The 285,414-nt window shown below is 44.5% G+C and overlaps 1 protein-coding gene and 1 long non-coding RNA gene across 2 annotated transcripts; one reads left to right on the top strand and one right to left on the bottom strand.

Moving 5' to 3' along the window:
* Window positions 1–21,594: 21,594 nt before the first annotated feature.
* LOC142454473 (uncharacterized) lies at window positions 21,595–32,037 on the bottom strand. The gene is made up of 3 exons (XR_012785699.1): window positions 31,965–32,037; window positions 30,525–30,793; window positions 21,595–21,733 (listed from the first exon to the last, which is right to left on the bottom strand). It is a non-coding gene; the product is annotated as an uncharacterized LOC142454473 (long non-coding RNA).
* Window positions 32,038–89,498: 57,461 nt separating this feature from the next.
* Window positions 89,499–225,652, top strand: ENPP6 (ectonucleotide pyrophosphatase/phosphodiesterase 6). The gene is made up of 8 exons (XM_075555777.1): window positions 89,499–89,777; window positions 146,554–146,733; window positions 186,449–186,560; window positions 196,574–196,715; window positions 197,469–197,648; window positions 201,660–201,797; window positions 218,623–218,746; window positions 225,308–225,652. Exons 1-8 carry the CDS (start codon window positions 89,537–89,539, stop codon window positions 225,511–225,513), a joined length of 1,323 nt encoding a protein of 440 aa, XP_075411892.1. The 5' UTR covers window positions 89,499–89,536; the 3' UTR covers window positions 225,514–225,652.
* The last annotated feature ends 59,762 nt before the right edge of the window (window positions 225,653–285,414 follow it).

The following is a 285,414-nucleotide window of genomic DNA, read 5'->3' on the forward strand; positions in this document are numbered from 1 at the left end:
GGTTGGGGAGGAAGGACACAGGGTATTTGGGGGAAGGAAGGCCCTGGGCTGCAGTGTCTGAGGGACAGTAAACCTGATGGGAAAACTTGGAGAGGTGGGTTGTGACTAGAATAAAGCCAGAGAGGGGTCCAGGGCATAATATTCAGTAGCTACCACCACCATGAAACTGATTGTGGAGCCGTGGTGGTGTCGTGGTTACGAATCGGGCTGTTAAATACAAGGTCACAGTTTGAAACCACCAGCTGCTCCAAGGAAAAAAGAGCGGCTTTCCACTTCCGGAAAAAGGTACAGCCTCCGACACTCACAGGGCCAGTTCTACTGTGTCCCACGGGGCCACTGTGCATCAGCATCGACTGAACGGCAGAGCGTTTGGTTTTGAGACTGTCTCCTTCCATTGGGCACCTAGTGCCTGTCTTGCCTCACATTTGTCCCCGGGCTGGGGACACAGAGAGCGAAGGAGAATCCGCGCCACACTGGCCGCCACAGGAGCCTGGATCTTGTCAGCTCCTGCAGGTTATGTGGAAGAGCAGTGGAGCTACAACTTCCCAATTCGGGATTCCCGTCTCGCCACCCTCTGACTCATCCCTGCTCCCCACCTCCCTGCGGCTCTTTCCCCCTCCGGGTCTGAGAATGGGGCACAGCTAGAGAAGGGAGTGGCACAGTCTGGTTCACCTGTTCGTGGGGAGAAGTCCTATTCCAAGTTTGCCTTCTCACCCATGTGTGTTTGTGCCTCAGGGCAGCGCTGAGAGCCAGGTGAGCCCGTGAGCAAAATAGAGACGGAGAGGCTAGCAACTGGCAAATGGCCGTCATTTTCAAGGTGCTTGCCTCCCACCCCTCACCCTTTAGGGTGTATGCTCTGGGGGATTTATTTAGAGGTCTTTTCAAACCCAAGGAGCCCTGGTGGGTAGTGGGTATGCACTGGGCTTCAAACTGCGAGGTCAGCAATTTGAATCCACCAAATGCTCCAAGGGAGAGAGATGAGGCTTTCTGCTCCCTTCAAAGGTTACAGTCTTGGAAACCCATAGGGGCAGTTCTACCCTGACTGACAGGGTCACCATGAGGCAGGATGGCAGTGAGTGAGCTTGCCAACCCACGGCCACAAAGATTCTAATACTCATTTGACAGCATTCCCCCCAGAAGCCACCTTGACTGGATCTCTCTTTGGGGAAAGGTTTTTAACTATGTTATCTATGAATTCTTCAGGAGCCCTGCTGGCAAGGTGGCTTAAACACTAGCTTTGGTGGCATAGTAGGCTACAAGTTGGGCTGCTAACCCAAGGCCAGCAGTTTGAAACCACCAGCTGCTCTGTGGGAGAAAGATGAGGCTTTCTATCTACCCTTGGGAAGATTTACCATCCGGGAAACCACAGGGGCTGCTCTGCTCTCTCTTATCGAGTTACTATGCGTTGGGATGGACTCGATGGCAGTGAGTTTGAGTTTCATTTCCTTCTTTTGGGTTTTTGCTAACTGAAAGGTCAGAATTTCAAACCCAACAATCACTCCCAAGGAAAAACGATGAAGCTGTCTGTTCCCACCCTCCCGAGCACTTCTCCTCCGTCCCTGGAGGCTTGCGATGAGTCAGAATCCACTTGATGACAGTGTCTTGTTGTTAATTACTTCTTCGTGATATTTGCAGTCTGTGACCTTCAAGGAATTTGCAAATTTCATCTATTGCCAAATTGCTTGGCACAAAGTTGCTCACCATATTCCCTCCAGAGCCTTTGTTAATACTGTGGCATCTGTAATGATGTCACCAGTCTTCGTCATATGTCGGTAAGGTGTGCCCTTTCCCCCTTTGTATGTCTGGTGATGGATTTATCCCCTCCTTTATTCATCTTCTCAACAAGCCATCTCTGGCATCATGTGTTTTCTCCACGTTGTTTTGTTTCCTCTCTCATGGCCTCTGCCCTGACCTTAGTGATGTCCCAGTTGTTACTTACAGGGGTTCATTGACTTCAGTGTGCAGCCCTGTCAGGTGGATGCTGAGGTCACGACCTGAGATTTCGTTTCTAATATAGTCAGTGTTGCCACCGTCCCGCTAAGTCCTGCTCTTGCAGCATCTCTCAGTTCAAAATGTTTGTTTTCCTTTCCATTTCGCTCAAAATGCTTTCCAGTTCCCCCTTTGCTTTCTTTCTTGACCTCTGAATGATTTAGAAGTGTGTTATTTAGTTTCCAGCAATTTGGGGATTTTCCTGCAATCATTATAGTACCGACATGTAAGTCAATAACATTCTATAGAGAAATGTAGTTCATATTTGGGTGGGCATGTGCCCAGATAAGCATATTTATAGAAAATGGGGAGAACACGTGTCAGGGTATCCTCTAGCCCTGCTTCCTAAGGTATGTCATCATTTTACTTGCTATATTTCTTATCTGCCCTTAGTTTTGGATGGAGTACTTCAGATGTCATGTATGGCACATCTGAATGCAAGGGGGAGGAGTGTGGGGACAGGGGTCCACATACCGATGGGTCAAGGACTACGATGCACTCTCTTCAGACAAGCATCTTCTTGGAAAATGATCAACAGAATGGAAATTTAACTATGCCATTTATGTGTGCAAAAACAGGAAACGATTGAACTGGAAAAAATCTGGAAGCAGTAGTCTTGATTTAAATATAAATAGGATAAAACCGTGTATAAGTCTTGCCAATATAACTTTCACTTTGTACCGTGCAATGGTCACTTCTTCAGATATCCTGAATATTAGTGTGATCCCTCATAAAACAGCCGCCCTTTGAATGCCAACACAGCCACCATTTGTAGATGAGCCCCTATTGCATTCATTTCCTATGGCAGCAGGAACAGATGACCTTCAAGACTTGAAGGTGAACAAGCGGCCATCTTGCTCAGAAGCAACAAAGCCCACATGGAAGAATCACACCAGCCTGTGCGATCACAAGGTGCCAAAGGGATCAGGGATAAGGCATCATCCAAAAAAAAAAAATCTTACCATAGTGAATGAAGGGGGGAAGTGCAGAGTGGAGACCCAAAGCCCATTTGTCGGCCACTGGAGACCCCCTCACAGAGGAGTCTAGGGGAGGAGATGAGTCAGTCAGGGTGCGATGTAGCACCAATGAAGAATACAGCTTTCCCCCAGATCCTGGATGCTTCCTCCCCCACAACTACCATGATCCAAATTCTACCTTGCAAGTCTGGATAGCGCAGAGGTTGTACACTGGTGCATATGGGAGCTGGAGGCACAGGGAATCCAGGGTGGATGATACCTTCAGAAGCAGGAAGTGAGGAGCGATACTGGGAGAGTGGAGGGTGAGTGGTTTGGAAAGGGGGAACTGATTACAAGGATCTACATGTGACCTCTTCCTTGGGGGATGGACAACAGAGAAGGGGGTGAAGGGAGACGCCGGATAGGGCAAGATATGACAAAATAATAATCTATACATTATCAAGGGCTTATGAGGGAGGGGGAGCGGGGAGGGAGGGGAGAAAAAGAGGACCTGATGCAAAGGGCTTAAGTGGAGAGCAAATGCTTTGCAAATGATTAGGGCAAAGGATGTACGGATGTGCTTTATACAATTGATTTGTATATATATGTATGGATTTTGATAAGAGTTGTATGAGCCCCTAATAAAATGTTTTTTTTTAAAAAGAACAGATGACCTACAAATGTGTGCAGAAAACAACAATAGAGTCTCTTATGGTCCTGGAGGTCAGACGCCTGACCGAGTTTCTCGCAAGGTTAGTGGTCAAGGTATTGGCGGGGCTGTTCACTCTAGAAGCTCCAGGACAGAATTCATGCCACGCCTATCTGTTCAGCTATCTTGTGGCACAATCACGCTTCCACGACCACATCACCCTCTCCTATTACTACCCCTCGCCCCCCATCTCTTTCTTGTAAGGATCTTTGTGATTGTGTCAAGCCCACCTGTAGAACTCTGTGTGTTCTCCCGATCTCAAACTCCTTTGACACATCTGCAAAGTTTCTTTTGCATAAAAGGTAACATTCATTGGGTCCGTGTTTGGAGGGCCACTCAGCCTTCCATACGAGTCAACTTTGTGCCACCTTCTGGTCTCACTATCTTCTAGCTGTCATCCCAGATCCTTACAACAATCCCGCCAAACACGTGTGCCAGTCAAGGATCTTGTCATTAGCCACCAGGGAGGTGGCCCCTGACTCATGCTGACTCCCTCCGTGCACCACAGAGTGGACTGGTCGTGTTAGTAAAGTTCTCACTGGCTGGTTTTGAGAAGTCGATCACAAGCTTTTCTTCCTCGTCTGTCTTATTTTAGCTGCTCTGCTGAAAACTCAAGAGCAATAGTATCTTGAGTCTGCCCATGAGAAACCTGAGGCGTAGAGATATTAAATGATCAACCAGGCCACACCATCTCAGAAGGACTAGAATTCAAAGCCAAATACGCCCGATTAAAGCTCATGACTCTGTAATAAACAACCCCCTTTTAACATACTTCCTTATGATGAAGACAACCTTACTCGGGTGGGGGAGAAACTGGTGATCTCATGAATTTATCCTCTTACTTCCAAGAGTCTTACGATTAACCTGGAAATCTGGGCCAGTTATACCGGGCACCTTTCCTTCCTGAGAAAAGTTGTTCCCAATATGATGAGAACTCAAACAAATGGAATTTAGTGGAACTGGAGACTGAAAACCACCGACGGTGCTGAAGAAAGGAGACCTTTGCCAACACACACACTGCACGGGGGTCGGGGGTGGGGTAGGGGGCGGTTTCCAGCATGCTAGGTGCTACCCTCAGATTTCCTTGCAAAAATTATGGCTGTGTGTATCTAGGTGCCCACGGCCATTCATATTGTAGAGTCTCAAAGACATGAAACCAGCCATTATTTAATGACAGGGCTATTGACTCCGCTTCCTTCAGTAAACACTGTTGGGAGGCTTGTCTTCTGGTCTCCCCGGCAGCCATAGCTCCTGTTGTTGGGTAGTCCTTGGTTACCAGACCCTCCCCTGCAAACCCAGTGCCACATCTAGGACAAACATGTACAGCTCTTTGGACCAAGCTGGACGCCTTTAAAACTATGTGTTTGAGAAGGGACGAATATGGCCAAGTGTGCCCTTCCCAACGGCTATGAAAAGAGTGATTCACACAGAGAGCTCTGTCTCTGTGCTGGAACACAATGGAGAAGAGGGTTAGGGATGTTACGGGTAAAATGCTTGTTGAGCCAGGACCTTTAATGGGCTGTTTGAGCCACTCTTCATGATGCCCTTAAAAAGTGGCCCTAATTTTACTGCTGTTTTACAGTTGAGAAAGTTGAACCATATGCCAAACAGCCTCCAGGCCCAGTGACTCACTCCTTCTTGGTGTTTGGTTAGGGCTAGGAAGCCTGCATTCTTTTGCCCCCTGTTTGCTCTGTTGTAAACACGAACAGATTTACAGCACAGGCGAATATGTTCATGGAGAGATCGACTGCTGACCAGTCGAATGCAGTCCCTTTTCCTACTCATACCGGCAGAGGGGGTGAAAGAGTTAATGGAAATCCTGGAGACATAATTAGCTCGTTGGAACTCTAAAATGTAATCGTCCCCTCTGTTGCAGTAAAAATTCCATTTGAGTTTAGTCAGTAGGGTGTTCCAACTTCAGCGAGTGGTAATCGAGGCCGTTAAGATAAGTCACCGGGAATGTAGTATCCCCCATTCAGATAAACAATGGCATATGAGACCTTAGGGGATGATGATGTGGCAACCCCCGGAGAAATGTAAGTACAGACACTTGTTTCCTGTGGTCATTGCAACACATACTTTTTATCACAGAGTGTGGAGTATGTAATGTGCTTGATTTCCACTGGAGTTTTGAAGCGGTTTGGAGGTAGCAAACCCCACTTTTTCCTTCTGAATCTCACTTGTGGAATAAACAGAGTTTCATAAATCAGCTTGGTCTCTGTCCTTGGCTGAAACAGTGACAGGCATTCCTGGATCCTTATTCCCAGCAGCAATACCCATCTTTACTGTTTGTCTATGGATCCGCTTGTAGATAAATGTTTATTTCTGATCATGCAGAGTTGTGTGTATAATAGTGTTTATGTTATTTATACTTTGTTGTCTATAACTCTTGTGTCCTTCTCCAAGTCTTCCTGTGTGTGTGTGATGTGTGTTGGTCATCCCTTGTTGCATGCTACCTTTCTCTTTATCCAAATTAAGATACATGTAATAGCTAATCAACCCAACCAAACCCACTGCATTGAGTTGATTTTGACTTCCAGCAATGACTTCCAAGGCTGTGAATCTTTTGGGTGTAGATCGCCTCCCCTTTCTTCCACAGACTGGCTAGTGAGTTTTATTTGCTCACCTTGTTGTTAGTATTGCTTTGCTCACCTGACAGTGCCCCAAGGGCACCCTAGTTTAATATCTAGTTAATTATTTTCCCACCCTGCCTTTCTTCTTCCTGGTAACCATCAAAAACATTTTATGTTCTGTGTGCCACCCTGACATTGACATTTGATGATATTAGACTCATACAATATTTCTCCTTTTATGATGGACTTATTTTACTCAGCATAATGTCCTCCAGGTTAATTCACATGATAAGGTGTTTCAAAGCTTCTTTGTTATATTTTAAATGTTTAATATCCCATTGTGTACTTATACCTGGGATAGTTTGGTTTGTGTCAATTTGACTGGGTCAGGATCTTCAGTAGTTTGACAATAAGGCCTCCCGTATAATGTGACCTAACATAATGTAGCAAGTAGTGGTGGAAAGGGTAGCGTGGAATGCAACCCCTTACTCAGCTCACAATCTGATGATATCTCCTGGGGAGCGTGACCTACTTCATATATATAAATCTAGGCTGAGGAGAACTCTCTCATCTTCTTCCTGCTGTCCTGGATCCTGTATCTGGCTTCGATGACCCACCAGGTAGCCTGCTGGTCCCGGAAACTGTTGTTAGCCTGTAATATTGCCTGCCAATCTTAGATTCATTTGACTCTGCCTCCATTAGCCTGTGATCTTCCTGGTTCCTGAATTATCTTCCTGCTTCCTGACTCACCAGCCCTGACAGTTACAGGAGTCTGGAAGGACCTCCAGATTTACATCTGACTCACAGACTTGAGCCAGCCTGGGCTTGCCTGCTCTGTAGCTCTTTGGGCTACTCTCTTGATATGCATTTCTTTCCTACACAAGCATTGCTGTTTTTGCTTCTCTAGAGAATCCAGCCTAACACAGTACCATAGTTTGTTTACCTACTCCTCTGTTGAGGGGAATCTGTATTGTTTCTCTCATTTTGCAGTTGTGATTAATTCTGCAGCAAACCTAGAAAGGTGTATATAATTATGTCCTGGCTCTTAGTTTTGGGGATGTATGTCTAGTCAGTCTAGTAATGGGATTGCTGGATCAAGTCAACACTTCATGACTGTGATCTGAAGTCAACCTACAGTTGCATAATTTCCTTTTCTCAATAGTGCTTTAAAGTCTATAACACTGGCTAAATAAAAGACACTTTCAAGAGAAAACCATATGCCCTAGGGGGATGTTCTCTATGATAAAATGATAATGATGTCTCAGGTGAACCAGAGACATATAAAAACCACGGACATATGCATGGATTTTGAGCTTGCACCATATCTAGCCCAAATCTAAGGACAATTTGTTCTTATGACATTGACAGTCACCTCCATGAAGAGACCATGGATGATATGGGTGCTATGGCAAAGGGTGGTGAAGAAACTAATGGTGCCTGGATATCATAAAGAAAGGCTTGTCATCAAACAGTCATCTAAGTGAACTGTCAATAATTCCACATGCAAGAAGCACACCAGCCAGTATGATCCGAGGATTTAAGATAATGAAATCGGAATCCAAAGGAGGAAATGCTATCAGATCTTGTGGTAGTTACATAATCTGGTGTCAATTTGGGACTCAAGAGGATTTAGAGTGAAGGGATGGAGTCTAGTCTGTCAATCAAGTCATAGCCAATGACACCTCTGTGTGGGCATGGCCTTCTTCTGAAAATCCTGGGAACTCCTGTACTTCCTCTGTGGACATGGAGGACACTTCTCTCTCTCTCTCTCTGCTTACTCCCTTGGAGACGCTCTACTAACAAGACACATAGTGCTATGCCCTGGGAGCTGGAGAAGCTACATGGACCTACCCTGATGCAACCAGACTTCTGGAGCTGGAGAAACCACGTAGCGACCCCTGCCAGGCTGAGATACTTACAATGCCACTGGATCCAAAAGACTACCAACCCAATAGCCTGTGATCCTCCTGCATTTGGCATAATTTCATGTATTTCATGAGTCTGAAGAAGACGTTATCGATTGGTATTGGACATATGGGCTAATATTTGACTTATGGACTTGATCTGGACTGGGCTGGGATGTTTTCTCAATGTTCAGTTGCTCTTGTACATAAAGCTCTTTGCTATACACATGAGTGTCTCTGTGAATTCGTTTCTCTGGTCTACCCAGACTAACACAGAGGTTCAATTGTGAACCCCTGATTTGCAGAAGTCTATGGATGCTAGTGTAGACCCCAAATCCATTTGCAGGGTCCCCACATGGGTTAAGCCTCCAGTGGATTCCCTCTGAACATAGTGCAGGGATGTGAATAGGCTTGCTCTTAGACAGAGAACATTATATAGTTGATTATGGCAGATGTAGGCAGCTTAAAATGTAATGCCTTCTCATTTGATCTCCCATTTGACTCATTTTAAAGTTGTTTCAATGTTTGATATTTTCTGCTTTCTTTTCCATTGGTTGTGAGGATAATAGCGCAACTCTTCCTAATATGTGTTCAATCGTATGACCTATGAAATGTATGTCAAAACTATCCATCCTTTATCGTTGTTGTTAAGTGCCCTTGAGTTGGCTCTGACTCATGGCCACCATATTAAATACAGAACAAAACGGGGCTGTTATGGCAACCGCTGTTTCAAACCACGCCCTTGAGATTCTCCACTGACCCTCTACCAAGTCTGGTGTCCTTTCCGTGAACTGCTCTCTTCTGATAACATGTCGAAAGTAAGACATCTTGACATCCTTATTTCTATGTAGCTTTCTGGCTATACTTCTAAGAAAGACTTGCTTGTTTTTTGACAATCCATGGTACCTTCAGTATGCTTCATTGACCCCATCACTCAAATGCCTGGATTCTTCTGTGGTCTTCCTTCATCATTGTCCAACTTTCAAACTCACATGCTGTTGTTGTTGTTAGGTGCTGGGGAGTCGATTCTGATGCATCTCCACTCTGTACAACAGAACAAGACACTGCTTACGTCTGCCCATCCTCATTATTGTTACACCTGCGCTCATTGTGGCAGCCACTGTGTCAATACATCTTGTCAAAGGACTTCCTCTTTTTGCTGCCCTGACTGTTTACCAAGCATGATGTCCTTCTCCAGGGACTGATCTCTCACGATGACGTGTTCAAAGCGCATGAGAAGAAATCTCTCCATCCTCGATTCTAAGACGCGTTCCAAGATGGGCCTGTTTGTTCTGGTGACAGTCCATGGTACGTTCAAGATTCTTCACCAGCCCCATCTTTCAAATGTATTACATTCTTCAGGCTTCTGTTTTCAATGTCCAACTTTCATTCATATATGAGGCCATTGAAAATATAATGGCTTGAGTTGGGCACACCTTACTCCTCAAAGTGACATCCTTGCTGTTCAATACTTTAAAGAGATCTTAAGCAATAGATTTACCCAGTGCAATACATCATTTGATTTGTTTTGACTGCTACTTCCATGAACATTAATTGTGGATGCAAGCACGACAAGATCCTTGACAACGTCAACCTTTTCTCCATTTACCATGATGTTACCACTGGTCCAGTTGTGAGGATTTTGCTCTTCTTTACATTGTGTTGTGATCCAGACCAAAGGCTGCAGTCCTTGGCTTTTATCGGCAAGTACTTCGAGTCTTTGTTTTCTGCAAGCAAAGTTGTGTCATCTACTCATATCGCAAGTTCCTAATGAACTTTTCTTGAATTCTCATGTCAGGTACTCTGTCTTATCAGGTTGCTACGAGTGGGAATAAACTCAATGGCAATGTTTATGGTTAGAGCATGTTAGCATTTGTATACTATTTTAAACTTCACACACGGAGCCCCGGCGGCACAGAGGTTACGAATTGGGTTGCAATTTGAAAGGTCTGTGGGTCAAAACCACCAGCCTTGAGAGAAAGAGGGAGCTTTCTCCTCCCATGAACAGTTATCATTCAGAAACACTGGGCAGTTTTGCCCTGTCCTAGGGGTTGCTGTGAACCAGCTTCAACTTGATGGCAGCGAATTTGGTCTTGGTTTTGCTTAAACTTCACAAAAAAGAACTGTCTGATGCTCTATTTTATTTGTTACCACGGAGTCAATTCTGACTCATAGTAGCCCTCTCAGGAAGAGGAGAGCTGTGCCAGCGGGTGTCCGCAGTTATACTTTTACAGAAGCAGAGTGCCACCTGCTCCTGGTGGGCTCCTGGTGCCCACCTTTCAGTAATCACTTAACCACTGTACACGAGGGCTCCTTCCACGTTTTCATTAGGTACAGGAACATGATTGCAAGTGCATTAAAAACAAACAGACAAGCAAACAAACCTAGAATAGTTGCCAACAAATAATGGCCGTTATCTCTATGAAAGCAAGCAGACGAATCCTAAAACACCCAAACCAGGGCCATAAAGTCAATTCTGACTCACGATGGCTCCATAGAGAATTTCCAAGGCTATATTCCCCCCCCCCCCCCGGGAGCAGACAGCTTCATTTTTCTCTCACAGAGCAGCTGGTGGGTTTGAACAGCCATCCTTGTGCTTAGCAGTCCAATGCTTACCCGACCATATCATCAAGGATCCTTAATGTCACTGCCCCTGTGGCTCCAACTTACAGCATCCCTATGAAGGGTTCCCAGGGTCTTGTAAATCTTCATGGGAGCAGCCAGCTACAGTAGACTGAAGCTGGTGGTTAATGGGGACTCTGGCCTTACCTGTAATGTTTTCAGTTTTTACCAAGATGTCGATCACTTAAAACTATTTTTAACAGAAATATTTCAAAGATTTGGCATCCCTGATATTTATTGCAGCATTTTTGGAGTACTAGAAATTGTGGAAATAACCTAAATGTCCAGCCGCAAGGACATTTATGGAGCTCTCACAATAGATTGCAACACAACCAGCAGAACAGCATTTAGAAGTCTAGCAAAAAAAGGGGAACCATCCACACACACACACATGCATGCAAAGAAAAATGTAGATCACCAAACAATGTGCACATTGTTAAATCGTGGCCAACTGATGACCCCAAAGATGAGGGTCTAGGTTCCACGATCTGAGCTTGCTAGTGTTTCAGTGATATCCATGTAGCAGACACCAGTGGTCCAGTGGTAGCTTCCCTGCCTTCTATGCAAGAGACCCAGGTTCAAGAGACAGCAGACGCATCTTCAATGCAGCCCCACCCAACTTATCGTGGTCTTCTATGCAAATTTGATGAGGAACAGGTTTCAGAGGACCTTCTGGAGTCTAGAATCCAGATGAAGACAGACGAGGAGAAAAGGCCTGGAGACAGACTGCCAGTAACCAGCTAATGAAAACTTGGGATCTCCATGGTTCTCAATACAACCAACCGTGGGGATAGAGCACGAGGAGGCAGGGCCTCGTGCCATTGGATACAGGATTGGCATGAGCTGACAGAGAGCAGCGAACAACTTCAAAGTCAATGCATAGCTGATGAAAATAAGGATCCCATTAGATCAGTGATTCTCAACCTTCCTAATGCCACGACCCTTTAAGACAGTTCCTAATATTGTGGTGACTCCCTCCCCAACCATAAAGTTCATTTCTTTTCTTTCTTTTTAATCATTTTATTGGGGGCTCGTACAACCCTTACCACATCCATACATCCATCCATTATGTGAAGCACATTTGTACATTTGTTGCCATCATCATTCTCAAAACATTTGTTTTCTACTTGAGCCCTTGGTATCAGCTCCTCATTTTTCCCCCATAAAATTATTTTCGTTGCTACTTTATCACTGTAATTTTGCTCCTGGTATGAATCGGGCGACCCCTGTGAAAGAGTCGTTCGACCCCCAAAGAGGTTGCGACCCCCAGGTGGAGAAGCGCTGCTCTAGATGGTGGGAGCGCTGAGAAATGGAAGATGGACGAAGGCCATCAATGCAGCCGAACTGAGGACAGAGGCGGGAAACGAATCACACGTCTGAGAAGAAATCCTGTCTTCACCCCTTGCTCGACTCTTCTGGAGTTGTACCTCCCCTTCCCCACTCCCAGGAGATGTTGTCCTGCTCTAACCATCACCAGCTGGAGAAGGTCCCCTCCCTCAGGCTACTTGAGCAGCCCCTTGGTGAGGCTGAGGACGTGACTTCCTTTGGCTGGAAGAGCCTGTGTAGCTGAAGGGAACACCCTTCGCTGCTCCGGGCAGTCTCTTTGCTGGACCGTAAGTGAACGTTCAAGCCAGGCTTCTTCTTCTTCTTTTCATTTCTGGTTTTATTTGGCACAAATAAAACTCACAAATGGGCCATCTATTCACTGCACAGCCCGGCATTGGGATGGATGACTGATGGCCAGCTCTTTCTGCAATGGCTTTTGCCGTTCTTGGAGGAAACGTGGTGAGTGATCCCCGCACAGTAAGACTTGTTGCAGCACTGCCAGCTCCTTGACACTGTGGCCCAGGAACTGGCAGACGCCACTGGGCAGCATGGTCTTGATATTCTTGTTGCTCCTATCACCAGTGTTGGCCATTGAGATCTGGCTTTGACTCTTCTCCGCACCCTGTTGTCAATGCCTCTGGGCTTGCGCCCCTTGCGCTTCATCTTGCCTTAGTGGTCGGATTGGTGCCGATGAACTGCTTGGTCCTCTTTTTGACAATTTTCGGCTTCACCAGGGGTCTGAGGGCAGCCACGATGCCGGTGGGAGCTGGCTCACCAGGCTTCTTTTAGGAAGCCTGTCCCAACTTCTGAGGGCAAAACGAGTTTGTGAATACCCACAAAACCCCCTTTCTTTGATTTATTAAGAAACTGAAGCAACATCACCAAATGGCAAGGGAATCATGGAAAATCAAGTGGCAGAATAGTTAAAGACTTCAGTGAAACAGACTCTACATTTTGGGAAAAGAACACAGAAAACAGAACAAAGGGCGGTGTGGAAAGGGAAGAAAGGGGGAAGAAATGGGCAGGAGGGGGACAAACGGACAGAAAAAGATCCAAGGACTGAAGCCACCAGCCTGCACAGACGATCATGTGATTTCAAGCAGAGTGCCCATCTGCGAGAAAGGCGGTTTGCTCGGCTGTAGAGCTGCCCCTGGGCGTGTCCAAGATGGTAACTCTTCATGGGAGTTGAAAGCCTCATCTTTCTCCCAAGGAGTGGCGGATGCTTTCCAATGATTGACATGGTTAGCAACCCACTGTGCCACTGGGGCTTCTGGTAAGCTGGGCGATTGCTGATGTCAGGTGTCAACTCCAACCCATAGCAACTCTGTTCACAACAGAACGAAACACTGCATGGGCCCGCCCCATCCTCACCATTGTTCCTACACCCGCGTGCAATGATGCAGCCACTGTGTCAATCCATCTCCTTGAGGGCCTTCCTCCTTTTTTGGCTACCTCTCCATTTTACCCAACAGGATGTCCTCCTCCAGGGGCTGGTCTCTCCTGACAATATGGTCAAAGTAGGTACGACAAAGTCTTGCCATCCTTTCCTCTAAGAAGCACTTGGGCCTTACTTTTTCCAATACAGATGGGTTTGTCCTTTTAGCAGTCCATGGTACTTTCAGTATTCTTCTCCAGCACCACAATTCAAATTCCCCGACACTTTTATGGTCTTTCTTATTCAATGTCTGACTTCCATAAGCATATAATGCAATGGAGAAGACCATGGCTTGGATCAGATGCACCTTATTCCTCAAAGTCACACCTTTACTCGTCGATACTCTAACGAGGTCTTGTGCAGCAGATTGACCCAATGCAATATGTCTTTAGATCTCTTGATTGCTGCTTCCATGAGAATTTCTTATGGATCCAAGTAAAACAAAACCCTCGACAACTTTAACCTTTTCTGCATTTATTATGATGTTACCTATTGGTCCAGTTGTGAGGATTTGGGTCTTCCTTGCATTGAATTCAGTAATCCATACTAAAGGCTACCATCCTTGATCTTCATCAGCAAGTGCTTCAATTCCTCCTCACTTTCAGCAAGCCAGGTTGTGTCATCTGCAGATCACGTTATTAATAACCCTTCCTCCAATCCTGATGCCACACTTTTCTTCATATAATCCAGTGTCTCTGATGATTTGCTCAGCCTACAGAATGAACAATTATGGTGAGAAGACACATCCTGAAACACACCTTGCCTGGTTTGAGACCATGCAGTATTGCCTTGTTCTGTTCACACAACTGCCTCTTCGCAACACAAGTTCTTCACGAGCACAATGAAGGGTTCTGGAATTTCCATTCTTCTCAAGGTTATCCACAATTTATTATGGTCCACACAATCAAATGCCTTTGCATAGTCAGCAACACACAAGTAAACATCTTTCTGGTGTTCTCTGGGTACAGCCAAGAACCATCTGACATCAGCACCGATATCCCTTGTTTCATGCCCTCTTCTGAATGCAGCCTGAACTTCTGACAGTTCCATGTCAATGTGTTGCTGCAACCATTGTTGCTTTTAAGCAAAATTTTACTTGTGTGAGATATCAATGGTATCGTTCCATAGTTTGAGCATTCTGTTGGGTCACCTTTCTTTACATGGGCACAAATATAGATCTCTTATAGTCAGTTGCTCCACTAGCTGTCTTCCAGATTTCCTGGCATAGACAAGTAAATACTTTCAGGGCTTCTTCAGCTTTCTGAAACATTTCAAGGGGGCATTCCATCAATTCCTGGAGCCTTGTTTCTGGCTAATGCATTCAGTGCAGCTTGAATTTCTTCCTTCAGCACCATTGGTTCTTGCTTATATGCTACCTCCTGAAATGGTGGACTATCGACTAGTTCTTTTTGGTACAGTGAGTGTATTTTTTCCATTTTCTCTTGAAGCTTCCAGTTTTGCCTATAGAATCTTTCAAAAGTGCAATTTGAGGCTTGACTTTTTTCTTGAGTTCTTTCAGTTTCCAATATATGGAGTGGATTCTGCCCTTTGGGCTTTCTAATTCTAGGTCCTTACAGAGTTTGAGCTTTGTCTTCTATAATATTCCGCTTTGTCTTCTCCAGCTGCTCTTTGACATTTTCTATTCAGCTCCTTGACTTCCTCCTTTCCTTCATTTGGTTTAGCAACTCTACAATTAATAGCAAGTTCCAGAGTCTCTTCTGACATCTACTTTGATCTTTTCTTTCTTTCCTATCTTTTTAATGCCCTTTTCCTTAGGTCAAGAATGATGGTTTTGATGTCCTCCAAGAGCTCATCAGGTCTTCTGTCATTAGTGTTCAATGTGTCAAATCTGTTTCTGAGATGTTCTCAGAATTCAAGTGGGATAGATTTAAGGTCATATTTTGACTCCCGTGGACTTGTTTTAATTTTCTTCAGCTTTATCTTGACCTTACATATGAGCAATTGATGGTCTGTCCCACAGTTGTCTCCTGGTCTGATTTCAGCTGCTGGTATTGAGTTTCTCCATTGTGCCTTCCCACAGATGTAGTCAATTTGAGATCTGTATATTCAGTCATGTTGATAATTGCCTTTTGTGTTCTTGCAAAAGGGTATTTTCTATGAACAAGTGGTTGGTTTTACAACATTTTATCATGTGAACTCTAGCTTCATTTCTACCACCAAGTCCCTGTTCTTCACCTACTGCTCCTTCTTCTCCATTTCCTACTTTTTCACAGTGGGCTGAAGGATGTTATAAAAGGAGTCCTAGTATTTTAGTAGTTAAGCACTTGGCAACTAACCAAAAGGTCAATGACTTGAACCCACCAGCTGTTCTACAGGAGAAAGACATGGCAGTTTGTTTCCCTAAAGAGTATAGCTTTGGAAATGCAATGGAGCAACACTATCACTGAAGACAAAGCAGGTACATTAAGCAAATGTGGCAAAGAAAGCTGATGGTGTCCAGCTATCAAAAGAGATCACACTGGGGGTCTTAAAGGCTTGAAGGCAAACAAGCGGCCATCTAGCTCAGAAGCAACAAAGCCCACATGGAAGAAGCACACCAGCCTGTGTGATCATGAGGGATCAATGGGATCAGGTATCAGGCATCTAAGACCCAGAACAAATCATAACCAATGTGAATGGGGGGGGGCATGGAGTGGAGACCCAATGCCCATCTGTAGACAATTGGACATCCCCTCATAGAGGGATCATAGGGAAGTGATCAGCCAGTCAGGGTGCAATATAGCACCGATGAAACACACAACTTTCCTCTAGTTCTTTAATGCTTCCTTGCTACCACTATCATGACCTCAATTCTACCTTACAAACCGGATTAGACCAGAACATGCACACTGCTACAGATAAGAGCCCACAACACAGGGAATCCAGGATAGATAAATCCCTTAGGGCCAACAATGAGAATAGAGATGGCAGGAGGAGTAGAGGAAGGTGGGGGGAGAAGGGGAAAATTGATCACAAGGATCAACATATGACCCACTCCCAGGGGGACAAACAACGGAAAGGTGAGTGAAGAATGAGAGATGACAATGCAAGGTATGAAAATAATAATCTACATTTTATTAAGGGTTCAGGATGGAGGACAGCAGGGGAGGAAGGGGGTAAATGAAGAGCTGATATCAAGGGCTTAAGTAGAAAAAACATGTTTTAAAAATGATGATGGCAGCATACGTGCAAATGTGCTTGACACAGTGGAAGAAGGTATGGATTGTAATAAGAGATGTAAGAGCCCCCAATAAAAGTATTTTTTAAAAAGAAAAGAAATGCTATGGAGTGATTCTAATCTGTCCTATGGGGTTGCTGTGAGTCTACATTTACCTAATGGTAGTGGTTTTGGTTTTCTTGGTTTTATCTTCATAGAAGCAGAATGCCAGGACCTGCTCTATAGGGTAAGACCACAGATCTTTTGGTTGCTAGACCAGCAGTTAACTACTGTGCTGCCAAATCTCCTTCCCAAATGATGATGTTGTTAAACACCATTGAGTCAGCGCCAGCGCACAGTGATCCTAGGCACCACACAATCCCTACCCATCGTGATCTCTATAGGACAGAAGATAAGGGCAGCTAGATAAGGGCAGAATAATAATAAATAATAAACCAAACGTCCTGCCTTTTAGTCACTTCCAATATATAGTGACTCAAGGTGCCAGTGAGCAGTGCTGCATGATAAAGTTGTCTGGCTGTAATGTTTAGGCATTCCTGGCACAGAATTGCAGGGTAGGCTCAAAACACTGACTTTTAAGGTAGAACCCAAACCTCAAACCCACTGCCACCTAGTGACCCTACATGGGTTTTCTAAGACTCTAAATTTTTACAGGAGCAGGTAGCCTCGCCCCTCTCCTGAAGAACTGCTGGTAGGTTTGAACCTCTGACCTTGTGGTGAGCAGTCCAATGCTTATCAGTCACTGACTGTACACTTTTGGGCTCGCCAAGGACCTCCGGTCAGAGTATGGTACAATCTGAAAACACGGATGGACATCAGTCTGAGTCCTCAGCCTTGGGCAGTGTGTTAAGAATTAACTAAGCAATTAAACAATACATTTTTTTAAAGCTCTCAATTTGTACCTGAGTTTGGAGACAGAAGAATGAAAGGGTGACAAACAAGAAGCAGGTCTGCAGCTGGAAGTGCGAGTCAAGTGTCTGGAAGGATTTCAGCAACGATGGGCCTGTCATTCCAACTCCCTCCTGTCTTTCATTGCTTCCCCTCCACTGTGGGGAAACATCTTCTCCCCCGATTTCCCACCTGCACCAAGCGCTTAACTGTCACAAAGGGGAGACACTGCGAAACCACAAATCTGCCTGTGAACAAGCACACCCTTCCCTGGAATGGGAGGTCAGAGAAGAGGCCAGTTGGCTCAGAAGGCAGCAGCTCACACACAGAACCGCTGCCAAGTGGAAAAACTTGTGAAAGCCGCCCACCGATTTCAGAGATGTGTGCGAGGATCTGCCTTCTGCCGCAGTCAAGCACGACAACATCCTTCAAAGCTTCCTCCAAGGTTTGCCAATGAATTGACTTTAGTTACAGCTCAACGCTGAGCATGTGCCTGTGCGTTTGAGCAATACTGACACCAAGTGTTTGAATTCCTGGGCCAGAAAGAGAAGAAGAAAGTGAGGCCGAGAGGTGATATTATAGCGCCTCACTGTGTCACTGAGAGCCTGCTCATTGTACCTTGTTGGGATCTGTGCATAGAAAGCTTCAGTCCTCAGCCAGTCCTCTTCTGGCTCCCTCAGGTCCCAGGCTTAACCCTCACTCAAATGTGAATGTGGGTGCTCATGTGAATTTTATTGATTTATTTTGGTGGGGGAGGCCCTTTTGTGAACAGGAAGAATAGTTATTTTGAATGATTATTCAATTTATCCAAGTTACAAAAAATTCTAAATCAACTAGTTCTTCCTGAAATTTTTACGTTAGCATTGGGATCTGATTATTGCATTTATTGGTAGATTCTCAATGACCGTGTTTCAGCACTATCAGTCCACCAAGCAGAAGTGGAAATGCTGAAAAAGAACCCTGTACACCCACCATCACACTGGGCTGCGGGAGTCTTCCATTTCATGTATAAAATTTGTGGTTTCTTTTTAAGCAATCCACCTGCCAAATTTTGGGAAAAAAATTTCCGGAGAACTTTTGAAATTCAATAACATAAATTTATACATAGAGAAAATTGTTAAGTTGCTGAGATGACCCAATGTCATTTTGTAATTTAAAATCATCTTGTCTCTTTCCATGTATAATCAAAAGTGTAAGCAACACAAAAGCCCATTTACAGTGGAAATCACTAATATCCTTGGTTAGATAGGCCAGTAGAGGCAGTTGTCTTTATATCACCTGTATAAGAAGTCAAATAAACACAGGTTATCCTGAAACACAACACAACAATACTAATGCTAGCATTAATATGGCTTGGTGTCCATATTAATTCAAATCTGTCTGATGTTAAAAGACATTTACTCTTACAACTTCTCCAAAGACAGCTCCAGAAGACAAACAACACTGTGTTAGTCCAGGTAGACTAGAGAAACAAATTCATATGTGTGTATAAGAGAGACTTTTATATAAGGGGTAATTGTACATTAAGAAAGCATCCGGTCCAAGCCCATAAGTCTGATATTAGCTCATATGTCCAGCCTTACAGAATACAGTCAATGACATCACAGGCCAGTAGGTGAGAAGTCTTGTGAATCCAGTGGGTTGTAAGCATCTCAGCCCTGGCAGGGGTCTCTACGTGGGTAGGTCCATGTGGCTTCTCCAGCTCAGGGTACTAGGGTAGTTCCATGTGTCTAGTCAGCTGCAATGTCTCCCAGGGAGTGAAGTAGTGAGCGAGAGAGTCTCTCCAGCCTCCAAGGAGGAAATACCAGTGTTTTCACAGAATCCTCACGGGAAGGCCATGCCCAGAGAGGCCTCACTGGTTATATCTTGATTGATGGGCCAGAGTCCACTCCTTCACTTGTAATCCTCTCAAACTGACCCCAGATTATGTAACCACCACAAACACAATGGGCAAAGGACTTGAATACACAGGTCACCAACGAGGATATTCAAGTGATCAATACACATATGAAAAGAATATGAACGTCATTAGCTATTGTTACTGTTGTTGGGTACATTTGAGTCAGTTTTGACTCGTAGTGACCCCATGAATGACAGCACAAAACACTGCCCGCTCTTCGCATCATCCTCACCAGTGTTATGTTGGAGTCCGTCAGTGCAGCCACTCCGTCAATCCATCTTGTTGCCCATCCATTTAATGGAGATGAGATGCCACTCCCTTTTTTTCACTGCCCCTCTGCATAGCAATGAACTCTGACACCAAACCAAACCCATAGCCATGGAGTTGGTGGATGCCAACTCAGAGTGACAAGGTAGAACTGCTCCTGTGGATTTCTAAGACCGTAACTGTTCATGGGAGAAGGAAGCCTCATCTTTCTCCTGAGGTAGTTTAGAACTCCTGACCTTGTGGGTCCACAAGCTTTTAGAGTTCTACAAAGACAACAGCAGCAAAAGTGTCTGAGGTCTTAAAGGCTTGTCTCCAAACAAGCAAACTGCTCAGGAAGTAAGCCTCCAGAGAACTCCCCTGTCTGAAACTGAGGGAAGGGAGGACAGTGGTCACTAACCAGAGTGCTGGGGAGAGAAAGGTAGAGAAGATTGAAGGCAGAAATTTGACCTGCACAGTTAAAACTTTGTTAGTGGATTCCCCTCTGTGATGCAGGCTGGACCTGATTGGCTGTATTTTTGTTGGCATTGCTGTGTTTGTTTTTTGTTCATTCATAGTACAGTGTATCTCAGAGGTGTGATGTCAATGGAGGTCACCTTCTTGAAGTTGTGCTACATGCTTTTCTGTTTTTCGGTATATGAAACCCAGGATTGGTGAACTTATAGGGACAGCAGGTAAAATAAGGGGCTTAGGGGAGTGGGGTGTGTACAGTGGCGGTGGTGGGCTAGAAGGGAGATGATGTCAAGGAGTCCATGTAGAAAAAGAATGGTTGCAAACTGATTGTGGTGGCAGTTGTACATTCTACTTGATGTGGTTGAACTATGGAATGATAAGTTTTATGTATTAAATTCCAACTAATTAGAGAGAGAGAGAGAGCAGTTGGCAATGTTGTTTTTCTATAACCACAGGGTTTGTTTTCTTCAACTGGGGGCTTAGGGCCATCTTTGCTCCTTGGTTTGATGGGAACCCAGCTCATTGTCCAAATATTGTTTCTGGTGTTTCCCTTCCACATTCTAGTTTGTTGACTAATTCCTGGGGCCTTAACAGCTTGCACGGAGCCATCCAAGATCCAACAATTGGTCTCTATTCATCTGGCGCAGCAGTGGAAGTAGAGTAATTTGGAGTAACAGGAGGAAATGGAACATGTGACTCGTTGCCTTCATGGACAACTGCCTTCCTTGCTATGAGACTAGAAGAAGTAGAGGGTGTGTGGCTACCACTATGGACTATTTTGATCAAAGATTTTGAAAAATTCATCTCATCGGGGCAGAAATGCAGAACATAGTTTCAAATTCTCATGAATGCCAGGATTTCTGGAGCCATGGAAGCTAGTAGAACCCAAAATATTACCCTGTCAAAATCTTTAAACCAACACTATTCCCTGAGGTCTGTATGGGATCAAATTGTCACGGATAACTTGAAAGATCAGACAGAAAGTAAAAGGGGCGGTGAGTTTATGTTACTAGTGTAGACATCATTAGGAAAAGGAGAATAAGAATGTCTGCTTCTAAGGGGGAAGGTCATCAATGTCACTAAACTTTACAGCTACATGTAGACATTGCCGAACAACAACAACAAAAGAAAAGCTCTCTTAAAAAATAATGGGGGGAAACTGGTTCCAGATTCTGTTCACAGTTGGGATATCCACATTTTGAAATGATTCTCTGAAAAGGGAATGCACGAAACAGGATATTTCCCTGTTGTTTCTGCTTACATTCTTTGACTTCTATCTGCAAGGATAACTTACGTAGGATCCATATGAATAAGCCGGGTAACATTCTTTAATAAATAAAATTGATGCTTAGTAACAAAGATACTTTACCAAGGGAAATTAGTTAAACTCACCTGTTCACTTTCCCCTCCTTCCAGCTCTTCTGTGACAATCTAGAGCCTTGACTGCAACTTGCCATCATCTCTGAAGTTCAGCTGACGTCCACTGTCCCTGGGGCTCTGGTGCGTGATGCTGTGCCAGGTGATTGTCTCATGGCTCTTTCAGAATTAGAAAATGACAGCAGCCTGATCAGATGTTATTCTTTTTTGCTTTTTTATTTGAGCAGTCAAGCATGCCTTTAGTGAATTGGCATCTATGTCTGCAGATGCCATACAGACAATAGAGAAAAATAGGAAACAATAGACCAAGAGAATAAAATTAAAGAGTTCTCTGATACAATTTTACACAAATTAACGACTTCTTATAGCCTTGCGTGGTTGGCTATATGATAAATGGGTAATGCCTTGCCTATTAGAAGTACTAAGTAATTTGTGTTAAATGAATTAATAGCAGCCTCTCTTGAGCCAACTAGCACACTCACAATAACAGAGCTGTGAAAAGGCATACTACTTTCTGCTTTTCCATACGTTTTCAAATGCAATCGAAACTTGATTGTCCATTCCAGTATTTAAGAAAGCATGCTAACAAAATGTAAACAATGAAGCACTTAAAATAAACGCCAGTCACAAAAGGACACACCCTGTATTATCTCACTTATATGAAATAAAGTACGCAGAAAAACAACATTATTAGTGATGACCAGGAACGGGAGAGACAGGAGGAGGGGAAGTTTTTGCTTAGCAGGAAGTCAGTTTCTGTTGGTGGTGAAATATTTTGGAAAAGGATAATGTGAATGCTCGTAGAACTTAAAGAATATAATCCGTCACTGAATTATACATGTGGAAGTTGTTGAATTGATAAATGTTTTGTTGTGTATATTTCCATCACAATAAAAAAAGAAAGTAAAACAAAGCATCCTATAAATAAACTATTATGTCAATCCACCCAGTTTCATTGTGCGTCTATTTTAGGTCTCCCGAAGTTACTGACAAGACTGACTCACGGGAGCGCCACGTGTCAGGGCAGAACCATGCTTCAGAGGGTTTTCCGTGGCTTGTTTATTTTATTTTATGACTTATTTTGTTTTAATAGAGCATCACACCTTTTTTTCCAGAGTACCTCTCAAACCACACCAAACTCATTGCCATTGAGTCGATGATGACTGACTCATAGTGACCTTGTAGAACAGGGTAGAATGACCCCTGTGGGTTTGTGGGACTGTAACTCTTGGCAGGCATAGAAAGCCCTGTCTTTCTCCTGAGAAGCTGCGGGTGGTTTTGAACTGCTGGCCTTGCAGACCACAGCCCAACGTGTAACCACTATGCCACCAGGGCTCCTCTAGAGGGACTCACTTGGTCAGCAGCCAAGCACGTTAATCATCGGCACCGGCGCCTTGTAGTAACTATGCCAATAGGCCTGCGCTCGTCACGTGGACTTCCAGCCCTGTAATGATGGAAAACCATTGCGTCCATGGGGTTTGCCTTCGTTTGACTCTCTGTGTGCTGCTGCCAATTGAATTTTGACACAAGGATTGATTATCACGTAGAGCTTTGGTTTAAATGTATAGAATATTCTTTTTTGAACGTAATCACATATTTAATGATAGAAACAACATTTTACAAAAGAAAATGTAAAATAACTGGCTAAGGTGTTCCTAACACGTCTTTCCATTCCGAGCCTGACTCTTTGGTACCGCTTCTTCCACTTAGTTGTTGATGTGCAAGCTTTTCCAGAGTTACAAATAGAAGACTGTCATGCGTGTATAGAATGCACACAATGCATATCAAGAGTGACCAGCAGGAGAATTAGAGGAATCAGGTTTATGTCAAACCAAACCAAACTCACTGCCTCCCAGTCAATGCTGACTAAGCCTTTCTCCCCGGGAGCTGCTGGTGGTTTCAACCTGCCAAGAGGATTGAAGCCCAACTCATAACTACTACACTGCTGGGTCTATATAAGCCCTGGGAGCAGCGGGGGGCGGGGGGAGGCGCTGTCATAAGATGGCACAACATCTGGCTAAAAATTCCCTTGTTGTTATTAGTTGCCACTGAGTAGGCTCTGCCACAAAGGGCTCTGAGACACCGCAGAAGGAAGCCTTGCCTGGATCTGCGCCCTCCTCACCATTGTGCGTGCATTTGAGCCCATTTTTGTTGTCCCTGCATCACTCCACCTCATTGAGCGTCTTTCCTTCCCCTGCTCCTCTGCTGGAGTCAACGAGGTTTCACAAGATGTGGAGTGACTGGCCAGGCTCTGCAGCCGCCCCGGTCAGACCTGGCCTGGATCCAGCACCTCGTGTGTCTACACGCTTGTCACTTGGGAAGGAAGGCTTAAAACTTAAAATGAGAAATAAAGCAGATCATGTTTTTGCGATTAAAAGAAAGTATAATCTCTGTCTATCAGAATAAGTGAGTAACAAAACTTGAAAATTATTGGTCAGAATTCCACTGTAGCGTGGTCACAAAATTGCTCCTATTACACCCGGATGACACAGAACACGGTTTACTCTGCTTTCCTTCGGCTGATTTACTCTCCTGTGTGAGCCCACACCACTGAGTAGCAGGGCGACCTGGGAAATGTAGTCTGTTCACGAGAACAGAAGCTGTCCCAGTTGAAGACATATTTCTCAGGCCCTTCAGCAGAAATGTTCAGGCTCTCGGATTTCAGTGCCCTTTCCAGCTGTTCTTCCAGATGATGCCGGTATTTCAGAGAGCGTGATTGCCATGATTCATCCTCCCAAATTAGTCATTTTCCTCCCTTTTAAAAATTATATGTTGGGTGCAACAAGCAATGCATGGAAAGACAACACAATGGTTTCCATGTCGCTACGAAGCCCCATACCTTTCTGTGTTGTCATGTCCCTGGTGGTGTAGTGGTGACACATTGGACTGCAGTTGGAGAGGGCAGCAGTTTGAAACCACCAGCTGCTCCTCTGGAGAAAGACAAGACTTTTTACTCCTAGAGGCACAGTCTTGGAAACCCACAGGGGCAATTCTACCCTGTGATATAGGGTCGCTGTGCGTCAGCATTGACTTGAAGACAGTGAGTTTCGAGTGTACCAAGCCCCAAGTCCCCACCATTAGCTGTGTCCTTCGAGACAATTTCTTTACAGTCATGCAAGCAAGACTTACACATATCGGTTAATTTTGAATACCTAGAAATGGAATCGTTATATGGACCTTCCCAACCTGAACGTGTAATTGAATTAATGCAGACTCATCTCGCCTCTGCATAGTGTTTCTGAGCCTGTAAACTCTACTAGAGAAGAGGGCCTCACCTGTCCCCCTTGGTGCCCTCAGTGAACTTGAATGGCTGGCCTTGCCCTCAGCAGAGCCCAGGTGGTGTTATCAGGTAACTACATGGCTGAGTGTTAAGCCTCCCAGCCACTCGGAGGAAGAAAGTTGAAGCTGTCTGCCCCTCCACAGGCTTCCTATGAGTTGAATGGGCTTGGTGGTAGTGGGTGTCTTTTTCCCAGGTCAGATGAATCCAGGACAGGTTTGGAGAGGGAAAAATTACTGTTAATAATTAGAACAGATAACAGATCCATTCTGTGTCCTCTTTCTACATGCTGGGGAACCCTCGTGGCAGAGTGGTTATATGTTGTGCTGCTAAACTAAAGGTCAGCAGTTTGAAACCACCAGCTCCTCCCCAGGAGACTAAAGGGCATTTCTCCTCCTCTAAAGACTTAGAGTCTCAGGAACTCTGGGTGGGGGGGGCAGTTCTACCCTGTTCTATAAGTTCACCATGAGTTGGCATTGACTCGATGGCAGCGGGTTTGAGTCTGCGTGCTAGCTTGAGCAAGAGTGCTGCTTTGGGTTACTGCTTTCTCTAGTCCTCTGGGGATCGCACCTGGCCTTGGGTGGTAATGGGCTAGAGCGCTTTTTTTGTCTGATCTGGATACACAGATTCACGGATCCCTTTCTGAGCTAAGCGCCCTCGACCTGCCCCTGTTTTCTCCCTGTGGCACATGGTAGCTGCTTGACTCCAGCACGCCACCTGCAGGCCCGGGCATTCTACACCTCTCCACCTGACGAGTTACCTGGGGCCCCTCAGCTGCTGTGAGCCTAGGCCTTGAGCCATAATGAAGGTGGTGGTGTGCTAAAAGCTGGGAGCTTCTGAGGACCGAGACAGTGCATGACCAACCCCAAGGTTCCCAAGCTGTTTCTGATCTGTTGCTTCCAAAGTCACTTCCCCTCTGCCCAATGACTGGCCCCAAAAGAGGGCATCTCTCTCAAAGCCTCCAGTTGCAGAAGGAGCAGGCTCCTGCCTTGCCATTGCTGTCAGTGCATCCTCTGAGGATGCGGTAGCTGCCGTTGAAGAAAGGGAAGGTTGGCCCATTTGGTAACCAGTCTACAGTCTCATTCAGCTACCTGGGTTTGGGGACCACTAAAGAAACGAGGAAAAATGTCACACTTCACAGATATCTGCTTTGAAGCGGACTACCCCACCGCAGACACAGACAGAAAACGCACTTGAAGGTCAATGTTGAACAAAGATGCCATGTGCTCATCGGCCTCGGCTCTCCCTAGAAGCACTGAACTCCATTTGTTGAGGGGACCAGACAGCGAGGAGAGCTCAAGCTGGCAAGTGCCCCACCCTGCGCCCCTCTAGGTTTGTGATTGGTAGATAATGCCTGACCTCCAGACAAGGAAAAAAGAGAGAAAATTGTGAAAGGGGCATCCCACGACCCACATACCTGGAACGGTTCCAACTCATCAAAATAAGACTCTGAAACAGCTACTGGAAAGCACCTTAACTGATACCATCACCGAAAGAGGCACACAGAGAAAACACCGTTACTGGACGCACAATGAGTCTTGGGTCCCATGCAGATGTTCTCCTTGACTTGCCCCGCCCCTGTCTTCCCTTGATCTCCTTGTCCCCAGCAGCGGAGGTTCCCTTTCTCCTGAATTCCAACCGGACTCACAGAGGAGGAGGTGATGTGAAGATGCAGAGAGAGGAGGGATCAGCCACACGCCAGGCACTCCAAGGGTGGTGAACACAGAAGCTGGGGAGAACATGGACTGTATTCTTCCTCAGAGCCTCCAGAAGCAGCCAACTCTACCCACAGACATCTGATCTGTGGGAGAATAAGTGTTTGACCTTCTTATTTTTTTTTTAAGGAAGGGTTTTTTTAAATTTATTTTATTGGGGGTTCTTACAGCTCTGATCACAATCCATACACAGATCCATGTGTCAAACACATCTGTACATATGTTGCCATCATCTTTTTCAAAACATTTTCCTTCTACTTGAGCTCCTCATTTCCTCCCTCCCTCCCCGCTCCTTCCTCCCTCCCTTGTAGTTTGTGTTCATGGGGTCTAAGAGGTCCAGGAAGCTCACACAGGAGTCCAGGGCCTGACTGGGCACAAGGACTCTGGTTCCTACTCTGAGTGGCGTAAGATTGTAGGGTCTTGTACGATGTTGAGTAGAAGTGTAAGATGAATCCAATTGAATGTGGTTGGTTTTATGATGATAAATGTTACACAGTACGATGTCTTCCTATTTAGCTGCCATGGGAAATGCGTCCATATTTTGAATCAGGTAAGCGCCAGGGCTTCATTTCTCTGAGCAGTCCTCCACTGTCGGTACTTTCCACACCTTAGCCACCGTTAGGAGTAGTCAACTAGTGACAGACATCAGGTATGTGCTGCCCGTTTCAGCTATGTGAGAAGCGCTACAGTGAATGCTGGTGTGTTTCTGTCTGTCTGATTCCTGACTGCACTGAACATCAAATACTAGACTCTTGGGTCCTGTATTTCCTTCTAGAGGTGGAACGTTCCGACTTCCCTTCTCCCTCCCTAGGTGAGGGAGCACATGCTCATAGGACCCCAAGACTTTCCCTGAGACATTGCCCCAGCTCCCCAACTCCCCAGGGCACTTTGATCTTGCCCTTCAACTAAGAGTCCTTCATGTCCTTCTGTCGCTTGCTGCCACATCACTTAAGAAAGTGGCTTAAGCAGAGTCTTTCTGCATCTCTGCCAAACACTCTCAAGATGGGCATTTAAACAGGCACCAGATCCCTGATTCATTAAGGATCCGAACAGAAATGTTCGGACTAGCTGTCTCCCTGTCCACAGGGCCCCACCGAGTCCTGTCAGCAGCAGACTGTGTGTTGACCAGGGAACCCCAGCCTTGGCTTCAAAGCTGTGGAGGTACAATCACAGCTATGGAATGTGCCTTTGGTTGCCCAGGGAGAAATTGCAATAATGAACGTACTCCCAGTCCCTCCTGGGAAGCGTTCCCAGAGACATGATTGGAAAAAGGAACTATTCTCCAGTGAGGTCTCAAAACAGCACGGCCAGGATTTGGGGTGTGTTAGAAATGCATCTTCCCAGGACTCATCTGTTAAGACTTAAATTCCCCCCAACTCTGTGTGAGGCATCCTAACCCCTGACTCCTGTATAAGGATCTCTGTGGTGGTGCAGTGCTAAAGTGCTTCTCTGCTACCTCAGAAGCAGGCAGTGCTAACAAACCAAGATTAAAGCCTTGGAAACCCCATGGGACAGATCCACCCTGTCCTGTAGGGTCATGACCATGGTCAGAAGGGGCAGGTCAACACACATCACTACACACCCTGGAAAGCCAAGGATTGGTGCTGCCCGCGATCTAAGTGAAGTCAAGCTATCTGTGAGTTTAGATTCCCGTGTGATGGTCTCTTCTTGGTCTCCTGCTTCAGCAGCGGCACAGCAACCTGAAGATGTTTAGTGCTGGTACAGAAGGGAGAGGCGGCTTCTCTGGGTGGAAAAGGAGAGATCACAGACTTGGGAGGGAGAAAGTGTGGAGGGAGCGAGAAAGGTGAGCAATTTGGGTGGAGCAGCTTTGGGGGAGAGTAGCTTTGGAGGGGGCTGGAAAGACGGGGCGGTGGCTTTCCCAATCTGGTTTTGGAGCTGGGGCTGTGTTTGTTTTGGAGGCTACACTGCGTGGAGACGGGTCCTGGTTGGAGCTGGAATTATTTATCCTCAAAAGATATATCAACGTCCTCATCCCCAGCAGTGAATATGACTTCATTGCAAATGGTATTCATTAAGATAGGGTCCTATGGGTTGGGGTGACCCTTAATCCAGCAGGATGGTGAGTTTTTGATACCAGAAGAGCCACAGACACACAGTCACGGGGAGGTAAAAGTGGTACACGTGTAAAAACTAAATCAGAGATTGGAGCCCCGGGGCAACCAGCAGCTTGGAGAGGCAGGGATCTTTCCCTAGAGCCTTTGGGAAGGACGTGACCCCATTGACACTCTGAATTCAAATTACTTGCCTCCAGACATCTAAGAGAGCAAGTTCCTGTTGTGTCAACACACTCACTCAATTTATGACACTTTGTTATGACAGTTCCAGGAAATCAAAGCAGCCAGAAACTGGGAACAAGAGTTCCAGAATTCCCCAGGACTCATACATAAAACTCAAAACAAACAAACTCACTGCCATCGAATTAATTCTGACTCATAGCCACCCCATAATACAGGCTAGAAATAAATACTCCTGTGGGTTTCTGACACTGTACCTCTTTACTGGAGTAGAAAGCCCCATCTGTCTTCCTTGCCGCGGCTGGTGGATTTGAACTGCTGACTTTGGATTTAGCAGGCCAATGAGTAATCTACTATGCCACCAAGGCTCCTGGATTTACACATAATCTCTCCATAATTCACCTGCTTGGTACTATGGTTTTTACAGTAGGGTGTTGTTAGCTGCCCACTAAGTGGGTTCTGATGCATAGTGACCCGGCACTACAGAACAGCTCCAGTCGATTTCCAAGACTATAATTTTATGGAAGCAGACAGTGACATTGGTCTCCTTTGGGGCAGCTGTGGAGTTCAAACCACCCGCCTTTCCATTGTAGCCAAGTGCTTCACCACTGTGCCAGCAGAGCTTCTGGCCCATGCATAGCAGTGGGGGGTGGGGGGCGGGTTTAAATGTGAATTGATCAAAGATCATTTGAGAGTTTAGAGATATTTGACATGTAATTGCTCCAAAGATGTTTTGGTGTTGAAAATGCACTTTAGAGAGTCAAAGTAACCAGGAGGACCATGGACAGATGTTGAGCTACACTCTCTACCCACTCACAAGGAACTAAGATCCAAAATAACTTTGACAGCATTACCTGTGTGCACCCTAGTCCTCATGCGCAGCTCAGGTCAGCTATCTGAAAACTGTCAGTTCCCACGGAAACTCTGAGCAGACTCCTCATACACTGCAAATACCTGAAGTGTTTTTTAAGAGCGGGCAGCTGAGGCTGAAGCAAGCCCTGATTAATGTGGGTGGCTGAGAGTCCAGCAACTCTGCCGCCTTCCTGGCCGGAGTCCTCTGGTTCTTCCTCGATAGTGGATGCTGCTGTCCCCTGCTCAGGCTGGCCCAACTGCAGTGACCAACAGCCCTGGCACACAGTGGCCAGAACTCCCAGTAAGGGCTACTTTCTCGACAGTTTTCTCTCAGTTCTTGGATCAAGGTGAGAAGAGTGTTGTTTTCTCCCAATCCTCCTAGGAAACTCCTTGGTCAGCTTTGAGCTACTCAGGTCTGGCTACGTTATTTGAGCTCGTGACCTCACTATCACAGCCCAGCTCCAGTGACCCTGACTCTTCCATTTAGACGTCATTGACGGGAGCCACGGAAGAGGTAGGGAAAAGGCAGAAGTCAGGGGCCGGGGGTGAAATGGCAGGGGGCAGATGGTTGCTGAGAGAGGTGTTGGGATGGAGACAGTGAGCCTAGCATTATGGGACAGGGGCAGTAAGACATTGAAAATGACAATCCCTGAAGGTCTGAGCTTACATATCTTCAAAAGGTCTTGTAAGTAGGGTCCCCTGTGATTCTGGGAGCAGGCTCACCCAACACTACTCATCCAGGGTGGTATCAACCTGGGCACCCTGGGTACATGTTAACTCTCCTTATAGAAGAGGGCCTGGGAGAGCAATGACACCAACCCCCCCACCCCCACCGCCCTCTTCAGACCTACCCAGGATGTTTGAGGTCAGGAGGATGCTTGGTGCCATGGAAACAGTCCAGTTTTGAGATTCGAACTTGAACTTGACACACTCTGTGGACAAGTGAACTCTGCTTTCTCAGCCTCTCTGACTGTCGTCTTGGGCTGGCAGGTTAGCTGGAATTTCTCAGTAGCGCATAATATGGATAAGGAATACCCATTCCTTCCTCTCTTTGAAGAAACTTCACCAAGTGCCCGCCTTCATAAACGAGCCGGAAACCAAACTGCTTCTTGTACATTGGCTGGAATTTAAAAACAAATCATAGTATAATATTTAGTTTCTCAAGAGCACTCACAAACACCCGCTGCTGCTCAAGCTAGATGGTTCTCTGCCTGTGGATAGCAAAACCTTCAGAAGTGAAAGACTGTCTCTAGGAGAGGTGTCAGTTCTTTGAAGGGTGCTGAGGGGGCGGCTTTCTTCACCCGCATGGGCCTCTGGCCTCGCTTCATCACCATGGTTACAGGATCTCTGGTAGGCCCATTCCTGACATCCAGAGTGCCACACTGTTCTTTTAGTGACATTCAGGGTAACAGCCCCAATTCCTCTGTCCACTAGTGAACTCAGTGTGAATACCGAGGAAATGACCCAGAAATTCCTGGCATCCCTTTCCCCCACATTTCCCCCCAAGAGCATTCATATCTAAAAAAAGAAAAAGAAAACCAAATATTTCACAGAAAGAGCAACAGAGAGTTCTTTGGTCCTGGGGTGAATTTGTCAGCATATGGTTGCAAACCTAAAACATGTGCCCATGTGCATGGAAACTAGGGAGATGGGAGGTGAGTGAGGACTGTGGCCTAGGGAAGTCTGGCCCATGGCGTTGCTGAGATGGGGCATGGCAGGCATGCCACAGTAAGTACCTAGTTAGCATGGAGCCTGAGTCTGTGGGTATGGCTGTCCAAAGCTTCTGAGCAGGGCATGGCGAAGGGCATTTCCATTTCCCCAGAGGTCAGCTCTGCCCATTGACCTGACTCCCAGAGGACGCCTACATTCCCATTGACACCAAGGCAAGTCTTTGCTCCTCTCCCTGAGCATGAGCCTTGGTGCCTGACATTCTGGTGGGTCCTGGGGAGGAAGGTAGGGGCGAGGGAGCGACACCAGCTGAGAGGGAGCAGAATCCAAAGCCCTGCCCTGGCAGGCACCGTACCTTCCCCACTCCCCTGCTCCCACCTGTGTTTCTACCACATTCCTCAACTTGCTGTTTCCTCTGTTCTTCCAGGTCCTGGGGCCACAATACCTGCCCTTATAGGACACACATATCCTCTGAGCTATGGAAACCCATGCACTGCCACCAACCAAGTACCCTTTCCTTCATTTCATACAAGACACTTGACCATTTGGAAATCAAGATTGGTTAATACAGTATGAAGGACAAGATACACACCTTCTAAAAGTATAGAAATGGGTGAGCTTACCAAACCCAGCCTCTCTGACAAACTCTAAATTCTGCTCACAGGCTGACTTGGGCTCAGGACACAGGCCCGAAACTCTGGAACACTGGCTTCAGCTCTTGGACTTTTCAAATAAATCAGCACCATGTGACCTGGCTGTCCTTTCAGAACCTCCCTGGAACCTGGGAGGGAGGAGGAGGGCGGTCGCTGGGCCAACCTCCCTGTTTCAGGCCTGCAGTGCACTCTTGGTGTCCCTCTGCCTTGGCTCTGCCCACTATACAGGGGCCCTCCTCTTCCTGACCCGCCAGGCTCCTTCTGAACGCTGTCTTCTGCCTCGAACCCCCTTCCTAAACCAGATGGTCTTTGCGGCTCAGCAGAAGTTTGCAGTCCAAGCCCCTTACTGGGTTCCTTGTTTCTGTTCACGATTCATTTTTGCTTGTTTGTTTCTCAATGTAGCCTCCATGTAGGCTGTATTTTCTTTTCCTTTTTAAAATCATGTTATTAGGGGCTCATACAACTCTTATCACAATCCATACATTTATATACATCAATTGTATAAAGCACATCTGTACGTTCATTGCCCTCATCATTCTCAAAACATTTGCTCTCCACGTAAGCCCCTGGCATCAGCTCCCCATTTTTCCCCTAGCTCCCTGCTCCCTGCTCCCTTATGAACCCTTGATAATTTATAAATTATTATTTTGTCATACCTTACACTGTTTGACATCTCCCTTCACCTACTTTTCTATTGTCTGTCCCCCAGGGAGGAGGTTATATGTAGATCATTGTGATCAGTTTCCCCTTTCCATGGATCATGATAGTGGGGGGCGGGGGGCACAGGAAGAAGCATTTAGGAACGAGAGGAAAGTTTTATGTTTCATCGTTGCTACACTGCACCCTGACTGGCTCGTCTCCTCCCCACGACCCTTCCATAAGGGGATGTCCAGTTGCCTACAGATGGGCTTTGGGCCCCCACTCCCCCTCATTCACAAAGATATGATTTTTTGTTCTTTGATGCCTGATACCTGATCCCTTCTATACCTTGTGATGGCACAGGCTGGTGTGCTTCTTTCATGTGGGCTTTGCTGCTTCTCAGCTAGTTGACCGCTTGTTTATCTTCAAGTCTTTAAGACCCTAGACCAGGGGTCCTCAAACTATGGCCCACAGGTCACATGCGGCCTGCCGAGGACATTTATCGGGCCCGTGGGGTGCTTTTGTCCCCCCCCCTTTTTTTACTTAAAAAAAAGATATGTGCAGTGTGCATAGGAATTTGTTCATAGTTTTTTTTTAACTATAGCCCAGCCCTCCAATGGTCTGAGGGACAGAGAACTGGCCCCCTGTTTAAAAAGTTTGAAGACCCCTGCCCTAGACACTATATCTTTTGATAGCTGGGCTCCATCAGCTTCCTTCACCACATTTGCTTATGCACCCATTTGTCTTCAGCGGTTGTGTCGGGAAGGTGTTTGCTCAGTATTCTTTTGCATGTTCAGTTTCCAGCCAGAACGCTTGGCTCTGCTGTCTCAAGAGCGTTGCATCTTCCCCGCTGTCCTGGGTCCCCAGCTCTGGAGGGTGTGGGGGGAATGCCTTCAGTATTTCCAGGATCCCACTTAGGACGTGGTGCCATCAGACAGATCAGACCCTGGGAGAGCACATCATGGTTGGTAAAGACGAAGGGCCGCGGCTGAAACAATGGCTCACACATAACAGTTGTGAGATGGCATAGGATGGGGTCATTTCTTTCCACTGTGCATGGTGCTGTCATTCGGAGTCAGAAACAGCTCCAAACAACAATAACAACAAACCCTGCCGGCCAAGGGGGCCTTTGCATCTTCCCACTTCCAGAAGGCAAGTTCCACTGAAGCCTCGAAGTCATGTACCTAGCAGGCATGATCCATCTGTGTAGCTTTCCACTTCCATGTTTTCTCATCCACCGTCCTGCTCTGGGGTGAGGGTTCTCCAGCCTCCTCTCTGAACAAGGGGAGGGGTCGAGAAGATGCGCCAACACATTATTAATGTTATTATCACAATAACCAAGGGCAGAGATGGCAGTGGCTTGACCAGGGAGGTGGAGAGAAGTGGGGTTAGGTTTGGGAGTACGCTTGAAGTTCAAGCCAGTGGGCTTTCCTGATGGGTTGGATGAGGAGTTTCAGAGATGAGTCCAGGAGGACCGCCAGGCCCCGAGTCAGAGCTCCTGTGAACTGATGGGGACCCTGCGGTTGTGCATGTTTAGGGAAAGCGGACAGTAGGAACTCAACATAAAACATCTGGGTTATCTGTTGAGCCATTCATGATACACATACATCTGGAAAGGACAAGAGGGAACCAGTCTGGTGACGAAGAAATATAACAAGGAGAAAAAAGCACTTTTCCAGCAAATACTTGTCATTTAGGATCAGGACCTTAGAAGGAGAAATGAAGACTTTCTAGATCAGTGACACCAGACAAAACTCACTGCCACGGAGCCAGTGATGGCTGTGCTGACGGGGACTGCAGGGCAGGCAGGATCTCGGTAGGGCGTTCTTGCTCTTGGTCTTGTCTCTCAAGGGACCTCTGGGTGAGCGCCAACGCCAAGCCCTTCATTGAGCAGTCAAACATGAAGCGAAGCATGTATGCCACCCGGAGACCTAAGGGACAGGTGAGAAAGCAGGTGTAATCACACACGGACAGTGATGATTCTGTAGAGCCTTTGGAGAGGCCATGACGATTTGCTGGAGTTAGCTGAGAGCATGGGACAGCGCCCCCAGGTGAAGCAATCACCTTCGATGGAACATAGATAATAGTGTTTCTCAAAGTGGGCAATGCTGCCCCTTTGGGGAGTGGAGAACTGGGACAACCCCGGGGAGTGGCAAAAGCAGATGCCTACACTTTATCCTGGCTAAGAACTATAGCGCAAAGCCTTTTCATTTCTAGGAGAGAGGGGATGCTGAGTTTTGTTTTGTTTTTCCTGAAAGGGAGGCAGTAACCGGTCCAATAAGTTGGGGAACCTGACATACAGGGAAGAAGCCAACACTTTAAAGAGGTATTTGCCCAATGAAAGATGTCATTAGAATCCTTGCTTCTTCCATGGGCAATGATCTAGAATCCAAGTTCAATGAAATCCTAGACAACTTCAATATTTTCTCCAACACTGAAGTAGGAGTGGAAAAGTGAAAGGATTCGTTTATAGCAGTGCTACAGGGAGTAGACTGTGGATTGGCACGACAGGGGGATAGGAAGCAATGGGGTAACAAAGTCCATGCAGTAAGCCTTTGATATTTTAAAACGAAGTCTCTTGGAGTTGAAAAGCCAGTTCAGGGCTCAGGGCCTAAAATTGTATTTTGAAAACAGAGCTCCACCTAGCGGCTATTCACTTTCTAACGTCTAAAATCGAATTCTAAGACCTCTCCAGTTTTCAGCACACTTCACCCGACTTGGTTTCTTATTTATTTATCTTGTAGTTTTAGACTTGAGCATGGAGATCTGGTTGGAGAGTGGGGCTGAGAACAACAAGGTTAGCAGTTGGAAACCACCAGCTGCTGCCTGGGGAAAAAGACAGGTTTTCTGCTCCTGAAAACAGTTGCTACAGTCTTGAATACCCATGTGGCCAGTTCTCCCTGCCATCCGAATCCACTGGCTGCCAGTGACACTCGAGCTGGCTTTTAGCCTCTGTCCGCCCTCTCAGTTGGGCACACTGAGTATTGCTTTAGATCTGGTGGACAGATCCTCCCCTGAGTGTCTGAGATGATGAGGGGCTCGCTGTTGTTGAGGGGCTTAGAACTGGCCTCAGCCTCCACAGGCAACCAGATTTTCCATCCTGGATGAGCCAGGAACTGCTTGAAGGACCCTTGTGAAGTTGTCTTCTACTTTATGGCTCAAAGGAGTCAACACAGCATCACCAGGGCGCCTTCTGATTCTGTGATCTGTGGTTCTAGGGTGTCCAGAGTCCTGGAGACCCCAGCATAGGGAAGCAATGCACTTGGGGCATTTATTTCTCTTTCTCTTTTATGAGTATTGTGTTAGTCTGGGTAGACTAGAGAAACAAATCCATGGACACATATATGTGTATAAGAAAGAGATTTATATACAAGAGCAATTGAACGTTGAGAGAACATCCCAGCCCAGTCCAGATCAAGTCCATAAGTCCGATATTAGCCTATATGTCCGATATCAATCTATAAGGTCCTCTTCAGACTCACGAAACACGTGCAATGATGCCAAATGTAGAAGATTACAGGGCAGTGGGTAGAAAGTCTTTAGATCCAGTGTCATTGGAAACATTTCAGCGCTGGCAGGGGTCTCTCTGTGGCTTCTCTGGTTTCCGAGGTCTGGTTGCGTCCATGCAGCTTGTCTTCTGCAATGTCTCCCAGGGAGTAGCAGAAAGATAAGTGTCTTCTGCCTCCAAGGAAGAAGTACCAGATTTCCCAGAATTCTCAGGAGAAGGCCACGCCCACAGAAGTCTCATTGGCTAACTCCAGATTGACAGCCTAGACTCCACCCCTACACTCTTAATCCTTAAATTGACATCAGATTAGGTGACTGCCACAAGTATGTTTGTTTTGTTTCTTAAATTGACAGAGTGTTTTCCCTCACCAGTCAGCTTGTTTGGGAAGTTACCTGAAAGGACTGTTACATTTGAGCACTCAGAAATTAGATATGAAGTCCAGAGAACCAGTGGCCGATGAGCCAGATGCAGAAAGCAGACCCAATAGAAAGCAAGCATGCGTTTGCAGAGCATCCATTCACACCTCCAAGAAAACTGCTTTTCAATTGGTCAGAGGAAGAGTGCTGCATTCCACCCTAATCTTTCTTTGTCCACCTGATTGGCTGCTTCCAGCAGATTCCACAACAGAGGCGACCGCATGGTGCTAGGCCAGCTCATGAGAAATCACTAGCACCACGGAATGCCAACAGAACATGCAAATATGCCACAGGAGAAGGACATCAGAATGCTCCTTCGGGCCAAGGTTGAGACCTCGTCTTACGTTCTTTGGGAATGTTGTCAGGAGAGCCTCGTCCCTGGAGAAGGACACCATGCTTGGTAAGTAGATGGGGCAGCAAAACCAAGGCAGGCCCTTGACCAGCAAGGCCTTTGTTGATACACAGTGGCTCCCACCTTGGTCTTGAACATGGTGGTAATGATGGTGCAGCTAGAGGCACTGCTTCCTTTAATTGGACAGAACCTAACTCACTGGGTTTGAGTTTTAGCCCGCCCTGAGCTGGGTCGTATGGAAATATGGAATTGGGCTTACGAGGTAGCCTGAGTTTTCATCAATATGGGATGCAGTGGAATCAAGGCCATGAGTAAACTCTTCTACTCTGGTTTGCAACCTGGAATTCAGCTGGAAAAGGGTCCTGATCCACTACGCAGGCAGAGTGAGAACTTCGGCAGAAAAATTACTCAAAATCACTCAGCCAGAGCAAACTTCAGGGATTCCCACAGGGTGTGTGTGTGTGTGTGTGTGTGTGTGTTGCAGGGGGGTGGGGGGGAAGGGCACCTCCAGCTCCTGCCTCATGTACTGCAGTCATTAGCATGGCAAGGATGCACAAGAGTCCAGCAGGAAAAATAAAAGTTATTGCAACTCACTCTGGAAATATAACTCCCATAAGAAATCCTTAATAAACACAGGGGTAGCAGTGTGTGGTCTTTGGGGGCTTAATAAAACACAGTCTCACACTTGGCAGGTCAAAAGCCTCCAGTTTATTGGAAAACTCCGTTCAACAAGTCTAAGGTGTGATGCTGCCCCCGTGGGGAGGGTTAGCCTGCAGCCTTCTGAGAGTGGAAAGCACAAAGCCAGAGCCCCTGAATCGGAGGCTCTGTTCTCCAGCAGCCAGGCAGCCCTGCTGCTCACACGCTCCTCTGGGCAGGCAGCACATGTGTAAACTTGTAAGGTATGGTGCCAACCCTCCTGGAAGATGGAGGACTTGAGGGGCTGGGGATCATCCTAACCCATTCTTTTCCCTTCTTTTCCTCCTTGAATCTGGAAGCTTAGGCTCCCATCCAGCCAACTAGCTGGAACAGCTTTTTACCAGAAGCTCTGGGTCGGGTTTTATTGCAGGTCCCCCTCCCACTCCTTGCCCCGTGATCTAGATGGTCACAGGAGCAAACGTGTCCCTGTCGAGTGACAGGCTCAGCAGTGGTGGAAACCCTCGGGCGCCTTCGACACAGCAGAGAGAAACACCGCCTGGTGCGACGTCATGCTCACAAGGGTTACGCTTGAGCCCATTGCTGCAGTCGCTGTATCCACCCACCTCCTTGATGGCCTCGCTCTTTCTCACGAGCCCTCTCCTTCACCAAACGGGACACTCTCCTCCAGGGTTGACGCCCTCCTGGAGACATGTCCAAGCAGGGGACACAAAGCCTTGCCCTCCTTGCTTCTAAGGAGCATCCTGGCCCTACTTGGTCCAAGACAGCTGAAAGAATTCATAGCCCCACGGAATGGGTAGAGCCAGAGGAGAATCAATGAATTCGAAAATCCAACCTCCTTACTCGATCGGGAAAAAATGCTCATTTGACATAAACTCACGCAGTCACTGCTACTGAGTCTATGCCGACCGAGAGCGAACCTATCGGAAGCTGTAGAGAACTACTGCCCAGTGCACTTCCCAGACTGTGACCGTTTGCGGGAGTAGAAAGCCCCTTCTTTTTCCCTAGGAGTGGCTGGCGGTTTCGATCTGCGGACCCTGTGGATTGAAGCCCAACGAGTAACCACTACGTCGCTGGTGCTAGCTGGGCTATGTTATTGTTAATTGCCCGCGGGTTGATTTTAAATCACAGCGGCCACATGTCAGCCGGGTAGCACTGCTCTGCAGGGTCTTCAAGGCTCTGCTTTCACAGGCAATTGACCAGGTCGGTCACCCAAGACACCTCTGGGGAAAGGGGTTCAAGTCGCCAGTGGCATCACTAGTGGGGCGCGGGTAGACTAGAGGGCTTCAAGCAGCAGAGGGGGACATGGTCTGAAAGGCATACACCACAATGCCCAGAAAATGTTGCAATGTTTTAGCAGAAATGTGTTACTTTTTATATAAACATCCTTTTACTTATAATAATAAAAATACATTTTTCTAAGTCCAGCTTACTTGTAGCAATACGAGGGGGTAACAAAAAAAACCCTGATGTTCATTTTGTTTTTTGAGTTAACATGGTTAACCATGTTTTCTATTGAGTGGTTCTGGAAAGATTGTCTAACTGTGCAACACAAAAGGCCTGGTTTGTGGCAGACGGGGGACTGGTTTTGCCACCACAAGAATGCACCCACTCATGCAGCCATCTCAGTATGCCACTTTTGGGCAAAACCAGCATGCCTCGCTTGCCCCATGCCATGCACGTTACTCACCTGACCTCGCGCCATGTGACTTCTCTGTTGCCCCAAATGAAGAGAGATGCAAAAGGACAGCAATTTGAGGACATAGAAGTGGGTGAAGGAACAAACAAGAGAGGTGCTGATGAGTTTGAAAATGTTTCCAAGAATAGAACTGCAGATTTGACAAATGTATTCAGAGTAATGAAGAGTACTTTGAAGGTGCTAAGGTTGTTTTGTAATAAAAAATTTAAGTGCATAGCTTTGAAAAAAATTTTTGTGTGTGTGTGGGGTGGGGGGACGAGGAGGGTACTCCTTTGAATCCCAACATGGTTAAAACTACACTGATTTGCTTTTTGGATCTTCTAACGCACTCTGCTCAGAGCTATCCCTGTGACCCTCTGACCATGAGGTTTCCAGCTACCTGGTTTTGTCTGCACACACTACACATACGGCAAGCACACGATGTTGTTGTCATGGCTTTCGCTGTGTGGATAAGGCACCGGTCTTCTCTTCAAAATGTTCTCATTTGCTGTTGTTACAACAGCATCGTTGGAACTAGTATTTGTGAAATGATGCTAATAACCTTTTTGAGAATTAAGTAGAACTTAATGGAGGGAAAAATTGTTTTTTCTTAATGCTTATGCACTATATTGATAGCATTGTAACGTATAATGTTGTAATTCAATGGAGACTGATTTTATAAAATGATTGTTTTTAAAATTCAAATAATATAAGAAATATTACATTTAAATAATTTTCAGCTCTATTTACCACACCTTATTTTACGATGAGAATTGGCCATGAACACCACTAAGGATCTTGATGGCCTGGCCCAAGAGGAGGTCCCGGAGAGCGCGGGTATGACAGCACAGATTACTGCCCTGGGTGACTCCGAGCCTCGTGCTGTCTGCAACCCGCCAATCCTCGGGTAGTGGCTGCGTGCTCAGTAGCTTGCCCCACCTTGGTTTAATAGCTAGTCCATGCAATCTGTTGCTCTCCAGTTGATTCTAAATTGCAGTGGCCCTACAGGACAGAGGAAAATGGCCACATAGGATTCCCAAGGCTGCACCTTCTTGTAGAAATAGACTGCCACACCTTTCTCTTGCGGCGTATCACTGCGTTTGAACCTGTGATCTTTTGGTGAGCCACTGGATGCTGGCCAACTGCACCGTTGGGGCTCCAGGGCAGGGATTCAATCAAGCACTAATGTAGGTGTTCATGTAGATATGATTGACGCCCATCATCGGTTTTAAATAGGGAGAGTATTCTAGATTGTTTGCGTGGCCTCATTCAATCATCATTTCAAAGACTAAGAACACACACACACACCGTAGGTTTCCCTGAGGAAGAAAGACTGCCTGCCTGTCAATTTCAGTTTCAACTTTTTCACAAGACATTCCCATCATCTAAACTGACCTATGGATTTCTTATGGTTAGACCGGTTGAACTAGCCCTGTCAATCATGAAAGACAATTCTTTGAAATCTATCAGTCTATCAGTCTATCCATCCATCATCTGGTTAGCACCAATTAATTCTAGGTTTGACTGTGTTTCACATTTTTTCACAGAGGATGTGCATTCATTTCCCATTGCTGCTGTAACAAATTATGGAAGATTCGGTGGTTCAAAATGACAGGCATTTACTATGTCCCTGGAAGTTACAAGTTTGAAATGGGCTTTGGGACTAAACTCAAGATGCCAGCAGTACTGTACTCCTTTCGGGGCACCCCAGGAATGAGCCAGTCCTAGCTTTTAGAGGCTGCATACCTTCCTTGGATCGGGGCCTTCCTCCTTCATCTTCAAACCCCGCCCAAGTGGGTCTAGTGCTCACATTGTAACACTCCGACCTCCTCCTGTGTCTCCTTCTCCACATTTTCAGACCCCTGGGTTTATATTGGGGTCACCCGCTATAACCCAGCATCATCTTCTAGTAGCCTTAATTCCATCTGTTACCTAAACTCCCTTTGGCCGTGTAACCAATCTTATTCAGTGACTTCTGGCATTAACAAGTGGGCATCTTTGAGAGACCATTCTCCTGTTTCCCATAGCATCATATCATCAACAGCTCCTCCTGCTGATCTTTGACGTCCGTGGGGTTGACTTCTGAGGATCTGAGGGTCCTTGGTTTCCACGTGGAACTGAGAGCAATGCTTCCACACATTGTGTGGTGTTGACGCCAGGGAGTTGGTGGGGAGCTTCGCCACCTCCTAGCAGCCGTCTCAACGCCCCCTTCATTAATCTCATTTCCTGACGCTCAGATTAGCAATCACCAGATCGCTTTGGCATTAACACTGACCCCCCTCCCCAATTTATAGTGAGAGAACATAGATAATGAGGTGTGCTAATGATATGCTCCAATTCAACAAGTCACGTGCATGCTTGCCATAGAAAGGTGAGGAGTCGATGTCCTCAGACTGACCTTGAGAGCGCCCTTTAAAATCTTTGGCCACTAGAGGGAGACAAGTCTTTGAGGAACCGAACATTTATCGCACTGGTTAGTAGGTTTGCAAGTGGCCCAGAGGCCTGCTTACACTTTAAAACGATGTCTAGCACTGACCTAGTTGGTTGACAAGTAAAGGGACATGCCTGCACCCACTCCTCACTGAGTAACTCTCTCCATCTCTGTCAAGGTTCACGCGCTCAGAGTCTTGCATACCATCCAAAGCAAGAGGCTTTGATGCTTAGCCATTGGCAGCTTCACAGTAAAAACAAACAAACAAACAAAAAATCTTCCCCTTCTTTTCTCCTTGAAGGCAAACTTTGTGGAAAGAGAAGCCAACAAATGAGCAAACATTCTACTTTAGAAAAACAGAGGATCCGCACCCCCGCCCCCCGCCCTACACCTGCTAAATGTCTTACAAGTGCTGCCGCATCGGGTGCCCAACAGTGGGCACTGCCAACTCACACAAGCTCCGCAGCAAGGGTATTCATCTGACTAAAAATGTCATGAAATGGGAGCAAGGGTTTATTTTCTCTGAGCGAATGCTCCCCTCCTCCTTAACCTTTAGTAGTTAAAAACCTGTGATGTGAACAGTACAGTGGTTGCTTCCCATGAGATAAGATGTCTAACCAGGTCATTTTGTGAGCCCAGTAGAAGCAGCCGCAGATGCCGAGTGGTCATCTCTGTGCTACGGTGAGTCCAGTGCAGGCTCAGAAGGACTGAAGCGCAGTGCATGCAATGGAAGCAGTGGTGGTCTGGTTGTAGAACATGCGGGAGCCCCAGGCTCACTCCTCAGCCAGTGCATGCTATGTACGGCCACCACATGTCTGTTGGTGGGAGCTTGCACTCTGCTCTCATGATAAACAGGTTTTGGCGGAACTCTTAGACAAGTAGTAGAGGTTGTTCATGAGTTTCCCTCCAATCCTGATGCTTCATTCTTCTCCATTGAGCCCAGCTTCTCAGCTGCGTGGTTCAGCATACAGATGGGAGGAGTAGGGTGAAGGTAGACAACCCTAATGCTCTGTGTTCCTGATGGTATACTGTTTCATATGGCCCTGTTTGGGTCAAACACCTGCCGCTTGGTCTGTGTGCAGGCGCCGTGTGAGTCTGAGGAAGTGTTCTGGGATCCCCATTTTTCATAATGTTATCCTGTCCATACGCAGGTCGCTATGATTCACTGAGTCAAGTGCTTTCTATGGTTCATAAAACACAGATTACACCTCAACTGAAAAAAGGCAGAACAAACCAAAGAGTCCTTGTAACTGAAACCATAAACAACAGGATAATAAAGAGAGGAAATGTTGAAGTTGTCAGGGATTTCAGTTCACTTGTACCCATAATCAATGTTCATGGAAGCAACAGTTGAGAATTCAAGTGACGCATGATATTGGGAAAATCTGCTGCGAAACGCCCCTGTAAAGTGTTCAGGGGAAAAATGTCACCTGAGGACTAAAGTGTGCCTGACCTAACCATGGTATTTTTAATCGCCTCATGTGCCTATAAAAGCTGGACAATGAATCAGAAAGATGCAAGAAGAATTGATGTCTTTGACTCTTGCTGTTGGAAGCGGAATGTTCCCTGGATTGGCAGAGAACAAACAAATTGGTCTGGGAAGAAGTCCAGTCAGAAAACTTTTGAGAAGTGAGGATGGCTTTTTGAGAAGTGAGGAGACTTCAGCTCACAAACTGTGCCCATGCTATCACTAAAGACCGTTCCTGGAAAAGGCCATCATGATTGGTAAAGTAGAGGTGTCGCATGAAGGAAGACCCTCCACCTGAAGGGGTGACACAGGGGCTGCAGCAGTAGGCTCACATAGCAACAATTATGAGGATGACACAGCACTGGGTAACTTGTGTGCTTGTGCCTGTGTATGCGTGTGCACATGTGTGCGAGTGCACCGTGGGGTCCCTACGAGTCAGAAGTGACTTAATAACACAGACAGAGGCAGACTGGGAAGCAAGGATGACAGTGTATTTCTAAAACTCAGCCAATGGTTTACAGTGGTTCTGTGTCTAACTGATCCTGGGGATGTTCTAATCTGTTGTTCATGGGCTCGACATGAGGCAGTGGCTTACCTGATGACAGCTAACAACAACATGTGTAGCATATCTCAAGCACATGAAGGTTTATTAGAAATAACACATGCTCTCTTTCCCCTCCTTCCATCCACTTACACAGAGCTTCTAATTCATCCCTGAATCATCACCATGAAGATCACTGTTACTCACAGGGATGAACCATGTGGCTTTGCATTGCGTGGAGAAACAGGCTGTCAATTAATCATAGAACTTGGAGAAATCAGTCCTGCTGTTTGTTAGTTGCACCTCAGAAACAGAAAGCAGGCTAGATCAATGTAAAAATACTGGGGGATTTAAATACCATCTCAAATTAAATGCGGAGCCCTTTGAAACAGAAACGGATAGTGAGTGCTTATGTACCGAGCACATCTCTGCTGTAGCCAGGAGATGCCAAAGTAGAATGGATTGGATAAAAGAGAGGTTTGTTTTCCGTCCTCACACGGGGGGAGAAAGGTAGGTGTGTGGCCAATGGATAACAGACCCTGTTTCACCAGGACAGCCTGGAACGAGGCCAGTGAACATACAGCTGGATTCTGGGAAGAGGGGGGACGGGTGTACAGAACCAACACCAACCTTTAACTCCCACCTATCCCAACCTAGTCATAAGACTTCTGGCCACAGGGGAGACAGGAAACTCCGATCTCTAATGAGGACATGGCTTGCTAATAAGAGGGTCCATAGTTGGAACTTGTGTGTTGCTCCCTGGGAGAAAGCATAGGAATCTCCTGCATTCAAATCGACAGCTTTGAAGGCTTGATTTCGTTCTATTGCATCACTTGCTCTCACCAAGTAGCTGAGGGACACTACCAAATACTCACTGTTTTTGAGTCCATTCAGACTGAGAGTGACTCTGTGGGAGAGAGCAGAACTGCACCTGTGCATTTCCGAGGACTAGACTCTGTGGGAACAGACGTTTCTATCTTTATGGAGGATGATGGGTGGGTTTGAATCACTGACCTTGGAATGAGCAGTCCAATACATAGCCCGTTCCTCCACAGGGGCCCCAGGAGACAAGATTCCAGGATGAATCTCCACAGGGGAGAACAGATAGTAGATGAGGAGTACTTGCCATAAACCGACAAACCAAATTTACTGTCATCAAGGTGATTCTAATTCCTGGCCGCCCTATAGGATGGGGGAGAACTGCCTCTGTGGGGTTCTGAGACTCTTTGGAGGAAAGAAATCTCATCTTTCTCCCAAAGAGCAGCTGGTTGTTTTGAACTGCTGACCATGCAGTTAGCAGGCCAACTCATAACCACTATGTCACCAGGGCTCCTGTAGTACTTGTCATGGTCAAGTTTTATGTTCCCAATTGCATCATGGAAAGACACTCACTTCTTTGTCCCTTTCTAGGGAAAGAACCCAGTGCTCCATTCAGCTCCAAGCACAGGAGCTCGTGTTAATTTGATCCCTTTCTGCAGCTCCGGGGGAACTCCTTAGGGTCCAACAGGAGGAGTCCATGTGTGATGAAAAGAGTGAGCACACAAGGGACAACACTGGAGGCACAGTGCGAGCATTGTGCCCAGTCTGATCCCACCACACCAAGGTGAAATGCTAAGGGCGTGCAACAGAGCAGCAAGGGGAGCAAAGCAATGAAGTCCCCGGGGGAATGACTTTGGGGCCAGGTCATGGTACCCCCATCAAACTCCACTGGAAAACATGCCTAAAGGTCAACAAGCTGACCTGGAACTATTTAAAGGCTTTTCCCTTTTTCTTTCTTTTTTTGTGCCATTTTTGTTGTTGTTCTTGTTTTGTTTCTTTTGTTGTTTGGTTTTCTCTGTCTTCTTTTTTGTACTTATTATTGTCCCTGCATGTCTATCTAGATAAGACAGGAGGGATAAACAATCTGGAGGCAAAAACAATAGGATGAATGGCTCTGGAGAACATGGGAGTGGGTGAGACAGGGGAAAGGAAGAGGGTGTTAACAAACCCAGGGATAAGGGAGTAACAAGTGATCAAAAATTGATGGCGAGGATGACCTAGGATGTCTGGTAGGGCTTGATCAAGGGTTATGTAACCAAGAGGAATTACCAAATCCCGAATAAAGACCAAACATGATAGTGGAACAAGAGGAAAGTAAAAGGAAATAGAGGAAAGAACTAGGAGGCAAATGGGCATATATAGAAGTCTAAATACAGACATGTACATATGTAAATATGTTTATATATAAATATAGAGAAATAGATCTATGTATATATATTTATATGTTAAGTATTAAGGTAGCAGATGGATATTGGGCCTCCACTCAAGTACTCCCTCAATGCAAGAATACTTTGTTGTACTAAATTGGCATTCCATGATGTTCACTTTCCCGACACAATTGCTGAAGAAAAAATAGGTGCATAAGCAAATATGGTGAAGAAAGCAGATGATGCCTGGCTGTCCAAAGATATAGCATCTGGGGTCTTAAAGGCTTGAAGGTGAACAAGCGGCCATCTAGCTCAGAAGCAACAAATCCCACATGGAAGAAGCACACCAGCCTGTGTGATCACGAGGTGTCGAAGGGATGAGGTATTAGGCATCATCAGAACAAAAAAATCACATCATTGTGAATGTGGGGGAGTGCAGATTGGAGACCCAAAGCCCATCTGTAGGCTATTGATCATTCCCATACGGAAGAGTCTTAGGGAACAGAAGAGTCAGTCAGGGTGCAGTGTAGCAATGATGAAACATACAACTTTCCCCTAGCTCCTAAATGTTCCACCACCACTACCACCCCTGCCCCCACACACTATCATGATCCCAATTTTACCTTACAAATCTGGCTAGAGCAGATATGACAAAATAATAATTTATAAATTATCAAGGGTTCATGAGACAGGGGGAGCGGGGAAGGAGGGGGAAAATTGAGGAGTTGATGCCAGGGGCTTAAGTGGAGAACAAATGTTTTGAGAATGATGAGGGAAATGAATGTACAAATGTGCTTTACACGATTGATGTATGTATGGATTATGATAAGAGTTGTTTTAGCCCCTAATAAAATGATTTTTTTTAAAGGCAGTTGTCTGTCAGTGAATGGACTTACTTCTAGGTTCTCAATTTTGCTCCATTGGTGTATGTGTCTCTCACTGTACCAATACTGAGCTGTTTTGGTAACGGTGGCTGTAGTGGGTTTTCAGATCAGGAAGTGAGCGGCCTCTCACTTAGTTCTTCTTGAACAGTGTTTTGTTTATCCTTGGTCTCTGCCCTAGATGTAATTATTTTCCCTCTGGATTTGCTTCTTTAAATCATTGTCCTCAGAACACTGCACATTTATCTCTCTGTCTCTTCAAAAGCACACACTTTACAACCGTGGAAACAGTGAGCTTTAAGAACACTTTAACAACCTGGCACTCTGTGAAGCTCCCCTCCCTACCTGATCGCTGAAGGCAAAATGAGTGCATAAGCAAATGTGGTGAAGAAAGCTGACGGTGCCCGGCTATCAAAAGATATAGTATCTAGGGTCTGAAAGGCTTGAAGTTAAACAAGCGGCCATCTAGCAGAGAAGCAACAAACCCTCATGGAAGAAGCACACCAGTCTGTGTGATCATGAGGTATCGACCGAATCAGGTAACAGGCACCAGAAGACCAAATCAAACAAACAAACAAACATTTTGTTGAGAATGAGGTGGGCTAGATCAGAGACTTAAAACCCACCTGAAGACTATAGGACATCCCTCACAGAAGGGTCATAAGGAAGGGATGAGTCAACCAGGGTCAAGTATAGCACCAGTGAAAAACACAATGTTCCTCTGGTATTTGAGGCTTCCTCACCTCCCATTTTCATTACCCTAGTCCTGCTTTTCAGTTCTGGCTAGACTGGAACATGTATACTGGTACAGATAAGAGCTCACAGCACATGGAATCCAGGTCAGATTAAACCCCTCAGGAACAGAAATGGGAGCACTGATACCAAGAGGGTAGGGGAAATGTGGGGAAAGGAAGGGGGAAGTGATCACAATGATCAACACATAATTCTCCCCCACCCATGGGGATGAACAACAGAAACGTGGGTGAAGGGAGACAGCGGTTGGTGTAAGATATGAAAACAATAATAATTTATCATTTATCAAGGGTGGGAGGCAGGGGTGGGAAAGGGAGGGGAAAAAGAAGAGCTGATACTAAGGGCTCAAATAGAAAGTAATTGTTTAGAAAATGATGATGGCAACATATGTACAAATATTCTTGATGGAATTGATGTATGAAATGTTATAAGAGCTGTAAAAGCTCTCAATAAAATGATTAAGATGATAATAATAATGATGATAACAATAAGAAAAGAAAAATAAAACAGTGAGCTTGGGTGGTGTCGTGGATTGAATTGTGTCCCCCTAAAATATATGTCAACCTGGCTGTGCTATGACTGTCAGAATTATGGAATGACCGTGTATTTTGTGACCTGATGGGGTTATCCTATGTGTCATAAATTCTAATCTCTATGATTTTGATGATGCAAGGTACAGGCTCTAGGATTAGGTTGAATCTTGAGTCAATCTCTCTCCTTGAAAGAGATGAAACAAGGGAGCAGAGACAGGAAAGACCTCCTATCACCACCAAAGAACTGGAAACAGAGCATATCCTTCGGACCTTGGCTGCCAGGGATATGAGCCTCCAAGGGTCAGGGAAGATTGATGCCAAGACACATGAAGATTTCCAAGAGATGCCAAGGCCCTAGATGTTAAAAGAAGACAAGGTCTTTCCCTGAGAGCCAATAAAGAAATCATGTTTTTCCCAAAGCTGGCTTCCAGGGTTCAGATTTACAGCCCCCTAAATTAAAAAAATATATATTTTTAGAGCTTTTCAAATTATCCATTTTATTTTTCTTTTAAAAATCATAGGGGACTCATACAACTCTTGTAAAAATCCATACATGCATCCATTGTGTCAGGCACATTTGTACATTTCTGTTTGTGCTTGCCTTCCACTTGTAGTATTTCTGTTATAGTCACACTCGAAAACTGAGACAGATGGGGAGTACCAGCTGCCTTCCAGTTGATTTTAACTCAGTCTTCCTCATGCGTGTCAGAGTGAAGTCATGCCCCATAGGATTTTCAAGGTCTGATTTGTTAGATATAGATCTCCAGGCCTTTCCTCCTAAGTGATGTCATACTTCTAATCTTCCAGAGGCAGCCAAGTTCACTAGCCAAATAGTACAGCCCAGGGACTCTTGGGTTGGAAGGCAGCCCCTTACTTTCTTTCCCTCAACAATCTCATTGCTACCAAGGTGACATTGCTTCTAGGCCTTGTTGATGAAAAGAGCTCTACATTTCAAATAGAATAATGAAAAATATTTTATTGATTCTTCCTATGTAATTTTAAAATATAATATAATTTCATTATCTTTGATTCTGTGATAGGATCTATATGACCTCTAATTTTTTGATTTCTAGCAATATTAGAAAGTAATATTCTTTCACTTCTGGGAAGATGGCGACGGAGTAACACATTCCAGAGGGACTCCACAGAATTCATCCGAGGAGAGTTGCTGAGAGGGGAATTCAGCACAGCTGGACCACAGGAGGAGCATCATAAAGATAAGTAGGCACAGACCCACGGGGTTTTGAGGGGCTGGGGGCTTTTGGCTTACCTCAGTGGAGGCCGGCTGGGGCTTGACCTTGGCCCCGCCACTGTCTCTGCTGGAGCTGGAACTATTTGGAGCCCATAGGGGGGCTTGGTCTCAATACAGCCACAGTTTGCTGACACATGCCTCAGGGCAAGGTCTGGGCCCTTACAATTCCACAGGTAGGGATCAGGGTCCAGCTACATTGTTAATTTTATTTCCATCTTTTCTCTATATATACCCACAGTCTTGGAGGGCTGTGAGCAGGTTTTTTTCTCAACACAGCCACAGCTTGCGGCCCGCCTGCCTCCTCGGGCGGGGACTAAACTCTTGCAGCACCATGGGCTGGGAATGAGGCTCAGCTACATTGTTACTTTTGTTTCCATCTCTTCTCTCTACCCCACAGGCTCATGGGCTTACTTTTTAATTATATTTTCTCCTCGTTGTCTCTCTCCTGTTCTCTTACACTCCACTGCTGACCTCCAGACCATTCCCCTTAGCCTAGAGCATTTACAGCTGCACCACACCCAGCTAGGTGAACTCCACCCTGTGTAGATTGCACAAGGCTGGGGAAAGCCCGGTTGACCTCCACAAGGGGATATTCTGCCCAACTTCTTACCAGGGAATTCCTGCCTGTGTACCTGGGGCCCTAAGGCAGCTCGGCCAACACGTGCCAACATTCTAAGTGGCTGTAGGAACCTCTGCCCAACCTCTGTAACATCAAAACAAGCAACACATCAGTCTCTGGGACACTTCCCTGAGAGGGAAGCCACAGGAGGATAAAGTTGTAGGTTAATTCCATAGTGAAATTAGCTGCAGGCAATTCGAAGAAACATTCCTACAAGTCTCCTAGATACAGCCAAGGCTCTTTGATTCCCTGGAAAATAGCACTGGGCTCTTCTAAAACAATGCAACACAAACAGCCATCAACTCCAACAACCTCAACGGAAAAAAATAGAAGAAACAAAAGGCAATGGCAGAATAAGTCCTGAACATAATGACATGCATAGAAGAAGCAGACATTGAGCTGCCACAGAAAGAAATTTTCAGAATGCTGCTTGGAGTCATACAGGATATGAGGCAAACAATACAGAAACAGGATTAAATGATAGAGGAGATAAAGGCCATACACCAAAGGGAAATACAGGAGCTTAGGGAGGAGATAACAAAAACCAGTAGCAGAAACACGGACTTTGAGAATTGACTGGAGGAAGCAGAGAACCACATCAGTGACTTGGAGGCCAGCCAAGCAGACTTTAACAAACACAAACAAAAATCTAATAAGAGCATCAGAGAAACTGAAGAAAACTTTAGAGCTGTGTCTGATGCTATGAAGTGGAACAACATTAGGATTATTGGCTTATCGCAGGAAAACACAACAAAGAAATCATCTGCAACAGTAGTGAGAGAATTCTTGGAGGGAAACTTCCCCAGCTTAATGAATGAAAATCAGGCAACCACTACAGGAGGCTGAAAGAACACCAGCTAGACGGTATCCCAAGAAGAAGTCACCAAGGCACATAATAGTTAAACTATCCAACTTTGAGGAAAAGGAGAAAATCATGAGAGCAGCTAGGGAAAAACAAGTAACCATATATTAAGGTTCCCAAGTAAGAATATGCTCAGACGTATCAGCAGAAACTATGAAGAAGAGGAGAGTGTGGAGTAACATTCCAAAAAGTAAAGGAAAACAATGAAAAACCAATAATACTCTACATAGGCAAATTATCGATCAAGATAGATGGAGAAGTAAGAGTCTTCCCAGACAAGGAAAAACTCAAAGAATATGTTAGAACAAATCCAGTCCTACAAAGATCCTTGTCGACCCAATATGGGCAGAAAAACAACACTCACCAACCATAAATAAGAGCCAACCACATAGAACAACCTCACCCAGAGGGCAACAAAGAGAAAACAAACCCCAAGATAGCATTGGCCTAAGGATGGAAAGAAGTCAAGAATGATACACACACACACATGCACAACAGGCTAATGAGAAAGGAAAGTAGGAAAACACCCAATGCAAAAGGTATAAGATGACATCACAGAATCTTCAGATGGAGATAATAACCCTGAATATCAATGGCCTCAACTCAGGCATTAAAAGACTGAGACTAGCACACTTGCTTAGAAAGAACCCATAAAGCTGATGCCTACAGGAGACACATCTCAAGGCTACACACAAAAATAGACTTAGAATCAAAGGCTGGAGAAAGGTATATTAATCAAACCATAATTTAAAAAAACAGGAGTTGCAATCCTAATCTCGGATAAAATTGACCTCAAAGTGAAAACCATAAAAAAGAGATAAGGAGGGACACTATATAATGCTCAAGGGAATGGTAGACAAAGAACCGCTAAGCATTGTAAACATATATTCCCCGAATGAGAGACCTGCTGAATACATCAACCAGACAATCCAAAAGATTAAAAAACAAATCATAGCCTCAACAATTATAGTGGGTGACTTTAATACACCACTCTGAGAAAGATAGATCACAGGAAAAGAAACTCAACAAGGAAGCTAGAGATCTAAATACTACAATTAGATAATTTGACCACATAGATATTTACAGAGCTTTTCATCCAAATACAAAAAAAAAAAAATCACAATCTTCTCGAGCTCACATAGCACATATTCGAAGATAGACCACATGCTGGGGCATAGGTGAATATACATAAATTTAAGCACATTGATATCATACAGACATCTCTCTGACCACTGTGACATAAGGCTGGGAATCAACAAAAGGAAGATGAAGAAAATAAGAGCAAATATTTGGAGAATGAATAACTCTACTGCAAAGGGAATGCATACTGGCACAGATTAGAGATGAAATTAGGAAATTTCTAGAAACCAATGAAAATGAGCACATGACGTACCAAAACTTTTGGGACACAACAAAGACAGTTATTAGAGGAAGTTTCATAACAATACAGGCACACATGAGAAAGGAATAAAGACTCATGATTGATATGCTGGCACAAAATTTACAACAACTAGAGCAGAGTCAGCAGGACAATCCTACTAATAGCAAAAGAAAAGAAATAATAAAAATCAGGACTGAGATTCAGGAGAGGTAAAATAAGAAAACTATGGAAAAAATTAATGCTGCTAAAAGTTTGTTCTTTGAAAGGAAAAAACAGAATTGACAGACCACTGGCAAACCTAACCCAAGAAAAGAGGGAACAAATTTGAATAGCAAGAATAAGGGATGAAAGAGGGGAGATTACAACAGACGCTAATGTAATCAAAAGGATAGTTACACAGTACTATGAAGGATTGTACTCCAATGAATTCAACAATTTGGAAGACATGGACAAATTCTTGGAAAAACAATCCCTCTCTAGACTATCCTCGATGGACATCAAGAATCTCAACAGACCAATAGCAATAGAAGAAATAGACAAGGGTATCCTGGGATTACCAACAACAACAAAAAAAGAATCCCCTGGACCAGATGGCTTCACTGGCGAATTCTACCAAGCATTTAGGGAAGAACGAACACTAATCCTACACAAACTCTTCCAGAACACAAAAAAAGACGGCAAACTCCTTCTATGAAGCTAGTATAACTCTGATACCAAAACAATATCCCTAATGAAAATCAAAGCAAAAATCCTTAACAAAATACTAGCCAACAGAATACAAAAGCATATAAAACAAATAATCCACCATGACCAAGTGGGATTCATACCAGGGACAAGGAATGGTTCAACATACAAAAAACCCATTGTGTTAATCATCACATTGATATTAAAACAAATGATAATATAGATAGATACAGAAAAAGCATTTGACAACATCCAACACTAATTCCTGTTTAAGACACTTGAGAACATAGGAATGGAAGGAAAATTCCTCAAGACAATACAAGTTATATAGGAAAATCCAACAGCCAACGTGGTAGTCAATGGAGAAAAGACTAACACAATCCCACTGAAAAAGGGAACCAGACAAGGATGCCCCTTGTCTCCACATCTATTTAATATTGTGCTGGAGTTTTTAGCTAACAACATGAGGCAAAGAAAAGACATCAAAGGTATTCATCTGGGGAAGGAAGAGGTGAAACTATCATTATTTTCAGATAATGTGATTTTGTATGTGTAAAATCACAAAGTTCCACAAAGGGAGTACTGGAAGCAATAGACGAGTTTGGCAGAGTGGCAGGATACAAGATCAACAAACAGAAGTCCATCAGACTGTTATACACATATGATTAAGACCACAGAAGAGGAGACCAAAAAGGAGGTACCCTTCACAATAACCAAACACAAATAGAAATATCTAGGGACATACCTGACTAAAATAACAAAAGATCTATATGGGGAAAACTACAGAACACTATTACAAGAAACCAAGAGCGACCTCAACAAATGGAAGAATATCCCATGCTTGTGGATTAGAAAACTCAATATAGTCAAGATGTCAGTTCTGCCAAAGGCACTATATAAATTTAATGCAATCCCAATATAATTAACCTCATCTTTCTTCAAGGAAATGAAAAAAACTGATTACCAACTTCATATGGAGAAGGAAGAAGCTCAGAATTAGCAGAGAACTCCTCAAGAGGAAGGACACAGTGGGAGGGCTTGCTTTACCTAACTTGAGCACATACTATACAGTCACAGTTGTCAAAACCGCATGGTATTGGTACAATGACAGATACTCAGACCAATGGAAAAGAACTGAAAATCCAGAAATAAATATATCAGCATACAGACAACTGATCTTGATAAGGGCCCCAAAAATATCCATTGGGAAGCAGATTCCCTCTTTAACAAGTGGTGCTGGAAAAATGGATATTTACCTGCAGAAAAATGAAGCAAGACCTTTATCTCACTCCATGAACAAGAATAAACTCAAGGTGGATCACAGACCTTGAAGTTAAACCCCAAACTATGAGGGCCATCAATGAGGGAATTGGGACCAACTTGAGAACTTTGGCACAGGATATACATAGGCTATCAGAAATAGGGCAGGACACAAACACAGAGGAGGCACAAATTGACAAATGGGATATAGTAAAGATAAAACACCTGTGTACATCAAAAGAATTCCCCACGAAAGTCATAAGAGAGTCCACGGACTGGAAAAAGATCTTTAGCAATGACTCATCACACAAAGGCCTTATTACTAAAATCTACAATACTTTGCTAGCTTCTAAAAAGAAAAAAAAATTAATTGCCCACTGAGGAGTTGGGCAAAGGACCTAAACAGAAGTTTCACAGGGGCATAAATCTGAATGTCAAGCAAACATATGAGAGAATGTTCCCGGTCTTTAGTCATAAGAGAAATGCAAATCAAAACAACAATGAGGTACCACCTAATACCCTCAAAGGTAGTCCAATTCAAAAAATCAGAAAGCAACAAGTGCTGGAGGGGCTGTGGGGAGACAGGAACTCTCATCCACTGCTGGTGGGACTGTACGTATGAACAACCACTACATAAATCGATTTGGTGATATCTAAAACAGATGGAAATAGAGCTGCCATACGACCCAGCAATCCCCCTATTAGACATATACCCAGAAGAGGCAAAAAACAAAGCAAGGGCAGCCATCTGTGCTCCAATGTTCATTGCAGCACAATTCACAATTGAAAGGAGTTGGAAACAACCCAAATTCCCATCAACAGATGAATGGATTAAAAAGCTGTGGTATATACATACAATGGAGTACTACGCATTGCTAAAAAGCAGTGATGGACGTATGAAGCACATTGCTGCATGGGAAGAACTGGAGGAAATCATGCTAAGCGAGGTAAGTCAGGCACAAAAGGACAAGTACAACATGAGTCCATTGAGGTAAGCTTTAAAAAAATGCAAAAGGGGCATAGGGAAAAAGCTACTGTATACAAATATTCGTGGGGTGAGGACCAAGTAATATGGCAGGGACCTGACCAAATACAGGGATACACATCGTAGATAACTAAAAATGAGATGGGGAAGGGAAAACAAATAATAATAAAAAAAAGTCATGGGTAGCCTGGGGCACAGGGAACTAACCCACCCTAGGGGAGGGTATTGTGTATATCTCCACAGGGAAAGAGGGACCAGATTTCAACCCAGTGCTCCAAGACATGAATGCAACATGCCGGCGTGGAGTAGGGAACCAGTGGAGAGGTCTGGGGGATTGGTTGCAATCCCAACTACTAAGTGGACACCTGCCCCTCTCCTAAGAAGAATTTATTTCAAGGTCAGCATTGAATCTGCAGCTCCGGACAGGGACATATCTGATCAGAGCACATGGGAGCAGATGAAGGGGGAGAAGGAGTGGAGTACATCCTGGCCCAGCAGGCCGTGAGGGCGATGTTCCCAATTAGAGCAGCCAGTCAACAAAGAGGACCACATGGCCAGCCCCACAATGAGACATGATGCCCCTCACTGACCCATAGCCCTACAGGGGACAACACCAGAGACAGTGTGGGAATTGCACCTGATCTGATCACGCCACACTGAGGCAGAACACTAAGGGGGTGCAACAGAACAGAAAGGGAATGGGGCTGCGAGGTCCCCGGTGAATGCTCAAGGTGGACTTTAAGACCAGGGTGTGGTGCCCCAACAGACTGGACTGGAAAACACTCCTAAAGGCCAACGGGCAATCCTTGAACTAACTACCAGCTTTTCTTTTTTGTGTGTTTTTTGTCATTGTTTTGTTATTGTTTTGTTATACATTGTTACTTGATTTTACTCTGTCTTGTTTTTGTGCATGCTATTATATCTGCAGGTCTGTCTAAATAAGATAGGCTGGATGAACAATCTGCAGGAGAAAACCACGGGACCCAGAGTTCCAGGCAACATGGGAGAGGGGTAGGTGGGGGGAAAGGAAGTGGTGTTAACAAACTCAGGGACAAGGGAACAACACGTGATTCAAATCGGTAGTGAGGAGGATGTGGGTGGTTTGGTTGGGCATGATCAAGGGTCATGTAACCAAGAGGAATTCCTGAAACACTGTTGGGGACTGAGCATGATAATGGGACAGGAGGAAAGTCCAAGGAAATAGAGGAAAGAGCTGGGAGGGAAAGGGAATTTATAGCGGTCTAGATAAAGACATGTATATGTATAAATATGTTTATATATGAGGATGGGGAAATAGATTTATGTGCATATATTTATAGGTTTAATATTAAGGTAGCAGAAGGACACTGGGCCTCCACTTAAGTATTCCCTCAATGCAAGAATACTTTCTTCTATTAAATTGGCATTCTATAAAGCTCACCTTCCAGACACAACCGCTGAAGACAAAACGGGTGCATGAGCAAATGTGGCGAAGAAAGCTGATGGTGTCTGGCTATCAAAAGAGATAGCATCTGGAGACCCAAGGCCCAAGTGTCGACCAATGGAGATCCCCTCATAGAGGGGTTTAGGAGAGGAGATGGGTTAATTAGGGTGTGAGGTAGTATCGATGAAGAACACAGCTTTCCCCCGGATCCTGGATGCTTCCCCCCCCCCCAACTACCATGATCCAAATTCTACCTTGCAGGGCTGGATAGGACAGAGGCTGTACACTGGTGCATATGAGGGTTGGAGGTACAGGGAATCCAGGGTGGATGATACCTTCAGGACCAAGGGTGTGAGGGACGATGCTGGGAGAGTGGAGGGTGAGTGGGTTGGAAAGGGGGAACTGATTACAAGGATCCACATGTGACCTCTTCCCTGGGAGAGGGACAGCAGAGAAGGGGGGAAGGGAGACTCCGGATAGGGCAAGATATGACAAAACAACGATGTATAAATTACCAAGGGCATATGAGGGAGGGGGGAAGGGGGAGGGAGGAGGGGAAAAAAAAGAGGACCTGATGCAAGGGGCTTAAGTGGAGAGCAAATGCCTTGAGAATGATTGGGGCAGGGAATGTATGGAAGTGCTTTATACAATTGATGTATGTATATGTATGGATTGTGGTAAGAGTTGTATGAGTCCCTAATAAAATGTAAAAGAAGAAAAGAGAAAAAAATGATTAGGGCAAAGACTGTACAGATGTGCTTTATACAATTGATGTATGTATATATATGAACTGTGAAAAGAATTGTATGAGCCCCAATAAATTGTTAAAATTAAAAAAAAAATAAAATAAAATTGAAAAAAAAAAAAAGAGATAGCATCTGGGGTCTTAAAGGCTTGAAGGTAAACAAGGGGCCATCTAGCTCAGAAGCAACAAAGCCCACATTAGAAGAAGCACACCAGCCTGTGCAATCACAAGTTGTCGAAGGGATCATTAGAACAAAAAAATCTTATAGTGAATGAGGGGTGGAGTGGAGATCCAAAGCTCATTTGTAGGCCACTGGACATCCCCTTACAGAAGGATCTCAGGGAGGAGATGAGCCAGTCAGGGTGCGATGCAGCAATGATGAAAAATACAATTTCTTCTAGTTCCTGAATGCTTCCTCCACTATAATTATCCCCATTCTACCTTGCAAGTCTGGCTAGACCAGAGAATGTACACTGGGACAGATAGGAGCTGTCAGTGCAGGGAGTTCTGGGCAGATGGTCCCTTTCAGGACCAGTAGTACGAGTGGTGATACTGGGAGAGTAGAGGGAGGGTGGGTTTGAAAGGGGTAACCAATTACAAGGATCTAGATGTGACCTCCTCCCTGGGGGATGGACAACAGGGAAGTGGGTGAAGGGAGACGTCGGACAGGGCAAGATAGGACAAAATAATAATTTATACATTATCAAGGGTTTGTGGGGGAGGGGGGAGGGGGGAGGGAGAAGGGAAGGGAAAAATGAGGACCTGATGGGGCTTAAGTGGAGAACAAATGTTTTGAGAATGATGAGGGCAATGCATGTACAAATATGCTTTACACAATTGATGTATATATGGATTGTATAAGATTTGCATGAGCCCCTAATAAAATTATTTTTTAAAAGAAAGTAATATCCTTGAGTCAATTTTGAAGGTTATGTTTCTAAGAAATTTGGCAATTTTCTCTTTCCAAATTGATTAATAAGTTATGAATTTATAATCTTATTACACTTTTGATCGCTGTAAACTGTCTATATTTTCATTCTTATGTTTATTTGTCTTCTTACTTGTTCATTCTCTTCTTCTCTCTTCCTTTCCCCTTCACTGGGCTTCCCAACTTTGGGTTTTGTGAATCTTCTCGATTTTATGCTCTCGTCTTTAACTTTAGTTTTCATTTTCGTTTACTGCTTTTACTCCTATTGAGTTTTATTATTGTTGTAGTTCCGTTTTCTCAAGTTGAATCTTAATGTGCTAATCTTCACCCTTTCATGTATATGGTATCTCTTTAAAGTTATAAATGCCCTTGTAGGGACAATGTTCGCTGTGTCCCACATGTTTTCCATTGCAATCACCATCGGATTTGAAACATTTTTCCAATTCGCATTCATTTGTCTCCTTTCCTTGTTTATTTCTTGCTTATTTAAATCACCAGATATGTGCCTCAAAAAGTTATCTTTAGAAAAACAAGTAGAACGTTTTTAAAAATTGATTTTAAGATTTCATTGGAGAGGTTATAGGGGAGCAACATTAAAATGTCGTGCTCTCGTTTACGGCCCACTATGCACAGGTGTGTCACGTGTGCTTGAAAAGGACATGAATTCTTTGCTTGTTGGAGGGACTGTTCAAAGCCTGTCCATTAAATCACTCATGTGAATTGTGCTGTTCAAATGTGCATCTCAAAAGAATTTGAGCCACCAGGTACTAGGAGAGATGTTTTCAAATCCCTGTTTTGATGTGCTCGCAGATTTCTCAATTTCTGCTTATAGTTCTATCCATCTTTGCTTGTTATCTCTTGAGACTATGTGACTAATATATTACAAGTTTAGAATCAGCATGTTTTCCTAGTAAACTTTTTGCATTATGCAGCCTCTCTTTTTCTTTAGTTATGACTTTATTTAACCTCTGTTTGTCTGATATGACTGTAGCCACTCCTTTAACATTTGCTTAGGATCTACCTGCTATGACATTCGCGTCTTTTTTCCCCTCAAAATATTCTCACCTTGTATTTTACAAAGTATTTAAAAATAATTTTATTAGGGGCTCTTACAACTCTTCTCACAATCCACACATACATCAATTGTGTAAATCACATTTGTACATTCATTGCCCTCATCATTCTCAAAACATTTGCTCTCCACTTAAGCCCCTGGCATCAGTTCCTCATTTCCCCCCATCCCTCCCCGCTCCTCCCTCATGAACCCTTGATAATTTATAAATTATTATTTTATCATATGTTACACTGTCCGACGTCTCCCTTCACCCACTTTTCTGTTGTCCGTCCCCCAGGGAGGAGGTCACATCTAGATCCTTGTAATCAGTTCCCACTTTCCACCCGACCCTCTCTCCACTCTCCCGGTATCATAGTGCATGGTTGGATTTTTTGAAGTCCAATCTTTATCTTTAAATAGGAGAATTCAGCCTTTCATTGGGTGTAAATAATGATAACCTTGGCTTTAGTTCTCCCATCTTGTTCTATCTTTCCTATTGTTCAGTGGGTTCTGCATCGGGCTGCTAACTACAAGGTTAACAGGTCAAAAACACTAGCTGCTCTGTGGAAGAAAGATGAGGCTTTCTTTCTTTTTTTTTTTTTAAATAAATCATTTTATTGGGGCGTGTACATCTCTTACCACAATCCATACATACATCAATTGAGTAAAGCACCCTTATACATTTGTTGCCCTCATCATTCTCAAAATTCACCTTCCACTTGGGTTCCTGGAATTTCATAAGTATATAGTCTCCACAACGCACAAAGGTTATCCTATTTAGTCCTATCGGGTTGACATGAGTCAGAATTAACTCAAAAGAAATGAGCTTGGTTTGGTTATTGTTCAACTTATTTTTCCCTCTTTTGTTTTATTTAAGGACTGACTGAAGACTTTTATTTGCCAGTACTAATTTGAGGGTTATACATTCAAAAAAGCATACTTATCAAATTCAATGCTAAGTATTCAGTTTTGAAAAACATTTTTTCAACCTATATGCCTTTGTTTGAGTGCATTTTATCTCTGGTTTCCTCTACTCCACATTCCTGTATGTTTAGCTTCAGAGTCAGCATTTCCTTTGCTCTCATTCCGTCTTGCTCCTGAAATCGTCTGACCAGGCCAACCTGCCTCATGCCTGAAGTACACTTCTTTGATGAGGTCCCACGAGGAAAACTTTCAGATTTTATTTATTTGAAAGTGCTTTTATTTTTCTCTCATTCTCAAAGGTTATTTTCCCTGCGTACACAATTCTAGGTTGATCATTATTTTTCTGTCAGCACCTTGAAGCTGTCGCTCCATTGTCTTTTGGTTTTCAGAGTTGTTATGGGGAAGTAATTTGTTATTCTAAACTCGGTTTCTGTTGAGTCATCTCCATTTTCCCTGTGTCAGCTTAATTCCCCCCACCCCTCTTTTTGTCTTTAGTGCTCTGTAGTTTCACTATGACCTCTCTGGATTAATGTTCCTTTGTCTTAATCCTTTGGGGGATTTATGGATCTTCCTAAATTCAGAGGTGGCGGCAGCAGGGGTGAGGTAGAAGTGGTGCTGTCTTTCATTACTTCTGGAACTTTTTCTGCTATTTTCTGTGGCAGAGGTGTCGGGTTGTTAACCACAAGGCTGGCATTTCAAGCCTATCAGTCACCCCTTTAGTATAGATTCTCGTAAAGGTTGAATCTCAGAAACCCTAGATGACTCGCTGGGGGTCAGAATCAACTCACCGACAGTGGGTTTGGTTTGAGGGATTACCTTGCCCTATTTTCCCCTTATTTTTAGAGTCACGTTTAAATGTTTATTCGACACTATCATGATCTCCTTCAAGTCTCTGAACCCTTCTTTCATAAGTCTTTCCTTTATGTTTCTGTTCTGAATTGTATGTGGTTTTTTTTTTTTCAGATTCATCTTGATGCTTGTTCATGTCTTATTCAGCTTTCTCTAATCTTTTATTGAAAACTTCCTTTAAATAGTGAGTTACCTGTTGGGCTGCTAACCACAAGGTCTGCAGTTTGAAACCACCGGACACTCCTCACGGGAAAGCTGAGGCTTTCTTTTTCAACGAGATCTTTCCACGCTGTCCCCCTAGAGCAGTGGTTCTCAGCCTTCATGTCACAATCTTTTTATACAGTTCATCATGTCATGGGGTCTCCCCACCCATAAAATTATTTTCATTGCTACTTCTTCACTCTCATTTTGCTACTGTCATGAATCGGGCATCTTCTGTGAAAGGGTCGTTAGACCCCCAAAGGGGTCACGACCCACAGGTTGCCCTAGAGGGTAACTATGAGTTGGATTCGACCCCAGGGAAGTAAGTTTGGTTTCACTTTGGGTCTCGTATCAGTATTCTATGCAAGAACCACCGTGATTTTAGCTTGACTTGGTTTATTTTTTCAGTTTAAAAATTTCTAATGGTTTCTTTTACAAATCTTTTTAAAATTTAAATAGCCACTACTCTCTTATTTGATAGCTCAAGCGTGTCAGTCATTTGTATTTTACATTGTGGAACCAATGGTTTCAATATCAGATTATACTGTTTGCTATTTCTGCTGCCCTTCAGCAAATTGCCTTGTTTCCTGATGTCTTCTTTGGGTGTCCCTTGACTTCTGGTCCCTGGACCTTCATTTGTAGGAAACTCTTAGGTCGCCAGGTCCAGGTGAGGGACTGTATGGAGGGAAGTTGATGTTGCTGGGGGTCAGTGAGTTCCTTCTGTGTCATAATGATGCCCCAGGTCAGAGTGGACCCTCCCCGCTGGGTTTTCTTGTTCATACGCTCTCTTTCTCTTGCTCACACTCTTTTTTAGTTTCTTTAGTAGACAATTTATTTGATAAACTTGCTCAATAACAAAAATATAAGTGAAGAAAATTATGTCCATTTGGTAGTTTGTGTTAACAATTTGTTTTGAAACTATTAATTGAAAAATATTATCAACAATTCTTAATCAAGTTTATATTCTTTACAGAAGCAGAGCACTAGACTTTTCTCTTGTAAACTTAGAATTATCCACTTTGGGTTAACAGCGTATGTCACCAATTATCTCTTGCTAAATCCACCAAAAACTTGTGCCACTAGCTTTGGCTAATCTCCAGGTACCAGCACACCCGTTTCAAAGTAGGCTGTGTGCCCTGAACTGCGAATCCTAACAATAGCCCCCGCCCCGCCCCCGTGGAAGAAGACGAGGTTTGCTACTCTGCTACAGAGACAGAGTCTCAGAAACCCAGTTCTATTCTCTCCTATAGAGTTGTTGAGTAGGAATCAACCCAATGGCAGTGAGGTTCTGTTTGTTTGTTTTTTAAGGAAATTATCAATTTAGAATCGTCTGAAGTCAAATTCTAAGCAGTTTGACTACAAAGCCATGTAAAGTGGGATTCACAGCCAATGAATGAAGCTCAAAATGAAGGACTCTTGGCAGTCTCTTCTTCCACCAGCCACCCAGGTTCAAGAGGGGGAGTTTTCTCCCTGAGGCGGCATCTTCTTCATAAGGTGGTGGTTTCAAACTCACCTTGCACTTACCAGCCCACCACATAACTGCCACCCTACCAGAGCTCTTCCGGTATGTCCAGAGTGCTGCAGAAACGATGCAACATGACAGCAACTCTTTAATCCAGGCTGGGCTGTTTGGGTCCCACCTTGATGACTCTCTTAGACTCATCTTTATCTACCTTGACGTTATCTCCTTTCCCCATCTGCAGCGAAGTTTTAAAATGCAAGCCTCCAGCAGTCATGAGTCCAAAAGACAGATTGCACTGGGTAAATCTGCCCCACAAGATCTCTTTAAAGTGTTGAAAAGCAAGGATGTTACTTTGAGGACTAAGGTACGCCTGTCCCAAACCATGGTACTTTCATTGGCCTCCTATGCATGTGAAAGTTGGACACTGGAAGACCAAAGAATTAATGCATATGCATTATGGTGCTGGTGAAAAATATTGAACATTCCATGAACTACTAAAAGAACAAACAAATCTGTTTGGCATGAAGTACAGGCCAAATGCTCCTTAGAGACAAGGATGGTGAGACTTTGTCTCTCATATTCTGTAGGAGAGACCAGTCCCTGGAGAAGGACAACATGTTTAGTAAAGCAGAGGGGCAGGGTAAAGAGGAGGGCCCTGGACAAGATTGACAAGTGGCTGCAACAGTGAGCTCAATCATAAGAACAATTTTAAGAATTGTGCGGGACCAGGCAGTGTCTCATTTTATTGTACACAGGGGCACTCTGTGTGGGAACCTAACAGAAACAAAGACCAAGTATTATTGAATGTGATCTGGGCCATACCTGTTTCCACTGAAATCAGTTTAGATCAACACATTTAATCCCCAATCTCAGGGAAGGAGTCCACTTGGGACCCTGGACAGTAAGAAGGTACTTGTTTATGTGACATGACAACTAAACCTTAGTGGTTGTTGATAGTGGGGCTGTGATCGATTCTCACTCAGACCCCTTGAGGACAGAAGGCTTCATGGGAAAGATCCAGTGGTCTTGGAATGCAGCTGGCAAGCATGGAAGACAGGGAGGACTCGCTATGCCCTCTTTCTCTCTCTTATGTGCCCGTTCTCCCCCTTCCCCCCCCCCCCAACACACACACCTCTGCTTCTTTCTTTCCATTTGCTCCTGTTTGCTAGGGTGATTCCTCTGCTTGCCCGTGGTTTCTGCTTTGTTGCAGCTTCAATTTAGGTATTCATGGTGGCTTAGTGGCTTACCAATTGATTTTCTAACTGCAAGGTCAGCAGTTTGATCCAGCAACTACTCCACGGGAGAAAGATGAGGCTCTCTGCTCTGGTAAAGATTTACACTCCCAGAAACCCACAGGGTAGGTTGACTTCATCCTCCTAGGCCACTGAGTCAGAATTGACTCAATGCCAGTAGGTAATAGTTTAGAGTTTCCTCCTAAATACAATTTTATGTGTCTACCTGAAAATCTGGAATTTAAAATACTTTGAAATTTTAAAGTTTTCTTTTTTTCTTTTTAATAATTCATTTGGTGAAAAAATCTGACCTTATTTGAACTCATGGGGTAGCATATACATACCTTGATCTTATATGAAACTGTTACGCTTTTTTCAGGGCTGCATCAGGGTAGTTCCATGTGGCTTCTCCTTGGGGATGTCTTGCAGGAAGTCAGCCTTGCAAGTTGAAGCAGGGAACTGCTAAGGCAGCTGCACCCTTGTGCAACCATCACAAAGCAAGAGACCCAAGAACTAGAAAGGCAACGCTCACTGAGCCATTTATCCCTTTGCTTTTCAATTAACCCCACATGTGTTTATTGGCCAGGTTGGCACAATAAACTAACTAATTCAATCCATCCCTTGCCAATCTAGCACCTGTACATAGTTCTTTAGCTTCACGATTGAAATTAAGTAACACCTGCACCTTAACCCTATAATCCTGTGACTTTTCCCCCACCTATGAAAGTTTGTAAGCTAACTACTTTATGCCTTTATCTTCCCCAATTTTGGATATTCAATTAATATACTGCCCACTTACATCAACCCAGTTCTCTGAGAAGACAATCATATTTTTCAACATGAAGAGTCTTCAGACCAGTTGGAACCTTGTGAAGTCTGCATTCATAAACAAAGTCAAATCGAGACAGGCTATCCACAAAGTCAGCAACAATATGCACCAGATCACAGGCTCAAAAATCTCCAGCTGGTCAGGTTCTGGTCAACACAATGTGGGTTGCCTCACTCAGCCTCCACAGGGTGCCCATTGGCCACCTTGCCTTTAGATCATGGGCTCTCACCAACTCAACACTTCATATTTCACGTACCATGAATGTTCATAGCATTTCTGTAGAATATTAACACATTCAATCACCGTGTCATGCCTCAGACCCTGATGCAGATGCTTTCATAATCAGAATAAAACCCTGAATTGTAAAATGTATCTCAAATTTTAAATAAGGGATTGTGGGCCTGACTCAATAAAAACAAGAAATTCTATATTTCTTTATATAAATATAAATTATATATTTATATAGCATGTATTTGTATGTTATATAATATATTAATATTATTATATAATTTATTTCATGTGTATGTAAATAAATAATGAGATAAGATGGAGTGGGGAATAGGTGAGTAACTAAACTTGAAATTTGAAAGAAGGATTAATCTATGGGATGATGCCTACTGAAGGCTTGGCCATTACCTGTCACCTCAACTATGTCCTTGGTGTATTTGATAGTCAGCTTTCTCTTCTCCCTCTCAGGGACATTCTGACTCACAATGGCCCTGTAGGCAGAATAGAATCTTTTACGGAGTGGAAAGTCCCCTCTCCCATCTGAAAGTAACTACTGTTATTGTTGTTAGGTGCCGTTGCATTGGTTCTGACTCATAGCAACTCCATGCAGGGCAACATGGAATCCTGCCTGGTCCTGCGCCACTCTTAAAATTGTTCTTTGCCAATCTGGAGGGGCCAATGGTTCTGTGGGGACGTGGGAGAGGGGGCAGCGCGGGAAAGGAAGTGTGTGTCAACAAACTCAGGGACAAGAGAACAACAAATGATCCAAAATCAGTGACGAGAAGGGTGTAGGAGACCTCACAGAGCTTGATCAAGGGCAATGTAACCAAGAGGAATTACTGAAACCCAAATGAAGGCCGAACATGATAGTGGGACAAGAGGAAAGTAAAAGGAAATAGAGGAAAGAACTAGGAAGAAACGGGCATTTATAGAGGTCTAAACACAGGCACGTACATATGTAAATATATTTATATATGATGGTGGGGAAATATATCTATGTGCACATATTTATAAGTTTAGTATTAAGGTAGCTGATGGACATTGGGCCTCCACTCAAATACTCCCTCAATTCAAGAACACTTTGTTTTATTCAGCTGGCCTTCCATGATGCTCACCTTCCTGACACAATCAGTGAAGACAAATGGGTGCATAAGCAAATGTGGTGAAGAAAGCTGATGATGGCCAGCTATCGAAAGATATAGCATCTGGGGTCTTAAAGGGTTGAAGATAAACAAGCAGCCATCTAGCTGAGAAGTAACAAAGCCTACGTGGAAAAAGCACACAACCTGTGTGAGGTGTCGATAGGATCAGGTATCAGGCATCAAAGAACAAAAAAATCATATTGTGACTGAGGGGGAGTGCGGAATGGGGACTTAAAGCCCATCTGTAGGCAATTGGACATCCCCTTACAGAAGGGACACAGGAGGAGATGAGCTAGTCAGGGTGCAGTGTAGCAATAATGAAACATACAGCTTTCCTCTAGTTCCTAAATGCTTCCCCCACCCCTACCCATACTATCATGATTCCAATTCTACCTTCCAAATCTGCCTAGACCAGAGGATATACACTATACAGATAGGAACTGGAAACACAGGGAATCCAGGACAGATAAACCCCTCAGGACCAATAATGAGAGTAGAGATACCAGGAGGGGAAGGGGAAGGGGAAGGAGAAAGGGAAGGGGAAGGTGGGGGAGAATGATCTACATATAACCCCCTCCCTGGGGGGCGGACAACAGAAAAGTGGGTGAAGCGAGACAACTGCCAGTGTAAGACATGAAAAAAAAATTATAAATTATCAAGAGTTCATGAGGGAGAGAGGATGGGGGAGGGAGGGGGAAAATGAGGAGCTGATACCAAGGGCTCAAGTAGAAAGAAACGTTTTGAGAATGATGATGGCAACAAATGTACAAATGTGCTTGACACATGGATGGATGCATTGTGATAAGAGTTGCATGAGCCCCCAATAAAATGATTTTAAAAAAGAAAGAAAAAAACCGAAGAGAACAGAAAGATAAAAAGTTGTTCTTATGTTTGAGCTTGTTACTATAGCCACTGTGTCAATCCACCTCCTTGAAGGGTCTCCTCATTTTCACTGCCCCTCTACTTTACCAAGCATAACGTCCTTCGCCAGGGACTGGTCTCTCCTGACAACATGTCCAAAGAATGCAAGATGAATACTTGCCATCCTTGTTTCTAAGGAGCACTCTGGTTTGACTGTTTCCAAGACAGATGCATTTGCCATTTTGGCAGTCTGTAATACTTTCAATATTCTTTGCCAGCACCTTAATTCAAATGCACCGATCCTTTTTTCAGTCTTCCTTATTCTGTGGCCATGTGTCCAACATCCACATGGAGAGTAACTGGTGAGTTTAAGTTGCCAACCTTCTTTCTGGTTGACAATACAACATGTAGCCCACCAAACAAGACGGGCTTATTGCTAGAATTTCATGGCTGCATTTCTGTCAGTCTGTAACTCTAGAACTACTTCAAAGTAGTTCTTCCCATTGGGCAGCCATGGAGACACAGTAATTCTTTGGCATGGTAGTGGTGGAGTGGAATTTCCCAGTATGGCTTTTCTATCCATGCCTCTCTAACTTCTGCCAAATGATTGCGTGGCGCCATGTGAACAGGGCAGGCGTAACACTCATAGATGGACCTGGCTGGTTTCATTCACCACTCCTATGGCTACAAGGGCTTTGAAAGAGGAGGAGAGACCAGCCCTCGGACCATGGGAAAGACAGCCACCAGTGTAGCAGGTGCAAGATCTCTGCTGTCACGAGTGGCAGAGGCTGAGACCAGAGGCATCAGAGGCCCAGGCAAGGAGACCATGAGATAGAACAGAGGAGCAGTACTGACACATGGAGGCCAAGGCCAAGGAATCATATGGCTGAGAGGCTGAGGATTAGAGAGAGTCTGGTCTGCTGGCTCAGAAGTGTTGCTGTCAATAACGGTATCCTTAATGTTTTCTTATTCTGGCTTGTGGTGTCCTTAAGGAAGTCCCATGATGGTGAATATTGTCTGTGGGTTCTGTGTAGCCATTGCAGTGGGTTCTCAAACCCATCACATATCTAGAGTGTCGTGGGAGGAATGGTTGTGTGAGAATAAGTCAATAAGGATGGAGGATGGGGGCCTAGCAACAGGGAAGCCAGAAGAAGTCAGATATGAGTCTCCTCTGAACTGTTTAATGCTACGGGAGTGCCCATTTACATGCTACCGCCTTTTCCCTTCATATTTCACAATTCGAACGTAGACCTAAACAGATTCCTTTTATTGTCCATTCTTTCCCTTCTCTCTAAAAACAAATGAACAGGAAACATCCAGCAACTAAGTGATTTCTACTGGCTGGAAAAGACTTTTTATATTCCAACTGTGTCATAATGATGGAATAATTCATTTTACTGCTCTTTGAATCTACCATGATTTCTATTTCTCAGGCAAACACTTAAGGAATGGACATTAGGCCATTTGTACAAAAGTCTTTGAGGCAGGATGCAGAATTGCTCATTTCTGACAGGTGTGTTGAGAACACTTTCCAAGTTCTATTTTGAAGATAAAGTTCCTTTGTTACCTTGGTTCATGGTTTGAATTAGCGTCACTTCCCCCCTTTTATTGATTTATATGAGGAGGTGATTGCTTAAAGATGGCAATTCTCCTACAGCCCTGATTTTGACAAATGGTACCACTCTGTCATCCACGGCAGAACCTTGGGAATCATCCAAGTCCCCTCCTCCCTTACCACCCACGTGGGCATTCATCACCGAGGCCTGTTGATTTGTGAGGGAAAAAAACAAAAACCGTCATGTCTCTGGTCTACAGAAAATCAGAGTGCATACTGTAAACATCACCAATGTACCAATCCTCAAGCCTGCACATTCCAGCGTCTTGTCATACATGAGTGGGCTTCAAAAGTCTGCGGACAAATGGAACGAAAAGATCATGTAAATTTTCCAGGAACATTTTTTAATTTTTAAAAAATTATTATTAAAAAATCATTTTATTGGGGCTCTTACAGCTCTTAGAACAATCCATACATCAATTGTATCAAGCATATTTAAACATCATTATTTTCTAAATATTTACTTTCTATTTGAGCCCCTGGTATCAGCTCCTCTTTTTACCCTCCCTATCCCCTTACCCTCATGACCCCTTGATAAATTATAAATTATTATTATTTTCATATCTTATACCAACCGCTGTCTCCCTTCCCCCATGGTTTCTGCTGTTCATACCAAGGGGCTGGTATTTATGTGTCAACCATTGCAATCAGTTCTCCCTTCCTCCCCTCCTCTTCCCACGTTCCCCCTATCCTCCTGGTAGCACCACTCCCATTTCCAGGAACTTTTTGAAACTCCCTTACAGATACACTTCTGATTTTTGTTTTTAATAAACAGTGGTTTGAGCTCCTATGTTGCTCTTTCTGACTCATTCTCCATTCCAGAGGAAACCGTATTCCTGATTTTGGTCCCTATAATGGCTGTGTAGGTTTTGGTTCCCCTATTAAATATAGTAGTATATGCACATTTTCATATAAATATTTTATACCATATATATCCATCTGCAATTGTTTTTAATAGTTTTATTGATATAAAATTCATGTATCAGACACTTCCATAATGAAGTTGTTTTTAAAAAGAATTGTATATACATCACAATCATGTCTACTGCCCTCTCCCCCTTCCCACATTCATTATTTGCTCATCAATTCTCCTCACCTTCCCCACCTCCCAGATAAACCATTGCATCAGTTATTGTCTCTGTGCATCCACTTCTGTGCTTCGGAAACTGGGAGGTCTAACAGACAAAATAAAAAAAACCAAATGAAACAAAGAAATAATATTAATAATAGATAAAAATAAAGAGTTTGAAAGACAAAAAACCACCAGCAATATTTAAAAAGTCAGAGAAGAGATTTCTGTTGGGGAACAAGCAAGAAATATTTAAGCCTCGTGCAACTTGTTTTTATCACTCAACATTGTTTTTGAAATTTATCTACCCATTAGGCGTTTAAGTCTAGTCCATTCTTTTGAACACCTATATAATATTCCATTGTATGAATATTGATGCTATTTGTGGAAACTTGTTGATGGAACATTAGATTGTTTTTCATTTTTTACTGTTACCAATGCTGCTGCAACCAATATCTGCATACAAAAACAAGCAAGTATATGAGGACTCTGTACCCCACTGAACTGAGACACATCAGTGTACTCAACGCTTAAATGGGTACAACTCTTACAAGATTGTCATCTGTTCTGTGCTTGGCACAGATGGTTGAGGCCCGAGGCAATGAGAGCAAGTGGCTCTGTCCTTGAGCAACCTGAGCCAGTGAGCAGCGCCTTCCGTGGAAGCACATTCCATGTGTCAAGGGAATGGTTTCACAAAAATCAGTTAATTCGATATTCATGCTGACCCTGTGGGGAGGTACAATGGTTATTCTCGTTTGACAGAGGAGGAAGCTAAAACACAGAAAGAAGTTAAGTAATGACAAGGATAAACTGTTGTCAAAGTGGCAGAAAACACAACAAAACAACAAAGCACTGCCATCAGATGGACCTCAAAGGACAGAACAGAACTTCTCCCTAGGATTTCAGAAGCTTTACTTCTTTCCAGGAGCAGAGAGCCTCCTCTTTTTCTCACTGAGAAGCTGGGGAGTTTGAACTGCCAACCTTTGGCTTTGTAGCCAACACTTACCCACCAGGCCATCCTAGAGTGATTAATTTTCTTGTGCTATTGAATGAAGATGGTAGCACTTCCCTAGGTAAATAAATGGAAGGGTAAGTTTCCATAAGATTTTTTTTCCTTCATGTTTTCTTATTATGTTACTTGAATGTTCATACCCTTTCCTATTTTCTTTTTCTTATCAATTTCTGGAGGTTCTGAAGGTTCTTTATGTATTCTGGATACTAATCCTCTGTGGTATATTTTCCCACTTACCTTCCGTCAGTTGTCAAGAGTAAAACTGATATACTAAAATCAGTTCCAAAAATCTGTTAGAGACACTTTAATTTTAAATTTACTGTTTTCTTTTTTAACAAGAAATAATGCTGTTAGTCACATTCTTGTATAAGAAAACCTACACAACTTTTGTCTACTAGTTCAGTAAATGTTGATCTGTTTCAATGACCTCAAACTCATTCAATAAGTGAATTAGTTCTATCAAGCTCACATGAGAAACATAATTTACATATTTAAATGAAAAACTTTGTACAGCAATCATTTGCTGATATAGCAACCAACATTTTCTGATATGGAAATAAGCCACTCATTGTTGGAAGCACGAATAAAACAGGTTGATATAGAAAATATTTTTCTGTCTTTCAGATTTGGAAACTTTACCATGATAAAATATATAGTTTAAGTATAGACTTAATTCTTATGGTAATAATATGCATATGCTCAAGATAATCTATAATAGCTACTAAACACAGGGTAATTGATAATCTGCTGCTTTGAATTTTGAGAAAATGCATATATTCTAGAACTCCTCCTGTTGATGCCTAGGCCTCGGATTTTAATTTTGAAATTTTAAAACCTTAGTTTGTAATATTTTTATACTTACCAAAAAGTTGTGAATATAATACAGTGTTCTCATTTTAATATCTATCCCAAAGTACAATTCTGTCTGTGATAGGATTATACCTATCAGAATATAAGGAAATACAGTCAACGCAACTATTGTTGAAATTACTGCACCAACCACTAAAGCTAGTGATGCAGAAATCGAAGAATTCTGCTTACATCAGATACTAAAGGCCTAATGAATGAAAGTAGAACATTGTCAGAGATGGGCCCCTTGAGTCAGAAGACACTCAAAATATGACTTAGGAGGAGCTGCCTTCTCAAGGAAGGGTCAACCATCATGACCTGAATGAAGTAAACCAATGGGGTGGGAGGGAGGCCAGGGGTAAAACTCAAAATCAGAAGAAACAGATGTAAACATCAATTCTTGATCAGAACTTAGAATGTATGACGTATGAATCTAGGAACATTGGAAGTAATCAAAATGAAATGGAATACATAGTGAATTCAAACAGACTGGCCATTTTGAATCATAAAATCACTAAAACATCGTGTGTTTTACTATGTCAGGAATGACATGATCAAGAGGAATGAGATTGCATTCATTGTAAAAAAAAAGGGGGGGGATATTTTAAGGTCTATTTTGAAGTTAAATGTTGTCTGATAGGAGTATATCTATCAACCTTCAAGGAATTCTAACCAATATAGTTATTATTCAAATATATGCACCAAACACAAAAGTTAGTGATACTGAAATTGAATTCGACCAGCATCTTCCATTGGAAATTGATTAAACTTTTGACCAAGATGCATAGATAATTATTGATTATTGGAATGAAAAAGAGGAATAGGAGTTAGAAAATATGGCAATAGAAATGAAGCTGGAGATCACAAGATAGAATTTGCAAGACCAACGACTTATTCATAGAAAATACCTTTTTCAATCACACAAACAGCCACTATACACATGGACTTCTCCAGACTGAAAATACAAAAATCAAATTAACTACACTCTGGAAAGAGACCACGGAGAAGTTCAATATCAGCAGCTAAAAACAGACCAGGGACTGACTGTGGAATAGACCATCAATTGCTCATATGTAAGTTCAGGTTGAAGCTGAAGAAAACTCAAGTCCACAAGAGCCAAAATATGACCTTGAGTATCTCCCCCCAGAATTTTGAGAACCTCTCAAGGTCAGACTTGCTGCACTGACCACTAATGACAGCAGACCCAATGGGCTGTGAGAGGATATCCAGATCATTATTCATGCCGAAACAAAAAAAGAAAAGATCAGTGTGGGTGTCTGCAACTTGCTTTTCATCTTAGCACAGCTAAGGCAAATAGAAGAAATGAAGTCAAAGGGCGGAATAAACCATTTCAAAGGGCATCTCCAGAAGACAACGTAAAAAGCTTTAAGGAAATGTGCAAAGACAGAAAGAAGAACAGCTTCACATATCTTAAACAGAAAGAACTCAAGTACAACTTCAAGCACTGGGTTGTAAAACTGAAAGATTCGATGGGCAAACTATTGGACGATGCAGGGAGCATCATAAGAAGACGGGAATACACACTGTCAGGGTACCAGCCTCTGGAAATATCATGGGCAATTGTACGCAATAGCATGTCAAGATTATGGTAAAGTCGTAGAGAATTAGAGATAGAAGATAAAATAATGGAGCCTGCTCACTTCAGGCCCTCTTGGTGGTCCACGTGGAGGTGGGAGATGAGAAGAGGAGAGAGAAGAAAGCGGATATATTTCTAACCAAGGCTTTTATATACTTAGGGTGTGCAAGCCCCCCTAATTACAGGTAACTGTGACACTGTGCCCTGTAACAGTAACAGGCAGGTCACCCCCCGCCCGGTCAGGAATGGGTGCCCTGTAGCAGTAACAGGCAGCTCACCCCCCTGCCCAGTCAGGAATGGGTGCCCTGTAACAGTAACAGGCAGGTCACCCCCCAGTCAGAAATGGAAAATTTTAAAATTGCAGCCTGAAACAGGTGTAGCCCAGCCCAGGATGTTTACGCTCCAAGAAGCAGCCTAGCCTACCTACAGTATCGTTTGGCAGACCACTGGGGACAAACTGACCTTAAATGTAGAACTTACTTTGTTAGACTTAAAAAGTGTTTTGTTTCACTTTTCTGAGGATGCTTTGCCAGTTTCACACAAGAACTTGCCTCGCCCCTCCCTGTGCTTGGCAAGACGCCCCACAAGGAAGTATAATAACTTCCCTTTGAAGCTGTTCGGGGCTCTCGCCTTACTGACTGAGCCTGGCTCAGTTGCTGGTGAGGGCCCAGATTCGAATCTGTCTGCATAAAGCTTTACTGTTTCCATGTCTGTTTCAGTGAGTGGTCTGGGTGAGGGTCTCGCTCGCTAACAGTAACCACATACGTCACAGGAAGGGGTTGTACCATAGGCAATACAGCATTGGGAGGGAGGCAAACTAGGGGTGTACATGCAATAGGAAGAGGTGGGATTAGGGCCACACATGTGACAAGATGGGTGGATCCTAGATTCAAGATGGTAACCTAACCTTAGTTGTCCTTGAGTGGGTTTGACCTTTACTCTGAGCTCTCCAGGGAAGCAATCACCGTATCAGTAGGGTGTGGGCCTCGCCTGTGGTGAGATAAACAATAGTATCTGATTGCTCTGGATGGCTGATACCTTCAGGAACATAACTTCTAAGCAGCTTGCTTCCAAGTAGTGTGCTACAGTCATTTACCATGTGTTACAAGCAGTGTCTTAGGTCTGACATATATTTGGGGGAGACAACCTGGGGAAAAGCCTTTTTGTATCCCAGAATACACAGAGGCCACTGTACCAAAAAACCTAGTCAACATTCAGCCATTTCAGAAGGTAGCATGTGAGCAAGTACTAATGGTAATGAAGGAATTAGACCAAGTTGCACTGAAACCATTAGCTAAATATAAAGCTCCAGGAATTGACAGACTATTAATTGAAATGTTTCAAAAAGCTGATGAAGCCCTGGAAGCACATACTTGTCTCTATCAGGAAATTTGGAAAACAGCTACTTGACAAATCCATATTTGTAACCGTTCCAAAGAAAGGTGATCCAAAAAAAAAAAAGAAAGGTGATCCAACAGAATGCTCAAATTACAAAATAATATCTTTAATATCACAGGGAAGTAAAATTTCTCTGAAGATCACTCAACAATGGTTACAGCAATACATTGACAAGGAGCTGCCAGGGATTCACGTCAGATTCAGAAGAGGACATGGGACAAGGGATATCATTGCTGATGTCCAATGGGTCTTGGCTGAAAGCAAAGAATACCAGAAAGATATTTACTTGTGCTTCATTGACTATCGCAAGGCCTTCAACTATGTGGATCATAACAAATATGGATAAGCTTGGAGAGAATGGAAATTTCAGAATGCGTCATTGTGCTCATGGAGGAACCTGTACAAGGATCAAGAGACAGTTGTCCTTTGTATCTTTAACTCTCATATCTTTCAGTTCTCGCTTCTTAACTAACAGACTAATACACCACCTTCATAGCATTTTAGAGCATATAATTTTGATTTCAAAGGTACTGATTTTTTCAGGCACATTTCTTTTTCAGCCGTAGCATTAACCCAACTTGTTTAGTTTGGATGGTTAGAAGAGAAAGATAAATGCTCATTGAACACAAATTTAAACTATGTGAGGGAGTTTGTGGCTATCAATGGGAAGAGTACTTTCAGCCACAGGAAAGGTCCTGAGGCCAGAGAATGCCTGGTATTGTCTAGAGTAAATGAGAATGTTACTAAGGTAAGGACATGGAAGAGAGAGATGCTAGTTGAAAGGAGGTTGTCGATAGACAATGTAGGGCCTATTTGAGCTCAAAACCAAAAATAAAAACAAAAATAAACCCACTGACATGGAGTTGATTTTAACTCAGTGACCCTGAGACTGCAAGAGTTTCTGAGATTAAAAAGTTTGTAGATACATTTATCTCCCAGCTATTGATGAGTATGAGCTGTTGACCTTATGAGTGGTAGCCAGATGTCTAACGCACAGCACCCACATAGCAGGAAATAAGTAAGTAGAGAAGTGTCAAGTTGTTTTTTTATAGAAGAATTCCATATAATAGATACCGACTTCACCCTCCAAGACAAAAAGACTCATACTCATTGCCACCATCTGACTGATGGTGACCCTATAGAACAATATCGGACAGGGTAGAACTGCCCCTATGGCTTTCGGAAACTGTAGCTCTTTACTGGAATAGAAAACCTTATCTTTCTTCTGCAGAGTTGCTAGTGGTTTAGTGTGGGAAACAGAAAGATTTCTCCCAAGTGGTATGTTAGATTTAGGACACGGCTTGCAGCTAATGATAAAAATTATTTCCCTTGAGGCAATCGCTGCCAGACTGCTGTCTCAACCCTGCCACAGAGGTGGGCCTGCTCCCTGCTGCTGGGGACAATGGACTATTTCTCCTTGAAGCTTGCAACCATTAGCTGGATTCCTGTAGGTGGGGTTTACACCCTCCTGCTAATGGTTCTTATGGAGATCCAGAGAACAGATCAAACCAGCTCAGGGTCATCCAAAGTTAAGCTGGCATCCTGTATCCAGGATCTGCCCATCTTGCCATGTGCATGCCCCAATCCCTCCTCTTCCTATTGCGTGGTTACCCCTAGATCACCATTACTGTATTATCTATAGCACAACCCCTTCCTGTGACCTATGTCTTCACCTGTAATTAGGGGGCTTGAATGTCCCCAAAGCCTTGGTTAGCATTAAAGAGCTCTCTCTCTCCACGTTGACCACCAGGCAGGGCTGAGGTGAGCATTGCTACCAGGAAATGTGTCTGACTCTATTATTTGACTCTATTCTATCTCTAATGCTCTCTGTAACTTTACTATAATCTTTACTTATTATCACTGTACAGTTGCGCCTACTGGGCCCGTGATGATGTGTTAGGGGCTGGCTTCCCCTGGCAGTTTAGAAATGCTGACTTCATCGTTAGCACCCCAGCATGCAACCAATACATCCCCAAGTTTCAAGAAGATGTTGTTGTTGTTTTAAGTGCCATTGAGTTGGTTCCAACCCATAGCAACCCTATGCACAATAGAACAAAACATAACACCACACGGTCATGTATTATCCCTGTCATTGTCCCTGTGTCCGGGCCCATTGCTACAACCACAGTGCCAATGCATCGCACTGAGGGTCTTCCTCTTTTTCACGGACCCTCTACTTTACCAAGCAGTATGTCCTTCTCCGGGGACTGATTTCTCCTGAAAACATGTCCAAATAACGTAAAATGAAGTTTTGCCATCCTTAGCATTAAGGAATGCTCTGGCTGTTGGTCTTCCCAGACAGGTCCGTTTGTCCTTTTAGCAGTTCACAGTTCTTTCAGTATTCTTTATTAGCACCACGGTTCAAATGCATCAGTTCTTTGATTTTCCTTATTCAATGTCCAACTTTCACACGCATATGAGGCAATGGAAAATACTATGGCTTGGGTCAAGAGCACCTTAGTCCTCAAAGTAACATCCTTGCATTTCAATATCCTAAAGAGATCTTGAGCAGCAGATTTTCCTAATGCAACATGTTTTTTGATCTCTTGACTGCTGCTTTCATGAGCGTGGCTTGTGGATCCAAGTAAGACGAAATCCTTGACAATTGCAACCTCTTCTCCATTTATCATGATGTTACCTATTGGTTCAGTAGTGATAATTTGGGTCTTGTTTACATTGAGTTGTAATTTATGCCATAGGCTACAATCCTTGATCTTCATCAGCAAGTGTTTCAAGTCTTCCTTACTTTCAGCAAATAGGATTGTGTCATCTGCATATCACAGGTTGTTAATAAGCCTTCCTCCACTCCTGATGCCACACTCTTCATATAATCCAGCTTCTCTGATGAGTTGCTCAGCATACAGACTGAACAAGTATAGTGAGAAGGTACAGCCCTGAAACATAACTTTTAAAAATTTTAAACCATGCAATATTCCCTTCTCTTTGTACAACTGCCTCTTGATCCATGCACAAGTTCCTCATGAGTACATTGAAGTTGGAAGAAAAGGAGCAATTAGAATGTTGTAGGGAGAAGAGTGACATATGGTAGGTTGCATGGTGACCTCCAACATACTGTGCCATGTCCTCATTTCTGGAACCTTTGAATGCTACTGATTTGGGAAAAGTGGTCAAAGCCGATGTGATTAAGTTCAGGATCTTAAGATGATGGGATTGTCTGAGTGAGTCCTATATCTAATGACAAGAGGCAGAGGGTTTTGAGACAGGAAAAAAAAGAAGACAGGCTCATAGAGGAGGAGGTGATGTGAAGGTGCAGAGAGAGGAGGGATCATCCACATGCCAGGCACTCCAAGGGTGGTGAACACAGAAGCTGGGGAGAACATGGACTGTATTCTTCCTCAGAGCCTCCAGAAGCAGCCAACTCTACCCACAGACATCTGACCTGTGGGAGAATACATGTTTGACCTTTTAAATGGCTTGTCTGTATTCATGGGATATAAGAAGCTCAGGAAACTAATACTGCAGTCCAGGTAGTACAGGGCCTGATTGGCCACAAAGACTGGTTTCTACTCTGAGAGGGGTAGGATTGTAGGGTTTTGAGTAGAACAATGAGTGCATCTAACTTATGCTTTAAATAAGCAGGACCAGTCCCTTGACTTAACCAATGCATACTCTCTCTCTGCCTCACACCTTTTGAAAGACAAGTTCTATGGGAGAAGTGGCCAAGTAGGTACTCCAGTTCATTGAGTCTGTCAGTTCAGCCCCTTGTGGAAGCACCTGGCCTTTGGGGAATCATCCTCTAAACCAGCTGCAATAATCAGAATTATGTTTGGCTGCCTTTAAAGGCACCCTAGTAGTAATTTAGTTAAGAGAGAATTTATTTTTCTCTCAAATAAAAATATCCTAGGTACCAAGTCCAGGGCTGGTAAAGCAACTCTATACTTTATCATGGGTTCTGCTTTCCTGCCCACCATCTTTAGGGGGGTTTTAATCTTCAAGCTGCCTTGATGGTCTAAGATAACCACTGAAGTGCCAGTCATCATTTTCAATTTACAGTCTGGAGGGACAGGTGGGGAGAAGGGCATGAAGGGTGTACCCTTAACATGAGTCAGACCCTTTTACAATTTCCTGGAAGTTCTACCCTATGACTTCTGCTCACACCTCATTGGCACTCTTAGTTTTAAGGGATCCCACCATACGAGTCACTCAATAGAGCACCATCATCACCATCACCGTCATCATCATCATCCCAGAAGTCCTTTTCCATCCCTTCTCAGTCACCAGCTCTTCACCTCTCACAAAAGAAACCTCTCTCTTAACTTTTATTCAAATCCCTATTTTTCTTTATAGCGTTATTGCCTTACTCTTTATAAGTATGCATCCTAAATGTTAGGATTTAATTTTGCTTCTCTTTAGATTTGATGTTGATCGAGTTACATAGTTACCAAAACGTCAAAAAAAGGGACAGAGAAATATTATGTAGCCAACTGCCAATTTCTATTTATAGCAGCACGTATAGTTAATTATGTTTCTTCCAATCACTGGATTCATTACACTTTTTATTATCTATTAGAATATGGAGTGAATTCACTCTGTTCTACAGCACTCATCTCTGTCCCAAGAGACTGTGTTCCAACCGCTTCCATGGATGTCTCTGGTATTTGCGGACTGCCACGTGCGCTTGGCAAGACTTCCTTTGTTTGTTGGGAACACTTTCTTTCATCCTTGGTGTGAGATGAAGGTGTACAGGTTGAACGAGCCCCTGTCAGTCCCCTCCCCAGCCCCTGCTTTCTGTCACTTTCACTTTTCCATCCGCGTACCCATTGACTACACGTGTGTGCTCCCTTGATGTGGAAGACAGCTGGGACTTTGCACTCCTCCATGGGTACATCATGGCTAGGACTACATGCCACAAGGCTGTTGAGTAGGTGAGGTAAACTACTGTGACATGCAATTGTTGAATTTTTGTGTGCTCAAATGGGTGATTGGTCTGTGGATTTTTCCATCAGCCTGGCAGATAGGAGCAGAGCCTCACTTGGCTTGAGAAGTCATCGCCTCATCAGCTGCGCCTTCCTCTGCATCTGCATAACTGGTTCCCTGAGGGAGGCGCTCAGGGTTTCCACCCAAATTATTGAAGCCACATTATAATGGTCTGCTGGCTGTCTTGCGTCTTTTAAATCTGCACTTCATACACCTGTAAGAGTGATTCATGTTCAGATAGAACAGAGCCCAGGCTCCACTCTGGAGGCAAGGCCGACACGTCCTTCGTTATTTGGGAGACACTGGAAGAGTTAAGTTGAAGCATAAGGGACCCAACTGACCTTTTATGAGAGTGTGGAAGGGTCCTTTTTTTCCCCTCCTTTCTGCCTTAAAAAAAACACCTTTATTGATAGATAATTCACTTCTCATACAATTCAATAGTTCAAGCATATTCAAAAGGATTGTGCAAGCACCCCCACATTTAGAACCTTTTCTTCTTCCTTGTACTCCGTGTTGTTAAGTCCTTGCTTTCCCCCAACCTCGTCTACGAATCTAGTTCCTGTCGCTCTAGATTTACCTCTCCTGGATTTCATATACAGAAAACTGGACCCCACGCCCCCCCCCCTAACAACACAAAGTAGGGTGGAGAAAAACCTTAATCTGAAAGACAGCAAGCAGAAAATATTAAAATCTAGAGCAAATTGAAAGTTGGCCAAAAGGGAGATCACAGACAAGGTGCTCATTTTTAACCGAACTACTCTTTTGCTTTTTTTAAAAAAAGAGAAATTTCTGCGTTTGTATAATGTTTTGAAGAAGTGAGTGCAATAGACAGATCTGAACTGTGCAGTTTGAGAATTGCCCACAGGCTGTGCCGTGTGCCATCGAGTCAATCTCGGTTCCTAATGGCTCCGCTGAGGGAGTCGATCTGCTTTCGTGGCTGTAGCCTTCAAGGAAACAGAGGCCCTGGATGTGCTCCAACTGCCAGCTTCACAGCCAGCAGCCAAGCACTTCACCCTTCCCGCCACCAGGGACCCATTCACAGGTGTTTTTGCTCAGTATCTGGCCTGCAATTCCATGAGGTTTTACTTTCTTCACAGTAACTCTGCCTGGTGGCATAGTGGTTACTTGTTGGGCTGCAGACTGCTCTGAAGAGATCTTGTGCAGCTGATTTCTTTAATCCAAAATGTCTTTTGATCTCCCGACTGATGCTTCCATAAACATGGATCGTGGATCCAAGCGTGAGGCCATCCTTGACAACTCCGGCCTGTTCTCCATTGATCATGATGGCGCCTATTGGTTCAGCCGGGAGGACTTGGGTCTTTTTTAACACTGAGTTGTAATACATTTTGACGGCTGCAGCCCTTGATCTTCATCGGCAAGGGCTTCAAGTCCTCCTCACTTTCAGCAAGCAAGGTTGTTTCATCTGCATATCGCAGGGTGTTAATAAGCGTTCCTCCAATCCCGATGCCCCATTCTTTTTATACACTCCAGCTCCTCAGCTGATTTGCTCAGCATACAGATTGAAGAAGTATGGCGAAAGGATACAACCCCTGACACACACTACCTTTTAAAAAAAGTTTAAGCCCTGCAGTATTCCTTTGTTCTGTTTGATACATGTACAAGTTCAGCATAAACACAATGAAGGGTACTGGAAAGTCCCATTCTTCTCAAGGGTCTGTAAACAAAATTAAATCTTGGAATTGCTTGACATGAGAATTGAAGTTAGATTTTTATTTATTTGATTTAGAATTCTTCTGCTTATACAGATCAAGTAAGAGTTTTCAACTTTCCATATATTTCTTTCTAGGAATGTGATCACCCACTACTCAATGTTAGAGACCAGCTTGCTTACAAGGAATCAAGTTTATCACGCAAGCAAGGAGGTTAATTAAAGGAACCAAGCGACTTGCCAGGGGAAACAGAGAGGACCCTAAAGGCAGCTTAGACCACGTCTCCCCAAACAAGTGTCTAAAGGGTGTTCAATGGCACAGAAGGAGGCAGGAGTTTCTCAGAAGGAGAGTGTGTGTGCGGCAGGATTTTCCTGCTCAGGCCCTCTCCAGAGATGTTCTCTGCTTTCCCTGGCTGGGAGTAGTCAAACTGCTGTCGGGGCTGGCTGGTCCTCAGGTGCCACTGTTGGATGAAATGCGCTGGAGCATCACTTAGAGAGAAGTAAGAGTGAAATATTTCAAGCGTACACATTAACAAGGTGTGAGGGGTGGTAAGGGTTAATAAATGCTGGCTTGGGACAGTTTACACCAGGGTCTGTTCACCCAGAATTAAAAAAACAAAACAAACCCTCACCACCATTGAGCCGGTTCTGACGCATAGTGACCCTACTGGACAGGGTAGAAATACCCCTGTGGGCTTTTGAGAGTGTAACTCCTGACTGGAGTAAAAAGCCTCCTCTTTCTCCAGAGAAGCAGCTAGTGGTTTCAAACTGCTGACCACAAGCTCAACACCTAACTAACCACTATACCACCAGGATTCCTTTACCTAGAACAACGAGACAGGGAACTCTAACCTCTGCCTTACTATCTCAACTTCCTTGTCCACTATGGTAACTGCTCCACTGCTTTGTGTGTGATTTTTGTGTATGATGAAACGCTGCCACGTGGACTTTGTGACCTGGGGACCCTTTTCTCTCCGTGGCACTTAGGGATCTCAGTTTGATGGCAGCAGTTTCCATGGTAATTTCAGACCCATAGAGAAGAGCGACCACAGCGTCCTTGGGACGCTCCTCACAAACCCATTCCTCAAAGGCAGGGTCAAGAGTATCCTCCGTGCATTCCAGCAGGAGGTGGGGACAGGGGTCGGGGTGAGAATGGTAGGACAGACCCACTTGAGCACCCCAATCCGCCCTAGTCTTTAGATACCTTCTTTTACAGGATATACATTAAGGCAGTTCTAACATTTCAACTTTATTTATTGTTGGATCCAAAGAGCCAACTAAGCCAACAAGTTGCAAGAGCCCTTTCAGACTCCTCGAGCGCCACATGAACCCAGAATCTCTCCTAGTGGGCTAATGCCAATACCATCAGCCCCATCCAGCTTTTTGTTCTTCCACCCCTGAACACCCAACAGCCACGGGACATTTTCCTCAGGCTCCTGTCTATGAACCTCGGAAAACATATGCAGTCCTTTTGTTATATAGCATACCTTCTGGTGGGGTCACATGTCATGTCGATCCTCTGGACCCTTCGGGAGCTTGAGGGGTGATGGCAAAGGCAGATGTTGAGGAGAAGCAGCCGTGCCTTGAGGACACCTGCCTTAGCGGTGACCATTTCAAGTGTTTCAGGCCGAGCAGGGTTAACCACTTCCAGCAAGAGCTGCTCCACAGAACTCAGCAGAAGTCTCAGCAGAACTCAGGACTTCAGTCCCCACAGCTTCAGTGGGGTCTTCCCAGATGTTCTCATTCCAATTTCAGAATCCCATTCCTGCCTAATCAATACCCTCACTTGCATATAAGATCGCTCCGAATTGGGAGTTCAATTTGCATTGTGATTCAACCACTCTGAATGAGCCTGTGCTTTGATTGGAGGTAAAGTTATTGTCTTCCTTCTATGTACTAGTCTCCACACACACACTCTCTCTCTGTCTTCTTAAATTGGCAATGTGAATAGTTTTTTATGATGTTTAAAAATAATCGTTTCCTTTCTAAATCCAAATATTTCAAGTGTAAACTTCTCTTTAAACATCCAGCTAACCCCACATCACAAATTATACTATGTTATTTTAATTAACAGCCAATTATAAGAACTTTTTAGTTTCCCTTGAGAACTTTATTCATTAACCCGTGAGTTATTTAGAAATATTTAATTTCAAGTATCTGACATTTTTTAGATATCATATTGTTTACTGTGTTCAGTGCACTCAGAAAACACAGAGATAAGATTTCAATATTTGGAAATTACTGAGATTTTTCTGTGGTTTGGAATATGATCTAGCTACCATGTGCTACAATCCACCAGATTCTACCTACCACAGTCTATATACTCTTACGGAGCTCTGGTGGCATTGGGCTGCTAACTGCATAAATATGCATTGGGCTGCTAACTGCAAGGTCAGAAGTTTGAAACCACCACCTCTCCATGGGAGAAAGGTGAGTTTTCCTACTTCCACAAAGAGTTACAATCTCGGAAGCCGATAGAGGTAGCTCTACCTTGTTCTCCGGGGTCTCTATGAGTCCTCATTGACTTGATGGCAGTGCGAGATACACACTTAGAATGAATATGTAGTCTGCTGTTGGATGTAGAGTTCTCTAAATATAAATTAGTTTATGTTTAGTGGATCATCTTGTTTAATTTTCTGTTAAATTGACTTTCCTCCCTCCCCCATCTAGTTGTTCTATCCGTTGCTACAAGAGAAGAATATTAAAATCTCCCACTATTATTCCAGTTCTGTTATTAGGTACATGCATATTTATTGATTTTGTGCTTTCGGATACAAACTCACTGCTGTGGAGTCAATTCGGATTCATAGTGACCCGAGAAAGCAGAGTAGAAGTACTTTGTGGGTTTCAAAGACTGTACGTCTTTGTAGGAACACAAAACCTCACCTTTTTGGAGAAGAGGTTCTGAACTTCAGATCTTGGGGCTAGAAGCCTCATGTGGAATACACTACACCACCAGTACCCCTTCTTTTCTGATGAACTGATCCTTCGATGATTATGAACCATGATTCTGGGTCTGATATTTCTTCTTCTGATGTTCACACTGTCTTCTTCTAACATAACCACACCAATTTTCCATGAGATAGATTTGCCTACCCTTTTATTCTCAGCTCACCTGGGTGCGTATATTTTACAATTATATGTTTATGAGAGAGCTCAAGCTGAGTTTTGTTTATTTATTTGGTGTAACAATCTTTATCATCTGCTTGGGGTGGTTGGTCCACTGCATCTAACAACTGTTGATATGGCTTGGCTTACGTCTACCATGTAGGCAGTGGTGCTTTATCCTACTGGGCTTCAGTCCTTGGATGATCTTTCCCTGCCTTCTCTCAGGCTGAGTGTTTTCAGCATTCCATTCTGTTTTCTCTAGTGGCTTTTTTTTTGCTCAGCTTCCTTGTAATAATTTTTGTGGTTTCTCTGGGGGTTGCATTATACTTCCTTGTTACAGTCTGCTCTAATTATGTTATTACAGAATTAATAGTTTATCACTTTGCATTTCATCCTTACACCTGACTCCCCTTCGATATATGAAAAAACAAACAAACTGTCACAACTGTTCACAGCCCAATCTAGGCAAGTGAATATTTTACCTTTGTCTCTTAAGATGTTGTTTTTATCTCTTTTAATTCTTCATTAGTCATAAATCTTATTATTCATTGCTTTTTCGTGTGAATGGTAAGAATACGCATACATTTCCTATTTAAACATTTTTACATGTGCAATTCAGTGACGTTGATTATATAGATCTTTTCCAACCATCACCATTACCCATTTTCAAATGTTTTCATCACCTTTAGAAAAAGATCGATATTGCTCTTATTTTTGCTTTAAACAAGCGTTTGTTTTCCAGGACAGTAAGAAAAGAAAACCAAATACTCTTTGTATTTACCCCACCCCCCAACCCCACTTCTAATTTTCAATATTCTTTCCTGTTAATCCTAGTTTTCATCTTCCAGGATGTCACTTTGTCTGCAGTACCCCTTTTGCAGAGGAGAACACTGAAGTGCGGAAAGTGATTTGTTCAGAGTCCAGCACAGTGGCATAAAGCCAGAATCGACACTTGGGAACGGGGGCTTCTTTCTGCAGGATCAGACCTGCTCCTTGAAGCCTCCTTCCGTCCCAGACCTCACCACGTGGAGGCGAGGCAGCAGGGCGCTGACCATTAGGCTGCACATTCTGAGCGCCCATGTGTGTCGCTAGGAAGATCTGGAACACCTGGCAGGCAAAAGCGGCTCCAAAGTTCAGAGGAGAGTTTTCATGTTCTGCATAATCTGGGCAGAACCCCTCTCTGGCAATAAACCTTACACTCCTGCTGAGTCTTGAAAAACAAGTGGCCCCAAACCACCCATGATCTAGTTAATAAACCCATGGAGCTCATTGCTCTGATTTATTTCCTATTTTGCTTTGCTTTTCTCTTTTTCTAAGCCAGAAGCGAGAAGGCAAGGGCTTTGACCATGAACGGCAATGGTGTTTCCTGGGTTTAATTAAGCACCTCCCCATTTGTTTCTTTCTCTTTAGATATTGAGATATAGATCAGAGAAGCTTTCTTACAATAACGTATTGATTCAAATCTTTAGAGAAACCCTTTGAACACTATCATAAGATGAGGTAGTAAGTTTATTGAGCCAATCTGGCTGATAAATACATGTGGGGTTAATTGAAGGGTGGACGGATAAATGGCTCATTGAGCCTCCCCTTTCTAGTTCTTGGGTCTCTTGCTTTCTGATGGTGGGACCAGGGTGCAGCTACCTTATCAAATTCCCTGCTTCAGCTGGCAAGGCTCACTTCTTGCAAAACATCCCCAAGGAGAAGCCACATGGACTTACCCCAATGCAGCCCTGGGTGCTGGAGCACCTGTGTGGAGACCCCTGCCAGTGCTGAGATGTTTACACATGCACTGATTCGGCTTTCCTCCTGCAGTCGGCAACGTTACATTTGTTTTGTGAGATGGAGGAGGACTTTGTGGATTGGTGTTGGACTTATGGGTTGATGGGTTAATGCTGGACTTGTGGGCTTGGGCAGCACTGGGTTGGGGTGTTTTCTTGATGCACACTTAACCTTTATATAAAAAACTCTCTCTTATACATGAATTTCTGTGGATTTGTTTCTCTAAAGTACCCAGACTATCATCTTCAACATCATTTAAAAAATAAGTACGATGCATATTAATAACTCCCCACCCCCATTCCAAGCCCAGACCTCTCACAGCAGTACCGATAGAGCCTCAGGAACCACTGTGGCTCTGGGGGAACTCTGTGGCAGTCCAGAGTTGTCATCTTCAACAGCTGGATGAAGCACACACCGAGCCCTCTTTCAGGGGTGCCCTTTGGGTGACGTTTAGATTTTGGTGTAATATTAGGTCATCTATGGACAAATGCTCATTCATGGCAGCCCAGTGAGTAACCAGGGAAATGAGGCCCTACAATTCAAATAAATACGAGCAACAGTGTGTTTCAAACTAGCAAACATTAAAATTAGCAGTTTTAAAGATTAAACACTTTTATTGGGACATAATCCACCTATCACACTTTTCAATAGTTCAAGTATATCAAGAAGCATGGTACAATCATTGCCACGATGAATTATAGAACTTTTTCTTCTTTCTTGCTTTCTTGTACTCCTTGTTATTAGCTCCTCGTTTCCTCCCAACCTCCCCTGCCAGTCCCCCAAATCAATATTCCAGTTACTGTCCCAATAGATTCACCCATCCGGCATTTCATTGACTGAAAAACTTATAAAAAAAACAAACAAACCCCAAAACCAAGAAACAGAAAAGCTACCAACAGTAAGAAAATAAAATAGGGGAAAACATCAGCTGAAAAGAAAGTATTAAAAACTGGAACAACTTCCAAATGGGTCAAAAGGGAGACCCAATGATAAGGTGTTAACTTTTACCCTACCTACATCTGCCGCAATCCAGGTCCTAATGCAAAATGAGAAGAAACACTCCTTTGTAATTGGAAAACAGGAATCTGCTCCTTGTCGGAGTCATATGAGATGGGAATGGCGGTTTGGTGAATGCACATCCTATTTTTGTAGCATAATTTAGGGAGCGAAAAGGTTGTCCCATGTGAGAGATTGACCTCTAAATAATAGAGCAAAAGAAGAGAAGACGAAGGCAAAGGCAGAGGCAGAGGGCAAGACTGAAGTGGCTGATGTCACGTTGTCTTCAGTTCCTGAAAAACTGCCCAGAACCTTCCAAGTTTTGTCAGGATCCAAGTAAAATTATAATACTGACCATTTCTAACATTTGTTAAGCATTAACTATGGGTAATGCACATTCATAAGCCACACATAAACTATTTTATATAATTGTATGCCAACAACAAAAACAACCCAACACTCTAGAACAGGGGTCTTCAAACTTTTTAAACATGGGGCCAGTTCACGGTCCCTCAAACCTGTTGGAGGGCTGAACTGTAGTTAAAAAAAACAACTAAGAACAAATCCCTATGCACACTGCACATATCTTATTTTGAAGTAAAAAAACAAGTGGGGTAAAAACACCGGCAGGCCAGATAAACATCCTCGGTGGGCTGCGGTTTAGGACGCCTCCTGTAGAACCATGAAGAAGCCTTGATGTAGCTGGGGGCTTAGGCATTTGGGTTAGACATTAGGCTGCTCATCACATGGTCAGAGGTTTAAACCCAGCACCCGCTCAGAGGGAACAAAATTAAGCTGTCTGCTTTCGTAAAGATTGACAGCCTTGGAAGCCTTCTACAAGGTTATTAGAGCCAGCACCAACTTGATAGTGGTGGATTTGCCTGGTTTGGTCTAGCTACTTTCGGTGGTGCAATGGGTTTGTGTTCAACCACTAACCTACAGGTTGATGGTTCAAATTTACCCCAGGCTACCACGGAAGAAAGGTCTGGTAATCTGCTTTCTTAAAGATTCCTGTCAAGGGCACCCTCAGGAACAGTTCTATTTTGTCCTGGATGGGGTGACTGAATTGGAAAGGACTCAATGGCATTGACTGGTTGGGAGGCCCCTAGAAGAGCCAGGACTTAGTGCTCACTATGCTTCCTCATGGTCATAGCAACCGGATATGGCAGAGTAGCACTGTCTCTTTGGGTCTCGGAGAAAAACAAGCCTCACCTTTCTCTCCTGGACCGGCTGGTGGGTTCAAACTGCTACAAGGCATGACAAGGCAGTGTTGGAAACTAAAATAATAAACTTAGCGTGCGCACGCACGCGCACACACGCACACACACGTGGGTTACACGTTGGGCTGCTAACTACAAGGTCGGCAGTTTTAAATCACCAGCCACTCCATAGGAGAAACACGGGAGTCTCTACTCCTGTGAAAGATGGTCATTGAATGCAGAAGACCCAAATAGAATCAGCGCATTTGAATTGTGGGGTTGGAGAAGAACATGGAAAGTGCCGTTGGACGGCTACAAGAACAAACGTGTGAGGCCTGAGTGCTCCTTAGAGGCAAGAGCGGCAAGACTCCAACTTACATTCTTTGGACATATTGTCAGGAGAGATCAGTCCCCGGAGAAGGACATCATGTTTGGTAAAGTGGAGGTGCAGCACAACAAAGCAGGCCCTCAACGAGATGGCTGGACACAGCGGCTGCAGCAATGGGCTCAGGCAGAGGAACAACAGTGAGGATGGTGCAGGCCTGGGCGGTGTTTCATTCTGTTGTGCATCAGCTCGCTACGGGTCGGAACTGACTTGCCGGCACCTGACAACAAGAACAAGTCCCGTACAGTGTTGCAGTCTCAGAAACCCACAGAGGCAGTTCTGCCCTGTTCTGTAGGGTCATGGAGTTGGAAGGGACTTGAAGGCAGTGGCTTTGATTCGGGGATATATATGTTTTCAGTGGCGAAGATACAGGTCATTTGTTTGTGATTGCTATGGTTATGTAGACCCAAAGAAGACCACAAATGGGTTCACGAATAGGACCACCTAAAGTTATTGTCTCTTGTTTATATAGTGAGCTTAAACGTTTGTGTTACTAAATTGTTTGTGGAAAAGTCTCTAACAGAGTTTAAATTGGGCAAGGGCGTGGGATGCCACCAAATTAAAAGCTCACCCTTTTCTTTGGCTCCTCCCTCTGGTTAGCCTAACTGTCAAGTTTGTGTTGCCTGTTGGCCTATTCTTCTAAAACTCTACCTCCTTGTGGGTGATTGTATTCCTGGAACGCTCACCCAAAATAACAAGGCTGCACTCTCTGCTCTGGTGTTAATTCTGGCTTGTTTGGGAATCTGGCTTCTCCCAGGGAGTTGGTGGAAGGACATACGAGTTGGGGGTGAGCAGAGTTGTTTTCAAAAGCGGGTGCTGTACCTTTAAATCCTGCAAGTGAACTTGGCTCAGTAAGGCCAGCGGCTCAAGGTCCAGCCCCTAGAAGAGAGAATAGCTACAGATTCTTCTTCCTCAGTCTTTGCAAGGGACTGCTGTGCCAGCTGCGCTCTGGCAGCTTCCTGGCAGCATGGCAGTGAAGCTCGGGGCGCTCCTGCTGGTCCTTGGGCTCAGCCTGGTTCAGCCAGCCTCTGCCAGCCGGAAGCTCCTGGTGTTTCTGCTGGATGGCTTTCGCTCAGACTACATCAGTGATGAGGCGCTGGAGTCTTTGCCTGGTTTCAAAGAGATTGTGAGCAGGGGAGTGAAGGTGGACTACTTGACCCCAGACTTCCCTAGTCTCTCTTACCCCAATTACTACACCCTGATGACTGGTGAGTACTGCGTCCTCTTCTTGATGCGAACGGGGGGTTTGAAGCAAACAGGGGAGCAGTTTGCTCCTGGCATAGGAGTCACATTTAAATGCCCAGGTCGCCCTTCTCTTTGGAGCCCAGAGACGGACAAGAAGGCTGTGTGCTTGGCCCGAGGAGATTTCCTTCTTCTTTGTCCGTGGTTTTTTTTTCTTCAGAAGGTATCCCAAGGTACTTTCCTGGGTTCTCCACGTCGAGAGAACAAGCAGGGCAGTAGATGGATCGATTTGATGGTGAATCAGTGGCTATTTATTTTACAGATAAAATTGGTGACCCACCCCATATGTCCCAAGTCCATGTTTCTAAGTCCATGGCACCCTCCTGGGTTGCGGCCAAGTGTCCTGTCCTCTTTGTCTGCAGTCCTCCGTCAGCGTGGAGGCACTTGGGCCTGTCTCTCAAGGTGCCAGGCTGTGTAACTCACACAGGACATTGCGTGGAGGGGACTCATGTTCCTGGGTCACTTGGGGGTGGGGTGAGGCGGGGACTTTTAGGTCACTGCCACATTCCTTTTCTTCATTCTGTTTGGCCTTAGAGAAAATATCATGGAGGAGGAATGTGTTGTGCATGGCACTGATTTCTCATCTTTAACTTCTAGCACCTCTTCAAAAAAAAAAAAAGGAAAGCAAAAGCCAAAACAGAAAGAAAAAGAGATACGCTCCCCCACCCCCAAGTGCCGCTCTCTCCTCAACACCCTACCCCCTACTAAGGCTGAGTCCGATTACTCCTGGGTTTGAGAATATAGTATCGTCGGAACTCCAAGTGTGATGCCACTCAGCTGATCTGCTCTCTGTGCAGCAGAGCTCAGCGCTCTCCTTCTGCTCACAGCTTCCGGCATGCTCTTTAGCTAAACTTTGCAAGGGCCAGCACGCGGTGCTCCGAAAGAGTTGAGCCAAAGGTGAGCTGTTAAAATAGTCGTGACTTCGCTGTGTGCTCTGAGTCCACGGAGAGCTCGATCCGGTAACCGAAAGGGCAAGAGAATGCTTGTTGAAGCTTGTGTCCCACTGCACAGCACAGAAGCCAAAGGAGTCTGGGAATACCAGCTGGGGCCTGTGCCTGTGTCCGTGAGTGCTGTGTGCCTATAAGGGCCATAGCAGATACCCCCAACGATCAGTAAGCAGTAGTTTGGAGAATTAGAAATGAGAGGGTGGAGAGAAAAGCCAAGCAGACTGCACGCCTGCAAGGGATCTATTTGCTTATTGTGTGATTTCTCCTCTAGACAAAACAGCCTAGATCTCTCTGCTGAGAAAGGTTAGCAAAATGTCTCCTCTTGTACTCACTTGGCACGCGTTTGCCCTGGCAGGGCAAGAGTTTGCGGGCTGCTGGGTCGCACACAGATGCTATTGTACATCACAAGCCTGGCTTCAGTTCTGTCCGAAGTGTTTCGTACACACACAGACCACCCTGCTCCAGCCCCTTTTCAGAGCCTGGCTGGCAGACCCAATTCATAAAGTGCCACGTGCCATTTTCTCCATCTCCATAGAGAAAGCATAAAATGCGCGCCAGAAGCTCAGACTCCTGTGAGTCAAAAGGGCTGTGAAAAACTCAACAGAGCAACCAAGACGCTGGCCCTGCTTTTCTTTCGGTCACAGACACATCTCTGTTAGGGACACGTGGGACGATGTGTGCAAAGTCCCTGCCAGGTAGTCACACCTGCCTGCCAGGTGCTTTTGCTGTTCTGGTCCTGAGAGGAGAGCCATTCCTGAGAGTCTGGCTACCATCACATCCTCACCTCCACAGAGTCTGGCCTGAGCCTCAGTGTGTGAGGTCACTGTGGATTTTCAGAGCATGCGTGGGAGGGACTATCTGAGTTGAAGGACTGCTCGGCTCCCATGCTGACTCTCCTATTGGCGTAGCAGCGCACTGTGCACAGGTGGTGTCTAGTCAGGGCATGGTCATGTACAAAGCCTCCCTCTCAGATGCTGAGCAAGCTTACAAGCTTTAAGCTGTGATGTGCAGGGAGCTGGGATCATGTGTACTGTTCCCGCACCACGTCTCACAGCTAGATTGAAGTTACTTCCCTCTAGTACCCATGCTTATTTTTCCACTACACATATAACAGGTGGGAGGGATATTATATATATGTAGATATATATATACATACATACATACAGGTTGGAATCATACTTCAACAGATGGCTTGAGAATTTGAGTCTTTTATGAACCAACAAAAATATCCCACTAGATCCTTTCGGTACCAAAAAGATGTGTTGTTGTAGGATTCGTAAGTGAGACCATGGAAGCACACTTCATCAGGTGAATTATCATCACCAAAAGACACCGAGCCCGTGGTGTTCTTCTCTTTGCATGGTGAGATGTGATGGCTTGTTGGACAGGGCACTGGCCTGGGGCTGGGAGGATTTGGTTGGAGTCCTTGCCTGGTCATCAGGAGGCTGGGAGACTCTGGGCAGGCCGTTTCACTTCCTTGTGCCTCCGTTATCTCAGCTGCAAGATAAAATACGATGACCGTCCAGCTGGGAGGTCAGGTGCACTGGAGGTAAACTTGCCTGGGGAATTATGAATAGGTAGGGCTGGCCCCTGAGAGTTCTCTTTGTGAAAAATAAGCAATTGTCTGAAACTAGAAACGAGGGCAGGAGGGTCTGCTAGAAAGCCCCATGAATGGCGGTGGTTAAGGTTCTTTTTTTGTGTGTGTCATTTTATTAGGGGCTCATACAACTTTTATCACAATCCATACATACATCAATTGTGTCAAGCACATTTGTACATTCATTGCCCTCATCATTCTCAAAACATTTGCTCTCCACCTAAGCCCCTGGCATCAGGTCCTCATTTTTACCCCTCCCTCCCCACTCCTCTCTCCCTCATGAAGCCTTGATAATTTATAAATTATTATTTTGTCATATCTTGCCCAGTCTGACATCTCCCTTCACCCACTTTTCTGTTGTCTGTCCCCCAGGGAGGAGATCACATGTACATCCTTGTAATCGGTTCCCTCTTTCCAACCCACTCTCCCTCTACCCTCCCCGTATTGCCACTCACACCGCTGGTCCTGGAGTGATCATCCGCCCTGGATTCCCTGTGTTTCCTGTTCCTATCAGTTACATTCTCTGGTCTAGCCAGACTTGCAAGGTAGAATTCGGATCATGATGGGCAGGGGGAGGAAGCATTTAGGAACTAGAGGAAAGTTGTATTTTCCATCATTGCTACATCGCACCCTGACTGACTCATCTCCTTCCTGAGACTCTTTTGTAAGGGGATATCCAGTGACTACAAATGGGCTTTGGGTCTCCACTCTGCACTCCCCCGCCTTCACTATGATAAGACTTTTTGTTCTGATGATGCCTGATACCTGATCCCTTCGACACCACGTGATCACACAGGCTGGTGTGCTTCTTCCATGTGGGCTTTGTTGCTTCTGAGCCAAATGGCTGCTTGTTTACCTTCAAGCCTTTAAGACACCAGATGCTGTATCTTTTGATAGCTGAGCACCATCAGCTTTCTTCACCACATTTACTCACTTTGTCTTCAGTGGTTGTGTTGGGAAGTGAGCATCATAGAATGCCAATTTAATAGAAGAAAGTATTCTTGCATTGAGGGAGTACTTGAGTGGAGGCCCAATGTCCTTCTGCTACCTTAGTACTAAACCTATAAATATATGCTCATAGATCTATTTCCACATCCTCATATATAAATATATTTCATACGTACCTGTCTTAACTATACCTCTCTAAATGCCCTTTGCCTCTCAGCTCTTCCCTCTATTTCCTTTGACTTTCCTCCTGTCCCACTATCATGCTCAGTCCCCACCAGGGTTTCAGCAAGTCCTCTTTGTTACATTACCCTTGATCATGCCCTACCAGGCCTCCCATACCTCCTCAGGTGGTTAGGTTCTGTAGGGAACCTCACGCAGCCCACGGCCCGCAGGGACCCACTGCCTGAGGGAGCCATCTCTCAAGCTGTGTTTGCCTCAGAGCAAGTGGAACAGACCCACGAGGGCAGCAAGAAGATCCACTCCACACAAGCTCTTAGAACAGGAGCTGTATAGACAGTTGCGAGCGCCTCGAAAGAACAGCCTCCTGATCCACTTCCAGAAGAGAATAAAAGTAGGTATTAACAACCTGGGGCGAGTAGATTACTCTGCCACACACCGGAGGGCCATAAACGGCAGCAACGAGGTCACCGATGGAGAAGGTTTATGTTCAGGTTGAGGAGGAGGGATATACCTGAGAAAGGGGACCTGAGAATATGCTGAAATGAATGACAAGGGAGCTGGGACAGTTGCTCAACATGCTACAGAACTCCAGAGAGCCAAAACCAAACCCACTGCCATTGAGGTGGCTGTGACACACAGCGGCCCTATGCGGACTGCACACCTTGACAGGAGCTGGGACTGGGCACTCTCCGCGAGGTTGGGGCGGGGCCACCCTTGCCCAGCAGCTCCACTAGGGCCTCTGGAAGAGGCCTGAGGAGAGGACGCCCCTCAGAATGGCCTGGGAAAGCATTTAGAAACAGGAGGGAGGGATCGGAGCGAGAGGTAACATATTACTTCATAGGAGCCCTGGTGGCAGAGTGGGTGTAGGTTGGGCTGCTTACTGCAAGGGCAACAGTTTGAAAACACCAGGCATCCAAGGGAGCAGGAAGGGGTATTCTACTTCCCAACAGAGTTACAGTCTCAGAAACTAACTCCTAGGGGCAGTTCTACCCTATTGTACAGGGTCTCTCTCTGGAGTCCCACTGGACTCGGTGGCAGTGAGGCTGGTGTTTGGTTTGTTGTACTTTCTAGACGAGTTTTCTTTCTGAGGAGCAGAGAGGGCATCCGCTGAAGCTGAGGGCAACCCAGCCAAAGTTGAAATGCTAGGCTTTCTGTTTTATAATCTGTGCTACTGTGAATCTTTTGGTAATGTTACTCTTTCATTGAGGTCAATCCCCATCTGATTTCAGTGAAATTGAACAACAAAAGCAAACAAACAACAACAAAAAACACCCCCAAACAATGGAAGAAAGTAGTGAATTGCTCCATCTGGGTCATGGCTAATAAAAAATGCTGCATATGTTAGGAGGCAGCTTAACTTCGCATTGCGTTCCTAAGGCTAATGGAGACATTTGTTTGTAATTCTTGAGGACTACTGGGGGAGCAGGGAAGGAGAATGGCCTAGAAATGCCCTCGCGTGCAGAGAAGCTAGCTTAGAATTTAATCTCTACTGCAAACCATCTTTCAAGAAAAGGCCACACACAGAAGGGAGGTTGGAAAGCCAGCCAGTGTGCTGTGATAACTTCAAGCCTTAGAAACCCGTCATTAAAGCCCAGGGCAGTTCAGGATTTGGCTCCAGAGTGAGTAGTCTCAATGACAGTTGAGAAGGCCCTGGGGGCCCCGTTCTCACACTGCAGTGAGCTGGAATCGGACTACGTCTCAGGATGCCCAAGAGGTCCTACCAGTGACTTTAGATCCAGGACTGATACCCCAGGGCTGGCCATCGAGGCTACAAGAGCCTGAATAAAGAATGGTGCTTGATGAAAATCCTGCTCAAAACCAAGCAAAAATCAGCATGCTAACTGCTCCACATTAATATTTGTGTAAAGGATATTTCCTTGTGCACGCCCAGAAATTACATGAGAAGCAAATTCTTACCAGACACGAAGGACCCAATGTTCTGGAACAAGAGACTACACGGTAAGTCCCCTGCTCTTAAGAAAATATCTGATTTAAATTAAAACTGGCCATCACGGAGACCAAAGGAAATTGATGCAGAAAGTAGTTGAACAATCACATTTTCAAAAAATCCCACAGTCTTAGGCTTCTGCAGAGTTTAGGTCCCACTTGGGTTAGGGGGCAGGGCATGGAGGGGGTTTCCAACAGTCCTCTGCACCTCCAGCACAGAGTGGCATGGAAATAGTCTCCCTGGCTCCATTTCCCGCTCTCCCGCCCATCCGATCAGCAGTTATTCAGAGCCGTTCATCCCTGTGTGCCACCTGTGTCAGGCGGAAATGGATGCACACGTGTCAGAGGAGACTTGTGCTCCACAGGGTTTTCACTGGCTGATTTCCAGGAGCTTGCCAGGCCTTTCAGTCAAGGCACCTCTGGGTGGACTTGGACTTCCAAAGGAACTTGTAGACACCTCCTTTAAGAAACACAGATTTGCTGACTCTTCCTCCACTCTCCTGTCTGCAGCCACTCCAGCCACATCCAATGGTCAGTCCTCAGCCTTCCTTTGCCTCAGTGCATGCTTGCTCTCGCCTCACCACGTACGTGGGTTCCAGGAGCATGTCAGCTCCTGGTTTCCTCTAGTTTCACTGACTATCCTTTGTTCCCCTCTCCTGGTTCATCGTAAGTCTCTCTCTCCTGCTTTCCTCCAACCCAGAGGATGGACTGATGATGAGCTATTTCACTTCCAGGGGCCAAGGGAGGTAGATGAGGGAGCTTCAAAAGTTTGTAGTCACATTCCTGACATGATTGATGAAGACAAAATGGGTGCATAAGCAAATGTGGTGAAGAAAGCTGATGATGCCCGGATATCAAAAGATATAGCGTCTGGGGTCTTAAAGGCTTGAAGATAAACAAGCAGCCATCTAGCTGAGATGCAACTAAGCCCACATGGAAGGAGCACACCAGCCTGTATGACCATGAGGTGTTGATCAGATCAGGCATCAGGCATCAAAGACCCAGAACAAAAAAATCATATCAATGTGAATGAGGGGGATCACAGAGTGGAGACCAAAAGCCCATCTGTAGACAATTGGACATCCCTTTACAGAAGGGTCACAAGGAAGACATCAGCCAGTCAGGGTGCAGTGTAGCTCTGTTGAGACATAGAACTTTCCTCTAGTTCTCTAATGCTTCCTCCACCCCCCGACTATCATGTCTCCAATTCTGCCTTACAAATCCGACTAGACCAGCGCATGTACACTGGTACAGAAAAGAGTTCGCAACACAGGGAATCCAGGACAGATAAACCCCTCAGGACCAATAATGAGAGTAGCCACACCAGGAGGGGAAGGGGAAATTTGTGGGGAAAGGGGGAACCGATCACAATGATTTACATATATCTACATATAACCCACTCCCAGGGGGATGGACAACAGAAAAATGGGTGAAGGGAGATAGCAGTCAGTGTAAGACATAAAAATAACAAGAATATATCAATCATCAGGGGTTCATGAGGGGGGAGGCTGGGGGAGGGGGAAATGAGCTGATAGCAAGGGCTCAAATAGAAAGAAAATGTTTTGAAAATGATGATGGCAACATATATATAATTGTGCTCAACACAATGGATGGATGGAGTGAGTTATGAGCTTTACAAGCCCCCGGCACAATGATTAAAATTATTAAAATGAAAAAAGAAGGCGTGTGGTCAAATGGAAAGAGAACCCACGCCAGCGATACTTTCAAGCGGATTCCTGAAGCCTCTTCTATGCAGTGCTAGCACCCAGGCCCCAGCCACCAATCATGATTGCCTGCAGCCTCCATCTCTTCTCCCTCCCTCCTGTCTGCTCTCCCATCTGTGCCCCACACCCCGACCAGCGGATCAGGGTTACAACACGTGCCTGAGGGTCCACTCCGCTGCTCAGACCTTCAGTAAGCTCTGATTTAACTCGGGGGAAAATCACAAGTCCTTACCTCTGAGAGATGGGTCAGTAAGTTAGGCGATCCACACTCGCACGCCGAGCAGGGCTGGCACGGATCTGATGTCAGTTCCCGTCTCTCTGCTTGCTTCTCGTCTTTGCTGTCACGCTGTTGCCCGGGTTGTGGTGGGTCTGTGCCCACATCAGCATGCTCACGCTTGCTGTACCTTCTGGCTTAACTGTCTCCCCTGGAGAAAACCGAGGGGAGTTCCCCATGTCCCCCTCGTCTTTAACAAATTCCAGGAGGCATCAAGATGCTTGTGGGGGAAATTCCATCGCCTTTTCATTCCATTTGACTACATGCTTGGTGAAGCCCCTTGTATTCCTTCCTTGGCCGCCAGAACTAAAACAGGTCACCACCGTCCTCTGGTCTTCTTACCTATCTTATTTTTTAATCATAGGTATCAGGCATTAAAGTCCCTGTATGTTTGTATATTTCCTTTGTCTCATCTTCCCCAAATCAAAATCTACTGTAGTGGCCAAATAAAACGTACTGTAACAATGGTCAAAAATGCTCCAGGTCTCAGGAGAGACGACTTGCTCTGACATCGATTTTGGATTCATCTACACAAATAAAGATGGAAAAGAAATGATGCTTTAGTTCTCCCCAATAGAGGCAGTCATATTAGTAGCCATGTTAGTGAATGGCTAATGACTTAGTTCTACTAATTTTACATATCATCAGATCTATCTATCACTTTTGCTTTCAGTTGTGTCTTATATATATTTCACCAGAGCCAGAAAGAGGATGGAAGGGAGAGTTACTAATGAGGAGGGAGTGGTACGAAGCCAGGGGATCAGAAGGGTGGGGTGTTAGGAAGAGATTGAACCTCTGACATGGCAGAGCACAGGGAAGAAATCCTAATTGTAATCAGGTTTGCAGAAGTCAGGAAAGTGGAGGCAATCACAAAGCATTGAGCAAGGCCAGGGGTTCACAGCCAAGGCTGGGGATCGTGAGAGGATGCCGAAGGCCTGGTTGTGCCTGGTGCCATCTGCTGGATCTAGACATGGACCTGGCACCTTAAAGGACCTATCAGGGCCAGTCCTTGGGTTCTCACCAACACTCCGTGTTACTTGTGCGGCCACATTGACTCTACAGGCTTCACGACAAGCCCCTACTATCTTTTGAAACATGGAGAATGACGGGTGACTCCCGGCTGCCAACAGAAGAACGAGGACTTTCTGAAGCTCGGACACTTCTGACCTCTAAGCTTGCTTGCTGGATTTCGGATGGTTTTTGCTCTGAAACTGAGGCAGCCAGGAAATAGTAAACAGAGTGAAGGATTAATAGGACATCTATTCTCTCACTTTTTAGCTCTTAGAATAATGTGAGCTTTCAAAAATTGTCATTTTGGTTTTAATCAATAAAATAGAAATAGGGACCCGTTGGTTATGAGGAGGCAAACCGAAAGCCACCGAGTCAAGTCTAGCTCAAAACTCTATCTAGCATTTCAGAGACTGTAAACTTTTACGGGAGCAGACAGCTTCATCTTTCTCTTCTGAACTGGCTGGTAGGTTTGAGGCACTGACTTTATAGATAGTAGTCCAACACTTAACCAGCAGCAACACGACTTATGAAGTCACCACCATAAAGCTTGCTGTGCGTTCCATGCTTCAGCAGCAGAGCATGTGGCAGTGACAAGAACTCCAACAGGAGCAGTGGCTTTCAGCAACTACCCCTTATTTCTCACTGCCGTCCATGGATTTAGAGGCTCTGCTCTACGTTCCCCTAATTCTGGGACTCATGATGAGAAAGAGCCTGTCAGTGAGCCATAGCCTCCCGTGCGTTAACTGTGGTGGTGGCTTGTTTATGGCTCCAATGCTGGGAGCTGTTTTCAGAATTTCGAATACCAGCGGAGTCATTCTCGGTAGAAAGGTTTCTGCAGAGCCATCAGACTAAAAGAGACTCGGAATAAAGGCTTGGCAACTTACTCCCAAGACCAGTCGATGAAATCCTTAGAGATCACAACAGAATATTGTTTGTTATAGTGTTGTGAGATATGCCCTCAGGGTGGGAGGCACTCAAGGTACACAGCGATGGACTCAAGAATGTTATTGTCTAGGACAGTGGTTCTTAATCTTCCTAATGCCGTGACCCTTTAATCCAGCCCCTCATGTTGTGGTGACCCACCCCCCAACCATAAAATTATTTTTGTTGCTACTTCATAACTATAATTTTGCTACTGTCATGAATTGGGCGACCCCTGTGAAAGGGTCGTTCAACTCCCCAAAGGGGTGCGACCCACAGGTTGAGAACCGCTGGTCTAGGAGGGGGCACGGACAAGGCCACATTCTATTATATTCTGCCTAAGGCTCCCATGAGTTGGAGCTGACTTGGTGGCCATTAACAACAATAACACCGTGCTTCCTGAAAGTGAGGCGACCTTGAAGCCCTTGCTGATGGAAATTAAGGATTGTGGCCTTCAGTCAGGAATATGGGTTATAACTCAGTGTAAGGAAGACCCAAACCCTCACAACTGGACCTGATGGTAAAACAGAGAAAAGATTGACGTTGTCAAGGATTTGATGTTGCATGGATCCACAATCAATGCTCCGGAAACCAGCAGTCAAGAGATCAAATCTGCTGCATATGATCTCCTTAGAGTATTGAAAAGAAAAGATGTTACTAATCAAAGATGAGGACTAAGGTACACCTGGTCTAAGCAAAGGCATCTTCAATCACCTCATATGCATGTGAGAATTGGACAGTGAATAAAGAAGACACTTGAATTATAGTGTTGCTGAAGAACATTGAAAATACTTTCAAATAAATAAACAAATATATCTTAGAAGAAGTAGAAAAGACTCCTTTGAAGCAAGGATGGTGAGACTTCGTCTCAGGCACTTTGGACATGTTGTTAGGAGAGATCAGTCCCTGGAGAAGTACATCACAGTGGACGTGTTGACTTTGAAGAACATCCAGGAGGCAGGACTTGCTGAATGGTGAGTTTAGGCCATGTGCAAGAAATGAAGGGGACTAATGTTCTAAGGCTGAATGCTGTTCAGAAATCTGTGGTGCCCTGGTCTCTGTTTACTAATCAGTCACCTAACGGCTTCCACCACCCAGTGACTCCTACTCACCTGGACACCAAAACCAAATCAAACCAAATCTGTTGCCATCACGTGGTTTCCTACTCAAACCTCTCCTACAGGACAGAGGGAACTGCTCGAGAGGGTTTCTAAGGCTCTAAAAACTTATGGAAACAGATTGCCAAGTCTTTCTTCTGCAAAGCAGTAAGTGGGTTCAAGTGATCAACTTTGGTTAACAGCCAAGTGCTTTACTATTGTGCCTCCAGAGAGTTCTCACGCTGCAATAACACCTCAAATCTCTCTCACACACACGCACACACATACACATGCACACGCATGTGCGCACACACAAACTCTGAAGCACCTATTAGCAGAAATAGGAGAGTTAGAATGTATTCTTTATCTTGCTGAGGCTTATATTGGGGGGAGAAAATTTTTAGGAGATTAAATTTCAAATTTTTAAGTGCTTTCTGGAAAATTTCAATCCACAGTGACCACTTATTACAGAATAGAACTGCCTCATAGGATTTTCCCAGACTGTAACCTGTACAGTATGGTTAAGAGAAAAGTGGATGTCAGAAGAGAACTCTGAAACTTGCTTTTGATCATAGAGTAGCTTTAAAAAAAAAGCAAGAAATGATGAAGCAAAAGAGCTGAACAGAAAATTTCAAAGGATAGCTCAAGAAATCAAATCAAAATAAAGCATTATAATGAAGTGTGCTAAGACCGAGAGTTAAAGGAAAAAAGGGAAGAACACACTCAGCGTATCTTAAGAACTTTAGAAAAAATAGTTTTGATATGCAATATTGAAAAAGTTTATGGGCAAAAGAAGATGGACACAATATACTGAGTTATTACACCAAAAGGAACTAATCAATATCCAGTCATTTCAAGAGGAAGCATATGAGGAAGGACTAACAGTGCTGAGGACGAAGTTCAAGCTACACTGAAGACATTAACCAAAATCAAGGATCCAGGAATTAACAGAATATTAATTATAATGTTTCAACAAACAGAGGAAGCACTCAATCATTCATGCCAAGAAATTTTCAAGATCCAGCAAACCAATTGGAAGAGGTCCATAGTTGTGCCTTCTCCAAAGAAAGATGACCCAACAGAATGTGGAATTTATTGAACAATATCATCAATATTACAGACAAGTGATAATGACAGTACTGAAGTCAAATGGACCTTGGCCGAAAGCAGAGACTACAAGAAAAATATTTGCTTGTGTTGTATCAACTATGCAAAGGCATTAGACTGCGTGGAACTTAACAAACTATGAATAGCACTGAGAAACAGTAAGCCTGTTGTGTTAGACAGGGTTCTCTAGAGAGACAAAACCAGATTGCTAGTAATTATATATAAATATATTTATAAAGATACATATATAACACAAGAAATGAACCATTAAATTATGTACAGATAGATAATACAAGAAATTAACAGTTAAATTATAAAGCAGTGAGACACTGGCAGTCCTTCAAGTCTTGAGAGCTGCCAGTCCCTTTCTGTAGAGAGAGCTGGCCTATATATACCCAGGCAGCAAACAGCAAGGCAGGTCACCAACTGTCGGTCCCCAGCTCCAGAGACGAACATTCCAATCGTGTGGGATTAAAGGGACCTTAACTTACAGCGACACAGTCTGCAGGCTAGGCAGGTAGTGTGCTCTTTAAAATGAGGCACAGAACAAGCAAGGCAGCCACATGCAAGTCCGATGATTAAAGAGTGAGAGACAAGCAAGGCGAGGCTCACCGAGCCATTTATCTCTCCGCCCTTCAATTAATCCTACTTGTGTTTATCGGCCAGGCTGGCACAATAAACTATCGCACCTGTGCATGACAAAGAGGCAACCATTCAAAGAACAAGGGAATACTGCATGGTTTAACATCAAGAAAGGTGTTGGTCAGGGTTGTATTCTCGCATCCTATTTATCTAATTTGCATGCTGAACAAAAAATCAGAGAAGCTAGATTACATGAAGAAAACAGCATCAGGGTCGTGGGAAGGTTTATTAACAACCTGTGACATGAAGGTGACACAATCTCGTTTACTGAATGCAAGGAGGACTTGAAGCATTTCCTGATGAAAATCAAGGATTGCAGCCTTCAATATGGATTACAACTCAATGCAAACAAAACCCAAATCTGCACAACTGGTAGCATCATGAAAACAGAGCAAAGATTGAAGATGTCAAGAATGTCCTCTTGCTTGAGTCCAAAATGGAAGCAAGAGATCAAATGCCACATCGCATTAGGCCAGTCTGTTCTATGAAATCTCTTGAGCACAAGCATGGGGAACATGTTCTAAAACTCATGGTGGCAATGAGTTTACAACTGCTCTTGATGTGATTGAACTATTGAACCGTATGATAAATGAATTATATGCCAACAAAGCTGTTTAGAAAGTGTTGAAGAGCAAGGGCATCACATTGAGGACTAAGGTTCATTTGATCTAAGCCATGGTATTTTCAGTCGCCCCACATGCAGGTGAATGTTGGACAATGAATATAGAAGACCGGAGAAGGACTGGTGCATTTGAATTGTGGTGCTGGGAAGAATATTAAAAGTTCCACGGACTGCCAAACGGACAGATCTGTTTTTGAAGAAATACAGCTAGAATGCTCCTTACAAGCAAGAATGGTGAGACTCTATCTCATGTACTTTGGACATGTTATTAAGGGAAGACCAGTCCCTGGACAAGGACATCATGCTTCATAAACAGAAGAGCTGTGAAAAAGAGGAAGACCCTTCTCAAGATGGTCTAGTGGGCTGCGATGACAGGATCAAAAATAGCAACAACGGTGAGGATGGGGCAGGACCCAGCGGTGCTTTGTTCTGTCGCACATAGCATCGCTATGAGTCCGAACCAACGCAACAGAACCTCCCGACCACATGCACAGGCACTTCGTCCTGTGGAGCCACTGGACGGGCTGCAACTACCAACATTTTTTGTTAGCAGCGGATGCTTACTCATCACACCACCCTGGGCCCTTTATGGGGCTCAGAGACCATGGTTGAAGGAGAAGCATGGAGAATTAGCATATGGGGTAAAAGACAGAGGCTGACACGATGAGTCTTAAATGGACCGCAGTCAATGGCTCTTCTTATTACCCTGCTTGCCACCCAGTGAAGACTATTTCCACAGAGGCAAAGTTAAAGTCTGTCTTCTTGTCTGCACAAACTCTAGTCAAAACGTCGTTACTTGCTTTCTGGGGTCACCGAGCTACCTACCTTTCCATGTATCCACTTAAACCTGGGTTCTCTGTAATTAGCTCTGACGAAGCTGTCTGATGAAGGCAGCAAGCTCAGTGGGGTGTTGAGCAATGGAAGCCATGAAGAACACTCACCAGTCCATACCGTGAGAGAAATGAATTAGAAGAATTTATCAAAACAATCCCCTCTGGCAGGTCATCATTTAAGCTCCCATCAACAGACCTTTCTACACCGAAGTGCCACTTTTCAAAACCTATGTTTCTTTTGGCTTCCATAATGAGAAGGGGGAGTTCTTGTTAGATTGCATTCAGCTGCTGGAAGCTCACTCTCTGAAGAATGGAGTGGTTGGGTAATGGAGAAAGCTTCGAAATGCGGTGAAAGATTTTGATTATAATAACAGAAACCATTTTTCAGAAGGTTCAACCATATGGAGCCACTGAGGTCTATAACCATGGCCAATTTCACCCCTTCTTGCCTTTGCCCCCCCCCCATTGTTGATTAATAGGACCACATGTCTCCTACCAAGGCTTCTGGGAGTTTGGTCAATCCATGGAGCTCTTAGTACCTGCTAGGTTACAAATGCGATGCCAAAACTTGGTTTAAAGACATTCAAAATTAATTCAGAAGGAGCCTGAGTCAGCATACTAACATTTATTTCAGAGACGCTTTAAATAACACCTCCTCATGTTTCAGAGTCCCCGTCCCATGAATAGGGCCATTATATCCGAGGTCTCATCAGCAGGGACTTGAGACTGACCGGGGGTCCCTGTGGATTCTGTGTGTAGCATTTGGCTCCCATTAGACACTGTGCTTGAGTTTAGCTCACTCCCTCTGTTCAGTCCTCTCAGCAGCACAGAGAAAAGTCAGGATAGACAGGGCGTGGAGCCAAACGTGGCCAACTGATTTAGACAACGACTGACCAGCTAAAATCACACATAGAGTTTTGGTCAGAAATACTGCAGTTGCTTTAGCTGTTGCTTACAGAACTTCTAGGCGCCTTCAAAGGTGCATTCTTCTGTGGTTGCCAAGTTTTAGGCAGGAGGCCAACTGTAGTCATCGTGAGAATGTATAAAACCGTGTTATTTACAGTGGAACTTCTCAGTATGTTGCAGATGAAATTGGGTCCCTTCAAAATATGCACCAGCCTGGCCAGTATTGTGATTCTCGTCTGTTTGGTAATTGTGCAATGATGAAGTACAGCAGATATGTAATGATGCTATCATCCCAAGGATGGGATCTAATATAATTATCTTCCATTTTGGATGTGCTATAAATCCTGACTGCTCTGCGTTAATGAGCTAGCCTTGTTGCTGGTGTTAGATGTCATCAAGTCAGTTCTAACTATAGTGACCCTGCGTGCGACAGAATGAAACCCTACGGGTCGGGTACCACCCCCACGATGGTTCCTATGTCTGAGCCCGTTGTTGCAGTCACTGTGTCCGTCCACTTGTCACAGGCCTCCTGTCCCTTCATCACTATTCTTCTCAAGGTTATTGTGATCCACGCGTCCAATGCCTTGGCATAGTCAATAAGGAAACTTTTTTTCCTGGTATTCTCTGCTTTCAGCCAAGATCCATCTGATATCATTAATGATACCCTTTGTCGCATGCCCTTTTCTGAAGATAGCCTGAACCTCCTGAGCTTCTCCGTCATCTATTCTTACAGCTGTAATTTGTTTGAGTTTGTGTTTTCCATCTGTTGAAGTCCAAGTGTATAGTGGCTGTCTGTGCTATGGAAAAATGGTATTTGAAAATGGGGAACCCATCACAAGGCTGGATATATAGCCCCACCCCTGAAGGGGATGAATAACAGAAATGTGGGTAAAGGGAGACAGCAGACAGTGTAAGACAGGAAATAATAATAACAATATGTAATTGATCAAGGATTCCTGAGGCTGGGAGGCTGGGGGAGGGAGGGGAAAAAGAGGAGCTTATAACAAGGACTCAAATAGAAAATATTTTGGAAATGATGGTGGCAACAAATGTACAAATATGCTTGACACAATCGATGTATGGAATGTTATAAGAGCTGTAAGAGCCTCCAATAAAATACTTTTTTTAAAAAAGGTATTTGCTATGAAATGCTTTGAGAATGATTGGGACAGGGAATGTATGGATGTGCTTTATACAATTGATGTATGTATATGTATGGATTGTGATAAGAGTTGTTTGAGTCCCTAATAAAATGTAAAAAAAGAAAAGAGGGAAAAAAAAGAAAATGATTAGGGCAAAGAATGTACAGATGGGCTTTATACAATTGATGTATGTATATGTATGGACTGTGATGAGTTGTATGAGCCCTTAATAAATTGTTTTTTTTTAAGAAAAAAGGTATTTGCTATGAACAAGTCGTTGGTCTTGAAAAAATCTATTATGCAATCTCCAGCTTTGTTTCAATCACTTAAGGTCATATTTTCCAACTACCTTTCCTTCCTCTTTGTTTCCAACTCTCCCATTCCCATTGCCGATATTTATCAATACATCTTGATTGCATTTTGATCATTTTCGGACTGAAGAAGTTGGTAGAATTTTTCATTTTCTGCATCACTGCTCTCATGGTTTGTGCATAAACTTGAATAATAGTTTTATCAAGTGGGTTTTCTTGTATGCAGATAGCTATTGTCCCATCACAGTCAGCAGAGTACTTCAAGACGGACTTTGACATAGCCTTTAAATCCACATGCTTTCCTGATTCAAAATGGCCTGACCCTGTCAGTTTCAGGTTATGAACACCCAGAAGGCCGACCTCTATGTATTCCAGTTCATTTTTACAACTTCAAATTGTCCTATATTTATCATTTCTAGAAGCTAGTCTTAGGTTATGTCAATGCAAAGGAGATTATGTTTGTTACGTTAATGGGACCCTTTATGGTGGAATGCTACAAGTTTATTCAGATCCCAAGTTTACACAGCTCCAATGTAAGAAGGGGTTTTCTGGGTTATATCCGGCAACACCCCTTCTCCTCCAAGAGCTCAGGGGAGAGAGAAGCGAGTAGAGTGGGAGGTACTTCATTATCATTAAGAAAGATGACACAGAATTAGGGTGTGCCATTTGAACCCAGGACCCCTGTCCTGAGAACCTCCTGGGGCCATAGGAAGATCGAGGCACAGGAGATCTCCCAGGAGTGCTGGGCCTATAGATGTTAAAGGGAGAAAAAGACCTTCCCCTATGACTGACAGAGATAAAGTCTCCCCCTAAAGCTAGCACCTTGAATTTGGCCTTCTCGCTTCCTAAACTGTGAGCGAATACACTTCTGTTTGTAAACCAAGCTACAACCTGTGTTCTGTGATGGGTAGGTTGGTCATGAATCCATTACAACAGTCCCCAAGATATTGATCTCCTCAGCCACCAAGGAGGCCATTTCCCTGGTCAGTCACTTTTAGTGTTTGACTTTTACTCCAGGATGCCCATGCAAACTTTCCATGTGGACTACATGTGGACCATGACATGAAGCACATAGCAAAGCAGGTGTGGAACCAAAGGGAAGTCAAGGGGCCAAGACCTATGATTTCAGCTGCCTGATGGGATAGAGTTGTCCCGACTCTACCAGGACCAGCTGTGACTCTGGACACATGACATCATCTTCCTAGGCTTGAGTTCCACCGCTTAAAAATAAGAGGGCCTGGTAGGAAGAGCCCTGCGGTTGAGGGAGCCCTTCTTGTGTGGGGGCCTCTGTTCTAGGTGTCAGACTACAGCAGGGAGGGCTCGCAGAGAGTCTCCAGAGGCCTCAGTGGGAGCAGAGGGAGAGGGTGATGGAGGAGACTTGTGACCCCTGGTATGATCACAGAAATTCCATTTTGCTTTCTTTATATGTTTGAAGAAAGTAGTCTGCAGTTGATACATGGGTGCCCATGGCCCCATAAGGGTTCTGGGTTGAGGGAGGGCCAGGCAGCCGAGGAGCGCCCCCGCCCCCGTGTCTGGTAGTGAAGAGTACATGTGGATGTAGATTGTGGAGACACCCACTGAGTTTACCTACGATTTCCTATGTCCCAGGCCCTGCACACAAATCAAACCAATTAGGACTGAGCGTGTTTGTAGGTATAGGGATTTGGCTTTCACAGGTGCGCTTGCAAAAACATTCTGCATTCATGGTTGGAGGCAAAAACCTTAAACAAATAAGGGTGTTTGGGAGAAACCCTCCATCCTGGCTCCACATTCTTTCACTAGCAGACCAGAGACCCAGCTGGGGGCCTGCTCCTCACCCCAGCCTGTACTCCGCACTGCTGAGACGGATGGAGACAATGCCAAAGGATCCTCTGGGCAGTCTGACCCCACTGAGCATGCACCCTCTCCTCAGTCCTCTGGGCACCCTCTCCCTCAGCCCTGTCTCTCTGGAGACATCTTAGTTTCTCTCCTGTGAAGGAGGGGGACCTTCCCTTGGACATGGTGCTGGCCTGCAAGATGTGTGGTCACAAAGTTGACCACAAAAGGGGCTCACAAAAGTGAGGCGGACTCATGTCAGGACAATGAGAGTGGGGCACCACAGAATCACTCTATGGGGTTCTAGAGAAGGACCCAGGGCCTAGCCTCTTGCTTCCAGCAGCCCCTGAAAATGCTGCCAGGCAAACCAGCTGAGACACTAAGCTGCTCTGAGCAGTCAGTTACTCTGTGTAAATGCCCAATGATTTTTGAGTTTCCCCGCAAACGCCCAGGATTTCATAGCCTCTGTGGGACGGGAAATGGCAGGGATGGCTGGCTATAGAGGGTCAAGGAGAATAATATCAACCCAGAGGAGAATTCAAACTACTCCAAAGGTAAGATTCACACATTAAATGGATCAAAGTTCATCAATTTGAGTGTATAATAAATGTTGCATGTCTTTATATATTTTTAAAGAAAACCTAAACCTGACTCCCATCCCAATGGGCTCAGTACAAATTCAGTCACTATCTGACTGGGTTGAAATGGGTTGATATTGGCAATTTTGAACCAGACAATCATGATCTACCAGGCTGGGGGTGATAAATTGAAGGACAGCAGCATCACATTCACTTTCAAAAAAGACTATTTCAATCTCTATCCTGAAGTACAATATTATTAGTGACAGAATAATATCCATGCACCTATAAGAAAGACCAGCAAATATGAGAATTACTCAGATTTGCACAACCACCACTGCTGCCAAAATTGAAAAAACAAACAGAACATTTGACCAAGTTCTGCAGTCTGAACTGGATCAAGCATAGAATCAAGATGCACTGATAATTATTAGTGATGTGAATGCTAAAGCAAAGGAGGATCAGTAATTGGAACACATGTCCTTTGTGAAAGACATAATGCCTGAGATTGAATGACACAATTTTGCAAAACCAAAGAATTACTCTTTGGAAATAACTTTTTTTTGGGTCAACAATATAACTGACTACACAAATAGACCTCACTGGATAGCATACACGAGAATCAAATCAACTCCATCTATGGAAGGAGACTACAGAACAACTGACTCTGTATCATCAGTCACAACAACGGAGAAACAGATGAGCAACTGCTCATATGCAAGTTCAAGTGGAAGCTGAAGAAAATTTAAACAAGCCCACAAGCACCACAGTAAACTTTGAATCTATCCCACCTGAATTTGGGGACCATCTCAAAAATAGATTTGACACATTGACACTAATGGCTGCAGATCAGAAGCACTATGGAATGGCATCAAGGATACTGACTCGAAGTAAGCTCAGTGTCACTAAAAAGATGATGATGATGAAGAAGAAGAAGAAATGGATGTCAGAAGAGACTCTAAAAGTTGCTCTTGAAGGTAGAATAACTAAAGCTAGTAGAAGGTTCCAAAGGTTGTCTCAAGCAAACACACTTGGCATTTCTCATGCTGAGAAACTGAAGAAAACATTCAATCCCCCAGTTGCAATACTGAAGGATACGATGGCAAATAAAGCATTAGGGGCTAACCAAAAGATCAGTGGCCCAAACTCACCAGTTGATCCCCAGGAGAAACATGTCTCAGTCTGCTTGGGTAACGATTTACGGCCTAGGAAACCATATGGAACATTTCTACTTTGTCTTGTAAGGTTCCTATGGGTAGGAGTAGACTCAATGGCAGTGGCTTTGTTTTGGACTTTTGTTACAAGCAAAATGTTGAACCATGCAGGGAGCACCAAGAGAATATGGAAGGACTACACAGAGTCACTCTATCCAGAAGGAATGGGATGATACTCAACTATTTCGTCTATCAAGAGGTAGCATATGAACAAAAAGGAGTGGTATTGAAGGAAGAAGCCCGAGCTACAGTGCAGGCGCTGGTGAAAAACAATATTCCAGGAATTGGCACAATGCCAACTGAGATGTTTCAACAAACCTGGAAGCATATGCTGGTCTATGCCAATAAATTTTTAAGACAGCCAGGTGGTCAAGAAACTGAAAGGGATTCACCAACTGATTCTCAGAAATGATGTGTTCACTCAGTCATTGATAAGGATCTACAGAGTTTTGATCTCAATTAATCTTTAAAGTTTATTATGAATAGCTTTATTAAGGTATGATTTAAATACCACAGATGTATCAATTTTTAGGATTTTTAGTGCATTTACTGAGTTGTGCAATGACCACAATATAATTTTAGAACATTTGCATCACATCAAACATCACCTTCATGCCCTATAACCACACCCCTTTCCCATCCCCTATTTTAGGCACCATCGCTCAAGGTAGCCTAAGCACCCACTGATCTATTTTTTATCTTTATAGACTTACATTTTCTGGACATTTCACTGAGGTGGAATCTAGCAACATGCTTTTTTTTTTGCATCTGGTTTCTTTCATTTAAATGAATACTTTTGAGGTTGACTCATGGTGTAGCATGCTCACTACTTAATTGTTGTTTGTTTTTGACAAGTAGTATCCTATTGTATTGCTTTACCAAAACTGGTTTATTCGTTCACCAGTTCATGGACATATTTTCCCCGTGTTTTGCCTATTTTGCATAATTCTACTATGAACATTTGCATCTGAATTGTATGCCTTCGTGTGTGCTGGGTTAATAGCTAGGTATGGAACTGCTGGGCCATGTATAGATACAGTACCTCTATTTTAAGGAACCATTCATTGTTTTCTAAAGTGTTTGCACCAGTTCACATTCCACCAGCAATTTCCTTCACATCTTCACCGATACTTGCTTTTATCTATATTCTTTATTCAAGCGTCAAGTGTTGCCTCTTTGTGGTTTTGATTCAGATGTTCTTAATCACTAATGAAGGGGAGTATATTTTCAGGTGATAATTGGCAACTTATATAACTCCTTTGGAGAAATGTCCATTCAAATAATTTTGCCTCCCCCTCCTTTTTTTTTAAATTGGGTCATTATATATTCTCAACATAGGTTTTTATGAAATTTATTATTTGAAATATATCCTTTGGATAAAGTTTTAATTTTGTAGAGTAAAATTCATCATTTTCATTTTTTTTACCTGCACTGCTTTGTATCATTGTGAGAAATCATTTCCTAATCCAGGATCTTGCCTATGTTTTCTTCAAAGAGTTTTATGGATTTAGTCTTTACATGTAGGCTGGTGACCAATCTTGAGGTAACGGCTGTGTATGGTGTGAGAGCGGTCTGGCCACCAGCTGTTAAAAAGACTCAATTCTTTGCCCCTTGGATTTTAATGGCTTGTTTGTTGAAAATAACTGACCATGAAGTAAAAGTTATAATTTACTGTTTCTTTAATCTGTATGTCCTTATGCTAATACCACACTGTTTTGATTACTGCAGCTTTTGTAGTAAAGTTTAAAATTGGGAAGCATAAGCCTCCATTTGTTTTGGTATCATTATGAGCATCTATTTGGCGATTATAGCTACCCTGCATTCCATATTAATTTTAAGATGAGTTTATCAATTTATGCAACAACAACAAAAAGTCAGCGAGAATTTTGGCCCGTGTGATACTGAACCTGTAGATTAAGTTGAAGTATATTGCTATCGTAACACTATTATGTTTTCATGGGAAAATGGAAAGTCTTTCTACGTACTTATTCATAACTTTGCTGAGCTCGTTTACTAGTTTTAATACATTATTTTAAAATCACTTTACTTGGTGAAGCAGCGGGTCCGTGAAAAAGAGGAAGACCCCTATCGCGATGGATTGACACGAGGGCGGTTATGAAGGGTCAAATGGAGCAATGGGGGGTATGACAGTACAGGATGGGCAGTGCTTTGTTTTATTTTACCTCTGTTGGAGCAGACTGGATAGTTCCTGACAATGACAATAATTTTCCTTGTTCGATTATTCAGATTTTCCTCCTCACAAGATCACATGCTCTGTGACTCAAGACAATTTTGCTTTTGCCTTTGTCTGGGTCCCTTTAATTAATCACGACTCACATTAGAAGTTAGGGAAAGGCATTAAGGGGGAGATGATTTAGATCTAGGGGGATAAAGTGTCTGGCCTGCGGCCACTGAGGTGGAAACAGGAGGAGCTGGGGCTAGAGGAAGGCCTTCTGCCTTCAGACCCATCTCTGTGTTTCCACCATGGTGCCTCGGGTTGGTAGTCGGAATCGGGGACAATGAATGAGCCACGTCTCTGCAGCACTCCTGTTGTCTTACTCTGTCACAAGTGGCCAGATTCAGTCAAGCAGGGAACAGAATGTACATTTCCCAACTGTCCACAGTATTTTGCACCAGGCTCTGTGCTAGGTACGAAAGCCCCATAAAGTAAAACAAGCAAAACTATCCCCATTTTACAAGTGACCATGAGATAAATTACTTGTTCACAAGCCCAGCGCCTGTAAGCAGCAGAACGTTAAGTATTATACGTTCAAATTCCTGGGTTCTTCCCATTACATCCTGTTGTCTCTCCTTTGCTGCTTCTAAGGAAGCATCTCTCCGGACAATGTCATCCTGTATGACCATCTGTCCATGTCTATCCCTGAGATTGTGGTCCTGTAGAGCATTTTGCACGTGGCATATGCCTGCACAGACAGACACCCATAATGCACAACTCCCTGTCTTTCCAGGCTTTTTCCAGAGTAAGCAACCTCATGGATAGCTATTTGTTAAATGCCTCCTTTGTTTGTCTCAATGGACAGTGGGAACAATAAGCGCTTCTGGGGTTGAGTATCAAAGCGAGAATTCAACCTAACACACTTAGCTACTTATCTCGAATGGCTGAGGCTGGACAGTTGTGATAAATGGCTTAAACAGACCTCTTTTGATAAGTCACATCTGGGACACGGACCCAGACCACCAAGATGCAACACTGGCCTAGTAATTTCTAGTTACACTTGCGCCTGGGGAGCCTGAGCGAGCTTGGCTGTCCTTTGAAGGCAAGATGTGACTTGCACCGCACCCTACTCAATCAGTCGCATGCTACCTGATGTGCAGGAAACCCATGCACATTTCTTCATATTGATTTTGAAGTTTCTTGAAAATGACTTTGTCCTATTTAACCACTCCCTTTCCACTCTAACATCTTCACCCCCATCCCAAGCAGGGAAGCAAGTCCAACTGCCTTGCTGCAGATTAAAAATTCTGAAGAAATGACAGAGGTCACCTCGGACACAGAGCTCAAACTCCCTTTTACCCGGTCCCCCCAATGCCACTGTACACCTAGCTCAGGCTGTGGTCGAACAGCACAGAGCAGAAATGAGTCCAATGAATAGTTCTGCAAAGGCTGTCGAGTAGTATAAGAGGCAAGTAGACACCCAATTTAAAATGCCTCTGGTTTAGTTTTTCACTAAATTCCAAATTGGCGAGTAACCCTGGGTTCTCAGGGTTTAAACGAACTTCTTTCATATTCCCCCAAAGACTCTAGGCTTGGGAATTAAAGCCATTTATAAACCCGAGTCTGGGAAAGTGCTCAGAAACAATGGTTCCCTTGGGCAGCATCGTGTGTGGCAGACGGTATCTGTTTTATTAGCCTGGCTCCTACTTCCAGGTAGGTTGGTGGTCATGAGGAGAATATGAATTTCTTAATAAGAAGAAATGAAAAGGCAATGTCTCGGCCAAAATAACATCAGCCTGGATTTTACTCAGCCGTATTTGATATTCTCTCCGTTTGTTGCCAAATTCAACCACTTCTTCCCTCATGCGAGTCCTCTTTCGCTCCCTGCTTCACACTCAGATGCTTGGGCTGTGGCCCGGCCCCTCATGGCGTAGAAGAGAGAGAAAAAAGTTTTAGCCTGCGTCACGATCAATGAAAACAGTTATCACTCGACTTATCTTCTGTCTTCAACAAGCCATCTGCTTGGCGTATCAGAGTACAACTGTTCTCCTCAGGCTGGTCAGGGGTGAGGATGTTCTGAAGTAGACCTTCACGTCTTCCTGAGAAGAATGGCCCGGCCATCTACATCGGAAAAATCAGCCACTGACGTCCGCATGGAGCACGGCTCTACTCCGCTACTCAGCCAATCTTTGGGGTAGTAGTCAAGCCCCCCCATGTGCGCCACACGGTATCGAAGACTTGGGACCTCCTCATTCCACACTCAGATGTCTTGTCTGAAACATGAAGGGTCCAGGTGGCAGGATAGTCTGTGAATTCAGTCGTGACCACCATGGGCCCAGGTCCACTTTCTTAGTGGCTGTTTGAGTCTGTTTCCCCTAAATGAATTTGTCCTTTGCTTGTGTCAGTGAAAAGGCAGGCTCATTGCTCGATAGGGCAGCCTCTCTTCACACGCTAATACTGCGATGGGCTGGGCCACAGTGCGTCCTCGTGGGAAGCCCCGTGTTCATAAATTCACTTGTCAAAGCAGCAATGTACTTTGACCACCCTTTCCGCCTGCACTCCCTAGTGCTGGAATTCCAAGTTAGGATTTTAAAAGAGCTGAAATGGACCCAGCTTGTGGTAGGATTTCTGGGCTTAAGACCTCAGATTAGAAATTTCTATTGGAAATCACATCCTTCATTACCAGCTACCCTTAGGAACAGAGCTTCATCCTCTACTAGACAGTGGGAGCGGGGAGGACTGTTTGTAACAACCAAGTATCTAATAAGTAAATGCCTAATGGACCCCAGTCCTTCTGGTTTCACTAGACTAACTCGCACTTATGAGTTGGCTGCGCAAGGAAGACTGCTGGAAGGAGAAACCCTCTGGCCTAAACAGGAAGAACTATTGATCATATCAACTGAAAGCCACTCTCCCAGGACATTCCTCCTAGCTCACTGCACAGAGACCGCTCGACTCCAAGCCTCAGCCTCTCAAAGATATGGCAGGATGGGGGGCCACCCCAGTGGGTGACAAACAGAAAGTCAAGGAAGTCAATTAATTTTTCAAAGAATGGCAAACACATTGGCTTGCTTACCTGCCACTTGCTTTATCTGCTTCCTAATAGCTTTTCTAGATCAATCTTTTCTAGAACCGTTAGCTCTTCAGCCCAAGTGTTGATAAGGACAGAGCATGACATCTGTTGAGCTTTGCTTTTTTGCACTTTGCAGATAATGGCATTTTTCCCAAATTGAAGGTTTGTGGCCATGCTACATTGGGCAGTTCTATTGGTACCATTTCCCCCCCAACAGCATATGTACTCACTTCATGTCTCTCTCTTACCTTTTTGGAAATTTTCATAATATTTCATGCTTTGTCACAATCCCATTGACGCTTAATAGACAAAAGCATCACTAAAAATAACTCTCAGGAGCACTGGGGAAGCAAAATTTTAGTGGGACTTGCTTTAGTGTACTATTTGTTTTATTGAGGTAGTCTGGAACGGGACCCATGAGACCTCTGAGGCATGCCCATGTGTGGAAACCGTTGCCTTTTATATCACACTAAGAGGCCCTGCGTGGTGCAGACCGGTAACGCATCCGGTTGCTACCAATACACTGGAGGTCTGAGTTCATGCCGAGGTGCCGTTGAAGCAAAGTCTGGCAATCTCCTTCTGCAAAAGCAGCCCCTGAGAACCCTAGGGAGTGCAGCTCCACTGTCACACGGCAGGTGACTATGAGTCAGAGCCGAGTGCACAGCCAGATCAGAAACAGATACAATGTAAAAAATGGCTCCAGCCAGGGGATTCGTAATCAATTTCAGGTTTGTCATACACGGCTGGCTTGGGTGTCGCTGTGACACTGGAAGCAGAGTCACTGATATTTCAAATGCCGGCAGGGTCACCTCATGTGGACGGAATTCAGCAGAGCTTCCAGACTGAGACCAGACTATGAAGAAGGACTTGGCCCTCCACTTCAGAAAAAGTGGAAACCCTTAAGCACAGCACAGCAGGAAACATTGTCAGAAAGTAAAGGCCTAATGAATGGAAGCCGAGCATTGTCTGAGAGAGTGCTAGAGGAAGGGCCGTGGTGCTCAGAAGGCACTTGAAATGTGACTGGAGAGGAGTGGCTTCCTCAGAGTGGACTTGACCGTGGTGTGAATGAAGGGAAGCCTGTGGGAGTACAGCTTTGGGATCTTCTTTTGCTAAGGGGGTAAAACTCAAGTTAAGAAGAAACAGGTGGAAAAATTTAATCATCGGAATATGGAATTTTTGAATTATTCTTGGAAAATTAGAAGTTGTAAAAATGAAACAGAATCCATAAAACAGAATCCATAAAAAATCATATTCTAGGCATTACTGAGTACTGACCATTCTGAATCAGGAAATCATATGGTTTATTGTGCTGGGGATGACACAATCAAGAGAAGTGACATTTCATTCATAGTATAAAAGGACATTCCAAGACCTATTTTGATGCACAATGCAGGTTGTGATGGGATTATATCCCTCTACCTACCTGCAAGTAAACCAGTCATTACAACTGTTATTCAGATATGTGTACCAACCACAAAATTGATGGTGCTGAAATCAAAGAATTCTACCAATGTCTTCAGTTGGAAACTGATCAAATGTGGAATTAAACTGCATGGATAGTGACTGGTGTTGGAATGCAGAAGTTGGAAACAAAGAAGAAAGAACCATAGTTCGGAAACATGGACTTGGTGATAGAAATGAAGCTGGAGATAGTGTGATAGAATTTTGTAAAAACAAATTCTTTGTTCCCAACAAATACTTCCCCCCCCACCAAGAACACAAAAGGCAACTATACTCATGAATTTCTCCAGATGACATATACAAAAATCAAATTGACTACATCTGTGGAAGACATGATGGGGAAGCTCAGTTTCAGCAGCTAAAAACAGGACAGGGTCAGCCTGTGAAAGAGTCCATTAATTACTCATCTGTAAGTGCAGGTTGAGGTTGAAGAAGATTGAAACAGTCCATGAAACCAAAAACACAACTTTGACTCGATCCCACCTGGATTTTGAGAACGTCTCAAGAACAGAGTCAATGCATTGAACATTAGTGACAAAGGCCTGATGAGCTGTGGGAGGGCATCCAGATCACCATTCATGACCAAGGCAAAGGTCACTACAAAGACAGGAAAGAAATTAAAGATCCAAGTGAATGAGGGAAGAGACTGTGAAACGTGTTCCCAGTCATAGAGTAGCTGATGCAAATGGAAGAAAGGATGATGTCCAACAGCTGAACAGAAAGTTTCAAAGGGCAGCTAGAGAAAAAGTAAAATATTGTAATGAAATATACACAGTCCTAGAGTTAGAAAACCAAAAGGGAAGAACACACTCAGCATATCTTTTTTTGCTTGTTTGTTTTCTTGACACATAATTTATACAGCATACAATTCAATAGTTCAAGCATTCAATCATTTCAAGGAGAATTGTACAATCATTACTATATCAATGTTACAGCATTCCCCAGTCTCCCAGCCGTGGTATAAGCCGACCCGAAATTTTCAAACTAAAATTTTCAAAATTTTAGTTTGAAAATTTCGGGTCGGCTTATACTCAAGTATATACACAATACTTTCTTCTTTAAAAAAAATCATTTTATTGGGGACTTGTACAACTCTTATCACAATCCATACAAACATCCATTGTGTCAAGCACATTTGTATATTTGTTGCCCATCATCATTTTCAAAACATTTTCTTTCTACTTGAGCCCTTGGTATTAGGTCCTCATTTTTCCCCCTTCTTCCCCCCATCTTCCGTTCCTCATGAACCCTTGATAATTTATAATTTTGTTTTCATGTCTTACACTGGCAGATGTCTCCCTTCACCCACTTTTCTGTTGCACTTCACCCTGGGAGGGGGTTATATGTAGATCATTGTGATAGGGTCCCCCCTTTCTCCCCCCATCTTCCCCTTTCCCTCCTGGTATTGCTACTCTCATTATTTGTCCTGAGGGGTTTATCTGTCCTGGATTCCCTGTGTTTCCAGCTCTTTTCTGTACCAGTGTACATGCTCTGGTTCAGCTGGATTTATAAGATAGAAATGCGGTCATGATAGTAGGGGGTGGAAGTATTCAAGAACTAGAGGAAAGTTGTATGTTTCAATGGTGCTATACTGCACCCTGACTGGCTCCTCTCTTCCTTGTGACCCTTCTGTAAGGGAATGTCCAATTTTCAACATATGGGTTTTAGGTCTCCACTCTGCAGTGCCCCTCATTCACATTGATATGATTTTTTTTCCTGGGTCTTTGATGCCTGATACTTGATTCTATTGACACCTCAAGATCACACAGGCTGGTGTGCTTCTTCCATGTGGGCTTTGTTACTTCTCAGCTAGGTGGCAGTTTGTTTGGTTTCAAGCCTGTAAGACCCCAGATGCTATATCTTTTGATAGCCGGGCACCATCAGCTTTCTTCACCACATTTGCTTATGTACCTGCTTTGTCTTAATCGATCATGTTGGGAAGCTAAGCATCACAGAATGCCAGGTTACTAGCACAAAGTTTTCTTGCATTGAGGGAATACTTGAGTAGAGGCCCAATGTCCCTCTGCTACCATAATACTTAACATATAAATATATGTACATATATCTATTTACATATCATTATATAAATATATTTACATAGGTACATGACTGTATTTAGACCTCTATAAATGTCCTTTGCCTCCTACTTCCTCTATTTCCTTTGACTTTCCTCTTGTCCCACTATCATGATCAGGCTTCATTTAGGTTTCAGCAAATCCTCTCAGTTACATTGCCCTTGATCAAGCCCTACCAGGCATCCTGAGTCCTCCTTGCCATTGATTTTAGATCACTTGTTGCTCCCTTGCCCCTGGTTTGTTAACACCAACTTCCTTTCCTCTGCCTCCACCTCTCCTGTGGCCCCTGGAACCATCAGTCCTCTTGTTTTCTCCTCTGGATTGTTTTATTCCTCCTATGTTATCTACATAGACATGCAGAGACAATAATAAGCATTAAAATGACAACAAAACAACAACAAAAACCCAATGACAAAAAAAAAGAAAAGCCTATAAATAGTTCAAGACATGTTTGTTGACCTTTAGGAGTGTTCTCTGGTTGAGTCTGATGGGGTTCCACACTCTGGCCCCAAAGTCTGTTTTTGGTATTCCCGGGCATTTCATTGCTTTGCTCCCCTTGCTGCTCTGTTGCACGCCCTTAGCAATTCACCCTGGTATGGTGGGGTCAGATCAGGCACAATTCCCACACTGCGCCTCCAGTGTTGTCCCTTGTAGCACAATGGGTCAGTGAGGGACATCATGTCTCATGGTGGAGCCAGCCCCATGGTCCTCTGTGTGCATTGGTTGCTCTGTGCAGGAGCATTGTCCTCAGGGTTTGGTGGGCCAGGATGTGTTCCGCTCTCTCTCCTTCCCTCTGTTTTTAGCATCTCTTAAACTAACTGAACTTAATAAACATTTAAGCCTTGAGTGTCAATACTAAAAGATTCAATGGGCAGAATATTGACTGGTGCCAGAAGCATCAAAAGAAGAAGAAAACAATACACAATCACTGTACCAGAAAGAAATACCCAATATTGTATCACTTCAGGAGTAGCTTTATGAGCAATGGTACTGAAGGAAAAAGTTCAAGTTGCACTGAAAGCATTAGCCAGAAACCAGACTCCAGGAATTGACGGACTACCAATAGAAATGCTTCAGCTAGCTAATGACACACTGGAAGCACTTATTCATCTATGCCAGGATATTTGGAAGACAGCTACTTGGACATCTGATGGAAGAGATCCATATTTGTGCCTAATCCAAAGAAGGGCAAACCAACAGACTGCTCAAAATATAGAACAACATCACTGATATCACATACAAGTAAAATTTTTCTGAAGATCATTCAATATCGGTCGCAGCAGTACATTGCTGTGAGATGCCAGCAGGGTTCAGGGCACATTCAGACGAGGGTGTGGAGCAAGGGATCTCTCTGATGATGTCTCAAGGATCTTGGCTGAACGCAGAGAATACCAGAAAGAGGTTTACTTGTGTTTTATTGACTATGTCAAGGCATTCAACTTTGTGGAATGGGAATTCCAGAACAGTTCTTTGTGTTGAAGGGGAACTTGGACATGGATCAGTTGTGGGAATAGTACAAGGAGACACTGCATGGTTTAAAATCAGGAAAGGTGTGTGTCAGGGTTGTATCCTTTCACCAAAGGCATTCAATCTGGTACTGAGCAAATAATCAGAGAAGCTGGATTATATGAAGAAGAATGTAGCACCAGGGTTGGAGGAAGGCTTATTAAGCACTTGTGATATGCAGATGACACAACCTCGCTTGCTGAAAGTGAGGAGGACTTGAAGCCCTTGCTGATGAAGATCAAAGATTGCAGCTGTCAGTAAGGATTACCACTCTCTGTAACCAAATTGTGCGTAGGTGGAACCTGTACGTGGATCCAGAAGCAAACAGAACAAGCGAATACTGCACGGTTTAAAATCAGGAAAAGGGCATGTCAGGGTTGTATCCTCTCCCCATACTTACATTAAACATTTTTTGTTGTTGTTGGTAGCAATACCACAGGATTTTTTGTTGCTGTTGCGGATTATTTGATGGATTTTGAATCCCACTATGGACATGACCTCATGTAGTTGGAGAGGGTGATCAGAGTGCAACTGCTCTTTCGTCCTGGTGATGTTGTAGAGGGGAGCTCCCCCTTGGTTTCCCTCTAAGGCAGTGGTTCTCAACCTTCCTCATGCCGCGACCCTGTAATACAGTTCCTCATGTTGTGGTGACCCCAACCATCAAATTAGTTTTGCAGCTACTTCATCACTGTAATTTCGCTACTGTTATGTATCGGGCGACCCCTGTGAAAGAGTCGTTCAACCCCCAAGTGGGTCTCAACTCCCCAGGTTGAGAACCGCTGCTCTAAGATGAGGAGACTGTGTGGATCCTAGAACTCTGCTTGGGCTGTTCTCACACACCGCGTCTCCTTGGTTCACGGGACGCGTGTCACTTAGCTTTGCAGCAGAGGTTCTCAATGGGATGGAATTTTGGTTTTCCTATTCAGTTGCTCTGTCTGTTGTCAGGGGAGATTTGGTGATGTTCAAAAATCTATGCAAATTAGGACCCTGTTGAGAATGAAGAGAGAGCTATGAATGAAGGCTTTGGAACAAAAGGTGTAAAGGAGGACTGTCCTGGGAAAGCCTGGCATGGCGCGGTCATGCATCTCCTGGGTATGTCCCCTGAGGAGGCTCCTGTCTGACAGCCTGCAGTCTGGCCACACTGCGCTGCCATTCAACTGTGGCCAGTGCTCGGTGCTCCTCATCGAAGAGCCTCAGCCCTCATCCCAGCTCATGTTGCCTCTCCTGTGTTCCGTCTCTTCCCCCGTGTGTCTCATTACATGCGGGCTCCCCTCCTACTCTAGCGTCCATCTCTTAGATTCCCCATCCTCCCCCTTCCTGACCCCCTCCCCAAATAAAACCCACATATTTGTACCATCTTTGTTTTCCATGGTCAATCCTGAATTATCTCTTTTTCACATTTTGTAGCTCACTGTCCTTTCTGTTGTGTCTATTCTGCTATTTGGCATTTCAAAAATAAAAAGCACAGTGCCATCAAGTCAATACTGACTCATTGAGACCTTATAGGACAGGGTACAACTGCCTCTGGGAGTTTCTAAGACTGTAACTGTTCAAGGATGTAGACAGTCCCATCTTTCTCCTGCAGAGAGACTGGTGGGTTTGAACTGCTGACCTTGCCATTAGAAGCCCAACTTGTAACCACTATGCTGCCTACTGCCAATTTACAAAGGGTGAGTTTAAAGTCTAAACCTCTGTTTAATTTTTTTAACAATACTTTGTTGATGCCCCCTTATTCCTTGCTAATTTTGATTCTCTTCTTTATTTGATTTGCCATTTGATCTCTTTAAACAGTTCGTGACTTACCTTGTAATCTGAATTTGTAGTTTGTTTTAGACTTGCTCCCCTCACAATAACTAGGTTAATTAAATGAATTACAGTAAAGCTTAATCCTCAAAATCTCAGTGGCTTAACACTCCAGAACTTATTTCTCGTGATCACATCATGTCCAACTGCTGATGAGAAGATTGGGATGGGAGGTGACTCCACACATTCATTGAGAGACCTCAACTGACGAAGGTCCAACTGCTATGTTCAGCACTTGGCTTCCAATATCACTAGCTGTGTTAGTCTGGTAGACTAGAGAAACAAACCCAGGGAGACTCATATGTGTATAAGAAAGAGCTTTATATACAAGAGCAGTTGAATATTGAGAAAACATCCCAGCCCAATCCAGATCAAGTGCATAAGTCTGATATTAGCCGATATGTCCCGCACCAGTCTATAAATTCCTCTTCAGACTCATACAACACATGCAATGATGCTGAATGCAGGAAGATCACAGGCCAGTGGGTGGGAAGTCTTGTGGATCCCGTGGCATTGTAAGCATCTCAGCACTGACAGGGGTCTCCGTGTGGCTTCTCCAGCTCCAAGGCTCTGGCTGCCATTAATCTGTCTCCATGTGGTTGTCAATAAGATGTCTCATGGGGACTCAGAAGAGAGAGAGTCTCCCACCTCCAAGGAAGAATACAGGAATTCCCAGAATTCTTAGGAGAAAGCCATGCCCACACAGTGGGCTCATTGGTTATATGTCCTGATTGATAGGCTAGACTCCACCCCTTCATTCTTAATCCTCTCAAATTGACAACTACCGCACCTGTGCTCTGTAGATTCTCCCTTATTTACCATCCTTGGCAAAGCAATCCTTCTTCCCATCCTTCTAACACACCTAGCTCCTAACTACTCTTTCCATCTGGAACCTTCTTTTCAAAGTGTGAGCACCTTGCCTTCCTTTAGCTCATGACTTCCTTTGCGACTCAAGTGTCGACTACCGAGAGAGAATTTCCCGCCCCACCTTAGCTAAGCAGCACCCTCACCTCTACCTGCTTTCTGTCACTTTCTTTCACCTTTTCTATCACTTTAAGAGATGGTCTTACATATGACCACCGTGTGCACTGTCTCCACCCACTAATAACTGTTTCCACCTCTGGGAAAGCTCCCAGAGGGCAGGTATTCTGTCTGTCTTGCTACAGAATCTTAGTTACCTGGTGCAGCCATCACAAAAATACCACCTATGAGGAGCTTTAAAGAACAGAAATTGGATGTCTTGTCACTTTGGAAGCTAGACGTACCAATCTGTTGGAACAAAGGCCTCTCCTTGTGGTTTGTCCTGGGTGATCCCTGAGATTCCTTGGACTGGAGATGTATCTTCCATGATGCCTGTCTTCTTTTTGGATGTGTGCATCCCTCCATGTCTGTGTTCTCTTTCACAAAGCATCACTCAGCAGGGATTCGGTTTAGGACCCACCCTAGACCAGTAACCTGAAAGGTAATTAACCAACAAAAACCCTTACAGGCAGTGTGATGAGGAACCACCCTTAAGACCGGCTGCTTATTTTGCAAATCATATTGGTGGGAATATTCACTAAATACAATGTTGCGGCTGGGAAATAATTTCTTACCAGAAGTGAGCACCTGGGGCCTTGAAAAGAGCATTTCTTTCAAGATTCTGCTGCTCCCAGTAATGCCCTCCTAGAATCTTCAACCATCCTCCCACGCTATGTGTCCTCCTGCCGGACTCTCAGGAGAGGCCCATCTCTGGGGAGGACATCATGCTTGTAGAGTAGGAAGCAGTGACAAAGAGGAAGGCCCTAAATGAGATGGACGGACACAGGGGCCGCAACAGTGAGCCCAAGTATAAGACCCATTGTGGAAGACGGCGCAGGACCGGGCAGTGTGGTGTCTCCTTCTGCTGTCTGTAAGGTCACTGTGGGTTGGAACCGATGAGATGGCATCTAATAACAATGCCTTCCTTTCCAGACAAATCTACTCAGTGCCACCCTGGCAATTTAAAACTTCATCATGCAGAATAAGTCATAGATAGCCGACTTTGTGGGTTCCTGGATCATGTCAATGCTCCCAAGGAGCGGCGTGGCCCACTTTGTGTAACGCTAGGGGAAACTGGGAAATCTACCTCTCAATAGCCACACTTGTCACCATCCAGGCATGTGACCTACAGGCTACATTTGCTCAAGCTATCGCAGCAATGGATGGAATATGGTAACAGCATGTGATTTTTTAAAGAATTATAATATTCTTCATTGTCTGCATTGGCTTGATGTCAGTGAGGTTTTTATTTTGTGTGTGTGTGGGGGGTGGATTGTATTTTCAGTGAATCTGGAACATTACATCTTCCTGAGGGAGTTACAGGGTAAATGCACGCAGGAATTGGGGGTAGGGGGTTGCTGAGTTATGTGACCATGCTCCCAGTATTTGCTCTGGAGGAAATGATGAAAGAAATCACAGCAGGAACTCTGAATTTAGAACTTGATACGGCTGATGTGGTGCAACGCATTGACCATGAAGAAGGGGATTGACAGATGAGGACTGACTGGGTTTTGAAGCAGAAAGAAGTGGCAAAGAATAAAGAAATAACAAGGAACGGGAAGGAGAAAAGTCGTCAAAACTTTTTACTGTGGGGAGGAGATGAGCCAGTCAGGGTGCCGGGGTAGCAACAATGAAACATATAACTTTCCTTGCGTTCTTAAATGCTTCCTCCCCCCACTATCATGATCCCAATTCTACCTTACAAATCTGGGTATACCAAAGGATGTACATTGGTACAGATAGCAACTGGAAACAGGGAATCCAGGACAGATGGACCCTTCAGGACCAGTGGTGAGAGTGGCGATGCCTGGAGGGTAGAGGGAATGTAGGGTGAAAGGGGGAACCGATTACAAGAATCTACATATAACCTCCTCCCTGGAGGATGGATAGCAGAGAAATGGACGAGGGGAGACGTCGGATAGTGCAGCATATGACAACATAGTAATAATTTATGAATTATGAAGGGTTCATGAGGGAGGGAAAGTGGGGAGGGAGGGAGAAAATGAGCAGCTGATATTAAGGGCTCAAATAGAAGGCAAATGTTTTGAGAATGATGATGGTAATAAATGTACAAATGTGCTCGACACAATGTATTCATGTATGAATTGTGATAAGAATTATATGAGCCCTCAATAAAATGATTTTAAAAAAACCTTTTACTGTGAGTTGGAGTTTTTTCTAAAATAAATTAGGTGCTTCTGTTACTTAAAAACACGAACCCAAACACTGATTGCTAAGTCGAGTCGATAGGCAGGTTCAGAAAGCAGTGAGATGCTTAAACCGAAAACAAAGGAACAAACAAACTCACTGCCATGGAGTCGATGCTGAATCGCAGGGAGCGGCCCCTATGGTTTTCCAAGACTATGACTCTGGATGGAGGGGAAAGCCCAGTCTTCCTCCCTTGGAGTGGCTGCTCTCCCTGATTTTCTGAGTAAAAAAACCCCATCTTCATGTTCATGTGCAGGGAGAAACCAAATGATCCAGAACCTTCCACCACAGAGTGATTGCCGCAACTCACAAAATAGCCACATCACCCGACTCTTCATCTCTGGAGTGAATTTTTATAATTTGTGCACTTTCATGCATGTATGCATGAAAGCACTATATATAAATCCATATGCAATGTTTCCAACTCCCAAAGACAAAGTCAGATTTAGAGGGGTCCCGATGGGACAACTGACAAAAAGAGTGGTTCTTTGAGGGATGTCAGAACCGACGGAGTTGCTGGAAGGGAACCGTGTGGTGAGTTGAGCATGGACGGTGTTTCCTTGGGGGAAGATGGGAGTCCTCCCCAGTCCTATAGGCTCCCTCTGAGTGGGCAGGGGCAGATGGCGGTGAGTTGGTTGCTTGGAGTATTTACAAAGGAGGCCTCCTTTGCAGGGACAGGAGGTTAAGGATGAGCAGGACCAAGGTGACTCAATACTTGGGGTCTTGACTCCTCCCTCCCAGCTGCTGCCTGCCTGCCTTCTCTGCATTGAAGCCAGACTTTGCCTTTGTGGGAACCAGGCATTTATATCGCAGGTATTCCTCTCAACAGGTTGGCCACTAAGCAGACTGGGTGCTTCCTTTGGCTCCATCATGAGGAATTCAGAGCCTGGCAGGACCTGTGCCAGGCCAGCTTGGGATCTGAGACAATCCCTCATTGTACCCAGGGATGGGGCTCCTAGCTGATGTGTCAAACCACGGGAGGGAAGATTTCCCAGGGCCAAGGGCAGCTGCTGTCAGAAGGAGACAGGGGAGCTGGAAGGTCCGTTGTTGTGATTACTTCAAATCGGGATTGAAGAATCACCTTGCGCACAAGAGAAGAGACATATGGGAATCACGGGTAAGGTCAAAGGCAGGAAAATATTCACCAAGAAGCAAACATCCCCCAAAGGAAAGTGAAATAAAATAGTGAGATGGGAGTGACCAGGCCACTAGAACACGAAATGAGATTTGAAATGAGTGAGCAAGATCCAGAAAGAAGAGAGATCCCAGTTCTCCATATTCCGCAGGTGACACTCCCTGCGGGCCCCGGATCCCTCTGACCTCACACCTTGGCCCTTCCCATAGCCTTAGAGAGCTTTTGCATGCTCAGAAACAGAATCCCGGGGCTCATTGCGTGGGTTCCCCCGTTCTCCCCGTCTCCCCATAACTTCCCTTGCCCTCCTGGTATCACTACTCCCATTTCTGTTCCTCAGGGGTTTATCTGACCTGGACTCCGTATGTCTTGAGGCCTTATCTGTACCAGTGTACATGCTCTGGTCTAGCCAGAACTGAAAGGCAGGTCTGGGGTCATGATAGTGGGGGTGAGGAAGTCTCAAAGAATCAGAAGAATATTGTGTGTTCCATCGGTGCTATACTGCATCCCGGTGGACTCATCCCTTCCTTGTGACCCTTCTGTGAGGGGTGTCCTATTGTCTACAGATGGATTTGGAGTCTCTGCTCCAAACACCTCGTTCTCAACAATATGGTTTTTAATTTTGTTTTGGGTCTTCTGATGTCTGTTACCTGATCCCGCAGAATAACAACAGGAACTTGGGTGAAAGGAGACAGCGGTCGGTGTAATATATGAAACTAATAATAATTTATAATTTATCAAGGGGTCCCGAGGGGGCGGGGGGGGGGGAGGAGAGGAGCTGATACCAAGGGCTCAAATAGAAAGTAAATGCTTAGAAAATGATGATGGAAACATATGTACAAATATGCTTGATACAATTGCATGGATTGTTATAAGAGCTATAAGGTCTCCCAATAAAATAATTTTTTAAAATAAAGAAAGAAAGAAAAATCGTTGGCGTCTTCAAACCCTGAGATGATGAGAAGACAAAGTACTAAGCAGGCATCGGTCTCAGCTCAAGCCCAAGGCGGCCAATGGTGAGATTATTTTGGCTGCCTGTAGAGGGCAGTGGCGGGCCAGGCATTGTCCTAGTCTGTGGGAAGGCGCTATCTGCCTCTGTCCAGGGGATTTGAGATTCCTTTCTTTTACAAGCCTTGCTATTTCCCTGGTCTTGAACAAGGCAGCTGTGTGATAATGCTTTTCTTATTTTCTTTCAAGAGAACTCTAGAGCTGGCCTCAAAAGATGGTGTGTAAATACCAATAAAAGAAATGTGCTGCCCAGCCTTATCCCTCCCTAGAAGTCATTAAAAGCAGCATGCTATCTGACTTGGGCAGCCTATCAAAGGGAACTTATGCGTTACAGTGCACTCACAGAGGAGCCCTGGTGGTGCGGTGATTACTCATTGGGCTGCCATCCTCATGGCCAGCAGTTCGAAACCACCAACCTCCCCGAGGGAGAAAGACTGAGCTTTCTATTCCTCTGGGAAACCCATAGGGGATCGCTGAGTCAGCATTAACTCCATAGCAGTGAGTTTGGGTTTTGTGGAAGAGCACCCACACAGGCTTCTAACACAAAAATCATTAGGCATGGCACACGATCGCCTCTCTACACGCTGTCTGTCTATATGCCAATTGGCAGTGGCCACTGATCAGAGACTACATGTGCAGAGTATATATGCTATGGCGATAGGAGTGACATTCGGGACCCTTCCCCTCACTTCCTGGGACTCAGAATGCTGATCTTATTCCGTGGTTACACCTGGCATAAGGCAGACTGCTGGGATGAGGCAAAGATAAGCCGCGATACATCACACATGTTCCAGCAGTGACCAACGGAGCGAACTTCCTGGCATAACACGAGCCTTTCTTCCACTTGTTTCTCAGCGACACTCATAACATGTTCTGTTGGTGGTGGTCACCGGTAGTGCTTTGGCGTCAATGATTCGGCTTATGCTAGAGGGAGCCATTGACCAATACCTCCTGTCTGAGCAGCAGTATCTGAGCCCTTACTTTGAACTCCTACAGTCAGTCATCCAATAACATTCTGGTGCCTGCTCTCATGGAGTGTTGGACAGCCCCTCCCAGAGTGCAGAGCTGAATTGAAACTGGACTGGAGAAAACGCCAGCTTCCTTCCTTCCTTCCTATAGGGGTCCCCTCCACCCCAGCATTGGTGGGTCAAGTAGGGAAGGTCAGGAACCCACATCCTGGTGAGCTAATGGGAAGAGCATTGGAAAATGGGGATCCCACCACCACCATCAGAAGCTAGAGGCCCTAGGAGAAGCCTGTGTGTGTGTGTGTGTGTGTGTGTGTGTGTGTGAAAGTAGTCACTACCCCCCTGAGCAAGGACTAATGACAACCAAGCTGATAAAGTAGGGTCACTTGAGGGGCAGTTTTCAAAGGTGCGGGTCACACAAGGTGACACCCTCAGAGGACATGACCATCCATAACATGTGTATGCTGGTTCAGCAGAAATGGATCATTTTAAAAATAAGAATAGCCCCTTGTAGTTAGTTGTAACAGGTAACATTTTTGGTAAGCTTAGTAGCATACCTAGAAAGTTAACACTCTCTGCTAATCTACTTACTTATTTATTACTGCTATGATTATGATTATCTATTTGCCTCCTGTGCCTTCTGGGCTCTGGTCCGAGCTGTCGGTATTACCTAGTGACCGTGACTACATCAAAGCATGTGTTGGGTCTGAACCCACAACTAGCACGCGCTGTTGCTTTCATCGCTGCTGCCGTTTTTACAAGCACTGGTTTTGTCAAATGCCTTGGTGTTTCAGAAACAGAACCTATGGTCATTCATATGTGTGTAACTACATTAATAACATTTTGAAAATGAAGTAGTGATTTTTTAAAGGGGGGGAATTAAAAAATTCTTCTGCTCTGTTACTAATAAGGTTGTATTTCAATGTAGAAAGGTTTTACAACACAATTATCGTGTTTCTACATTTAAGCTATTGACAACTACACCACGTTTTTGTATTACTCTGTGATTACTTTGTGTTCCTGTGATGGCTCATTGGATCCCTCTGATTAAACTGGATACTGCTAAGGAGTCTCTGTGGTCAGATATGGGAGAAGGTCCAGGGAGGAGGGGGTGAGATCATGAGTTACCACACTGGGGGCATCCACTGCCGTGATGCCAAGGATCTGAGGTCACTGGGTTAGAGGATCGAGAGAAGCTTCATCACTAGGAAGAGCATAGAGGTGGTTGGTGCTACAAATGAAGAGCTTCCTCTCCAAACACCTACTGACCTTTGAGCGGCCCCTACGCATGCTCAGTAAAACCGGAGTGTGTCTCCAAAGAGACCCCGTCTGAAAGAGGGTAATGAATTCAACTCGTTTCTTATTCTGCACAGAGGTGAAGATGAATTAACCACAAATGTCTCTGAACGTCAAGAAGAATCTGTTTTTTTCCAAATAAAAAGTTTTAAAATGAAACCCCTGAACTTAAGATTTTTGGTCTTAGATTGGAAAATGATTTTTTTAAATTCTAGTTGTTTAGTTAGTGGGCATTGAAGAAAAATAAAAATGATGTGGTGACCTCAAACCTAGGAGTGTGAATGTCTCTAATAAAGAACATCTGCCCTCTTAACATCCTGGGTTATTTTCTGCTGCAGTCCCGACCTTCGGCGCTCTGCTCAGAGCCTGCTAGCTCGGTCCTCGCAGTAGCTGTGACTCCGATTCACAACATGACTGTGTCTCGCACATACCTCAGTAGCAGTTTTTAGAGATGTGCAAATTGTGAACTTTCCTCTCAACTCCACCAGACATACTCCACTAAAAACGATTTCTTTAACCTATAATGGTCTTTCTTGGGACAATTTATGAAAATACGATGTATTTTCCCATTGGAGCAAATTTCCATTGGAAAGTTAGGTGCTTTGAGTGATGTCCTGCCAATTCTTTCAATGTCTTGAGTGTCAAAGAGTCCCTGGAAGATTCTCTTGTCTCAATAGCCACCCCTTGCTGGTCAGCTCGCATCTCTTTGTGCTGCTGCAATGCTGGAAGTGCCCAACAGCAGGGTCAGGTCACTCAAGAGATGCAGGTGCCAGCACAGCCTGCAGCCTGACAGCCGACTAGGAAGAAGGCAGAGGCTGGCCGCTTCTGAGGGATGAGCTGCTGAAAACCAGTGGAGCATGGTCAGATACCGAGAACCTCATCAGTATCCACAGGAAATTGTCGAAGATAGTTCCAGAAGACACTCAACCTGCCTTGGCAAAGTCCATTGGACCGTGAGGATATGGATGGAGTAAAGACTTGAGGGCCTTCATTTGCAGACACAACCCAGCAGGAGAGGTAGCAGCTGCATACGCCTGCTCATCGGCAAACATGGAATGGACGAAGGATGAATCTAAGGAAGTTGGAAGTCCTCAAACAGGATTCTGAATCCATAAAGACCAATATCCCAGGCATCGGCGAGTTAAGATGAACTGGTATCGCCATTTTTAAGCCTATAGGAAACCAGCCTATGGTTTACACTGTCATATTGAAGAGGAACGGATCACAATCATTGTCAAAAAGAACTTTTCCAGATGCATTTTGAAGTAGAATGTGACCTGTGATAGGTTAATAGCTACTCGAGAACAAGGGAATCCAGTTCATCCAACTCTTGTTCAAACTTGGGCCTCGGGAAAGGGCGCGCGCTGACTCTGGAATGGCGTCGTACAGCATTGTCGTTCCCCTGACAGACCTATTATTGTTTGGCAGACAAATCAAGCCATGTGGGTGAGTTCATTTCCAAAAGAAGAATGTCCCAGGACCATCGTCTTTCTTTTTCTTGCCCAATTGCTCTCAAACCTGCAGCGTACTGGGAAAGGACAGTAGGGAAAGCAGGTGTTCTTGACTTGACTTTGAGTCTGTTGCCTTGAAAGTCCACAATTGACATCAGTAAGATACTCCCGTTCTTTCTCCTCGCTCTCATCCCTCTGCATACGCCACCACTGCTGTCTGCAGAGCCCGGCGTGGCCCGGGCAAGTTCCACTCTTCTTCCCACTGCAGCTTCTCTGAGAGCCTTCCCTGAGGAGGCCAGGCCACACCACAGCTCCCCAGGCTCTCAGCGCCCTGTGCTGTGTGCACACCTTCTTTCCCTAGTTCTCACGCTGCACCGTCACAAACAAGAAACGCACAGTGTGCTTCTTCTAGCGACAATTAGAGTTGCCAGGTCAAACACAAGTACATATACCCAGTTCAAGTCCAATTACAAATAACAGATAACGTTTTCAGTATAAGTCTATCCCACATAGTGTTTGAGAAATACTTCAGAGTATGAAAAGGAGCCCTGGTGGCATAGTGGTTACACGTTGGGCAGTTAGCAGCAACGTCAGCAGTTCAAAACCACCAGCCGCTCTGTTGGAGAAAGATGAGGCTTTCTACTCCCGTAAAGATTTACAATCTCAGAAACTCAGAAGAGGTTCTACCCAGTTCTACAAGGTTGCTACCCTGACCTACAAGGTTGCTATGAGTCAGAATCAATTCAATGTCAGTGAATTTGGTTCAGGGGGTTTAGAATAGGGGAAAATTTTTTTTAGTAGTGTACCTGAAATTCATGTCTCACTGGGTGTCCTTGTTTTCCTATTTTGCTCCCTTCCTTCCTCCTCTTTTCCTTTTGACACCGCCCCCCCTCTGCCTCCCTTTCCTTCTTCTTCCTTCTCTCTCTCTCTCTCTCTCTCTCTCTCTCTCTCTCTCTCTCTCTCTCTCTCTCTCTCTCTCTCTCTCTCTCTCTCTCTCTCCCCTAAATCTGGAGACCCTAAACCACAGCGCCTTTGAAGTGAGGACTCCGGGGAAAAGAAGCCCAGTTCTTGCCTTTCCTCCTTTTATCTCCCCACTTTTCCTTCCTGTCCTTTGCCCAGTGCCCTCCGGATCATTGTGCATACTTTCAGTTGGCAGTCACTTTCACCGTCTCACATGATTATTGTGGCTGTCCTAGGTGCCACTGAGTCAGTTGCAATTCATAGTGCAAATTATAGAACAATATCATTAATATCACATGCAAGTAAAATTTTGCTGAAGATCACTCAACAACAGTTGTGGCAGTGTGCTAATAGGGAGCTGCCAAAAATTCAGGGAAGGTTCGAAAGAGGATGTGGCACAAGGGATATCGTCCCTGCTGTCGTGGATCTTGGCTGAAATGCCAGAAAGATGTTTGCTGGTGTTTTAATGATTATGCCACGGCATTCAGCTGTGTGGATCCAATCAAACTGTAGAGCTTGGGAAGAACAGGGGTTCCAGAGCACTACTTTGTGCTCAGGGGGAACTTGTACATGGATGAAGAGCCAGTTGTGCGACCAGAACAAGGAAATACCGCACGGTTTAATATCAGAAGAGGTGTGTATTAATATTGTATTCTTTCATCATAATAGTTTGTATGCTGAGCAAATCATCAGAGAAGCTAGATTATATGAAGAAGAGTGTGGAATCAGGACTGGAGGAAAGCTTATTACTAACCTGAGATATGCAGATGACACAACCTTGCTTGCTGAAAGTGAGGAGAACTTGAAGCACTTGCTGATGAAGATCAAGGATTTAGTATGGATGACAACTTCACATAAGGAATACTTACATCCTCACAAGTGCACCAGTCGGTCAGATCACGACGAAACAGAAGAAAGGCTGAAGTTGTCAAGGATTTCATCTTGCTTGGATCCACCATCAATGCTCATGAAAGCAGCAGGTTAGAGATCAAATGAGACGTGCATTGGGTACAAGACCTCTTTAGAGGACTGAAAAGCAAGGATGTTATGTTGAGAACTAAGGAGTGCCTGATCTACACCATGGGATTTTCAATCGCCTTATATGCATTGAGAAAGTTGGACGTTGAATAAGGAAGACTGAAGAAAAATCGGTGCATTTGAATTAAGGTGCTGGCAAAGAATAATTACAGTACCATGGAAGGCCAAAAGAACCAACATCCAACTTGGAAGAGGGATAGCCAGGTGCTTCTTAGAGCAGTGGTTCTCAACCTTCCTAATGCCAGGACGCTTTAATACAGTTCCTCATGTTGTGATGACCCCTCCCCTACCATAAAATGATTCATTGCTACTTTTATAACTGTAATTTTGAAACTGCTATGAATTAGGCGGCCCGTGTGAAAAGGTCATTCAACCCCTAAAGGGGTCGCGATCCACAGGTTGAGAACCACTGCCTTAGAGCCAAGAATAGAAGATCTATGTTGTAGTGTTGAAACCACAGTTGGATGGTTTTTAGGGGGAAAAGCTCCTTGCATGTGACTTTAATTATATTGTTTAATAATGTTCACATTCTATTTCACCTTTCTTTGGAATGGGTACAAATATAAATCTCTTCCAGATGTTTGGCCAGGTAACTGTGTTCCACATTTCTTGGCATAGATGAGTGAGGGCCTCCAGAGCTCCTTCAGTGTGTTGAAATATCTCCAGCTAATGCTGAAATTCTGCTTTCAATGTCATTGGCTTTGATCACATGCTGCTTCGTGAAATGTCAGTGCAGTGCCCCTGTGTGCATCCCTTCCATCTCCTCTTTATATTTCTGCATCATTCAACATTTTTTTCCCCATAGAATCCTTCAACAGGTCAACTCGAGGTTTGATTTTTTCTTCAGTTCTTTACATTTGAGATGTGCTGCGCAGGTTCTTCCTTTTGAATTTCTAATTCCAGCTCTTTGCACTTTTCATTACAACACAGTTTTGTCTTCTCCAGCGGTCTTTGAGGTTTTCTGCTCAGGTATTTTACTTCTCATGTCTTCCTTAGCTAGTCTGCAATACTCTATGATGAACAGCAAGTTTTGGAATCTCCTCTGACATCTATTTTGGTTCTTGCTTGCTTGGTTTTTTGTGACCTTTTCCTTTCTTCGTGTTTGTTGTACCTGATATCCCACAGTTGTCAGATCTTCTATTATTAGTGTTCAATGCATCAAAACTATTCTTGAGCTGGTCTCTACATTCAGGATACAATCAAGGTGGTATTTTGGCTCTCATGGATTTGTTTTAATTTTCTTCAATTTCAACTTGAACCTACATGGGAGCAATTGATGGTCTGTTTCATAATTGGCCCCTGGATTAATTTTGTCTAACGACATTGACTGCCAGCAATTTGAATTAAGTGTGTTCCATCTGGCAAAGTCCATGTGTATAGTCTCTATTTACATTGTTGGGAAAAAAAGGTATTTTCAATAAAGAAGCCATTGTTGTGACGTGCTTTCAAGTGGGTTCCAACTCATCACAACCCTATGTATCACAGAACAAAGCATCCCTGGGCTTGCTTTAATACTGTTAGGTAGTCTGCAGCTCTGTTTTCCTCACAAAGGCGATATTTTCTTTGCTCTTTGTTTACAACTTTTCAATTCTAATGTCTAATAATTATGAATGCATCTTGATTGTATGTTTGATCAATTTCATTCTGCAGAAGGGAGAAGTGAGAATTCTCCAATTTATTCATCTCTAGCTTTTGTGGTTGGTGTGTATATTTGAGCAATAATGGTATTAACTGGACTTCCTGTTAGTTGTATAGATACCCTATCACAGTAAGCACTGTGTTTCCAGAAAAATGTTCTCTTTGACAATGAACATGACACCAATCCTCTCAATTTTACCATGACCAGGTAGTAAACCATATGATTGTCCAACTCAAAGTAGCTAGAACTTATCCACACCATGTACTAATACCCAGTAAGTACCTTGATCTTTAGGCGTTCCATTTTATTTTGGATGATTTCCAATTTTCCTAGATTAATATTTTTGCACATTTCATGTTCTACTTGTTTGTTGAGGTTTGCAGTTTTTTTCCTTCTCGTTTTGATTTTTGCCCATCAGCACATGAAGGCTTTATTCTATCCCCAAGTTTGACTCCATTTTCATTGCGGGTGACCCTGCTTTGAGGAGGCATTCACAGCTCCTCTGACTATCTTCTGGCGGAGCCGTAACTCGTCATACGCCGCCGCTCTGCAGGATGGGTTTGGTGGGTCATTTCTCAGAAATGGATAGGCTCTTCCTTTGGTGTAGTGTGGTTTTAGTCTGGACGGTCAGCGGAAGCCTGTTCATCTTGGGCTTGCCTGCTGGTATGTCGAATCTTGGTGGCACAGCTTCCAGCATCTCAGCAACATACAATACAAACCACTACAGCGCAACAGAGTAGCAGATGAGTAATGGGTAAGCCACATCGTGCAAATACCAACGAAACCCAGTCCTGCTCAGCTTCTGAGATCAGATGAGATGTGATGCAGTCAGCCTTCCTTGGACAAGACTGAATTACGCAACTATTTATCTCCCTATTATTCTACTCATGACTCAAATGAACAAGTTGAAGTTCCAGAGAGTCTAAGCTACTTGTCCCAAATGATGCTCACACAAGAGTACAGCTGTGATGTGAATCGACGCAATCTAACTGCAAGACTTACCCCCTCAGCCACTGAATTACACTTGGGGCTGTCTCTACCGGTCTGTGAATCTGTCAGAAACGTATCTTTTGATCTTTTATTCCAGGCTGTTAGTATCATTTGATAAGAAAGAGTGCAGTTGAAAGTAGATTAGGTAGTTTACAGAAAAGCGCTCACACAAAGAATTGGGGGACTTGTTTAGATACGGGTCTAATGATTTTCTGTGATCTAGAGATTAGAGTCTCCCCTAATACCCTATCCCCAGAAGCAGAAAAAGCTAAGACCTGTCCAGTTCCCCTTCTGCTTGCCCTGTGCAGGTGAAACTGGTGTAAGGAGTGTCTCCACTTGTGCATGTTATTTGATTTAAGTGAAGGCTGGGGGCCTGGTATTGTCATGGACCTTGCGGCTATGACTCGGCGCCAGAAACCCATGACTACCACAAAGGCAGGCCATTATAACCATTGTCCTCGTAAAACCCGCAGTCTGTACACATTCTAATCATGGTCCTTTCTCCACGTCTGTTGTTCCAGCTGTGACGGCGCTCTGGACGCTGGTCTTGGCTCTCTATCACACAGAATGAGCACCGTGACTGTCACCCAGGCCATCCCATCGTCTCTCAGATGGAGAGCCTCCCTTATATGGATGACTGTCTTTTTGTCTCCTTTGTTCACAGCTACGTGAGAACATCTCTGTAGAATATTGTTTTACTCTGGGGTCTCTTACTCTAGCGCTTAGAACCGAATTGTGCTCAAAGGAGTTTTCAGTGATTGATTTGTTCAAGGTAGACGGCCAGGCTCTGCTGCTAAAGAAGCCTTCAGGTGTCCACAAACCTCCCACCTTTGCCCTTTGCCCCGCCCCACAGGGCATCACCCATATAAATGCCCATCAGGCATAGAAAAAATAGATGGATCCCCTATTTCTCACTTGGGTTGAAGGCCAGCTATTTCTAAGGTGTTTGGAAACAAATAGCATCATGCAGGGGGTCATGGGGGCTGGTGAAGGAACCTCTAGTGATGGTTATGATATGAGAATAGACTTGAACCAGACTTTGGGGAGCGACAGTGAAGGTGTTACATCCTGTCTCGCTCAAACAGCAGGTCTAGGTAGGGGAGTAAATCCATGAGCGTTCTCTGAGAAAGGCAAGTTGCACCCTGTCTAAAAAACCAAGCATGCTGCCAGTGAGCAGATGCTGATTCACAGTGACCTTTCAGGACCGAGTAGAACTACCCTTCTGGATTTCTAAGACTGGACTCTTTATACGACCTATAAAGTCTTGTCTTTCTCCCACGGAGCAGCTGGTAGGTTCGAACTGCTGATCTTGTGGTTAGCAACCCAACGTGTAACCCGGTACCCCTCAATCTCCAGTCTAAAGCAGCACTTCTTCAGCTGAGGTGGGGTCTATGAAGGGCCTCGGAATCTCCAAGTCCTTCCAGTCTCAGGCTGATTGTCACACCGTCTGTGTTAATAATTCCATAATGGGAGAAGTAGGGAGAAAGAACTTCAACTCTATTCATCAATGTTCATACTGGGGCGGTCCCGGATAGAGGTCCTATGCACCCAGCTGCAAGCTGAAAATCTGGCTGTTGAGTCACTCAGGGGTGCCTCGGAAGAAAGCCCTGGCCATTTTCTTGCCAGGAATCAGCCGTTGAAAACCCTATGGAGCAGAGGGGTCACCCTAAGTTGTCCTCGACTGCCCGATGCTTGGAAGTGCTGCAGAGTTGCCATTTGAAAGCCCACGCTCGGAGCCACCCCCAGGAAGAGGGAGGGCAGAAGTGGACATTCTTCCACCAGACGGAAAGCCCCCCGAGATTGGCCGTTCATGACAAGGTCAGGAAATTTCCATGAAAGCTTGGAGTGAAGAGTCCCAAGAATCAAACACAGCCAAGCTGCTCGGCCGTCTGGACCAGGGAAAAGCAGAGTGGACGTAGGCCAGGCACAACATGGCGGGGAGTGCTGTGGGCTGCAGAAGCTGGTACACTGGGCTTTGTTCTGTTCCTTCCATCTCCACTTTCCCCCGGCCAGAAAAACAAAAAGCCGAGAGCAACGGGGTCAGTAAAGACATCAGCTTGAGCAAGACTCGGACGGCCACACGTATGGACACCCAACTGAACTGGAAGGACTCTCAGCCTAGCTGCACACCCTTCCACAGCACAAAGGTAGGTCCCTGGAGGGAGGGGAGACAGAGGTTCTATAATTAAGCCTTTGAAGATGTCAGGTTCCCGTTTCAACTAGAGGCCCAATTCACCAAAAGAATAAAACTCTCTTTCTAATCAGGGCCCGGAGGTGCCCTTCTTGTGGAGAGAGCTCCGTCTGACGCGTAGAAGCAATCTCCCTGCTGGTTCTAGGATCCGTGGGCTCCAGTCGTCCACTGGAAGCGAGCAGAGACCTCCACTCCTGCTCTTTGCTTCCAGGCTCGAGGACCCGTTGCGTCTCGTCTCGGGGAGTGTCGGAAGGCTGCAAGTCCCTCTGCAGGAATGACGAACCCTTTAGAGGGATGAGCCCCGCTGGCTGAGCTGGCCTACACCGGCCAGGATGCGAAATGGGAGCAGGAACCCAAGACAACTTGGAGATCTTGCCCTAGAAAGGCTTCCCTAAAGAATGGCACCACGAGGACATCTGTCACCCATGGATCACCAGGGTTGATCTGGCTGGCTAGGCAGGTGTGCTCTTCTTCCCTCACCGCTCCACGTGCGTCCCTCCCCGCAAAGCTGCGCGCTCGGTTGAAGAGGATGACCCTTCCCACAGAAGGAGGACGACCCTTCGGTCAAGGGTATATGAGTAGCTGCGCTCCCCTGCTAGAACCTCCAAATAAGCCCCAAAAATTCCATAATGGGAGTCCTTGGTGTTCAATCGCTGCCACTTCCATTGTTGTGCCAGGGGAGCAGGAACGGATGCTGCGTCCAACCTAGTTGCTTACAGGCACCAGGAGTCATTACGTCAACAGCTAAGGAGCTCAGATAACTACTGGGAGCAAGACCTGTTCAGGTGAGACTTGAAAATATACTAAGGTAGTGTTCACTGTGTTCGCTTTTGTAAAGAATTACATTCTCAGAAACCCGCGGGGCAGTTCAACCCTCTCGAAGTCAGTGCATTTGATTGGGGCTCAGTGTTACCTAGAGCCCTGGTAACACAGTGGATTACTGAGTGCAAGGTCAGCAGTTTGATCCCTCCAGATGTACTTGCCTTGGGAAAAAGCTGAGGCTGTCTGTTCCTGTAAATAGTCAGTCTTGAAAACCCGAAGTAGCAGTTCTCCCGTGTCCCAGAGGGTCGCCATGACTCAGAACTGACTAGATGGCAGTGAGTTTGGGTTTGAAGTGTTTACTAAGAAGTCCTGTTGGTGCTTTGGGTTAGACGTTGGGCCCCTAACCACAAGATTGGTGGTTCAAAACCCACCCATCACTCTGCTTGAGAAAGATGAGGCTGTTTTCTTCCACAGAGATGTAAATCCCCGGAAACCCTAAGGAAAACCCAGCCTGACTCTGTCCTGTAGGATCACTATGAAACAGAATAGACTCAGTTGTAGTTTTAATCTGCCTTATTTCGTTTGAAGTGTTAACTATACCCATCTCTCCTTAGACAGGCACTGCAGGCACTTCCTAAAAATATACCAGGGGCTTTACAAAGATCATAGAACAATTCCATTTTCTTCTAATGCCATTTCCACACAAACTTTGATATCCCCTCAGATGTATAAGAGATGGGAAATGTAGTTAGCAGAAATTCTCTGGGAGAAAGATTGCTCTCTCTCAACTCTCTGTCTCTTTATTTCTGACTCTGTCTCCCCCCTATGCACCAAACCAAAACCAAACTGGAGCTCTTGGCTGTTGAGTCAATTGTGAATCATTGTGACCATCTATGGCAGAGCAGATTTCCCAGTAGGGTTTCCAAGACTGTAACCTTGATGAGAGCAAATGGTCACATCATGGAGTGACCTGTGGGCTTGAACTGTTGACCATTGGTTAGCATCCACATCCACATACTTAGCCTCTGTGACATCTGAGCATGTTCTTTCTCTTACACACACACACACACACACACACACACACACACACACTTCAGTTTGAGATCACCTCTACATGCCACAGGACGCTCCTTGTAGTGTGTGTGTGTGTGTGTGTGTGTGTGTGTGTGTGTGTGTGTGTAAAAGAGAGAAAGCACATGAAGTCTCAAAATAGCTTCTTTGTTTGGGGGAGGGAGTTAGGAGGGAGATGTTTCTCAGTGAATATTATGACTTCTTGCCTTGTAAAAAGGAAATGAAAGCTTTATGAAGACGAGAGAAGTTTTTGGACACAATGAAATCCTTTTCTAACCAAGTCCACTGCCATTCAGTTAATTCTGACCCACAGGGATCAGTAGAACCAATCCTTATGGTTTGTGAGGCTATAAATCTTAAGGGGAGCAGACAGTCACAGCTTTCTTCCTCAGCGTCCTTGGTGAATTTGACCTACTGCTCATGCTTCATCACAGTACACCAAGTGTTCTTAGTCACCATCCAATGAGGTCTGAGTCACTCTCAGGTGAGTGATAAATTACAAGCCATTTGAGGGCTGGCAACACGTTTCTTCAGAAGTGGATCTCTATACCAAGACCACAGCGTAGGCTACATGTTGTGATCTAAATAGTAGCCATCGAGCCAGCTCTAACCCAAGGCAACCTTACGCATGCTAGAACCAAAGGGCCGTCCGGTGCTGCACTGCTCTCACTGTGGTCCTCCCATTTTCCAGCATGACGTTGAGTAATATTCTGTTGTGATTTCAAAGATTTTAATTTGGGGGATTCAATTGCCAGGCCTTTCTCCCTAGTTTGTTTCAGTCTGGAAGGTCTGCTTCAACCGATCCAACAGGAGTGCCTCTCGTGGAATGTGAAATATCAATGCCATAGCTTCTAGCACCAAAGCAACCCACATAGCACCAGTGCAACAAGCTGAGAGGTGGGTGGTGGGTTAGTATATGTTGCCGTTGGGTGCAGTGGAGTTGATTTCAACTCATAGTAACCCAGGGTGACAGAGTAGACCTGCCCTGCAGTCATCACTGGGGAAGAACATCAAGTCTTTATCCCACAGAGCCACTGGGTGAGTTATGAACCTTCAACCATCGATTAGCAGCCAAGCGCTTAACTGTTACACCACTAGGGCTCCCTATGGCACCTGCCATCGGTGTTAGTCTAAGGAATAGGTACAGTAAATTCATAAGTTTCTTAACGATTGGAGGATTTACTTAACGTTTTGTTTTATTCTATAATTGTATTAACCCATGTGGAAAAGCTTCGGTTAAAGATTAAAAAAACAAACAAACATCAAATGCTACAACTTTGGGTAAAAACCATTTTGCTTGGCTCTCCGGGATTTAAATGTGATGTGTGTGTGTGTGGGGGGGGGGGGTGCTATAGACTGCCCAGGTTGCTACAATAAAGGGAAGGGAAAAAAGTTTTTTCCTTTATAATCATTTTTGGTCTCTATATTTTGAAAATTGCACTTTATGGTTTCTCTTGCTTAAAAATAAAGTGTGGGGTGGGTTTAAAATTTTTTAAAAGAAACAACAGTGCAAACAAACAAATAACCAAAAAAAGCAACTTGGATTAAACATGGTTAGGGAGCTTGGTGAAGCATGCTTTATCCTGGTGCCAAATGACTCTAGCTAAAATTCCAGCAATTTTTGATGCACTTGCCAATGTGTGTGTTATTTTTACTTTAAAGATGTAACAGATTGCTCCAGAATAAATAATTTATGCTAATGTTTCAAAAGCGTCCAAGTGCTTGCATTTTCACTTCTGGCTTCTCTTCTGAGACTCAGCTGTGTCCTACAGGACGACTCTCACTCCAAGTTACAAACGTCTGCGTGGAGGGTTGGTTTCTTGCCACAATGTCCAACATTGAATCTATTTCTCACCTTTATGTTCCTGATGGCATGGGTCCTATGAGAACCTCAGCCAAGTTCACAGCATCTTGATTCCTGATCTCCTGGGAGGAGAGGCTGGGGGTGCTGTGAACACTTTGGGTTCAGAGCCTACCCCAAGTACCACCAGAATGGACTATTTCCATCATGACTCACATTTGGGTTTTAAGAAATGATCAGCGGGTCAAATTCTGCATTTGGTGTCCTCTGACTTAAAGCTGCTGCCCACTTGACAGATTAGCTTCACTGAAGACACTCAAGCTTCAGCCAACTATTGGACAGATATGTGGGGGAATGCCAGTCCCCCACTACTAATCATGGGTTCAGTAAGTGCAATTGTACAATTGAGATATATAAAGATTATAATAAAGTCTTTTAGTAAGGAGAACATTTTGGGGGTTAAAATGACCAAATGAAATTGGTCACACATAATATTTTTCTTCTCCCCCTTCTGTTTTAACAATGCAAATTCTAAAGCACGGCTGGCCATCTCAGTTAACTTGCTTGGTTTGGGACCAGTAGAACTACTTAGATAGACTTCATTATTATGCAGATTTTGGCTCTCAGCTCTCGAGAGCTGACTAATTGTAAGAACTGCTTACCACACTCAGGATGATTTGAAAGACTGAAAAATTTCTTAATAAAGTTGTCCAGCTGTTTTCGAACTAACTTACCAAACAGACATTTTTTCCCCCTTAATTTATCAGTAAGGTTACAGGCTCAATTAAGCCTCATTGCCCTTCAGGCTTTTTACACTCTATGATTTTACAATCTTGCAAAATTTTGTCTTGGTTAATTTCTCTTATTCCTTCCAAACTATAGTTAGAGGAAGTTAGTGGGAGGGTCTTAGGCCCTCCTCAATGCCCTAAGTAAATGACCCCACATCCAGAACTGAAAAAAACCTTTTCCCTCTAATTTCTAATTCTATGTGGGGCCACTGTTGTTTCCCCACAACAGAACTCCAAAAGACTCCTTGATTTTGGGGTGGTCAGAATTCTCAAGCACTCTTTCCTGGTAGGTATAAATTTTGACTCTAGGAATGCAAGGAAGCAAAAATTGACTTAAGCGATCTTCCTTTTTTATAAACCATGGTATATCAGATTTAATTACTGCCCTACTTTCTCCTTCATAATCCTTATCAATAGTTCAAACAACAATCTGAACACTTTGAGAATTTAGGTTGGACTTGACTAATAAATGTCCCATAGTTCTTTAAGGTAGTGAACCCCAATTACCGCTCCTAATAATTTCTGATTTAATTACAGCTTTCAGCTTTCCTTCACAACTGTGAATAACTCCAGGATCAATTTGAAATCCTTGAGTACTTAGGTTGAATCTTCCTGATAAAAACTGTATTACTCTTTCAATAAGAGGGTCCTGCTTTTTAGAATCAACAAACTGCTGTGAGTGTTTCTGAGCCTTTTCTTGGTTAGTCAGACTTATTGCAGTGAGAACAGAGGCTGGGGTTTTGTGGGTTTGGCTCAGAGGCTGGGGTTTTGTGGGTTTGGCTAGGTCTGGTCTCCGCTGTGAGACTGGGGAATACCTGTGACCATTGCCACTCAAAGATTCTTTTGCTGGGTTAGACAAAGGCTTTACCTTTCACGCTCTGTTGGGTGGGACTTGGATCAAGCTCCTCCCTCTATTTTCCCTCCAGGAAGCCATTGCCAATGGCAATCCTTTACTGTTGAATCTTGAGTGACATTCACTCGCCCAATGAGTTCATTTCCTACAGCAGGGGCAAAGACCAGGTTCTTTTAAACATGAACTTGGTGGCCCTGGCCCATGCTCTGGCACAGGCCACAGCTCACTCTTTGTGCCCAGGCTGATTGGCCTGTGCTGTCTACAAGCTCTTTGAAGATGACCTGTCTCTGTATTAGTCTGGGTACTATAGAGAAACAAATCCACAGAACCTCATATATATAGGAGAGAGTTTTATATAAAGGTTAAGTGCGCATCAAGAAAACATCCCAACCCAGTGCTGCCCAAGCACACAAGTCCAACATTAACCCATATGTCCAACACCAATCCTCAAAGTCCTCCTTCATTTCACAAACACACACTATGATGCTGACTGCAGGAGGAAAGCTGAATCAGTGAACGTGTAAGCATCTCAGTGCTGGCAGGGGCCTCCACGCGGCTGCTCCAGCACCCAGGGCTGCATCGGGGTAGGTCCATGTGGCTTATACTCAGGGACGTTTTGCAGGAAGTGAGCCTCGCCAGCTGAAGAAGGGAACTGGCTAAGGCAGCTGCACCCTGGTCCAACCATCAGAAAGCCAGAGAACCGAGAACTAGAAAGGGGAGGATAACCGAGCCATTTATCTCTCTGACCTTCAATTAACTCCACATGTGTTTATCAGCTAGTTTGGCACAATAAACTAGCTACCTCACTGTCTTTCTACAACGAACATCTTTTCTTTTAGGTCTGGTGTAATTTTCTGAGGCAACTGCCACAAAGTTGCCTTTTATTCCTCTGTCTCTACATTCTTGCAAATTCTGAGATAATCTAACAGTTTTCCATGTTCCCTGTAGTGATAGTAGGCAATGTTTATTAGAGAAATCATAAGATAGGGTATGCAGTCGGTCGCTTACTGCCTGGACATTTTTAACGCATTTGGAAATAGAATTTTCCAAACAGGACAAGATCAACAAAGGATTCATCATTCTGCTGTCATAGCCGTGCAACTGGGACTTCTCTCTCCTGATGGAATTATCTTTTCCCGGGCCCTTAGGCAGACCTCACGTATCTGTGCTACTGCCTGCTCAGTAAATTGTAGTTGTGACTCAACTGTGGTGTAAATCTCATCCCCTAGCAGTTGATGAATTCCTATATCTATACCATCCTCAGCATTCTTCCGAGATTGTGAATGGGCTGTGAAATCCCACCACATATGATATTGTAAAAACTCTGAAGGGTAAAAACATACTTTCACCAGGGCTCTCCAGTCAGCAGGGGTCCAGCTCTCAGACTCTGAAAAACACCTTATCATGCTAATTACATAATGTAAGTCTGGACCATAGTCCTTTGACAGCCTGCTTGAGATCTTTTGGCAACTAAAAGGGGAAGGAATTGTGAATTCCTTGTGGGTGTTTCCTATAAGGCTGTCTGTTAGCAACTCTAACAGGATAAGACATTCTAAATTCTAAATCTCCTTCTTCTGCAATCTCCCTTTCTACCCTTGAAAGTAAAGGTGCTTTCCTATACTTTGCCTCTTTGCTTCTATTTTCTGGGCTGGTCTTCTTGACCTGTTTATCTTGAAGGTCCACTTCCGAACTTCACCTTCTGTGTTAGCTCTCTTAGTTTGCATTTCTATGGAGCTGAACTCTTTACCTCCAGCACTGGCTAGTTTGCTTGTTTTATAATCTCTAGACTTTCTAACACTAAATTCCAGCAGGGGACCAGATGCTTTTTCTATGATGTCCCCTCCTGACTCAGACTTAGTTTTATCAGCTCTGCCTAAAATCTTTTCATTGACCTGCTACCCATTCTGCTTGCATCTCATCGGATTTGTTTGTGTATCTCAGAGGCTTCTCACTATTGTGCTTGTTTGTTTCTTTGCTTTCTCTACCTTTGAAAGCAAGGGAGCTGCCTGGGATTGTTTATTATGCTCATTTTGGATCTTGTAACTTGCTTCCTCTAGTGCTTTATCACCTTTAAACCTTCGGAGGCTGCAGTCCCCAGAGGACATATAGGCTTTGACCATGAGGTTTCGTTTATAATTGGAGGCCTTAGATAACAAATCAATCCCTGCTTCTTCAGTTTTTCCTAAAGTTTTATCACCTAATTCATGCTCATTCAAAGAGACTTTAGCTTGCTTTTCTAAATTTGGATAGACACAAGACTTCTCACTAGACTGATAATCCTCATCCTCTTCCTGTAAAGGTTTTAAGACCATCTTAACTTGAATCTACAGAGGGCATGTCTCCATGGGGATATTCTCCCCATCTCTGTATACTTTCTTTAAGTTTGTACCTATGTCCTCCCAAGTTCCTAGATTTAAAGTTCCTTCCTCTGGGAACCATGGATTATACTTTTTCACCACTTGTAGAAAATTGTGCATCTTTTTAGTCATTACTACTACCTTCTGTTTTTCAGTAAATGTGTGAGAGTAATAGCATAAGTCGTAGGTTTACTTCCACCTTGCCCCATTGTCTTCTTTAAAATATTGTACTACTATTCTTATTCCTGTTTATCTGCTAATCCCCACACCGGATCCTCACTTCACACAATTTCTCCAATTCACATTACCATCCAGTGGGGCCATACAATTGTTACATGGGGTATAACTCAAAAGAGTTCTTTTCCTACTGCCACATGATGGGCGCCATTTGTGGGGGATGCCAGCCCTACAACTAATAGTGGGTTCAGTAAGTGCGATTGTATGGTTAAGCTATATAAAGATTATAATTCAGTCATGGAGAACATGGGAGAGAAGGGAGAGAGAGTAAAATGAAGAAGTCAGACACACTTTATGGTAGCATGCTCTCTTCAGCCCTGCGTGGTAGTCCATGTGGAGAGAGACAGAGAGCGGAGCCAGAGAGAGCGACGTTTATCTACTACTTAGAGGGGCATGATTACAGGTAACCACACATCACAGGAAGGGGCAGTACAATAGGCATACACATCATAGGAAGGGGGTGTACCATAGGCATAAGTGTGACAGGAAGGGGATGAACTAGGGGTGTGTATATGATAGGAAGGGGTGGAACTAGTGGTGTACTTGTGACAAGATGGTTGGACCCTAGATTCATGATGACAGCCTAACCTTGGTCACTCTTGAGAGGGCTTGACCTCCCTGGGTTCCACTTCAGGGAAACAATTTACTACTATCCTTATCAGAAGGAAATGTGCTCTACTTATGGGATAAACAGTGGTGTCTTCTTGCTCTGGATGGCTGATAACCCTTAGGGAGAATAACTCCTGGCCTACTTTTGTTGACCTCCAAGTATATAGTCATTTGCCATGAGTAGCAAGCAGCTAGGTTTGGCATATATCTGGGAGAGACAACTTGGGAGAAATCTTTCACGCAGATCACTGGATTTTTTTTCTCTTGTCTGTTACAGTTTAGGGAAGAAGAAATGTCTAGGATAAAAAGAAAGTACGGGCAAATCTTTGTGCTATCTTGTACTTTCAAAGGAAGCACAAATTATTTTTATAAACAAAGAGAAGATGAAAACAGCTGTCACCACAGCTGAGGCCGTGCACAGCACTGACAGCATTGTGTTCGTCCTCTCCCACCTAGGCCGTCACTGTGAAGTCCACCAGATGACTGGAAACTACATGTGGGACCCCAGCACCAACAAGTCATTTGACATTGGTGTCAACAGAGACAGCCTGATGCCTCTCTGGTGGAATGGTTCAGAACCTCTGTGGATCACTTTGACCAAGGCCAGGAGGAAGGTCTACATGTACTACTGGCCAGGTAAGTGTCTTGATATCAAGGCCCTTCCAACCTGCCAAATCCCAAAACATCATGGAACTTCTTTGAAGTTTAGCCTGTTCACAGACTAAGATCCCTTGTTCGAAGATTAAACCATGGTTTGAAAACAAGATCCTTATGTAACAAAGATGCCTTAGGAGATACATAGAACATTTTCGGTTTCCCTGATCTTATGGCAACAGTTCTTAAGTTGTGGGTCATGACACCTTTGGGGATCAAATGACCCTTTCACAAGGGTTGCCTATAACCATCGTAAAACACATTTCCAATGGTCTTAGGAACTGAGACACCACTCCTCTCTCTGTGTCCAGGTGGTTCTGCCCACATGCAGATACACCCACATACGAGTACCCAGTGCAAAGACTGTTACCCATGCTACAGCATGCTTCAAGACAAAATTTCATTTATTTATAATTATAAATAAATATTTCACAATATAGAATTACATATTGTTTTTGTGATGAGTCACTATGCTTTAATTATGCTCAATTTGTAACAATGAAAATATATCCTGCCTATCAGTTGTTTACATTATAATTCATAAAGTAGCAAAATGACAGTTATGAAGTAGCAACGAAAATAATTTTATGGTTGGTGGGTCATCACACCATGAGGAGCTGTATTCAAGGGTCACGGTATTAGGAAGATTGAGAATCATTGTGTTATGGGTTACATTGTGTCCTCAAGATATATGAGTTGTAAATCCTAATCCACTATGCCTGTGGTTGAATCCCATTTGGGAATGGGTTTACTATAGCGTTTGTATTGAGTCCATTTCTTTTGAGGTATAAACAGAGCAGAGTAGGCAAGTAGAGATGAGGGAAGACAGCTGCTGTGCCACATGAAGACTCCAGGGAGCCCTGGAACAGAGGCTCAGCGTTCGAGAAATAAAGACCTCCCACCATAACTGTCAGAGGGACAGCCTTCCCCTGGAGCTGGGTCCCTGAATTTGGAATTCTAGTCTCCTAAACCACAAGAAAGGAATTTATTAACTGTTCTCAGCTATGCGGCAATGGTATGCCATACTTTCTATATGCAGAATCTTAGCTATACAGAAGAGATCAATTAAACGATGGTTGTTTGCTCTATGAAATTATTTGATGTATCCTTTCTGTCAACTTTGAGTTCTCTGAAAACACTGCAAAGAGGATCAAAAGTACACGTTATGGTAGTATATTCAATGAAGTCCTTTTGTATAAATACTCCTTCCCCGTGTCCTAGAGAAATAAGAAAATAAATTGCTGTCTTCATTGCCCTGAGGTAAGCGATCACACAAACTGCCCTGGTCAGTGAGAGGAGTCCTCGGGACATTCTCATCTTGACAGTGGGGATCTTTTGTTAAGGATGAGAGCATTTGGTGATTATAAACTATTAATTTACCATTTCTTCCACGAGGTAGGATCCCACTTTAGGGAAGTAGACAACTGGACTCTTTACTCACATGACTTTACATCTGTTTTCCTAAGTCTTAATGGTATAATCGTGACCACTGCTGTTATGGAGAAAGGTACCAGGGAGGCCTAGAAATACAGAAGGACTAAATGAAGGGCGGCCCCCTAGGTCATGGGGAGACAGAGCTAAGGGAGCTCATGGCCCTGGGCTGGAGGGCAGGAGCAGGGCGGGCTGTGGGGGAGGTGGTAGGCAAGGATGAGGGAGAGTGGGGAGAAGGCTGAGAAAGTTACGGCTGAATCCAGGTGGTGGTACTGATGGCATGGGCTGATGACTATGGAGGATGTGGTGGTACTGATGGCGTGGGCTGATGACTGTGGAGGATGTGGTGGTACTGATGACTGTGGAGGATGCTGGTAACAAGTGACCACCTGGAGAACTGTTGGGGGCAATGGAGGCCATGCCAGCTCTTGGAGGAGGGTAGAACCCAGTCAGATGGAGGCCATGGAAAGCCCAGGCACAGGCATGCTCACAGAGCTGCAGGAGCCATGAAAGCTGCCCCCAAGCATCCACTGGTGTCCTTAAAAGTGTGCCTGAAAATTCAGGCAGCCACGGTGATTAAAAACCACAAAGACACGGGATGACTGTCCCAGACAACTTCGGGGGGACTCCTACAGAGTATCTTCAAAAGATACTTGAAATTCCTTCTGAAGCAGCCGTCTCAGCTGACGAGAGAGAAAGCTTTCAAGAAAGGTTAGGGTTTAGGAGGACTGTGTTACCAGAAATGGTGACTCGACTTGTCAGAGTTGAACCTTTGGTTAAGGAATCAAGTCAGGACATCACCTAGGCCATCCTCCTTGCTAGAGGAGCCACGCTCAAATTTGAGTATCTTTTGAGGTCTCCTGTAGCTAGCCTTTCACATAGCCATTGATACCAACACTCATGAAAAGATCCCAAAGACTTTTTTAGGGGTGGGGAGGGTTAACAATCATTTCTATTTTTTTTCTTCCAAGGCATTTTATTAGGAGCTCATGCAGACCTCGTACCATTCCATAGTTCCATCATATCTTGATTGTACAACCGTGTTGTACAATTGCCACCATTTTCTTCCTTTTTGAACTCCTTGATATCAGCTCCCCATTACCACCCCCACATCCCCTGATGTAAGTCCCAGGAACTCTTATTCTAGTTGTTATCTATATAGAGTCATCTGTGCTGAGTTTCATATACCGAAAAACACATAACAGAGAGTCAAGAAGACTGCCAGCAATGAAAAAAATACAATAGAGACCAACCCAGTATAGAAGAAGAAGAAGAAGGCCACAGAAAATATTAAAAATCAGATCAAGCACAAAGTGTATCATAAGGGAGATTGGGTGACGAGATTTTAACCGCTCAGGTCATATTCATCATTTTAATCTACTCTAGTTATATTTTCCATACTCTCTGTCTGATGGATAACCAGGTTATTCCTATCCCTCAATTATGGTCAGAGGGAAATCACTAGAGGCTTATTCCTGTGTGGATCCTGCAAATGTATTTTGGGCTTCCACTGTCACCCATAGCTTTATGCACACCAGAATCTCACAATTTAAGCTAAGATACTATTCCCTCCTTTGGATTTGGATGATATGATTTACAATCATTGGATCACTGATGTTGGTTTATGTTTCACTGGACAACCATCTGGCTGCTTGTTTGAAAACAAGCCTTGAAGACCACAGATGCTATTCTTCCTGAGAGATGGGAACCATTTAACTTCTTCACCACACTTTGCTACAGCACCCATATCTTCGGTTTCCTTCATGAGGATGAGTATTGAGCAGGACCAAATCATAAGAATTATGTGTTCTTAGATTGGTGCTAGATTAACTCTGAGCCCCAAATTCACCCCTACATCTATGTTTGTTATCTGTTCTGGTTCACCTTAGAGACATCCTTGTTAATTTATGGCAGGTTAATCTTGGTACAGCTGTCTTCTGCTTCTTCACATACCATGTAGTTTCAGTCTTAAGTGCTCAGGTTCCAGGTGTGTTTGAGGTAGAGCCTTGTTCACCTACTGGAGTTTCCATACTGAATCCCTCTGGTATGGCCTTTGGAGCATGTTATGCTCCTTAAAGATCCACGCTTCAATGTCCCAGTGTTTCATGGCATATGGCCTTGGTGTCCCCAGGGGGTTCACAGAAACTCGGATGAATGTAGCTTGTTAGGAGCATAGTTGTAGGCATTCTTTGGGACCCTTCAAAGTATTGTTAGTTACCCAGGGAGATGTTAAAGAGTGCAAAGTCAACATAATTCAGGTTTCTTTGTACAGTAATCACCCCTGCCCACCTCTCCCATCTCTAAAAGCTAAGACAATATAAAACATTATCCTTTCTCATCTTGGAGATTCTAGAGCCTTAATGATAACAAACAGCATGGCTTTCTGTATCACTGAGCAGCTACAGAATTTTTTTTTTAATCTCTTTGTACCTCTGGATGACTTCCTCAAGAGAGCAGATTTGCTTCCTTGTGGTGTGACAAATACACCCGAAAGTTCCTAAATCCTAACAGCAAAGAAGAATCTAAAAAAGATAATCTCCTAGACCTTCTGCACTGACCTAAAGGAAGAGTAGCCCAAGATGTGACGCTATTAAAGTCTTGATGGAAATTAGAATGAAAAAGCTTTTGTTTCATAGACACCATTCAGTCCTTCTAAAAGGGATACGCAAATAAAAGCTCCCTGCGCACTAGCTGGCCCTGAAGGCGCTGCTGTCCAGTTCAGCCTCATGTGCTCTGGCACTCCCCCGCCCCCATCATTTCATTGGCCAATGGCACAGAGATGAATGGTCACTGCTGTCTTTTCTCCCTCCACGTTGGTTCCCTCCAGCTGCAGCCAATAGCCCAGTGACTGTTCATTTTTCTCTTTAAGATGAACTGAAATGCAGTGTCATCTCTTCCAAACATGACTTGATTTTATTTTTCTTCTTAAATCCTGCTCTTCCTCTCCCTGCCCCACAGGACATTGTGCAGACCTCTTTCTGAGGCCTGGGAAATCTTCGTTGCTTCACTGGGTTGTGTTATGACACTTTGAGTCTCGCCATTAAGTCAATATTTAGAAGTGCAATTTAGAAATGGCAATAGTTCAAGTCTTCCTGTCAGGTAGATGAAGCAGCAGACTGAAAAATTGGTCAGTGCCTGGGAGTCCAAAGAACCCCACCTCAAGTTTTCAGAAATGTAAGAGTGTAAACAGACCCTTCAGAACCCCACCCAACGATGCCGCTTAGCTGAGCAAGGAAAAATGTGTCTCAGGAAATAATCCTGGGCTCTCAATCAAATTTTTAAGACAGCAAATCCCCGTGTCCCCAGATCGGTCAGGAACTGTGCGACCAACAGCAAGGAGTGAGCTAAGGATCATTGTTCGCTGACCTACTCCCCTGTCCTGTCCCTCTGGTTTAAGGGCAAAGCGATCTTGCTAAGGGAGCAAACGAAGGGCTTACATTTGCTTCACAGGGAAAAGGCAGCACACCACCGAGTAGGCTGACTTGAAGAAGGAGGAGAAAGTGTTGCATACAGTACTTAAGCAAGATATTAGGCAAAAACAGAGTTTGAGCTGCTTGGCCCATCAGTGCTGCCTTACACAATAGCTACAGCTTTGGCTTATTCTCATGCCATCATAAAAAAATAAAAATGAAGGGATCCATGAGAGCCACCTGGTAGGAGTCTGTGGTCTAGACCTCTTGGAGTAAGTGCTGAAGGACCCTAAGCTGTACATTTCTCATCGTGTCTTTTGCACTCCTGATGCCCTACGGCCCAACATTCAGGAGGCCTTAATCACTCACATACCCCCATCCATTGAGGTGTCCCAACAACCAAGCCACTGCTCTCTAAGGCACATTTCCCCCTGGCTTCCACTCCCTACCTTTCCAGAGGTGGACATTGTATCTGTCCCGACTTCTATTAAGTTTTGGTTGTGATAATCAATTTGATTTTATATGAATAAGAAAAGAGACATGTATTGGCTGTTGGTCAAAAATCATGAATATCCACTGCCTCTCTTCCTTTTCCCTACCATGGTAGATTCTGGCCAGCCTTTCTCTGAGCTGTGCTTACATGCATTCAGGCATTGGGAAAAGGGGGAGACCAGCATGGAGCATACACATGTGTGATTTAACTTCTTTAGCTAAGTTCATGACATTAAACATCTGGTTAAATGCTGGTTTCTTTTTCAAGTAATTATTAGACATCACAAAGACACAAGATCTTGGTTTTCACTAAATTATGTACTAACATTGCCAATTTGACATTAGACTTTGAGATTTGTGTGATTTTAGAACAAGAAGAGGTGTTAGTCAGTAGATAGTTGCATTGTTCTTACACAGGTGAGTCAAGAACCCTTGTGAGAAGTGGATCAGAACTATTTTTTCCTGTTTGAGAAGAATGCATCTATATGTACTACACTTAAACTGTTGGCTCTTATAACAGGGGAAACTTCACTGGTGAGCAATATAGGCTTTGACATGGCAACATACTTACATCCATGGTATCAATTAATCTGACATGAGATAAAATTTATGCTTTTTAAAAATAAGACAGAAATATGTGTTAAAAACGTCAACTCAGTAAAGTACCAAATGAAATCCACGCTCCCATAATTAATGTTGCCTGGCAAGAAAAGGCAAATTGCATCATTTCCTTTGTCCATAAGTCAATGACGCCACCTTTGGCTGGTGCTCCATCACTGCGGCTGCCTGTCTATGTCAGCCAGGAAAAAAGAGGGCAAGTTCGCCTTGTGAGCGTGAGTTTGTCTGAAAGAAGGGATCTTCGGTGAAGGATTTCGAGGCGTCACCCAGTTTCTGCCTGCAGAGAATCTGAGAAGGAAGGTGTTGCCCCTCTGGATGCTTGCCTGCAGAAGCAATTTTCACTCACGTTACAAAATTTTCCTCACTGTCCAACCACATCCAATCACTTTTTTTCAGGGAAGCATTTGGGCCAGAGGAGCTCATAGTTTTCAACAGGGTCCACTCTGGTGATTGGAGAGCCTTATGGAGAAAGACCAGTTCTATTGATGGTCACGTAAGCCAAGTTAGGGATGAACTTCCAGGATGGCCAAACCACTTCTCCACAAGACTTGGTAAAGGGTGTTGCGTCAAGCAGACTCTCAGAAAACAAGCTGGAGCAAACACAGAGACAAGGTTCACTCCACTCTCCTCCCCTTGCCTTTCCGCAACCACTTTCTCATCCAATCAAGGCGACAGATAATAAGCAACTATCTAAACAAAAGTAAAGGTACATTTGTGAGATGTATAATAATGGAAAGTATAATGTACTATATAGCCCATCTATTAAGAGAACTGGTTTAAACAAAGAGAGTTTATAAAGGCTTCCCTGAGAAAAGTGATAGGCCTTAATATCTGATAGGATTGGTAAGGTGGGTGAGTTGGAACAAGGATGTTGGCAGAAAGCACACACCCCACCCAAATCTAGGGAACAGCACTTGCTAAAGTCCTTGGGTGAGAGGAAAGATGGCAGGTTCAAGGAACTTTACGTACGCAGTGTAAGGTCAGGCCGCATTCTATGAATGAAGCTACACAATTATTTTAAATGTTGAGAGCAACGAGAAGCTATTGGAAAGTTAGAAGAAGGAAGATGACAATATTAAATGTGCCTTTTGAAAATAGTGTTCTAACTGCAACACAGAGAGCAGAATGTGGGCATCCAGAGTAGATGGGCGTGAATGGCCATTCAAAAAGGTCTGCAGTGATTCAAAAAAAAAGGAAAGGATAGTTTGGATTATATTTAAAAACCTAGCAAGAAACAAATGGATTGGATATATTTAGGAATTATAAATCCATGACCTAGTGATGGATTGGATTTGGGAACAAGCTCTGCACTCGGTTCTTGGCGTATTGAACTTTATGGATAGTGGTCCTTTACTTTAGTGAGTTTTCTCCTAAAGTGGAAGAACTGAATGAGAAGAAGTTTTGAAATATTGCCTTTGAGTGGACACTGAGAATGTTGAGTCAGCAGCTTTGGAGCTCAGAACAGAGAACTGGATGTATAACTCTGAGATATGTGAACTACAAGTGGCCGTTGAATTTAGGGGTGTAGAAAACGTCACGGGAGAAAGCATGCAGGGAAAAGAGAAGAGGCTCCTGGGACACAGCCTTAGTGAAATCTAATCTTTAATGGCCATATGGAGGAGGATGTGTTTGTAAAGAAAACCAAGACAGAGTGGCTTGAAATGCCAGAGATATAAGAAAAGAGTTGTGAGACTTGAGCGAGAAAAGGGATGTTGAACCAGATACACATCTGATAAGGGTCCTTAGAGCCTACGAAAGGTTCTACTGGGACACTGACATCAGCTGAAGTCTCTCCGAGAGGGCACTGGTCAGCATTAGTGCTTACTCTTGCTGTACACTATGAGAACTGCATAGAGATCCTCTGGATGCATTAACTGTGGCATCACTGACAAACTACGCACTTTATAGACATTCTCTTTCTTTGCTATGTTCAGCTTGGTCTACAGAAGTGTCCATAACCATAGACATAGGGCATCCTTTCATTTCTAACCATGGCAAAGGGAGCCTGGACTTCAACGATCATGTTTATGATGGTTGCATGTATTGCCTAACTGTGGCTTTGAAGAAAAAAATATAAAGAGTAAAATTTGCTGCTATTTTTTCAAATAAACAAAAAGAAATTACGGGACAAACACTTTGTGTGTGTCTGGTGGATTCCCTAAACCCCATTAAGCCTAATCAGTTGCCGTCAAGTTGACTCCAACTCATGGGGAGCCTGTGTGTGTCAGAGTTGATGTGTTCCAGAGGGCTTCCCATGCCGAGTCTTTTCAGAAGCAGGCCTCTAGGCCTCTCTTCAAACCCCCATCCCTGAATCCCATTGGAAGTCCACATCATGAGAGGAACTCTCGTGATAAAACTCAACCCACTGTAACAAATCCTTTTATATTTAAATGGTTTTAATGACACATAATTCACACTTCTATAAACTCACTGCTATCGAGGAAATCCTGACTCGTGGTGGTCCTTTAGGATGAGGTAAAACTGCCACTGTGGGTTTCTGAGACTGGAACTCTTTATGGGAGTAGAAAGCCTCTTTCTCCTTCTGAATGGCTGGTGGTTGCAAACTGCTGACATCGATGTTAACAGCCCAACAAGTAACCTATGGCCCCAGAGCTCCTTCCACTTCCGTCATTCAGTCAAAAGTGTTGTATAATCACCAGTACAAGTAATTCTAGATGATTTCCGTCCTTCTTGTACTCATTATTGGCTCCCTATTTCTCTCTAATCTCCCTCCCATGCACCCAAGAAGCCATTAATCCAGTTATTGTCCGCAGTTGTACCAAGCCTACATTACATATACTGGAAAACATAAGTAAATAATCAAACAAGCTTTTTAAAAAAGATGAATAACATTAACAAAATAAACCAGACAAATAACTTCAATTGAGAAAAAAAAGCAGGAAATATTAAAACCTAAAATAAATTTGAAATGTGTCAAAAGTGGATGAAATGCTATCTGCCATCATTGAATTTACAGTAGACTCTGTTGGATATCACGGCTATTCGCACCCCTCAAGTATGCTCTCGGGATTCAGCAGAGACTTAATCCATGTGGGGGCCCCGTAATGGATTTGGGGCTCCTACTGTCATCCATAGCCTTCTGCAAACTGGGTGTTCTCAATTCAAGTCTGATACCATGCCTTCCTTCAGATTTGGACTTTATTATTTATCATTCTTGGATCACACAAGCTGTTGTGCTTCTTTCATATGGATTTAGTTGACACTTCACTTAGATGGCTTCTTGTTTGAAGACAAGATATGCTTTGCTGTAGCAACCGTCTCATCAGTGAACTCTTCATGAAGGAGGACAGCAAGCAGGGCCATATTGTAAGAACTAATTGCTCTTAGATTAGGGACTAGAATTAAGTTTGAATTCAAATCAATGCACATATCTATGGTTTATAGACAACTCGGGTACAATGTAGAGGCCTCATTATAGTTTTATGACAGAGAACATTACCAATCATTCCCCTGGGGCATACGTCAGACCACTTTTTAAATGAAAAGTGAATGAAACCTCTGAGAGTGAAGCAACTTACTCATTCATACAGAGTTTAATTTTAAGTTATCCATTCCACAAATATTTTAAGCACCTGTAAGGGTTAGAGAGTGTGTTAGACTGGGTTGACTAGAGAAACAACTCCAGAGCCACTCATACGTGTGTGAGAAAGAGCTTTATATCAAAGAACAACTGTATATTGAGAAAACAAACCAGCCCCATCCAGATCAAGTCCATAAGTCCAATATTATCCCATATGTGCGATACTAGTCCGTAAATTTTTATTTGGACTCACACAGCATGTGCAATGATGCTGAATGCAGGAAGATCATAGGCTGGTGGGTGGAAAGTCCTGTGGATCCAATGGTGGTGGATGCATCTCCAGGGCTCTGGCTGCCATCAGCGTGGCTTCCCGTCGTGTCAGAAGGAAGGTGAAGCTAAGAGAGGGTGTGGTCTGCCTTCAGGGAGAAAGAGAGGAAGTTCCCAGAATCCTCTTGAGAAGTCCACACCCCCAAGGAGGCATCATCAGGCTGTGACCTGAATGACAGACTAGATTCCACTCCTTCACTCTTTTTTTTTTTAATTGATCTTTTATTGGGGGCTCTTACAGATAATAAGAATCCATATATCAATTACATTAAGCAAACTTGTACAGATGCTGCCATCATCATTTTCAAAACATTTTCTTTCTACTTGAACCCCTGATCTCAGCTCCTCTTTATTCCCTTCTTCCCCCACCCTAACCCCATCATGAACTCTTAATAAATTATTTATATGTATATATATTCATATCTTACACTGTCTAATAAAGCCCTTTACCCACAGTTCTCTTATTCACCCCCCTTGAGGGGGGTTAGACCTCCATCATTGTTATCAGTTCCCCTTTCCTCCCCTTCCTCCTCCTCTTCCTTCCTGTACTCACATAGAATCCTTACTCCCATTACTATTTATGAGGGGCTTATCTATCCTGGATTCTGTGTATCAAAAGCTCTAATCTGTACCAATGTACATATGCCAGTCTAGCAGGATTTGTGAGGTTGAGCTGGAGCCATGATATTGGGGGAGGAAGCATTAAAGAACTGAATCATCCTTTCCCTGTGACTTTCCTGTGAGGGGGATGTCCAATTGTCTACAGATGGGCTTTGGGTCTCCACTCTGACTCCTCTTCTTCACAACGATATGATTGTTTGTTTCTGATAGCAGATCCCATTGACACTACTTGATCACGCAGGCTGGTGTGTTTCTTCCATGTGGTCTTTGTTGCATCCTTGCTAGATGGTTGCTTGTTTAACTTCAAGCTTTTAAGACCCCAGATGCTATATATTTTAATAGCTAGGTACCATCAGCCTTGTTCACCACATTTGCTTATGCACTCATTTTATCTTCAGCGATTGTGTCGGGAAGGTGAGTATCACACAGTGCCACATTATTAGAACAGTGTTCTTGTGTTGAGGGAAGACTCATGTAGAGGGCCAAAGTGTTTGCTATTTTAGTGCTTTACTCTATAAATATATATACATAGCCCAATACCCCGATCTTATTTATTAATATATTTACATATATATGTCTATATTTATACCTCTATATATAGCTTTTACCTCCTATTTCTTTCCTCTATTTCCTTTTACTTTCCTACTGCCCCACCATCAGGTTCACCCTTCATTCAGCTCTCAGTAATTCCTCTCAGCTACCTTACAAACACCACCAGGCATTCTACATTCTATACCTTCCGTGCCATTCATTTTAGATTTTAGATCCCTTGGTGTTCCCCTGTCGCTGAATTTGTTAGCTCACCACTCCCTCCACCGTCACCCCCGCCCCCTCTCTTCCTCCATGTCCTCCTGGTTCCATTGTTTTCTCCTCAGGATTATTTATCCTGTCTATCTTATAGAAATACACATATGATTTAAAAATAAATCTCCTAAACATAGTTCCAGGTCTATCTACTGACCTTTGTGAATTGGCCCCCAACCAGGTCAGGTGAGGTGCCAAGAACTGCCTCCCAAGTCAGGGGTCTATTTAAGGGGTTCCTCAGGGACTCTGTGATTTTACTCCCATTGCTGATCTGTTAGGGTCCCTTCATAATTCTCCCCACTGTGCACCCCTTCATTCTTAATGTCCTCCAGTTGACATGAGATTATATCACTACCACAGGGAACATGCCTATAAGAGATTCAGTGAGCAATAGGACACATTTCCTTGGGTAGGATGGGCAGACAAGAAACAGGTGATTACCATCCATGCTTTATTTGATGTTGTGAGTACAATAGACACAAGGTACTGGGTGACCAGGTTCTTAGAAGCATTTGAGGCAGAAGAAAGGATTATGTGCTAAGGTGCAAGGTGTGTCTTGACAAGAGCTCATCATGTTTGTGAAACTGCGAGGAGTAAAATAAGACTGCAGTTGGTTGGCAAGATTGGGAGTGAAAAGAAATGAAACTAGGAAAGAGCAGATATTTAAGATCTTGTGTGCTGCATAAAGGGATTTATGTTTAAAGGATAGATTAATAGGTATTATCAACCACAAAAACAGATAAGCCCCTAATTTTCAGTATCCAGGCAATCTATTTCTGAAATTTCAGCCATTAAAAATCTCAGGAAGCACAGTTCTATTCTGACATACATGGCCTTGCCATGAATCAAAATTGGATCATCAGTATCTTGTTTTTGGTCTTTAACCCCATGTGGTTGTTAGGCGGTTGTTAGGTGCGTGGAGGCAGCTCTGACTCAGAGCAGTCCTGTGTACAACCAACTGCAATGTACAACTGACTCCTATGTACAACCAACTCCAATGTACAACCGACTCCGATATACAACCGACTCTGATATACAACTGACTCCTGTGTACAACCGATTCCGATGTGCAACTCTAACTCATAGCAATCCTGTGTACAACTGACTCTGATGTACAACCGACTCATAGCTGTCTTATATACAACCGACTCCAATATACACATCTGACTCATAGCAGTGATGTGTACAACAGATTCCGATGTACAACAGACTCCGATGTGCAACTCTGACTCAGAGCAGTCCTGGTCCAACTGAAGGGAACACTGTCCCTTCCTGAATGATCCTTACAGTACTTTTTATATTTGAGCCCATTGTTGCAGCCGCTGTGTCAGTCCGTCTCAGTGAGGGTCTCCCTCTTTTACACTGACCCTCTATTTACCAAGCATGCTGTCCTTCTCTAGGGATTGGTCCCTCCTGACAACACCAGCCATTGAAAACCTAGTGGAGCAATTTTAATCTGATATACAGTCACCAGGACTCAGTCAACTTGACGGCAAATTGATTAAGTGCATTGAGAACTTGGTATACATCACTTCTATTCTTGCTCTATTGGCTGACACACTGTCACATGGCTACACGGACATGTGAGAGAAGCTGGGGAATGTTTGTATCTAGATAGACGTGGAAAGGCCTTTGGTGATAACTTGGCAGGAAGGTGTTTCAGATATATTATTGAAATAAGTCATAAAGTATTGCTACAAAATCATAGAAATCTTTACAACATAATGTCATCAAAATGTGAAGCTATTTTTTGGCATATCCCCATATACTGTATATACTCATGTATAAGTCAAGTTTTTCAGCACAAAAAATATGCTGAAAAACTGGGGTTAGGCTTATACATGGGTCAGTGGTACCCCAGCTAGGTGTAACATCTCGCGGTGATTGCCGTTCCTCCACTGTTCATTCAAAGCCCCGCTGACACTGCAGGGCTTTGAATGTTTGTTTACTCACATCTAACCAATGAGAGCTGTCCTGTGACATGGACGGCTCCAATTTGCAGAAGCAGCAGTTGTGATTTACTTACACCTGCAGCTGAACTGGTAAGGAAGTGTCTGTGGCTGCGCTCTGTCTCCATCTCCGTCTCTCCCCTCTGGTCTCTGTGTTAATTCACATCCTGCATTTCCCACCCTAGGCTTATACTTGAGTCAATCAGTTTTTCTGGTTTCCCAGGTAATAATTAGGTACCTCGGCTTATACTCGGGTCGGCTTATATTCGAGTATATACGGTAAGTCTATACCCTTCTGAAGGCCCATTTTGATTCCCTGACCCTTCCCTAAAGAATGACCTGTTCTTTGATTAATACCGTGTCCAAACAGCAGTTTGGGCAGACTGGAGTCTCCAAGTTGTGTTCCTTAAAATATTCATTGAATTTCAGGAGCGAAGGGAAATCTGAAGGCACATGATAAGGCCTGATGGTGGAGGGAATAAGGCTTTCCAGCGATATTCTAGTAGGGCAGCCTTCCTACTCTCAAAGAAATAATAAGCAGCTTTTCGTGTTGGAAACATTTTCTTGGCCCAACTTTCTTGGTCTTTTTTTCCCCCACCAATGCAGTTTTCAATTATTTGAGAACTTCATAATAAATCCCCATAATTGTTCTAAGTCCCTTTGGGATTAAAAAAAAGTTACTATAACCTTCTGAGCTTACCCCTCTGCCCTTTATCTGATCTAGCAGATGCCCTTGGAAACCAGTGTTTTATTTAGGCTTTTTAAAAGCACCCTATGGATATATGGACGATTGTACATTATACTGAAGGAATTTGTCTACAACCCTGCACATGTCACAGCGATATGTTTAAACACATTTTTTTCTTTCAAACCATTTTTATTTATTTAAAATCATTTTATTGGGGGCTCTTTGAACTCTTATCACAAGCCATCCATCCATCCATTGTGTCAAGCACATTTGTCCATTTGTTGCCATCATCCTCCTCAAAACATTTGCTTTCTACTTGAGCCCTTGGTATCAGCTCCCCGTTTTTCTCCTCCCTTCCTGCCCTCTTTCCTCATAAACCCTTGATAATTTATAAATTATTAATATTTTGTCATGTCTTACACCGTCCAACGTCTCCCTTCACCTACTTTTCTATTGTCTGTTTCCCAGGAAGGGGGTTATATGGATATCCTTTTTATTGGTTCCTCCTTTCTACCCCACCTTCCCTCCACCCTCCCATTATCGCCACTCTCACCACTGGTCCTGAGGAATTCATTTGTCCTGGATTCTCGGTTTCCAGTTCCTATCTGTACCAGTGTACATCCTCTGGACTAGCCATATTTGTAAGGCAGAATTGGGATCATGATAGTGGAGGGGAAGAAACATTAAATAACTAGAGGAAAGTTGTATGTTTCATTGTTGCTACACCACACCCTGACTGACTCGTCTCCTCCCTGCAACTCTTCTGTAAGGAGATGTTCAGTTGCCTACAGGTGGGCCTTGAGTCCCCACGCTACACTTCCCTCATTCACAATGATGAGATTTTTTTGTTCTTTGATGCCTGATACCTGATCCCATCAACACTTTGTGATCACACAGACTGGTGTGCTTCTTCCATGTGGGCTTTGTTGCTTCTCAGCTAGATGGCCACTTGTTTAAATTCAAACATTTAAGACACCAGACACTACATCTTTTGATAGCCAGGCACCATCAGCTTTCTTCACCACATTTGCTTATGCACCTGCTTTGTCTTCAGTGATTTTATCAGGAAGGTGAGCATCATGGAATTCCAGTTTAATAGAACAAAATATTCTTGCATCGAGGGAGTACTTGAGTGGAGGCCCAATGTCCATCTGCTACCTTAATACCAAACCTATGAATATATACACATATATTATTTCCCCATCATCATATATAATATATTTACATATGTACATGCCTGTGTTTAACCCTCTATAAATTCCCTTTGCCTTCTAGTTCTTTCCTCTGTTTCCTTTGACTATCTTCTTGTCCCACTATCATGCTCAGTCTTCATTTGGGTTTCAGCAATTCCTCTCCATTACATTGTCCTTGATCAAGCCCCACCAGGCCTCCTATACCCTCCTCACCAGCGATTTTTGGATCCCTTATTGTTCCCTTGTCCCTAGGTTTGTTAACATCCAATTTCTTTCCCCTGGCTACCCCTCTCCCATGTCCCCCCTCCCCCCCCACAACCGTCAGTCCCATTGTTTTCTCCTCCAGCTTCTTTATCCTGCCTATCTTATCTAGATAGACCTGCAGAGATAATAATATGCATAAAACACAAGACAGGGCAAAACAAGCAACAAAAGAAAAAAACAACGACAAAAAAAGAGAAAAGCCTGTAATAGTTCAAGGTCTGTTTGTTGACCTTTAGGAGTGTTTTCTGGTCGTCTGATGGGTGTCACACCCTGGTCCCAAAGTCTATTTTTGGTATTCCCTGGGGACTTTGTTGCTCTGCTCCCCCTGTTGTTCTGTTGCATGCCCTTAGTGTTTTGCCTGGGGGTGGGCGGTCAGATAGGGTGCAATTCCCCCACTGTGTCTCTAGTATTGTTCCCTCATAGGGCTATGGGTCAGTGAGGAACATCATTAAACACATTTTCTTTGGAATAAATCCGTGTGTGTATGAACTGTAACCCTAGCAGCAGGAGGTTCGGCATGCCCTTGCATATTATTACATACCGAAATATATTCATTTAGCAACCACTCTGATGAGAATATCTATTTGGGGTAAAATTAGAATTCTGTGTCTATATTCCATATTGTATATAAAATCATGTAATATAGAACATAAGATTCTATAAACATATCATATTGTGGAAATCTCTGTTTTTGAAATGCATGTATATGCATGCCATTTGAAGTGTTAGATGTTGCACAATAGTTGCCACTAGGTGGAATTATAAGAGTTCACTTTATATTTGTTGGCCTATAATTTCTGATGTTTTATGGCAAGAATCCATTGCTTTTATAGCAAGGAAAATAATTCAAGTCATCTCAACTACTTACGAAACATTGTTAGTCAATCCCTGGGAATCTGCCGAAAATGAATCAGGATAAACCCCAAGGAGAGGAAGGGTAAGGTAACAACAGAGAAGCTAAGCCAGAAAAATAGTGAATATTCCATCTATGTTGAATTATGGCTTTGATCAAGTTGGTTTGCTAACCCTATTGTTTCTGTCCAATTTTACTTCATCTAAATTATACATTGCTTTACTTGGGCAAGTCATTTGGCCTCAGTGGGTGGACAATGAGAAATCCCTGACTCATTGGAGAACATCTGCAAAGTGTGGCCAGCCTAACCCATCTGCTCTCAGCCTCCTAACCATGCCTCAGGGATTCATCGGCCCTTCTGGGAACAAAGAATATTGAGAATGCCAGCCTTCAGGCGAGGACCTAAGGAGGAAGACATGTTTGTTCTCTGTAGGGTCAGCTACAATCCACAAAGGTAGGGGAGCTCTCTCTGGGTTGATTTCAGGGGGTCTAGTCATTCTATGTAAATCTACTGCACACAAACTCTTTTAAGTGTTGAAAAGCAAGGATGCTACTTGGAGGACTAAGGTAGATTTGATCCAAGCCATGACATTCTCAATTCCCTCATGTGAAAGTTGGAAAGTTGCATGTGAAAATTGGAAATTGAATAAGGAAAACAAAGAAGAATCAATGCATTTGAACTATGGTGTTGGTGAAGAATACTGAACGTACCATGGACTGCCAAAATAACAAACAGATCGTTTTGGAAGAAGTACAGCCAGAAGGCCCCTTGGAGCTAATGATGGTGAGACCTAGTCTCTTGTACTTTGGATATGCTATCAGGAGAGACCAGTCCCTGGGGAAGGACATCATGCTTGGTGATGTGGAGGAAGGCCCTCTACCCAGTGGCTGAAACAAGGGACTCAAATAGAAGACCAGTTGTAAGAATGGTGCGTGGCAGGGCAGTGTTTCGTTCTGTTGTACCAACAGAACTGGAACCAACTTGCTGGCAACTAACAACGACAGACACTCTTCCAGCAGTCTTGCTGGGGTGAGGGCTAACACACTGAGTAGACACTGAAGCAGGAATGCTCAGGGCTCTGGGCAAGGCCAGTGAGGTGGCCCACTATGCCCGTTTGCTCTCTGTATTAGTTGAGGCAAACAACCTTGACTTTCTGGCTCCTTTTGGCTCCCTCAATGCGGACTCACTTACTGCAAGGTGTCTCCCAAGATCTCTTGGGAAAGACTGGTCTGGCCCTCATGCCTACCTGTCCTAGGCTCCTCTCTTCAGAACAGTGTGGGTACGAGGGTCTTCCCTCTGCTTGCCACACATTATCAAGCCATTGCCATCCCAAGCACATGCTCCTGGGAGTGTCCCTTGCAGACCCTCTTCCCTTCCCACAAGGCCTCCCTCCCTTGCCTTCTAAGAGAAAATATACTTTTTGTGTCTGTCCTTGCTTCTTCTTCCCTAGGTCTCAAGGTGTCATTCTCAACCCTGGATATGTGTGCGAATCGGCTGAGATCGCCTTTAAAATACCAGTGCTCAGGCTGCACCCACAGAACTTCTCATCTAGTTGGTTTGGGGAGAGGACTCTTTGATCAGTGGTGGACACCATGCTTGGTATCGGGGGGTACCTAAAGACGTGCAGGTCGCCTGCCTGGGGTGTCCAACCTAATGCACACACCCCTCACTCTCACCCCCGCCTCCTTTCCATCCCCAGGCAGAGTCGCCATGCCTAGTGCCCCTTTAACTCATTCATTGGCCTGGTTAGTCTCTCCTCTTCATTCTCTGGCCCTGCTGTGCTGCCATGCTTGGAACCCCCAGTAGGGCCAATCTGTGTTCTGCGTGGGTGTATTTGACACTCCGACATCCTGACCATCTTTGATCTGACAGGAGAAATAAATGACCGTTTGAGCATCTAAAGTGAATTCACACCTCACATACATGATCTCATTCAATCCTCAGAAGACTCATAAGAAACTAAATCTATTATCCCTACTTTACAAATGAGGAAATTGAATTCCAGAGCTCCTAAAGCCAGGGAGCTAGTGAGCTGGGCTTCCATCGGCCTGTCTGACTCCACATCCCTTATAAAATCCCCTGCCCTGGGACCTGACCTTGGACCCAAGTCTGGGTGGGATTTTTTTTTTTTTTTGGTTGGGGCAGGGGCCTTCCTAGCCCACTGCATAGTTAGGGCAATCTCAGAAGGAAGATAGAATGGGAGGAGGGGCAAAGTCAGTATTTATTGTGATTAAATTAGTGCTCATCGAGACACAGGCTTCCTTCTAATTACTAGTCTGTAGTGAACAATTTCTCATAAAAAGGTTGTGCTCCCAGGTGAGGCTAGCATCTTTCTCTTCCCCCAAACTCACAGCACCTTCCTACAGAATCAACACTTCTTTTCAAATTTACAATCCCGGACACAGATGAAGTACCCAGTCAACAAGCAAGACCCAGGATTCCTTGTGCTTCCTTGCCATTGTGGGGTTGTTAGGTGTCATTGAGCAGGTTCTGACCCATGGTGATGTTATGCACAGCAGAACAACAGAACAAAACACTGCCCGGTGCTGCGCCGTCCTCTCAATCTTTCCTGTGCTTGTGCCCATTGGCGCAGCCATGGTGTCCGTCCATCTCTTTGAGGGCCTTCCTCTTTTTTCGCTGTCCCTCTGCTTTGCCGCCTGATGTCTCTCCTGACAACATGTTCAAAGTATGTAAGACCAAGTCTCACATCCTTGCCCCCAAAGGCTACGCTAGCTATACTGCTTCCAGGACAGATCAGTTTATCCTTTTAGCAGTCCATGTATTTCCAATATTCTTACTAATACAGAGTGCTCCATTTCACTCTATATTGTTATTGGGTTATCTGCCTCTGAGTCTTCTGAATAGCATGCCAGAGTCTGACTTTTGGTGGTTGAGGGCAGACTGGTCTCCTTTCTCTGTTGGATGTTGGCATCTTCCTTGGCTTATTACACATCCAAAGAAGGTGGGCAGGAAGCTTCAGCTGATGTCTATCCCACCTTATCCAACTGAGTCTGTGTCACATTCGCAATAGTGACTGTTTCTCATGTGGTTCCACTCAATATAATCCCCCTGGTCCTGGTCCAGATTGTTGTTGATCTAATGTCTCATTTATAAGCATGTGGAATTGGGACAAGGAATAAGGAAGACTTGAGAAGAGTCAATGCTTTTGAATTGTGGTGTTGGCAAAGAATACCGAGAGTATCATGGATGGTGAGAAAAATAAATCTGTCTTGGAAGAAGTACAGTCAGCCTGCTCCCTAGAGCCAAGGATAGTGACACTTGGTCTCATATACTTTGGACACATTGTCAGGCAAGGCCTGTCTCTCTAGACAGACATCATGTTTGGTAAAATAGAGGGTCAGTGACAAAGAGGAAGACGCTTAGTGAGATGGCTTCAAACAGAGGCTGCAACCATGGGTTCAAACTGAGAAACCCTTGTGAAGATGTGACAGGACCAGGCGGGGTTTCATTCTGTTGTCCTTCAGGTTACCATGAGTAGGAACCAACTCAACAGCCCCTAAGAACAACAAAGATAACTAACAGACACCAAGATAAAACTCCACGTTTGGCCCCATTGCACCTTGACGTTTGGCCTCATTGCACCTTGACGTTTGGCCCCATTGCACCTTGACGTTTGGCCCCATTGCACCTTGACATTTGGCCTCATTGCACCTTGCCGTAGGTGGCACACCGGTCTTCCTGCCGCGGAGACCCGGAGGGATAGGTGGGCTCGCCTTCTCACTCCATCTTCCTATTCGTCACTTTTTTATGCCCAGTGACTCAGGTTCCACTGAGTTTTCAGAATCCGCTCCGGTAGATGAGTCGCTTCTCATTTACTTGTTCTCGGCCCCTGCACACAAGGCCAGTCTTTGGCAGCATCAGTGCTCAGGCCCGAGCCCTCTACCCTCCACTCTTGAGCAGAAGAGAGTCACTCCCAGAGGTCTTGGCGCCGTCGGCCAGGCCAACTGTGGGGCCAGGGCCTCTGTGATCAAAGGCTGTCTGCTCCCCCAAGGACTTGTTCCCACAAGCTCCTGTGCCTCAGACGTATTTTCTGGGAATAGGTTACATGTTTCTAAGAGAGTTAATTGGCTTAGCTGTTTTAATAAGCTCTCTTGAGACATGTATTCATCAGGTGCACACCTGTCTCACATCTCATGAAATGCAGCTCATGGGGGTTATTGTTACAAGATGTGTCACCGTTGGCGAGCAGGAGCTACACTTGGAAGGCGAGACCTCTGCTATCAAAAGTTTAGAGAAATGTGATTTTTAGGCATTTGACCTGGTGGTCCTCAGAGAGAGCTGCCAGGAAGCTCTCTGGGAAAGCAGGGTACACAGGGGGAAGTAGCAGAGCTAAGAGTTCTGATGACTAGTATTGAGACCATGGGACAGCCACCCTCCCAGTGAGGCCTCTGTCTGCTCAGCTGTACCAGAAGGGTGTCCGGTGGAAGATGGCTGGATATATTCATGGCACAAGAATGTCACTTCCAGGAGAGCATCATCCACATTGAAGATGGCACATCTAGTCTAGCAATTTTTGAGCTATGGCAGTAAAGTGTTCTGTGACAAAGTGGACATATTTAAATACTATTCTGGTGCATGGAAGTTAAGGGTTTTGAAGAAAAGCCATTTAAAAAATAAATGTATCAAGGGCCATGGGAGTTAGTGGTGGCGCTCACTGTTTTCCTTAACCCGATATTTATACCCAGAATAGATTTATTCAATTGTTGAGGGAGTCCAGCTGGCATCGTGGGGTCTGAGTAAGACTGCCCCCACCCCCCGAGATCAGTCGTGTGGACTCACAAGCCGCTCTTGGGCGAATGATGAGGGTGCTTCTCCTATCAAGGTCTCCAGCCTCAGAAACCCACAGGGGCTCTTCTATGCCATTCTATCTGGGTGCCATACTTTGGAATAGACGCAAGGCCAGCGAGCTTGGGGTTTTGAGTAGAAGGAGACACACAGTCTGCTGTAGGGATACCAGGAGGAAGGCAGATCCTAGACAGAAATAAGACTAAGTCCTAAGAATAAACCTGAATTAAGGGCTATTCCCTCCAACCTTCCCTGGAAATGATGAGGAAACAGATGGAGGAAAGCCAAACACATCCTAAAAGGTTGTCTGTGTGTGTGTGTGTGTGAAGCCAACTTCTTAGTCCAACAATCCTGGTTGATTTTTTGAAACTATATAACTCAGGTCATTTTCTTTATTGTTTCCTTCATCACAGAGCCCCGTGGCCGAGACTCCAACCTCTTCCCTCCCCCCTAATAGTGTTGAGGCGACAAGCGATGACCTCAGTTGACTAGATTCCATGCTCCCTATGAAGAGGTTGAGCAACGCACATACAGGTTGTGGCACAGCCAGGAAAGAGGTCCCCTGACTCCTGATTAGGGAATGATCTCATGGGACCCACAAAGCACACCGCCTTCCAGACTGTCGATGCCTAGCAGATAAAGACTGAAGAAAACAACGCAAAGCACCCCACAACTTCGCCGGGGTGTAATGAGCCCTGCCTTCTCTATAACTACTCATTTAGCTCGTGTCCCCTCTGTGCTGTTCCCGCCCTTGCTTTCTGGCTTTTCCCTGGTCAATCATTTATTCTCGCTGGTTTGAAGATGGGAGGTCAGGTAAATGCAGTTGTCTTGAGATTTGACTAGAGAGAGACAGAAGGATTGAGCTTGCCTTTGTCCCTGTCCACTTAAGTCATTCAAAGCCATCTAGTCAGCCTGTGTAGGCCTGTGGCTTCTAGTCAAATTAATCCTGTCCGGTGCACTTGCATTTAGGGTCTTGATTAAGCGTCTTCGATTCCACTGTCTGGTTTTCTGAACCATCTAAGTGAATAATAAATTTAACCCCTAGTTTGCTTTGCTGTGAAGTTTCTGCATCTTTCTGCTATGCTTTCAGAGAGGTTCAGGGATAGGGAGACCCCCCAGGAGAATAAACACACCAATCCTACCTTACCTCTCATTTCCAATTTACAGTGTCACTCTATGTCCAGTCGCTTACTGGACATTCCAGTTTCCATAGAGTCAGATGACTGCTCTCCATTTTCCTGGTTTATGATCCTTTAAGCCATGACCTTTCACCTCTGTATGTTATTCTCATATTCCCTGATCTTAAAACAAACCCCTTTTTTCTATTTTACATTAGAAAGAAATACCCCTTACCCATCAAGAATCTTACAAAGTTGTATTGCCCCAATCTATGTCCCAGGCAAAGGGATGTTTGAAATCATTTCTACAGATGCTGAGAAAAATGAATGAATATATTGACAAAATACCAAAACTTTTTAAAGTCAAGAGTTTCCATCTCTAGGCTTTAAATTATTTAAATATTTAAGTTGTTTAAAATATTATTTGTCAATTGAAATATGATGTAAAATTTTATGATGCTAGATTACTAAGTGAAGCTATCCATGCATATGTGAACTGATTTTTAATAGCATCTCCCTTTCTTTCATTAGGAGAAGCATTTCTAATAAAATGTTACTTTTGATACATCTTAAGCTTTTATTTTTAACTGAAATGTGGGGTTCCACTTGATACAGTGTCAAGCAGGGTTGAATTGAAATAATTTCTCTTTGTGAACAAGAAGAGAAATGTCTGTGTGTGTGTGAGCATACTCATTAGTGATGGTTCAGAAAAATACAAAGGCAGAGAGCATCTAAGAGACAAATACTTAAAGAAAGAGGTATATTAATATGCTAATATCAAAAGCAGAGATTAAAATGCTTCAGAAATTGAGTTAAGCTTTTGACAAAACCAGAGGAAAGGGGAAAGACCGAGATTGATGTGCAGTGTCCACCAATAAATAAGAGGTCATGTAAACACCCCAGACTTTAATTTTTGACATTAAAAGTCAACAATCTAGGAATAAGAATAAACGAAGAGTAAATAAGTCTTTACAGGAACTAAAGACATCAGGAGGACTAGAGCTGTCATAATGACATTTAAAACAATCTTATGTTCTGAGTTAATTCACCTTGGTTTATGGTAGGTTGCTTACAGCCAAGCTGCTACCATAGACAAAATAGAACTGCCCCTCTGGGATTCTGAGGCAGTAAGTTTTTATATGAGCAGGTAGTCCTGTCATTCTCATTTGAAGCAGCTGGTGGATTTGAACCACTGACCTTGTAGTTCGTAACTTACTGTGTAACTACTGTGCCCCATGGCTCCTTTAAAAACTCATAGATATGTCCCCAATCCAACCAGTCCTGGGGCCTTGGGGCTTGGCTCAAGGGGAGTCCCTCTGGGACCTGGGTGCACAGTGAGTGTTGTGACTCTTTGCTGGGCATGCCTACACAATAGGCTATGCTGGGCCCCTCTAGGGTTTCCCGTATGGGTGCCAATACATTTCTTCCCTTTTACTTAAAAAAAAAATCACAGATAATTGATATGTGTGGCAACAGAAGTCAAGAAAATGAGCAAAGAAACAGCATCCTAGGTAGTGCAAAGTCTAGGCATTTATTGAAAAATAAATTTATACTTTTCTTCAAGAAAGAAGTATTTCATTTTGAAATAATTTCTAGGGGTGCTTTGTTGAGGAGTCCTGCTGACTCCGTGGTGAAAAGCTCAGCTGCGAACCGAAAGGCCAGTGATTCCAATCTCCCAATTACAACACAGAAGAAAGATGTGCAGTCTTCCTCCATAAAGATTTGCAACATTGGAAACACACATGACAGTGCACTCCATCATAAGTGAGTCAGTGGCAATAGGGATGGAAGGGAGTAGGATATTTTGTCAGCAAGAGATAAATATATACATCTCATATAAAGAAATAGGATAATAATCATTCATAAGTAATCAAAAAAAGAGAGGAAAGAAGTTAAATGCCTGATGAATATGTGGTAGGTCACATAGCTAGGTATTTCTTTAAACTCAAAGGCATCACAAACACACTGAATACAAAAATTTACTTCTTACTAATACTTCATGAAATATTCCAGTTCATCTGAATGGTTCATTTATGTAAGGTTGGAAAGCAAGTAAAACAAATCCATAGTGTTAAAGGAGCTGTTGCGCATGAAGGAATAGTGAAAAAGCTGAGAATATGAAAGGCTGTCTCTATGTAATGGTAGTGCGGTGTCTTATTTCCTGGTCTGAATATTGGGCACACAGCAACAATGGTTTTGTCAGAACATACTAAACAGTACGCTTATAGCTTATTCATGTATTTCAGTGTGTGTAGATTAAATTTCCATTAAAATCATTATTATCAGAGTGGTTAAAACCCCCAAACAAATATCTGTTATTTAAAAGAGGGACACACTCAATGTAAAAATGCAGAAAGTTGAATGTTGAAAGTATTTTGAAAGCAGACAGCAAGTAAACATTAGCCAAAAAAGAGCCAGCATATAAAAGGGTATTCCCCCCAAATGGAATTTTTTTCAAAGCTACGTATTTAAATTTATTTAATAAAACAACCTTATCATCTTCAAAGTACTCTCCACTTAATACATTAGTCAAATCTGCAACTCCATTCTTGGAAACATTTTTCAAACTCATCTGTTTGGATGGCTAACAGCACCTCCCTTGTTTTTATTTCTTCTGTATCATCAAATCGCTGTCTTTTCATGTCCCTCTTTATTTAAGGAAACAAAAAGAAGTCACACGAAGCGAGATCAGTTGAGTAAAGTGCATGGGACAAGAGAGGCATGCTGTGTTTTGCCAAACACTGGTACACTGAGATGGCTGCATGAGCAGGTGCACTGTCGCGGTGGCAAAACCTGTCCATCTGCCACAAATCAGGCGTTTTATGTCACACACTGTTATGCAGTCTTTTCAGAAACTCTAAGTAGAAAGCGTGATTAACAGTCTGACCTGTTGGAATGAACTCCAAATGCACTAGGAGACTACATTTTTGTCCGTTTGTGAAGTTGGCAGATGTGCAGAAAGACGTTTGTCATCAATCAATATTTCACCTTTTTGGAAACAAGGAAATTACTTGTACACTTGAGTTTTTCCCAGAGGCTGTCCTTGTAAGCCGTGTTCAGCATCACCACAGTTTCTGCAGCATTTTTCCTGAGCAGGAAACAAATTTCACAGCTACATATAGTGCTCTAAAATCGACCATCACAAAAAAATGAGAGTCGAGTGAAACTGCTTTTATGAAAAAATTCACAGTGACCAGAGAGAAGCTTCCCAGGCGACACTGCTGGGTGCACTAACTCAGAGCAAGTTGCTCGATGGTCACGTAGCAGGGAAAATACGTACTACAAAAGCTCTGCCCAGTGCAGCCTTTTCTGTTTTGTTTTGTTTGGTCGGGGGGTTTAGGGGGGTACTCCTTTGTAGCTATAATAGCAGGCAATACAAACTGAGCCTAGACTATTTTAAAGCTAAATAAGAACAATTCATATTGATGTAAAGTTCAATCTATCATGAATATAAAATAATTCTACATTGCAATATTTCTAGTTACATAGCCTCAAAATACAGATTAAAAACAAACAAACAAACACGAAAGAGGGGAGAATCCAACATGACCACTATGTCGAAGCCTCTGTTAATCCCTCTTCTAACAAGCGTTGTAAAACAGCCGACAACCTTCTGCCACCCCAGCTCAGAACCACCTCCGAGAAATGGAAACTTGTGCTAATTCCATCTTGGTACCTAAGAGGAAGGAATTGATACTAAGATTCCTACAAAAAGCCAAGGATTATGTGCTGTCCAACAGGATGCTTGGGAAGGGTCCGATCTACACACCTCCCAGAGACCTTCAAAATGAGCTCTCAGGCCCCCTCCTCACCTCCTGCTATTTCACACAACTTCCACAGCTTAATTGCAGGGGAGAGGGTTGGTTTCATCTAAACTTGGATGGGGTGGGGGTGGGAATTCATGGACGTCTACGGAGAGCAGGCATGTCGTATGGGAGTGAATCAATGTGGTCAAGATTGTTCCCCTTTGGGCTCAGAAATCAAAGGGCTGTCCCCTGCCTGCCTCTAGACTCATGCCCAAATAGAATCTGGGTCCTGCTCTGAACACCAGGGTCAGTGAATACAGCTCAGGTGGGCATGCATGCAGTGTTTTCAGATAGCTTTTTTGCTTCCCCATCATGTTGGTCTTGTCAATCATTGCATGGAGGGGGGCTCAACCATATCAGTGGCTTTGAGGATGGTGCAGGACTGGCAGGTGTCAACAGGGCTCTATGAGTTGGCACTGACTGGACAGCCCCCAAAATAATAATTGACATCTGAACCATGGCAATCTAAATCCGGAATCGGCACATAGCTATTTCATTTTACTACTTTTCTCAGGCAATTTACAGTTTGCAAAGAAAATTTTCTAATATATACGAGGGGCTACCCCCTCAAAAATGGAATTGCGCTGGGCAAAGCAGAGCTTTCATGGTATGTCTTTTTCCCGTTAGGGGAGCATTTCAGTTACTTGCTCTGAGTTAGTGCACTTAATTCAGTGTGTCACCTGGGAAGGTTCTCACTGGCCACAGGGAATTTTTTCATCAAAGCAGTTTTGCTTGAACCTCATTTGTTTGAGATGGCTGATTTAAATTTCACAGATGTGAAATTTTATTCCTGCTAAGGAAAAATGCTGCAGAAACCATTGTGATGTTGAACACAGCTTACAAGGACAGTGCTATGGGAAACTGGTTTTCTTGTTTCAAAAAGGTGAAAAGTTGATTGATAAAAAATCTCATTCTGGATGTTCATCAACTTCCTGGATGGATGAAAATGTCACCTCTTAGTGAATTTAGAGTTCATTCCACCAGGTCAGACTGTTAATCAAGCTTTCTAGTTAGAGATTCTGAAAAGATTATGTAACAGTGTGACCAAAACCAGTCAGTCCCCCACCTGCCATAACCTGATTTTTGGCGGGGGGTGGGGGTGTGAGTTGCCACCATGACAATGCATCTGTTCACACAGCCCTCTCTGTATGCCAGTGTTTGGCAAGAAACACCATGCCTCTCTTGCCCCACTCACCTGACCTTGATCCGTCAGACTTCTTTTTGTTTCAGCAAATAAAGAGTGCCGTGTGCGGACAGCACAGAAAAGGTAAAGAATAAAATGAGGGAGGTGTTGTCAGTCATCCAAACTAATGAATTTGAAAATGTTTCCAAGAATGGAATCATGAAGGTGAGCATCATAGAAGCCAATTTAAAAGAAGAAAGTACTCTTACATTGAGGGAGTACTTGAGTGGAGGCCCAATGTCCTTCTGCTACCTTAATACTAAACCTATACATATATGCACATAGATCTATTTCCCCATCCTCATATATAACTATATTTGCATATGTACATGTCTTTATCTAGACCTCTATAAATGTCCTTTGCCTCCTAGGTCTTTCCTCTATTTCCTTTTACTTTCCTCCTGTCCCGCTATCATGCTCAGTCTTCATTTTTGTTTCAGTAATTCTTCTTGGTTACATTACCCTTGATCACGCTGAAGACAAAGCGGGTAAACAAGCAAATGGGGTGAAGAAAGCTGATGGGGCCTGGCTATCAAAAGATATAGCATCTGGGGTCTTAAAGGCTTGAAGGTAAACAAGCAGCCATCTAGCTCAGAAGCAACAAAGCCCACATGGAAGAAGCACACCAGCCTGTAAGATCATGAGGTGTTGAAGTGCTCAGGTATTAGGCATCATCAGAACAAAAAAATCTTACCATAGTGAATGAGCTGGGGAGTGCAGAGTGGAGACCCAAAGCCCATTTGTAGATCACTGGAGATCTCCTTATAGAAGGGTCTCAGAAAGGAGATGAGCCAGTCAGGGTGCGATGTAGCAATGATGAAACATACAACTTTCCTCTAGTTCCTAAATGCTTCCTCCTCTCCCACTACCATGATTCCAATTCTACATTACAAATCTGGCTAGACCAGAGGATGTACAGTGAGTGGTACAGATAGGAACTGGAAACACAGGGAATCCAGGGTGGATGATCCCTTCAGGACCGGAGGTGTGAGTGACGAGACTGGGAGGGTGGAGGGAGGGTGGGTTATAAAGGGGGAACTGATTTCAAGGATTTACATGTGACCTCCTCCCTGGGGGATGGACAACAGAAAAATGAGTGAAGGGAGATGTCGGACAGGGCAAGATATGACAAAATAATAATTTATAATTTATCAAGGATTCATGAGGGAGGGGGGAAGGGAAGGGAGGGGTAAAAATGAGGAGCTGATGCCAGGGGCTTAGGTGGAGAGCAAATGTTTGAGAACGATAAGGGCAATGAATGTACAAATGTGCTTTACACAACTGATGTATGCATGGATTGTGATAAGAGTTGTATAAGCCCCTAATAAAATGATTAAAAAGAAAAAAAGAATGGAATTGCAGATTTGACAAATGTATTCAGTGTAATGGAGAGTACTTTGAAGGTGGTAGCATTGTTTTGTTAAAAAAAAATTAAATATATAGCTTTGAAAAAAATTCCATTTTTATTTTTATTTAATTACTGTTCCAAATAGAAATCTCACTTTTGCCACTGAGTTTATCCTTTTCTTTTCCAAAAATCTCATGGAAAATACAAATGACTTCAGAAGTCACATGTAGACTTAGTTTTTAGGAGGCAATATAGTAAATGGAGTGACTTGAACAACAAAAAATTTATCAGTGACACAAACTATATGGCTTTGTGAGAGTTTTCTGAGCCTGCTTTATTCCATTGAAATGGAGTCTATGAATATGGCCCTTTGGTCACAACTCCCGATGTGAGGTATTATAATTCTGGACACTGCGCCTGTCACTAAAATCCCATTTAGACGGAGCCCTCTTCTCTGCTCTACTAATGGGCAGGATTGGGTGAGGATTAAGCCCTGCCTTTAGAAGAATGCGTGAACCCAGTCCCACCCTTTGTTCTTTGGGGGTGTGGTCTGCTAAAAGGCAAACGCCGTACTTCTATTAAAGTCATTCCTGGATGTGCTAGTGACGCCCCAGACGCAGAGAGAAAGCCCAGTACCGTTGGAAGAAGAGCATATTCGAGATCTTTCGATGGCAGAAGCTGAGATAGAGGCACCGGTCTCGAGACTGTGGCCTGAAGACTTTGGGAGGGAGCAAAGGAGCCAGGTGGAGACCAGAGGCCCAGACCAGAAAACCTAGAGACAGACGGAGAAGCACTGCGGAGAGGGTGGGACACGACGAGGCAGAGCGGCAGGCAGGCTTCCTGGGCAGCAAAGGCAGAGGCCAAGGAACATGACTGAGAGGCTGAGGACTAGGCGGAGACGTGGCTGCTGGCTGAGGAGAGGTGACGCGAGAAGAGGACCAATGATTGTATCCTTACTGTTTATTGATCCTGGCTTGTGGTAACCAATGAACTCTCTTAATAAGCCTCCATGCTTGCGAGTATTGGCTGTGAGTTCAGTGTGGCCATTACAGCAAAGTATTGAAGCCAGCACAGGAGCAGAACGCCGTGGGAGGAAGAGCTCGTGTGAGAGGAGGGTAAGAAAGGATGGAGGGGCAGGGGGAAGCATGTCTCACGCTGCCTTGTGGCAAGAGGGAAACCAGAAGCAATAAGGAAGACAGCATGCTGTGTGTCCGTGGCTGTAAATGTTTCAGTGAAGTTGTCGCACGAAACATCGGGGCTTGTGCTACCTTTGAGAGACACCCAGCATCATGGCGGAGTTCCCTCGGGAGGGCTCCACCTGAGCATGTGGCTGGGAAGTCTTGAGAGAGGCAGGGTGAGAGGTGAGGAGGAGGCACGCACCAAGGGCTCTTTCACAGCATGATGTTTCCCCCTCACATTGACACCATCCCGCAGATAGGATGAATCATATTTTATTGTTTTTCTGGCAGGTTATTTGTAATGTCCATAGAATTTGGTTTTGTTCCAGCGTGTACATGACTGCCTTGGGCATTTGAATAACTTGTCCATTCTACAGAATGAGTAAGTAAGGCAAAAGGATACGACCTGCCACACACCTCTTCTGCTTCTGGCCAGGGCCTATCCCTTGGCTTGATACAAATGATTGCCGCTTGATCCATGTACAGATTTCGCTTGAGTAGAGTTAAGCATTCTGGAACCACTGTTACTAAAGTGTCTCTATAAGTAAAATGTTGCTGAAGACCATCCAACAGCAGTCACAGCAGCACACTGACAGGGAGAGGTTCAGGCTGGATTCAGAAGAGGATGTGAAACAAGGCAGATCGCGGCTGATGTCCTGTGGATCTTGGCTCCAAGTAGAGAATACCAACAAGATGTGCGTTTTATTAACTATGCCAAGGCAGTTGACTGTGTGGATCATAATAAACTATGGAGAGATGAATGAGGATTCCAGACCATTTCACTGCGTTCATGCAGAATGTGTACACAGACCAAGAGGCAGTCGTGCTGCCTGAACATGGGAAGACTGCCTGGCCCCAAATCAGGAAAGGTGTGCTTCCGGGTTGTATCCTCTCACGATACTTGTCCATCATCAGAGAAGCTGGATTATATGAAGAAGATTGTGGAACCAGGATTTGGGGAAGGGTTATTAACAACTGGTGATATGCTGATGACACAACCTTGCTTGCTGACAGTGAGGACTCGAAGCACTTACTGATGAAGGTCAAGGACGGCAGCCTTCAGGAACATTATACCTCAATTTAAAGACAAAATTCCTCAAAATTGGACCAATGGAAACAGCATGATAAATAAAGAAAAAGTTGAAGTTGTCAAGAATTTTGTCACTTGGATGCTCATGGAAGTGGCAGTCAAGAGATCAAAAGACTAGTCACATTGGATAAATCTGCTGCATAAGATTTCTTTTGAATATTGAAAGCCAGGATGTTACTTTGAAGACTAAGATGCACCTGACCCAAGGCATGGTATTTTCAACTGCCTTATATGCATGTGTACGCTAGACATTGAAAAGGAAGATCACAGAAGCATCGATGCCTTTGAATTGTGGTGCTGGAGAAGAATATTACAAGTACCATGGACTACTGAAAGGACAACTCAATCTGTCTTGGCAAAAGTACAGCCAGCATGCTCCTTAGAGGCAAGGGTAGAAAGACATACTTTGGACATGGTTTCAAAAGTGACCAGTCCTTAGAGAGGGACATCGTGTTTGGTAAAGCAGAGGGGCAGGGAAAAGAGAAAGGCCTTCGACAAGACGGACTGGCACAGTGGCTACCACGACGGGCTCAGGCCCAGGACACATTGTGAGGAAGGCACAGGACTGGGCAGTGTTTCACTCTATTGTATATGCGGTCCCTCTCAGGTGGAGCTGGGTTGACAGCACCTAACTGCAGCATGTCATAGAGTTTACATAGAATAAAACCGAAAAGCTCCTCAGAGTACAGTCTGAGGCATTTTCATAATTACATGCACTGTTCAACTACTATTGAAATCAAGACCCATAGTATCTTCATGATCCGGCTCCCATTCACTTACCCCTTCTCGACCCCACGATGAACTAGTTTCTAATGTGGTTCACCATATTTTACCTTTGAGTGGTCTTAAACTTCATATTAAAGCGGTATAGTTGCCATGGATCAAATGGTGTTCCTAAAATTGTATGTCAAATTGGCTGGGTCATGGTTCTCAGTGGTTTGGCAGTTACGTAATGATGTCATTTGGCCATTATGTAATGATGCCCCGGGCTGTGATCTAATGTGCTATGCCAATTAGTTGTAAAAGGATTAAGGGTGGGATGCAACACATTTAATCCCATCCCAGCCCTCATCTGTAGCCTATACCATCTTATGGGAGATAAACGGAGAGCAGCAAGCAAAGAGCAGCAAGCCCAGCCACCAAGGAAGAAGAGCCTGGAGCCCAGTGTGCAGTGGGAAGCTCCTCGGGTCAGTGGAGACCGATGCCAAGACTTGGGGAAAATGTACCGGAAGTGCTGGGCGTAAAGACACTGAAAGGAGACAAGGACCTCCTCAACTGTGAGCCAGCAGGGAGAAAGTTTTCCCTAGAGCCGGTGCCACAACTTTAGACTTAGTCTGCTTATTAAAGCCATCACCTTGATAACTAAGAAAACACAACATGTCTTTATTTTGCGATTGCCTTCAATGTAACATTTTTAAAGGTATATCCATCGTGCGGTATGTATCCAAAATTTGTTCTTTTATTGCCTAGTAGTATTCATAGCATGAATAAATCAAAAAATGTTTTTCTATTTTCCTTTTTATGGATATTTGGGATGTTTCCAGGTTGGAATTATTATGAAGAAGGCTATTATGGAAATTCTCATTCAAATATCTTTATGGATATATGGCTTTGTTTACCTAGGGGTAGAATTGCTGTTTCATAGGATAGTTATATATTTGACTTTATCAGAAACTGATGCAGAATTTTACTGTGTGATCGTATCATTTAACTCTGTCGCCAGCAAGTTACAAGTGTTCTAGTTGCCTGTACATACTGTCGTTTGATAATTTACAGAAGTCTACTTTGCCTGGTATATAACCAACCACATTAACATGCTTTGGCTTCATCCTGCATGGTCTACCTTTTCTTTTTGGGGGTATCATTTTATTGGGGTCTCTTACAGCTCTTATCACAATCCATATGTACATCCACTGTGTCAAGCACATTTGTACCTGTTGCCATCATCATTTTGAAACCATTTTCTTTCTACTTGAGCCCTTGGTATCAGCTCATTTTTCTCTCTTCCCAACCTTCCCTCCCTCATGAACCCGTGATAATTTTTTTTTCATGATTTACCTTTTTTTCTATCCACTTTTATTTTTCGCAAGTCATTGGATTTACATTTGACTTGTTTCGCAGACAGCATAGTTTTGAGTTTTCTTTTTTTTTTTTCTTTTTTTCCCCACTGATTCAGTTTTGAGTTTTCTTGTTCCAGTCTGATGACCTCTCAATTTCAATAAAATATTCAATTAATTTCCACTTGAAATAGTAATTGATAGGGTGGATATAAGCCTACTATCTTGATATCATTTTTTATTTTTCTTAACTTTTTGTTTCTCTGTTGCTTTTTTTGTCTTCTCTTCTATTAATTCAGTATTTTCAGAATTATACTATATACTCTATCGATTTTAGATCTTATTCATTTTTTTCTTAGGGGCTGCTCTAGATATACTACCATATCTATAATATATTCATGTTCTACTTAAAATAATATCACTTACTTCATAAATGATGTTACAGTCTTTACATTTGATAGTTGCATTTATTCCTATGTAGAGATCTGATGGTATAGTTAATTACACTTTCGGCTACTCACCATCAACTCAGCAACTCAAATCTACCAGCTCTTTCCTGGGAGAAAGAGTAAGCTCTCTGTTCCCATGAAGATTTAGTGCTTCAGAAACCCCGGGAGCAGTGCGAGCCTGCCCTAATGTTGGACTATGTAATCAGACATCACTCTTTATGTTTTTGCTGTCAGTTATTATACTTCTACTCCAAAATGTATTATTAACTTTGCTTTAAATAGTCATTCGTCTCTTACATTTTCATAAGAAAATTCTTTTACAATTCTTTCTGGTCAGTTCAGCATTTGTATCATTCGTGGATCTGGTTCTATGGCAAATTTTTTTCCTTTTAATGATGAGGACCATGTTCCTGCTTCTCAGCACATTCTCATATTTTTATTACGTGCTAGACATTGTGTGTGAAAGAACAGTGGAAAGTGTAGCAAATTATATTTTCCCCTTGAAAAAGCTCATCTCCTCGCCTTTGCCAGGCACAGAGGATTGAAGCTAACTTATTCTCATCTGGAGTTGACCTTGGTCTGTGAGATTTTTAAAGTTGTAGTTAGATTCATTTTACTACTTGCTCCAAATGTTGTGAGGGCAGAATTGAGAGAATCCATGTAGTGGGACTTGGAGTTTGTTCACAGGAAACTCTCTGTGCTTTACATTTGTGCTGCCAGATTATTTGGTTTGCTAAATTTTGTTCTCTCTCCCTCTCTTCCTTGCCCCCAACTGTCTGCAACTCAGGAAATCTCTTTCCTCTCTGGTGTCTTGCTTGTAGCTTTTGATGAGTTATTACCTTGCACTCAGTGAAAGATGCTTGTACTTTGGGAGATCTTTCGTTTCCCCTGTCCACAATCAATACTCACGGAAGCAGTGGTCAAGAGATGAAAAGACATGCTGCGTTGGGTAAATGACATCTTTAGAGTATTGAAGAGCACGGATGTCACTTTGAGGATTAAGATGCACCTGACCCAACAATGGACTCGGGAGTGGCAATGAGGGTGAAGGTGGCACCGGACAGCGCGGTGTTTCCTTCTGTCGTGCACAGGATCATTAAGGGTCAGAATCAGGCACCTGAGGACAACAGCCACCTGTAAGTTTTGGTGGACGTGTGCCACCATCTTCAACTTAATTAAAATTAATTGTAGCTTGGACAAAGTAGAGAGTTGTTCAGAAAGACAACCACAGTTCTGTTGTTCCAAGCCAGTTCCAACTCATCGCAACACTATGGACAACAGACTAAACCCGCCTGGCCTTGTTCATCCTCAAAATTGCTTCTTAGGCTTGAGATCATTGCTGCAGCCACTCTGCCAATCGTCTCCTTGCGGGCCTTCCTCGTTTCCGCTGTTCTCTATTTTACCAAGCACGGTGTCCTTCTCCTAGGACTGGCTTCTCCTGACAAAATGTCCAAAGTATATGAAATGAAGTCTTCCCGTCCTTGCCTATCTGAGGAGCATGCTGGCTGAACTTCTAAGACAAATCTTCCAAGATTCTTGGTTCTTTTGGTGGCCATCGTTCTTCCAATATTCATCACCAGCACCATAATTTATCAATTCTTCTCTGGTTTTCTTTATTCAAAGTCCACCTTTCACATGCATACGAGGCGATTAAAAACACCATGGTCAGGAGCACTTTGGTCCTCAAAGTCATGCCCTTGTCTTCAAACTTTAAAGAGGTCTCCTGCGGCAGACTTACCGAAGGCGACGCATCTTTGGATCTCTTGATTGCTGCTTCCATGAGCATTGATTATGGATCCAAGCTAGAGGAAATTCTTGACAAGCCAATCTTTTCTCCACTTATCGTGATGTTGCCTATTGCTCCTGGTGGTATTGTGGTTACTTCTTAGGCTGAAATCTACATGGTCAGGAGTTCAAAAGCAACCGCAGCTTTGCAGAAGAAAGACTGGACTTTCTACTCCTGTAAAGAGTTATACTCTCAGAAACCCATTTTTACCTATTCGTCCAGTCGTGAGGAATTTGGTTTTATTTATATTGAGTTGTAATCCATGCGGAAGGCTGCAATTTTTATCTTCATGAGCAAGGGCTGCAAGCTCTCTTCACTTTCAGCAAGCACGGTTGTATTGCCTGCATATTGAAGGTTCTTAATAAGACTTTCTCTAATCGTGATGCCCCGTTCGTCTTCATCTAATTCAGCTTCCCTGATGATTTTCTCAGGATATAGATTGAACAAGTGCGGTGAGAGGACATCATCCTGACTCACACGTTTCTTGATTTTAAATCATGCAGAATTCCCTTTTTCTGTGTGTACAACTCCCTCTTGATCCATGCGTAGATGCCTCATAAGTACAATGTAGTGTTCTGGGATTCCCATTCTTCCCAAGGCTATCCATAGTTTGCTATGAGCCACAGTCAAGTGCCTTGGAACAATCCATAAATACAAGTAAACATCTTTCTGGTATTCTCTGCTTTGAGTCAAGATCCATCTGACATCAGCAATGATGTCCTTTGTTCCATGTCCTCTTCTAAATCTCCCCCATCCTCGGGCAGCTCCCTGTCAATGTACTTGCTGCAACAGTTGTTGCACGATCTGCAGCAAAATTTTACTTGTATGTGACGTTAAAGATGTTGTTATTTAATTTGGGCATTAGGTTGGCTCACCTTTCTTTGGAATGGGTATACACATGGGTCTCTTCCAGTCAGTTGATTAAGTAGCTGTCTTCCAGATGTCCTTGCACAGACAAGTAAGTGCTTCCAGTGTTTCATGAGCTTGTTGAAACATTTCAATTGATATTGAGTTATCGCAGTCTGTTTTCATAAAAATTACGCTCTGAGCAACCCTCTCCACAGAGCCTGGTTCTTGCCTCATCAATTCCCGGAGCCTCATCTTTGCTAATGCTTTCAGTGCAGCTTGAACGTCTTCCTCCAGTCCCAGTGGTTCTGATTCATACGCTAACTACTGAAATAGTTGAATGGAGACTCGTTCTTTTTGGTACCATGTGTGTATAGAGTTAGAAATCCAAAACGGAAGAACACATTCAGCATATCTTAAACGGAAAGAGCTAAAGAAAAACATGCAAGGCTTGGGTTGCAATATTGAAAGATTTTGCAAGATACTGAATGATAGTGAGAGGCACGATGCTATATTGCTCCATTTGTTCTACCTTTATTATAGAATCCTACATGAAATTTTAAAAATAAAAATGTTCTGAAATGGATTGTGGTAATTATTGTACAGTTCTTCTTGACATGATTGAATGATTGAATTGTATGATGTGGATTATGTGCAATAAAACTGGGGAATAAAAGTTTGTGTCCTTCTGTAATCTGAGCCATATGTAAATTTCTCAGAGAAAGTATATTGCTTTGCCAGTAGTAAGCCAAAATTTATTTTAATCCTATAGAAGAATGAAGGTAACATATTTTCAATCATGAAATTAACAAATGCAACTTTTTTTTCATTCTACAAAATACTTATTATTTGGAGACACCAAAAACAAAATAAAACATGCTATGTTCTTTATGTGTAAAACCATGGCTAAAATTATTTTACTTACAAACCTACATACTCATATGTCAGAGATGCCAGGAACAGACAGAAACCTGGTATAGTAGTTACATAATCAGGTGTCAACTTGAGGGTATTAAGAGTGAAGGGCTGGAGTCTAGCCTTTCAATCAGGTCACAGCCTGATGATGCCTCCTTGTGGGTGTGGCCTTCTCATGAGACTTCTGGGAATTTCCTCTCCCTCTGCTTTGTGTCACTGTTGACAAGCCATGTGGAGACGGTGAGACCTGAGAGAGCACTCTTGTTCCCCTTCACCTTCCTGCTGAGGAGCCACAGTCAGAGAGCTGGCGGAGACACTTGGAGACCCATGCCAGTGCTGAGATGCCTCCATTGCCACTGAATCCACAAGACTTTTCACCCACAGACTTATGATCTTCCTACTCTCAGCATCATTGCTTGTGCTGAGTGAGTCTGAAGAGGAATTCATTGACTGGTGTCAGACATATGGGCTAATATCGGATTTATGGACCTGATCTGAATTGAGTTGTGATGTTTTCTCAATATATATAATTGTTCTTTGATATAAAGCTCTTTCTTATACATATATGAGTGTCTGTGGATTTATTTCTCTAATCAACCCTGACTAACACACCTGGCCTATTGTAGTAGACTGTTACTCTCATGAAAGGCGTTTTGGGGTTCATGACACTGAGCACCAAATGGACACTGAGCACCGAATGGACACAGAGTTTACTTTTCATACTTGAATAAACAGTTTGAGAAAATAATAAAAATCCACTAATAAGATTCATCAGTGAAACACAAGAGTCGAAAATTCTTAGCCTTTTAAGATTCTGCAAGCATTTTCTATGATGATCAATATTTTTGCAGGATGGATGGGGAGGTTTCGGGTTCCTCCTGCTAGACCAGATTCTAGGATGCTAAAAGATAATAAAAACTTGACTGATTCATTTTTCTGTCCAGTATTTCACACACACACACCCAAAACCACCTTACTAGGAGCTAATCCAGACATCACACCTTCCCATAGTTCACTCATATCAACCAGTTGTACAATCACTAGCATAATCAGTTTCAAAACACTTTCTTCTTGAACTCCTTGATAGCAATTCTCCCATATCCCCCCATCTTCCCTACCAACCCCCTCAGGAAGTCTTATTATCGATTCAACTAACCTTGGTTTCATATACCAAAATAAAAAGCACAGAAAAACACTTAACAGAGTCAAGAAGACTACCAGCATCACAAAACACAACAGAAACAAACCCAAATATGGAAACCCACAGAGAAAAACACAGTAAAATCCAGATCCAACACAAAGTCCTTTTACACGTAAGCAGCCCTGGCGGCATATGGCACCGGAGCCCCGGGTTGCTGAACACTTGGAAGTTGGAATCTCCCAGCCACTGCACAGAAGAAAGATGTGCAAATCTGCTTCTACAAATATCGGCATCCCGGAACACTTTATGAAACAGTTGGTCTCTATTGCCAAGGAGTTCCTCTTGCTTGGATCCACACTCAATGCTCATGGAAGCAGCGGTGTAAGAGATCAAATGGCACATTGCCCTGGGCAAGTGTGCCACACCAGGCCTCTTTGAAAGGGTGTAGAGCCAGGATGCTGAGGACTAAGGGATACCTGACCTACACTGCGGTAGTTCTCATGGCCTCATGTGCAGGTAAAAGTTGGACGTTGAATAAGGAAGACCAAAGAAGAACTGATGCGTACGGATTACAGTGCTGGTGAAGCACATAGACAGTACAATGGGCTGCCAGAAGAACCAACTGGTCCATCTTGAAAGAAGAACAGAGAGGATGCTCCTCAGGCAAGGGCCCTGAAACGTCATCTCCCATCCTTTGGATCTGGTGTCAGGAGAGATGAGTCTCTGGAGCAGGACATCATGCTTGGTAAGATAGAGGGGCAAAGAAATGGAGAACGACCTTTGACGAAGTGGATTGCTACATTGGCGCTAATCATGGGTTAAAATAAAAATGACTGTGAGGATGGCCCGGGGCCAAGCAGCGTTTCATTCTGTTGGGTCCCTCTGGGTCAGAACCAAGTCTACGACACCCAAAATAACATAAGGGTGTGATGACTCTGAATTGACTCAGTCGCCAAGGTTTTTCTTTGTTTTATATGTGAGCATAGTGTCCCCTTCTTAGTAGGTGCTCCATCAATCTATACTTAACTGATTTTAAAAGTTCTTAAAATGAATGACTGACTTAAAATCCATCCCTGCCCTGCCATGGATTCGATGACACAGTTACTGTCTCTCTCCAGGGAAGTGGCTTTCATTGGCCCGGTGATCTAAAGCAGAGAAACAGAGGCCATTGAACTTCTGAACATCTGAATGTGTTTGAGTCTTTTACTTTAATTTGGGCGAAGCAGGATCAGGGCTCAGGGTTTTAGCTTTCATCCACATTTTCAAAGCAGCATCTCTAAGTCTGGTCAGCTTTTATGTAATGCCACAGAATAGTGACATATTTAATTCATAATTACCTAGCTAGCCACTTTCTAATATTTGATAGTAGAGTAGGTAAACATCTACCCTAGAAGGCTCAGTAATTACAAAAAATATATATATCATAGGGAAAAGGATTTTAATTAAGCCATTTCTATATGCTAATTATTTTCTAAATTCCTAATTAAGAAAGACAGCCACTATCAATTTTAGCTGCAGCTGATCTCTGTCCTGGCCCATCCGTGTTGCATAATCAAGGCATTCGAGAGCCTCTTCTCCAGTTAAACATACAGTTAACTATATGGCATTAGCTATACCACCTGCCAGCAACAGCCTAACATACTTTGTTTTCCCCCAACAAATGGACAAGAGTTTTGTTTGTGTCCTTTTTTTTTAACTAATGGTGTTTCCTTCCTGAAACAGGCTCATCATTTTACCAGAATGGTTGGGAAATAAATAACCCTTTACCTTCTTCCTTCTCAGGCTGTGAGGTTGAAATTCTTGGTGTCAGACCTACTTACTGCCTGGAGTATAAAAATGTCCCCACGGACATCAATTTTGCCAACGCAGTCAGCGACGCTCTGGACGCCCTCAAGTAAGTTCCTCGAGTTCCTGAGCCGCACCCTTGTCCCCCCTGCCTTCCGGGAGCCGGCGGGCGCCCTACAGTGAAGGCACAGAGACCTCCGCAAGGAAGCCTTTGGAATGGTGGTTGCTAACTGCTAGAGAGAATGGTTGTGAGCAACTAATGTCAGGCGAGGATTCTGGGAAATTCTGCGTTGAAAATAAGGATTCCCCTTTCTCATGCTGTTGAGCAGGGCAAGTTTCATCCAAGATGCCGTTCTCGTCTTGTTGGGGAAGGGAAGCATATTACACATGTCAGCATTTCCCCAGTCATAGTTTCGTGATCGCACGATGTCAGAAAATATTTATCAGTATTTGGCAAAAAGGGAGGCTCTGTGGTTAAATAAGTCTGGGAAAATTGCCTACTCCTCCCCCTGTTTGGAAATATGCAAAGTACTTTAGTATTTTGGAATCTGAACCCTCCCCTGTCCCCACCCCCGTGCTAGAACCACAAACCTATATTTAAACAAGGCTGCAAGGCTCTGTCAGGGAAGTGGAAGGGCAAGAAAGTAAAGGGCAAAGCCTTATGGGTAGAAGTCAGGAAGAGGGACAGGTAAAGATTGCAAGAGGCACGTGAGATCACCTGGGCCTTCGAGTGAATCTTCTGGGTAGGGTCAAGGCAGAGGAACCACCATAGTTTGAGCACGAGACCTTAACTGCCCAAGAGCAAGAACCCCGGGTCCAAATGAGTGCTGTTGACAGTAGACCTGCCCTTAACTCTGTGTAACGTACTCCTGCTCCTGTAAGGAAGATCGCCTCAGATTTAGGAATCAAATTCTCCACCTGGGCCCCAGATCTTGGGGACCAGCAAGTACACCCTAGAGCTGGGAAAGGAGGAAATGGCACCCCTGCCCTTGCTGCCTCTTGTTGTTGTGTGCCCCAAGGCACTTCTGACTCATAGACAGAGCAGCAGTATTTGTAGGGGTTTCAAGGCTGTAGTCGTCACTGAAGCAAATCACCACATTGTTCTCCTGCAGAGCAACTGGTGGACTCGAACTATCAACCTTTCCGTTAGCAGCAGAGTGCTTAGCCATTGCACCTCCAGGGCTCATTAGAATGACTCCACTGTCTTGAAACCTGTCAAACCAGGGTTAGGAGAGCAAATTGGGGACAAAATGGTTTTGAAATATGCAAGCACTGAGAGCTAACGAATTTTAAATTTTAATTTTTTCCAGTTCATGGGCGCAGGTATGTGTGGTGGGGTGGGGGTGGGGAGGGGGTGAGAGAAAGAAGGGATAGGATCGGTAGAAAGTTGCTTTTAAATAAATACTTTCACCCCCTGGTTTATAAAACCTGTGTGTCATGTGGTCCTGCCTCATTCCTACTTTGCTTCTTTTTCTTGCCCACAAGAGCTGGAACGCCGCACATAGGATGCGCTGGGATGGTGTGCTGTAGATTGGATTGTGTGAACAAAGCGGAATAGCAGGGCTTGCAGAGCAGAGGAGCAGAGCTGGAATGCTGGAAGAGCTCATGTTTAAACAATGCTGCTTCCAACACATCCACAATGCTAGTCATCCCTCAAGCCCATGGCCTTGCCAAATATGAAAACATGGAACACAGTTTTCATTCAAATAAGCTAAGCCCATACTCTGGTGGGCACTGTACCCCTTTTCACATTCATCTCACCTTGACGGCAGAAGCCCTTGCTCTATAGCACTCGGTGGCCCACAGGTAGATCAGTGCAGAGCCTACGGCACCGAGAATCCCAGGCCTGGGTCGGCCGACGAGCTGGCCGTCCAAGCAGACCTTCTGCCCCGAGGGAGGCCAAGGGAGTGGAAGCATGAAGATGGCTCTGTTCCCTCTAGAGAAGTTTGTTTTGTTGTTTTTATCCCAAGCACCATGGCACAGCTAGGCCGCACCAGAGAGCTGCATCTTTCTCTTAATTGGTTTCGGTTATTTGCCAACACGTGAAGTGTTGATCTACTCACCAAGGTCCCCAGTATTTAGAAACTATTTTGACAGTGGTAGTGGATGGGTATCTTGTGAGTGTGCGTATGTGTATGGATGCGTATGTTTTAGGGAAAGCATTGCTTCCCTAAGGAAGAAAAAGAGCAAGGGCCACAGAGGCCTGGACACAGGGCAGTGGCCCCAAGCTAGACTCCTTAACGGCAGGCTCTGGTGCTATCACATGGCCCAACTTAAACCAGGCACATTGCAGGCTGTGTAAGTGGCTGGAGTCCAAGAGGGCATTCACTAATCCATCATGGAGTTGGGCAGGAGAGGCCTTGGAGAGACTGTGCCAGGCCAACATCATTGCTTCGTGAGGTCTTCATTCTACCAAGCTAGCACGGTCGCCAGAAGCAGCCTCTTTGCACAGTTAGGTGCAGAGTTGGAGATCCACCATTGCTAGCACCGGTGAGTGCTTGAAAGGAGACAATAAGGAGAAGAGAAGGAACAATAAGCCATTACTGCTAGAGGTAGGCCGTAAAATGATGTAGACCTTCTACAAAAGATCAAAGAGACACTTCCTTCTTGACCCTAAGGACTCGCATGCCTTACAGCTTGGGTCTTCTGCTTAGACTTTCTTACTGAGGAAAATAAAGGATTGACAGCCAGGGCTTAACATCTTTCTTTTCTTTCTTTCTTTGTTTGAATCTAGCCTCTTTCCTCTCCCGAGACAGATGGGTGGTAGAGAGGCCCCACCAAGAACAATCTCAACCACTTCACATGTTGCATGTAGTAGCTTGCTCATGCAAGGAAGTGGACAAGTGGAAATCATCCGTTCTCGTGGGGTGTATGGTTAGGTGAAGATGTATAATGATCTTTTCAGCAGACTCGATGGAGGAGCACGTCAGGAACTTCATAGCTCACTTCTTGGTTTCTATTGAGCTCCATCTGGAATCCCTCACTGTAATTTGAACAGTACTTAAGAGCACACACACACACACACACACACACACACACACACACACACACACAGTTTTTACGCTGTCTTTGTTCACTTTATCAGTTTGAGACGCACAGAGAATGGGACACAGGACAGATCAGCTCTGGCAGAAAGCAGGTGATGTAAGGAAGGTCTTGAACCTGGAGTCAGTCCCGGAGACAACACTTCTGCAAAGGGTCAAGTGCAACCAAGAAGGGACACACACCTAGGGAGAGCTTTGCTGCTCTTGTTAGCTGCCGTCTGGTTCACCCCGACTTGGGGCTACTCCGTGTACCACAGGCATGGGCTGTTGTGATCCAATTACCGACTATTTTTTCAGAAGTTTACCACCAGGCTTTTCTTCATAGTCTGGAAGTTTCACTAACACCTGCTATGTCAGTCTGGGTAGACAAGAGGAACAAATTCATGGAGACACTCATATGTATATAAGAAAGAGCTCTATATCCAAGAGTAATTGTACATTAAGAAAGCATGCCAGCCCAGTGCAGATCAAGTCCGTAAGTCCGATATTACCCCATTTGTCAATACTAGTCCATAATTCCTCTTTAGACTCATGCAACTATGCAATGATGCTGAAAGCAGGAAGATCACAGGCCAGTGTCTGGAAAGCCTTGTGGATCCAGTGGTGCTGGAAGCTTCTCAGCACTGGCGTGGGTCTCCATGTGACTCCTGCAGCTTGAGAGCTCTGGCTTCACCTGCGTAGCTCCATCAGGCTGATTGTCAGTAATGTCTCACAGGGAGTGAGCTGTTTATCTCCTTAGCACCTCCAAACGAGGTCATCAACCTGGGACCTGATTGACAGGCTAAATCCCACCCCTTCGCTCGTAATAGTCTCAAATTGATAGCAGATTATTCAACTACCACATCTGCTTAACAATACGTAAACTCCACTGACAAGGAGGCAGTGGCTTCACAGGCAGGGGATGGGTGGGCAATGAAACTGCACGAGAAGCGAGAGTTCTACCACCGATCCCCAGCCTTTAAGAAGGATGCCCTCCAGCTCCGCACTTGAGCAGGCCCTGCCATCCTGTGCTCAGAAAGCTCTATTGAGGCAGGTCATCATCCTGCAGCATCCTACCTTTGAACTTGGATAAAGTCGGTATGGAGAAAAGGAGAAGGGAAAGAGAAGTGGCGTTTTTTTTAAACACTCACTTGCCAGCCTTGTGTTCCCACGAATCTAGTTTATTCTCACATCTAACCCTAGTCGCAGGTGGTGTTCCCCATATTTTAGAAGGACACTCAGCTCTGAAGATCAAGTGCTTTCCTGAGCCAGAGCCCAGCACAGCTCGACGCCCTGGAGTTGAGGCCACTGAGACCTAGGGAGAGAGATTTTTGCTTTTCTCCTCCTCTTAAAATGAGGCCGATTTTGAACCTAGATCTGTCTGCCTCCAAGGCCTGTCAAAGTTTGATTTCCTAATTTGGTCTCCTTCATCATGTGCTCCCTATTAGAATTGTGCTTGTGTTTTCCTTTATTTATAATTGAGGGGATCAGGATAACCAACCTGGTTCAAAGGAGACTATGAAAATCCTGCACACACACGTACACACTCACCCATAAATTAAAGAACGATGACATGCAATTGCTGTTAAATACAAAAATATATAGATATTTATTGATGTGGAGGATAATCAAACCCTCTTGGCATTCCTTACTGTACCAGACTAAAATAATTTCACGCTTCTCTGTTTCCTGTGGGAAGGGGGAGAACACTAGGTTTATAAAATCTGAATTCTAATCCACAGTCAACAATAACCCACTGCCATCAAGTCAACTCTGACCCCTAGTTGAATTGCCCCTTTGGGTTTCCAAGGTTGTAAATCTTGATTGGACCTTTATCCCTTCTAGAGGCTGGTGAGTTGGAGCTGTTGAACTTGAAGTTCACCACCCCGCCCAGAGCGCACGATGACACCAGGGCTCCTTAATAGATGTTGCTGCTAGGTGCTCTTCAGTCAGTTCCAGCTCAGAGTGACTAGTAGGTACAACAGGACCAAACACTGTCTGCTCCCTTGCCTTCCTCACAATTGTTTTTAACGCTGAGTCCACCAGTGCAGCCACGGCGTCAGTTTACCTTGTCTAGAGCGTTGTTCTTTTTCATTGCCTGGCTGCTTTTCCAAACATGATATCCTTCTCCAGGGACTGATCTCTCCCGACAACATGCCCAAAGTAGGTGAGACGAAGTCTTGCCAAGGCAAAGGAGAGAAGCTGGTGCCCTCGAGAGTCTGATGACCTGCTGAGTATAATTGGAGGGACAAGCAGTCCACTTGCAGCCTTAGTTCTGAGTCTTGGGTCACAGTTTCTGAGCAGTCCACAACTCTAACTATCCTGTTAAGTTGCTTCCATTTCTTGCACCCTAATTCTTTTCTCTTTCCCACAAACTTAAACGAGAAAAGTGCATGTGCTGTAAAGAGACCGAGCCAGGCTCGTGAGGCAATGGGAAAGCTGGGTCTCTCTGCAGCGCAGGCCCAGACCACTTAGAGCTGTCAGGTAATTGAGGACGATCGTCACAGCACCTTCCCACATGCTTCCTGGACATCGGAGCTGCAAATGGCCAAGAAGAGATCTATGTGATTTCCACCCATCGCTCCTCACCCTGCCACTCAGTCACAAATAGATTGACCTGTGATAGAGACCAGACCCATGTGGAAAACAGCTGGTGACTAACAACTTGTCAGCCGATCTCCAAACAGAAGAGAGGTCATAGCCCTTAAAGACTTAGGTCCCTAAAGGATTGACGAACATCCAACTTAGAAACTTTTCACTGCTATATGGCATCTGAATGTCGGCATCTCACATGCATTGTGCCTGGTACCTGTGATTGACTGCTTCCTACCATAAAGCCATCAGGTAAATTTGTGGTGCTGGCTGGCTTTCTGGTCACATGGAGAATCTGTGTGCGTGATAAACAGCCAATAGAAACCTGTAGAGTAGGTATTCTCGCTTTCCATACAAGGTTCAGTTTGGGGCCAGTGCCCATCTGCCCCTGGACGCTGGTCTCTTTCTAGGATGCGAGGCATGCTGACTGCAGCAGAACGTCCAGGCTAAGGCAAACTGGGAACGAAGGCCTGACGACCAGCTTCTATGAGTCAGTCAAGGAAAATCACATGGATCAAAATGAGTCAACAATCTGCAATGAGCAGTGTTGTTTCCATCGTGCACGAGGCTGTCCTAAGTCAAGGCCTATCCTGATGGCTGCTGACAGCAATCTGACAGGAAGTGCCCCGAAAGAAACCCACAGTGCTTGAATGCAACAGGAAGCGTTGTTTTGGAAAACACATCATTGTGGTACCCTCCCCCCCCCACCCCATGCAGCCCCATCCAGGGAGTATGGACACTTAAAGAAACACAGTGTCACGTGGACACCAGGCATGGGAAACATGCAAGGACATAGAGTGGCAAAGCATTCTCTGAGGTTCTCATTTTACAGAAGGTTCACTATGGTCAAACACAGTGTAGAGGGAGATCTCTCAGCCCCATCACTTTAATGAATACAGGCCCCAAAAAAGTTTAGGGATGGATGTACCTAAAAATGCCCTTACCTTGTACTCATTTGTACCCACCACCTATACCCGTGGGGGTACCCTACAGTGACTTTTTGTTCTCCACAGATGCGGAGGAATTTAGGATTAGTCATTCACACATTAACAAGTATGAATAATATAATTTGTGAGAAACACCTAAATAATAAGTTCAACCAATTCACATTGAGGAGGAGGGTGGTAATGGTGCTTATTAAAGAGGACCACTTTAATTGGTTCTAAAAAGAGAAAAGAACAAACTTGATTTGAAACCAATGCATCTTCTAAAGTGCTCACAGAGTTCACCTGAGGATGCCCAGTCAAATGTTACAGTGTCATGAAAGAGCTGGCCCTCTTGTCAAAGTGACCTTAGTGAAGGAAGATGCTTGACAAAACATTCTCTAGAACTTGCTCCCCAGTTCAGTGAATCGAGTGGACACTCCAAGGCCAGGTTTAGTGAACTGACTGATTGGCATGTGCCAATGAGTCAATTTCAACTCCTAACAAGCCTATCAGACAGAACAGAACTGTGTCCTATGATCTGATAATCTGCAATGCTTACAGGAACAGATGGTCACGTGCTTTCTCCTTCAGACTCACTGGGTAGATTCAAACCACTGTCCTGTGCACATAGTCAGTAAGGCAGATGGTCCAGGTTGTTAGTCCTGGTTGACTAGAGTAGGCGTCCTGAAACTACAGCCCACGGGCCACATGCGGCCCACCGAGGACATTTATCTGGCCCGCTGGGTGTTTTTGCCCCGTTTGTTATTCAAAATAAGATATGTGCAGTGTGCACAGGAATTTTTTCATAGTTTTTTTTAACTATAGTCCGGCCCTCCAATGGGTCTGAAGGACAGTAAACTGGTCCCCTGTTTAAAAAGTTTGAGAATCCCTGGGCTAGAGAAACAAATTGATAGACACTAATGTGTATACAAGGGAGAATTTTATATCAAAGAGTAATTATACATCAAGAAAGCATCCCAACCCAGTCCCGATCAAGTCCATAAGCCCAAAATTAACCCCTATGTCCAATGCCAACCTATAAATTTCTCTTCAGACTCATGCAACACATGCAATGACGCCAAATGCAGGAATATCACAGGTCAGCAGGTGGAAAGTCTGGTGGATATAGTGGTAGTGGAAGCATCTCAGCAATGGTGTGGGTCTCCATGTTGCTCCACCAGCTCCAGGGCCCTGGCTGCCATCAGTGTGTCTCCATGTGGCTTGTCAACAGGAATGACTCACAGGGAGACAAGCAGAGAGATTGTGTGTGTGTGGCCTCCAGTGAGCTATATCTCTGTCATGCCTCCAAATGAGGTCATCAAGCTACGACCTGATTGACAGGCTTGACTCTACCTTTCACAAGTTGACAGGAGATTATGTGACTGCCACACATCAGTTCTCCATAAAGCCCACAGAAGTAGAATAAGAGTGCCTTTGGGTGGTTGTTTGAATGTCCTGCTCTAGATGTGTCACAGAGACCCATGAGGCCTCCAGTAACTCCTTTGGCTTACTTCTCCATTTGAAAAATCTATGAATAGTTTCTACAAGGAAATCCTTCTCTGCAATTTCAGAACTCAACAGTGAGTATTGGGCGTTGGAAAGTGGGCGTGACTTGGTTTCATGGTGATGCCATTGCTTTGTCTTGTGTCCAGATTTCTCAGGGTTGTAGGATTCGTGGGGCCCTTTCCAAATAATCTTGCCAGGTGTTTCCACCAATGTGGGTGGTTGAGTTCTTTCAGTTATCAAAGGTTTGGGTCAAGGTCTTGGAATCAGTGGGCCTATATTTGAATCCTCTTACTAGCTATTTGATTCTGGTCATTGTTCAAGACAGTCCTACTTTATCATGAGGATTAAATAGGAATGTAGATCCTTAACATTATGCCTGAGCACTGATGGCTATTGGTTATTGAGTGTTTACTATTATTACACATTCTACTGATATGTATAGAGTTCTAAATGTTCACTGCATCACAGATTGGTGGAGAACGAATCATATTCCCTTGGGTGAACTAATCTCCAAATTTAGAGAGGGAGAGGGACCAGTAAGTGAACAATTACTATATGCAATGAAAAAGCATGGCCCAGTAATGAGTAGAAAGTGCTAAAAAAACACAAGGGAGAGCTTCCCAAATAACTCTTGGGGCTTCAAAGGAGGCTTCCTGGAGGAGGCTTCCTGGAGGAGCCAATCATCAAAGGAGGCTTCCTGGAGGAGGCTTCCTAGAGGAGCCAATAATCAAAGGAGGCTTCCTGGAGGAGGCTTCCTAGAGGAGCCAATCATCAAAGGAGGCTTCCTGGAGGAGGCTCTATCTCCTTTGAGACCTGAAGGATGAGCTGGAGCTGCAGACCGAGCACCGTGCTCCATGATAAGGTTGTGTTCCCTTCCCCTGGATTGGCAGATCCCGGGCACAACAGGCCCTGTGGGGATATTTTCTTTCCTCCCATTCAGAGTGTTGGTGAGACCACAGTAAGAGTGGCCATGCTTTGAGTATGTGTGTTCACATGTATAGCTTTTGAAGAGAAATAAGCCCATCTGCCAAGAATATCAATTATAAATCCCTGAAACTCCAACAAGGAATCAATCTCCATTTCGTTTCTATTGTTCCATCATCTGTGAGTACTATGAGTACTATTAGCACTACCATGATCATCACCAGCAACAACACAATCATCGTCATGGTCATCTTGATCGGTTTTGGAGACATTCTGGGGGAGATTATGGATGAAGCCAGAGCTGGATGAAGTAACTTAGCCTGCATGAAACACATTGTAGAGAGCACTATGGGGAGGAGGGAGAGAACAGTATCTGCCAAGAACTACCTCCCTACTCTTCCCCTAAGATGTGGATTTCTACTCCGATAGATATTACCAGTTCCCCGTCATACCTAGCCCAGGCTAAGAAGGCTAAATTACTTGGAGTTTTACCAGAAATACTCTGGCCAAGAAGGGGAGATTTGCCTAAAATCGAGTCCATGTTGGTATCCACAGCAATGTGGTGACTGCCAGAGATCACTGCCTGTGAGTACTGCTGCTCCTCTCCATGCATCTCCATAGAACATGTGGCCTGGCATTGTCTGTTGATATCAGGCCCGGAACACGAATCTATTCACCACCCCTTAAGTTGCCATGGTAAAGTTGGCTCTTATTCGTACTAGTCTATTACACCTTAAATACACTTAAATATTTTTTTCATTTAGAAGTCTCCTTAATGTCCAGCAATAGTTCAATCATAATTATTTAAATAATTATGTTTAGTATTCTTTGTCTTCCCATGACCGTGAGAGTAGAGCTTTGAGAACTCTTCCCTGCCTGTTCCCACATCTTCCAGCTCACTGGGCCAGGAACAGAGGTGACCAACAACAGATGGCCTCTCTGACTTTGTTACCCAGGTGTTCACGACTGACCACTCCAGGCTCAGTGTTCCTGATTGTCCCATGGAGAGTCTGCCTTCATTTTAAGGCATTGGCTCTGTTGGTCCCAGAAGGCCAGTGTTTGGGACATACCGGTGTTTTTACATAGTAAATGTTGTGGAGGAAGCTGAGGAGTCTTCTTACCTGTTACTTTCCTTATCCTGCTCCCTCCAGGAGCGGCCGAGCTGACCTGGCTGCCATATACCATGAGCGTATCGATGTGGAAGGCCATCACTACGGCCCCTCGTCACCTCAGAGGAAAGACGCCCTCAAGGCTGTAGACACCGTCCTGAAGTACATGACCACATGGATCCAGGTGACTCAAAGCAAAGACAACTGCTCTAACTTCTCTGTTGCTGTCTGTCACTTTGACTATCAGACTTTCAACACCTTCCTTCCCATTGCTGATGCCTAACTGACTAGACAATGCAAAGACTTTGTGAGTCTCTTTTCTTCACTCAGTGCCTCTTCAGGTACCAAGAGAGCCCGTACTTTACACCCAAAAAGGAGGACTGAAATGATCCAGGTCTGTGGGATGACCTGAGTTAGGGAGAGAGCAGTCCAGCTCGTTAGAATCAAAATCACTCTATGCACCAGCATGGCAGGGACTAGGTAGGAGGCCTGAGTCTGCCCTGGATCGCTCCACAGACATCCTGAATGTCTTCAAGTAAGCTATATTTTAAATCTCATGGGTCTTACTCATCACAAGGGTTAAATGAGCAGGGGATAGTTCTCCTCTCACCACACAAGCTTGTTAAAAGGGCCAAAAGATGAAAACAGAGGATGTACCCCTGAAAAACTGAAAGGTGGGATTATTTTTTATTTTTCTAAAAAAGGACCTGTACTTTCACTATCTGCTCCCCAACTGCTTCCGTTTATGACCTTGAACTGTCTCATCAAAGCAGAAGAGCAGATGATTAAACCCAGACTCAAGAGACGAGCTGTTCTTCTATAGGGGTGTGTGTGTGTGTGTGTGTGTGTGTGTGTGTGCGTGCTTAAGCTTCAAGCCAAATTTCTGAGGGTAAATACCTTTTTTGATATTTTAATTTGCGTCTTTCATATCCCACAGGAACGGGGGCTGCAGGACGACCTGAATGTCATCATTTTCTCAGATCATGGGATGACTGATATCTTCTGGATGGATAAAGTGATTGAGTTGAATAAGTATATCAACATGAGTGACCTGCAGCAAGTGAAGGACCGAGGGCCTGTTGTGAGCCTCTGGCCCGTCCCTGGGAGACACTCTGAGGCAAGAAACGTCATGAGGGGTGGGAAGGGGGCATGGGCGCAGAAGGAGTGGCACGTCCCTGCCTTTCCACCACTTTGTGCTTCATCCGTGTGCAAAACAACAGTCACTGCCGTCGAGTCAATTTCAACTCACATGGAGTCTATCCGACCAAGCAGAACACCCTGCGTGTTTCTGAGGTTGGAAATCTTCCAGGGAATAGGAGCCTCATCTTGCTCCCACAGAGCTGGTGGTTTCAAACTGCTGACATTGAGGTTGGCAGCCCAATGCGGGACCCTCTATGCCACCAGGGCTGCAGCTTTAATTCTGAAACATGGAGCAGGGTGACGATGTTGGATTCTGGGAGTAGATAAACCCATTTGCCCTCCATTTGTTAAGTTACTGCTGTCAGGCTGTTCATCCTCCTGGGGTCTCATCTTTTCTCTAAAATGGGGCTGTGCCACTTTCACCACTGGTCCTGAGGGGTTCATCCGTCCTGCATTCCCTGTGGTTCCAGCTCTGATCTGTACCAGTGTACATGCTCTGGTCTAGCTGGATTTGTAAGGTAGAATTGGGGTCATGATAGCTGGGGGAGGAAGCATCAAAGAACTAGAGGAAAGTTGTGTGTTTCATCAGTGCTATACTGCACACAGATTGGCTCATTTCCTCCTTGTGACCCTTCTGTAAGGGGATGTCCAGTTTCCTACAGATGGGCGAGCACAAGGGGAAGGTGAGGGAGAAAGGGAGGGACCAATCACAATGACCAATCACAATAATCCCCTCCCTGGGGGATGGATAACAGAAAAGTGGGTGAAGGAACAGTGTAAGACATGACAAAATAATAATAATTTATAAATTATCAAGGGGGAGAGAGGGAGGATAGGGAAAGGGTAAATGAGGAGCTGATATCAATGGGCTCAAGTAGAAAACAAATGTTTTGAGAATGATGATGGCAACAAATGTACAAATATGCTTGACACAATGGAAGGATGTATGGATTATGATAAGAATTGTATGAGCCCCCAATAAAATATATATTTTAATGGGGCTGTATAGAATAGTGGGTCAAACAGAGAGTCGGCATTTATCTTCTGGATGGATAAAGTGATTGAGTTGAATAAGTACATCAACATGAATGACCTGCAGCAACTGTTGCGGTTGTGTCGGTTCCAGCCCACAGCAACCCCTATGCCCTGGACTGAAGCACTGCCCGGTCCTGTGGCAGCCCGACGCTGGCATCAACTGGTAACTGAGCAAGTCCCTAAGCTGGCCCCTCCTTTCCTTCTCTGCCACTGAGCGACGTGAAGTCACACCGCTGTCTCCCTGGGCTGCTGGACAAAGCTTATGGGAATATGCCTAATAAAAATGTGGGAAGGACAATGTTAGTTATTACAAATAGCACTTTTAAAAGTGAGCATTCCCAAGAGGGTGTAGTTGAGTTTCCTCAATGGGCTGGGTATGGGACACAAAACCGACGTTTACAGATCCTGCTTTCCAGACCCCACCAGCCTGATGGCGTTGACTCTCCAGACATTGCTCCCGTAGCTAGAAATAAGTCGCCCGAGCAAATGAAAAGGAGCAATGACCTCACTGGCTTCTCCTGAAGCTGCCTCCCAGTGCAGGCTTTCTGTCTTCCTGCCCACGCCCAGGCACCATGCGCTCGGCAGCAGGCAGCAGCTTTGCTTCCTGCACGATCATTGGTGTGGATGGAGCAGCTGAGGGCTGCTTGGCCCAGAGGCCCAGAGGAAATCCCCGCTCCCAATCCTGCTCAGTTTTGCATGGGATCTGTCTGGCACTGGAGATAATCGTGATTCCGTGGTCGAATTCTCACCTTGTGTGCAGGATGCTGAGGTTCCGTGCTCGGCCAGAGCATCTCTAGCACTTACTACCACCTGTCGTGTGGACTACCTGTCGTGGTGGGAGTCTTGTGGGCCTCCATGAGGTGGAATCAGTTTGAGGAGAGCGTCCAGGCTAATGTGGAGTAGGGATAATGGTGTGTCCATCTATTAATGAAAAGTGGCCGGTGAACATCTTTTGCACGACAGCAACCATCGTTGGGGAGGGCCCAGGACAGGGGAGCATTTTGTTCCGTGGTCTGCAGGGTCACCAGGAGCTAGGGAATGACTCTGGGGCAGCTAACAACAAATTCTGCAAGTAACAAACTTGGTTGCTAAGGAGGCCAATCCTCCGCAGCTGTGTCCTGTTCCCCCCAGGTGAGCGCATCTGGTCTCTCGGACACCAGGGTCAGGAATGTGTTTGTACAATATCCCTCTCCACCTCTGAACTCAAGGAGACATTTTTTACACGTTGTCTGGTCTCATAGTAAATGGCCTCTTGCAAACAAGCTCTATTTTCCTGGCAAGGAAGATGGTGTGCCTCTCCAATTTAGCACTTAGGAAAGCGTCCTCTGCAGACAGCTTCAGCATCAGCAGCCTCAAAGCTGGGAAGAGCTGCTGCCAAGGTGCTATTTAAGTCAGGCTGTTCACGCAGGCTACAGCCATTGGTTGATTATTCAAAAGCAGGGGCATGTTTGCGTGACAATGTGCCATGTGATGAGCACACCAGGGTGTGAGACCTGTTATGTGTCATCAGATTTCTCACTTATCCAGCCTTGTTCAGCAATGCAGTCTGAAGAGCTATGAGTTTTTCTAGGTAAGAAATCACAACTCATGAAACTACCAGGAGCTATCCACTAAGCTGCCCAAAGAATACTTCCCGTTCAGACTTGGGTTGATAAACTCAAGTGTCCACTTGGTTACACCCAGGGTTACTTGCCTGGTTTGGTTAAAGGCCAGCATGTCGGCATTAGCTTGTTGGTTATATTTTAGCTCTAAATATTTATGGGGCCAAGTGTGCATCTCCTTCACAAAATTGGGAATGTACTTAATGGCAAATAATGACTACTTCTTTTGAGGCTCAAGTGTACATAAAACAGGTTCCAGGTCAAGTTGGAAGACATCCTCCTTCTTTGATCTTTGTGGTACTTACCACCCACTAGACCTCATTCTCATTTGTCTTTTAAGCTTGTTTGGGTGATTTCAGACATAGGTTTCTGTAATTTATCAATTACTGAGCAACTACGAAATAATTAGTCAAAATATTTGTAAGCTGTCGAGGATAAAGTAACAGTGGACACCTCATATCAACAAACGTCAAAGAACGCGTGAGCACACAACCCACACGATCTCATCCAGGGGTTCTCAACCTGTGGGTCGTGACCCCTTCGGGGGTGGAACGACCCTTTCACATGGGTCTCCCGATTCATAACAGTAGCAAAATTAGTGATAAAGTAGCAACAAAAATAATTTTATGGTTGGGGGGGGGTCCCCACCACATGAGGAACTGTATTAAAGGGTGGCGGCATGAGAAAGGTTGAGAACCACTGAATATTGGTCATCTCTCCTGGGCCATCTCTTGTGTGTGTTGATCCCAGAATCTTGTCTGGGTCCCAAGAGGAAGCTACTGTCCAGAATTTTGATTGCTCACCCTAATATTTTTTTATAAATTCACCACACATGTGATATCATTGTATAGTTATTTAAACTTTATGTGATCATCCTGTTTGTGTTTTTCTGAAGCTTTTCTAACTCACCCCAAGATTTTTTGTGTTCCATGTAGCTGTACTTCATTCACTGCTGTCTAGTCTTCCCTTTCGGAAACACGGCAGCTTCACCTGCCCCGCTCCCTGTGGGCGGGCCTGTGGGCTGTTGCCATTTGCAGGGCATGTTCCCGCCTCATGTCTACAGTGTGCACGGATAACGGTGTCCCCTCTGCCCCTCAGAGCTGGCTGCTTAGAGAATGGGGTTTGCAGCCTTGATCAACCCAAACGCCATGCCTGTCAGTCAGCGACCCTCTCGTCTTACTCTATCAGAAGTCCTAAAAATATTTCTCATTTTCATTCAATCAAATCTCTCTGTACTTCGGTTTTCTGACGTGTCTTTCTTTGCTCTTAAAGGCCTCCTCCCTGCCTAGGTCAAATAATTCGACCCCATTTCAGAAAGAGAGTGCAAAACTGGCCGTGTGGTTTCCTTGCAGGTCTATAACGCATTGAGGGCAGTGGAACACATGACTGTCTACGAGCGAGAAGCCATACCGACCAGGTTCCATTACAAGAGCGGGCGATTCGTCTCTCCTTTGACCTTAGTGGCTGATGAAGGATGGTTCATAACGGAGGTAATTACGAAAAATGATTATGACTGGAATAGGTTCTCAACAATTTCTACAAACGGTCGAAAGATAATACTAATGACTCAACGTTTACAGTGAAGAGGTGTGTGTGCGTGTGTGTGTGTGTGTGTGTGTGTGTGTGTTTTCCCATCCTGCGCTATTCGTCGCATGATTGCCTTAGCTGGAGAAGCAGCGGGTTTGATCGGGTGAATTGTTTTGGTGCACACGGTAGTCAGTAGTCGCAAGCCCAAAGTCATGGCTTAGACTTTGTGGCTCCAGCCTCACTGTGTTCTAACAAACGGCCTCAACTCAGTGACCGAGCCTTACAAAGGAACGGGTTCGTTTCAGGCAGAATAATGACTGCGGACGAAAGCGATTGCTTTAGGGCAGCCGAAGGCAAGGAGAGGTCTTGCTCCACGTTCCCCCTTTCTGGTGAATGGTTCGCAAACAAAACTCCATAGATCAGTTCCCTCGTTTGCCAACTTGACTTTCAGAGGAGATTATCTTGCAGGCTTGATCCAAACCCTGATTTCCTCCTGCCCGAATGCCTCAACGGCCTTCTCCTTGTCTGCTTATGACACGGGGCCAATGTGGCAGGCCCAGGCTTCAGGGGGAATCCACCTTCACCCCATGTTTAGAAGCAACCCCTGAAGAAGGCAGGGGCTAATACAAAGCTCGGAGGGCAGCTGCAAACGATCAGACTGCTATATAGAAGAGAGGGACAGATGTCACATGGGAGGAGTTGGTCAAGGAGAAGGTCTCACGCCAGATTTTAGTAAGCCAGATAATCAGCAGGAAATACTGAACAAGGACTAGGTGACGCCCAGGGACCTGGTTCTGGAAGCACCACCATTGCGAGGTGAAATCCAGTCCTTCAGGAGAGGCACTCCTGAGCTCTCTCACACACAGACAGGGAAGCACCAGGTCACCGAGGGCCTGAGAACCCAGCAGGGCAGGCTGGGCCAGGAAGAGTTCCTCTCGCAAACCAGGGGCTGAGCCAGGCCCCCTGGCAGTAAAGTTGGGTCATCGGTGTCAGGGGATTTTAAAGGCCCCCGAGGTGCCTTTGGAAGCTCTCTCTAAGAACCAAATGCTCCTCTTGGCTTTGCTTTAGGCTGACCGTATTTCTCAGGGCCTGAGAACACCGTCTGGGTCCCACATTCTGTACATATCTGACTAACCTCCACGAGGGCAGCTGGTTTGCCAAGTCTTACAAAAAGGTTTAAGTTTTAAAGGGTTTGGTTTTGTTTCCCATTTAGAAAATGCTGGCGCAGTTGCCTTGCATTTTGAAATGCAAATAGCCTCTGAGGGGTCATCGACAGTTGGCCATCACTCCTATCTCATACACCCTACTGTTTGCTTTCTCTTAGTAAGTTAAGTCAGCAACACTGACTGGCTGGTTCAGGGGATGGCAAAGCCACAGGTCAACAGGAAGGTGCCGGCACTGATGAGGTGCCATCTCACTTCCCATGGGAGAGACCCTAGACCATCCAACCCCCTGCTCCACTCAATGGGACAGGCTCTGGTGAGGCTGCTCCAACCACAAGTGTTACCAGAAAGGATTCCGTCTGGAAGGTAAACATGGTCTCTAATCAGCAGCACATCCAGCAAGATGATGCCATTCATCTAATGAGAGAATAAAACCCATTGATGGGAGGCTGTGGTAGTTACACAATCTGGTGTCAATCTGGGCTTGAGAGGATTAAGAGTGAAGGGGTGGAGTCTAGTCTATCAATCAGGTCATAGCCAAGAAGACCTCTGTGTGGGCATTGCCTTCTCCTGAGAATTCTGGGAACTCCTGGATTTCCTCCTTGGGGGCGGGAGAGTCTCTCTCTCTCTCTCTCTCTCTCTCTCTCTCTCTCTCTCTCTCTCTCTCGTCTCTATCTCTTGTCTCACTCCCTGGAGACTCTCTACTAACAAGACACATGGAACTATGCTAGTGCTCTGACTTGGAGAAGCCATGTGGAGACCCTGTCAGCGCTGAGATGCTTACAACATGACTGGATCTAGAAGACTTCCACCCACTGGCCTATGATCTTCCAGTGTTCAGTGCCTTTCATGTGTTTCCAAGAGGACTTTATAGATGGATATCAGACATGTGGGTGAATATCAGACTTATGGACTTGATCTGGATTGGCCTGGGATGTTTTCTCCGTATTCAATTGCTCTTGTATATAAACCTCATTCTTATGTACATATGAGCGTCTATGGATTTGTTTCTCTAGTCTACCCAGACTAATACAGAGGCCACAGTTAAGATAACTTGGTTATAATAATCAATATGAGTAAATCAATAGAGGTGGCTCACATAACAAAAACCTCTTTTCTCACGTGACTAGAAGTTTGGAGGCAGACGGTCCAGGATTGGTTAATCCTGTACTTCCAGAACATAAAGACCCAGAGTCAGCTCTTCTGCAATCTTCTGCAATCACAAGATATTTGCTGTAGCTTCACGCATCACATCTCCTCAGCTAACCCAACACCAGCAAAGAAGGGGTATGACTTCTCCCGGTATGCGCTCACTTTTACCAGCGAGGAAGCTGTGTCCCAGAACCAGGGCGAATGCAGGCTTTCTTGGGACGCTGAAGAAGAGAGAATTGATTTCATGGGTCCTGGAAGAGGACCAAATGAGAGGCCTGCTGCAGACGCGTCTGTGGCTGTCCTAAAAACCAGCCTGTTCTCCTCATGTCTCATCTTGGACTAGTCTGGATGGAAAAGTCCTGCCTCGGTCAGCTTTGGTGCCAAGATCTGGAACGGTGCTGCCACGCAGACCAGGGGCCACAATGAGAAGGTAAAGGTGATGCCAAGGCTGGGGGCCCGGCAGGCAGATAGGGACACTAAACTCTAGGACAGCCAAGAAAAGGAAGAGTGACGTGAGCAAGGGCAAACCACACCCCAACACGGACTAGCAATGGCCTGCTCAGTGAGCCCAGTGACAAGACAGCTGATGCCCACCCTGCTTTCACGTCCCCACTCCTCTGGCTCTTATTTCAAGCTTCCACTCCCAAGGAAAACAGCAGGCAACTGGAAACTTACTGTGTCTTCTGAGAGAGAGGTCACATGGTAACTGTATTATAGTGTACTACATTGTATACTCTATTATAGCACACATATATACATACACACGAGATAAGTTTAAAAAGTCTTTATGGAGCAAAAATATCCACATGTGACTCTCTTATTTCTTGACGCATCTGCCACCTAGGTCTACTCCCTTCTGAAGGTGGGGTTTCCATCTCTTTACCCAGTGCATGAAGAAGTCTATGCTCTTTGATTTATACCACATGGAAATGGCAGTTTGGGCAGCCCCGCCCAAAGGACTTCACTCATGTTCTTTACGACGATTCTTTGAGTTTGGGGAGCAAACAAAAGCCCGGAGCAGAACCACTCCAGAGGATTTTCAGCCAGATCACCAGACCTTACTTCCAAGGAGCGTCTGGGTGGGTTTGAATGCCAGCCTTTCACTTAGCAGTCAAGCACTTCACTACACACACCACTCACAGGCCCCTTACAAATAAGCGGACCACAACCTAATATGTGCTTCTGAACATCCTAGCAGTCAACTCACAGAGGAAAGTGTAATCAGTTCATATCACGTATGGCGTTTATAATGGAAACACAGACGTTTCCCTGGGAGACTCGTAGCTGTGCATGAGTCTCAAAAGAAATTTAGATATTCTCGAATCTCTCCTTTTCAAAAGACAAATTTACCCTGTAAGAAGTATGGCCAGAACGCTCCTTAGAGGCAAGGATGGTAAGCCTGCCTTTGTCTCACATCCTTTGGACATGTTGTCAGGAGAATCCAGTCCCTGGAGGTCAGCCTGCTTGTTCAAGCGGAGAGGCAGCGAACAAGGGTCAGACCCTCAGGGGGATGATTGGCACAGTGGTTGCCACACGGCTTCAGGCGCGGGAGCGACTGTGTGTGAGGAGGGCGCCGGGCCCGGCCGGGCTTCCGTCTGCTGTGCACAGGTGGCAGTGGGTAGAACCAAATTGATGGCACCTGCCCAGAACAACAGCTTCTTTTGGGGCCCGAGTTTCCTAGGCTGTACCATTTCATCATTGTACTTGTGTCTTTGAATTTTGCAGTTTCTGATATATATAGAAAACATCTTACCTCTAACAGCTATTATAACAACCCACACATCAATTGTAGCAAGCATATTTGTACATATGGTGCCATTATCTGTCGCGCGCTCAGTCTCGCTAGCAAGAAGGACACGCCACAACAGGATTCTTTCCACAGGCGTTTAATGCAGGTTCGATTTGCAGATGCGGAAAAAGACCCCGAAGCCCCAAACTACTGCTGCTTATATGCGCTCTATGGGGATGTGCTGTGCATTGATTGGTGCGTTCGCCAGAACCCTTATTAGCATACTCCAGGGTGGAGTTATGACTACGTCATCTAAGCAGTGCGCATGCTCTAAGTGGTTGTTTACCACTTAACTGGGCCACCGCCCTGACTGCCCGGCGCCACCTTGTAATGGCGGCGAGAGCTGCGGCTTCCCACAATTATCATTTTCTAACCATTTACTTTCTGCTTGAGCCCTTGGTATCTGGTCCTCTTTTTCCCCTCCCTCCTACACTCCAACCCTCATGACCCCTTGATAAATTAAAAACTATTATTGTTTTCATAGTTTACACTGACCACTGTCTCCTTTCACCCACATTTCTGTTGTTCGTGCCCCTGGGGTGGGGTGGGGGTGATTATACAGCCATCATTGTGATCCATTCCCTCTTTCTCCCTCTTCTCCACCCACCTTCCCTGTACTCTTACCCCCATTACTGCTCCTCAGGGGTTTATCTGTCCTGCATTCTGTGTGCCGTGAGCTCTTACCTGGACCTGTGAACATGTTCTGGTCTAGCCCACTGTGAAAGGCAGGATTGGGGTCATGATACTGGGGGGTGAGGAAGCCTCAGGAAACCAAAGGAACATTGTTTGTTTCACTGGTGCTGTACTGCGCCCTGGTTGACTCCTCCCTTCCTTGTGACCCTTCTGTAAGGGGATGTCCCATTTTCTACAGATGGGTTTGGGGTCTCTGCTCTGACCCCACCTCCCTCATTCTCAACAATATGTTTTTTTGATGTTTGGGGTCTTCTGGTGCCTGTTACCTGATTCTATCAACTCCTCATGATTGCACAGGCTGGTGTGCTTCTTTCATGTGGGCTTGTTGCTTCTTTGCTAGATGGCGGTTTGCTTAGCTTCAAGCCTTTAAGGCCCCAGATGCTATATCTTTTGATAGCCAGGCACCATCAGCTTTCTTCACATTTTCTTGTGCACTCATTTTGTCTTCAGTGATCATGCCAAGAGGGTAAGCATCACATAATGCCAGGTTGTTAGAACCAAGTATTCTTACATTCAGGGAAGGCTTGAGCAGAGGCCCAAAGTCTATCCACTTGCCATATAAATATATGTTCATAGGCCAATACCTCTATTTTTATGGATTAATATATTTACATAAGTGCACACCTATGTTTATAGTTTTATCCATAGCTTTGCTTCCTAGATCTTTCCTCTGTTTCTTTTTCCCTTCCTCCTGCCCCACCATCACACTCACCCTTCTGCCTCTTAGTAATTCCTCTGAACTAGATTAGTGTTGCTCCATCACCACCAGGAACTCTACATTCTCTTCATTGTAGCTTTTAATTCCCTAGTTGTTCCCTGTCTATGGCATTGCTTCCTCACCGTTCCTTTCCGCCCCCTCCCTGCCTCACCCCCACCCCAACAGGTCTCTCCAGAACTGTCGGGTCCCATTGTTTTCTCCTTGGGCTTGCTTCCCATGCCTATCTTATATTGGTAGGCAAAACAACAATAACAGAGCCAAAACTAAAAGAAAATTAAAGATTGAATAAAAAGAGAAAAAAGTAAAAGAAACTAGCAAAAAATGTACAATCTCATCATTATACTGTTTCCTTGAATTTTGCAGTTTCTGATTTCTAAAACATCATATGTAAAGAGTTATACTATCTGGTATTACTTTAGTATAACACAAAAAGCCCATTATGTGCCCTGTGGGAAAAGTTCTATAAATGAATGCCCATTCTGACCTTATTGGCTAGACTTATTTATTCTATATCTTTCTATTGCTTATTGTGCTTTTTGATGACAAGAAATTGAAAGCCCTTTTCTCTAGTCTTGCTCTGCATTGTGCCAGGGCTATTAATCTCTCACATTCCCATTTGCAAAATTTCCCCTAACGGTAAGACAACATGTAATTGCTTTTCACCTGCCTCCCATGCACATGTGCATGGAGGAGGGCCCTGGGTTGGGCTAAACACGACCTCTGACATGTGGCAGACTTCTGAGCCCCGGAAGCAGTCTCTCTGGGTTTAGATGGCAAGGGGATCCTGTTCTTTGGTTTGGGCATGATGAGGAAAACAGCTGAGTCAGGACAAGTCAGTGCTGACTGAGAACCAATACAATTCCATCCCACCCCTCCTGCCTTTCTTCCCATCACTGCCACTCTATAAACATAAACCTGTAAGATTTGGCTTCCTTGATTTAAAATGCCATTTCCATATAAACGCCAACCATAGGAGATTTGGTAGCACAGTGGTGGCACGTTGGGCTGCCAGCCGCACGGTTCGCAGTTCGAAACCACCTGCTGCTCCTCGGGAGAAAGATGAGGCTTTCTACTGGTGTAAGGAGTTACAGTCTTAGAAACTGACCAGGGAGGTTCTACCCTGTCCCACAGGGTCACTATGAGTCAGCGTCGACTCTATGGCAGTAAGTTTGCTTTTGTTTTGAGTTTCTGCCATTTTAAATTTTGCAGGCTCTCTAGCAGGTGCTTGAATGAGAAAGAGCCCTTTGTGGTTACTGAGGGCGTCCCGGTAATGTAGTGGTTATGCACTGGGCTGTGATCCACATGGTCAGATATGCAAAACCACCAGCGGCTCCGCAGGAGAAAGACTGGGCTTTCTACTCCTGGAAACAGTCACGTGCTCAGAAACCTCATGGGTCGCTATGCGTCTGCATGGCCTCGATGGCACTGAGTTTGGTTTGGTTACGGTCCCTTAGAGAAACGTCACAGAAGAAGCCAGAGGCGGGGAAGAGATTTAACTTGTCACCTGGGACTGCACAGTTACCCAGTGTGACTGCTGATGCTGCCATATAAAACCAAGCTCCCCTCTGGTGGCTCCCCACAATTCCGGTCTGCCGGTGCACATTTAAAATACTCAAGAGCTGCCAGTCTTTCCCTGGGCCCCCCTTTTTTAAAGGGCAGGCATCTGAGCGTGTTCATGTCCCCTGAAGGGAAAGCTTAAAGAGATAACACAGAAAGCAGGCCTTCTACCGGTCAAGTCACCTGTCACACCAGCAAACTGTCAGTGGCATGTCCTACTTTCAACTGGTGATCATGAGACTGTGAGAATCGTTTTCATTCTGCCTGCCTGGGCTATTAAATGAACAACATGCACATTACATCATTAACATTTTGCAGATGATAATGCATATGGAGGCAATGTTCTAAAAATGTGCTCAACATCAACAACAAGAGTCATCTCGACTGATGAGCACCCAGATGATTCCCTCGTTCTCTCACGGTCTCTGCCTCTTGAGAGCCCGTGACTCTATGGCTATGAGTTCACAGAGTGTCACACACGTTTGGGTAAAGTTTTAAAACCAGGATGTAAACCCGAAGGTAACCACTAAGCACACCATTTGTCCAGTGCCCCAAACACCCTCCCCACCTTCCACCGAAATGTTCCATCTCTCTCAGATTTCACCGTCAGTGTTAGCCTCTCACCCCACTGGCTCCCACCAACATCTAGTGTTGCTTCTGCTTCTCACACCGGCAGGTTCTACTACTGTGGTTAATTTTGCCGATGGCAGCACCGCCGAAACCTTCCCACTTGACCCTCCCTTTTCTCTTCCTTCACCCCAATCTCTCCTTTCTTAGCATCATCATCATGCGTGATGTACACACACCGAGTTAAAATTTTCATATCAGTGCTTAATGGGTCAGGGGAGGCATCCAAAGTGGGTACACAGTCTCCCAATGTGCAATGTACCCCTGCTCTCCTGCCCTCATACGTGTGCCCAGGGGTGGCAGTAACGTCAATCAACCCAACAAGTCATCACTTAGAATCCCGTCAATGTCTTAGCCTACGCAACTGCTACCCCAACTCAGATGCCATCTCTTCCGTAACACAGGCCATGTTCCCGCCATGTCCTCCCTCGCTGAGACTCTGAACCACTACCGTTCACCTCTGGAGAGAGAACTGCTTGAGGGCAAGCACGTGGCAGGTTGGTTATTTTCCTCCGTGGAACGTGGTACGCAGGAGAGGGGAAGCGCATGTCTGGGTAGGGAGTGGAACCATACGTAACAATACCATCGCTTCTGCTTACTCATTGCCAGTCTGCTCGCCTGGAAGATATGTACATCAGTGACCAAGTCAACCGAGGGACACCCCAAGCCAGGCCTTCATCGGTTGCTATTGAATCTACCCTACTCCAGTGGGTCCCACGTACAGCAGAGCAGAGTGGCACACCCCCAGGGTTTGCCAAGACTCGTTTTCCAAACAAAGCACCAGGATTTTCTCTTAGGGCGCTTTTGTGTAAACTCAAAACCCTGACTGTTCTGTTAGCAGCTGCACTAGGTACTCAGAGACTCCAAGTCAGGCCTGTATTGCCCGTTGTCCTAGGAAAGTTGGCACCCGGGAGGACGACGGACACCACTGGTGGCCGTTCCTCCAACTCGAGTTTGCCTAGAGCTCCCATACTTCCCAAGGGCAGGCCAGTCAGCTTCCACCCGGCATGTAGGGGCTGGGTAGCTCATGTGCTGCCATGTCACTGTGCGCAGGAAGGTAGCATACGGCCTGCACCAGGTGACAGACTGTGAGACCCACGCGGTGCTTCATCGCTGAGCTCCAACCCGGCCCACTCAGGCCAGGGCTTCTAAGCGAGGCCAATACTTTTCTCGGGAGGAAAGATTTATTTTGAAAATTGGCAAAGGATATGAAATGCCAGGCTCCATCCTTAGGCCGGTGGTTAAATGGCAGTTAGGCCTGGGCCCCAGGTAATTGGGGAAGTCAAGACAATCTGGAAAACTCGGCTCCAGAGCTTTAGTGGCAGCTAAGATGGCATTGTCCAGGCTCAAGTCATTGAGCTTCAGGAAATCAGATGTGGCGAGCTGGGGGCTGCCTGCTTTCTGTGGGTGATTAGAGTCATTTGTACAAGCCATCCCAGAGGAAACCCATACGCCCTTGGCAAACAGCAGTAAACATGTGCTTGGGGAAAAAGAAGTCCCATCCCCTGGCCCCAGCCTTCCACACTTCGCTCCACTCCCTGTATTTGGCGGCACAGGGAATTCGGCCTTCTCTCGATTCCTGCCGATTTTGTTGTCTGACATTTTCCATTTCCGTGATTAAACCGTGTGTGGCAAGGGGCCTTCTAGGGTCAGGCCAGGGGCCTGAAGCCTGAGCAATTCCATTCTCTTTTTTTTGAGAGCGGCTGCCTTCGACGATGCAGAAGCCATTAGCGGGACAGTGCTTGGTAGTGGCGTGTAGCAAGCACACATCGAAGGTTCCTAACCACCTCTCCCAAGAGCCCCCGCAGAGCCACGCTAACTGGAAGCCTCTCCGGAGGACAATTTAAAATAACAATGCCACAAAATCTGAGCAAGCGTGTCTGTCACAGAAGCTGCCTCCCAGCCTGTACCCTCGCAGCACAACCTCCAGAGCCAGCCAAGCTGCCTGTGCGTCCACAAGAGTTTCATTGAAGCCACCCCTGCCTTGGGCATTACCCTAGGTCTTTTTCAGCCTGGGATGATTTCAAATGTTTATTGCGTTTGAGAAGGGGTAGGGAGGATTCCTGCTACAATCGTCTTTTAGGAGGGCGCAGTAGATTTAATTTCACTGGCTCACCACATACCTTAGGTAGATGTTCACAGTTTACTTATTGAATGTGGCCAGATTTCAACCAGTATCCTATGCCTCGGAGAACATCTGAGATGCTACTTCAAGGTAGAAAATGGGGAGAATTGGGGCCCTGACTCCATTTCCCCAGAAAAATTAGGCTCTTAGGGGTTAAAAGGAGAGGCGACAGCCCTCCATTTAGCAAGCAGAGCACCATGGGCAACTTCAAGGAGAACAGAGTGCCGGTTGAGGAGAGCTGGGAAAAGGTTCATCGTCAACAGCAAGGGCAGCCTGGACTTCCGGATTACGAGCTCTCGCTCCCTCGGTGTCCCTGCGTTATGGATATTGTTGTCCCCATTTTGATGAGTGACTGAGGTTTAGCGTTTCAAAGTCTTGGGGATGATACACAGCAAGCGGTCAGGTAGCAAAGCCAGGATGTGAACCACACACCAAGCCTCGGGTGAGTGCATCAATCCATCAAAGAGTGGGACCTCAGGACAGTAGTACAATATGAACCCAAAAGGTCATCAGCAAAGACAAATAGGAATTCTACGTCAACATGGTAGATGCCAGAGGAACGACATTCAAATCACATGGGGGCGATAAAACCGAAACCATCTGCGTTCTCTAGAGAAGTGAAATCAGTGGCTTTAATATATGTGGATCTAGGAAGAAATCGCTATCAGGAAAACGGTTCACACAGTTGTGGGAACAAATTAGTGCGAGCCAGTTTCAGGTCTATGGGTCAAAGGTCAAGCTAGAGCAGTGCTTCTCCACCTTCCTCATGCTGCGACCCTTTCATACAGGTCCTCATGTTGTGGTGACCCCCCTGCCATAAAATTATTTTCGTTGCTACTTCATCACTTTTATTTTTCTGCTGTTATGAATCAAGCGACCCCTATGAAAGGGTTGTTCAACCCCTAAAGGGGTCTCGACCCACAGGTTGAGAACTGATGAGCTAGAGGTTTCTCCTGACTCTAGTTGCTTCGGGGACTGCTGAACTCAGGGTATGCAGGTATACCACAGGCTGCAGAGACAGCTGAATCTCAGGTCAGCAGGACTGACTTGTGACTGAAGGGGTGAATGAACCCAAGGCCAGCAGAGAGATGTCATGCTGCAGATGGCTCTCAGAATGTCCGGCAATAGGGCAGGTTCTTGGTTCAGGTTCAAAGAACTAGATGCAGGATTCAGACCCAGCAGAAAGCAAGCAAATTTTCCACAGTGACTGATCACTTATATAGAAAGTAGGCCACACTCCCAAGGAAACCTCTTTTCAATGGCATTAGAGCTAGCTGTAACTTGAATAAGGGGGTTGCCCTCCACTAGAATCTTACAACTGCTTGGCTGCTCCTCGTAGCTCCCATCATGGCATTGATTGCATTAGGTTAAGTCATATTAGGTTGGAGTACTAGGCCTCAAGTGCCAAGCCACTGAGAAGCCTGGCCCAGCCAAGTTGACATACAACCTAACTGTGTTTTGATACCTGACCCAACTATCACATTACCGCCTATATTTTCTAGGAAAATACAGTAAAGTGGGTCTACTTTGAGCATTGCCCTCTTTTCATGGAGCATCTAGGTCAAATCAAATTGGTAATGGCAACAATCGGGAAGATTGGGTGGCAGTGCATTTGAGATCATCGTGGCAGTAGCATTTGGCAAAGGCCAATGAGGATGGTAGCACAACTCGGAAAATGTAACCAATGTCTCTGAATTGTGCATGGAGGGATGGTTGACGTTGTGTATCCTTGATTATATATACGGTGACCAAAACACAAACTTAAAGTTACAGGCTCACATGGAACACACACTGAACCCAAACCCAGAAGGGCAGGCTTTGGAATGCTTCTGTGGAGAAGATTGGACTCATCAGTGCAGACAGATTTCCCTTTGGTGGCGTGACAAGGCAGGGGGACAATGGGGGGTGTTACAGGATGAAGCCCAGAGCAGACATCGCACAGGTAGAGCAGGAGAGCCCAGACAAGACCTCCAGCAGTTCTTTGGGGCTGAGAGAGAGGACTCAAAGGACTTATTTCAAGGTCCTCCCTTGTCCCATGAGAATCCACTTCAGGGTGCTGGGAAAGAGCTGGAAGCTAGTCATTGCCCCAGCAGCCACCAAGCCTCCTCCTCTGGAGTATTTTCCTCTGTGGCTTAGCAACCATCTGCTGATCTGCATGGAGGGGAACTCAGAAGGCCTGGGAGAGAGTGTATGTGCTAATGTATTCCAAAAATGCAACAGTCAGAAATGAGTAAGTGCCCTGTGAGTTCGTCAAAGCCAGTACCTGCCCGTGGGTAAACATAGAAAATAACCAGTGCTGTTCAGCTCATATCTTGCTGCCTCCTGTCCTTCTGTCCTTCCCTGCACCCTCATCTCCAGTGTCCCCAATCACTTCTAATTGTGTTACCTTGTCCTCTCAGCTCAGCACCATAAGAAAATCCCACATGCGTGAATTCGAAGAGATAGGCCCAGGGAAGGATTGCCCAACCCACAGTCACTGGTGGGTAGATTTGAGGGTAAACAATGAATGTTACATTTGCTTTTTCAATGCGAAAATAAATAAATAAATAAAGGTGAAGTCTATCCATTATAACTCTTACCTCATAATTATTCCCCTGACTCCCCAAATTAAAGCAAGCCCATGAGAGGCAGCATGGCCAGATGGTGTCAGAGTGTTTTCCTTAATACAGACACCCAAGTCAATAAACATCGAACTCTGAACCATTTCCCCTATTGTTTCTACCCCTAACTCCTTCTCGTACAAGGACGGTTAATGCTATAGGTTAGCATCAAGGAAGGGGCTCTCCACGGTGGATGTGTGGGGAGGGGCTCTGGAAGGCACTGACAGGTGCTGAGCTATCACGGATGAGTGCTTTATTTGAACTTCCAAGGGATCATTGACTATAGGCTGGCTGTGCAATCAGTCCAGGCATGCTTGGAGCTGTCCCTGTTTTAAAACGGAAAGTCCTGTGTCTCCTGAAACTCTCTCATGCCTGAGCAAACTGGGACAGTAGCTTATCCTATTTCCATGACCCCACCGCAGGAAGCCCCCCTGAAGAGGCCCCTGCAACCAGGACGCCAGCCCAGTTTCTTCCCTGTTCCTGCTCAGTCCTTCCTGTGGTGTTTGCCTTTCCTGGCCATCTTCTCCCACACGAGGTCACACGAGGCTCTCTGTATCTTTCCAGTGTCAGTTCTTCCACAGACAGGGTTGCCCAGGTCTCATGGGTGGACGAGGCAGACTACCCTTTTCACGCTGCTTGATTCGTCCCTGCACTCCTTCCTGAAACTCCCACCCAGCCCCAGCCAACTGCCAGTGATTGTCCCCACCGGTGCCCACAGGATCTTTGCTTCCTCTCAAGCCTAAAGTCTATCCAGTATCTGAGCCTAACTTACTAGTTCAAGTTTAGGGCACTCACTGTGGTCTCAGCTCTCCTGCCCCCCACCCTCTAACCCCCCACGACAGACTAGCCATTCATTTGCGGCTATGGGGAAAACCCGGCAGAGTCTGAGCTCAATGTCTGCCTGGTGAGTTTTAAAAAATAGACTCTACCACCACTGTCTACAATCCACCCTCACCCGCGATTCCTCCGACGACATCTCCACTTCCGCTGGTTTCGCAATGCTGAGTCCGTCCTTGCCGGTTTATGAATGCTGCACAGCCCCCTCGCAGACTGGGCCGCGATGGTGGCATCCTTCCATCATGTGCTGCAGAAGGGCCCCTAGGGACTGGCTGTCCTTGCTATCACGGGCCTGGCTTTCTTAGGGACCCAAACCTGGGAGCAACCCTCCACAACCCACTGCCAATCCTGTCTCCCACCGCACCTTCCTGTCTTTCTTTTGGCCTAATCTGGAGGACCAGGGTTCCTACTCAGACGTCATGTCACTTGGAGGCACAAAGTGGCTGTCTCTGGGTCTGATGGGGTCAGGATCCTGTAGTAGGCTGCCCAAGTTGGGATCTCAGCTCTGGAGGGAGAGTGGGCTGGACTCCAGCTTCTTCATAAACTGGACCCCCGACTGTGAGTGGCTAATACCCCTCACAATATGTGAGAAGACAGCCCGCCCACTGAGAAAAGAGATGAAAGCAAACCCTCCTTGCACCATGTTGAGGTGAAAGCAGTGAACCTGAAGTAATCCAGTCAATCCTCTGTCATCTGATTACCTTTCTCACAGGACCTTCCTGCTTACAACAAAATGATTTGAATCTGTGAGAATGGTGGTTTTGCTGGGTCAGTGTATCATTTTACTAACAACTAGTAGATTTGCCTATGACCAGACAGATCGCTCTGTTACCTTGTGGGCTGAGGTGGTCGTGACTGTAGGTTCGGACCTGTGGCATACAGACCATGGGTTGTTCATCAGGTCATCTGTCTTCATCTCCCCTTTGTCATGGGGTATATATAGATGATGGGCTTCATAATCAGCCATGTCATTAATAGACAGCGCGAGAGAGAAACAACACATTGAACTAACTGAAGAAGCTAAATTGGGATGTGTTGTGTGTATCACCACAGACAGATAAAGAGCCAAAAAACAAAATAAACTGAAGAAAATCAGGAGATGTTAGAAATGCAACATGGTGATAAAGCAACCCCTTGGAAAAAATATTAACTCCAGCTGGAGGAGGAGAGACAAGGGATGATGGGAATTCTGAAAGCTGGGAGTCGATGAAATAGCAGGATTTGGAAGGCGGGACCATCAGGGAGCATTTTCTGGGTGAGCGTGGATGTGTGTACCACACGCGGTGACATCTCAGTAAGCAAGGGAGCATTCAACTCCCACAGCCAGGTCCGCGTGTGGCACACAGGCACCACACCTCACCCCAGCCAGTGACATCTGGACCCACGTGTGGCCATTTATTGAGCACCTATTGTGCATCAGGCACTTAGAACTCAGCCACGTCAGCCCTCAGAGCCCGTGCTGGCCAGGAGCTATCATCTCCAAACTAAAGGTGGAATTTAAGTCACTAATACTCCAATTCTAAAATCTGTTTTCTGTACCTGATACTTTGGCCACCACTCGGTACGCGAAGAGGTGAAGGACAGAGAGACACCCTGCAGTCCAGAGACAGCAAGAACACTACCGCAACAGCTGGATGTGGGGAAGTAAAAGTCAGACAATTCTGGTTCCCAACTCTGCCTCTCACTAGCTGTGTGTCTCCACGAGTGTGTCACTTAGCCATTTTGCACCTTAGTGCCTTCAGCCATCATGTGGAGAAAATAATATTGTCTACACAGCAATGTGGTCATTGGTGAGTGTCAGTGTAGGCTCTTGGTGAATGGTATGAGACACTAAAAACATGACACGGTGATGACTCGAAATGCAGGGTACTAGTGTAGTCATGAATAAGGAAGACCAAAGAACAATGAATACATTTGAATGATGTTGCTAGCAAACAATAGTGAAAGTCCCACGGACTGCTAACCAGAACAAACAGATCTGTCTTGAAAGATGTACAGCCAGAACATTGCTTAGAGGCAAGGATGGCAGGACTTTGTCTCACATACGTTGGACATGTTTTCAGGAGAGATCAGTCCCTGAAGAAGGACATCATCCTTGGTAGAGTAGAGAGACAGTGAAAAGGAGGAAGGCCCTCAACAAGATGGACTGACACCATGACTGGGCCGACAGACTCACACATAAGAACAACTGGATGGTGGCACAAGGTTGGCAGGAGGGTACAGGACCTGAGAGTGTTTCATTCCATTGGACAGAGAGTCTCTGAGGGTTGGAACCAACTCAATAGCACCTAACAACATTATAGTCATGGTATGATTATAAATTGCAACTGGGGCAGTTAATCCACTGCTGATCACAAGTTTGAAGGTTTGAGTTCACTCAAAGACCCTTGGAAGAAAGGTCTTCTTCAAAACACCAGCCATTGAAATCCCGATGGAACACAGTACTTCCCTGGGACACCTAGAGCCATGGTCAACTGCAAATGACTCAGTGGCAACTCGCTTTGTTATGAGTCTTGGGAGCCATCCTGTAAATCGTTTGTGTATTTTAGTTGTGTGGATTTCACGCATTCATCTTGGTTAGCCAATTCTACTTCCTGTGTTTGATAAAACTGTCATCTTCGACTCTGCTTAGCAAAAGGATGATTGCAATATCAGGAACAAATGGTTAGTTCGTACTCAATGGCTTGGGTTGGTTCTTCTGGCTGCAACTTTCCTTAGTTGTTGCTGGTTGTTGCTAGTTGCTCTTGAGCTGATTCAGACTCATGGTGACTCTATGTGTGCAGAGAAGATCTGCACTCCATAGGATTTTCAAGGCTGTGATCTTTTGGAAGCAAATCACCAGGCCTATCTTCCAAGGTGATTCGGGGAGTTGAACTACCTTTTGGCTAGTAGTTGAACCCTTGAAAGTTTGTGCCATCCAGAGTCTCCTTATTCACAAAAGCTTCTTTAAGCCCTGTTTCACAAGTAAGCATCGTGTGTGTGTGTGTGTGTGTGTGTGTGTGTGTCCAGTTGGAAAGCAAGGTGACAGGGATGTGGTGGTTCTGGGCGCCATCCCAAATGCAGAATGGCTAAAGGGAAAGAAGAATTAATGGCCTGGAGAAAAGGAGCATGAGTGTCATCTTCAAAGGTTTGGATGAATGACTTGGAGCAAAGGCTCCTGGAAAAGTCGTGAGTGGAATGTGATGGGCAAGTGCTAGGGCCCTTCTGGGCATCAGTGGCTTTGTTAGTAAAATCAGTTTGTTGTGTTAAATGCAATCTAACATGCCTTCTGTCTCCAACACCTAAATCTAGTGGTTCTAAAATATATTATGAGGTCCATTTCCACACCGAACAAGAAAAATGCCTTCTAGAGAAGAGCTACCCAGCTGTTGAATGAGCTACCTCCCAAAGCACATGCTGCCTGGAACAGGGAGCAATCCAGTTGAGATTGGACAGCCTACTTGGCGAGGCGCTGGGTGATAGAATAATCATAGGTTATGAGCTAAGCAGGGAACCCAGGGTCATGCCATTGCCTTGTTTGATTTCAGAATCGCGAGGTGCTTCCATTTTGGATGAACAGCACTGGAAAGCGGGAAGGCTGGCAGCGTGGATGGCACGGCTATGACAATGAGCTCATGGACATGAGGGGCATTTTCTTGGCCTTTGGACCTGGTAAGCAAGGGATGGGCCAAACATGTTTAGTTGGCTTTTCCCAAGAAGGTGCTTCTCAGTCGGGGCTAATCGTCCACTAAAGGCAGCAGTGATTTCAGTATGCACCGTCTTTATGAGCAAATTGAGGAAGCGCAGCCGTCCCTGTGCAACGTCTTTGCTGGCTTCTCGTCCAAAGTTGCTTAGCTTTGGCAAATGCGGTCAAATACTTCTCCTTGTAAAATTTGAAGCCTGAGCGCCGTGAAGAAAATGTATTCCACATGTTTGTGATTCACTTTTTACTTAATTCATCAAAATGTTATTTCACAGCTATCTGATGTCCAGGAAAGCTTATCAGACACCAGGCTGCTGACAGCTGTTGGTCTTAAAGTTGGCGCGATCGCTTCTCAGAGTCTGGCTCCCCCATAGCTCCTCCCTCGTGTAAGCACCTACCTTGTGAGGTTTAATAGTTTCAAGGCCCCACCAGAAGCTGGAATGTGCTTGAGGGACAAACTTCAAAATGATCTTGGGACTGACATTGAGGACAAGTCAGAATGACTCAGGATGGCCTGAGTCAAAGCAAATTGTCTTGACAGACTAATTGTGAGGGCTTGAAGTGATGAGGTGAAGAAGAGCTATCTGGGCATTGGTTTGAACTAATTAACAGGGAAAGGCTTCTCAAACACTCTGAAGATCATCCTACTAGCTGAATGCCCTTTTCCCTAAAAGAGAGAGAGAGACAGAAAGGAGAGAAAGAGAAGACAATCAATCAGCAGTCAGGTCATTAGTTGATGAGCTCCTCTATTTCACACTACTGTCCATCATTCATATGAAGGTAACCTGATGATGCAGTAGATTAAGCATTGGATGGCTAGTTCTAACCCACCAGCTACTCCACTGGTGAAAGATGAGGCTGGCGGTTTGCATGAAGATTTCCAGTTTGGGAAACCCTATGGAGTAAGTAGTTCTAGCCTACAGTGTTGCTAAGACTCGGAATTGACTCAATGGCAATGAATTTGGTTTGGATATTTTAAATTAAATATAATAGGCTTCCTCTTATAGTACTATTCCAAGCTCTTTCCCTCCCCCCCAGATATTGATCCCAATGTTTCAGTTCATGAAAGTCTACATTTTCTCTTCCTACTACAAGTTGGAGACCACGTCTCCTCTCTGTAGCAAGACCAAAGATCCATGAACTCACCGCAGTGCGTCTGCCTTGGTTCACTCTACTTAACACAGCCCTTCGCTACATCCTCTGCCTCAGCTCGACTTAACACAAAACAGCTGTCCAGGATTCAGAGGCGCCCCTTGCAGCAGCCTCCTCAGATGCCTTTAGGAACCTGAGCTGAGGAAACACATTGGCCTAAATCCTTGCCGATGTGTGATCTCCGTCCCCAAGTCCCCAAACATGGGTCAGCGTCAGTAGCAGCAAACATCTGTAGAGCGCTGACCAGGCCCAAACACTAGCCTCAGAGAGCGCAGAGAAAGTGTGATCCTGCAGCTGCTGACCAGGACTGGCTATCAGGAGTCCCCTGTCTGTCAAATCTAGGGTCAGATCAACAGAGATCTGAAGTGAACTGAAAGGAGTGGGGGCTGTGAGGACTACTGCTAGCGACATGCCCTGACCAGAGCCTTTCTATGGGGAAGCATCAGACAGCAGTACAACCTGTACCCTCTCCAGGAGACAGAGAGAGAGAGAGAGAGAGAGAGAGAGAGAGAGAGAGAGAGAGAGAGAGAGAGAGAGAGAGAGAGAGAGATCGCCAATGCAAAGCAGTTGTCCTTTGAAGGAGTGAATAGGTACACCAGTCTCAGGCAGAACCATATCTAACCCCAAACCCAAAGCTAAATTCTGTAGGGGAGGTTTTGTCCCTTAACAGAAGCATTGGTCATGGGGCTCTTTCAAAACTACAAGCCCACAGCATTTCGCAGAGAGGAAAACGCACCCTGATGAAAACGGACTGAGCTAATTGCAAAAATGTTTCCAGGCAGACACACATCCTCAAGAGCCTCCCGCAAAACCAGCGCGATTCTGGCTCCAATTCTCATGAAAGAGTGAACAACTTTCCACACTGACTGTTTACTCCAGAGAAAAGTTCAGAGGGAGGCCTTTAATAGCTGTCTAGTTGCACTTTGAGATAAAGGTACATCCCTCCTGATTAACGGTCTGAGCTTCTTGCTCAGGGAGGAAACCGGGCATCACTGGAGCTGCCCAGATGCAGCGGGAGAAGTCAGTAAGTCTGGGCCAGCAAAGAGAAAGGGAAATAATTCTGGGAGAGAGCCTCACTCTGGTTAATCCCAGTTTCTAATTTGAACAACCTAATCTTGCCCTGGAGAACTCCACGTTCAAGATAAGGCAGCAGGAGGGTGATTCAGGGAGCTGCCTACAAGCCAGCAAGCCTCACTTGGAAACCAGCCCAGGGTGCCCGGCACAGTGGGAGCTCGTCAAACCTCTTTCTTTGGGAGGGGACATTTTTAACAGCCAAACAGTTTAAACCTATGGGAATAGCTTGGATTTCCAGTCCAGGTTCAAAATGCCATCCTGAACGGGTGGTGCTTGGCTGGGTGTTCCCAAATTGGATCAAGTATACTGTACAGTTTTGTTATTCAGGAATTTCCTAGATGGTCTCGTTCCAGCTGGATCATTTTGAGTACTAGGCCCCAAGTCCTTTCCTACCCTGCAGAACAGGAAACCATGAATTAAATGGAATGTGAACGAAAACCCAATTCTCCTTCCTGCATGCCAGCACAGGAGTTCAGCACCAGTAGATAATTTCTTCTCACCCTTGAAGTCCCTGGAAGTATTAAAGAAGGAGGTGTTTCACTGGCTGGAGAGGGACAGCGGATTGACGAGTGTCTGCCACCCATGCCCACAATAAGGACATGGCCACCATGCGGGAGGGCCAGTTTGATGGTCACATCAAAGGCATATGGCAAGTCAGACTAAGAGAAGATTGCTTCCGGTACCACTGGGCCGGCTTTTCCATTGAGATCTCAATCTCAGCGGACTTTTCTGTGGGGAAAATGTAACCATGGAATTGAGACAGGCTGAGGTACTAGGGGGCAGGGGGTGCACAGTCTTCCCAGGCAGGTGCTGGGGTTGGGTATTTTGTTTTGTTCAAATTTTCAATCCCGAACCAAGGGTGGTCCTTATCGTCTCCATCTCAAAAGAAAAGTGACTCACCAAATGAATCATGGGTGAATATTGTTAATCCACCTTCTAAGACATTTACTATGTCTGCTTATTAACGATCATAAAAACACCCATCTCCACTGAGTTCGTTCCAATTCATGCCTCTATGTTGTTACAAAGCAGAACTGCTCTGGGGGGGGGGGGGGGAGAGGTGTCTCTTGACTGTAATCATCATGGAAGCAGACCTCCAGGTCTTTCTTCAGCAGCTGCTGGGTGCATTTGAGGCCCCAGCCTCTAGGTTAGTTGCTGAGGGCAAACCATTTGTACCACCTGCATGAATCATAATGGTCACCATTTATTGAGCATATATTATGCATCTAGCAGTGTGACTTCGGTACTGTTTCCGTTCCCATGGGCAGAAATCTAGAACGGGTCGGTTAAATAGGTTTTCATTTACCCAGCTAGTAAATGGCTGCCGGCTGTTTGTAGAGCTCTTGTTTTAAAGCCTACACTCCGATACCTCTTCTGACTGAATTCAGAGGCAATTATCCAGTAGGAGGAAAAACCCATGATTGGGAGTTTGTCCTGAATCTTGCTGACTCCGTGGCAGAGTTTCCTGCACATAGCTTTCTTTCATAGTTGCGGCCCAAGATTAAGATTTGTTCCACAGAAGGATTTGTTCTAGGAGTGCGCGAAGACACCGTTTCTTCTGAACTATTTACTCTTCAAACAGGCAAGTGTTATGCATTCAAGATCTTCAATGCCTCTTGTGGAAAGTGCGGCACTGATTTAATTGATTGATTGAAGTCGGTCTGACGACATGCAATGTCGCCTTCAGTGACCTTGCTGATCACACCTCCAGGGGCCAGTGCTACTCTTCATATTAAGGGGGTGTGATAGTCTGGGGACTTTAGAGAAACAAATCCACAAAAACTCATGTATAAGAGAGAGTTTTATATAAAGGGTAAGTGCGCATCAATAAAACACCCCAATCCAGTTCTGCCCAAGCCCACAAATCCAACATTAACCCATTAACCCATATGTCCAACACCAATCCACAAAGTCCTCCTCCATCTCACAAAACAAACGCAATGATGCCAACTGCAGGAGGAAAGCCGAATCAGTGAATGCATAAGTACCTCAGCGCTGGCAGGGGTCTCCACACGGCTGCTCCAGCACCCAGGGCTGCATCAGGGTAGGTCCATGTGACTTCTTCTTGGAGATATCTTGCAGGAAGTCACCCGTGCAAGCTGAAGCAAGGAACTGGCTAAGGCAGCTGCACCCTGGTGTGACCATCACAAAGCAAGAGACCCGAGAACTAGAAAGGCGAGGCTCACCGAGCCATTTATCTCTCCACCCTTCAATTAACCCCACCTGTGTTTATCGGCCAGGTCGGTACAATAAACCTTAACTATCTCAGGGGGTGTCATGGGTGACACATTGGACTGCTAACCACAGGGTGGGCAATTGGAACCCACCAGTTGGCTCCATGAGGGAAAGATGAAGCTTTCTGCTCCTGTGAAGATTTGCAGCTTCAGAAACCCACAGGGGCAGTTCTACCCCACCCTTTTGGATCACTGTGAGTCAGAATCAACTGGTTGGCAGTGAATATTCCTGTATCGTGCTTGCATTTGGCACAGGACTCTGGGTGGCAGAAGAGTACTCTCCTCCCTGAGATCTCGCAGAGCCTTTGTGTGGGTCCCTAACTCCAATACCCTGTCACTTATGGGGAAACAAAGGGCTAAGTGATCTGACCTATGAGGAACCTTCTTAAGCAGGAATATGCAATTGCTCTTCTGAAAGTACTTAGGAAATCATTGCTGCTGCTTCGGGGTTAGCCACGGAACCTGTGTGGCTTTGTGCAGTCCACCAAACCCTCTGTGACCGTGGCATGACAAGAGAATTGAGAAACATTCTTGAGAGGCTGCAGGGCCTCTTCACTAGAAAGGAATGTCCCGGATAATCCAGCACCATCGGATAGATATTCTGGAAGATAAGCATACCATTTAATTTGGTAATGGAGAACTCAGCAAGACAGCCCAACTGAAGCACATCAGCCTGTGTGACCATGAGGTGTCGATGAGATCAGCTATCAGGCATCAAAGAACAAAAATCATATCATTGTGAATGAGGGGGAGTGCGGGGTGGGGACCCAAAGCCCATCTGTAGGCAACGGGACATCCCCTTACAGAAGGGTCATGAGGAGGAGACGAGTCAGTCAGGGTGCAGTGTAGCAATGATGAAACATACAACTTTCCTCTAGTTCTTTAATGCTCCCCCTACCACCACTATCATGATCCCAATTCTACCTTACAAATCCATCTAGACCAGAGGATGTACACTGGTACAGATAGTAGCTGGAAACACAGGTGATCCAGGATAGATGAACCCCTCAGGACCAGTGATGAGAGTGGCGATACTGGGAGGGTAGAAGGAGGTGGGAGAGAAAGGGGGAACCAATCACAAGGATCTGCATATAACCCCTTCCCTGGGGGATGGGACACCGAAAAGTAGGTGAAGGGAGATGTCAGACAGTGTAAGACATGACAAAATAATAATACTTTATCAATTATCAAGGATTTGTGAGGGAGGGGGACAGGGAGAGAGTGGGGAAATGAGCTGATATCAAGGGCCCAAGTAGAAATGTTTTGAGAATGATGATGGCAGCTGGTGTACAGATGTGCTTGACACAATGGATGTATCTATGGCTTGTGATAAGAGTTGTACAAGCTCCCAATAAAATTATTTTTAAAAATAGACAGTCCAACTCCTGCCCCTCCACGAGAGTTCTTCGGACACACACACACACACACACACACACACACACCACAACACAAGGAAAGTTGATTTGCTTTCTTCAAAGTCTTGAGCCAAAGAAAATTATTTCGGTTCATAATAGACGTCGTTGTTGTTCTTAACAACACTTACCCGTAGCGACCCTGTGCACAGAGAAGAGCAAAGCTCCTGGAGCCTGTGCCCTCTGGTTGTGGATCAGACCATTGTGATCCGGTGGGCTTTTAATGGCTGATTTGGGGCAGGAGAGCCTAGCCCATCTTAGTATGGGAGTTCTGCTAACTAAGTATAATAGCAGATCACAAGCCTCCACGGACAGATGGGTGGTGACTGTGCATGTTGATGATCTATCCCCCCCAATCCAAAGTCATTGCCATCAAATTGATCTTGCTCAGGACGACCCCATGTGTTACAGAGTGGAACTGCTGCATAGGAAGTTTATCGGCTGTAATCTTAACACCCCTCTGTCTGCCGTGCTGCTACCAAGAAGGTTTGAACCATCATAGCCTTCCAACACTGGCCTCCCCTCGCCATCACTTGGTGGAGCCATGCATCTTTGAGTCCCAGAGTGTTCTGAAACCTGGCTGTCATTTCTTCATCTTCTGATTTGGTCTCTATCTGCCCGGGAGGGACTGTAACAGTCTGTTTGCCTCTCCTTTCAGATTTCAACTCCAAGTTCAGAGCTGCTCCCATCCGATCAGTGGACGTCTACAATGTCATGTGCAATGTGGCAGGCATCACCCCACTGCCCAACAACGGATCCTGGTCCCGAGTGATGTGCATGCTAAAGAGCCAGAAGAGCTCGGCACCATCCGTCCAGCTGAGCCACTGGGTGCTGCCCTTGTTTTTCCTCTTCCTCGGCGCATGACTGAGCTTGTTGCTTGTCCCAAGACACCCTCAGCAACTGCGCCTCCAAAGTGGGATGTTGAAAAATGTTCTATTTGGATAATAGTTTCATTCACAAAACCAAGGCTATGAAAATTGTAAATATATTATTCTTGGGCGGTTGTATACCTAAAGTTCCTACTTCTTTAAGAAACAAAATTTTTTTCCTTTTTTTTCAGGTAAAGAAACTCTCCATTTTAAATTATTTGTCCAATTACATTTTATTTTCATCTTTCTTTTAAAACCGTTAGCTAGAATGAAATACTATCTGAGCAGGAGCCTGTCCCTGTAGCAAACAGACTTCGAGCAGGTAATACACAGTAGTCTTGGGACCCCACTGCCCTGCATAAAGCAGCCCTCCAGCCAAGTCTCCTCTGTGCCCTGACCATCTCCAAAGTCATCTTCAAGTGCGTGGCCACACTCTGTATGCACTTTCCATCCCAGACACCCTACATTAGAGACATTTCTACCATCTGTTTCTTAAGCAGCTTGTAGAAATTTTAAATCCTCTACAAAGACTCAGCATGGGCTTTTCTCAACTTGGATCACCAATCAACCAAAATCATGAAGGATTTAAGAACTCTTAGAACAAGATGGAAGACATAAGCTTCCATAAAATCTAAGTGGGCAAAAATTTATCTCTTTCCTTAAGGAGGAGAAAAAGTTTTGATAGATTTGGGATTTTGTGAGAATGATTACAGTGCACCATGGTAGGCCTGATGTTACCGACAAATTGAGGGATTCCCTGCCTTTGTGTGACGGCTTCCCAAGAGACTGATATTTTCGGGAGCCAGATTCAGACCATAGACTATAGTCACTGTTTTGTTAGCTGCCTGGCTCTGACCCCTCCCCGTGATCACCAGCTCTTTCTTCCTAGTATGTCCCAGAAGCTCCTCTGATGCCTGGTCAGCATCACAGCAACACGCAAGCCTCCACTGACAGATGGGCTGTGGCCACCCATCTGCTAGGTACATTGTCTGGGAAACAAACCCAGGTTTCCATGTGAAAATTCTACCATTGGGCCATCAATGTTCTCAGACTAAAGTCATAACTTCGGGGAAAGGGGTGCTGCGCCAATGAGAATACGAGCATATGACCAGCAATCTCCGTGTATTGGCTGGAATGGTGGCGCACTGAGCAGGAATGTTATGCACCAGTAGTCCTCAAGCAATGCTTTCTTATGCGAGTGAGCCCCTAAGTGATATGGAATTCCATAAAGAAAATAGAGGAGAGATGGAGAGAAGAGAATTCAGGGAGGCCAAATCCAGACACTGAAAATCTCACCGTTTTGCTTAGGAAACTAGCATGGTAAAGTACCCCCTCAGAACACTTAGCTCTTTAGAAACCATTAAAAAGAATCCTTGAGTTTGAATGGAAATATTTTTACTCGAGTCATCCAAGTTTGCTGCAGAAGACCTTGTTGTAGACCAAGAGACAAGATCACTGAAAATGTAAATGACTGGGGTCACTGCATACGTGTACCAAGGAGCTCTGGTGGCAATCTGAGTCAACAGCCACTCTGAGGGGGAAAGAAGAGGCTTTCTACTCCAGTAAAGACTTAGAGGCTCAGACACCCACAGAGACAGTTCTACCCTGTCCCATAGGGTCATGGTGAGTTGCAGTCAACTCGGCAGTGAGTTTGCTTTGAGTTTGTATTTTGGTACCATATTCCTATCTTATTGAAAGAAAAATGGATTTGCACTAAGTCACTCACTTTGACAAGTAGGATGTTTTGTCAGGAAGAGGCAATGTGTCGGGTCGCCTCAGGAAGATGGAGCCCTTGCACGGGGATTTTGGGTGGTAGGTGCTGCCAGGACAGTTCTGACTCATAGAAACCTAGGCACACCATAATAAAGCTCTACCCACCCTGGACCATCCTCACACACAATGCCAGGGTTGAGCCCATAGCTGCCAAGGTGCCTCATTTCCTATGATCCCTGACTGTACAGTACAGAGCTCGACCTCCTGCTCCACTCTTGCCGTCCTCATCGCCAAGAAACAATCTAGCTGTGCTCCTTCCACCACAGAAATCCTGGTTCCTGAAAATATTTTTCACAAACGCCGTCATTCAAACGCACCCGTTCCTCTTCACTCTTCCCTGTTCTTTACCAAGTTTCACATGTGTGTGAGATGGTTGACAACACCCCGGCGCGGGTCAGGTGCGCCTTAGTTCTCAAAGTGACATCTTCGCTTCTAAGCACTTAAAAGAGACCTTTCAGAGCAGATTTCTCCAACGCAATCCGTCATTGGCTTGACGAGTGCTTTCACGGGCACTGACGGTGCATCCAGGTAAGTGAGACCCCTGACAACGCCACTCGTTTCTCTGTCTACATGAAGTTGCTTATGGGACAAGGGGTCAGGAGCTTTGCTTTATGTGGAGATGTAATACGTGCAGAAGACTGCAGTCTGTGATCTTCATCAGGAAGTGCTTCAAGTCCTCTTAAATTTCAGCAAGCATGGTTTTGTCATCTGTATGTCATAGGTTGTTAATGAATCTTCCTCCCACATTGGTGCCACATTCTTGTTCATCTAGGTGAACTTTTCTGATTACATCTTGAAGAAGTATGGTGAAAGGATATATCCAAACTGGTACACAGTTCCTGGTTTAAACCATAACATCTTTTTCTGTTCTAAGAACTGCCTCTTGGTCCCCACCTAAATTCTGTATAGGCACCATGAGGTGTTCTGGGATTCTCATTCTCCACAATGCGATCTATATGTTCTAGCACACAGTTGAATGCCCTTGCATAGTGAATAAAATAAAGGTCAACATCTGTTGACCTTATCTGTGTTCAATTAAGAACCATCTGACAGCAGCAATGGTATCTCAGAATCCTCTTCGGAATCTGGTTTGAATTTCTGTCAGTTCCTGTGGATATGCTACTGCAACTGTTCTTTTGTTTGTTTTGTTTTTAAGTTGTCCTTAACAGAAACTTTGTTATTTTGTGATGTAAATTATATTTAGTAACTTCTGCTTTCTGTTCAATTATTTTTCCTTGGAATGGGCTCAAAAATAGATCTCTTCCAAAATTATTGGCACGAAGGAATACTTCCAGCAATGCACCCATGAGCTGAAACATTGCACTGGGTATTCGATCAATCCCTGGAGTCTTGTTTTCCACCAATGTCTTCATTGTAGCTTGGCCTTCTTTCAGTACCATTCATTTTTGATGATATGTTACTTCCTGAAGTGGTTGGATGTTGTCGCTTCTCTTTGAATCAATGACTGTATTCCTTCCATCTTCTCTTGAAGTTTCCTTGCAGTGTTCAACACCTTGCCCATGGAATCCCCCAACATTGCACCTCAAGGCTTGAAACTTTTTCTTCTTCTGTTGTTCTTTTTCAGATTGAAAAATGCATCTGATTTTCGAACCCCAGGTCTTTCCACATCTCATGATACTACTTTACTCCGTCTCCTTGAGTTACCCTGTCTATACAGAAATCTGTGTGTCGCTCTTTGCTTGAGCAAGCCATCCTTTTGCTGGTAGCTATTCAAGACCAAATTTCAGAGACTCCTCTGACATCCATTTTGGTCTTTCTTTCTTTTTGTCCTCTTGATGAACATTTGCTTTCTTCATGTATGATATTCCTGATGTTGTCCCACAACATGTCTGCTCTTTGGCCACTCGTGTTCAGTAAAGTCAATCTATTCTTGAAATGGGCTCTCAATTCAGTGGGATGCATCACAGTTGAACTTTGGCACTCATAGAATCATTTTCATTTTCTTCAGCTTCACCTTGAACTTGCACATGAGAACGGGATTGTCTTGGTTCTCAATGGTGATATTGAGCTTTGCCATCATATCTTTCTGAAAATTTGATTCCTATGTATTTCATTCAGCAAAGTCCTAGCTATAACTGCTACTTATGGTACTGAAAAAAAAAAGGATTTTCCAGTGGATCAATCTTGCAAAATTCTACCATGAAATCTCTGGTGTTATTTCCAACATGAAGGCCATATTTTCCACCTACTTATATCTTCTTTGTTTCTACCTTTGACATTCCAATCACCAGCAATTATTAATGCATCTTGATGGCATGTTTGATCAAGTTCAGACTACAGAAGTTAGTTAAAATGTTCGATTCAACTGTGGTGTCAGTAGTTGGTGTGTAAATTCAACTAATAGTGTTTTACTAATCTTCCATGCAGATGTATGGATATTGTCCACTTGCTGGCAGCACTATATTGCCAGATGGGACTTGAAATGTTCTTTTTGTTAATGACTACAATGCCGGGTTTTTGTTTTTGTTTCAATTTGTCACTTCCCACATAGTAGGCAATAGGATTATTCATTCAAAATGGCCGATACCATCCATTTCAACTCACCAACGCCTAGGTTATTGATAGTTATATGTTCCATTTCACTCTTGACAACTTTGAATTTTCCTAGACTCATCCTTCATAAAGTCCACATTCCAATGACTGATTATTAATCTGCAAATGTTTCTTCTCATTGTGAGTTGTGTATGCCCCATTAGCAACTGAAGGTCCCCAAAGTCTTGCTCCATCGACATCATTAAGGTCAAGTCTGCTTTACGGAGACAGATGTTCCCCTGTGATATTTTTAGTGCCTTCCAACATGAGGGGTTCCTCTTCCTGCACTGTATTGAACAATATTTTACTCTTATTCCTAAGATTTTCTTTAGGGATCATATTTTTAAAAGCAGACCACCAAGTCCTTATTCTTAGTTTGTTTTCTTACTCTGAAAACTCTGATGAAACCGATCCACCATGGTTGACCTCGCTGGTATTTGAAACACTGGTGTGATAACTTCCAGCATCACATCAACACACGAGCCACCACAGCATGACACACTGACAACCAGGTGGTCGTTTTTACTGTTAGGCACCTTCCTCCTCTTCCAGCCTCAATCCATGAACCAATCTCAAAAGGGCTTCTACATTGGAGGTGTCCGCGAGGACAGCATCTCACTCCCTGCGCCACATTCTGCTTTGTGACCCCAAGCTTCTCAGTGGCATTTCCCTCAGAAAAATTTACATCAACACTCGCCCTGATGCAACAGAGCCAGGACCATCTCCGTGCCACGAATCATAGGACAAAGGGCCACTGTTTTTAAAAAGGTGACTTTGTCCTCACAAAAAAATGCCTGTTACAGTATTAAGAATTTATGTCAGGTATGCTTAAAGCTCCAACAGACCATCATTTAATTGGAAAGAAGGCAAATCAGCCTGTGTTACCCAGCCCAAAGCAAATCAGTGCTCTCAGAACCTGGGTAGTGGTTGTTGAAACAGGCATCTGTTGTTCTAAGTTGACCACCCTCCTTCTCCCCCTTAAAGGACAGCATGCTAAGGAATTCACTGAAGCCCGCTTTTCTCCTCCCATGTGAAAGGAAAATCCCTAAAGAAAACCAAATGATGAGATTCAGAGAGAATCATCCAAATCAAGAGGGATCGAGCCTTGCACATGTTTCTGCATTTGCATTCATCCCCCTCAATCATCGGTAAAGTCCTAGTTGCATAGTAAAATGCCAGATGTCAGTCAGACAAAGTAGAGTAACTCCATACATAAGTATGGAATATATGAGTGAGAATAAAATCTTAAAGTTATCATTAACATTGGCAAATAATAAATCTGGACAGACACAGTGGGGACAAAAGGGTTGCCTAAAATAATACATACAGTTTTAATGACTAAATTATTTGGCTAGTTTTTTCCTTTGATGGATTTTGGTTTTTATCAGAGTTATATGATTTTCCCAGAGAAAACATCACTTTCTCTAAGTATATGTGTTCCATAGGAGTAAAATCCTCTAGGAGTCTGTAGACCCATTTTCTTCTAGATTATTTTACTATTCCCTTGCAAATTCCAAAAGGAAGATTCTTGGCTTGGGCTGAAAATATCCAGAATCGCCTTAAATTAAAGATGAGTGAATGACTACTATTCCTTGCCCACGTGACTAATCTCCAGAATTGAATTCAGTTAAGTTCTGGGAGTCTAAGTATAAACTAGAACCAGCACCCAGTTGCTCTGATTGAATTTCAACTCATGGCAACTCCTTGGGCATCAGAAGAGGGCTGTGCTCATTTGTTTGTTTGTTTGTATTTTCAATGACTGACTTCCAAAGCACCTATGAGTAGACTTGACCGAAGCCAGGTGCTTCGCTGTGCCACCCAGACAGACTTAAACTAGAAGAAGCCCAGGAACTTCTTTCTAGCCTAAAAGAATCCTAAATAATACATGTGCCAGGGACCTGGGATGTTCAAATCAGTTCTGCACTCATGGACCAAACTTGCACGGATTCTGGTGCTTTAAGAGTCTGCTAGGCCCCACAGGTGACCAGAGGACTTGGAGTGGAGCCTCAGACATTTCCAAGTTACTCGGATCTAAGATTGTGTTTGCTTTAAGAACAGGGTGGGTTATGATTCGATCCTGGCAGACCTGACTCTCCTGAGTGCAATTCTGTAATTGGTCAGTTATTCTAGAAGTCATTAGGCTGAAGTTGCTACTGACCTCACTTGGGTCAAGCATCCAGCCCTTTTTATGCCAAAGTAGCTCTGTCAGCCCCCAGGGGGAGGGAGGAGCCAAAAGGCAGACTTGGCTTCTCCACACCCACTGCTTTTGGATTATTCTCAATGGTGCTATCAGGCGAACTTCAAGGATATTCAAGAGGTACAGTGATTTTATGAATTTTCTAAGAAAGTATTTTGCATTTCTGTAAATATCAAGAGAGTTCCTAATGTGATTGTATTTAAACTTTTAAAACCATTTGTAGTAGACTGAAGTCAGCTACTACAAAAGTGAGATGGAAGCCCTGGTAGACGGGTTATAAAACAACATTTGAAACTTGGTCTCAGGTATATGCCATGGGAAGTATACTTACATGTTACTTTGAAATACAAAATAGCACCTACTACAGTGTCTCAAACATTTAATAAATGTCCCATAAATATGTGTTGAATAAGATGAAATAATAAATGTCATTAAGGCGATCTTAAACCTCAGGAATTCTCTCGGTAATTCCTCAAATTAAATGAATTCCCCACTTTTGGCTTGCTCTTTCTTCTTATCGTTCCAGTGTAAATCGTTATAACTCTTGCCCTAGACTAAACATATTCTCCACTATGCTTATAAATTAGACTTTGGAAAAAGGAACAAGGAGCACGGGAGAAAAAAAGGAAGAAAAGAGGAAGGGAAAGAAGAAGACGTTTCGATTCTAAATATACTAAATGTATTTACTCTCCATGAAGTCTTTTCTTAATTATGCATCTTTGTTTTACTCCCCAAAGAGTGATTTTTTCCTGCTTCCTTTTAATATGCTGATTGAGTCTTGTATTTTCTAGAAGAGAGTGTTATACTTTCAGCAATTTTAAAATACAAACAATTTTATATGATTAGGGTATAGCCTTGGTCTGACTTAGTCACCTCTGTCTACCCAAACCCTGGATTCATGCTGGCACTAAGCAGATCCTCAAATACTTGAAGAATTGATTCACATACATTTTTAAAAGGGCGGGCTGACTAGGTGATAAAATGGTTTCGGTGTCCTGGGACTGTTTGCTCTATCGTTCCAGAGAAAGTTCAGGCTGGGAGAGGCAAAGAACAGTACACACACCCCTTTCCAATGCCTGCTGGTGTCCATCCAGCTCATCAAAGAAGCCTTGGGCTCCTGCCTCCTACCATGTTCTCTGCTAAACTCTGGAAATACAGAGAAGAGGACATACTCTCTCCATGGGACTTACAACAGAGTCCTTATTTCTTTAAGTTTCCAGCAAATTTGAACTCTCAACCCCTGGCTTGGCTTCATGGAGCTAATTTAAGAGAAAACAGGAAGAGCACCACGTTCTAGGGCCGAAGAACTGGGCGCCGAAGTCCAAGGACAGCCCCGTCCACTGCTTCCCTCGAGACCTTGCTCATGGCCAGTGGCCCCTGGAGTCAACTCCTGACCTTGCCTGTTCAGTAACAATCTCTCAGCACAAGCAAAGATGACCGTGCTGGCCACATTACACCCTTGCCTCCCCCATTCTTATTAAATTCCAAACTCTTCCTCCAGTTCATCTCTAAGGTTGGAGTTCCCCCAAATCTCCTGTAGCTCCAGACCAAATTTCTCGGCTGAGCAACCTCAGAGGTGCCGTTCCCGACTCTCCTGCATTGCCCCTATGTCCATGGCGTCACTTCCCATGATCCATCTAGCACAGTTTATTTCTCCGTCATATGCTCGCTTCTTTATGAGGCGTCATGCTCTCCAGTACAGTTAGTCTTTCTTTGATTATGAGTCTTGTCGCACTGTATAATTTCTCTCCAGTGGCGTCCAGAGAGGCTGTAGGCAAGTAGAAGCCGATAGCTTGTCTTCTCTTCCTGGAGTCTCTTCGGGAACCTGGCTACATTTACCACAAGGTCCTCAATGACAGTCTGTAGCCTAAATGAATAATCGTGTCAACGAGTGAAGTCAGAGGGTCACCTGGCTTTGGTGACCTAGCTTCTCATAGTAGTGATGGATTGGAAAAGCCAGATGCAGGAAATATTCAGCCGAAAACGGCCAGGTTTGACAGATGACTGGCCGAGTGCTGTGGAATCAGAGGGCAGACATTTCTTCTTCAGTATTTCAGCAGGCTTGCTCTTTAATGAGCCAATGGGGGTGGGGGGGAGTTGTGTGGAAGAAGAAATAAATCAGCTCTGTCTTCACCAGGTTTCATTTAACTTTCAACAAGTCTCTACAAAATCTTGTACTGTCGTTTGTTCTGCATCAAATCCCCTAACACCCAAAATACAGCATCTGGTGGAAGAGGAAGGGTCCCAGTTTCTCCTCTCCCCGGGGCCCTCAGAGCCCATTTGCCTTCGATACCGAAGAGTAAAACGAGAGGGCAGGGGGAGTAGGTGGCAGGGGAATAGGCGAAGCGCATTGAAAAGGAAGAATGGGGCTTTCAAGAGCCGCGTCCAGGAAGTCTAGCCTGGCAGTGGAGAGGAGTGGAGAGCTGAGCTCTCACCTTATTCAGAAGCACTCCTCATAACTGGTGAAAAAGCCCCGAGGGCCAGGGCCATGGTTTGGCCCAGGAAAAGGAACAAAGAATTCTCTTTGCCATTCCAGCAACAAAAAATGCAGGAAGCTCCTTGAGGTCCAGCCCCTGTCAACAAACAAGAGGAACTTGAGATCCAGGTTCCATCAGTTAGTAAGGAACGTGGTTTCCCTGGAAGGTCACTGGAATAGGAACTAGCTGGTGGAGGATTTTTAACACTCTAGGATTCCCCAAGTATCTGAGGAGCCCTGGTGGCTTAGTGGTCGCCGGTTGGTTTGCTAACAGCTAGGTCAGTGGTTTGAAACCACCAGTTACTCAGAGGGAGATAGACTGGGCTTTCTACTCCCATTGACAGTTACTGTCTCAGACACTCACAGGGGCAGTTTCACTCTGTCCTATGGGGTCACTATGAGTCAGGGTTGACTCCATGGCAGGGAGTTTGGTTTAGTTTGCTCTGCATCTAAAACCCTAAAACTGAGACCCACCTGGTGCCTGGTATTTTGAATCATTTTTTATACTTGGTGTCTCCTATAGATCCCAGAGAGCTGGAGGTAAAGGGGCTTGTCCGAATCGTGAAACTAGTCAACAAAGACCAGACATCTCTTCAAATGACTCTAATGTTCAGCCAGAGTTAGAAGAAACACAGATGAAAGAAATAGTAGAGATCAGCCCACTTTAAGACTTTTAAGAGAGCATTTGTGGTTAGTATAACTTTAATGTTACAATACGTATTGATTAGGAAATTTGTTGTATTCTGCTACAAATCAGAAATGCATCAAGCTCAATAGACCGGACATTCTTTACGACTTTATACCACAGTTTACAAAATCAGCTAGGATCCTCTTCCATTCTGAAACAGATACATGTGCAAACTCCTGGACTGGGCAAAGCAGAGTTAGCCTCTTCCCCGCAAGTCACAAAATCAGCTCAGTCCCTCATTTCTTCCTCAGAAGAGGAGGTGTGGGCAAGGAGAAAGGCGATGTCCTGAGAGAAGTCCATTTGTACGGGAGACACATTAGAGCTCAGACATGTGACCCCGACAACCCTAAAATGTGTATCCCGTCAGAGAACAATTTGGCACCGTGTACAGGAGGGAACTTCAAAAAGCTGTGGGAAAATCCCATTTTCTTTCCATTCCATTTCCCCCCGATAAATTTTTTGAAGCCCTGCCCCACAAAAAGCTATGCATAAACTTTTATTCAGCATGACTTGAACCTTTTTTCTAATTATTCATAAAGTAACAATGCAATTGTTACGTCAGCAATTAGTACCCAAAGGATATGATGAAAATGCCTCTGCTTTAGTTTTTCAAACCTCCAGGATTGAGCGATCGACCCCATGAGGTAACCACTTTTAGATCTTTTCAAGGATCTTGTTCTTGTGTTTCTCTCCCTATTGAAGTCCCTGTGCTTGGCTGCAGACTGATAGGTTGGCGGTTCAAGTCCGCCAGTCATGGATGACCCTGTGCATCCCAGTCTGCTCAGATACAGCATGAGCAAGGGTCAACTCAGTGACAGAGCTGATGTGACAGCACGATTGGGGGCTGCCTCGGGGATAGGAAAAGAAATGACTGCCTATTGACAGAAACCGAGGCGATTCGGGTGAAGAAGTTCCAAGCACAGGAGGAAGCACAACTTGCCACAAACCAAGAGTTTGACCAGGTCCGGATGTGCATCCCTGGGAGGGAGTCCTGAGTACAAAGGCCCACTATTTTCAACTTTCAAAAATTCAAAGAGATTCTATGAATATTAAGATAGTTGTAACGATCGTTTTTAAGTCTCCTGGAATCCACATAGTAAAAACAGACAGGTTGACTAGACAGCAAAATTCATAGCTGATGGACAACGTTTACAATAAAGCAAGATGATGATATATCCCCAAGAAGCTCAAAATACACGTGGACAATATTAATTACTAATAGGGGCTCTGCTGAGTGCCAGTGTCTACAAAGGAAGAAACAGATAAAAAGCAAGGTGACATACTTAGAATAAGAGAACTCCAAACTGGCCCCATGTGTTCACAGGAAAGCAGGGTCCACTTGAAGGTAAAAGCTGAAACTGAAGGGGTTGTATCAATCTAAAAGACAGTGAGGCTAAGCGACCCACAGTAAAGTCTAGGAGGGCTGGGCAATCTAGTCCCTGGCCTACCAGCGCTCGATTCCAGGGCAAGGTTCACAATGGAAGAGAGTCTGCTAGGAGTTCAATCAAAATAGAGTAAGAAGACGGGAACAATGAAGATGCATTACAGAGACGGCTCAGGCAAGCACGAGGGAAAGAAGAGAGCTAAGAATTGTAGAGAACACTCTACCATGTCTTTGAGCACCACAAGAAAAGCAAGTCCCCCATGAGATGACAGCAACTGTACTACGTCATGTCACCTTCTCAGATGCGCTAGTCCAGGTACACTAAAGAAACAAATCCAAGACTCATATGTGTGTAAGAGAGAGCTTTGTACCAAAGAACAATTGAACTTAAGAAAACATCCCAGCCCAGACCAGATCAAGTCCATACGTCTGATATTAGCCCATATGTCCAATACTAATCCATAAATTCCTCTTTACATTCATGCAGCCATGCAATAATGGCGAATTCAGGAAGATCACAGGTCGGTGGGTAGAGAGTCTTGTAGATCCAATGGTGGTAGAAGAATCTCAGTGCTGGCATGGGTCTCCACATGGCTCCTCCAACTCCTGGCCTCTGGCTCTATCAGTGTGTCTTCATGTGGCTTGTCAACAGGAATGTCTCCCAGGGAGAGAGCAGAGAGAGTGCAGGGAGGAAGACAGGAGTTCCCAGAATCCTCAGGAGAAGGCCATGTCCACCCAGGCCTCATTGGCTATGGCCTGATTAACAGGTTAGACTCCACCCCTTCACAAGTTGACAGATTATGGAACTGCCACAGCAAATTAAAAAAACACTAATTACAAATGAAACTGCTGAAAGTATTTAGGTCAAATCCTATGATACTTATGGCAGTTACATAATCTGTCAACTTGAGTGAAGGGGTGGAGTCTAGTCTGTCAATCAGGTCATAGCCAATGAGGCCTTTGTGTGGGGCTGACCTTCGCCTGAGGATTCTGGGAACTCCTGTCTTCCTCCCTGGAGGTGGGGCACACTGTCTCTCTGCCTTTCCTTTCCTGCTGTTGAGACACTCAGAGAGCTGGAGGAGCCACATGGAGGCCCGTGCCAAGATTGAGATGCTTCAACCACCACTGGATCCACAAGACTTGCTACCCACCAAGTTGATGATCTTCCCATATTCGGCCTCATTGCATGTGCTGTGTGAGCCTAATAGGAATTTATGGACTAGTATCAGACATATGAGGCAATATTGGAATTAAGGACTTGGTCTGGACTGGGTTGGGTGTTTTCTCCATACACGATTATTTTTATATAAAGGTCTCTCGAACACGAATGAGTGCCTTTGGGTTTGTTTCTCTCATCAACCTGAACTAACACAGCACTATCTAAAAATTAAGATAAAACAGCAGTCCGACATTGGAAACATGCCAGATAAACCGGCTTACACCAAATATCAAAATCATAACATAGCAGTTCAGAATCAACTCAAACATATTAGGAAGATGATAAAAGGCATGAAAACAAAAATAAACCAGAATGACATGGGATATCAGAACGCAGGACAAAAAATAATTTCAGAAATGAAGTCTAAATGAGATAGAACTAAAGAGTTAAAAAATCTTAACAGATTAAACTGTTGGCAAAATAGGAGGTGAATGTGGGTAACTTTCAAAATAGAAAATATGTTGAATAAGAAGGAGACCAAAGAATGTGACAGATATTGAAGACAGGCAAAGAGCATCTAACATATATATTACAGCAATCCTAAAATACCAAAGCAAAAAAACAAAATTGCACTAGAATTATAATTCAAGGAAATTTTAATGAAATATATATATATGACCATTTCATATACCTGAGACTAACAGTCAAAGTAAATAATATCAAAACATTCTAGTACAATTACTGGACTTTAAGATTAAGAAAAATTCCTTCTGGTATTTCAGCAAAAAGATGAAGATAAAATCCTTTGGGTCTTTAAGCAAAATAATTTACAATGAAAAGACTTTTCAAAGACAATACTTTACGGCTGATGGAAGTGGATTCACATCATTGAGGCACTTGATTGAGTGGAGAACTTTTTCTCCACCTAGGACCATTAGGTTATTTATAACATCCTTCATGAGTCATATTGATCAAACATTTCATTAGCTCCCTCCCAAGGTGATGGCTTTTCTTTGGTGAGGCATGTGCTGCTAGTGGGTACCGATGACTTCTCAAGTCCTGGAAGGAACAGAAGTCTGTTCCTGGAAGGAACAGAAATTTGAATCGAGGATTTTATATTGTACAAGACTAACTTCCAGATATGAAAGGTACAAATTATTATCAACATGAAATAAGAGAGAATAAGCTCATACATATCCCCAAATGACCAAAGAAACAATGACATGTGAATAGTGATAGACATTAAAGAAATGGTTACTCTAGTCAGTGGTTCTCAACCGGTGAGTCGTGACCCTTATGGGGGTCAAACAGCCCTGTATGAATTGCCTGATTCATCACAGTAGCAAAATGACATTTATGAAGTAGCAACAAAAATGATTTTATGGTTTGGGACACGAACTGTATGAAAGAGTCACGACATTAGGAAGGTTGAGAACCACTGCTCTAGAAGAAGGGAGAGAGTATGGTGTGTATGGGTTGGGTGCTTTCCAAACAAAGACATAACACAACTAATTTTTAATGTGGGGGCATGAGGAGACCACTTTCACACTCTTATTCTGAGATTGTGGTGTGAGTCGCATGCTGTTGTGGCTGCCGTTGTTTGGTGTCATCAAATCCCTCTGACTCACAGTTGACCCTCTGTCCAACAGAGATGAAATAGTGCCCAGGCCTACACCATCCTCCAATTGTTATGCGTGGACCTGTGTCATGCCGTCCCATTGAGGGATTCTCCCTTTTCACTGACCAAAGACGTTGCCAAGCACGGTGTTCTTCTGCAGGGAGCGGTCTCTCCTGATAACAGGACCAAAGTGCATGAGACCAAGTCTCACTGTCCTCAGTCCTAAAGAGCATTCTGGCTGTACTTCTCCCAAGACAGATTTGTCTGTTCTGGACGTCTATGGTATTTCAATGTTCTTCCCAACACCATATGGAAGAAAAGAGGTGCAGATAGAAAATGGAAGCAGTTAAGTAAATGTCTTATAGATCTGAACTTTAATTAGTTGTATCAGTAAAAACTATTAGAAAATATATCCTTATATATGCACTTTATCTTTTCCTAGCTCTCACCACCAGAATGGCCTGGAAACAATTTCATAGTCAGCAGTGATGAGTATGCATTTTTTAGATGTTTAACCACCCACCAAAATCCACTACCATCAAATTGGTTCTTACTCATAGCAACCATATAAGACAGAATAGAGCGGCCCCACAGGATTTGTGAGGCTGTAAATTTGTATGGAAGTAGAAGGCCTCATCTTTCTTTTGTAGAGTAGCTTAAGCCACCGTGCTACTAGAGCTCAATTGTAAAGTACCACTTAAATGAGACTAGGACCTCTGGAGGCACATGTTAGTTCAGGTCATCTTAAATAGACCACACCCACACACCTACAGAAGAACAATTCTGAAAACAAAATAGTAGTGGTTAGCTCTGAGGATGGTAGCATGGTGGATGATTTTAATTTTCTTCTGTATGCCTCCTATAGTTTGCAAAATTCCCCATAGGGTGATTAAAATAAATGGATGCAGGGACAATCAACCTTGCAAAAACAAAATTGCCACCAAAATTCACATATATCAAAATAAGTGTGTGAAATGATATGGCTTGAGAAGAACCCCTCAGGCGATCTGACCATTGAACAGGGGGTTGGAATCAGACAGAGTGCCCTGGAAAGTGAATCGAAGTCAAGATATGCAGTTACGTCAAAATGTAACACCTTATCCTTTGTTCTCCCTTATGACCTATTTTAAATTTGTTCTGGTTTTTATTATTTTCTTTCTTTTATTTTATTTCTTTTTTATTGAGGATTTTCTGTTATAGTTTGCTATTGTTGTTGGATTTTTTTTTCTTTTGTATGTTTCTCTTTACATGAAATCCAGGATAGGTGAAGCTATAGAGACTGTAACTGAATCAATAGCTGTGTAGGGTTATGGCAGGGACGGTTGGTGGGAAGTAGAGAGCTAATAGTAAAGCACACAAGAATGAATGAAATATTCTAAAATTGATTGTGGTGGTGATTGTGTTAGGTTTCTGGCATGGTTTATACCTTGGTTCTTGCTCCGAAACACTGAAGGAATTCACGCAGAAGCACTTTTGCAATCCAAGTGACTTTTATGAGGAAAAGGGAAGTTTCAGGTATTCACAGGAAATCCCAGGTGCCAATAGCAGGAAATACCAAAAGAGTGCCCCAAGAGAGAGAGACCTGAGAGGGAGCGCAGGTCCGGAGGTGCATGTGCGCCCCAGCCTCCTACCTGCAAGAGTGCACCCACACAAGACAGGAGTCAAAGACAGCAATAAAAGAGGACTCGGCCTTCCTGCGGCTGACCTTTATCTCCTCTGGCCGGGAAGGCATGGCTGAAGGTATTGGCTGCCCTCACTGGCTGAATTTAAGTGCACCTGGGTGATGTCCTGGGTGGGGCCTAGTCTATACACCCAGGAGGACCTCTCACCGGGTCCTGAGGTCTTTTGTCTGAGCATGCTCAGTACTGGCTCTTTCCATAGGAGTCTAATGGGGCCTGATTTAATTTCCAAACCCTTTGTTGTGGCCTTGTGCAGACACTGCGGAGACAACCACCCCCCCCCACTTAGTCCCTATTCTGGCTATCTAACAGTTGGACAACTCTTTTTAATATGTTTGAACCATTAAATTATATGACATAGGATTATATGTCAATAAACTGTTCTTTTAAAAAATCTCCTTTTAAGGAGCTCCTTTCTGGGAAAGTTAATTATTTCTAAACAGAAAGTTTGTTCAAACTTATAGGCAGAAATGTTTGATTCACAGTGGTTTCGTGGTAGACTTCTCACTTCCATTCAAGAGACCCGGTTCTATTCCCAGTTGAGGCCTCCCTGTAAGAGCAGCCACCGCCTGTCTGTCAGTGGAGGGGTTCGTGTGAGCATCATGTTGAAGAAGTTTCAGTGGTGCTTCCCCACCAAGTTGGATGTGAAGAAAAGCCTGAAGGTCTAGTTCTGAAAATCAGCCAGTGAAACGCCTATCGATCGCAGCAGGATGATCCCAGGCCCTTGGTGGGGAGGATGCAGGAGGAGGCAAGGTGTGTTTCCATGACCAGTGGGGTTGCTATGCGCTGAGGATGGACTGACTCGATGGCAGCTAATAGCAACCCAGCCAAACATGGGTTGGGCCACCTGAAGAAGTGCACATCCCAGACACCTGTGTGAGGCTTACAGCCCTGCCTGAGCACGCTGCACGTGGTGGCACAGAGGTTAAAGAGCTTGTTGTTAAGCAAACGTCAGTGGTTTGAACCGGCATCTCCAGGGGGAAAAAACAAACAAACAAACGAGGCAATCTGCTTCTGTAAAGATTGACAGGCTTGGAAACCCTATGGAGAAGTTCCACTCTATTCTATAGGATCTCCATATAGGAATCGACTGGATGGCAGTTGGTTTGAAAGTGTGCTACACCCCTATATTAAAGTCCTGACCACATGGATCGGGCAGGACATAAACTCTCCTTTCAACTATGTATTCCTTGGCCTCAAGGGTTGGAAGCTATACTATATCTTCCTGCAAAATAACAGGTGTTATTTCTTTTCCCTGCAAATGACCAGATGTGCTGTACTGTTTTATGTGTGCTGTGTGAGCTATATGCAGGGCCATGTTATTTACATTACTGCATGATATGCAAAAAAAATTCAGTAGATACGTTCTTTCCAGTTGGTATAGTATTCTTTTTTTAAGCTTTTATAACTTTTTTACATCATTTTATTAGGGGCTCATACAATTCTTTCACAATCCATACTTACATCAAGAGCATGTACTGGAAGAACATCCTTGCCAACTGAAGCCGCCCCACACAGGCACAAAACAAGATTCTTTCTACTCTCGAGTCAGGGAACCGGCACCCGCAGCATCTTCGTAAAATGTTGGTGTCAGAAGTATTTCCGAATGGTGTTTCCTGACCACAGTTGGTCAGGAAAGGCCACCGCTGGGAAGGGGAAGGCATGGAGTAGCTACCAGAAAGCAAATTCGTCTAACCATTTACTTTGGATACCGATGTTCTTTGTAAGTTCTGCAAAATTAAGGCCGTCTCACTTGTTCTTTATCCGACAAGGGTGTAATGAAGTTGAATGAGGAAATGTTTATAAATACCCCAGGAGCCCTGGGGAGAAAGGTGGTTATGTCATCACAGAGTGTTGCACATGCAGCGCTATCTTGGCATGCAGCAAAAATACAGGAAAGAAGCTCAAAAGGAGAGTCTGAGTCTTAAAAATACACCATAGAGTGGGTTCTCAGTTGTTTCGGGTGTTATATAGGTCTCTGAATTCCACTGTCTGAGAGCAAGGTGATTAAAAAATGTAGGACAGAAGACTCCGTAGCATCTTTTTAACGAGACTCTATGCGGTTTCGATGCAAGTGAACATGGGTTGTCACGTGAGGGTGAGCAGAGACCCAAATGAGCACACACTATCCCAGAGGAACCATCGTAAACTGATCCAGGGCATGGGGGAAGACCCCCCAACGTCTGTGTGGGTTAGAACCACCTGGTGGTCTTGATGGGAGCCAGTCATCTAGGCTTCCTCTCTGGGTTATTATCATGAGCTCATCTAGAATTCTGCCCAGGAAACCACAATGTTATCCAGATGATTCCTATACTATCAAACTTGGAGAACGTAACTAAACGTCACTTTGTCCGAAGGTGTGCAGTGAGCCGGCACCACCTTCTCGGAAGGTAGAGACTGCCTGGGCTATCCCGCTCTCACCCTGCTTCACATCCTGCTCCAGAATGGATTGCAGAGAGAAGTCTAGGAATGAAGAACCAGGAAAGCCAATCTTTCTCGGGCAGATCCACACCATTCCTGTGATAGTTTGTGTGGCAACTTGGGTGGGCCAGGATTCTCCCAGGACATGATGTCAGCGCCATGATGGAATCTTCTGGGAAGCTGCCAAGTCACTGTGGTGCCGCCTTCTTCATCTGGTTCACAGCCTTGATCCAGTGGAGCGAGGTTTCATGCTGGGTGTAGATTAAGCTCCGTGTAGACAGGCACCGTGTAGAAGCTAGCCAATGTCTGCTGGATCTGGATCCTGCATCAGGCTCATTGACCTCCTGTTACACATTGCCTGCCAATCCCAGGAGCAGATTGCCGACCTCGGATTCACTGGGCTTGGCATCTCCCAGTCTTCCTGCTTCATCTTCCTGCTTCCTGTTTTCCTGCCTCTGCAGCTATGGGAGTCACGAGAAGCCTTCAGCTTACAGTCTGACCCACGGACCTGAACCAACTTGCCCACGTCTACCACTATGTGGGCCATTTCTTGATTTTAAAAAAACTTCTTTTTATAGACAGATACACATAAATCTCCCTGGTTTTGCTTCCCTAAAGAACCCACTCTCACATGATTACTAAATACAGTGACTCATTTGCCCACAGCAACAACTTAGAGTGTGCAGTTAGTTGGAGCAGAGAAATATTCTACATCCAAGCTGTCTCACATGATAGTCACTGGCACCTGAGCACTTAAAATGTGGCTACTTAGAAAGCCCACATCGGATTTCCAAGACTACGTTCTATGCAAAATAAAAAACAATATCTCATTCATATTTATGTTGATTATATTGTTGAAATGATATTTTTAATGCACCATGTCAAATAAAAATAAATTATTAAAATTAATTTCACTTGTTCTTTTCTTTTTTTCCCCAATAGGAGTACCAGGGCATTTTAAAAGGACTTATGTCTTGTCTTACATTGGGCAGCCCCTTTCTAAATCAATGTACTGTTAGTCTTGGATGTGTTTCTTCTGGATAATTCTGGGGGACCAAGAGCCCTTTCTTCTCTACTAGTACAGGAGGATTACTTAGCTGTTTTTTTCTCTCCAGAGATCCAGAGGGTGTACAGGCCGGACCCAGCTCATTCATTAGTCCCGAAAGCATGCCAAACTTCGACACCTGATGCAGGGAGGGAGTGGAAAATTGTTATCACATGTGTGATCCCATGTGCGCTGTGTACTAGTCTCTATCTCTACCTTTCTGGGAGGGAAGAGAAGACTGGAAAGTTATGCCAAGATCACATGTGGGAACTGGCCCCAGACTCTAAAGGGAGGCAGGAACAAATTTGCATCTCTGCATGATTTTTGCCCAAGTTGATCTTGTATCTGATATAAACCTATCCAGTCATATCTACAGTGGCTTGCAAAGAATGTTGGAAAACTATTTTCTTTCGGAGAAAATAGTAAATCATTATATTGTTATTCACTCATCACTGACCCAGTTGCCAGTAAGACACACATTTAAATAAAACAGTAGCAAAATTCTTTAAAATGGCAAAACAAGCAGGGATACATTAATAGGTTATTTAGGAACATCACAAACTTTACACCTAGAGGAAAGTGTAAAGTGAAAAAAAAGAGATTCTCGCCCTGTTAACCAAACTAGAACTGAAAATAAAAATGGAGATGTGTTCTGACTCCTTTGCTTCTTGGGGTACTAGGATGTCTAAAATTCAAGAAAGGTTCTCATGTTCTCCTCCCCTTCCTTCTTTCTGGCAGGTTCTTTTGAGCTTGAAGTGTGCTTTCTGGTTCTAGAAGCTTGGAGAACCACCCACAGCACCAACAAGCAGTCTGCTTGGATCTGCCGGCGTGGAGGTGGGGTCCTCCCTACGCCATAAATCAGGAGCCGTGGAGACTCTGTGGGGTGACCCATCTTCCAGCACCTGTATTCACAGGCCAGCGCTGCAACCGAGGGTGAGCGAAGGCAGCTTTTCCAAACGTAAAATATGTTGGGTTTGGGAGGCCTTATATCCTTCAGGGTTGACCTTGCTTATCCAACAGAAGAAACTGGGCTGGCCGCGAAGTTATTTTAAATCATGGGGAAGGAAATTGCTCTGTTCCTCACCCACATCAACCACCTGTTCGATCGTATTTAGGGGGATCAGAAGCATCTCACTCAACTGCCATTCATGCTGGGGGTGGTGCTAGCAAGTCAGTGCTGACTCAGCATGAACCCAGGCAGGCCCCACAGCGTCACACGTTGTCTCACCCTGCGCCATCACAGTTCTTGGTGCGCAAGAGTCCATTGTTGGGCTCGCTGTTATTTTAAGGGTCTTACAACCTAGAGCATTTCTCTTCCCAGCACTGTATCCAGCAATATACTATTGTGATCAGTAAGCTTTTCATTGGTTAATTTTCCAAAATTAATCTCCAAGCCTTTCTTCCTAGTCTGTCTTAGTCTGAATGCACCAGGAAAACGTGTCCATGCTGAGTGACCCTGCAGACATCTGAAATCCTGGTGGAGTAACATCCAGCCTCCCGGCCACATACAAGCCATTGCAGAATAATAAACGGACAGTGGGCATTGGCTACACGTAGTTCGCTATACTACATTGAGGGTGGCAATGTCATTTCAGCAGAAGTGTACAAGAAATGTCACAGGCCTGCTTCGTACTCCCATGCTCCGTGTGGCGATGGGACTATGGCACACCAGCCAGAGTTCACGGGGTCTCTCAATCTCTCCATTTTTGTTTTACTTCTTGTGGATTTTCTGACAGGAAATGGGAATTTGGTTGATAATTACCAGGCCTACAGATAAGGTTTCTTCATTAAAGACCCATAAAACCATGAAAATAAATCACAGCAAAGTGGAAAGAGAAAGAAAATCTTCAGTTGAGACTTTTTCATGAGCATTTAGGCCAATTATTTTTCCCCTCCCCGCCCAGCGATTTTTTTTTTCAGCTAGTCTAGGGGCTGATAATAAGGGGAAAGAATGTTGGAGACCTCACAGAACTTTTCTGATCTCAAGTTAATGGCTTGGTATGCCAAGGACACACACAGCCTGGCAGAATAAATCATGAAACAGCAGCTGAGGAAACACAGAAGAGGAAACCCACGGAGCGCATGTCTGCAGCTATGACATAAACCTAAATAAACAGGAAGACGTCAAGAGAATCCACGAGGTCCATTAGCCTTTCCCAGAGATCAAAGCTGTTTAGGCGTCACCGTCTGAAATGAACTGAAAATTGGAACAGACTGCCTTCCCCAGGCCCACTCAGGTGTTGTGTTAGTCCGGTAGACTCGAGAAACAAGTTCCTAGAGACTCATGTGAATAAGAAAGAGGTTTGTGTACAAGAGCAATTTAATCTTGAGAACACATCCCAGAACAGTTCAGATCAAGTTCATAAGTCCGATATGAGCCCATATATCTGATACCAATCTATAAAGTCCTCTTCAGATTCACGATACACATGCAATGACACTGAATGCAGGTAGATCACAGGCCAGTAGGTTGGAAGTCTTCTGGATCCACTGGCTTCGTAAGCATCTCAACTCTGGCAGGGGTCTCTCCATGGCTTCTCCTGCTCCAGAGGTCTGGTTGCATCAGGGTAGGTCCATGTGGCTTCTCCGGCTCCCAGGGTGTAGTGCTATGTGTCTTGTCAGTAGAGAAAGCATCTCTCAGGGAGGGAGTAGAGAGAGTGTGTATCTCCTACCTCCAAGGAGGATATACCTGAATTCCCAGAATCCTCAGGGAAAGGCCATGCCCACACAGAGGCTTCATTGGCTATACAGGCTAGACTCCACCCCTTCTTCACTCATAATCCTCTCCAATTAACAACAGATTATGTAACGCCCACAGGTGTTTTGATCCTTTCTGAGCATCTCTACCAGGCATTATACATCATGCTGCTGTTGTGCCCAGCTGCCCTCATGGCAGCCCTGCTGTACGGCAACTCTACAAAAAGGGAATGAAATATAACACGTTCCGAGGCCACCTCCGTGGTGGGTTGCTGATTCAGTTCTTGTGATCCACACCGTTTTAACTGCCTGATACCCACCAGAACTTTCTTCTTGGTCTGTCAGTCTGAAAGCTCCACTGAAACTTGTTCAGCACAGCAAGGCACACGCATCCACTGACATCTGGTGGGAGCACTACCAGGTGGCATGTTAGCATCAGAACTGCCTCATTAAGCATTAGGTTGGGCTGGAGAGGGGCCACCGAGTTAGATTTGACTCGTAGAGGGACCGGAAGGGAGATTGCTGCCTGTATCCCAGCAGCGGAAGGATGAATGGCAATTTTGAACGGCTTGACTAAACTGGCAAGTCGTTTGTGCAAACCCAGCAAAAGAGATAAACAAGGTGCAGGGTTTTCAACACAATCAAGATCCATGTCATCAATGTCTTACACATCTGGCGTCAGTTCTGACTCTGAGAAGCCCTGTGGACGATAGCGCAGAACACTGCCTGCTGCTGCTCCATCAGGACACTGGTCATTATGCCCAAGCACTCGCTGCAGCCACAGTGAGGGTCTTTCTCTGTCTCACTGACTCTGCTTTGCCATGTCTTTTCCCAGAATCGCTCTAATAACGTATCTGGTGGAAATGCATGTTCTGGGAGTCCACGACATTGTCGATGTTCTCCGCGATCACCATCCTCCCAGTGCACAAATCTCCCCTGGCTTTCCCGATTCATGGCCCAGCGCTCCCCCACAGGGAAGGCAGTTGCAAGCACCATGTCTTGGGTCAGTTTCCAAAGTGATATCTTTGCCTTTCAACACTTTAAAGAGGTTTGGGGCAACATGTTTGCCTAGCATGATATTTTGTTTGATTTTGTAACCCTAAGGCAATTCAGTTCTTCCCAGGGTCTTCTCTTACGGGACTGCCCGCTACAGCCAATGTGCTCAGAAGATTTTTCAAGTTTTCTACCATGAAAGTTTTGGTCCTAAGTTCCAGATTCTCCAGCATTTAGCTGTAATCTGATTAGGCAATCAGTTCAACCGAGGGAATAGGCCAGTGTATGCAAGCCGTGGCCTCCTAAGTTTCATTTACAATTTATGAAAAGTGTCTGACTCTTGGTACATTCAGAACTTCCCCATTGGAGCTGTGTCTAGAGTCTATTTCCTTATTAGATTGCCCCAGTAGATCCAAGGAAGGAAGTCCACAAAAGTCATTCCATACCTTCAGACGAAGATGCATCCAGATTATTTTTTTATCATTCTTTTTTAATTAATAAATCTTTTTATTGGGGCTCATGCAACTCTTATCACAATCTGTACATACATCAATTGAGCAAAGCACCCTTATACATTCGTTGCACTCATCATTCTCATAATTCACCTTCCACTTGGTTTCCTGGAATCACCTCGGTTTCCTTTTTTTTCCCCCTTCCCTCCCTCCCCGCTCCCCCCTTCCCCCTGGTCCCTTGATAGTTTATAAATAATTATTATATCTTATCTTACACTCCCTGGCCTCTCCCTCACCCACCTCCCCATTGCCCATCTCCCAGAGAGGAGGCTACACATAGATCTCCAAGATCGGTTCTCCCTTTCTACACCCCCTTCCATCCTGGTGTCGCCACTCCTACCGCGGGTGTTGAGGGGTTCGTCTATCCTAGATTCCCTGTGCTTTCAGATCCCTACTGCACCACTGTACATCCTCTGATATAACCAGGTCTGCAAGGTAGAATTGGGGTCATGATAATTGGGAGGGGAGGAAGCGTTCAGGAACTAGAGGAAGGTTTTGAGTTTCATTGTTGCTTTCACGGTGATGTGATTCTCACCACCACCCCACCTTTGATGTTGGAGACCTGGTCTCCTCTGTCCTTCATGGTCACCTATGTTGGTGTGCTGTTTCCGTGTGGGCTTTGTTGCTTCTGGGCTAGATGGCCGCTTGTTTGCTTTCAAGCCTTTAAGTCCCCAGACGCTATATCTCTCAGTAGCCGGGCACCATCAGCCTTCTTCACCACACTTGCTTATGCACACTTTCGTCTTCAGCGATTATGTGAGGAAGGTGATCACACAATGATTGTTTTTGTTCCTTGGTGTCTGCTACATGGTCCATTCAACACCTTGTATTTGCTTAGGCTATGTGCTTCTTCTCTGTGGGCTCTGTTGCTTCTGAGCTAAATGGCCGCTTGTTTGCCTTCAAGCCTTTAAGACCCCGGACACTATATCTTTTTGATAGCCGGGCACCATCAGCTTTCTTCACCACATTTGCTTACACACACATCTGTCTTCAATGATCTTGTCGGGAAGGTGGGCATCATGCAATGATCGTTTAGCAGGGCGATGCATCCAAATTATTTATAAACCAAATTGTCAAAATGAAGATCGCTATGATAGGTTTTGTGTGAACTTGACTGTGTTGGTATCCTCAGTGATTTGGCAGTTGAGGCCTAGTGACTTCCCGTGATATGAACTAGCATAATGTAATCAACTCCATGATGGGATCTTCTGTGAGTAGCCAAGCAGTTGAATTTATGATCCATAGATTGTAAACAGAGTGCACTTACCCACATCTACAATGGTGTGGGCCATTTTCATGAGAACAATTTATATATGTGTATTTATCACTGGTTTTGCTTCCCTGTGTTTAAGGCTCTCCCTGCTGGAGTGCTCAGAGAGTTTTTGCAAGTGTAGTGAAGAAGGCCTTAGATATAATTCCTCTCTCTTCTGAATCTATATCTTTACTACTCTTGTGCTCTAATTGAAAATATACAAGGAACTATTTCTTTATAAATCCAAGGGTCAAGATCTCATTAGTAGTTGCTCATTTATCTAAACTTTCATCGAAGCCATTTGAGGCCACCTTCATAGCTTTTGCTACTGTCCCTTCAGGGCTTCCATTGTCCTTAAACAGATCCCCTGCATTTGTGAAGTGTTGCACACAGGGATACAATCAACGGTCCTCATTTCCCAGGCTGAGGGAGACATCAAGAATAAATAAATGACTGCCACACCCTGGAGCCTAGAAGCTGAGAATTGAACCCTTAAGAATCTGACTTAGTTGACTATTTTTCACTTACCTATCCATGGTTCAAGGAAAAATGGAATTGAAAGATAATGAACTTTTTCCATGAACTTTGTGAGGTCCCTTCAAATGCATTTTGTGTTTTATTTTTCTGCTACTCTTTTGGTTAGAACTTTGGACGTTAAGCTATAAATGACCAGATAAAATACACAATGTCAGGAAGCAGCTATTAATCCAAAATTGTAGCAAGTGTGGTCTGTGTGTGCCGGGGTGGGAGCAGACTGTGGAGGGTTGGACTAGCATTCCCAACTTCTCTCTGCTCAGCTATTAGCTCCATCAGCCAGTAATTCATGTGGGACCTGTAGCAAGTCATGTCAACTCTAGTTTTCACAGTCTTTGTCGAGAAAACACGAAGAGAAAGCTGGAACACCCTTTCTCCAAAACACACACAGGCCCCGAGTGGATCCTGGCTCATAGCCAGCCCTATAGGGCAGGACATAATTGCTTCTTAGGGTTTCTGAGACTATCAAGAGTACACAGCCTCATCTTTCTCCTGGGGGAGAGCTGGTGGGTTTGAATCAGCAACGCCGTAGTTAGCAGCCTGCTGCTTGGCCTATTTTGCCAGATCCTTTATGCTTATGTTAGGGGTGGGGGTAGATGAGAGATCACTGACAGTGTTTCAGCAAACCAATGATAGGTAGTCATTTTGATTGACTTTAACTGAGTAGAGGCGATACACAATGTGTAAAGTTTTAAGCACAATCAATATCTGAGTCATCTGTTTCTTACAACATTTAGGGAAGTGGCAGTTTCCAAAGGATGGGCTAAAGGCAAATGTGATCTTAGGCCTGGTGTTCAGGGCTTGCCCCCCTAACGCTGGCGAGGATCGAAGAGTGCATTCCTCGGACAACGGAAGAAGACCTGCTCTAGGTAGAGGTTGAAGATGGAGGGGAATGGCTCGCTATGCTCCTCTCCGTCATCTTCCTTGTTCTTCTCTGGCTAGGTGATGATGAGCCATTGGGAAGATATCTTCATTCCTGAGTGCTGCTGGAGCACAAGCCATGACTTTAAAAACCAGAATTTTATTTTCTCACAGTTTGTGGGGGGAAGAGATGCTCATTGGAATCTTGATTATATATATTCCTCCCTTCTCCCTAGTTCCAGGCAATCCTTGCTTCCTTAGAATTCCTTGATTTATAGACCACCCTCACATGCACCTGGCTCCTCTCCAAAGCCCTGTGTGTCTACATCTCGGATCTTTGTATGTAACTCAGGAACGATTAGGTTGAGGATCCACCCTATACTGGTATATTCTTATTAACAGAAAAGAAAAACACTGTATCCAAATAGACTCACAGCCATGGGTAAAATGGCTAAGAATTCACTATATATTGAGGGGGGCACACCATTCAATCTATAAGAAAAGGTAACATAATGTTTCGAACATCTTATGCTAAAAGGTTGCAATGGAGGAGCTTAAGGCAGGTGGAAGAGACCTTTACACCACACAGGACCAGGGTAAAGTAATAAAGTGAGGTGCTAAATGCTAATAGTGAGCACTTTACCAGATTCATCTCTATTCAGAAAAGCTACCAGGAGATATATATATGCCATTAAGGTTTAAAACAAGACAAAGTTTTCCACTAATGGCCTACCATTTCTCCATTCAGGTCAAGAAGTTGAGATTTAAGATCTTCATCACCTTCAACAGTGATGAAAGGTAGCAGAAACCATGATAGAAACTGAGTCTGGCACCTACTTATAAAACTAAGCAAAAGGTATTTATAATTCACCTTCTGAGAGGCACCATCAGGAAGCTCTGAAAGCAGGCACGAATTAAAAGCTGCTAGGTACTATTTTAGTCGTAAAACAGCAATAAGTGATAGTCAGATATAACAGAAATAAGAACATTTCAACTGGTGAGTAACCATAAGAAGAAAAAATCTCAAACACTTAGCACAACTCTCTTCTAATGAAAGACATCATGACAACAGGGTGGATCCCTTAGGAGACCTTCGCTCATTCATTTATGCAACAAACATTTGTCAAATGTTTAGGATGCCCAAGTTTACCAAGTTAGTGGAAATACGGAGGAGCCCCTGGGGGGTACAAAAAGTTAACACTCTGCCTGATAACCTAAAGGTCAAGGATCGAGCCCACCTAGAATTGCCTACTTAGAACAATCTACCAACGCACATCCGAAGAATCAGCCGCGGAAAGCTGTATGGGTGCAGTTCTACAAGGACTCACAGGGTCATCTTTAGCTCGTAGCCACTGGCGGCAGGTGGCAGGGAATACAGAAACAAAGCTCGCCGCTTTGCCACATTGTTAGGTGCCATTGAGTCGGCTCCAACTCATAGCCACCCAACGCACACCAGACTGGAAAGCTGCATGATCCTGCAGTGTCCTCACCATTGCTCCCATGCCGGACCTGTAGTTTGAGCCACGTGTCAGTCCATTTCCTTGAGGACCTTCCCCTTTTTCATTTTACCAAAGCTCTCCAATTTACCAAGCCCAATGTCCTCCTCCAGGGACGGGTCTCTCCTGACAATATGTCCAAAGAATGTAGATGAAGTCTTGCCATCCTTGCCTAGAAGGAGCACGCTGGCCTTACTCCTTCCAACAGAGATCAGTGTGTCTTTTTAGCGTCCGTGGTACTTTTAATGCTCTTCTCTATCACCCTAATTCTAAGCTTTGATTTTGTTTCAGCCTTTCCTTATTCACTGTCCAACTTTCAGATGTAGATGAGGCCATGGAACGCACCGTGACTTGGGTCAGGCATGCCTTAGTCCTCAAAGTAACATCTTTGCTTTTCAATATCCTAAAGATGTCTTGTGCAACAGATTTACCTAATGCAACATGTCTTTTGATCTCTTAACTGCTGCTTCCGTGAATACTGATTGTGGATCCAAACAGGACAAACCTCCTTGACAACTTCAACCTTTTCTCCATTTATCATGATGTTGTCTATTGGTCCGGTTGTGAAGATTTGGGTCTTCATTACATTTATTCTTACTTCACACTGAAAGCTGCCGTCTTTGATCTTCATCAGCAAATACCTCAAGTTCTCCCCACTTTCTGCAAGCAAGGTTGTGTCATAGGCACATCTCAGGTTGTTAATGAATCTTCCTTTAATTCTGAAGCCACATTTTCTTCCTATAAGCCAGCTTCTCTGATTATTTGCTAAGTATCCAGATTGAAGAAGTATGGTAAGAGGATACAACCTGGACACAACCTTTCCTGATTTTAAGCTGTGCAGTATTCCCTTGTTCTGTTGACAACGGCCTCTTGGTCCATGTATAAATTCCTCATGAGTACAAGGAAATGTCCTGAAATTCTCATTCTTCTCAAGGCTCTCCATAGCTTACTATGGTCCACTCAATGGGATGCCTTTGCCTAGTCAATAAAACACAAGTAACCATCTTTCTGGTACTCTCTGCTTTGAGCCAAGATCCATCTGACCTCAGCAATGAGATCCCTTGTTCCATGCCCTCTTCTGAATCTGGTAGGAACTTCTGGCAATTTCCTGTCGATGTACTGCTGCAATCTTTGCTGGAAGATCTTCAACAAACTATCACTTGCATGGGATATCAATGATATCCTTTGAGCATTCTGTGAGTCACCTTTCTTTGGAACGGGCACAAAATGGATCTCTTCCAGGCAGTTGGCCAAGTAGTTGTTTTCCAAATTTCCTGGCATAGAAGAGGGAGTACTTCCAGTGCTTCATCAGCTTGCTGAAACATTTGCATTGGTATTCCATTAGTGCCTGGAGCATTGTTCATGGTAAATGCATTCAGGGAAGTTTGAACTTCTTCCTTCAGCACCATTGGTTCTTGCTCATAGGCTACCTCCCGAATCTGTAGCCTTCCAATTAGTTCTTTTGGGTACAGTGACTCTGTATATTCTTTCCATCTTCTCTTGATGCGTCCTGCATCATTCAATATTTTGTCTATAGAATCTTTGGTTTCAACTTATGGCTTGAATTTTTTCTTGAGATATTTCAGTTTCACATATGCTGCGCATGTTCTTCCCTTTTGGCTTTCTAATTCTAGGCGTTTTTACTTTTCATGATAATATTTGGCTTTGAGAAGCCCTGGTAGTGTAGTGGTTATGCATTGGGCTGTGACCTGCATGGTTGGCAGTTAGAACCCACTAGCAGCTGCTCAGGAGAAAGACTGGGCTTTCTACTCCCATAAACAGTTACAGTCTCAAAACCCCATAGGAGGTCACTGTGAGTCAGCATTGACTTGATGGCAGTGAGTTTGTTTCTTTTAATTTTGGGGGGGAGGGGGAGTGTCTTCTGGAGTTGACTTCCTCCTTTCTTCCATTTGTTTTATTTTAGCTACTCTATAATTAAAAGTAAGTTTCAGAGTCTCTTTGGCATCCCCTTTGATCTTTTTCCCCCTCTCCTATTAATGGCTTTTTGCTTTCTTCATGAATGATGGTCTTGCTGTCCTCCCATGGCTCACGAGGTCTTTTGTCATTAGTGTTAATGCAGCATGTCTGCTGAGAGGTTCTCAAAATTCACGTGAGATAGACTCAAGGTCGGATTTTGGCCCTTGTGGGCTTGTTCGAATTTTCTTCAGCTTTAACCTGAACTTTCATATGAGCAATTGGTTTGTTTCACAGCCAGCCCCTAGCCTGGTTTTAGCCGCTAATATGGAGCTTCTCCATCCTGTCTTCCCACAGATAGTCAATTTGATTTCTGTGTATTCCATCTGGGGAAGTCCATGTGTATAGTCACCTTTTGTGTTCTTGAAGAAAGATATTTGCTCTAAACAGTCAGTTTTTTGCAAAATTTTATCATGTGATCTCTAGCTTTGTTCCTATCCCCAAGTCCATATTTTCCAACTACTACTCCTTCTTCTTTGTTTCCGACTTTTGCATTTCAACCACTTATAATTATCAATGCTTCTTGACTACATGTTTGATCAATTTCCTACTGACTTAGTTGATAGAAGTCTCCAATTTCTTCGCTAGCTTTTTCAGTTGGTGCATGCCTGTGAATAATAGTTGCACTGATTGGATTTCTTTGATGGTAGATAGGTATAATACCATCACAGACAGCATTGCACTTCATGATTGGTTTTGCAATGTCCTTTTTTGACCATGAATGAATGCCACGCCATTCTTCTTGATTATGTTATTCCCTGCAGAGTAAATCATATGATTTTCTGAATCAAAAGGACCAATACCCATCCATTTCAGTTCACTAATATCTAGAATATTGATATTTATATGTTCCATTTCTTTTTTACCATTTCCAAGTTTTGTGCATTCATACTTGACACATCCCATGCTCTGATCATTAGCAGATCTTGCAGGTGTTTCTCTTGCCTTGAGTAGTGCCCCAGCAACCAATGAAGATCCCAAAGGTGCCCTTCGCACAGGATGTACCCACATCACATCACCACGGTCCACTCCACTCTGAGTCGCATGTTGAGAGCCCTGTACCTTGAGGGACCCATCTTCTGGCACTATCTTCAACAATGTTCTGTTTCCATTCCCTAGGCCTTCTGTTTTCTGACCATGTCTCAGAGCGATGCAGAAGCTTTAGAGAGGATCCTGCCTCTGAAGTGGGCAGTCAATTCCTTCTTCATTGTCTTTTCTTAGTCTGGAAGCTCTGCTGAAAGTTGTTCACTTTGGGGGACCCTGCTGGCATTTGAAATGCCAGTGACATCGCTTCTAGCAACACAGCAACGCACAAGCCAACTCAGTATGATAATGCGACAGGCAAGCTTTTGCTACAGAGCCACTCCATCAGGAACACAGGAAATAGAAACTCTCACTCACTGGAAGGTATCCAATTATCAGCATGATACACTCAGGATGTTGTGAAAGCTCAAGAGAGAGGGACCAGGGCCCCAGTGGAAAGAGAGGACACAGCTGAGCCTGAATGAACGTCATCAGGCACAATGAGGAAGGACAGGTCAGCACCCAGGCCCTGGGAACAAGAGCCACTAAGTGAGGACCCCAGCAGAGCCAGTTGAGCTTAGAGAGCTCAACACCTCTAAATCTGCTCTCTGGATTTGTGTCTCCTGCCTCTGGGGAGTAATATGGCCCCTGGACTCAAAGCCCACCCCTGCCACTTGCAAACTGACTCTCCCTATCTCCACTCATTGTCACCCCCCCCCCACAAACACGCAACTTTTGGTGCACCTGCCGAAGACTTTTTCTACAGCACACCTTGTAGTCAAGAGGTCTCCAGGGGGCCCAAAGTCTCCAAAGGTCTGCAGTCAATAAACATGAGAGATTCCCAGGGCCTGGTTATAACTCAGCAAAAACTTGACCCATTTCCTTCCCAGTCTGCTGGCTTCACTCAGAGGACTGAGTCCTCTGTATTTTCTCAACCCTGGTCTTGGGGTCAGTTCCCTTTCATGACAAAGTAGTTCCTTGTAGTTCTGCTACTGGAAACTAGGCAAGTGAGAAGAAAATAGGCTTCCTGTAGAGAAGCGGTTCTGAACCTGTGGGTTACAACCCCTTTAGGGGGTCAAATGACCCATTCACAGGGGCCTCCCAATTCCTAACAGTAGCAAAATTACAGTTATGAAGTAGTAATGAAAATACCTTTATGATTCAGGGTCACCACAACATGAGGAACTGTATTAAAGGGTGGTGGCATTAGGAAGGTTGAGAACCACTGAGGTAGAGAGTTTGATTTTGAAGGTTATTTAAATTTTTTTTATTAAAGCTTCTATTTTAAATTCTATTTAATTTAAAAACTGTCTCTTAATTTTGACATTATACTTCTCCTCTAGGAGGAGGTACTCGGTGTTTCATGTGCTTTATTTTAAGAAATTATTATCATAGTAGAAGCAAGGATTTCCCAAATGCCTTCACCTGCCAAAATGCTAAGTTGACAACTCCTGTTAGACTCTGCATCTTTGTTTTGTTTCTAAGCTGATGAGATCACAGCAATGATGTGGTCATTGCTGTAGGTCATTCTGGGACTCTGCTTGGTCAGAAGTAGAGTAGGCTTCTGGTGAAATCCTGAGGCACGTGAGGTGAGGTATGAGACTTCCATGCAGCACATGAAGCTCTAGAGGACAGCTGGGGTTGTTTTGGTGGACGGCTGTCCAGTTGATTCTGATTCATGGCCGCCCTCTGTGTGCCCACGCAGAACTGTGCTCCACAAAGCTGTCAAGGCTGGGACCGTTCGGAAGTTGACTCGGACGTACCTCCAGCCTGCTCTCAACCACCAACCTTGTGCACCACCCAAGGACTCCTTGGTGATCAATACTAACTTACGAAAAGATTGAAGTTGTCAAGAATGTCCCCTTGCTGGAATCCACAATCAATGCAGTCAAGGTATCGAGGGATGCATTGCGTCGGGCAAAGCTGCTTCACAAGAATTCTTTCATGTATTCAAACGCAAGGATATTACTTTTAGGACTAAGGTGCACCTGACCCAAGCCGTGGTATTTTCAATTGCCTCCTATGCATGTGACAGCTGGACATGGAGACCAAAGAAGAATCAGTGCATTTGAATTATGCTGCCAGCAAAGAAAACATTGAAAGTATCCTGGGCTGCCAACAGAGCGGACAAGTCTGTCTTGGAAGAAGTGCATCCTGAATGGTCCCTAGAGGCCAGGATGATCAGGTTTCACTTGTAATTTGGACCGGTGGTTGGGAGAGACCAGTCCCTGGAGAAGGACATCATACTTGGTAAGGCAGAGGGGCAGCAAAAGAGAGGAAGGTCCTCAACAAGATCAATGGACACAGTGGCTGCAACAAAGGGACTTTGGACGGGCCAGTGTTTCAGTCTGTGTGCATAGGGTGGCCGTGGGTCGGAACCGTCTCAAAGGCACCTAACAACATCAAATGCAAGGACTCCAGTACAGTGAGGACTACAGAACCTGTGTGAAGGTGCATCTGTTTCTCCTCATCAGTTTCTGTGAGGGATGCCCACATGCATCAACTCAACAAGCTCACTGCTGGCGAATCAATCCCTGCCCATAGCCACCCTCAGTATGAATTCAAACACTTGTCAGTCCCTGAGGACAGACAGCTCACCAAGACAAGGCTGCTGGAGGACTTCAGGAAATCATCTCCCCTCTGAAACCATACATTTTGTTGTATATCCAGTTCTCTGGGAGGAGGAATCTACGCTGTCATCATATTTTAGACAGCGTCCCCAAAGCTTAGCATCACTGTTTAAGGAGTATGTTGGAGGGGTAGAGGGGTTGCGAGGAAAGGAGGTGCCCGTGAGGATGCTCAGTAACAGGTGCCCGTGAGGATGCGTTTGCTGGAACATCTGCACCCAGCAATGATACTTACTGTGACTGCTGACTGGGCATTGGGAAAGGTTCTTCGGGAAAGTTTGCTTTTATTTTCTTTACTTTTAGTAGAAAGGGGAACGAGAGTGTGCAGGCTGGACAAGGAGATAAAGTGATCCACAGAACTAGAGCACACCATCCTGAAGGAACAGTGCTGGCGCAGTGGCGGGAAACAGCCCACGGGTCTGCAAGCATCCTATCTTAGACCTTTCCACCAACATTGTATGCTTCCTTCACTTCCTCCATATCTTCCTCTTCTTATTTATTTTTATTGTTGTTCTAACTGCTACAAACATCTTAGATGTTCTTCCAGAGTAAGACACACCAGCAGAGTGACTCCTGGTCCAGGGGATGCCAGGATGCTCTGCCTCGCACTCAGAGAACCCACGCCGATCCTCCTTCGGTGCCTGATGCTTCACGCACTTTCAAACACACAATCGAGTGTTTGTTCCAAGGTTAAGCACACAGGCCTTCCTCGATACAGGATGTCTACAAATCGGTTAAGTTGGGGGGAGGGAAGAGCCCCTTCCTTAAGGCCATTTCACTGTCACTGTATTAGAGGCATGCATGGCAAAGACCTTCAGAGCTTCTCGCCACATTGATACATGCTGCATCTCAAGGAAGTGCTTTATTTAGGAAGGTGCCCTATCAAACCTGTGTTTGAGAACCCTGGTCACTAACTTCTGTGCCACGGCACACTGAAAGCTTCAAACTTCTCACAAGATGTCTAGGAAAATTGAGTGAGGTAGAAGGTTGATTTGGGCTACAACTGATGTTTATGCTGTTCAAGCACATCTGTCAGTCAAAATGCTGAAGGTAACACACCATACAAGACAGAGTACAGACAGACTCCATTGTTGGTTTGTCACCAAAGAAGAGGCAACCTGGAGCCTGTGCTGCCACGGGTGAGGGTGGGGCCCGTGTGCCCACATTCTCAATCGAGCCCAGGAGAATTCAGAGTCTCACAGTACCTGGAAACTTTGGGTTTTCTTAAATCAGAAGCCAAGATCAATTCTTGTTCTTCACCTTAATGATTAAGAATCTACCGGAGAGGTTGTTAAAAAATGTACACTTGGTGCCTTCCCGATCCTGAAGTCCTTGGGTGGGTGTACTTTCAACAAGTAGCATATCTGAGGATTGAACTGTGAGAAACATTGGTCTCCATTGTGTGGGAGGGTTTTTCTTTCTAAGTATAGCAATGTTTTGACCTTGAAAACATTTTCATTTTTGAATGCTTAAGTACATTTGATGGCTCTGATCTCTAAGCTCTGACCAAAGCCTTATGTGGCAGGCTCCTCCCACAGACATAGTTATATAAGAATTAAATGAAGTAGTGAGTCATGTTGGGAAGGAAGTGGCTCATGATACACCGTGAACAGAAGACAGACTGGTCTATAGAAGTTCTTTAGGAAGAAATGGGCCGTCAGAGTACTTTGACGTCACTGTCCCTTTGAACCTAAAATAAATTTTGCTTGTCACCTGGACAGGCTGGGGTACCACAGAATTTGCCAAAAATACTTTAATGATCTCACAATCCTCCTAGTTGTCATTCTAAGTATGCATTTTTCTCCTTGACATTGATTTGGCCTTTAATTCTGTCCCAACCCGGAGGAAACACAGCAAAGACTACATCAAAGGGTAATCACTCAGTAGCCATGTATGGTACTGAGCATTCTCTAAGGGCAAACTACTCTGAGGAACAGGAGGGAAATACAATACTCCAAAGGCCTGACCTTGCTTGCAGATTGCTCTTAGAGCTCTCAGATTAGTTTTGAAGATAAGACATTTACCAATTCCCCACCCCCCTCCACCAAAATAAAATGACCTAGAGCTGCAAAGTTAAATCAGACTCACAGTGACCCTTAGGACAGCGTAGAACTGCTTCATAGGGTTTCTGAGACTATAAATTTTTATCAGACTAGATAGCCTCATCTGTCTCTGTAGAGCATCTACAGTGGGTTGACCTTGTTTTTAGCAGCCTTACTACTAACCCACTTGGCCACCTGGGCTGCTTGATAAGGCACCAGCCCTTCCACTGCCAACAAAAACAAAACAAACCTCACTTCCATTGAGTGTATTCTGACTCACAGTAACCCCAGAGGCTACAGTAGAGCCATTTCTGTGGGTTTCTGAGACTGTAAGTCTCTACAGGAGTAGAAAGTGCCATCTTTCTCCCAAGTACAGGCTGGTGATTTCAAACTGCTGACCTTGCTGTTAACAGCCAAATATATAACCAACTACACCACTAGGACCCCTGATAAAGCACATACATATTAAAATTCAGGCATGAAAGGCAGTAAGAGTTGAAAATATATGCTCAAGTTCACACTTTTCTGTGGTGGTTACCCACAAAATAAATGAATCACCATCGTTCTCTGGAAAATCTCTCCCCTTCATTCACCTAAGTCGATAGGACCAATCTGCTAATTTGAACCACCCTTCCTAAATAGTTGATTGGGCCAAGGTAGATACTTGATCCAGCCTGGGTCAATCAGGTTGTATTGCGTCAGAAAGGTAGACCTGAGACATTGGAATACCAACATCCTGCTCTGAGTTAGCCTGAGGACAGGGAACTTGCGAGCTCTGTAAAGACCCCAAACTGACTGGCTGTTCCGAGCCAGGCCTTCACTACCTCCTCACATCCCCTGGACCAAGCCAAGGCTTGCCCCAGAGTGGCCTGGGCCTCTCCTTAGCCACTGCCAACATGACCACATACCCCTGCAGGTGTGCCGGAGCAACCATCTCCAGATCAAGATAGCCTCTCATCTACTCACCCAGGTCTTACTGATTTGACTGGATGACGTAGCATGGAGGACTTTTGCCAACTATTTTCATCACTCGTCTCGGGAAGAGCTAAAACACTGAGGAACTGATGCAGTTCCAGAACCAACCAACTGAGTGGCCAAATCTGCCTTCAGGAGATGAACAAACCAAGCCATGGTGACTGCGAGACTGAGATGGATGCAGAAGAAGGCACGTTACACTTGGGAAACCGCGTGAATACGGCCCTACTGAAATCACACTGACAAAACGACTCCAATAGGAGGACCTCATTATGACTCCTTCCTGAATGAGCAAGGGAAATCCATCAAAACTATCAGGTGACTACTGCACCAGAAAGCACAATACGCCTGTCCTCCCAAGCTGGCATGGCAGAGCATGTCGCCGACAAGCACACCCAAGGAGCCTACAATGCTGAGAGCTCATTTTCAGCCATGAGACTGACTTCCCTGGTCACCAAGGAAGCCAGTGCCTACTGGGTTACCATGACTTTTTACTATAGCACTCATTGTTCTTGTGTAGATCCTAACCCATAGTAACTGTATAGGCAAGGGTATAACTACCCCATGGGACTTCCAAGGCTGTAAATCTTTACAGAAGCTGACAGCCACCTGGTCCTCCTGCAGAGCCACTGGCAGGTTAGAACTGCGGACCTTCCAGTTAGCCGCTGAGCACTTGACCACTTCGCCACAGGGGCTTGTGACCTTTTCTGTACGTTGGACCAAAACATCCACTTAAGCTCTTTTATCTATGCCATTTATTTCAATGAAGTAATAGGGTACTCTGTGCCCCCCCCCAAAAAAATACTACTTCAAACATTTTAACTAGTTCCAGGAAGAGGAATGGATTTAAAGGCAAAGACACTACAGTCAGGGGAACCAGTTAAGAGATTGTAAAAGTCTTGACACTTGGTAATTAGAATTGGATTAATGTAACAGAAGGCGAGTGAAAAGTAGGGATGGACATTAGCTTTTTAGTAGAAGATTAATTACCTGGGAGTCAGGATTGGAACTCCAGATTTGGGAGTTAAGAAGTGATATTGGAAACCACGAAACGCTGCCAAGGGAGAGGGGCAGAGGCTACACCCAGAGCGTGGCTGCCAATTGGAAAGTGGAGGTGAATCAAGGAGAAGCCAACTTCCTCAAGAGAGGCAAGGATCTCAGATGCAAGATTTAGATTTGGGTATTTTGTCTTCTTGAAAGTGTCTTGTGTGCTCTTGGGTGAAACAAATGGGCATAAAATCAAGAGTTTTAGTTCTTTACACATAAGTGGTAGATGACATGTTGGACCACTAACCATGAGGCCAGTGGCTTGAGCTCACCAGTGGCTCCTAGAGAGAGAGATGAGCCTTTCTCCCACACAAAAAGGTTGACAGCCTCAAAAATCCTAGGCAACAATTCTACTCTGTTCAATAGGGTTGCTTTGAGTTAGAACCAACTCCATGGTGGATGGTATTTGACAATTTATGAAAATGTAGGTATATTAATTTTCTCCCCAAGATTATATGGCCCTGGGGGGTGCAAACATTTAGCCACTAATTCATGCATTTAGCCACTAATTGAAAAGTTGGAAGTTCAAGACCATCCAAAGTCACTATACTGGAGCTTCTAAAAAGTCAGCCACTGCAAATGCTGTGGAACACGATTCCTCCCCTGAGATAATGAGTCACAACCCACTCCACAGCAACTGGTCCTGGGATCCGTGAATAGGTTATATTTTCAGTTTATGAAAAAAAAGGGGGTGGGGAGTCCAATGAAAAGCAAATTTCCTTATCAATCGACAGTACTGTGGTTAGTTGCCACTGGGTCAGTACACGCTCATGCCTGCAGCCAGTGTACACAAGACATCTGCTGCGTGTCCTTTCATGTGCAGTGACCTTCTCGAGATAGATCACCTGTTCTGTCTCCTGACATGCCTCCAGATGGGGGCTCAAATGGCCAACTCTTCAGTTAGTAATGGAGGACTTAACTATTTGGCCCAGCCAAAGACTCCCAATCAACTGAAAAACCCAATCATTCTTCCCTAAAAAACCATGCCCCTTTAGTTCCCTGTCCCTCATCCCCTCGGAACCCGAAGGCCCATGGGAACTGACGGAATGGCTTTATTTAGGGAATGCTGTAGAGCACACACACACACGGACGTTGTCATGGAACAACCCGATGACCCTCGCTGTCAGTCATTGTCAACTCAGTTGGGGATCCGTAAATTGATCAACTAGATTTACTCTTTGGGAAGAAATGATCATATCAACAATATGAGCACTTTTTCTTTTTCAGCCTTTCAACCCTTCCCACCCCCAATCCTCATTGTAGAGAGCTACTGTTGAAGGGCCTATATCGCAAAGCAGGAGGTGTTCAGCAAAGGATACGTTCGAATGATGGAACAATCATCCCAAATCTTCTATTACCTTATTTCCCTTTTTAAGCTCAAGGGGTGCACTGGGTTTTGTAGTCACGGATGAAGCATGGCACCCTATGAAAAACAGAGTGAATTGCCTTAATACTTGACCTCTTCAACCCATGGGGTGCTGTGGCAGTCTTCTAAACATACCAGAAATCATGAAAGTGGCTAGAGCCAAGTTAGCATGAGGACCATATGTGTTGATAACCTGTGGGGCCCCTCCTCCGCTTACTTGTGTATTTGAATAGAATATGTGAGCTATAGATACACAAATATGTGTGTGATCAGTGTGTTAGTCCAGGTTGACTACAGAAACAAATCCAGAGACATTCATATGCATATAAGAGAGGGGTTTATATCAAAGGATAATTGTATATTGAGAAAATAACCCATGCCAGTCCAGAGCAAGTCCATAAGTTCAATATTAGCTCATATGTCTGATACCAGTCTATAAATTCCCCTTCAGATTCATGCAACACATGCAATGACACCAAATGCAGGAAGATCATAGGCCAGTGGGTGGAAAGTCTTGTGGATCCAGTGGTGGTGGAAGCATCTCAGTGCTGGCATGGGTCTCCAAGTGGCTGCTCAGGGCTCTGGCTACCATCAGCATAGCCCCATATGGCTTTTTGGCAGTCCTGCCCCCAGGGAGGAATACAAGAGTTTCCAGAATCCTCAGGAGAAGGCCATGTCTATATAGAAGCATCATTGGCTATGACCTAATTGATAGGCTAGACTCCACCCCTTCGTTCAAGTTGACAGGAGATTATGCAACTGACACAATAGGTATCCCTGATATAATTTCTTGTGATTCATTCATTCATTCATTCATGCGTGCCTGCCTGTCTCAGGATTATCTGGACAAATAGCCCAGGAGGACACCAGCTCCATGCAGATGGCAGCCGAGGGGTCACACCAGTCCCTCTGGTCAGCAGATGGAGAACTCTGGAGCCCTTTTGGCAGGCTGAGCACCTTTGGGAGTGTGATCTGGGGCCTGGGCACCTTTGAGAGATTGAGTTGAGGCCTTGACTGGAGTGTCAGGTTCACTTTGAGCCTTGACGTTGGGTTTTGGCCAGTAGTCTCTGATCCTTGGCAATACGTGCCCAAATCCCCTTGCCAAGCATGGGGTGGGCAGTGCAGGTCAGTTGACTGAGCTTGCAGTTGATGCCCATTGGAATCTTAGCCCTGACCACCTTTGGCTTTACAAGAACCTTGATAGCCTCAGCACAAGCAGCCGTGGTCTTGGTATTATTTACCTACATTTCTTCATGTTCTTATGATGCTTCTTGGAAAAGCGCATTTCTCGGGAACTTGGGGCCCATGCCCTTGAGAGATTTATATCCTTGTGATCAGTGTTGCTTGATTCTATTTCTATGCCACATTCAGAACTGATTGTGGGTAATATGACTTTCGACATGGCCATGTCTACACCAACACCTGTTGTTCCCAGCATGCTCTAGACCAGAGGAGAGATTTAAGCAACTGCTTTCTAAATATGGCTATAATATTAGTGTGTCAACATAAAAACTAAATATCCTATTTTAGGGGAATGACATGAACTGAACATAACAGCTTTAGTGGATGCATGGTGGGTACAGTGACTTACTTGATGTGGCTCTTCTAGCCATAGTCTTGCCTCTCCCATCAGACTTGTCTCCTGATGGATTTGGGAAAAGGAATATGGGAGAACTTTTTTGATAGGATGAAATGACTTAGTTGTGAGTGATTATTAACAGGGTTGATTGTAATTAACATCCTACTGGATATAAAACTAATCATCTTGGAAGCAGGATTATTTTCATGTTTATCACTAATTTTGATGCTACACCACCATCCATGTAGATGAAGACACAACATCTCCTCCGTAGAGGCATACGGACCACCGGCGGCAGGGATAGGGCCTCGAGTCTCACACTTGGCCTGGGCACAACCTTTCATTAAGAAATGCACTGCCTGTTGCTCTGAGTTCTTTGTTCAGCTTGCAACGCCCTGCTTGCTTCCTTGTCTTCTCAGGTGAACCTACACCTGGCAAAGAAAGAGGATCCTAAGCACTGTGGGCCTTGGACCAAGACACACGTGTTAGAAACACTGGAAGAATGTTAACTGTGAAGCAACCTCAAACTCACTACCCAGAAATCTTTATGTTCTCTCGTTTCTTTTTGCTAAGCACAAAACTGGCAGATCGAACCCATCAGTCCCTCCAAGGGAGAAAAAAATGAGGCTGTCTGCTCTGATAAAGATTGGCAATCTCTGGAACCCAATCGAAGATCTCTACGATTCAAAATGGACGTGGTGGCAGCATGTTTAGACTCGGGCTTGTTCCTTCTCAATGGCTTCCCCAGGTAGCACAAGTGGGGAAGCACCGCTGCTCCTTGAAGCTTGGTGGGAAGCTTGGACCCAGCGAGATGTGCCCTGCAGGAAAGGCCTGATTCTATTGCTTAATGACCACAGCCATGAAAGTATAATAATCAATGTATTCTGGCCCACAGGAGGTTCCAGGAGTCAGGGCTGACTACATGGGACGTCGTTTCTGTTTGGTCCCCAGAGGAACCCCTTTTCACCCGAAACTCCTATTGACTTAAAAACTAGTTCTGAGCCCTGAGATCAATTTGTAGGAAGAGGAACAAATTAATTGAATGAGTCCTTTTATGAAAGTCCAGCTTTCTGGGTCAATATGTCTCAACACTTTGTGCACCTGATTTCTCCCACAACTTGATCTCTCTTAAGTCAACTTACAATCTTGTGTGTTGTTTACTTATTACAAGCTGTGTAACTTAAGTATTCCGGCAGACCAGGCTGCTTATTAACGTATCTCCCTGATAGAACAGCTTCCTTGCCTTCCACGGTAAACAAAATAGCAAGTTCACCTGCTGTAAAAGTACTATCTTGGAAAACCCATACACGTGAAAAGTAATGTCTAAAGAGTCACGGCGCTCATCCTGCTCTGGGAGGACAATATCAATTACCTTGCTCCTGGCATGGAAAACGATGAAGAGTCACCCGCACAGTGAGGATGTCAAACTGCCTTTTTCATGAGACACCTCAACGGGAAATGCACGGAATCAATGACGCTGACCACTAAACAGCCGTGATTCACCAAACACACGTTCAGACACAGGCTCATTTAGAAATGACTGTCAAGACTCACTGAGGAACGGTCATAATTTGGGAGGAAAAGAAAGTTTTAAATGACAAAAAGCCCCCAGGGCGGCATCAAGTACATGGTTTCCCCATTTAGGATTTAATAGAAGGTCAAAAACATTAAGACTAATAATAACTTTTTAAAGAATAAAAGCTCCAGGGATTCAAATGCATCTGCTTGAAGAAGAGTCTCTGGTCTTAGCTGCTTCTCCAGGAGAGCTGCTGTTTCCACGGGGAAAGGACTTCAGTCCAGATTCTAATGTCCCTTCTCTCGGATGTTTATGGAGGGAACCAGGAGTCTTTCTCTGAATAATGACTTGTATTCAAGTCAACCATTTGCTTGGCAGCTATGTTGACACTGTTTCCCCACACACACAGAAAACAGTTACAGCAGGAAGTAGGAAAAGCTACAGGTGTCCGACTCTGCTGAAGACAGGAGCTGTCCTAAGATGTAGGCAACCTCTCAACAAACCTCGAGTCCATTCCACGTCCTCCTTTTTCGTAAAAAGAAAGAACGCCCTAGACAAATGCTTTCTGTACTTTCTAAAGTATAGGAAGCTATTTCCCTCTTCATATCTTATGCTGTTACCTGGAAGAGTGAAAATGGCGTGGCCAATATCAGAGAGACTGTTTGTGTCTGCTTGGCATATTGGCATCTAGAACATGAGCAAAGCATTCGTGAACAATGCGTGACTGGTGCAGAACAAAGCTAGTGGGGTGAGAAGAAAGGCGAACATAAGAACATTGGCTGCAGCACAACGACAAACAGCCAGCCAAGATCAGAAAGATTTTCTCACGGGGGTGAGGGGCGGGGGGAGGTGCATTCAGTCATAAAGCTGAGTTTCAATTTAGTTGCTCCTGTTTGGACAATGGCAAGTTCAGGTCCATTCCAAAGGTGGGTGGGGCGAGAGGTTTAGAACATGAAACCACTTGGCACCTGTCAATCGACGACAGCTCCATAAGCCCTAGGAAAACAAACAGACCGGGAAGGGAGCCCTGACAGATTTGGGGCCAGCATCATGAGTTTTAGACACAAAATCCCTTCAAGTAAATAAAGAACTGGACCCACCTGATCTCAAAGAAGGGGTTCCCTTCCCCAAAGAGAAATCTGTTAGGGCACAGGGAGACACGGGCTGGTCACCTGGCGGCGAGGCTGCCCACATCCTGACCCAGTCCAGGAAGACATAGTTGCTACGTGCCGCTGAGACTGCTGTGGACACTTTCAGACAGGAGCGTCTCCCGTCCAGTCCTCTGTTAGCAGCTCCGGTGTGCTAAGCCAAGAGCTGTCTGGGGCGGAATTGGGAAGCAGGCAGAGTTGGTTTCTTGGGTGGCCCTAGCTATCTCTTTTTGGCCTACCTCCAAATGTGTTGAGGGGCTGCAAGGGACACCTGGGCTTATGGTGGATCATTCTGTGGCTGGCGATAATATGTGCTTCCTGTGTCACCTGGTTACAGATGTGCACACCCGGTGTTGGGCACAGGAGCCCTCTCTGCACACAAAGATAGAAAGTCCATCGGGAAGGGTCATTTCGGTAGATTAGTCATCAAAGGAAGGAGCCCTGCTCTCCACTTTGAACTAGGAATATGGAGAAAGAGAGACACAGATGGGGTGTAACAGGCCCCTGGCTCTTGGTGCATTAGTACAACCTTGGTAGCCTTGACCTCGGTGATGAGCATGCTCTCTCAAGACAAGCAAGAGCTGGGACTCAAGAATGCAGACAGGGTGACTGAGTTAGCACCAGGTCTTTGGAACTGGAGGGAAAGTCGCTCAGGTTTTGGGAAGACAGACTGCTTTGATGTTCCTAAGAACTATGTTGCCAACCTTTCTTCCACACTGTCTCTAGGTGGACTTGAACTTGCCACTTCTCAGATTTCGGCTAAGCATGTCAACTGTTGGCACCACCTATTAATGAAAGGCGTACTGTGAACAAGGTTCAGACCATCCATGAGAGGCTCCAGCTCTCCCACCTTCACAAGAGTGTAGACATTGGTCTTACTGACCGACCTTCTCTAACCATTTCCTTTGTAAGCACTTTCCTGATGCTTATAAAACGAAGAAGTTTTATCCCTGATTAAAACGATATCTGGTATTGCCAACAGTTAGAGGTCAGTTTTCTAGACCCTCAGCTCTTTGTCAATTTGGGGCACGTAAGCCAACTGACCATATCCTTTGTCTTAGCTCCACAGCCCTGATCAAATGAAGGTAGATGGCACATTACCAAGCACCTTGATCTGGTTACTGGGAGTGATTCACAGGTCGAAACTTGCTGAGTCCCATCTGCCAGACCCCAAGTGGTAAACTGCACCAGCAATATCTTGCCTACTAACAACTAGGCACACAACAGATACAGAGAAATAAACCATATTAAGTGTCCGCTCCTTCCCTGGCCTTTGGGAAGATAAGTATGCTAATGAAGGTGGCATCTGCAAGGAAGAGGCCTGAAAAGCAAATGCTTCTCCGAGCTCTCTCTGAAAGGCAACCCCCAGACAGGAAGAAAGGGCAGAGCTTGGAAATAAAGAAAGCACAACAGTCTCACCTGTGTCGATAAGCATCAAAACACAGGGTCTTCCATCCTCTCCGGAGGGAAGTCCAAACCTCCCAACCTCCGTCAAGTCTTCCCTGCCTTTATCACAGCATCAGGACCATCGCAGGCTTTGGCACCACACCCAGAGCAGGTGTCGGCCTGGCTTACCTAGAACTGAGCAATTCAAAGGGAAAACAAAACAAAACTGCTTTCAAAATATAAACGGAAAAGAGAGAGAACCCCTATATAATTGAAATAAATGCACGATTGATTATATCAGTAAACTATGTTATGTCTATGTATTGTTGCTAGGGGTCATCGGGTTGCCTCTGACTCACAGAAATCTCATATTTAAACAGAGCCAACTGTTGGGGGGCAGGCACCGTCCTCGCTGGTGGCTGTGTTGGAGTCTACTGCTGCAGTCACCAAGTCAGTCCAGCTCATTGAGGGTCTCTGTTTTTTCTTTGACCCGCTACTTTTGACAGTGAAAAAAACATTTTAAAAAAGATATTGCTGTATTGCTTCTTCTTTAAAAAAAATTTTTATTGAGGACTCGTACAACTCTTATCACAATCCATACAGCGATCCATTGTGTCAACCACATTTTTTGCCATCATCATTCTCAAAATATTTGCTTCGTACTTGAGCCCTTAAGCATCAGCTCATTTTCCCCTCCCTCCCCGCCACTCCCTCCCTCATGAATCCTTGATAATTTATACATTATTATTATATTATTTTGTCATGTCGTACACTGTCCAATGTCTCCCTTCACCCACTTTTCTGTTGTCCATTCCCCAGGGAGGAGGTTATATGTAGATCCTTGTAATCAGTTGCCCCTTTCCATCCCACACTTCCAGTATCACCACTCTCACCACTGGTCCTAAGGATTCCCTGTTTCCAGATACTGTCTGCACCAGTGTACATCCTTCAGTCCAGCCAGATTTGTGAGGTAGAATTGGGATCATAATAGTGGGGGGAGGAAGCACTTAAGAACTAGAGGAAAGTTGTATGTTTCATCGTTGCTACACTGTGCCCTGACTGGCTCGTCTCCTCCCTGGGACCCCTCTGTAAGGGCATGTCCAGTTGCCCACAGATGGGTCTTAGGTCCCCACTCTGCACTCCCCCTCATTCACAATGATATGATTATTGTTCTTTGATGCCTGATCCCTTTGACACCTCGTGATCACGTTTAAGTGTCTTCTTGACTTGCAACAGTTTGTAGGTTAAAAGTTCTCCCTTTATAAGAATCCTTAGGTGTTACAGGCGATGGCTACAGTCTCACATCCAATTAGAAAGGAAATGGACTACTAATGTACAAGCAGTCGACTGGGAATGGGCCAAAGAATGGCCATCTGAAAGAAGGGGATCTGGGGAGCCCTTGGAGCTCCTCCCTTCTCCCTCAGCGTCCCCATTCCTTAGCAGGCGGAGATTTGGAAGAGAAGGAATCCCCAGCTGCTTCCCTGTCCCCACAGTGGGAACTGCAGATTGGGGAGCAGGGTGGGAAGGGTGAGGAGCTAGACGCTTGCGACCTCACTTGTCACCACAGCCACCAGGGCTCCTGCTCTGTCTCCACAAAGACTTTCTCCGTTTTTGTGTTGGTCTTTTATCTCCAACCGAAAAGCTGGCAGTGCCAGTTGTAGTTACTAAAGTGTGGGACAAGTTATTCCACAAGGCAACGTTATTAGTCAGCCTTAAAACCCACTGTGTCCTTAGAAAAGAAAGACAGATAAAAAGGGGGGAAAGAAAGAGTCGGGGAAATGAGAAAGGGAGAGAAATAAAAAAAAATCATGGAAGAAAGAAAGAACAAAAGAAAGGAAGAAAGAAAGGAGGAACGCTCTGTTCTTTATTGTCAGCTTCCCTGATGTAATCTATCATGTCTGGGAATGGCCGCCTTACAGAAACATCTGGGACTCATCACCTGCCTTCGGCTACACTAGAGCAGAGATGATTTCTGGATATTAATCTAACATAGGGGCACTCTATAAGCCGACCAAAGGGAACAACAGGCTTTTCTAATTTATTGGGCCAGATGAGAGAATTTAGGGATTTGAGGGAAAGTTTTCCTTGCAAAGTCAAGGTGGGAGTCCTCAGGGCTCCCCCATCCAGACAAGCACACGCCCCATCTGTTCCCGGGAAGACCCAGGCAGTGGAAATCAAACTCACGTGCTTTGTTCTGCAGACACACTCCAAGGAACAGAGAGAATGTCAAGGTTTCGGAGACACTAGTCAGCAAGGGTAGACTTGTCTTTTACACTGAGATTCTCTTTTGTAGATAGTTATGATTGCTGATAGTTTGGAAAGATTCACCTATAGGGAATACTGACATTCAATTAACCTCTAGCAGAAACGTGTTGGTTCAAGTGGAAAATCACAGCCTCGAACGAACAATGAGTTTGCTTTCTTGATTTGATCAATTAGAAGTCTCCTCAGTCACAGTAGGTCATGGGAAAACTCGGGAATGGTTTCCCTGATGCCTGGATTTAAAAAAAAATAAGAAATGGATAGTACAAGTTTCAGAGTGTCTTGAGGGACTGGTCAATATAATGAAGATGATTAATTACTAACAAAGGCATCCATATAAATACCAGGAACAATAATATTTGTTCCCTATGTATACAGAAGAGATGTTTTAGTGTCAAAGGATAGGTAGAAAAGTGGTCCTTCTTTTGACTTGAAAAAACCCACAGTATTTATAAGACTTCTACAAAAGCAATAATTTGCTCATTGCCAAGAAATTAGTTTGGCTGTTACTTTAAATTAGGGGGGAAAATCTCTGTCTCTCATGTGTTAACAAATTGTAACTGTTTAGGGGTGAAGAGATGCCCAACCTTCATTTTATTGCAGCTATGACACGCACTCAACTATTAACCTATAGCAGGGAAGTCAGAACATTCCTCCCAAGTTCTAGCATTCAGTGGGAATCTAAACACCGCCCCCCCCCCAATATTCTTTTATGACAGACCATTTCTGGTTCAGTGAGAATGCAGTGCAGGACAACATGCAAAACACAGGGGAGAGATGAAAAAAAAAGGATTTATCATCCTACAGAGTTGAAATGTTCTGCTCTTAGAGAATAGAAGGCCTGGCTCTGGGGGGATAAAGCTGTTTATGAAGTTTGTGACTCAGAGCAGCTGCTGGTTACCATATATCATTCTTTTCTGATAACCACACCGTCACGCCAAAAGCCACTGCGAATATGCGGCTGCATACCAAACACACTGCAGCCGAACTGCTCCCTTGAAAGAAAGATGTCAAATAAAAAGCTGTTTCAAGCTTAAGCATCCCTGAGTTCCTTCATGATGGGAGAACAATAAACCTCCAGCCTGTTGCATCTTGGGAATCCAATGGCATCAAAAGAGGAAGAATGCCCGCGAGCCGTTTCTGTGCAGCTTTAAGCTGGGCCCCAGGGAAAACATCTTCAGAGGGAGCTTGTATCCTCCTGGGAATGAGAGATGCTTTCCTTCAACCCATACAAACAGGAGGAAACTGTAGGGGGTGGCTTTTAAATGTTTCCCTTCCAAGATGGACACCAAATCACACTTGCCTTGTGCTAGAGCACTCGAAACAGGGAAGTGGAAATGATTTGGGGTTTGACTCTGCTGTTTCTTGGCCCTCCCGATGAAAAGATATACGCGAAGCAGTTGCCTTCTCGCAAAATATTTGTGATTAAAAAATGACAAATTTGGTTTCCCATGGTGTAGTTTGAGAAGTACAGGAGTTAAAAAGACAAAAAAAAAAGTGGGGGTGGGGGCACGTCATATGTAATAGAAAGCAAACAAAATCCACCGCATCCAGTCAATTCTGACTCATCGAGACCCCCACGAGGAGGGTATGGTTCCAATTTTGTTTAAAAACATGAAACTAATACTGGTGGTCATCTTTGGGGGTTATGGTGGTGGCTACGTCGGTTTGCTTCTTTTCTGTCCTGTCTTTTGCAGCATTCCTGTAATAAATACACACTCATTTTTAATCAGAAAAAAGTTAATGAGATATACTTTGCTGACCAGACAGGCTGTGCAGGAGCCAATATTAGGAAGCTCTATGGGGTCAGTAGTTCATAGACCAGACTAGAGATAATTTAGGATAGAATCATACAATAAGCCTAACTTAGGAGCAAAATTTAACTTGACTCATTTTTAAACATACAAATGTGTTCTATTTCACATTGTTTTCTACATCAAAGAATACATAAATACTGATAAGAATGCCTCCTCAGAATGTATCAGTACCACAACCATGTGAGGCTACTTAGAAACTTCTCGAAAGAATGTGCCTTTATTTCACAGGCTCTTCATTTGGAAAAAACAATGTGGGCCCGGCCACCTTCACAGACCTTGTCAAGTCACTTGCCTCAAATGCCTGCATTCCCCTTACCACTCCTCCACATTCACGCATGCCTTCAGTCAGTTAGCCACTCAGTGAACATCTAGTCCCATGTCTGTAAAGAGCATGCGAACGTAACTCAGGCATCGCCCGCTCCCACTCAATGGGACAGCAACAAACTCTGCGGAAACCCTAGAAGGCTCATGTTCACCAATGTCCTATGATTGTGGGTTCTTGAAAATATAAATACTTTTGGAATGTGATGTTTCCAGACAGTCGTCCTTACTTTTATACACACGAGGTGAACTAATCGGCAAAACTATGAAAAAGTGGGCGAAAGTGTAAGTCTCCTGCTTCCTCTGTTTGGGAGAGCCCTGGGCAGGCTTGCTCTCACTGTGCTGCAGGGTGAGAGAACAGAGTGAGTGTGGTACCGGATCCAGAACCCAAAGTCCCAGGGATCTGTCCCACGGCCCGGAACATGATGGCAGACACCTTCACACCTCCGCACAGTCCTGACAATTCCCCAGGGTTCTCAGAAATCGAGGCAGGTGTTCAAAGGATTTCCCGCCTTTGGAAAATGTTAAGTGGCAGAACATTTCGGTAGAATCCACTTTAGTGCAAGCCCTCCTGGCTTGGCAGGGACACAACTTTGTGTTAGGCTCCTCAGAATCATGTCAGAAGAGGCAGTTAAGAGAGAAAGAAAGGGGTGGGGGTGCGGGGAAGTACAATTCTGTTTCCTAAAAGGATATTTTAAGAAACCACAGTCAAACTTTAAACTATTTGTCCTGGGTGGGGGGGTGGCGGGGTGGATCTTGTACATGACCATCTGAAGAACTGCTAGTGGATTCTGCCTCTCAGGCCTGGTGACCAAGGCAGAACTAAAAAGGAAGTACAGTTTATTAGCATCGCATCGCACTAGCAACACCAGTCTTGAGCCAAAAACTCTGCCAGGCACGACAGGTGATGTGCTTGGGAAATGTTCCCGGCGACCAGGATGCTGCCACTCCATTGGGGGCACACGATGAGAAGAAAAGCAAAGGCCCCAGAGGTTTAACGGTTGGAGAAGGATGGCCCGGGGGATTCCTTTGGAAGAAGCCCAAACCCAAACTCACATTCCCTGCCACCGAGTGCAGGTGGACTCACGGCGACCCTGCAGGACAGAGCAGCCCTGCCCCGTGGGTTTCTGAGACTGCATTCTTTACAGGCATAGGAAGCCCCAGCTTTCTTCTGTGGAGGGGCTGGTGGTTTTGAACTGCTGACCTTGTAGTGAACAGTCTGATGCATAACCATCACACCACCAGTGAAAGGTAGATTGTAGACAATGGAAAGAAGGGGTGGTGCCTTCATCTGAAGCACAGGTGTAAAGTAATCATACATGACAAGCTTCCAACGTGTCACCTTTAGCGGTTTGTAAGCAAAAGTGTTGGAAACCATATATATGAATGCACACACACACACACACACACACACTGTTAAATGTTAAGTCTGTTGTCACTCGTTTGTCCTCAAGTTGGCTGTGACACCTGGCGAGCCCACGTGCCACAGAAAGCGATGCTGACTGGTCTTCCAGCATCCCCACAATCATGGGCAAGTTTGATTCCACAGGTGTCGCCACTTGGTATTAAGTGCTTTTCAATCCAAGAGGCTTATCGTCCTCATTTGGGGGAAAGATGGACCCTACATACTACGTTTTCCAAGTGTATCTTTGTCTCTCCTGTTTTCGGAGCCTTGGCTACTTATACCTGGAATAGTGACCTCAACTTCCTCTAAAGGCCCACCTTAAATCCCCAGCAGAGCCGTGCAAAGTGTCTTCCCTGAAGATGAATACTGGCTTCGTAGCTCACCCCGGAAGTCCAAGTTCCATGGATCTCAGTTCATTCGCGTAGGAATTACAGTGGCATAAGAAAGGCAGAATCCACCCCCATTTTTGTAACGGACCATGAAACGCCAAGCCTCCAAGGCCAGATGAGTGATCTGGCCGCCAGACTCACAGTTGGTGCGCAGGCAGATGGGAGAGTCCTGGAACCTGGACCTGCTCCAGGCAGGCGCCCTCTCCCAGGGCAGCCTGCACCTCAGCACCCAGTTGTCAATTTCCACGGGTAGGGGTGGCCTTCCTTTATAATTCAAGTTTCCTAGCGTCCAGGAGCCTTCATTTTTACTTTGGGTTCCTAGAAGCTACCGGCTGCCTAGCAGCCAGAAGGAAAACACAGAATATTTCTTCAAATAGCTGTTACCAAAAAATGACGATCTCAACGATGGCATAATACATGCAGATGTGTTTGTGCATGATCCTTCTTTGGGCATATGTGCCATGTGTTTCAAACATTGTATTAATTTCTGAAGTTATGAAAGATTCACAATACTATCAACTTGAGCCTCGTTTTCTTCTTAAAAGACCACAGTGCTCAAGGCAGGCATTCTTTGTGAATTAGGCGAAACCTGTGTAAGGAGTCCCGGAAGCACAATGTTTAAAGCATTTGCTACTAACGGAAGGTTTATGGTTCAAATCCAGCAGCCACCCCATGGGAGGAGGATGGCATAGTCCACTTCCACATAGCTCACAACCTGGGAAAGCTGTGGGGCAGTGGATACAAAGCGCCCTGAGTTGGAACCATCCTGATGGCGATTGCGCTTCCTGTCGCAGCCCAGCAGTTCTCCGGGACTCGAACCCACAGCCAGGACAGGACCTCCAGCACCACATCTGAACGCTGGTGCTGGGGGGTAACATCGTTCTGGCAAGGCAGGGTGATGCCAAGCCACCCGTGCCACAGGCCAAGTGCAGTGGTGGGGAGATTTGGGGTATTGAGGCTTAAGCAGAGATGACTTTTGGGGGGGAGGGGGCTAATTTTTAGTGAACCTAAATATTTGGGAGTAATAGCAAGTAGTGGGTTAATGGTAGAACTCTGATTAACTTTTTAAAATAGCCGCAGTACAGGTATAAAGAGAGTTAGACATCGTGCTGGAAACTGTTGCAGGCATATGTGAAGGTTATCAAGAAATTAAATTCTAGGGCTTATTTTTTTAAATCAATCATTTTATTGGGGGCTCTAACAGCTCTTAAAACAATCCATACATCTATTGTATCAAGCGCATCTGTACACATGTTGTCTAGGGCTTATTTTAAAGTGCGTGATCCGAGGAGAGAAGGGAGCACATCACGGTAGAAAATGAGCTGTAGGCAAAATCTCTCGGATGCAGAAAGAGTCGGAAAGGACTTCGGAGGAAGACATGACAAGAAACAGAGAGGAAAACATATGGCTAAGGTGGGGGTGGGGAAGAACTCGAGAGAGAGACTGCAAATTTCTGGTTATACTTTTGTGGAAAGTTTGCATAAACAATAGTCAGCTATCTTTAGATTTGAGATATGGTTAAAAGGAAACACATTGTGGCCACGGTCATAAATATTCCAACCACTTTGGGGGAGACACTCCCTCCCCTGGGGCCCCGCTGAACTCCACTGGCCTCTCCCCCCACCCCCACCCCAAGAAGAGACTGCACATTCCATGAAGCAAAGCTTGCCACTCCACATGCCGCTGAGGCTTCCTGATCTGCCAACTCAATGGCTTTTTATGATCTCTGTTCACTCTTCTCCCATTTGATGCTGCATACATGCGATGTAGCAAGAAACAGCCCCCCACCCCCACCTCCCACCCCAGATGGCGGCTCGGCCCAGCCAAGAGAGGGGAGGCACCGCACCGAGCTCTGTAACATGAGCACTTGCAACAAGAAAGGCCCAGCGCTTCTTGGTCAGTTTCAATCTTTTCACAACGTTTTGACATTTCAAGAGCCATACCAGAGAGACCGGTTCTCCTTTGTAATGAGGCAGGCACACAGAGGTCAGAGCACACATCCGTGTCCAGGTGGCTGAAGGGAGGAGCAGGCCTACGTGCATGACAGCTTTGGCATCTTGAAGCCGAGCCTACTGAGGATTTAAAACTCATCAGGGCGACCAAGAGACACGAAAAGAGGAACTCCAGTAAGTAGTAGAAAAGAGTATAAACTGCTTAGCTGAGAACATGGTCTTAATCGGGTGGGAGTTCTGACATGGAGACCAAAAAGAGCGTGTGAACACATGGGTGAAAATGGTGAGCAGGCAGCAAACGAAGGGAAGGACATGGAAGCAGAGATGAGTGTTCAGCCAGCGAGATGCCACTTGATCTGGACTTTCAAATATGGTCAACAGAGATTTCAGAGCCTGGAGATGGACAAAGGGAAGGAAGGGCTTACCAACAATATGGAATGTGACCAGCGAGATGACATATTGCTTTCAGTGTGACATAGATGCACATTAAATAATGCCCCCCCTCCTCCATCGAAGCTGAGAACTCTTGAGGCACATTTCCTATGCTGCATAATTTCAAAGCACTCATATCAACAAGCTAGCCTTCCTGAGGGGGACCGTAACTCCCCCCACCCGTCTGGGGACTATGCAAGGTGAGCTTGCTCCACAGTGGAGCGAGCCGTACGAGGAGGGAGATAAACAGAGTAGTTGAGGAAAACATCAGCAGTGATAATTCACTGATAACATGTACTCTTGATATGATTAATGAGAATGACCTGTTACATTTATTGATCTTCTTCCCCCAAACATATAATCATGAGGAAAACAATACATAGCTACAAAATATGAGGGTAAGTTAAAACGTGTTGCCACTGGAGCACCAGGTCATACGTGCCTGGGCTTATTCCCACCAAACGTGTCAAGTCCGATGTCACTGCATGTCATTGTGATCCATGGATGGTTGCAAGCAACTTCTCTCAGCAAGACATCTGTCTGATACATTTAAGCATGCCTTCACAGAAAACAAGCAGACGGAAAACAGCGGCTTCTTAAGGGACATGCTGAACCAGTTCAATTCTAGGAACAGAGGTGTTAAGCTCAAAAGGCTTTGGTGATTTTTAGGGGGACTTCAAAGGGGAAATCTTACAGTAAGTTTCAGGACCTTCTGACATTCACTGTGGCCTTTCTTTCTTTTGCATGACCTTAGCTCCTTTCATGTATGATGGTCTTAATGCCATCCCATGACTCGCCAGGTCTTCTGCCATTATTGCTTAATGCATCAAATCTGATCTTGAAATATTCCCTAAATTCAGATGGTAAATATGCAAGATCGTATTTTGGTTGTCATGAACTGGTTGTAATTTTCTTCAATTTCAACCTGAACTTATATATGAACAACTGATAGTCTGATGCACAGGGAACTCCTTGCCTTATTTTGGCTGCTAATATTGAGCTTCTCTATCATATTTTCCCACAGTGGTAGTCAACTTGATTCCATTATATTCCACAGGTATAATTTCTATTTATGTTGGTGAAAGATGGTATTTGTAATCAAGACTTTGATGGTTTTGAACAATTCAATCATGTCATCTCCAGCTTCGTTTCTATCACCAAGGCCCTATTTTCCAACTACTAATCCTCTCTCTGTTTCTAACTTTGCCATTCAAATCACCAATAATTATCAATGTATCTTGATTGCATGTTTGATCAATTTAGGCCTGAGGGTAATAGAATTCTTCAATTTCCTCAGCCCTGCCTTTAGTGATGGATATGAAAATTTGAATAAGAGTTGTATTAACTGGACTTCCTTGTTAGTATATAGATATTGGCCTATCACAGATACTATTGTACTTAAGGTAGATCTTGAAGTGTTCCTTGTCAATGAATGCTGTGCCCTTCCCCTTGAATGTCATATCCAGCATAGTAAACTACATGATTTTTCTGTTCCAAATGGCCAATACCAGTTCATTTCAGCACATCGAAATGCCTAGGATACACAGTTGAATGCCGTGGCATAATCAATACAGCACAAGGAACACCTTTCTGGTGTTCTCTGCTTTGAACCCATTTGACATCAGCAGTGATATTCCCCCTGACAGGTTCTCCTCTGAATCCTGCTTGAATTTCTGGCAGCTCACTCTCGATGTATTGCTAGAAACATCTTAAAATTTCTTCAGCAAAATTTTACTCACATGTGGTATTAGTGAGCTTTTTCAATAATTTCTATATTCTGTTGGGCCACTTTCTTTAGAATGGATAGAAATACAGATTTCTCCCTGTTGGATGACCAGGTAACGGTCGATTTTCTTGACACAGATAAAGAATACATCCAATGCTGAAACAGTTCATTGAAACCCTTCCACTGGTATTCAATTGGTATTCTTTATGTTTTTATAATGTCTCCTGTACAATGCACATGTCTTGATCGCCTCCCATCTCCTGAAGTAGCTGAACAACAACCAATTCCCTTCGGTACACTGACTATGTATAGTCCTTGCATCTCCTTCTCATGCGCCCTGCATTGTTCAACAATGGCTGTGTGGATCATAACAAACTATGGAGACCGTTGAGAAAGACAGACATTCCAGAACAATTCATGGTGCTCATGCAGATGTTGTGCATAGACCATGAGGGAGTGGTGTGAACAGAAGGGGACACAGGACAGTTAAAAAGCAGGAAAGGTGTGCAGCAGGGTTGTGTCCTTCCACCATACTTATGCAATGTGTATGCTGAACAATAATCTGATAAAATGGACTATCTAAAGAAGACATCAGGAAGACTCAACAGCCTGTCATAAGCAGATGACAAAATCTTTCTTTCTGAAAGCTAAGAGAATGTCAACCACTTACTGATGAAGATCAATAACTGCAGCCTTCAGTTGCAATGTAAAAAAAAAAAAGAAAATTTCTCACAACTGGACCAATTGAGCATCTCATGATAAACAAAGAAGAGACTGAAGTTGTCCAAGCGTTCATCTTGCTTGGGTCCACAATCAGTGCTCGTGGAAGCAGCAGTCAATACATCAAACAAGGCGCCGCACCGGGCAGATCTGCTGCACAAGACCTCTTTCACGTGTCAAAGAGCAAGGGTGCCACTCTGAGAATGAAGGTGTGTCTGACCCATAGTAGTTTCAGTTGCACCAGAGGCATGCGAAACCTGGAACGTGAATAAAGACACTGCAGAAGAATGGATCTCTTCCAATTCTTGGAAAAGAATATTGCATGAACCATGGAATTCCAGTAAGACAAATACATCTCTCTTGGAAAAAGTGCAGCCAGAAGGTTATTTATTTTAAACATTTTATTGAGGGCCTGCACAGCTCTTTTAACAACCCATCCATCCATTGTAACAAGCACATTTGTAAATATGTTGCCATCATTATTTTCTAGACATTTACTTTCTATTGAGCCATTCGTGTCAGTTCCTCTCTCCACCCCACCCCCCGTGACCCCTTGAAAAATTATAAATGATTTTCATATCTTACAATGACCACTATCTCCCTTCGCCCCCAGTTTCTGGTGTTCATCCCCCTTGGGATGTGGGGGATTGTGGTTATGTGTCGATCATCATGATCAGTTCCCCCTTCCTCCCTCCTCTCCGCATCTTTCCCCTCCCCTCCTGGTATTGCTACTCCTATTCCTGGATTCCATGTGTCATGAGCTCTTATCTCTATCTGTACCGGTGCACATGCTCTGGTCTAATCTGTAGTGAAAGGCAAAACTAGGGTCATGATACTGGGGGGTGAGGAAGCCTCACAGAACCAGAGGAGTGGTGTGCATTTCATTGGTGCTTAACTGCACCTCGAATGACTCATCCCTTCCCTGTGACCCCTCTTTGAGGGGATGTCCAATTGTCTACAGATGAGCTTTGGGTCTCTGCTCCGACTCCTTGTTGTCAACAATATGGTTTTTGTTAGTTTGTAAGTTTGTGGTCACCTAATGCCTGTTACCTGGTCCCAGCGACACCTCATGATCACAGACTGGTGTGGTTCTTCCATGTGGGCTTGTTGCTTCTTTGCCAAATGGCTACTGGTTTAACCTCGAGCCAGAATGTTCTTTAGAAGTGAGGCCGGCAAGACTTCATCTCATGTACTTTGGACATGTTGTCAGGAAGGTCCCCTACCCGGAAACAGGTATCATGCTTCATAAAGTGGAGAGGCAGAGAAAAGATGATCTTCTGCGAGACAGACGGACATAGTGACTTCAAGGATTGGCTCTAACATGACCGCTGTGAGGACGGTACCTGCTCAGGTATGTTTCACTCTGTTGTACTGAGGGTCACTATTAGCGGCAAATGACTTATACCACCACCTAACAACAGAAACTACCTGGGGTAGAACACTCCATGTCCCACTTCATTGTGTTAACTTCCCAAGCTTTTAGATTCACACTCCATCCATTCCATGTTCTGATTATTAATGGATGTTTGCAGCTATTTCTGCTCATTTTCAGTCATGGTCCATCAGCAAATGAAGGTCCCCAAAGTTTTATTTCATTCATGTTATTAAGGAGGTAGCTAAAGCGGTAGCTCTTCCCCAGTAATATTTTGAATGTTTTCCAATCTTCTAGGACAATATGTGACATTGTTATGCTGATCTTCGTAAGGTTTTCAGACTCTGATCCTGCAGAATCAGACAGCTTATACCTTCTTAGTCTGGAAACTCCAATGAAACCTGTTCACCACGGGGGACAGTACTTGAAATACTGGTGGTACCACTACCAGCATCACAGTAACACCCAAACTGCAGCAGTTCAGCAAGCTGACTGTTGAAATGACATCATGACCATAATATATGAAGAAAGCAAGAGATCACCAAAGAGACAAGAAAGAAAGAAAAAAAACCAAAGTGGATGTCAAAAGAGGTTCTTAAACTTGCTATTGAACACAGAGTAGCTAAAGCTAATGGAAGAAATGTTAAGGCAAAGCGTTGAGCAGAAAATTTCAAAGGGCAGCTTGAAAAGACAAAGTAAGATATTATAATAAAACGTGCAAAGACCTGGAGTTAGCCAAAATGAAAGAACATTCTCAGCATATCTCAAGCAGAAAAAAAAAGGTAAAAAATTCAAGCCTCAAGTTGCAGTATTGAAAGATTCTAGGGGCAAATACTGAATGATGCTGGTAGCATCAAAAGAAGATGGAATGAATACAAAGAATCACTGTATCAAAAAGAACTGGTTCACATCCAACCATTTCAGGAGACAGTTGATGACCATGAATCACTGGTACTGAAGAAATACATCTAAGCTTCACTTGAGGCATTAGGAAAAACCACAGCTCCAGGAATTAATGGAATATCAACTGAAATGTTTCAACAAGCTGATGCAGCAGTAGAAGCACTCCCTAGTCTATGCCATGACTTGGATGGCAGCGACATGCTCTGCTGACATAAAAGCATCACATTTCTTCACACGCAAAGAAAGGTAACCCAACAGAATGTGGAAGTGATCAAATATCATTTTTAGCAAATGCAAGTAAAATTTTGCTGAAGACCACTAAATCATATGCAGCAGTTCTTGGGAAGGAACTACCAAAAATTCAAGTCAGATTTAGAAGAGGATGTGGAATGAGGGGTATCACTGTTGATATGAGTTAGATCTTGGCTGAACTCAAAGAACACCAGAAGGATATTTACTTGTGTTTTATTGACTAGACAAAGGCATTCAACAGTATATATCATAGCAAGCTCTGGATATCATTAAGAAAAATGGACATTCTAGAACATTTTACTGTGCTGTTGCGGAATCTATACACAGACCAAATGCAATCATTCAAAGAGAACAAGAGGTTACTGCATGATTTAAAATCAGGAGAGGTGTGCATCAGGGTGGTATCCCTGATTTTCCCTATATCATTCAATCTGTATGCTATAAAAGTAATCAAAGAAGCTAGACTATATGAAGAACAAAATATGGGGATTGAAGAAAGGCTTGCTAGTAGCCTGGCATCACCTTGCTTGATGAAAGGAGGACTTGAAGCACTTGCTAAAGAAAGTCAAAGTTTATAGTCTTCAGTATGGATTGCGACGCAATGTAAAACAAAAATGAATATCCTCATAAATAAACCAACAGACATCAACTTGATAAGTGAAAAGACTGGAGTTGTTAAGAATTTCGTTTTTCTTGGATTCACAATCAACATTCATGGAAGCAGTGACCGGGAAATTAAATGATGCGGTGCATCGGGCAAGTCTGATGCATCTCTTTAAAATGTCAAAGAACAAGGCTGTCACTTTGAGGACTAAGGTGCACTTGGCCCAACCCAAGGTATCTTCAACAGCCTTATAAACATGTGCAAACTGACAATGAATGCATAAAGAAGACTGGAGAAGAATCGATGCATTTGAATTTTGATTTGGGTGAAGAATATTGGAAATACCATGAACTGACAGAACAACAACAAAAACCCCTTTTGGAGAAAATGGAGCCAGAATGGTCCTTAGAAGTAATAATGGTTACTCCCTCAATGCAAAAACATTTTGTTCTAATAACCTGGCATTCTATGACGCTCACCTTCCTGACACAATCACTGAAGACAAAGCTGGTACATAAGCAAATGTGGTGAAGAAAGCTGATGGTGCCTGGTTATCAAAAGATATAGTGTTTGTGGTCTTAAAGGCTTGAAGACACACAGGTGGCCATCTAGCTGAGAAGCAACAAAGCCCACATGGAAGAATCATGCCAGCCTGTGTGATCCTGAAGTGTTGATGGGATCAGATATCAGGCATCAAAGACCCAAAACAAAAAATCATATCAATGTGAATGAGAGGGAGGACAGAGTGGAGACCCAATGCCCATCTGTAGACAACTGGACATGCCCTCACAGAAGGGTCACAAGGAAGAGACAAGTCAGTCAGGGTGCAGTATAGCACCAATGAAACATAAGTCAGACAGGGTGCAGTATAGCACCCATGAAACATACAAGTTTCCTCTAATACTTTAATGCTTACCACCCCCCTTCCTCCCCCCCCACCCCGAACCACACTATCATGATCCCAATTCTACCTTACAAATCTAGCTAGGCCAGAGCATGTATACAGGTACAGATAAGAGCTGGAAATACAGGGAATCCAGGACAGATAAACTCCTCAGGATCAATAATGAGAGTAGCGATACAGGGAGGGGAAGGGGAGGTAGAGGAAGAAAGGGGGAACTGATCACAATGGTCTGCATATAACTCCCTCCCTGGGGGATGTATAACCAAAAAGTGGGTAAAGGGAGACATCGGTCAGTGTAAGACATGAAAAAAAAAATAGTAATTTATAAATTCTCAAGGGTGAGGGAAGGAGGGTGAGGGAATGGGGGAGGGGGATGAGGAGCTGATACCAAGGGCTCAAGTGGAAAGAAAATGTTTTTAAAATGATCATGGCAACAAATGTACAAATGTGCTTGACACAATGATGCATGTATGGATTGTGATAAGAGCTGTATGGGCCCCCAATAAAATTATTTTTTTTTAAAGAAGTAAGGATGGCAAGGTTTTGCCTCACACACTTTGGGCATTTTATCAGGATAGAACGGTCCAGGGAAAAGGCCATGATGCTTGGTAGAGGTTTCATGAGAGAAATGCCCTCCAAACGAAGTACTGACACAATGGCTGCAACCATGGGCTCAATCATAATAACTGGGAAGATGGGCAGGTCTGGACAGAGCTTTGCTCCCTTGTACAGAGGATCACCATCAATCAGCGTTGGCTCCATGACCCTGAATGGTAACAAGTTGCGCAGGCAGTTTTCAGCAAGCTGGTAATCTAC

Source organism: Tenrec ecaudatus, chromosome 8, assembly GCF_050624435.1.
Source record: "Tenrec ecaudatus isolate mTenEca1 chromosome 8, mTenEca1.hap1, whole genome shotgun sequence".
In the NCBI taxonomy this organism is placed as follows: Eukaryota; Metazoa; Chordata; class Mammalia; order Afrosoricida; family Tenrecidae; genus Tenrec; species Tenrec ecaudatus.

Coding starts and splice junctions, on each gene's coding strand:
- ENPP6 (XM_075555777.1), top strand. CDS start 89,537: ATGGCAGTGAAGCTCGGGGCGCTCCTGCTGGTCCTTGGGCTCAGCCTG. Junction 89,778..146,553: donor TTACTACACCCTGATGACTG/GTGAGTACTGCG, acceptor TCTCCCACCTAG/GCCGTCACTGTGAAGTCCAC. Junction 186,561..196,573: donor GACGCTCTGGACGCCCTCAA/GTAAGTTCCTCG, acceptor TGCTCCCTCCAG/GAGCGGCCGAGCTGACCTGG.